Here is a 221067-nt window from a genome sequence, read left to right as displayed (position 1 = left end):
GTGGTGCACAGGCTTAGTTGTTCCCTGGCTTGTGGGTTCTTTCCAGACCAAGGATCAAACCAGTGTCCCTTCCATTGTAAGGCAGATTCTTAACCACTGGACCACAAGGAAAGGCTGGTTAATAATAACTTTTGATGCTTCATAACAAATCCTTCCTCAGAGGATAAGAATCATTTACAATAAGATGAATCCATTTTATTATGGACCTATTTGTGCATTATAATTAATAAAAAAATGTGCTGCAGGTTCTGAAAGTAATGTGCATGTTAAAAAGCCTTTCTGGATCAGAAATACCCACAAAAAAGCACTACTCTGTCCTGTAACAGCTTGGTTTAAAATTGGATATTTATCAAAGATGGTCATTTGTCAATAGTAACTAGTTCACAGAAATAAAACATAGTCAGTTATATTATTAACTATTTGGGACCATGGACATAGCTTTAAAGATTTCCCCTTTTTCCTAATGATGGAAGCCCTCTACTTGCCTTGACACCCTAACTAGATGTGAGATAACTGAATGTGTCTGTTAGTCTGAAGCATTTCCTACAAAATGTTTTACACTTTTTCTGTATCTTTAGACTTGTCTTTTCTTTTTTTTAAAAAAGTCTTTCTTCCAAAAAAAAAAAAGGCTTTCTTTTGCACAAATGATACACAGGTTCATTTTAGGGAAACTACAATGTGTTTGATGAACAAAAGGGAAAGACTTCTGCTTGCAATATCATCATACATAGGGAAATAAACTCTCATGCATAACACTTCTTTACACTTTTCTGTTTATCTCTCTCTCTACATGCACTTATTGGTATTTATATTCACCTCTCTACATATTGCTATAATTATAAATCTATACATCCATACAAGTATATTCACGTCCTAGCCTTTCTCCAGCTCCCCATCTCCCCACCTGTTTCTTTATCTGTCTGGATAACTGTGTGTTCTTGACTTGCTCCTGCCCTGGATTAAGCCACACATAGTTTAGTGATCCATACTTTCTGAGCTGAGACTTTCCCTAATGACTGGAGTCAAATACATTGCCACTCCAAGTTTTACCATCCAAGTTTTACAGGGCATCTAAGAATATGAACATCTGATTTTTGAGTACATCCTGACAGCCACCCCTTTGTGGATCACAGCCTTGTCATGACCAAAGGGCTTGTATAACTCAGTAAAGCTATAAGCCATGCCATGCAGGGCCACCCAAGACAGATGGATCATAGTGAAGAGTTCTGAGAAAATGTGGTCCACAAAATGGAGGAGGAAATGGCAAACCACTCTAGTATTCTTTACTTGGAACCCCAAGAACAGTGAAGAGGCAAAAAAGATGTGACACCAGAAGATGAGCCCCCCAGATCAGAAGGTGTCCAATATGCTCCTGGGGAAGAGTAGAGGGTAATTACTAATAGCTCCAGAAAGAATGAAGTGACGGGGCCAAAGGAGAAATGATGCTCAGTTGTGGATGTGTTTGGTGGTGAAAATAAAGTCTGAAGCTGTAAAGAACAATATTGCATAGGAACCTAGAATGTTAGGTCCATCAGATCAGATCAGATCAGTCGCTTAGTCGTGTCCGACTCTTTGCGACCCCATGAATCGCAGCACGCCAGGCCTCCCTGTCCATCAGCAACTCCTGGAGTTCACTGAGACTCACGTCCATCGAGTCAGTGATGCCATCCATCCATCTCATCCTCTGTCGTCCCCTTCTCCTCTTGCCCCCAATCCCTCCCAGCATCAGAGTCTTTTCCAATGAGTCAACTCTTCACATGAGGTGGCCAAAGTGTTCCATGAATCAAGGTAAATTGGACAAGGTCAAGCAGGAGATGACAAGAGTTAACAGTGACATCTTAGGAATCAGTGAACTAAAATGGATGGGAATGGGAGAATTTAATTCAGATGTCCAATATATCTACCACTGTGGGCAAGAATCCCTTAGAAGAAATGAAGCAGTCTTCATAGTCAACAAAAGAGTCCAAAATGCAGTACTTGGGTGCAATCTCAAAAATGACAGAATGACCTTGGTTAGTTTCCAAAGCAAACTGTTCAACATCACCGTAATCCAAGTCTATGCCACAACCAGTAGTGCTGAAGAAGCTGAAGCTGACCTAATACATGACCTACTTCTCTCATGATCGACTTCACTGAAGACCTACAAGACCTTCTAGAACTAACACCCAAGAAAAAAGATGTCCTTTTCATAGAAGATTAGAATGCAAAAGTAGGAAGAGAAGATACCTGGAGTAACAGGCAAGTTTGACCTTGGAGTACAGAATGAAGCAGGGCAAAGCCTAACAGAGTTTTGTCAAGAGAACACACTGGTCATAGCGCACACCCTTTTCCAACAACACAAGAGATGACTCTATACATGGACATGACCAATGGTCAATATCGAAATCAGATTGATTATATTCTTTGCAGCCAAAGATGGAGAAGTTCTATACAGGCAGCAAAAATAAGACTTGGAGCTGACTGTGGCTCAGATCATGAGCTCCTTGTTGCAAAATTCAGGCTTAAATTGAAGAAAGTAGAGAAAACTACTAGGCCATTCAGGTATGACATAAATCAAATCCTTTATGATTATACAGTGGAGGTGATGAATAGACTCAGGGAATTAGATCTGGTAGACAGAGTGCCTGAAGAACTATGGACAGAGTTTCATAACATTGTACAGGAAGTGGTGACCAAAATCATCCCCAAGAAAAAGAAATGCAAGGCAAATTGGTTGTCTGAGGAGGCTTTACAAATAGCTGGGGAAAGAAGAGACGTGAAAGGAAAAGGAGAGAGGGAAAGATATACCCATTTGAATGCAGAGTTCCAGAGAATAGCAAGAAGAGACAACAAGGCTTTCTTAAATGAACAGTGGAAAGAAATAGAGGAAAACAATAGAATGGGAAAGATTAGAGATTTCTTCAAGAAAACTGGAGATATCAAGGGAACATTTCATCCAAGCATGGGCACAATAAAGGACAGAAACAGTAAGGACCTTACAGAAGCAGAAGATATTAAGAGGTGGCAAGAATACATACAAGAACTATACAAAAAAGGCCTTGATGTCTGGGATAAGCAAGATGGTGTGATCAGTCACCTAGAGCCAGACATCCTGGAGTGTGAAGTCAAGTGGGCCTTAGGAAGCATTACTACAAACAAAGCTAGTGGAGGTGATGGAATTCCAGTTGAGCTATTGCAAATCCTAAAAGATGATGCTGTTAAAGTGCCACACTCAATATGTAAGCAAATTTGGAAAACTCAGCAGTGGCCACAGGACTGGAAAAGTTCAGTGTTCATTCCAATCCCAATGATGGCCAATGCCAAAGAATGTTCCAAGTACCATATAATTGCACTCATTTCACATGCTAGTAAGATTATACTCAAAATCCTTCAAGCTAGGTTTCATCAGTACATGAACTGAGAGCTTCTAGAAATACAAACTGAGTTTAGAAAAGGCAGAGGAACCAGAAATCAAATTACCAACATCCATTGGATCATAGAGAAAGCAAAGGAATTCCAGAAAAACATCTACTTCTGCTTCATTGACTATGCTAAAGCCTCTGATTGTGTGGATCCCTTGGGAAGATCCCCTGGAGAAAGGAATGGCCAGTATTCCTGCCTGGAGAATCCCATGGACAGAGGAGCCTGGTGGGATACAGACCATGGGGTCCCAAACAGTTGGACATGACTGAGCAACTATCTCTCTCAGACATTCAGATGATACCACTCTAATGGCAGAAAGTGAAGAACTGAAGAGCCTCTTGATGACGATGAAAAAGGAGAGTGAAAAAGCTGACCTAAAACTCAATATTCAAAAAACTAACATCATGGCATCTGGTCCCAACACTTCATGGTGAAAAGAAGGGGAAAAAGTGGAAATAGTGACAGATTTTATTTTCTTGGGCTCCAAAATCACTGCAGACAATGACTGCAGCCATGAAATTAAAAGACACTTGCTCCTTGGAAGAAAAGTTCATAGCAATACAGGCATACCTCAAGAAACAAGAAAAAAGTCAAATAAATAACCTAACTCTACACCTAAAGCAACTAGAAAAGGAAGAAATGAAGAACCCCAGGGTTAGTAGAAGGAAAGAAATCTTAAAAATTAGAGCAGAAATAAATGCAAAAGAAACAAAAGAGACCATAGCAAAAATCAACAAAGCCAAAAGCTGCTTCTTTGAAAGGATAAATAAAATTGACAAACCATTAGCCAGACTCATCAAGAAACAAAGGGAGAACAATCAAATCAATAAAATTAGAAATGAAAATGGAGAGATCACAACAGACAACACAGAAATACAAAGGATCATAAGAGACTACTATCAACAATTATATGCCAATAAGATGGACAACGTGGAAGAAATGGACAAATTCTTAGAAAAGTACAACTTTCCAAAACTGGACCAGGAAGAAATAGAAAATCTTAACAGACCCATCACAAGCACGGAAATTGAAACTGTAATCAAAAATCTTCCAGCAAACAAAAGCCCAGGTCCAGACGGCTTCACAGCTGAATTCTACCAAAAATTTAGAGAAGAGCTAACACCTATCCTGCTCAAACTCTTCCAGAAAATTGCAGAGGAAGGTAAACTTCCAAACTCATTCTATGAGGCCACCATCACCCTAATACCAAAACCTGACAAAGATCCCACAAAAAAAGAAAACTACAGGCCAATATCACTGATGAACATAGATGCAAAAATCCTTAACAAAATTCTAGCAATCAGAATCCAACAACACATTGAAAAGATCATACACCATGACCAAGTGGGCTTTATCCCAGGGATGCAAGGATTCTTCAATATCCACAAATCAATCAATGTAATACACCACATTAACAAATTGAAAAATAAAAACCATATGATTATCTCAATAGATGCAGAGAAAGCCTTTGACAAAATTCAACATCCATTTATGATAAAAACTCTCCAGAAAGCAGGAATAGAAGGAACATACCTCAACATAATAAAAGCTATATATGACAAACCCAGAGCAAACATTATCCTCAATGGTGAAAAATTGAAAGCATTTCCTCTAAAGTCAGGAACAAGACAAGGGTGCCCACTTTCACCATTACTATTCAACATAGTTTTGGAAGTTTTGGCCACAGCAATCAGAGCAGAAAAAGAAATAAAAGGAATCCAAATTGGAAACGAAGAAGTAAAACTCTCACTATTTGCAGATGACATGATCCTCTACATAGAAAACCCTAAAGACTCCACCAGAAAATTACTAGAACTAATCAATGACTATAGTAAAGTTGCAGGATATAAAATCAGCACACAGAAATCCCTTGCATTCCTATACACTAATAATGAGAAAACAGAAAGAGAAATTAAGAAAACAATTCCATTCACCATTGCAACAGAAAGAATAATCTTAGGAATATATCTACCTAAAGAAACTAAAGACCTATATATAGAAAACTATAAAACACTGGTGAAAGAAAGAAATCAAAGAGGACACTAATAGATGGAGAAATATACCATGTTCATGGATTGGAAGAATCAATATAGTGAAAATGAGTATACTACCCAAAGCAATTTATAGATTCAGTGCAATCCCTATCAAGCTACCAATGGTATTCTTCACAGAGCTAGAACAAATAATTTCCCAATTTGTATGGAAATACAAAAAACCTCGAATAGCCAAAGCAATCTTGAGAAAGAAGAATGCAACTGGAGGAATCAACCTACCTGACTTCAGGCTCTACTACAAAGCCACAGTTATCAAGACAGTATGGTACTGGCACAAAGACAGAAATATAGATCAATGGAACAAAATAGAAAGCCCAGAGATAAATCCACGCACATATGGACACCTTATCTTTGACAAAGGAGGCAAGAATATACAATGGATTAAAGACAATCTCTTTAACAAGTGGTGCTGGGAAATCTGGTCAACCACTTGTAAAAGAATGAAACTAGAACACTTTCTAACACCATACACAAAAATAAACTCAAAATGGATTAAAGATCTAAACGTAAGACCACAAACTATAAAACTCCTAGAGGAGAACATAGGCAAAACACTCTCTGACATACATCACAGCAGGATCCTCTATGATCCACCTCCCAGAATATTGGAAATAAAAGCAAAAATAAACAAATGGGACCTAATTAACCTTAAAAGCTTCTGCACATCAAAGGAAACTATTAACAAGGTGAAAAGGCAGCCTTCAGAATGGGAGAAAATAATAGCAAATGAAGCAACTGACAAATAACTAATCTCAAAAATATACAAGCAACTCCTACAGCTCAACTCCAGAAAAATAAAAGACCCAATCAAAAAATGGGCCAAAGAACTAAATAGACATTTCTCCAAAGAAGACATACAGATGACTAACAAACACATGAAAAGATGCTCAACATCACTCATTATCAGAGAAATGCAAATCAAAACCACTATGAGATACCATTTCACACCAGTCAGAATGGCTGCGATCCAAAAGTCTACAAGCAATGAATGCTGGAGAGGGTGCGGAGAAAAAGGAACCCTCTTACACTGTTGGTGGGAATGCAAACTAGTACAGCCACTATGGAGAACAGTGTGGAGATTCCTTAAAAAACTGGAAATAGAACTGCCTTATGATCCAGCAATCCCACTGCTGGGCATACACACCGAGGAAACCAGAAGGGAAAGAGACACGTGTACCCCAATGTTCATTGCAGCCCTGTTTATAATAGCCAGGACATGGAAGCAACCTAGATGTCCATCAGCAGATGAATGGATAAGAAAGCTGTGGTACATATACACAATGGAGTACTACTCAGCCATTAAAAAGAACACATTTGAATCAGTTCTAATGAGGTGGATGAAACTGGAGCCTATTATACAGAGTGAAGTAAGCCAGAAAGAAAAACGCCAATACAGTATACTAACGCATATATATGGAATTTAGAAAGATGGTAACAATAACCCTGTGTACAGGACAGCAAAAGAGACACTGATGTATAGAACAGTCTTATGGACTCTGTGGGAGAGGGAGAGGGTGGGAAGATTTGGGAGAATGGCATTGAAACATGTGTAATATCATGTATGAAACGAGTTGCCAGTCCAGGTTCAATGCACGATACTGGATGCTTGGGGCTGGTGCACTGGGACGACCCACAGGGATGGTGTGGGGAGGGAGGAGGGAGGAGGGTTCAGGATGGGGAACACATGTATATCTGTGGCGGATTCGTTTTGATGTTTGGCAAAACTAATACAGTGTTTCAGGTTTAAAAATAAAATTGAAAAAAAAAAAAAAAGACACTTGCTCCTTGGAAGGGGACTATGACAAACCTAGACTACATATTAAAAAGCAAAGACATCACTTTGCTGCCAAAGGTCTGCATAGTCAAAGCTATGGTTTTTCCAGTAGTCATGTATGGATGTGAAAGTTGGACCATAAAGAAGGCTAAGGGCCAAAGAATTGATGCTTTCAAATTGTGGTGTTGGAGAAGACTCTTGAGAGTCCCTTGGACTGTAAGGAGATCAAACCAGTCATTTCTAAAAAATCAACCCTCAATATTTGTTGGAAGGACTGATGCTGAAGCTGAAGCTCCAATACTTTGGCCACCTCATGGGAAGAGCCAATTTATTGGAAAAGATTCTGATGCTGGGAAAGGAGGAAAAAGGAGAAAGGGGTGGCAATAAATGAGATGGTTAAATAGCCTCACCAATTCAAAGGACATGAATCTGAGCAAACTCTGGGAGCTCATGAAGGAGAGGGGAGCCTGGAGTGCTGCAGTACATGGGGTCTCAGAGTCGGGCATGACATAGGAATTGAACAACAACTGACAACCACTCTATTGCCATTCACCTGGAAACAGGACTTTCTCAGCTGCTAACCAATAAGGAACAAAAAACAAACAAACAAACAAAAAAATTCCATATGTCTTCTGAGAAGTGTATTTCTTTTCCTCTGCCACACTTGGTCCCAACAACAATAACAACAAACAAAGCCTGCCAGATTATTTGCCCAAGAGGGACAAAATCCTTCTATGCAAATAATTTTTAAGTCTTCTCCCGCTCAATAATTACTGCTTTTCACTTCCACTTGGTGAGTATAACCAATGTGGTGGAAGAGTGCCACCTGTCCCCTGCCACAGCCTTACTGCACCTGGAAAAGGGGTATGGCAGAGCAGGTGCTGGGCTGTGCTTTCTCACCAGTGAGATTCCTGGTAATCAGGACAACTTCTTCAGGGTTCTCCTCTTTAGATTTCCTTCTTTCCATGTATCACTTCCCCACTTCTTCCTGCAATCACTTCCCAACTGCTCAGACCTAGATCCTACCTTTGTTGGGATTCACACTAAGACTAGTTGGAGGTCATCGGGTGCACCTAGAAGTTTCAAACAAGGGCTTAGTTGTGTGAGAGTTGGCACCGGGGGCCCTAGAGGCATGGCCAAGAGATGGAAACAAGGTCAGTCAGGAGATGAAGACACTCCTATCCAGGAGGGGTGATGAAAGCCAGCCCAAGTCAGCAATGTTCTGTCTAATCCCAGAAACATTCACAGTAATTTAATGAATCACAGGAGGGTGTAACTCTGGAAGGAGGTTCTTTGGGTATGGTGAGGGTTTTGACATTGCTTCCCAGTCTTGCTTTTCCTGGGATGCTCCAGGACTCTAGGAGGACAAAACACCATTTCACATGCTCCGTCAGGGAAAGCAGCATCTTGCAAAGAAGAATGGTTCCATCCTGATAGGCCAACAGAGTGGTCCAAGGTCAGTCCAAGCCCAGTCCATAAGAAGGCTTGCCAGGTGGCAATGATGTGTCACCTACTTGGTTTATTGGCCTGACTACGACTTAGCAAAGCTAAGTGAACTTTTCCAGTCTAAACCAGTGTGGGTACATGGGCAGAATAGAGCAGGGGGTGAGGGCATAGACCTGAACAGAATGCCAGAGCTGGGAAATTTGGGGATGCCTTCTGCTATGCCATAGCTTCTTACTCAGTTTGGCTCCTGCTTCTCTGGTCCTCAGGGATGGGGTTTCCAATGCAGCCCAGCCCACATCATGGTACTGCCATCTCCAGTGCAACTTCAAGCTGACCTACAATTGTGGTTTCCAGAACAACAGGGGCACCACCTGCACCCCTACAACCAGTGAGTCACAGCCTGTGTGGTCCGGTGTGTGGTCTGATCACTCCGTGTCCTTCATGCTGGAGCCCTGCCCCAGAGTTCAGTCATTAGATATGCCCTGGTTTTAACCCAATTATTTCAGAGGTATCCCCACCTGAGTCCAGGGGACCTGAGAAACTGGTAGCAGTTAGAGGTCTCTACTCCAGCCGCCAAACCTCCTCTAGGCCAGGCAAACAGGCCACACCAACTGCCCCTCTTCCCTGCCTGCTAGTCTCTAGGAGATCATCAGAGCAACTTTGCTGTCCATAAGAATAACAGCCTGGTGGTGAAAACAACAGACTGCTAAGGGAGGTAGATCAGGGAAATCAAAGAAGCAGAATTCTCTGTTTCAGTCCCTCCAAAAACACCAGCCTGATCTTGTCAGGAGCAGTGTCTGATCCATCTCTCAGACCGTCTCTCAGACCACATGTCTGGTTTACCTCTCGGGAACAACTGAGCCTGAAATGTTCCCTTCCTTAGCAACAAAGGTCACAGCATTCATGAATCATTCCAACTTGTTATAAAGTTACTCCTTATAATGAAACCAAACCTGCTTTCCTATATTTTCCATCATTTCATATGTTTATTGTACATTTGTATTTCATTCACAAAATATTATAACTTTTGTTTAAATTTTTAAATTTATTTTTATAAAGTTGTGCCAATTTTTGAAATCTATTCATATATCTATAGTTTATTCTCTCTCATCCATCATGAGGGAATTGAACCCACTAGACTACTGGGAAGTCCCAATAATTTTTTATTTTTTTATTTTTTTTAAATAATTTACACCAGGCCTGATATGGTCAACATTGGCCCACAGATGGGTCAGCCATGCACTCTGCCTGCAAACCTAGCCTTGTGTTCAGCCAGAACCTGAGTGTTGACTACCTGAGAGCTTACTCTGGGCCAGGATTTCACCCAATTTTTTCTTATTAACATTGTCAAATGTTATTTTTGTTTTCTCCTTCTTGCTTTGATATTAATAATACTTTTCAAACTTGTCTATTTTATTGTTTTTCCTCCAGTTAATTTTTAGTTTTCTTTGAGGATTTTATTTGTTTCCATTTTATTCATTTATGCTTTTACCTTTAGTGATTTCTGCTTATTCTTCCTTTGGATTTATTTTGCTATTCACTTGCTAACTTCTTAGGTTGAAAACTTAATTAATCTAACGCCAGTCTTTCTTGTTTTGTCCTCAATGCATCTGTGGGTATGCATTTTCCTGACTACTGCTTTGACTACATGCCAAGATGCTGACATATAGGTTTATAATTATTGTTTATTTCTGAATAGTTTATAAAAAATTCCTTTTGCAAACAAGAATCATTTAGAAAGCTCTTCCAAAAATTTTGGAAATAAATCTTTCTTATTTTTTAATTTTGTTGCATGGTGGCCAGAGAATATGACACATGTGAATTTTCACTTTTCTATAACTCTCATCCACCTCAAATCTGTTCTTTGATCCCCCTCAAAGAAACTCTCATTTCTTTTTCACGGAATGCTCCAGTGAACATGTGCCAGCAGTTCATGTGGTGGGAGAGGGGTGTGGTTCTCCCCTGGAAACTCCTTCATGGTGAGCTCTGCAACTGCCCACTTCTCTGCTCCCTATCCCATCACGGTCATGTGTTGACCCAGGAAAGGGAAACCTGCTCTTAGACATTCAAAGTGGGACATGTGTGGTTTGCCTGTACTGTCCTGGGGTGCGTCTCTGGAGATGTTTCAATCCCTTCTCAATAAACCTAGGAAATCAAGATGGCATTCATTAGTTTTCAGGAAACTGGTGCCTCCTCTCTTTGCCCTGAAAACTATACTTCTCTTAATGTGTTCCAAAAGCAGCTTTCTCTTTTTCATGGCCCAGACCATAAACTAAAACACCAAGCCAGTGTTTCCCACACTGTGTTCCATAATATCAGTCCTGTAGATATTAATAGGTGATATACAGAAAGGGTTCTGTTTGGGCACTGTTGAATTAAACAAAGAGGAAATGACCCCTTCAGAGCCTCTGTATTTTTTAGTGCATTAATTGACATAACAAAAGGAGAGGAGAGCATGCTTGTGGGTCCCAAACTAATCTGGAATGCAGCCTTTCTGTGGGACAACAAGGGTAATGTTTCACAGCAGACACTGTATGCCACTGCTATTTTCTTCTTTATTGTTGTTAAACGTTTATTTTTTTTTTTAATTTAAGTGCAGTTAATTTACAAAGTTGTGTTAGTTTTAAATGTACAGCAAAATGATTCAATTATGCATACATATGTTTATATGCCACTACTATTTTCAAATATGCTCCTACAAAGTCTTTAGTCTTGGTCAAATTTTATTTAGCCCAATGGTTAGAGCCAGTCCTTCACACCACACTCTGAATGTGCTTGTATCTTGATTCTGAAATCCAGTGTTTCTGCTACCCCTCTAGAATTCTTACTGTGCGTATATCAGATCAGCTTGCCATCTATGTTCTCATGCAGTGCACAGATAAGCACTTGGGAAGGACAGGACCAAGGACAGAGCCTCGCAGTGTGTTTCTGGAATAGGGAGGACACACACATTTCATTGATACTTTTTAGATATTGCCTAAGCCATCCCAGGGACGGGGGAGCCTGGTGGGCTGCCGTCTATGGAGTCGCACAGAGTCAGACACGACTGAAGCGACTTAGCAGAAGCAGCAGCAAGCCATCACTTCTCATACTTACTTGTGCAGGTGATCATATGAGAATATTTTTAAATGCAGAATCTGGAAGATTGGACAAGAGTCTGGTATTCTGCATTTCCAACAAGCTCCCCGGAGATGCTAACGCTGCATGCCCCAAGATTACATTTTGAGTAATAAGAGCACTGAGTTGAGGTGGATTTTAAGGCTACATTTGTACTCAGTGAGAAAGAATACCATGATCAATTAATTAGTAATGCTTGCCATGGACAGAGGAATGAGTTGATAATACATGTCATCTTTGTCCTATAACTCTATCTCTGTTTTGAAAATGATGTATTATTCAAGAGAGTAGAGAAAGAAAAGTTGTAACATCCTGGAATGCGAAGTCAAGTGGGCCTTAGGAAGCATCACTATGAACAAAGCTAGTGGAGGTGATGGAATTCCAGTTGAGCTATTTCAAATCCTAAAAGATGATGCTGTGAAAGTGCTGCACTCAATATGCCAGCAAATTTGGAAAACTCAGCAGTGGCCACAGGACTGGAAAAGGTCAGTTTTCATTCCAATCCCAAAGAAAGGTAACGCCAAAGAATGTTCAAACTACTGCACAATTGCACTCATCTCACATGCGAGCAAATTAATGCTCAAAATTCTCTAAGCCAGGCTTCAGCAATAAATGAACCATGAACTTCCAGATGTTCAAGCTGGATTTAGAAAAGGCAGGGGAACCAGAGATCAAATTGTCAATATCCATTGGATCATCGAAAAAGCAAGAGAGTTCCAGGAAAACATCTACTTCTGCTTTATTGACTATGCCAAAGCCTTTGACTGTGTGGATTACCACAAACTGTGGAAAATTCATAAAGAGATGGGAATACCAGACCACCTGACCTGCCTCCTGAGAAATCTGTGTGCAGGTCAAAAAGCAACAGTTAGAACTGGACATGGAACAACAGACTGGTTCCAAATCGGGAAAGGAGTACATAAAGGCGGTGTATTGTCACCTTGTTTGTTTAACTTATATGTAGAGTACATCATGAGAAATGCTGGACTAGATGAAGAACAAGCTGGAATCAAGGTTGCCAGGAGAAATATCAATAACCTCAGATATACAGATGACACCACCCTTATGGGAGGAAGTGAAGAAGAACTAAAGAGCCTCTTGATGAAAATGAGAGAGGAGAGTGAAAAAATTGGCTTAAAACTCAGCATTCAGAAAACTAAGATCATTGCATCTGATCCCATCACTTCATGGAAAATAGATGGGGAAACAGTGGAAACAGTGCAGACTTTACTTTGGGGGGCTCCAAAATCACTGCAGATGGAGGCTGCAGCCATGAAATGAAAAGAAGCTTGCTACTTAGAAGAAAAGTTATGACCAACCTGGACAGCATATTAAAAAAGAGAGACATTACTTTGCCAACAAAGGTCTGTCTAGTCAAAACTATGGTTTTTCCAGTAGTCATGTATGATGTGAGAGTTTGACTCTAAAGAAAGCTGAGTACAGAGAATTGATGTTTTTGAACTGTGGTGTTGGAGAAGACTCTTGAGAGTCCCTTGGACAGCAAGGAGACCCAACCAGTCCATCCTAAAGGAAATAAGCCCTGAATATTCATTGGAAGGACTGATGTTGAAGCTGAAACTCCAATACTTTGGCCACCCCATGCAAAGAAGTGACTCATTGGAAAAGACCCTGATGCTGAGAAAGATTGAAGGCTGGAGGAGAAGGGGACGACAGAGGATGAGATGGTTGGATGGCATCACCAACTCAATGGACATGAATTTGAGTCAACTCCAGGAGTTGGTAATGGACAAGGTGGCCTGGCGTGCTGCAGTCCATGGTGTCGCAAAGAGTCGGACACGACTGAGTGACCGAACTGAACTGAACATTGATTCTCTAGTTGCATTGCCCAGGCTTGTTTCTCCCAGGCATATAGTATCTTAGTTACTCAACCACAGATCAAACTCGTGTTCCCTGCATTGCAAAGTGGATTCTTAACCACTGGTCTACCAGGGAAGTCCCCTATCATAGGGATTTTTATCAATTGTTGATATCCAATTAAAGAATTCAAAATAAAATGACACTGTTATATTACCCTAAAGAGGGCAAGATTGGAGAATGAACTTTCTATGACTTTCCTATTTCTGTAAAATAATAATATATTCTGACAATACCAAGAACTAATAAAGCTATTGAAATTTCTTATACTGCTGGTGAGAATATAAACAGTTACAAACACTTTGGAGAACTGTCTGACAGTATTATTAAAGTTGAAGGTATTTGTGCTCAAAATCCTTCAAGCTAGGCTTCAGCAGTATGTGAACTGAGAACTTTCAGATGTACAAGCTGGGTTTAGAAAAAGCAGAGGAAACAGACATCAAGTTGCCAATGTTCGCTGGATCATAGAGAAAGCAAGGGAAGTCCAGAAAAACACCTACTTCTGCTTCATTGACTACACTAAAGTCTGCGACTGTGTGGATCACAATAAACTGTAAAATTCTTAAAGAGATAGGAGTACTGACCACCTTATCTCTCGCCTGAGAAACCTGTATATGGCTCAAGAAGCAACTGTTAGAACTGAACTTGGAACAACTGACTGGTTCAAAATTGGGAAAGGTGTATGTCAAGGCTATATGTTGTCACCCTGTTGATTTAACTTATATGCAGAGTACATCATGTGAAATGCCTAGCTGGATGAATCATAGACAGGAATCAAGATTGTCAGGAGAAATATCAACAACCTCAGATATGCAGATGATACCACTTTAATGGCAGAAAGTGAAGAGGAACTAAAGAGCCTCTTGATGAAGGTGAAAGAGGAGAGTGAAGAGTTGGCTTAAAACTCAACATTTAAAAAACTAAGATCATGGCATCTGGTCCCATCACTTCATGACAAATAGAAAGGGAAAAAGTGGCATCAGGGATAGATTTTATTTTCTTGGGCTCCAAAATCACTGCAGACAATGACTGCAGCCATGAAATTAAAAGATGCTTGCTCCACAGAAGGAAAGCTATGACAAAGCTAGACAGCATATTAAAAAGCAGAGACATCACTTTGCTAACAAAGGTCCATATAGCCAAAGCTGTGGTTTTATCAATAGTCATGTACAGATGTGAGGAGTTGGACCATAAAGAAGGCTGAGCACCAAAGAATGGGCACTTTCAAATTGTGGTGCTGGAGAAGATTCTTGAGAATCCCTTGGACAGCAAGGAGATCAAACTTGTCAATCCTAAAGGAAATCAACTGAATATTTATCGGAAAGACTAATGCTGGATGAAGCACAAGCTGGAATCAAGATTGCTGGGAAAAATATCAAAAACCTCAGATATGCAGATGACACCACTCTTATGGCAGAAAGCAAAGAGGAACTAAAAAGCCTCTTGATGAAGGTGAAAGAGGAGAGTGCAAAAGCTGGCTTAAAACTCAACATTCAAAAAAAAAACCTCAACATTCAGAAAACAAAGATCATGGCATCTGGTCCCATCACTTCATGGGAAATAGATGGGGAAACAATGCAAACAGTGACAGACTTTATTTTGGGGGGGCTCCAAAATCACTGCAAATGGTAACTGCAGCCACAAAATTGAAAGACACTTGCTCCTTGAAAGAAAAACTACGACAACCTCAGTTCAGTTCAGTCGCTCAGTCGTGTCTGACCCTTTGCGACCCCATGAATTGCAGCACGCCAGGCCTCCCTGCCCATCACCAACTCCTGGAGTTCACTCAGACTCATGTCCATCGAGTTGGTGATGCCATCCAGCCATCTCATCCCTGTCGTCCCCTTCTCCTCCTGCCCCTAATCCCTCCCAGCATCAGAGTCTTTTCCAATGAGTCAACTCTTCACATGAGGTGGCCAAAGTACTGGAGTTTCAGCTTCAGCATCATTCCTTCCAAAGAACACACAGGACTGATCTCCTTCAGAATGGACTGGTTGGATCTCCTTGCAGTCCAAGGGACTCTCAAGAGTCTTCTCCAACACCACAGTTCAAAAGCATCAATTCTTCAGTGCTCAGCTTTCTTCACAGTCCAACTCTAACATCCATACATGACACTGGAAAAACCATAGTCTTGACTAGACGGACCTTTGTTGGCAAAGTAATGTCTCTGCTTTTCAATATGCTATCTAGGTTGGTCATAACTTTTCTTCCAAGGAGTAAGCGTCTTTTAATTTCATGGCTGCAGTAGATAGTATATTAAAAAGCAGAGACATTACTTTACCAACAAAGGTCCATACTGTCAGCGCTATGGTTTTTCCAGGAGTCATGTATAGATGTGAGAGTTAGACCATAAAGAAGGCTGAGCACTGAAGAATTGATAACTTTCAAACTGTGGTGCTGAAGAAGACTCTTGAGAGTCCCTTGGATTACAAGGAGATCAAACCAGTCAGTCCTAAAGGAAATCAGTCTTGAATATTTATTGGAAGGACTGATGCTAAAACTGAAACTCCAATATTTTGGCCACCAGATGTGAAGACCTGACTCATTAGAAAAAATCCTAATGCTGGGAAGGCAAAAGGAGAAGCGGGCAGCAGAGGATAAGATGCATCACTGACTCGAAGGACATAAATCTGAGCAAACTTGAGAGATAGTGAGAGACAGGAGAACCTGTCTCTGCATGGTGTGCTGCAGTCCATGGAGTTGCAAAGAATCGAACATGACTTTTTGAAATTTTGAAATTTCCATGACTTTTTGATTTTTGAATCTCTTTAAGAGTTTTCCACAGTTTGTTGTAATCCACACAGCCAAAGGCTTTGATGTAGTCTATAAAGCAGAAGTAGATGTTTTTTGAAACTCTCTTGCTTTTTCGATGATCCAACAGATGTTGGAAACTTGATCTCTGGTTCCTCTGCCTTTTCTACAAACTCAGTTTGTACTTTTAGAAGCTATCAGTTCATGTATTGATAAAACCTAGCTTGAAAGATTTTGAGTATAACCTTACTAGCATGTGAAATGAGTGCAATTGTGTGGTAGTTTGAACATTCTTTGGCCTTTCTTTGGGATTGGAATGAAAACTGACCTTTTCCAGTCCTGTGGCCACTGCTGAGTTTTCCAAATCTGCTGGCATATTGAGTGCAGCACTTTCACAGCATCGTCTTTTAGGATTTGAAATAGCTCAACTGGAATTCCATCACCTCCACTAGCTTTGTTCATAGTGATGCTTCCTAAGGCCTACTTGACTTCGCGTTCCAGGATGTCTGGCTTTAGGTGGGTGATCACACAATTGTGGTTATCTGGGTCATGAAGATCTTTTTTGTATAGTTCTGTGTATTCTTGCCACCTCTTCTTAATATCTTCTGCTTCTGTTAGATCCATACCATTTCTGTCCTTTATACAAACACTTATATCTTTTAACCTATTCCCTCTAGGAAAAGATTAATGACTATGAGTGATCACGGTGGTTTTTCAGGTATTCAAAAGATTGAAATAAGATCCTCTGAAGTTTAAAGAAAAATCCAAATGGATGGTCATGATGGAAAGGACTGTCGTACACGTTTCCACAAAGGTGGACTCTTAGATGAGGGATAGTATGGTTCCCTGTGGGGAGGAAGAGAATGAAGGTTAGAAGAGGGAAAAAGGATGCTGATGAGGCCTACTCAGTGATAAAAAGATTTTTCTTACTTAGTTCCTTTGCATCGCTTTCTCCGTAACCCTAAAGACCCTCCTAGTCTGGCCCTGGAGAGAAGATGCAGGACCTGGAGAAGGGTCTACAGTTCGGAATGGACTATCAGACACAGGGAAGAAGGAACATTTACCAACAGTGACTGAGCCATGTGTGCTTTCTTTAAATACTTTTATTTATTTATTTTATTAATCTTTGGTTATACCAGGTCTTTGTTGCTGCATAGGCTTTTCTCTAGTTGTGGTGAGTAGGGGCTACTGTCTAGCTGCCATGCGCAGGCTTCTCATCACAGTGGCTTCTTTTGTTGCGGAGCACAGGCTCTAGGATCCATGGACTTCAGTAGTTGGGGCATGTGGGCTCATTTGTTGTGGCTCCCAGGCTCCAGAGCACAGGCTCGGTAGTTGTGGCACACGGGCTTAGCTGCTTCGTGGCATGTGGCATCTGCCAAGATCAGGGATTGAATCTATGTCTCCTGCCTTGGCAGACAGACTCCTTACCACTAAGCCTTATGCATGCTTTCTAATGCAAGGAACATGTGAGTTGAAGACTTAGAAGACTACGTGGATCTGAATATAGGCCTAGCTCATGGGAATTGCCCTAAAACCTTGTGTTTTTGGAGCTGGGCCAGGGGTCGAGGGGAGCCTTGGGCTTCCCAGGTGGCACTAGTAGTAAAGAACCCACCTGCCAATTCAGGAGACATAAGAGGCTCAGGTTGGATCCTGGGTAGAGAAGATCCCCTGGAGGAGGGCATAGCAATCCACTCCAGTATTCTTGCCTGGAGATTCCCCAAGGACAGAGGAGCCTGGCAGGCTGCAATCCATAGGGTCGCAAAGAGTCAGACATGACTGAAGTGACTTAGCACACTGGTGTTAGTATCTGATGTACTAACTGTTCCTTCAACCTTTGAGTCATTTACAATTTGATAAACATTTCTTCCGTTTTTCATTTCAAATCACTGATTAATATGTTAAACAAGCATGAACTGTACAGGCTTCCATTTAAAGAGTATGAAAGTAAGCCTCCATTAATAAAGAAAGTGAAAGTGAAGTTGCTCAGTCGTTTCCGACTCTTTGCGACCCCATGGACACCAGGCTCCTCAGTCCACGGAATTTTCTAGGCAAGAGTACTGGAGTGGGTTGCCATTTCCTTCTCCATTAATAAAAGATCCACACAATTCCTTGATTATGTTCACAAGGGTATCTCAAATTCAGATAGCTTATTATCAGGAAATGTTGGGATTTGGCTCTCACCAGAGGATACTATGTAAGGCTATGGGCTTCTATCTTTGAGATCCATGAGTATTTTGAAATATTGTTTAGTAAATGATAATATTATTGATTAAGCTTCCCTTGTGACTCAGATGGTAAAGAGTCTGCCTGCAATGCAGGAGACCTGGTTTGATCCTTGGGTTGGGAAGATCCTCTGTAGGAGGGCATGGAAATCCACTCCAGTATTCATGCCTGGAGAATCCCATGGGCAGAGAAACCTGGTGGGTTACTGTCCATGAGGTCCCAAAGAGTCGGACATGACCAAGTGGCTAACACACACACAATGCTGCTGTTGAGTCTGAAATTCTCTCCTCCTTCTGGGCATGAATACAATTACTTCCAGCCCTCAGGATTATAGGAACAACCTTTGGAAGATAACACATAAGGTCTACTAATCATCTGGTTGTGTTCTTTTGTTTCTCTTATCATGTAGGTATATAAAAAGATACATTGTATCTCTCAGTCTAATTGTAGTCATCAGCCTTGAAGAGGGTCCTCATGATAATCACCTCATGGTATTCATGCCCTTGTGTAATCCCCTCCCAACCTGAAGCAAGCCTGGCCTGTGTGATCAATAGAACATGGCAGAAGTAATGGTAATGGTGGATGTCTTCCAAGGCCAGATAAGAAAAGGCAACTCTGCTTCTGCCTTGGTCTCTTACTTTGCTTTCTCTGGGATAAGCCAGCCTCCATGCCATAAGGCCATTCAGCAATTTCACAGAGAAACCCATATGGAGAGGAACCAGCTTGCCAACCCTGAGAGAGCCTTGGCCAAGCTTCCAGGTCACTGCAGTCCTGGCTGACTGTGACCTCAAAAGAGATCCTGAGCCAGAAACACCCAGTGAAGCAACTCCCAAATCTCTATATGGCAGAAACCATGGGAGATGCCACTAAATTTAGAATATTTTTCACACAGCAATAGTAACTTGTATAAAAGTCCTTGAGGTCATGACATTAATCAATATCATAAAAGATGAAGATTTTGAAGGGAGTAGTGCAGCAAAAAGATAGAAAGGTAGGTTAGGGACAAGCCCTACTTACCAGCCTTACCAAAAAAAATTCTCCCAGCAGTTCCCAGGGGGAAATCAGGTTCTTTCTGCCCCTAAAACATGTTCAGTTCAATTCATGAGAAATTTAGTGAGCACCTGCTATACGGCAGGTCCTGAATGAGATTCTGGGGTTTCAAGGACAAAACAAACTACTTTTCCTTCAAGAGCCCACATTTGAGCTGGAAAGGCAGCCTCACATACAACTAGTAAGTGGGTAGTGAAACAGCAATTCCTAGCATTCTGTGATAATGAGGTTGGGGGGCTCAGGCAAGAATGGGGCACACAGGTGGTGAGGCTTTGGGGAAAAGCAACATCTTCCCAGATGAAGTGGAAGGCAAGGGCAGGAAACAAGCATTCATTCTAGGTAGAGAGGGCAGGCAACACCAGTTAACACCTTGTGATGAGTCTGGGGGAAGTTTGAGGTAGACCCAGTCTAGGAAGGGCCTTGAAGGCCTTGCAAAGGAATATGGACTGTCTCTCCAGTAAGCAAAGAAAGGTAAGTCATGAAGGATGGTGTTAGGAGCAAGCTGAGTGGTGGGTAGTAAACAGTTTTAAGCTGGACTAAAGTTTTAATCCTCACAGTTTTATGAAAAGGCACCATGCACCTCTGTACTTTAGTTGAAGTTAAAAAGAATAAAAGAAAAAGTTATTCAAATGCTGAGTTAAAAAAATTAATATCAACAAGACATATGAACAGTAAGCTTTGCTGTTATAAACAAGCACTTCATATACTGTATAGCGTTTTGGGTCAAATACATTTAGGAACATTTATACTTTGGGTAGCTAGATCATTAATATGGATATAAATATATAATCTTTGTCATTGCATTATAATAAAAATATGATATACAATTGAGCTCATGAACACCAAATATTAATTTAGTTAATTAATATTTATAATTTATTAATATTAATTTGGTTTAATATCTTAAACTGGTTCAGGTTCAGCAAATTGTTACTATTAAGTAGCAAAGTGAAAAAAATTTTTAAGGAAATATTTATTATAAGGATATGAGGTACGTTTTTATAATGCAGAAATGCACTAGGCTGCAGAAAGGAATTGGAACCAGAAAGACAGACAAGTCAGGAATCCAGGCCATAGTTCCTCTTTCTTCTTGGCCTTTCTTTGCATTATGGGCTTCTTCTCCTTCTCTTTTACTTTGTCCTCTCTCCCTTCCTCCCCCTCCTCCTCCCCTTCCTACTTCTTTTTCTCTGTCCCTGCAGATTGGCTTTCTCTGCTTCTTGGGCCTTGCAGCTGCAGTGGTATGTTAGAGTTAGCATCTTATAGATTCTTGAAAGCTAATTGCTATTTTCAGGAATTTTGTAGGCTAGTGCTTAAACATACTCATTAAAAATTGTTATATAAATTAAAGATAGACATATTTTATTAAAGATAAAAGTAATAAATATTTGAAAGTCAGCAATTCTTAATTATGCATTTTACCACATTTTCTATTGTCTATGCTCTGGAGGCTATTTGTGTCTATTTTATTTGTATGTTGAGAATACAATATAATGGCATAGCATTGTGCATCTCTTTCCAACTCTGCATTTGCTTACCTTCATGTCTGTAGCCTGAAATCAGCTATGATAGGAATTTTTACACCACAGAAATTGGCAAAAAATATAATTGATTCATTGTTTTGTTGATTGTCAAAACTTAAGAAATTAATGATAAAATGCTAATAATGCAGAGAAGACCATGTGAAAGGATTACCCATTCAAAAATTAAGCTTAAAATAGTATTTTTTAAAAATGTATTTGGCTGTGCCGGGTTTCACTGTCCACACAGGACCCGCCATCTTCCCCGTGGCACATGGCACCTTTTGGTTGAGGCATGGGGGAATCTTTGTTGCAGCGTGTGAACTCTTAGTTGCACATGGGGGATCTAGTTCCCTTACCAGGGATCAAACCTGGGCCTCCTGCATAGGGAGCTCGCATTCTTAGCCACCGAACCACCAAGGAAGTTCCAAAATAGTATATTATGAACTACAAAAATAGTATACAATTAACATATTGTATATATGTAACCTTTGCACTGAGAATAGCACAAAAATTTGAGGAAATATTTTTCCAGTGTTCAAAAACCATTGCCTTTTTTACCAAAGTTTTTGGGTTTTTTTTTTTTTTTGCCACTTTATATTTTTAATTGAAGGATATTTGCTTTACAGAATTTTGTGGTTTTCTGTCATACATCAACAAGAATCAGCCATAGGTACACCCATGTCCCCTCCCTCCCAAACCTCCCTCCCATCTCCCTCCCCATCTCACCCTTCTAGATTGTCACAGAGCCCCTGTTTGAGTTTCCTGAGTCATACAGCAAATTCCCATTGGCTATCTATTTTACATATGGTATTATAAATTTCCATGTTTCTCTCTCCATACATCTCACCCTCTCCCTCCACCCCTCCCCCAGGGTCCTTAGGTCTGTTTTTCTGTGTCTGTTTCTCCATTGCAGCCCTGAAAACAAATTCATCAGTACCGTCTTTCTAGATTCCATACGTATGCATCAGTGTATGATATTTGTATTTCTATTTCTGACTTACTTCTCTCTGTATAATAGGCTCTAAGTTCACCCACCTCATTAGAACTGACTCAAATGCATTCCTTTTTATGGCTGAGTAGTATTCTGTCGTATTCATGTACCACAGCTTCTATATCCGTTCATCTGTCGATGGACATCTAGGTTGCTTCCATGTTCTAGCTATTGTAAATATTGCTGCAGTGAACAATGGGATGCATGTGTCTTTTTCAGTTTTGGTTTCCTCGGGGTATATGCCTAGGAGTGGGATTGTTGGGTCATATGGCGGTTTTATTTCTAGTTTTTTAAGGAATCTCCATACTGTCTTCCACAGTGGCTATATCAATTTACATTCACACCAGCAATGCAAGAGGGTTCCCTCTTCTCCACACCCTTTCCCGCATTTATTATTTATAGACTTTTTGATGATGGCCATTCTGACTGGTGTGAGGTGGTATCTCATTGTAGTTTTGATTTGCGTTTCTAATAATGAGTGATGTTGAGCATTTTTTCATGTGTTTGTTAGCCATCTGTATGTCTTTGGAGAAACCTGTTTAGGTCTTTTTCCCACTTTTTGATTGTGTTGTTTGCTTTTCTGAAGTTGAGTTATATGAGCTGCTTGTATATTACGGAAATTAATTCTTTGCCAGTTGTTTCATTTGCCATTATTTTCTCCCATTCTGAGTGTTGTCTTTTCACCTTGTTTGTAGTTTCCTTTGCTGTGCAAAGGCTTTTACATTTAATTAGATCCCACTTGTTTATTTTTGCTTTTATTTTTTATTTATTTTTTTTGAAAGTCACAAAACTTTTATTTATTTATTTTTCAGGATTGATGGCAATATCTATTTTAATGGGGTTGAATTTATATAAATATAAAATCCATTTGCAAAAATTCAGCAAATGAACACTTAATTTTATGCAGTTTGTTGTACATATATTTTACATTAAAAATTTGTAAGCAAACATTAAATAATTCACTCTGAAATACTTTTTATTTTTTTATTTAATTTTTAAAAATTAAAAAAAATTATTTTTTTAAAATATAAGTTTATTTATTTTAATTGAAGGCTAATTACTTTATACTACTGTAGTGGTTTTGCCATACATTGATATGAATCTGCCGCGGGTGTACATGTGTTCCCCATCCTGAACCTACCTCCCACCTCCCTCCCCACCCCATCCCTCTGGGTCATCCCAGTGTACCAGCCCTGAGCACCCTGTCTCATGCATTTTTGCTTTTATTTCCATTACTCTAGAAGGCGGGTCATAGAAGATCTTGCTTTGATTTCTGTCATCGAGTGTTCTGCCTATGCTTTCCTCTAAGAGTTTTATAGTTTCTGACCTTGTATCCATTTTGAGTTTATCTTTGTGTATGGCATTAAGAAGTGTGCTAATCTCATTCAGAAAAGTCTTCTTATCACTGATAAACCTGTCAGGTTTTTTTTTGTAAAGTTCTAAAGTGTGTTTTTGTTGTTTTACTTTTGTTCTCCTTGGTTACATACATGAAAATTCATATTAATAATATTCATATTGGAGCTATCAGTTCAGTTCAGTCACTCAGTAGCATCTGACTCTTTGTTAGCCCATGGACTGCAGCACAGGCTTCCCTGTCCATCACCAACTCCTGGAGCTTGCTCAAACTCATGTCCATCGAGTCAGTGATGTCATCCAACCATCTCATCCTCTGTCATCCCCTTCTCCTCCTGCCTTCAATCTTTCCCAGCATCAGGGTCTTTTCTAAGGAGTCAGTTCTTCGCATCAGGTGATCAAAATATTGGAGCTTCGTCTTCAGCATCAGTCCTTCCAATGAATCAGGACTGATTTCCCTTGGGATTGACTGGTCTGATCTTCTTGCAATCCAAGGTACTCTCAAGAGTCTTCAGGACCACAGTTCAAAAGCATCAATCAGTTGGAGATATACTCATTTTTAATTGCAACTATAGTTTTGCTACAAATACAAGGGTTCAGCAAAAATCAATGAAAGTTTTCTGTTAGAATCAATTGGCTAAGTGGAATTTGCAATAAACAATATTGTATATTTTATTATCTATAAATTTTTTGCTATACATCCTTTATGTCAGAAGGGTTTGTAATAAATTTATGTATTATTATAAGCATTTATTTTTCATAAACATCTACCAACATACCACTTGATGGTCACCTTATTTTTATTTTATTTTTTTGGTGGTGCTGGATCTTCGTTGCTGCACTCAAGCTTTCTCTAGTTGCGTGTGGGGGCTTCTCATTGCTGTGGCTTCTCTTATTGCAGAGCACAGGCTCTAGGTGCATGGGCTTCGGTAGTTGCAGCACTTGGGCCCAGTAGTTGCCTCTCTCGGGCTCTAGAGCATGGGCTCAGCAGTTGTGGCCCACAGGCTTGGTTGCTCTGTGGCATGTGGAATCTTTCTGGATCAGGAATCAAACCCATGTCCCTTGCATTGGCAATCGGATTCTTAACAATTGTACCAACAGGGAAGTCCTGGATGGCCACCTTACACTCCTCAAATTTCCAACCAGATTAAAACATTGCCTTTAAATTCCAATTTCATATTTCCATGGCAGGTAATCTTTCAGTATGAGTCAATTGGTTGCCTTTGGTTTAGTCAGCTGAACTGAGGATGCTGGTCACATAGTATTTAAATCTTCCTCCGAGGCCAGGGAGCCTTTTCTTGGAGAAGAGGGGCGGGCAATGGGCTGAGCAGGCATTCCAAAAAAATGTCTACTCTAACATACTCGGTAGACAAACTCACATTTCTTCAAAAAGTAAGCAAAAGTCACACAGAAGGAAATGGCTGAGACAAAAAGATAGTAGGGTAAGTTAGAAGAGGAAAGATGGATGAGATCAGAAAATATTGCAGAAAAACTAAAATTTAAGAACAGAATTAAAATCCATTTTGGAGAATGACCTTTAGAAGCTAACCTCTAGTTTTGTTGGAGTTCACATTAAATACATTTTACCATCTCCCTTAAAGAAAGCTGAGTGCCGAAGAATTGATGCTTTTGAACTGTGATGTTGGATGAAGACTCTTGAGAATCCCTTGGACTGTAAGGAGATCCAACCAGTCAATCCTAAAGGGAATCAATCCTGAATATTCATTGGAAGGACTGATGCTGAAGCTAAAGCTCCAATACTTTGGCCACCTGATGTGAAGAGCCAACTCATTGGAGAAGACCCTGATGCTGGGAAAGATTGAAGGCAGGAGGAGAAGGGAACGACAGAGGATGAGATGGTTGGATGGGCATCACCGACTCGACAGACATGAGTTTGAGCAAGCTCCTGGATCTGGTGATGGACAGGGAACCCTGTTGTGCTGCAGTCCATGAGGTTGCAAAGAGTCAGACACAACTGAGCGACTGAACTGAACTTGCCCCCAGATGACATTTATTTATGACATACTTCTGTGCAGTGAGATATAAGATGAAAACTTCTGGGAATTACTGGGCCAGTTTTGTTTTCTTGATTTAGGTGCCATCTCTTCCTCTCTCTAGCTTCTTCTTTTTTTCTTGTTGAATTATGGGTTGCATGCTCCTTATGATAGTTTAATGCCTGATGATCTGAGGTGGAGCTGAGGCAGTGATGTTAGGATTGGGGATTGGCTGGAAATACAGGTTATCATTAGCAGAGAGGTTTGACTGCACAGAGACCATAGTAAATTAATTGCTTTCAGACTCATATTAAAACCCTACCAGTGAGGGGCAAGTGATAATTAAGCTGCATCTGGTGGCAGACTTTATAGTGGCGAGTTTGATGTATTCCAGTTCTACAGCTGCATCTGCCAGCAGGCTTTAAGTCAGAATCTGAAACTTATTTTAGAGTTTGTGTGACCTGCCCATTATTTTATTTACCACTTCTATCTGTTGCTCTTTCCTGAAGTACTCACTTGTCTCAGTCACAGTTTTGGCAAGCTCACAAGCTAATCCTAGCCAAAATATAACACCCTGTAGATACTACTGTTAAGACTAGGCTGATATTTGTTTCTTTGTTGATATCCTTGTCTTTTCTACCTGGACCCCATTATTTTCTCAGATATTTTTGTTGATTTTATTCAGTACATGGTAAGCTCTTTTATCTGCACATTTCCTCATCTCAGGATAATTTTATTCTCATATAATTTCAGTTACTAGGTCTAATCCACTTGTTCTGGTCTCCTAAGAAATTAATTATAGTCATGCTAGCACAGCAGTCAGGGATTTTGAGTTCATGTTTCAGAAAACTTGAATTACTAATGGCTTAAATAAAACAGGAATTTATTTTGCTTACATAATGACATGTCCAGTGATAGGTAGTTGCTAGTCTTGGTCTGGTGTCCCAAAGGACACCTTGGTCTTTTCCCTCATGGTCAGAATATTGCTGCTCCAGCACCAGCTATCACATATCTAGATCCCTCACATATGCAGTTCACAGTAGAGTTCATGCTCCTATAAGAATCTAATGCCACCACTGATCTGGCAGAAGGTAAAGCTCAGGTGGTAATGCAAGCAGTGGGGAGTGGCTGTAAATACAGATGAAGCTTTGCTCACTCACCAGCCACTCACCTCCTGCTGGGCAGCCCAGTTCCTAACAAGCCACAGACTATATTGGTTTTGGTCCATGGCCCAGGGCTTGGGACCCCTAACATAGAGGACAAAACAAATGTCCTCATATTTACTGTAGAGCTGAGCGCCGAAGAATTGATGCTTTTGAACTGTGGTGTTGGAGAAGACTCTTGAGAGTCCCTTGGAGTGCAAGGAGATCCAACCAGTCCATTCTGAAGGAGATCAGCCCTGGGATTTCTTTGGAAGGAATGATGCTAAAGCTGAAACTCCAGTACTTTGGCCACCTCATGCAAAGAGTTGATTCATTGGAAAAGACTCTGATGCTGGGAGGGATTGGGGGCAGGAGGAGAAGGGGACAACAGAGGATGAGATGGCTGGATGGCATCACTGACTCGATGGACGTGAGTCTCAGTGAACTCCAGGAGTTGGTGATGCACAGGGAGGCCTGGCGTGCTGCGATTCATGGGGTCGCAAAGAGTTGGACACGACTGAGCGACTTATCTGATCTGACAGTAATACCAAATAACAATGCCAGAAAATTGAAAGAATATATATATATAATAATTCAGTAATAATCATGTTGATCAAAAGCTTGGATTATATTATAAATTTTATTTAAGATGAAATAATGTCATTCCTAATTCTAACAGAAGATAATAGATTATAGAAAGTTTTTTATTCCCAAAGCATACTTTATTTTTATTTATTTTTTATTATTTTTAAAAAAGTTATCTTTAATTTTTAATGCTAGCATAATTGATGACAATATTATGTAAGTATTGGGGTACAATATACTGAGTCACAATTTTTGAAGGTTAAATTCCATTTAGAGTTAATATAAAATAGCAGTTGTGTTCCCTGTATTGTATCCTCTCAGCTTATTTACTTTACACACAGTAGTTTGTACCTCTTAATTCTCTACCTTTCTCTTGCCCCTACCTTCTTCCTTTTCTCCACTGGTAATCACTGCTTTGCTCTCTATATCTGTGAATCTGGTTCTCTTCTGTTATACTCATTATTTTGTTTTATTTTTTAGAGTCCACACATAAGTAATATCATACAGTATTTGTCTTTCATTGTCTGACTTGTGTCACTTAGTATAATACCCTCCAAGTCCATTCATGTTTCTGCAAATGGCAAAATTTCATTCCCTTTTTTATGATTGAGTAGTATTCCATCAAATTGCTGACATCCGTTGGATCATAGAAAAAAGCAAGAAAATTCCAGAAAAACATCTACTTCTGTTTCATTGACCATGCTAAAGCCTTTGACTGTGTGGCTCAAAACAAACTGTAGAAGATTCTTAAAGAGATGGGAATACCAGACCACCTTATCTGCCTCCTAAGAAACCTGTGTATGGCTCAAGAAGCAGCAGTTAGAACTGGACATGGAACAACAGACTGGTTCCAAATTGGGAAAGGAGTACGTCAAGGCTGTATATTGTCATCCTGCTTATTTAACTTATATGCAGAGTATGTCATGCAAAATGCCGGGCTGGATGAAGCACAAGATGGAATCAAGATTGCAGGGAGAAATATCAATAATCTCAGATATGCCACCCTTATGGCAGAAAGTGAAGAAGAACTAAAGAGCCTCTTGATGAAAGTGAAAGAGGAGAGTGAAAAAGTTGGTTTAAAACTCAACATTCAGAAAACTAAGATCATGGTATCCAGTCCCATCACTTCATGGCAAATAGATGGAGAAACAATGGAAACAGTGAGAGCCTTCATTTTCTTGGGCTCCAAAATCACTGCAGATGCAGCCATGAAATTGCTCCTTGGAAGAAAAGCTATGACCAACCTAGGCAGCATATTAAAAAGCTGAGACATTACTTTGCCGACAAAGGTCCACATAGTCAAAGCTATGGTTTTTCCAGTAGTGATGTATGGATGTGAGAGCTGGACCATAAAGAAGGCTGAGCACCAAAGAATTGATGCTTTTGGACTGTGGTGTTGGAGAAGACTCTTGAGAGTCCCTTGGATTGCAAGGAGATTCAACCAGTCAATCCTAAAGGAAATCAGTTCTGAATATTCATTGGAAGGACTGATGCAGAAGCTGAAGCTCCAGTACTTTGGCCACCTGATGTGAAAAGACAACTCGTTAGAGAAGGTCCTGATGCTGGAAAGATTGAAGGCGGGAGAACGGGATGACAGAGGATGAGGTAGTTGGATAGCACCACTGACTCGATGGACTTGAGTTTGAGTAAACTCCGGGAGTTGGTGATGGACAGGGAGGCCTGGCATGCTGCAGTCCATGGGGTCGCAAAGAGCTGGACATGACTAAGCGACAACAAAACTGATACACATACCAATTCCATATATGTGAAATTCTTCAGGATTTTCCCTAAAGACAATTATATTATCTGCAGATAATGATAGTTTGTTTTCTTTCCAATGCTTTCACTTTTCTTTTCTTTTTTGATCTTTCTTTACTGTGAACAAGTGTGCTGACAGAGGCTATTCTTATTTGTATCTTTAAAGGTAAAACTTTTAATTTTTCACCACTGAGAAGGAGGTGTTTTTCTTTTGGTTTAGGTTTTTTCCACTTGTTTGTTTTCTTTATGGTAAAATTCTTAATGATGAAAGATAGGTTAAAGTAAGTAAGTGATTCTCTTCTGTTTCAGTGTGCTGAGTGCAGCCCCTTCCATATCTTACAGCTTCAGGGTGCCTAGTGAAACTGCTCAGTCATGTCCGACTCTTTGTGACCCCGTGGACTGTAGCCCACCAGGCTCCTCCATCCATGGGATTCTCCAGGCAAGAATACTGGAGTGGGTTGCCATTTCCTTCTCCAGGGGATCTTCCTGACCCAGGGATCGAACCCAGGTCTCCTGCATTGCAGGCAGACGCTTTAACCCCTGAGCCACCAGGGAAGTTTCTCTTAGGAACTGGACTATAAATCCCCTTGTTCCCTCATCTCTCTGATGGGATTATTGTGAGGGTCTGCAGACTGTTTTCATAAAATGGTTGTTGAATTTATTATTTGTGGGTTTTTTTTCTGAATCTATTGAGATGATTTTTTGCTTTTCAGTCTGTAGCTGGGTAAATTAATATTGCTATTTTCTAGTGGCTAAATGGCATCCTTTTCTTCTTGGGATAAACACTCCTTGGGAACATTTGTTTTCTACAGTTGCTGCATTTAGTTAGCTGTGCATATGTGCTCAATCACTCAGTCATGTCCAACTCTTTGTGACCCCACAGACTGTAGCCCACCAAGGTCCTCCTCTGTCCATGGGATTTTTCCAGGCAAGAATATTGGAGTGAGTTGCCATTTCCTACTCCAGGGGATCTTCCTGACCCAGGGGTCGAATCTGCATCTTCTGCATTGGCAGGCAGACTCTTTACCTTTGTGCCACCTGGGAAGCCCCATTTGGTTAGCTAGTAACCATCCATCTTCACATCTGTAAAGTGAAGCTGAACTATCAGTTTCCTTCTTTCACTGTCCTTTCTGATTTGCTGTGAATGTTACACTAGCAGTGGTTAGTGACCTGGTGTTTGGTCACTAAGTTGTCTCTGACTCTGAGACCCCATGGACTGCAATGCGTCAGGTTCCCCCATCCTTCACTATCTTCCAGAGTTGTTCAAACTCGTGTGCACTGAGTCAGTGATGCTACTCAACCATCTCATCCTCTGTCGCCCCCTTCTCTTCTTGCCCTCAATCTTTCCCAGCATCAGGGTCTTTTCCAGTGAGTCGGCTCTTTGCACCTGGTGGCCAAAGTATTGGAGCTTCAGCTTCAGTATTAGTCCTTCCAAATCAGGGTTGATTTCCTTTAGGATTGACTGGTTTGATTTCCTTGCTGTCCAAGTGATTCTCAAGTCTTCTCCAGCACCACAATTTGAAACCATCAGTTCAGCAGTCAACCTTCTTCATGGTCTATCTCACATCCATACATGACTTTTGGAAAAACCATAGCTTTCACTATATGGACCTTTTTTGGCAAAGTGATATCTCCTCTTTATAATATATTATCTAGGTTTGTCATAGCTTTCCTTCCAAGGAGCAAGTGTCTTTTAAAATCATGGCTGCAGTCACTGTCTGCAGTGATTTTAGAGCCCAAGAAAATAAAATCTGTCATTGATTCCACTTTTCCCCTTCTATTTGCCATGAAGTGATGGGGTCGAATGCCATGATTTTTGTTTTTTGAATGCTGAGTTTTAAGCCAGCTTCTTCACTCTCCTATTTTACCTTCATCAAGAGGCTCTTTAGTTTCTCTCTACTTTCTGCCATTAGAGTGGCATCATCTGCATATCTGAGGTTGTTGATATTTCTCCTGGAAATCTTGATTCCAGCTTGTGATTCATCCAGCCCAGCATTTTGCATGATGTACTCTGCATAGAAGTTAAATAAGCAAGGTGACTATTTATAGCCTTGATGTACACTTTTTCCAATTTTGAACCAACCCGTTGTTCCATATCTCATTGTAACTGTTGCTTCTTGACCTGCGTAGAGGTTTCTCAGGAGGCAGGTAAGGTGGTCTGGTATTCCCATCTCTTTAAGGGATGGTTAGTGACTGCTGCTGCTTCTAAATCACTTCAGTCGTGTCCGACTCTGTGTGACCCCATAGACGGCAGCCCACCAGGCTCCCTCGTCCCTGGGATTCTCCAGGCAAGAACACTGGAGTGGGTTGCCATTTCCTTCTCCAATGCATGAAAGTGAAAAGTGAAAGTGAAGTCGCTCAGTCGTATCCGACTCTTCACAACCCCATGGACTGCAACCTACCAGGCTCCTCCGTCAATGGGATTTGCCAGGCAAGAGTACTGGAGTAGGGTGCCATTGCCTTATCTGGGTTAGTGACTAGCCTCACACAAATTGGTGAATCTTGTTTCTGAGTTTGGGTAAGACAGAGTTTTTCTGTTTCTTGAAGGTGATATAGGTGCCTACAAGGACATCTAGGTTTGGTGAAGTATTTTTGTGCCTAGAATTTTTTATTTGGATTCAATTTCTTTAATGTATAAATCTATTCAAGTTTTCTATTTCTTGAATAATTTTTTGGTAAGTGATATTTTTACCAGTAATTGTCTACTTTATCTCATTTTTCAAATGTATAGTTTAAAATACTGAGTTCAGAGTTTTAGGAGAGTTGCTCATCTCTCCTCCCTTGCAGGGTTGGGTAAACATAGAAAGGTGACAAAGAAAGATATGCTTTTGTTCTGTTCTAAGATAAGCCTCCAAGACATGGGGGAGGAGCTGTTAATTTCTCAGATACTCCTAGTTATAGTCATTAACAATTTTAAATTTTAATTGCAATTTAAAAAGAAAACATTAAATACCACATTCTAAGTGTGTAGGGGACAGGGTAAACAAGGGTCCATGGCTAGGCAGAGGCACCAAAGGTGACTTCAGGTGAAGGTGAGAGGTAAGTTAGGCGGGATGCTTATTTGGCACAAAGGCCACAGCCACGTGATGGAGACCTAGAGGCCAAGTCAAGGAGGTAGAACTTCATCCCATAGTTACTTGGTTTCCCACCTTTTGCCAAAATGCACCATTTTGGAGAGAATGGTAGGAGAAGGGTGAAAGACACAGACTTTTTCTTAGTACTTTAAAGCCTTGTTTTAACATAACTTGGGGTGAAGGAGTGATAAGGATAAAAAGAGATGAAGGAGAGGCTGGATCAATAGAGGCAGTGCCCTTAGAGTAGCTAAGGATGTGGTGTGACCAGAGTGACAAAAGCCTGCAGTCAAATGGGAGAATTTGACCTGGGTGTTGGGAAGAAAGTGTGTGAATGGAGCCTTGGGACAAGAATGCACTGGGGGTTCGGGAAATCAAGTGCTTTGCAGCTGTGTGACCTCGGGCAAGTTACTTAACTCCCAAAGCCTTGGAATACCAGAATAAGGTCTCTGACTTTCAACTGAGTTCCATGCAATTTGAAATTTCTGTGGCTACGTCACAAGGATCTGAGGATCAATGGGGTGGGTGGAAACTCCAGGGGTGTATTTCCCAAGGTCTCGTCTTCAACCTCAGTAGCGCCCATATTCTGTCTCATTTGTGCAGCAGGGACCCGAGCGATAGCATTGTTTGGGAAGCCAAAAGATTCTGCAGTATGAAAAATTAAAGTAGTAAAGAGTAACTGCCACAGCCGATTCATGTCAATGTATGGCAAAAACCACCACAACATTGTAACACTCCAATTAAAATAAATAAATAAATACCACCACCACCACCCACCCCCCAAAAAAGAGCAACTGCCACGGATATTCAACAACCACTGGGATTTTAAAAACAGTGAAACAGCATTCTAGAAAAATTAATGCACAATGATGTGCAAAATGGATTAGAGAGGGGAGAAACTAGAACCTCGGTTCTCAAGGAATGGTCTGTTGACCAGGAATATCAGCATCCATCACCTGGAAGCATGCAAAAAAGGCAGGATCTTGAGCCCTGACTCAGAACTGCTGAATCAGAATCTACATTGACTTTAGATGATTTAGAAATACTTCAAGCCTTTCTTAATGAGGGACCAAACCAGGGACTTCAGATTTAGTGAACTGCTGGGACTAGGAAGGTCCAATAAATGAATGATGAGCCCACTATGTGGGACTGATGAATGGCAGGGAGACGCCACCCCTTTCCCCCAGTGGGGAAGGACCCTCAGATCCAGCCCCAAAGGTGGTGGTCATACCACAGCAGAGGGATCAACAGGACTTTTGATTTTTCATGAGAAGCATGAAATCCTGATTCCAATGTTTAATCTTCTGACTTTTTAACCTTGACAATGTTAAATTTCCTGAAAGTGATATTGTGGTTGTATAGAATGTTTTTGTTCAAAGGAGACTTACGGTGAAGTGTTTGGAGGTGAAATGTCATGATGTCTGCTGCTGCTGCTGCTGCTGCTAAGTCGCTTCAGTTGTGTCCAACTCTGTGCGACCCCATAGACGGCAGCCCACTAGGCTCTCCTGTCCCTGGGATTCTCCAGGCAAGAACACTGGAGTGGGTTGCCATTTCCTTCTCCAATGCATGGAAGTGAAAAGTGAAAGTGAAGTTGCTCAGTCATGTCCGACTCTTAGTAGACCCCATGGACTGCAGCCCACCAGGCTCCTCTGTCCATGGGATTTTCCAGGCAAGAGTACTGGAGTGGGGTGCCGCTCCCAAATGGTTCAGCTAGGTGAAAAAAGGGAGAATGAGAGAGAGGAGGTACAACTGGAAGATCTAGGTGAAGTGTTTATGAGTATTTATTATATCTTTCTTACAACTTTTCCTGAGGGTTTGAAGTTTTCAAAATAAAAATTGTTATGGTATTGATCTCTAATATCAGTCTATATTAAAATTTCCTTATTTGTCCTAATAGTGTCCTTTATATATATGTTTCTTTTAGATCTTAAATCCAATTAAGGTTCACATGTTGTATGTTGCATTTAGCTGTCACGCCTCTTTAATATTTTAATCTGCAGGAGTTTTTTTTTTTTGTTTTTTTTTGTTTTTTTTGTCTTTCATGATGTATATGTGTATGATTTGCAGTCCTGATGTTTTGCCAGGCTCCCCTACTTAAAAACATCTCTGCCATCCCTATCACAGTACCTAACAAGAGAGACATTGCTATACTCTCACTATAAACTCTGAGCCAGTCTTGAGGACAGATGACGAAATGGTGTGATAAGTGATTTGGAAAGGCCCCTTAATATGAGCTGGTGAGGGAACAGTGAAAAGAGGGCAGTGAAAAAGGCACCCCAGAGGAAAGTAACTGACAAGTTGGGGAGAAAGATAAACTAGCTGAGGTTTATGGGAGATGAGGGTGTTAACAATGAAGAGAATGAGAAAAAAAGTGGAGAGAGAAAAGTGAGAGTTATTGATTTAAGTGTGCTTTCTTCAAGGGACAGAATTCAGACAGCTTTCTTAGAATTCTAGCTCATCACCTTAAATCTTGTGCAACATTGAGCAAGGTTACTGAACCTCTCAGGCTCTGTAATCTTAGAGTGAAAATGGAGGAAATAATGCCTCCCTGCAAAGGGATAGGGAGAAAAACATGGTGCAAGGAGCACCTGGCACCCGGTAGACACACATAAATGTTCGTGTGGTATTCTCGTCTCTTCTCCACCATCCTGTGTTCAGTTGAATTTGCTCCTTGCTGCATCATCTCACAAGACTTTCAGGGTCAAGTGATTCCTGGGAAGAAACAAAAGCAAGGTTTTCCGATTCCCTAACGAATTAAAATGAAAGCTGGCAAAAGAACAGGTACAACTCCAAGAGAAGACGTTGGAGCAGAACCAAGCTGGGTCTGTAAGGAGCCCCACACACGAGGCAAGCACACTTACGTTGTGTCAAGGTCATGTGCATCTTATCATACCACTCTGAGAACACCACTACCTGAACAGCTGGCTGTGTTCTACTGGGGAAATGATTTTTCTCTTTGTGTCAGTGTTTCTGCACTAGTGCTTTGGCTTGGTAACAAATATGTAAGACCTTTTGTTGGAAGAAAAAAAAATCTTAATGTGACCTTCAGTTTCACAATTTTGCCTGAGGCCACTTCTTGCAGTACTTGTAGATGTATCTGGGAAAGTCTCCGTGTCCAGAATGTCCAGAATGTATAAAGAACTCTTTTTTTAAACCATGATGAAATGCTATTTATTACCATAAAACCAATTACTAATTTTCTATACACACATAGCACAAATTTCCATATTTTAAGTTACCCGTTGGCCATTTTATATTCAAAAAATAGCTTTATTGAATGTGCAAATTAAAATTGAGTGTATTTTACAGAGTGTGTGCAATTATGATCACAATCAAGTTCTGATCCTTTTCATCACTCCCATTAGCAGCCATTCTCCATTTCCTTCCAATTCCTCCAGCCTTAGGCAACCACTGACCTACTTTCTGTCTTTGTGACTTTGCCTGTTTTGGACATTTTGTATAAATGGAATCATACAGTGTGTGGTCTGTTGTGACTTGCTTCTTTCACTAAGCGTGTTTACAAGGTTCATTGATATTGTGGAAGAACTCAGAAATTAGTAACAAGGGGCAAATAATTTTTTAAAATGGGCAAAAGTCTTAAATATTTCACAACAGAACATATTACAATGACCAATAAACACATGACAATATATTAATCTTCACTGTAATTGAGAAAATATGTTAGGGACTTCCCTGGTGGTTCAGTGGTTAAGACTCTGCACTTCAAAGAAGGGGCACGGGTTCAATCCCTGATTGGGGAACTAAGATCCCACATGGTTGACGGTGTGGTCTAAATAAATAAATAAATAAAAATAAAATATATCTTAAAAAAGAAAATATAAGTTAAAATTACTTCAAGATATCTTTTTATGCATACTAGATGGTTAAAATTTTTTTAAATTAACAATATCTAGGATTGGGGGTGTGTGAAGCAACTAAAAACCTCATACACTGATGGTGGGAGTGTAAAAATGTTGCAATCACTTTAGAAATCTGATTGCTCTCTAACCCCATAACCAGTAATTCCACTCTTGGTATTTATCCACATGAATGGAAAACATTTATCTGTAAAAAAAATAAAAAAACAAACACTTGTACATGAGTATTCATAACAGTCTTAGTCATAAAAGCCAAAAAATTAGATAAATAATTCCAAATATCCATTAACAGTATCTTCATACAATGGAATGGGACATCTATCAGCAATAAAAAGGAATGAATGATTGCTGCTTGCAACAATACAGGTAAACCTCTAAAACATTATGCTGAGTGAAAGAAGCCAGACACAAAAATTGTATATACACTGTGTTATTTCATTTATGTGGTAAAACTAATCGATGATGAAAAAAGTTAGAAAATGGTTACCTCTTGGAAGGTTACTAACTGGGAAGTGACATGGAGGAATTCCTAGAGTGATGGAGACATTCTGAATCTTGAAATGGGTGGTGATTATGTGGGTATATATAAGGGTAGATAGTCATCCAGGTGTCTACTTAAGATCTTCACATTTTCTCCATGTAAATTATACCACAGGTAAAAATATTAAAGGTTGTTCCTTGACTTTGGCTGGCAGGCAACTTATTCTTGTTTGGTTAAACACCCTGGCACCCCCCCCCCCCCCCCACTGCCCGCCGCCCTGCTTCTGTCCCCTTCACCCTGTGCTGTACCTTTAGTTGTAGTAATACTAAAAGAAGATGGGTATTCTGCCTTTTGAGCAGGATTAGGGCTGGCTCTGACCTGGGGAGGGGGCTGGGGCTCAGGGCAGCTACTCAGCAGTGCCCTACCAGGAGGGAAAAGAGATGAGTCACGATGTAAAGGGAGTTTTGACTCAGAAAGGAAGGAACTTGCTAGAACAAAAAGTTGTGTGTAAAGCACCTGGCACTGGTCTAGGAATCTTGTTGTTTGGCCTCAAGCTTCCTTCAGCTCGTTTTTGAGGTCTTTGCACACCTGCCTCCTCTTTTGACCATACAGAATTTTGTCTGCAAAGTGGTATCTCTGCTTTTTAATATGCTGTCTAGGTTTGTTATAGCTTTCCTTCCAAGGAGCAAGTATCTTTTAATTTCAGGCAAGTCACTGTGATTTTGGAGCCCAAGAAAATAAAACCTGTCACTGTTTCGACTTTTTCCTTTCCTGACAAAGGTCTGTATAGTCAAAGGGATGGTTTTTCCAATAGCCATGTCTGGACGTGAGATTTGGACCATAAAGAAGGCTGAGTGCCGAAGAATTGATGCTTTTGAATTGTGGTGCTGGAGAAGACTCTTGAGAGTCCCTTGGACAACAAGGAGATCAAACCAGTCAACCCTAAAGGAAATCAACCCTGAATATTCACTGAAGGACTGAATATCCATTGGAAGGACTACCCCTGCTCAAAAGGCAGAATACCCACCTTCTTTTAGTATTACTACAACTAAAGGTACAGCACAGGGTGAAGGGGGCAGGATAGGGGGTGCTGGGGCGTTTAACTAAGCAAGAATAAGTTGCCTGCCAGCCAAAGTCAAGGAACAACCTTTAATATTTTTACCTGTAGTATAATTTACATGGAGAAAATGTGAAGATCTTAAGCAGACATCTGAATGACTATCTACCCTTATATACATCCATATAACCACCACCCATTTCAAGATTCATCAGTCCTTCCAATGAATGAAGGATTTGAGGCTGAAGCTCCAATACTTTGGCCACCTGATTCAAAAAGCCAACTCAGTGGAAGACCCTGATGCTGAGAAAGACTGAGGGCAAGAGGAGAAGGGGGCGACAGAGGATGAGATGGTTGGATGGCATCACTGACTCAATGGACATGAGTTTGAGCAAACTCTGGGAGATAGTGAAGGACAGGGAAGCCTGGCATGCTGCAGTCCATGGAGTCACAGAGTCAGACACAACTTAGCGACTGAACAACAAATCCTCTTTTTGGTCCCAGGGCCAAGAAGCCTCTTCAGAGAGGCTGTCCTGGATGCTGTATCAACATGGACTCATCTCTACTCACTCTCATCTTGCTCTATTTGAATCATAGTGCAGCACCCTTCCCACAGTAAGTCTTCTACAGGTATTTATGGCATCAGTAAATAGTAGCTTATTATTAAGCTGGGGCTATTATTGATATCACCTTTGTTGAATCAAAGAAGAAATAGGTGATTTTGAGAAAGAGCCTAGAGGAAGCTGAGGGGTGGCAAATGGTGGGGAAATCCAAGGTTGGTGAGAATGAGAAAAAAAGTCAGTGAAATTGGAAATGGACTGGTGATGATGGAAATGGGGGCTGATGAGAGATATTGAAACTCAGGGGAGGATTTCCCTGGTGGCCCAGTGGTATGGTCTTCTAATGCAGAGGGTATGGGTTTGATTCCTGATGGGGGAACTGGGGAACTAAGATCCCATATGCTGGAGGGTGTGACCAAAAAACTTAAAAATGGATAAATAAAATCTGTTTAAAAACAAACAAACAAAAAACACCTCAGGGAAAAGTTTCCTTTTAACAGAAACAAAAATCAGAAAATTTTGAGGCCCATAAGACCAGGTCAGGTCTTGGCTGACTCTCCCTTCTTCTGTCTCTCCAGGATGAGGTGTCCCTGCTGCTCTGTGGCCCCCTAATATCCTCTGGGTAGATTTATGGAGATGAATAAATCTCCATAAATGGCCAAGTCTTTATCTCCAGCCCTAAGCTGTCTCCCAAGCTCCTGACTCGTGTTTCTAAATATCATCAGGCATTCCTAGTCTGGTGTCCCACAAACATGCAAACCTTAACAAGAGTCAGACACAAAGTCCTTTTTGCCCTCTGGTCTCCAGCCTCTCAACCCTCCATTCACACTCCCATGTTCCCAATAACACCATGTCATCTGTGAAGTCAACATCTAACCATCCACCAAATTGGACTCTTAGATGATTTTCATCTTTAGCCTTTCTCCCCAAATCTGCTGTCTTTTCGATCTTGTCACTCCTGATATCAGCAATAATAATAAAAATAATGATAATTATTATTTATGGCTGCCATTTTATTGTTTCAACCATATTTTGAGAAAGGTGCTAGTCATGGGACCTTAATCTCTCTGAGCCTCAGTATCTTTGTCATATGGGGACAAGAACCGTGTACTTCATGGGGTGATTGTGAGGGTTACACTAAAAATAACAATTGCAAAGTATTTGGAACAGTCAGTATCTTGATTGTAGTAAAGTGCTCAACAAACATTATTGCCACTAATTTTATTTTTTCACTATTATTAAAATTGACCCATTTCACAGGTGATGACCAGATAGGTTAAGTAACTCTTCCAAGCTCAGCTCATTGAGTTTTTCCAGTCTGGCTCTTCATATCTATCCCTATTGCCATAGCATTAATGAATCACTTCTCATATAGATTTTTCATCACCTTCTAAGTAGTCTTCTCTCCATCCATCTCTTTGTCCACCTCTCCATCCTCCACACAAGAAACATCTCAAATGCCTATAAGGGGTGCTTAGTAGATCTCTCAGTGTTCCACCCAAATGCTCAACACCCCCTGGGTTCCACTGACGACAGCTGTTCGTCATACACCTGGCTTCTCTGTGCTTTTGTTTCCAAAGGTCTACATTTAGAGGACTATCCTGCATCTGTACTGGGCTACTGGAATTGTTCTGCCTAAAAGCACAGAGAGGACAGGAGCTTATGTCTTGACTGTCAAGTACTGGGTACGAGCACCCAGCTCCCTTATTGAGATATAACTTCTTCTCCAGAACTCCCCTATGAGATCAGGATGAGGCTGAGACCTTACCTAAAATCACTTCTCTCTTAGCTTCTGTTTTCCTCATTTTGCATTCCCCACAGTCTTAGCAATTTCTCCTGGCAGCCTTTCCTTCATAAATCACCTGCAAACAAACCTTTGTCTGGTTCTGGGAAATCTGATGGAAGACATTGGATCTTACAAGGCTCTCAGGAATTTCTCCTGGTTTCTGTTTTTAGTTTTGTAGCACTTGACCTCTATGAATGAACTATGTAGTATTAGCCTTGTGGATCACCTGGAGAAGACAGAATTTGACTACTAGGTGAGACATCATGGTTTCTTGGCCAGCCAAGAGACTCATGGCATTGTACAGGAGACTAACCTGAGTACTGTGGAAAAGCAGGTGGGAAGAATCGACGAGAGAGAGAAAGGTAATATGAAGATTCTAGTATATGTTTGTTGCATAAACTTCAGAACTTCAAGTACAACAAAGAAATTGAGTCACTTGTAATCTGACTGATAATTACTACTGATAACTGATATCTTATTGTATTCCTGTTAGTTATCTATTGTTGTACAATAAATTATCCCCAGATGTAGAGGCCTAAAACAAAACTAAACATTTATTATATAACTTCTGTGGTCAGGAATTCAGGAACAGCCTAGCTGGGGTTCAGGCTTAGGGTCTTGGGAGGTTGCAGTTTTAAGATATTAGCTGGGTCTGCAGTCAGTTGAAGGTCTGACTGGGACTGAAAAATCCTCTTCCAAGATGACACGCTCACAAGGCCTTTGGCAGGGGGCCTCAGTTTTTTGTCACATGAACCTCTCGCAAGAGCTGCTTGAGTATCCTCATGGCATGACTGCTGGCTTCCCCTAAAGCAAGGGATCCAAGAGAAAACAAGATAAAAGACACAAGGTGTTCATAGCCTTAGAAGTCACACATTGTTCTTTCTCCAACCTTCTTTGATTACACAGGTCAGCTTTGTTCATTGTGGGAGGGAACTACCCTGTAAACCATTCACCTACCCAAAAACCATTCACAAGTGTATGAATAATAGAAGGAAAGGATCACTGGGGGCCATTTGGGAGGTCGGTTATCATGATTCCCTTCCACTCTTCTCTTTCATTTTGTATTTCTCTCTCTTTTTTAATTGTACACACTATCTTTTATAGGAAATTATACTGGTTGCTCACTCAACTGCCATTTCCTTTTTCTTTATTGTTAACACAGCACCAACTCATTAATGTTTTATTTTTTGGGATTCTTAGCAGCAGACAACATAATCTTCTCTAGCAGAAAGTACGTCGTTCACAGAATCATTGGCAGGGCTGAAGAAACATGACCTATGTTAGAGGTGGGTAAACTATGGCCAGCAGACTTACTGCCTATTTTTATAAATAGAGTTTTATTAAAACATAGTAACACTCTTTTGTCTACATATTGTCTATAGTTGCTTTCACACTACAATGCAGAGTTGAGTAGTTGTGACAGAGACCATATATAATACACAAAGCTTAAAATATTTACCACTTGGCCCTTTAAGAAAAAGTCAGAATGGTGAATCCACTATAGTATGGAGGTTCTTCAAAAAAATTAAAAATAGAATTACCATATGATCCAGCAATACCACTTGTGGGTGTATATGTCCAAAAGAATTCAAGACAGGATCTTAAAGAGATGTTTACACACCCATGTTTATTGCAGTACTACTTACAACAGCCAAAGATGGAAATAATCTTAATGCCATTGACAGGGAAATGGATCAAGAAAATGAGATTTACCTGGTGGTCCAGTGGTTAAGACTTGGTGCTTCCAATGCAAGAGGCATGAGTTCAATTCCTGGTAAGGGAGCTAAGATCCCACACACCACATGGCATGGTGAAAAAAACACAAACAAACAAGATAATGTGATATATCTTGTTTGTTTGTGTTTATGACTCAGAGAGAAATAATCTTCCTGCAATATAGGAGACCAGGGTTTGATCCCTGGGTCAGGAAGATCTCCTGGAGAAGGAAATGGTAACCCACTGCAGTATTCTTGCCTGGGAAATCACATGGATAGAGGAGCCTGGTAGGCTACAGTCCATGGAATTTCAAAGAGTCAGACACGACTGAATGACTAGCACACCACCACACATACATACAATGGAATATCAGATTAGATCAGATCAGTCGCTCAGTCGTGTCCGACTCTTTGCGACCCCATGAATCGCAGCATGCCAGGCCTCCCTGTCCATCACCAACTCCCGGAGTTCACTCAGACTCACGTCCATCGAGTCAGTGATGCCATCCAGCCATCTCATCCTCTGTCGTCCCCTTCTCCTCCTGCCCCCAATCCCTCCCAGCATCAGAGTCCTTTCCAATGAGTCAACTCTTCGCATGAGGTGGCCAAAGTACTGGAGTTTCAGCTTTAGCATCATTCCTTCCAAAGAAATCCCAGGGCTAATCTCCTTCAGAATGGACTGGGTGGATCTCCTTGCAGTCCAAGGGACTCTCAAGAGTTTTCTCTAACACCACAGTTCAAAAGCATCAATTCTTCGGCACTCAGCCTTCTTCACAGTCCAACTCTCACATCCATACATGACCATAGGAAAAACCATAGCCTTGACTAGACGAATGGAATATCACACAGCCTTAAAAAAGGAGGAAAACCTGTCACATGCTATAACAGCAATGAACCTTGAGGACATTGTGTTAAGTGAAATAAGCCAGCTTCAAAAGGACAAATACTATATGAGTTCACTAACATGAAATTTCTAAAGTAGTAAAAAGCATAGCAACAAGGTCAAAAGTTGGTTGCCAAGGGTTAGGGGAGGGAGGAATTCATGTTTAATGGGTAGTTTCAGTTTTGCAAGAGGAAAAGGTCCTAGTGATTTGTTGTACAACAATGCAAATATACTCAACATGGCTGAACTTAAAAATGGTTAAGATGATAGTTTTTTTTACCAGAATAAAAAAAAAAGGAGTCACAGAATGACTCCCCAAACTGCACTGAGAACTGGGATGCCAATGACCCTACTGCCCAATGCCGCAGTCAGGATACTGCAGATGAGGAAACTGCTGCCACCTCCAGAATCCTAACCCCTGTGCACCATTCCCAAGTGGCTCAGTGATAAAGAATCCACCTCCCAATGCAGGAGAGGCAGGTTTTGATGCCTGGGTTGGGAAAAACCCCTGGAGGAAGAAATGGCCGCCTACTCCAGTATTCTTGCCTGGATAATCCCACGGACAGAGGAGCCTGGTGGGATGCAGCCTATAGGACTGCAGACTTGGACATGACTGAGCAACTGAGCACACACGCACGTGCCATATTCACACCAGCGGCCAGTCTTTTCTGAGTCCTGCCTCTCCTCCATATGACTCAGCTTTCATTCATAGGTCCACAGGAGCATTTTGAGGGGTGGAAGTTCTGACGGGTGGGAGTTTTAGCTTCTAGCCTTCTTTGTCCAAGAAAATATGCTGGGAAACCAATCCCAGTATTAACCATGACTGTCCCTCAACCTCTCCCTAGTCATGTGCCGCAGTCACATTTTTCAGGTATTCCCCATTCAAGAGTAAATCCTGAATAGTCTAAGTCAATGATTTTCAAACGTTATAATTACCTGGAGAGTTTGTTAAAACATAGATTACTGGGTCCTACCTCCAGAGTTTATGAGTTAGAAAGTCTGGGATGGAACCCAAGAATCTGTTTTTTTAAAAAAAAATCCCAATTGAAACTGGTGGTTTAAGTATTACCCTTTGAGAACCATTGGTCTAAGTCACTGTTTCCTAACCTTTTTCATACCCTGCCCACATCCTGGAAAGAATCTGGGTCCTCAAAGGTGTTATGAAATTATTAATCAATCCTAAATCCATCCTTACCTCTGTGCTTTTGTTAGCAGAGAAAATACATTTTCCTTATGCCCTTACATTCTTTATTCCTTACGCATAAATAAGATTCAGCATTCTTTGTTATTTTCAGCCAAAGGTAATTTAATTTATATGCACTTCAAACTGTTTTTGATTTATGTTTCATGAACACTGTTTCCAATCATTTGATATTTTTCTACATCATCAAACAAAATAGTTGCATAACACTTGTGTTGAAATGTATTTAGTAATTCCTCTTGAGAATTCTATGGTAGCCCAGTGGTTAGGACTCCACCACTCCACTGCAGGGGCCTTGGGTTTGATCCTTGGACAGAGAACTAAGATCCTGCATGCTGTGCAGTTCAGGCCAAAAAGAAAAAGAAGAAACTTAAAAATCTCTCTTATTAGATGTTTAGGAGATTTCCCATTTTTTTATTATTACAAATTATGCTACAATAGACATCCATGTCCATAAACCTTTGCATACATTCATAAATATTTCCATAGGATAAACTTTGATAGGTCATACCTGAATGGTCTAGTGGTTTTCCCTACTTTCTTCAATTTAAGTCTGAATTTGGCAATAAGGAGTTCATGATCTGAGCCACAGTCAGCTCCCAGTCTTGTTTTTGCTGAGTGTATACAGCTTCTCCATCTTTGGCTGCAAAAAATATAATCAATCTGATTTCAGTGTTGACCATCTGGTGATGTCCATGTGTAGAGTCTTCTCTTGTGTTGTTGGAAGAGGGTGTTTGCTATGACCAGTGCATTCTCTTGGCAAAACTCTATTAGCCTTTGGCATGTTTCATCCTGTACTCCAAGGCCAAATTTGCCTGTTACTCCAGGTGTTTCTTGACTTCCTACTTTTGCATTCCAGTCCCCTATAAATAAAAGGACATCTTTTTTGGGTGTTAGTTCTAAAAGGTCTTGTAGATTTTCATACAACTGTTCAACTTCAGCTTCTTCAGCGTTACTGGTAGGGGCATAGACTTGGATTATTGTGATATTGAATGGTTTGCCTTGGAAACGAACAGAGATCATTCTGTCGTTTTTGAGATTGCATCCAAGTTCTGCATTTCAGACTCTTTTGTTGACTATGATGGCTACTCCATTTCTTCTAAGGGATTCCTGCCCACAGTAGTAGATATAATGATCATGTGAGTTAAATTCACCCATTCCAGTCCATCTTAGTTCACTGATTCCTAGAATGTCGATGTTCACTCTTGCCATCTCGTGTTTGACCACTTCCAATTTTCCTTGATTCATGGACCAACATTCTAGGTTCCTATGCCTGGAATGCAAAGATGTAGAGGAAAACAACAGAAAGGTAAAGACTAGAGATATCTTCAAGAAAATTAGAGATACCAAGGGAGCATTTCATGCAAAGATGGGCTCAATAAAGGACAGAAATGGTATGGCCCTAACAGAAGCGGAAGATATTAAGAAGAGGTCGCAAGAATACACAGAAGAACTGTACAAAAAAGATCTTTATGACCCAGATAATCACAAAGGTGTGATCACTCAACTAGAGCCAGACATCCTGGAATGTGAGGTCAAGTGGGCCTTAGGAAGCATCACTACGAACAAAGCTAGTGGAGGTGATGGAATTCCAGTTGAGCTATTTCAAATCCTAAAAGATGATGCTGTGAAAGTGCTGCACTCAATATGCCAGCAAATTTGGAAAACTCAGCAGTGGCCACAGGACTGGAAAAGGTCAGTTTTCATTCCAATCCCAAAGAAAGGCAATGTCAAAGAATGCTCAAACTACCGCACAATTGCACTCATCTCACACGCTAGTCAAGTAATACTCAAAATTCTCCAAGCCAAGCTTCAGAAATACATGAACCGTGAACTTCCAGATGTTCAAGCTGGTTTTAGAAAGGGCAGAGGAACCAGAGATCAAATTGCCAACATCTGTTGGATCATAGGAAAAGCAAGAGAGTTCCAGAAAAACATCTATTTCTGCTTTATTGACTATGCCAAAAGCCTTTGACTGTGTGGATCACAATAAACGGTGGAAAATTCTCAAAGAGATGGGAGTAGCAAACCACCTGACCTGCCTCTTGAGAAACGTGTATGCAGGTCAGGAAGCAACAGTTAGAACTGGACATGGAACAACAGACTGGTTCCAAATAGGAAAAGGAGGACTTTGAGGCTGTATATTGTCACCCTGCTTATTTAACTTCAATACAGAGTACATCATGAGAAACGCTGGGCTGGGAATAAGCACAAGCTGGAATCAAGATTGCTGGGAGAAACATCAATAACCTCAGATATGCAGATGACACCACCCTTATGGCAGAAAGCAAAGAGGAACTAAAGAGCCTCTTGATGAAAGTGAAAGAGGAGAGTGAAAAAGTTGGCTTAAAGCTCAACATTCAGAAAACTAACATCCGGTCCCATCACTTCATGGCAAATAGACAGCGAAACAGTGGAAACAGTGTCCGACTTTATTTTTTTGGGCTCCAAAATCACTGCAGATGGTGATTGTAGCCATGAAATTAAAAGATGCTTATCCCTTGGAAGGAAAGTTATGACCAACCTAGACATCATATTAAAAAGCAGAGACCTTACTTTGTAAACAAAGGTCTGTCTAGTCAAGCCTATGGTTTTCCCAGTAGTCATGTATGGATGTGAGAGTTGGACTATAAAGAAAGGTGAGCTCCAAAGAATTGATGCTTTTGAACTGTGGTGTTGGAGAAGACTCTTGAGAGTCCCTTGGACTGCAAGGAGATCCAACCAGTCCATCCTAAAGGAGATCAGTCCCGGGTGTTCATTGGAAGGACTGATGTTGAAGTTGAAACTCCAATATTTTGGCCACCTGATGCGAAGAGCTGACTCATTGGAAAAGACCCTGATGCTGGGAAAGATTGAAGGCAGGAGGAGAAGGGGATAACAGAGGATGAGATGGTTGGATGGCATCACTGACTCAATGGATATGAGTTTGGGTAAAGTCCAGGAGTTGGTGATGGACAGGGAGGCCTGGCATGCTGCAGTTCATGGGGTAGCAAAGAGTCGGACATGACTGAGTGACTGAACTGAACTGAACTGAAACTTCTATAGACTTGTAAGATTAAAGTGTAAGCATTTTTTAAAGATTTAAAATATACCTTGCCAAGGTTTCCAGAAAGGTTGTACTGATTTAACTCCTGTCAAGAGTGTGGGAGGGTTTTAATTTCCTCATGTCTTCACCAACATTGGGTATTATGCAGTCTCCTGTGCTGGTGAAGACTCTTTGGGCTCATCTCTGGGACTTCACTCCTCTCCATCTGTATACTCTCCTAGATGATCCTATTGGATTCACTGGTTTTAAATATTACACAGAGCTGATAACTCCCAAGTGTGTAAGTCCAGCCCAACCCTTCTCCCTGAGCCCATAAGAGTGAATCTGGATGTAGCTATCCAATTGTTCCCTCTTGAGATGTCACAGATAGAAGACTTTTCCAAAGCTCCTCCATTCATCCTGTCTATGAAGTAGTTCCTCACCTATCTGACTGCCTAAGCTCCAAACCCAAAAGCCTTCCTTGATCCTCCCTTTCCTTTGCACTCCGTATACAGCCTGTTAGCAATCCCCGTCATTTTATCTTCCAAGGATATTTTGAATTTGCCTCCTTATGTTCATTTGTACTGCTCTCACTTCAGGTCAAGCCACTTTCTTCCATCTGAGCTACTATAATTCCTGCCTGTTCTGTTTGATTTACTTTTGACGTATCCCAAACCACATAGCAACAGAGTGATCATCTTAAAACAGAAATGAGATATTATTTCCCTGCTCATACCTTCTAATGACTTCCTATCATACTTAGAAACCCTGTTCCATCTGGGCCTCTCATGACCTCTTCCCCAATCTCATTTCATCACATTCTCTCTCCTACCTTCTGTGTCCTAATCACATCAACTGCTTTTCAATTTATCAAACATGACATGCTTTTTCCTGCTTCAGGACATTTATACTTGCTATTCCTCTTTTTGGAATGGTCTTTCCCAACTGAGTATAATTGACTTTGAGTCACAGCAACAATGTCCCTTTAGGCCTTTTTTTACAACTTTATCTAAGATGGTGCCCCAACCTGGATTATAGTCAGCCCCTTTTATTGTCCCTTTTTAGCATTTATCACAGACACAAATTTTACTTACTTGCTGGTTACCATTTCATGACTTAGAACACAAGTCCACTAGGTACCAGGAGCCCAGCTAGACATTGTGTATACAATTATTTCTCTCCTGACCTCCCATACTTACCAGTATATAGGCTCACTGTGGCAGGTGAGGTGAGCTTTGTCAGTGATGCCCAGTGCCTGCCAGGTAACACGTGACCAATGACATGGCTATACTAACTTAGATGAGTAAGTGGAGGAGTCAACAGTCTGGGCACAAAGGACCTAAATTCCAAGTGACCTTATATAACTGGAGATCTTATCAAAAACAAAGAGAATGAAATTCATTATAGATAGAATGTAAACATAGTCTAGGGAAAGGATGAGTGTGTGGTATGGCTCATTTTTATGGCTCAAAACCAACTGTGGGCTCAGTTTTACAGCTAGATTAGGCCTCTTATACTAATATGTAATTTTTATTTGTAAAGGGCTATGAAAAACATTTGTAGAAAATATGTTCGCAGTAATTATATCATTTAATCCATATATTCACTAGGTGGTAGATAGAGTAGACAGAATTATCTTAAGTTTACATAATGGGACACCTACACGTAGCCTGGTTAAATGGTTTCCCCAAGGTCATTTAGCAAGGAGAGATGTGGAAAGGGTAGACCAATTTAGAGTTCCTCCCACAGATTCCCTTTGCCATAACCAACCTTATTATTAATCTTTGCCAATCTGATAGCTGGAAAATGATACAACGATGTCTAAATTTTTGTTCCTTTTTAGGGAATAGAGGTCCCAGCTCTCAGAGAGGGACTGAGTCATTTTCTATAGTGATCAAACACAAAGCACAAGTCTCTCCAAGCCTCAGGCCAGCTCTTTCCTACTCGCTCACCACCTGGACATCTCCACCAAGCCCAGCCCTCCTGCTGAAGAAACCTCAGCTTCTTATCTTTGTATGTTGACTTCTCTGGCAGATTTCTCACCTGTACTCCCAGTCCCGGCCTGCACCTTGAGGACACTGCTACCCATAGCTGTCTCTCTTGGTGTCAGCCTGGTGGTGAAGATGTCATCTTATGGTATATCTATATATAGAATACATTCTGACCTTAAAAAAGAATGAGAACTTCCCTGGTGATCCAGTGGCTAAGCTTCTGTGCTCCCAATGCAGAAGGCCTGGGTCTGATGCCTAGTTAGGGAACTAGATTCCGCATGCTGCAAGTAAGAGTTAGCTTGCTGAACTTTAAGCCAGTCCAGCCAAATATATAAATAAGTATTTTTTAAAAAAGAATGGAATTCTGATATGTGCTACAACCGGGATGATTGTTCACTTAGGCTAAGTGAAAGAAGTCAGATACAAAAGGACAAATATTGTATGAGTCCTGTTAGATGATGTACCTAGAACAAGAAAATTCAGAGACAGTAAATAGAATAGTAGTTACCTGGGGGCATGGGAAGTTATTGTTTAATGGGTACAGAATTTCAGTATGGGATGATAAAAAAGTTCTGGAGATGGATAGTGGTGATGGTTACAAAACAACATAAGTGCACTTAATGCTACTGAATTGTACATTTAAAAATGACTAAAATGGTAAATTTTATGTTGTGTATATTTTACCACAATAAAACAAGGAATGAAATACGGACATGCTACAATATGCTTTAACCCTGAAAACATTCTGTTAAGTGAAAGATGCCAGTCACAAAAGATAACATGTCATATAATTCTATTTATATTAAATATCCAGATTAGGCAAATACATAGAAATAGAGTGTAGATTAGTGGTTGCCAGGGGCTGGCGGGAGGCAAGGAAGAGTGAATGACTGCTAATAGGTATGATGTTTCATTTTGGGGGTGAGGGAAATGTTCTAAAATTAGATAGTGGTGATGGTTGTACAGCTTTGTGAACAAATTAAAACTATTGAATTATGTACTTTAAAAAGGTGAATATTATAGTATGTGAATTATATCTCAATTAAAAAAAAGGGAAGTAAGGGGCTGGGATTGGGGAGAGGGCTACATGATACTCCATACAATGCTATACCACAGTTTATTCAGCCATTCCCCAGTTAATGGACATTGGGTCTTTCTTTCCCTTTTATTCTTTTTTTCTTTCATTTTAAAAAATGATGCAATGTATATCATTGAATATGCAAAAAAAAAAAAAAAAAGATACCATTTCAGGTAGGTCTTGGGCCCTCCCATGCTGTGCCATGCCTAGGTATGTCTCAGTATGGGACTGATTTAGAAAGCGTCAGTTCCCCTGACACCAAGAGATGGTGTAGGGAGGAAGCTTTTGCCCTCCTCTCCAAGCACTTTCTCAGGGGTCAGCAAACTACAATGCATGTGCTGTTCTGGTTTCAGCTAAGAATGATTTTACAGATGAACATTTGAAATCAATTTAATGGTAGGACTCCAACTAATTAATTGGATCCCAATTAAGCAAAATTTCCCCCTCCACTGCCAATTCTATTCTCATTAGTGCCCTGAATTACAAAAATATTATATCGATGATTATTATATTTTGAATTTCATCAATAAAAATTTTGTGGAGATGCCATATTTAAAATTCCTAGATAGTATCCAGGAGAGGTTATCTGGAAGACAATTGGAAATGTGTGCCTAGAAGTTCAGGAAGATGTCTGTCCGATCTGGAGAGAGATTTGGGAATTATAAGGAGATGGCTGACTTTCAGAGAAGGACAGGGCAGGGGAAAAGATGGAGAGAAAGGAGATACTAAGGAAAACTAACATTTCTAGAGGCATGAGTAATTCACTGAGAGGGAATGGGTGTAGAATGATATGTAAGACCCAGTGGTATTATTGCTAGAAAAGAGTTTTGAGAAGGAGGGAGAAATCAATGGAATGTTACAGAGGCATCAAGGAAGAAAAGGTCTGTACACAGGCAGTTGGATTTGGCAACTAGAAGGTCACTGGTAACTTTGTCATTAGGAAAAGCAAAGGGTGACAATACCTGAGGAGTGAGGAGAAGGACAGGGAAGGAAGAAAGGTAGGAGGGTGGGAGAGGCCAGGATAGCGGAAGTTTTTCAGAATAGGAAAAACCTGTACATGTCTAGGGAAGGAGAGGGAGATACTGAGGATGCAATAGTTAGCTCCCTTTCTTCTATTAGAGATCTCTCATCCCTGGCTGGACAAAACAGTAGTACCTCCTGTCCACGTTCCACAGCCCCCCATAACAGATTGGCTGGAAAAGGCTCTCTCTGGTATAGGAGGATGGTGTAGGTGTTAAAACGGACAGGCAGTGTGAACTTTTCTTCAGGTACTGGTCACAGAATTTTTGTCTCATTTTCTCCATCTTCAGTGTGGATCAAAACACCTGGCCTTCCAGGGTGTACTGAATTTTACAAGCCAACTCTTGTATTTTAAAAACACAAGTTATTAGAGAAGTAAATAGGATGACATTGATTCTCAAAGGCTCTGCTGCTGCTGCTAAGTTGCTTCAGTCGTGTCCGACTCTGTGTGACCCCATAGCTGGCAGCCCACCAGGCTCCGCAGTCCCTGGGATTCTCCAGGCAAGAACACTGGAGTGGGTTGCCATTTCCTTCTCCAAAGGCTCAGACCACATCTATTTTATGAAATTCCCACAGTTGCTGGTCACCACCCTCCATCATTGACATCTGTGATATCCATAACACCGAGGCCCCCAAACTGTGTAAAACAGGCAGAAATTCGATGATAAAATCTTCTCCTCCTAATGTAAGATCAGACACCGTCCACTGTTCTTTAGCTCTCTAGAGTTGTTTGGGGGCACTAATCAGTTATTACTCAGTTGTAACAACAACTAGACAAACTTCAAGATGGAAGGTGCTATGAGAGTATTAATTATTAGGTTTTTGTTTGTTTGGGCTTGAGTTCAGATAGTCTTCAGCAGTGGCTCGCAAAGTGTGAATCCCAGAGAACAGCATGATCATCACCGGGAACTTGTCAGAAACGCAAAATCTGGAGCCTCACTCCACACCTCTGGTCTCAAAAGCCCTAGGGGTGGGACCCAGCCATCTTGAAATGGTCAAGGTGAGGCTGCGGTGCGCTAAAGACTGACGGCCACGGATTTATTTGCGGCCTTTCCGCTAAGCCACCCTTATCCAGCGACATCGCCTGGGTTGTTTTTTTTTTTAGAAATGTAGACTCTCGGGCTGCATCCCAACGTACTGAATCAGAACCCGCAACTAAACACGACCTTCAGGGGAGTCTGAGAAGCCTCGTTCTGCACAATGTAACGAGGACCTCTTCCCAAGTTAAAAAAAAAAAAACCCTGACAGCCTAACTGGAGAAACAGTGAAAGTGCCTTAAGACATCCAATCCACTGAGCCCAAGGCGCCGTAGATTGCTTTATTACCTTCTCTGAGAGACGACAGGGCTCGCTCGGTGTCAGGCTCGGTAAAAAGGGGATACGAGGAGGACGAGACTCCAGGCAAGCGCTCTATAGTCCAAGTGGGTCCGCAAGAGCGATGAGACTGGAAGGCACGAGAAGGGGCGCGCTTCCCACGCGAGGGGCGGTGGGAAATAAAAGGAGAGCGGCGGGGCAGAGAGGACGACTAGGAGAGGGCATATGGGGGGCCTGACAGCTGGCTTGGCTTTGCGGACTGGCGGGGAGCCCCTCCCTCGGGGGAGACAAGAGGGCGGGGGTCGGGCACGGAGAGAGAGGTGGGTCCAGGTCCGCGCGGGGGCGGGCGGCTCCACGGCTCCCCGCCCCCGGCCCGCCCCTCCGCGGCGCCATTTTGCAGGCGGCAGTCGCGGGAGCCAGAGGCAACGGCTGGTACTGCGGAGCGGAGGCGCAGCCGGCAGGACGGGAGCCCGGCGAGCTGCAGCCAGGTGAGAGCCCGGCCGCCGCGCCCCCTACCTGGCCCGCGGGCCGCACTTGCCAGGCCCGGCAGCGAGGGGCCTGCGGCGCCCACGAGGCCAACCAGGCACGGCCCCCGCGCGCTGTCAGTGGCCCCGCGGTGCGGCCTGCGCCCCCACACCCGGGCCCATCTGCCGGGTCCCCCCGCACCGGCAGGTCATCCTGGCTGCGGGACGCAGGGATGCCTGGCGACCCCCAGGCCCCGCCGGGCCCCTGAGCGCTCACCTCTGCTCGTGGCCGGAGCCGCGGGGCGCTCGGGCCCTCAGGCCGCGCGGCGGGCAGGCTAGTGGGGTCTCCCCGGCCCTCGGCCCGCGCAGCCTGCGATCGCTCTCCGGTCGGCCCTCCGCAGGCGGTGCGCGCGGGCATCTCTGTGCCCCCAGGAATGCAGGGCCATCAAGAGGGACGGCAGAGGCGGCGGCGGGGGAGGGGGGGTGCCCTTTATATTTTTGCTTTCTTTCTCTCCTACAGTGGCTGCGCCAAGTAATTTTGGGAGCTCCTGCCCAGTCCCCAGGGCCTTTCTTTCTGACAAGACTCTCGGGGGTCGGGGTCCCCCTGTTGCCACCTTCCTGTTAAAAGAAATTGACATTTTCGAGTATGACTAGTTTATGGGCGCAGAATTTTCTCCTTCCTTTGACTCTACATGTCCCTTTGATGGGTAGCTGACAGGAATTCGGCCTGCAGGCTGGGGGTTTTAAGCATGACTTAAAATTCTTGATTGTCAGTGCAAAGGGTAAATGAGGGCAACTGCAGGTGGAAGCAAGTCACCCATAGGGGATTTCTGGGTCTGAGGCATTAGGAGTCGCTCTACTTTTAGGCTTGCGGTGCTGTAACAGAGGAGAGGGAAGATGCTAACCCAGCTAATATTTGGATGTCTATGTTCAGAGAAGGCTGGACAGTGTGAGGACATGGCTGGGAGTCCTGAGACAGTCTGGTATGAACTGTCATGAATTGCCATGTGACCTTCCTTTCCCAGTTTGTTCCTCTTTGAAGCCAGAGGCTAGAGGCAGTGGTGGTTGGAACATTTTAATTTTTACATTTTTTGCATTTGGATGCTGTTGGACTGAGACTTCTTTCTTCCAGTTGTCTGTACCTGCGTTTTCACCTTTACATATGACTTTGCCCATTTAGCCCCTGAAGGTGAGTCTTATGAGATTTATAAAAAGAGCCTTTCAGCTCAGAATTCTGAATTCTCTGCACTCATCCAGAATTTAATAGCTTTCTGGGCACTTGTCTTTTAAAAGCCCAGCAGTGAGTGTGCACAGAGTAAGCCCTCGTGGCACATGTTTTAGTTAAAAGGGGGTGAGTGGGTGTGTCCAGCTGACTACTTGTTTTACCTGACAGCCTGAACATGAGCTATCTGCTTTCTGGACTATTTCCTTTGCTGAAATGTTGACCAGATTCTTTCTTTGAATCCCAGGGCATTTCACTTCTTTGCTTGGAGTAGGGAGTGAATTTTTTTAAAGAAACTTGGTATTTTAATACCTTTTTTTATTAGTTCTCCACCCCCATGCCTCAAATGGTTGTGTGGCAGTTGTATTTTCTGACTGTGGCAAGTCACTTAAGTCGATTTTTTTTTTTTTTAATCTTTATTTTAAAAAAATATTTCTTTATTTGGCTGTGCTGGGACTTAGGTGCCTCACAGGGATATAGTTTTCTGCCCCAGGGTGGAACCCTAGCCCCACAGCTCCCTGCATTGGGAGTGTGTAGTCTTAGCCAATGGACCATCAGGGAAGTTCTAATTAAGTTGAATTTTAATGTCTGTTAGGATATTTCAAAAATGCTTATGAAAGTACCTGTCTAGAATATTGGCTAGGTTTCAGACCATACCGCCTATTTTTATGTAGCAAAGGCTCATAGCATTGCAGAAATGAGTTAGGTGTACCTCAGCTAATTTGATGACTGATGCTATTAATCCAAACATTATTGACTGAAACCTAGTCTTTAGATACTGGAAATTCTGAGTTGGTTATTGCCACCCTCTTCAGTGTCTCCATAGAAAAACCTGGGATCCGTTTGGGGACTCATTTCTTGTATTACTGATGGCTTAAGGAATTTTCCCATTATGATTAAAGGAATTAGAAGTTAGCAGTCATAATTTGTAGTTCTATAGAGCTTGTACTTGTAAATGGAAGCTTTTAAAAAGCTGATTTATTTTTACTTAATACTCTTAGGTTATTTTAATTTAAACATTTTGCAATCCTTCCCTGACCTGTTTCCAGGTCTTGCCTAAAGAACTCCCAACACACTAGCCTGTTCCCAATGCGAGGTAACCTTATTTATTCATTTTCACTCCCTGCTTTTCTTCCAGTTATTCTTCCCTCAGAGGGCCTGACTCTGGACTTTCTTTCATTCTTTTGCTGGGGAAGAATTCCTGCTTCAGGTTAGGCTATGAGCTACCACCATGGGGTTTACTGGTCTTTTGTACTCCTTATGGTACTCTCTTCATTTTCTCCCTGGCTTTGCTGTTTCTGGCCTGTTGTTTTGTAACCAGTTCTAGACTGTTGGCTGTCCAAGATTTGAGATTTGCTTGCAGCTTAGGCTTTTCATAGTCCTCTCCACATTTAGTGCATGTATTGACTGCAGACTGTGTGCCAGGTAATGCTTTTGGTGCTCCAGATGCTATATGGAGATTTCCTCCACACACACAGTTCACACACTAGTATGGAGGCAGACAATGAGACTTTCTGCTCTGAAGAAGAATCTGGCAGGATTGGGGGTAGTAAGTGTTGGGTGGGAGCTGAAATTTTAGGAAGGGTAGAACAGGAAGCTCTGAGTCATCTTTGAGTGGAGATGGTAGGAAGCGAGTCATGTGGATGTCTGGGGTAAGAGCATTCCCAGTGGAGGAAACTGCAGATTCAAAGGCCCTGAGGCAGGAGGAAGAGAGAATGATTTTGAGGTCAGAAAGACTATGGGAGTTGAGTCATGGTAGGCCACAGGCACCTAGGAGGAAGGCCTGTAGATTTTACTTTGAAAGCGGGGTTGGTGGTGGGAGCCATTGGAGAGTTTTGAACAGAGAGGGGATAGAGACATGCTGATTGTTGATATGTGAGAATAGACGGAAGTCTGGGTGAGCAGGGTAGGTCTGCAAGGGAGCTAGCTAGTACAGGGCTGAAGATGGTGATTGAGTGGATGGGGGTGGTGGTGAGAAGTAGTCATATTGTGAGATGGGGCTGAGGAGATTGCTGATGGGCCGTATGTGGGGAATGAGAGAGGGAGTTGAGGGCAAGATCAGAGTTCTGCTCTAGAAGGAAAGTGGCTGCCCCAGGAACCACACATTCCATGGCATGTTAAGTTGCCATGCCAACCTGGTGTGACCAAATGCAGTAGTAAAGGGTGGGGTGAGTGTTTGTTGGGGGATTCTGTTACTGAGTCGAAGCTTGCTCTGCTTGCCACAGGTTGTTTTAGTTGCTAAGTCATGTCTGACTCTTTTGCAAGGCTGCTAGGCTCCTCTGTCCATGGGATTTCCCAGGCAAAAATATTGGAGAGGCCTTTTACTTCTTCAGGGCATCTTCCTGACCTAGGGGTTAAACCCTATTCTCTTGCATTGGCAGGTGGATTCTTTACCTCTGAGCTACCAGGGAAGCCTGCTTGCAGTAGAACAGGCCAATAGATCAGAAACCAGGTGTTGAAGGAAGGAATAACGACTTTATTTGAAAAGCTGACAGACTGAGAAGATGGCAGACTAATGTCTCAAAATAGCCATCTTATTGGAGTCTGGATGCTAGGTTCCTTTATAGAGGGGTGGGAGGTGAGGAAGTAAAGTAAAAAGGCCATTAATCTTGCAAGTATCTCCTGGAATGGCCAGCCTTGTAGGGGAGGGCAGATGTGTTTATTTCTTCGTTCCCTGTAGCTATCCACAGGTAGACAGGGTTCTGAACAAAGATTCAAGCAGAGGGACAGGGTTCCCCTAGGCAGACCATTATGTATGTGGACAGGAACCTTTTAGCGAACAAAAGCAACTGGAAGCAAAGGTTAAAGTAGAAGAAACAGATCCAATATGGAGTCAGATTTTGTTCTTCCTTGAAACAGGTCTTGCATGGAAATGTAAATCTTCTTGGGAACTTCTCATCGTCCTTTGTCTTAATTCTGTCCTCTGACCTCAGGCAGGCAAATCCCTGACCTCAGGTCTGGGTGGCCTCTAAAACCTTCCTTGAAAGTTTATCCCATAAAGGAAAAGTCCATCTACTTGTTTGTTTGTTTGTTTTTTTCATAACTGTCTCTTGCATTACTTCTTTTTTTTTTTTTTGCAGGCCTAATATAGAAGTATTCAAGTGTAATGGGTGCAGTAGTGGGCAGGGCATAATCTTATGGAGGATCATACTTAAGATTTCAACTAATTTAGTCTCACTGCCCATGAACTTTTCAGCAACTTCAGAGTGCAACTCACAGCCTCTTTTTGTTGGCTATGGTCTTGACTCTGGTTCTTCCTTCATCGTTGTTTTTCTGTAGCATTGATGAGTTTTTCACTTTCTTCTTTTCATATGAGGAGGTCAAGGTTGCATTGGACCATAAGCCATGGCTTTTTCTGTTCTGCGGTCCAGAAAGCCTTCTTTAGTCCTGGGTTCTTTCCACAGGCTTTTCCGAAAGCAGCTCATCCTTACAGTCTCCTTGTGTCAGTTGCCCTGGGGTGTCTCAGTGAGTGCCTGGTGTAGGCCTGCCTATCTGGGTGGCGACCGTTCTCATTTGTGTGCATGTGAATCTTACAGGGTTGAATCTTCCTATCTTGTAAGCTGAACTCAAAAGAAGTTTAAAAATTGTTCTTCTCTCCAGGAACCTCTGTAAGCAATAGAGGGGACCCAGGAAAGACCAGACAGTACTGATGGGCACTGGCTATGTATTGAGCACTTGAGGTCGTTAATGTTGATTCCAACAGCTGGCAGCCAACGTGGTTCTGGTCTGCATCTTATCAATGAAGAAACTGGAGCTTGGTTAACTTTTCTAAGTTAACTCTTGGGTCTTGAATTCTGCTCTTAATGCTTCAGTAAAGCTTGGGTCCCTTAGTGATAGAATGCTGAACCCAAGTCTTGCTTGAAGGTCTATGTTTCTTAGCTCCTGTTGGCATAGAAGAGAGCAGAGAAGATAGTGTCAGTTGGTCACCAGGTGCTTAGCCTGGCACTTCTTGTATTCACTAACAGCAGCCCTGTGGAAGTAGGTATTATTCTCATTTTACATCTGAGAATGCTGAAGTTGGTGGTGGTTAGCTCCTTCCCCAGGATCATGGTAGCTGAGTCAGAATTTGACCCAAGTCTGGTCTGCACCCCAACTCGGAGTCCTTTATTCCTTCTGTTCCCTCATTTGTTCCTGTAGGAACATCCCACAGGCCCTCAACCCCAACACATTCACGTTTCTTTTATAGTCTTCCTTTGAGGTGGCTTCCCTCTAACCCTTTGTTCAAGTAGCAACATACATGCCCCAGTGTTAAACTTGCATGAACTTTTCCATTCTGGACCAAGACTTCATTACAAAGGTGTTGGTATAATAACTCTGTGGATGGTCTTCTCCTGCTTCTGATGAAAAGCACTACTTGAAATGCTGTGGTTGATATTTCAGTATCCAATTTGGAGACTCTATTGTCCCCTCTGCAGTGCTGGCTTAAATCCTTTGCTGTCTCCAAAAGGCACATCACCTGGCTGCGGGTACACGCTCTTTTTTGTCTGACATGGTAGATGTTAAACTTAAGAGTTTCTCATTCAGAAGTTCTGGGGTGAGGCCTGGTAATCTGAATTTCTAACCAGTTCTCAAGTGATGAGAATGTTGCTGATTGGGGAACCACCAGCATCTGTTTTTGTAAAACAAGTTTTATTGAAACATAGTTGTGACCATTCAGGACGCTATATGACCAGCAAGCCTGAAATATTTGCTGTCTGGCTTTTTGTAGAAAGTTTGCTTATTCCTGCTTCATAGTAATAATTAATATTTATGTGATCAATACTGAAAAGTTTGAGTTCACATTTTATTGTCAAGAGCTCTTTCTATATTAAGACACCGCTTCACAAATTACTCTACAAAAGTGTGGTATAGGGGAATATTTGCATATTTTGAAGTGCTGGGAGTATGAAAACTCTGACACTTTTAAGTCTTTTTATCTAAAATTAATGTGAATTTTATATTCTATTCCAGAAACATCAGTACTTGGCTTAACATTAAACACTTTTCCTCTCTAATCTTTGAGTAAAGTTGATGCTGCTAGACAAGTTATATTTGATTTTGCTTTCACTCTGAGAAATATGCTATTAAGATTTGCATTTTTTAAACAAATGCTGGAGAGGGTATGGAGAAAGGGAACTCTTCTGCACTGTTGGTGGGACTCTAAGTTGGTACAGCCACTATGGAAAACAGTATGGAGGCTCCTCAGAACACTGAAAATAGATTTACTGTATGATCCAACAGTACCACTCCTGGGCATATATCTTGACAAAACTATAATTCAAAAATATACATGCGCCCTATGTTCATAGCCACACTATTCACAATAGCCAAGACATGGAAGCAGCCTAAATGTCCATTGAGAAATGAATGGATAAAGAAGATGTGGTATATATAATATATATAATAGAATACTACTCATCCATAAAAAGGAACAAAATTAGGGTTTCAAAATAACTTTTAATGGGCAGTTTCATTAAATATATGTTAATTTGGGGAGACTTTTCATCCTATAATATTGAATTGTTCTATGAACAAATCTTTTGATTCATGCAGATTTAATAGCTCTCATTTTTAAAGTTCTCACTAATGTATGGTCTACAGATCACTTATTTGTTGCTCTTTATTTTAAAATATTTGCTATTTAGAGTGAGATGATATTCTTCCTCCTCCCTTCCGTACCCTATTTCCTAATTTATAAAGCAAGTGTAAAGAAAGTATGTATATGCAGTCCATATATTTTATACCTGACCACCTATATTATTCAGCTTAATTAATTCTAGCCAAAATCTGTACACTAACAAAATAAAAAGTTATTTCTTGCTCACATTTTTCTAGGTGATTCTCCCCTAACAGGTAAGTTGGGAATTTAGGCTCCTTCCATCTTACATCACAATGGACTTCAAAATCTGGCCTGTAATTTTGCGAGATTTTGTGCATGGAAGAGTTTTCTTATGGGCTGAGCTTGGAATTAGTAATATTTTCTCCCATAGGCCATATCCTAGATGCAAGGGGAGTCATTTGTGTGTCCTCAAGGGAAATGAAACAGCACTGTGTCTGGCATATGACCTGACCAAACTCTGTTAAGTTTTACTTTTTAGTTGATTCTCTTAAGTTTCTTGGATAGACAGTCATGCTAGCTGCAAAAGGTCTTGTTTTGTTTTCTTCTTAAATACTTCTTTTTCCTAATATAAACTGCAGAGTACTTACAGAACAGGTCTAAATGTGATAGTGGTCCTTTTTATTTTCAATATTTATTGGTGTGCATTAATGTATATAATATTTAATGATATTAAAGTGTCCTATTTTCAGTGTATTTTTGACTTAATTACAATATCGTACTTAGTGTTTGAATGAACAAAAAATTTCTCATCTTGAGATTGACCCTGGAAATAAATTTTTGGTAGAATCTGTCCCTGTTTTTGTAATTCTCCAAATTCATTTTTTGTGCTGTTTTAAAGATGAGCTCAGATACTTAGCTGGAAGGAACTACACAATTTATACCTTTGCTTCAGGTTCAGGTATCCTGTGCTGTTCATATCTTTTGTATCAGGGATTCTGACCCTCAGTCTTTGAAAATGTTCCTTCACTCAGAGCAGTTTTGTGGGTTCTTGTTTTCTTTTTTTCTTACCTGTGGATATAAACTGAATATACTAGCAGTATCGATTTTTCCTTTTCTGTTGAAGTTCTCCTATTTGTACATGCTTTTTGACACCCAGTGTAAGTTGGGGTCCTGTATTTCCAGCAGTGATCCTGAACTTCCTGGGAGCAGGAGGCTCCTCTGAACCCTCTCAGGAGTCCTGGGAAGTTAACAGGGTAGGGAATCTTTTATTCACTTGACCAGTAAAAATAGACATAAGAGTCCAGTTCACTTCTAGTGTTTAGTTCAGTGCCTAGGGTAATGCTCCAAAGTGGTTTCACCTTTCTTGCATTTTGTTTTCAACTCTGAGATCTTGTACTTTTTGTTTTGTTCCTTGAGTAGGTGTCTGTCAACTCCTAAAATATATTTTCCAAACTTTGTCTTGACTGACTCACTTTTCACCGACATATATATGTCTGTGTGTGTATCTCAAAAACAAGTTTCACAAAAATATTATATGATGTATATTCTGATATTTACTTTTTCTACTTAATGGAAAAAATTAGTTGTGACATCCAAAGTGATTTTTTGATCTGGTTGTGAAATATAAGACTTTGCAGTAAGGCCTTTGGGTTAGTATGAATAAATAACCTTTCTATCTTATGGTAAAGGAACCACATGAGGTTCTGTGGGAATGACAGGAAAGGGGCTCTTGACAGAATAACCTTAAAAGAAAAGCTTTATTGAGATAGAATTCACACACCATAAAGTCTTCACTTTGAAAGGTATGTTTCAGTTGTTTTTAGAGTTGTGTAACCATCACCACTGTCTTAATTTGAGAAACCACATACTTATTAACAGTCACCCCCCCTTTTCCCTTCCCCAGCAGGCCTTGGCAACGCTAATCTGCACTGTTTCTGTGAATTTGCCTTATCTGGGTATTTCATATAAATGGAATCGTACAATATGTGGTCTTTTGTGATTGGCTTTTTACTTAGCATAGTGTTCTTAAGACATCTGTATTGTTGCAAGAATCAGTGCCACATTTTATCTACTAATGAGTTGATGGTCATTGTGTTGTTTCTAGATTTTAGCTACTGTTAAGAATGGTGCTGTGAACATTGGTGTGATCATGTTTTAAATTTTTCTTTAGTAAATATCAGGGAGTGGAATTACTGGATCATATGGTAATTCTTTGTTTAACATTTTGAAGAACTGCCAAATTTTTTCCAAGTGGAGGCATCAGCAATTTATGAGGGTTCTAATTTCTCCACATGTGTTATTGTCTGTCTTTGAGTATAGCCATCCCAGTAGGTGTGAAGTGGTGTCTCATTGTGGTTTTTATTTACATTTTCCTAAAGATGTGGGGCAGTTCACCAGTTTTATGTTGTCTTTGGAGAAATGTCTTAAGTCCTTTGCTCATTTTTCAGTTGGATTGTCTTTTTATTGTTGAGTTATAAATTTTCTTAATATATGTGACGTGTCCCTTACCTGATACATAATTTTACAAATAACTTTTTCCATTTTATGGGTTGTCTTTATTTTTTTGCCGATGTCATTTGAAACTTTCCGAGTTTTAAATTAAGCTAAACTTTCTGAAGTTTTAATTAAAAACTGCTTTTTAATTTTGATAAGGTACTATTTATCTTTTTATTGCTTATACTTTCGTTGTAATTTCTTTTTTTTTTTTTTTTTTATTTTTAAACTTTACAATATTGTATTAGTTTTGCCAAATATCGAAATGAATCCGCCACAGGTATACCTGTGTTCCCCATCCTGAACCCTCCTCCCTCCTCCCTCCCCATATCTTCCCTCTGGGTCGTCCCAGTGCACCAGCCCCAAGCATCCAGTATCGTGCATCAAACCTGGACTGGCGACTCATTTCATACATGATATTATACATGTTTCAATGTCATTCTCCAAAATCTCCCCACCCTCTCCCTCTCCCCAGAGTCCATAAGACTGATCTATACATCAGTGTCTCTTTTGCTGTCTTGTACACAGGGTTATTGTTATCATCTTTCTAAATTCCATATATATGCATTAGTATACTATATTGGTGTTTTTCTTTCTGGCTTACTTCACTCTGTATAATAGGTTCCAGTTTCATCCACCTCATTAGAACTGATTCAAATGTATTCTTTTTAATGGCTGAGTAATACTCCATTGTGTATATGTACCACAGCTTTCTTATCCATTCATCTGCTGATGGACATCTAGGTTGCTTCCATGTCCTGGCTATTATAAACAGTGCTGAGATGAACATTGGGGTACACATGTCTCTTTCCCTTCTGGTTTCCTCGGTGTGTATGCCCAGCAGTGGGATTGCTGGATCATAAGGCAGTTCTATTTCCAGTTTTTTAAGGAATCTCCACACTGTTCTCCATAGTGGCTGTACTAGTTTGCATTCCCACCAACAGTGTAAAACTATGGAACGCTTATCGAATTTGCGTGTCATCCTTGCGCAGGGGCCATGCTAATCTTCTCTGTATCGTTCCAATTTTAGTATATGTGCTGCCGAAGCGAGCACTCTTTGTAATTTCTAAGAAGATTTACCGCTTTGTTTTCTTCTAAGAGTTTTATAGTTTTATCTCATAGATTTGCATCTTTGATCCTTTTTGTATATCGTGTGAGGTAGGGGGGCTCCAACTTCAATTCTTTGTATATGGATTTCCAGCAGCATTTTTTAAAAAGGCTATTCTTTCCCCCCATTGAATTGTCCTGGCATCCTTGTCCAAATTTACCTGACAAACATTAAGATTTATTTCTGAATTCTCAATTTTATTCTGTTGATTTTTATGTCTTATCTGTATGCAATGCAGGTCGAGAAAATCCCCCGGGAGAAGGGAGTGGCTACCCACTCCAGTATTCTTGCCTGGAAAATTCCGTAGACAGAGGAACCTGGTGGGTTATAGTCCGTAGTGTCGCAAAAGAATCGGACACGACTGAGTGACTAACAGTTTGTACCAGGACTATGTTGTCTTAATTATCACGACTTTTTATTAAGTTTTGAAATTGGAAAGTGTGAGTGCTCCAGTTTTGTTCTCTTTCAGGATTGTTTTGACTATTCTATGTCCTTTACATTTCCATTTGAATTTTAGGATCAATTTGTCAATTTTTTCCAAAAAGACAACTGAGATTTTTGATAGTGATTACATTCAATCTGTAGGTCAATCTGGGTAGTATTGCCAAGAATTACAGATTATAAACAAAACATTTCATGAGAAAATATGTATCTGTGCTAGTAGTAATACATTGTGATATTTTCTTATGTTTTCATTCCATTCTTTTTTTTTTTTCAGTATTTATTTATCTGACTGAGTAGGGTCTCGGTTGCGGTGCATGGGATCTTGGTCGAATCATGCAGGATCTTTCCTTGCGGTGCGTGGGACTAACTCATTGTGTCTCACGGGCTCAGTAGTTGCGGTGTGGGGTCTTGGTTGCTCAGGGGCATGTGGGATCCCAGTTCCCCGACAGGGATGGAAACTGAGTGCCCTGCATTGCAAGACCACTGGTCCACCAGGGAAGTCCCATTCTTTTCTTTTTATTGATTTTTTTTTAATTAACAATATTGTTGGCCCTGGTCTACTGAATTGATTTCTCTACTCACTCTGGTATGATGTTTGGAAAAAATGCTTCAAGTCATCAGCCTTAACAGCAAATTAACAGCCTTAATTTCCTTAACAGCAAATTGGAATCAGCTAGGGTGCAGTTAGGGGTTAAAAAAATACTCTCCCAGGTGATTACAGTGTGCATCTAGAATTTGTGAACCATTGCTATAAAAGAATTTTTGTAGTAGTGAGAGCCTCATGTGTGAAGCTTTCAGTCATTTTGGTGAAGATTGTATTCAGTATTAGAGAAGTCTGTGCATTTCCTCTTAATATTATCACTGATGTCATTGTCTCAAGGAATGGTTTTGCTTTAGACTTCCTCCTACGTGTGTATAGTTGTACCCAGTCTGTACAGAGAGCAAAGATAGAGCACACTCCCTGCAGAGTGTCTGTTATTTCTCAGGAAGTTTTGTGTCCTTTTCTTTTTGCTATAGGAAATGGGCTAATTTGAGAAGAATATGCAGGAAATTCACAGTAATTAATTATGATATGGGGTTAGAATTGCTACTGAAGTATATGAAGGCATTGGTCAGGATTAAGATCTGAAAGTGGGACCAGTGTCTCATCTTAGAGATGTTAAGGAATTTGGGAATTGTGGTGAAAACTTATACACAAAAAAGCTTAGTTTACTCACTGATGTTCCCTCTTTTTTTCTGATTTGTTTTAATGTATGCTGTCTTTCACTTATGCATATATATATATGTTTTTTTGTATGTGTTTCAAAATAGAGATCTCATGGGGCCTTTTATTGTTGTCCTTGCCGCACAACTCGTGGGATCTTAGTTCCCCCTTCCAGGATTGAATCTGGGCTGCTGCAGTGACAGCCCCGAGTCCCAACCACTGGACTGCCAAGGAATTTCCATACATACAGTTCAGTTCAGTTCAATTCAGTCGCTCAGTCGTGTCCGACTCTTTGCGACCCCATGAATCGCAGCACGCCAGGCCTCCCTGTCCATCACCAACTCCCGGAGTTCACCCAGACCCACGTCCATCGAGTCAGTGATGCCATCCAGCCATCTCATCCGCTGTCGTCCCCTTCTCCTCCTACCCCCAATCCCTCCCAGCATCAGTCTTTTCCAATGAATCAACTCTTTGCATGAGGTAGCCAAAGTACTGGAGTTTCAGCTTTAGCATCATTCCTTCCAAAGAAATCCCAGGGCTGATCTCCTTCAGAATGGACTGGTTGGATCTCCTTGCAGTCCAAGGGACTCCCAAGAGGCTTCTCCAACACCACAGTTTAAAAGCATCAATTCTTCGGCTCTCAGCCTTCCTCACAGTCCAACTCTCACATCCATACATGACCACAGGAAAAACCATACCCTTGACTAGACGGACCTTTATTGGCAAAGTAATGTCTCTGCTTTTGAATATGCTATCTAGGTTGGTCATAACTTTCCTTCCAAGGAGTAAGCGTCTTAATTTCATGGCTGCAGTCACCATCTGTAGTGATTACAGGGGCCTTTTAAATCCCGTTTTTAAGCTTAGCAATGTGTCTTAGGCTTATAACTAAATCATTAAATAGTCCCTTAAAACATATTTTTTAACAGCTCATTTGTGCTGAATACATCATGTTTTATTAGACAGATCTTTCTACTGTTGGGTATTTAGTTTATGAGCTATTTATTTCCCCCCTGTAGTGAACAGAATAGAACGGTGAATAGCCTTGTATGGAAATCTATATGCTTTTTTCTAATTTTTTTCTTCAGACTACATTTTTAGAAGAAGGGATATCATTTGCATTTTTAAAGCTTTGATACATATGTAACATATATGCCAGGTATTTCTGCATCCAGGTTAGGGAATTAATCTTACTATTTAAACTTAAAAAAATTTTTTAAACCAAGAAGAACCATGTTTCTTTTGCTTTGATAACTAGTGAATTTGAACACTTTTTAATGAGTTTTTTTTGTTTGACTTACTTATTTCTTTCACTAGTTTTTCTAATCCTGTGTTCATCTTTTTCCTGGTGATTTATAGCAGTTCTTTTTATATCCTAGATATTAACACTTTAATACTTGCCCACCCATTTTTTCTTGTAATTTTATGATGTATTTAAGACATAAGCTTTTGATTTGTAGATCGTTTTTCTTGGGATTTGGTTTTCAAAATAAAAATCTCATTTTTCAAAGGAAATATTTTTCTTATGGATGAATGATCGGAACATGATTTTGTTTAAAATTTTTTCAGATTTCAAATTTGCTTCTCTTTTAAAATATGCTTGGGTTAATCACCTGAATTAAAAAGTAAAATTTGAGCTTTAGAAGTTGTGAACATCTTGGTCCCAATAAATGGGAGCTTAAACTGTTATGGTCTGGAAGTTGGGTGCTCTTATTCTAAGCAGCCAGAATGGGAGACTGGGAGTCATTTATAAGCTTTTCCACCCAAGTTTTAAATTTGGGTACTTTTGGTGCTTAGTACTTGTCTTAGTGCATAGGCTTCCCTGGTGGCTCAGAGGTTAAAGCGTCTGCCTCCAATGCAGGAGACCCGGGTTCAATCCCTGGGTCAGGAAGATCTCCTGGAGAAGGAAATGGTAACCCACTCCAGTATTCTTGCCTGGAGAATCCCATGGATGGAGAAGCCTGGTAGGCTACAGCCCACAGGGTCACAGAGTCAGACATGACTGAGTGACTTCACTTTCACTTTAGTGCATAGCGCACATATGATGTCTCTTTTGGGTTGATGGTGTTCTTGTGCCTTAATTCCTTACTTTTGCTCCAGTACTATTAAAAAGTAAAATCTGAGACTTTTGTGTCATATTTTGGTAATAGCCTTGCGTGCATGTGTTCTAAGTCACTTCAGTTGTCTCTGACTCTGCCACCGTATGGACGGTAACCCTCCAGGCTCCTCTGTCCATGGGATTCTCCAGGCAACAATACTGGAGTGGATTGTCATGCCCTCATCCAGGGGATCGTCCCGACTCAGGGACTGAACCTGAGTCTTCCACATTACAGGCAGATTTTTTACTGTATGAGCCACCAGGGAAGCCCATATACTTTAGGCTACTGAAGCCTGCCTGCCCTAAGGATTCAGGGGCTGCAACTGCTGCTGCTGCTGCTGCTAAGTCGCTTCAGTCGGGTCCAACTCTGTGCGACTCCATAGACGGCAGCCCACCAGGCCCCACCGTCCCTGGGATTCTCCAGGCAAGAACACTGAAGTGGGTTGCCATTTCCTCCTCCGATGCATGAAAGTGAAAAGTGAAAGTGAAGTTGCTCAGTCGTGTCCGACTCTTAGCGACTCCATGGACTGCAGCCCACCAGGCTCCTCCAGCCATGGGATTTTCCAGGCAAGAGCACTGTAGTGGGGTGCCATTGCCTTCTCCGGGGGTGGAACTACTGAAGCCCAAATGCCCAGAGCCCATGCTCTGCCATAGGAGAAGCCATGCAGTGAGAAGCCTGCGCACTGCAACCGGAGATGCCTGTGTGCAGCAACAAAGATCCAGAGCAGTCAAAAATAAAATTAATTTTAAAAATCTAGAAATTTCTCTAAAAAAGAAAAAAGGCATTTACAATTCATAGGAGAACTATATACACATGGATCAAAGAAATCAAGATTAAAACCAGGTGTCATTTTTTGCATGTCAAATTTGCAAAAGTTAAAAAAATCTAGAAATGGCAAGTGAGGTTAACATACAGTTTTCTTCTGTTCTTTCTTTGTTAGCTTGTCAATTTTTCTAGAAGAAATTGGGAAGGTTACCAATTTCCCATTTCTTTCCAGAAAGTTTAGGAAATAACTGGCCTGTGAATCTGTCTGAGGCTGACACTTTCTTGAGAATAATTCTTTTGCTTTTATATTTTTCTGTAGTTATTATTACTTATTCAGGATCTCAAAAAATAGTTTTACTAAAAATTTGCTCATTAATCTAGATTTTCAGGTACATACAAGTGCTTTTGTAAATTCTTTAAAAAAATATAAATGTAAAAGCATGAAAACTGTATTTTGTGTTGGCCCTTGTTTTCAGAAGATATTCTTTGTCATGTTCAGCAAGTGTCATTTTAATTTTAATTGAAGAGGTTTTGCTTTTGTTTTTTGAATCCAGAGTAGATGGGACTTCTCTGGTGGTCCAGTGGTTAAGATACCACACTTACACTGCAGGGGGCATGGGTCTGGGACATTCTGCTTGCTGCATGGTGTGGCCAGTAATAATAATAAAAATCAGAATAGGTGTTTTGACAGCCTATTTGGCATCTACTGAATTGATGTAATAATTTTGCTACTCAGAGTTTCTGGCCTGTGAATTGTATTAGCTCTGGGGTTAGATTTGTCCTGCTTTTGAAGTGTTAATGTTCCTTTTTAAAGAATTGGTGAATGCAAAAATGACAGTTCTGTATTATTCTCACTACATTTGAAAAATGTTTTTATTTAGTTGACTGCACCGGATCTTAGTTATGGCAAGCAGCATCTTCGGTCTCGCTTGTGCATGCAGGATCTTTTAGTTGTGATAAACAAATTCTTAGGTGCTGCTTGTGGGTTCTAGTTCCCTGCTCAGGAATTGAACCCAGGTCCCTTGAATTGAAAGTGTGGGGTCTTAGCCACTGGGCCACAAGGGATGTCCCTCCCTTTTTTTTTTTTTGATGATTTTTTTCTCTAGGAAATCACAGTTGGCAATCACTGCATGTGGTACTTGGGCCTAGGCTGCGATGTCAGCTGTGTAGCCTTGTGTGCAAAGGACAGGTTTTCAGAGTACGAAGGGAGAGGTGTTCCGGTGGCACTGTGGATGCTCATTTGATAACTCAGTCTTGTTTTTGTTGAGTGGCTTCTCCTGCTTAATTTCTTTCTCCAGATTCTTTTCTTTAAAATGTTTGCATTTCCCCAATATTAGAACCTCTGACCCAATTCTATGTTTTGGTTTCTGATAGTTGTTCAGTAGAGTAGAAAGTGAGTTCTTGTATTCAGCTTTACAAAATATTTTCCAAAAATAAGTATTCAGAGTCATAGTTCTTTCACTTTCAGAATTTTTCCATGATATGTCTAAATGATATTTTGTTAATTTGCAGCTTTGCTGTCATGGAACCTTTTTTTTTTAAAACAATTTTTTTTCTAACTTTCTAAAGGATTTATAAAAGAAGCATATGCATGTTGGAGAATAACCAATTCTGACTCTAATCAGAATTCTAACTAATTCTAAATAATCAGAATTGGATAACGTAAATTTTGAAAGTCATAGATTCTTATATATCATATATTTATAAAACAAGCATATGCATGTTGGAAAATAACTAATTCTAACTCTAAATAATGAGAATTCTAATTCTAAATAGTCAGAATTGGATAAAGTAAAATTTGAAAGTCATATAGATTCTTACACCCCCTACACTCAAGGCAGTTTAATGTTTATCCTTTTCAGCTCATTCCTGTGTCCACAAATATGGTCTGCATAATTATAATAAAAGTCAAATGACGCTATGCATATTGTACAGCTTGCATTTTTCAAAATACAAAATGTATAATTTATTTCACTAAAAATAAGATGTTCTTTTAAAGCTTTTCTTACTTTTTTTCCCATGTTCTTTCCAGTATTCCTCTTCTTGGCTAATCTTCATTGATTGTTACCTCCCTTTTGACTCTAAATTTTTAATAAACATAGCTTAAAGTAGATTTATGTTTATGAAGATTTAATTTTGGAAAGTAAATTATGCCTTTTTTTCCCCCCTTGTATGCAGAGTATGTTTTAGATGGAGAAAACCATAGTTTCTCTATTCATATTCTATATAATTTAAAATGAGTAGTGTCTTTTGTTCCAAACAGCAAAAGACCATTGTTTAGTTTCTGAAGTTAAATATACAAGATCACTGGAGGCTTCTTGAAGGTGACTGGTACAGCTCTGTTGGCATTTATTTACTTATTTACCTAGAGTCATCTGTGAGTGGTAATGCTAAGTTGGCCTAGAATAATCAGTGATGTTGAAAGATTCACAGCCTAAATATTTCCCAGTGAAGAACTTGTTGGTATCTGGCTGAACTGTAGTCATCTCATGCATTTCTCGTTATAATGGAGAGCCAGGCTCCTAATTGCACTGGCCGTTCCAGAGATGCTGCCTAAGTCAGGCTCTGGATTTTTATTGTGAAATACATGCATACATACAAGAGTACATGAAATGGTTTCATTTAATAAACATTAAGATGTTTATTTAATAAACATTAAGAAAATGATTTTTGAGTAATTAAGTCTTCTATTTTCCTCTCAAAATATATTAGCCTCAGTTTATTCTAGGGGTGGCCTTGAAGGCAGTGTAGAGTCATAATGAAAGGTGAAGGTTCTGCTGTCTCAATCCTCTTGGGGCTCTGTTCTGTGTACTGTCACGTCTCCAGGACCTTGACCAGGAGGCCTCACCCCTTCTGGGTTTTCTTATTCGTAAAGTGTGGGCCCAGTTATCAAGGGTTGTTTGAAGATGAAATATTACACATACGATGTAGAGTACAGTGCCTGACACATAGTGAGAACTGAAATCTTTAAAAAGTTTTTAAAAATAGAGGCGTTGTGTTAAGGCATGTGGAGTTATCAAAAAAGCCCATTGGGTACAAAATTTCTTTCTCCTGCTGCTCTAAAATACTGTCTTCCAAAATATTTTGTGCAAACAGGGAGTTACTTTTTGAGGGACTGAAGGTTCAATTTGTAATCCTGCCCAGGGATGGTTTAGGGCCTTGGATATTTTCCTTTGGAGGAAAGAAGTAAGAAAGCGAGTTCTAGGATTGAGCATGGCCCAGTGAAAAGTAGACTGCATTCATGCCTAGTGCCTCCTGCCAGGTTTATTATTACTTTTTATTTTGATTTACCATTTGTTTTTCTCTAGCTGGGTTTTGACTTCATAACTGGGACTCCACATGCTCCTCTGAGCTTGGACTTTGGCAGCACAGGGAATTATAGCTTGGCAGCTTGTAATGGAAAGCATATGGACATGTCTGCATTTAGGTGCATTCAAAACACAATCTTTCCTGTTCTACATTTTGTGACAGAGTTGTGCTGATGGTCCCTTTGTGCTTGACTTTGCCCTTTGCACGGGTCAGCAAAGATCTAAATGCAATCCTGGGAATAATCATTAGGTTGGTGCTAATGATAAGGTAATGGACTTCTTTGAGGCCAAATTCCACATAAGTAGATTAAACTAGAAGACAAACAAGCACAGTCTTGCCACTTATACTAATTACAAGGTAGGAGGTAAATATTTTCATTTTCATTTACGTGGGCTTTTGGCTTTTTTTTAATCCACAGACGTTTAAACGTCTATTGCTGTTGGAGTTCTTGGTCAGGGTCACAGCCTGGGGGGTAAAAAAATTGAAGACCTGTCGCCTTGCTTTAATTCAGGTACTCACCAACCTAAGTAGTGAGACTATGCACAAATACCTTACTAAGAAACATTTCTTTTTTTTCCTCTTCTTTCCTCCTACCATTTCCCTCAACCCAAAGCTTGAGGACCATTTTGGTCATTTAAAATTTTTTGCTGTTATAAATAACACTGAAGTGAAATTTCTTGTATGTACTTTGAAGAGACTTTTCTTGTATGTACTTTGAAGAGAAATTCTAGGAGTAAACTTGTTGGGCACAGTGATAAGATTTTCCAGTTAATTTTGATGGATTGGCAAACTGAGAATTGAGACACTGCAAAAATTTATAAGCAGAGACATTACTTTGTCAACAAAGGTCCGTCTAGTCAAGGCTATGGTTTTTCCAGTGGTCATGTATGGATGTGAGAGTTGGACTGTGAAGAAGGCTGAGCGCTGAAGAATTGATGCTTTTGAACTGTCGTGTTGGAGAAGACTCTGGAGAGTCCCTTGGACTGCAAGGAGATCCAACCAGTCCATTCTGAAGGAGATCAGTCCTTGGATTTCTTTGGAGGGAATGATGCTGAAGCTGAAACTCCAGTACTTTGGCCACCTCATGCGAAGAGTTGACTCATTGGAAAAGACCCTGATGCTGGGAGAGATTGGGGGCAGGAGGAGAAGGGGACGACAGAGGAAGAGATGGCTGGATGGCATTACCGACTCAATGAACGTGAGTTTGAGTGAACTCCGGGAGTTGGTGATGGACAGGGAGGCCTGGCGTGCTGCGATTCATGGGGTCGCAAAGAGTCGGACACGACTGAACGACTGAACTGAACTGAACTGAAGAATTTATACTCCTACTTTGCCTTGTTACAGCTAAATTTATTCAGCATGGTGAATGTAAAATATTTTTTCAATGATATTTTTAATTTTAATTTACATACAGTAAAATTAATTCACTAGGTGAAAACTTACAAGAACTTTCAAAAGTGCTCAGAGGGAGACTTCCCTGGTGGTCCTGTGATAAAGAATCCTCATGCCAGTGCACAGGACACAGGTTCAGTCCCTGGTCAGGGAGGATTCCACATGCTGTGGGACAGTTAAGCCCGAGCATCACAACTACTGAGCCTGCTCTATAGTGCCTGTGAGCTGCAACTGCTGAGCCTGTGCACCACGAATACCGAAGTCTGTGCATCTTAGAGCCTGTGCTCTGCAGCGAGAGAAGCCACCACAACGAGAAGCCTGAGCCCTGCAACTAGAGAGTAGTCCTCACCCACCGCAACTACAGAAAGCCCGCTTGAAGCACCAAAAGACCCAGCACAGCCAAAAATAAATAAAATTTAAAAAATACTTAGAGGAAATCATTCCTTTTTAAAACATTTTTAATTTTCTAATGTTTTTGTTGTTCATTCGCCCAGCTGTGTCTGACTCCTTGCAACCCCATGGATGGCAGCACGCCAAGCCTCCCTATCCCTCACCATCTCCCAGAGTTTGCCCAAGTTCACGTTCATCGCATTGGTGATGCTGTCCAGCCATCTCATCCTCTGACACCCTCAATCTTTCCCAGCATCAGGGACTTTTCCAATGAGTCATGTGTTCCCATCAGATGACCATAATACTGGCGCTTCAGCATCAGTCCTTCCAGTGAATATTCAGGGTTGATCTACCTTAAGATTGACTGGTTTGATTTCCTTGCTGTCCAAGGAGCTTTCAGGAGTCTTCTCCAGCACCACCAGTTGGAAGGCATCGTTGGCAAGTTGGCGTTCTGCCTTCTTTACAATCCAGCTCTCACAGCCATATGTGACCACTGGGAAGACCATAGCCTTGACTATAGGGACGTTTGTCAGAGAGTAATATCTCTGCTTCTCAACACACTGTCTAGGTTTGTCATAGCTTTCTTGCCAAGAAGCAATCATCTTCTGATTTCATGGCTGCAGTCACCGTCTGCAGTGATTTTGGAGCCCAAGGAGAGGGATCGGTCACTACTTCCACCGTGTCCCTTTCTATTTGCCATGCAGTATGGGGCCGGATGCCATGATCTAGTTTTTTTTATTATTTAGTCTTAAGCTGGCTCTTTCACACCCCTCCCTCACCCTTCTCTAGAGGCTCTTTAGTTCCTATTGGCTTTCTGCCATTAGAGTGGTATCATCCACATTAGAGGTTGTTGATGTTTCTTCCGCCTGTCTTGATTCCAGCTTTAACTCAGCCCAGCAATTCTCATGATGTGCTTAGTGTGCAGGTTAAACAAACAGGGTGACAGCAGACTGCCCTTTTGTACTCCTTTCTCAATCTTTAACCATGCAGTTGTTCTATAAGGGGTTCTTACTGTTGCTTGACTCACAAGTTTCTCAGGAGACAAGTAAGGTGGTCTGGTTTTCCGTCTCTCTAAGAGCTTTCCATAGTTTGTCATGATCCACGAAGTCAAAAGCTTTAGCGTAGTCGATGAAACAGAGATAGATGTTTTTCTGAAATCCCCTAGCTTTCTCTGTAATCCAGCAAATGTTGGCAATTTGATCTCTAGGTCCTCTTCCTTTTCTAAACCTAGTCTGGACATCTGGAAGTTCTTGGTTCGCCTAATGCTGAAGTCTATCGTGCAAGATTTTAAGCATGACCTTATTAGCATGGGAGATGAGTGCAATTGTCTGATGGTTATCATATTCTTTAGTACTTCCCTTCTTGGGAATTGCAATGAGGATTGACCTTTTCCAGTCCTGTGGCCACTACTGGGTCTTCCAGATTTGCTGACATAATGAATGCAAAACCTTATGGCATCATCCTTCAGGGATTTGAACAGTTCTGCTGGAATTTCATCACATCCACTATCTTTATTGATAGCAGTGCTTCTTAAGGCCCACTTGACTTTGCACTCCAGAATATCTGGCTCTAGGCGACTAACCACCCAGTTTTCTAATAGAATTCTATTTAAAAATTAAATAAAATTTGGGAAATAACAAAAATTAGGAAGAAGAAAATATCCTCAATCCAGTTTTTAACAACAGCACTGTGAATATTTTTGTGTATTTATTTCATTCTTTTTGTTTTCTGTGTGTAGTTTTTTTCACATAAGACATCATCATTAAATTGTATGTTTTGCATTCTTAAAGTGACAATTATTAATGAAAAGGGAGGTGAGGGGAAGGCAGTTCTGCCTGTGGATATCTGCAAAATAAATGGTCTCCTAGCTCCCAGAGTTTCAGTTACTATTTTCATATTTCAGTTGACAGATCTTTCTCTGCTATGTTCTTTCACAGAAGTGAAGTGAAGTGTTAGTTGCTTAGTTGTGCTGGACTCTGTGACCCCAAGGACTGCAGCCCACCAGGCTCCTCTGTCCAGGTGGTTTTCCAGGCAAGGATACTGGAGTGGATTGCCATTTCCTTCTCCAGGGGATCTTCCTGACTGAGGAATCGAACCCAGGTCTCCTGCACTGCAGGCAGATTCTTTACTGACTGAAGAGGGAAGCCTTTCACAGAGCTTCTCTCAATTTCCGGTGGTCTTTGATGACCCCTTGTCAAATGTACATGCCACCACCAGCTCAAATTCACAATGTTCAAACTTCATTCACTACTCGCCATCAAATCTGTTCCTTACGTATTTGTGAGTAGAGACAGTCTTGTTTTCCCAGAGGTCATCTTTAACACTAAGTCTTAGTGTTATTTTTGGAACTGCTCCCTCTAGCCATCCCTTTTTATCCTTGTTGCTTCTGTCGTCCCACTTGCCAAGATCCATATACTTGGATTAACGTGGTGGCTGCTTGATCGGCTATCTTGGTTATCCAGTGGTAGGCTCTTTCTACTCTCCTCACACACCCAGAAGCTCATGTGTCATAAAGCTGTGTTGCAGTCACATGGACTTCAGAGACTCCAGTGACCATGTGAGGGGTCTTCCTCCATCGCCCACTGTGTGACCTCTTTAACCTGTTTTCATGCCTACCTCTGGACTCCATGATGACCTCCTGCCCAAGACTCTCCATCCTTCAAGGCTGGTGCCAAGTCCCACTTTCCAAAAGTCATTTCTAACAGTTTGAAGCCTTGTTGAGTTGCTACTTTTCTGAGCTCTCATGCACTGTTGGATAATTATGCTGTGTTTTTTAAATTTAGTAGTTGTCCCAGTCTGTCCAGTTAGGTGGTATGTTGCTTCACCTGTACTCTTAATTTCCATCCCAGTGCTAAGATAGTTGTGGTTCAGGAAGCTAGCTTAACAGTTGGTTTATTCCATTTTTTTGAGATTATCAGTACAGATGCTAAAATACTGAGCTCTTGCTGAGCTAAGAAAAAGCAAAGGCTTTTAATAGTACTTTTCATTATTGTTATCAAGAGCACACAGGTGACAGTTCACTGCCTGGGTGTTCATGGCTGAGAACAACAGCTCTGCCCAGTCCCTGGAGCCTGCAGACTGGATGCTGATTCACGTGCATTTTAGGAGTTTATTTGACTACCACAGATCTGAAGGGTCTCGGATAAATATACTGAATGAAAAACTGAGCAGGGAAGGGAAATTTCTGTTTTATTGGAGGCTGATTTCTTTCTTTTTTTTTTCTTTTGGAGGCTGATTTCTGAGAGACCTCACTGTGTCTGGTAATTCTGGTGTTTTTGGTTTATAAACTCTTCATGCTGTTGACATCAGTGTCCTATTTTCTCATGACTAAAAACGTCATATAGAAATGCTGTGTTGTTTACATTAATAGTTCAATCAGTGGCAACAAGAGAATTAAATATTTATGAGAGAAATTGAGTAGTTTCAAAAAACTGTATAAACACTAATGATGATTACAGAGCTTGCATAAGAAAGAGGAAGATGGAAGAGTTATGTAATGGTTATACGAAAGAGATTCCAAGCATATTAGAACAGCTGTGGTCTTTTCAGTTGGATATATTTTAAAATCAACATGTTAGTGTTGAATTAAGACATATAAATTGCTTAATTTGTTTGGTATAGACAGTAAATGTCCCATCCCCTCTGATGGGACAAATTCCCATCAGATTCCCTTTTAAATACAAGTATTTTGTTTTAGGTTAGCCATGTAAAACCTGAACTTATAATTCAGTAATTATAAAGCCCCTTTGGGGTCTCCTTGGTGGCTCAGTGATAAAAAAAAAATCTGCCTGCCTGTGCCAGAGACACGGGTTCGATCCCAGATCCCACAAGCCGAGGAACAACTAAGCCCCTGTACCACAACTATTGAGCTTATGCTCTAGAGCCTGAGAACAACAAGTGCTGAGCCCTGCACCACAACTACTAAAGCCTGTGCATCCTGGAGCCCCTTCTCTGCAACAAGAGAAGCCACCACAATGAGAAACTCGAGCACTGCAACTAGAGAGTAGCCCCTGCTCACCACCACTAGAGAAAAGCCAAGCTCAAGCAGGGAAGACCCAGCACAGCTCCTGCAAAAAAAAACCCAACCCTTTAGGTTTGTAGTAGAGTTTACCCTTGGATGGGCCCTGTGTTTTTATTTAGATTTATTCTGGTTCTGAGCTTCTTAAGAAGAGCTCCTGACTCCTCTTTTGGCCTTTCAGCTTGTGCTTGTTACCACATGGATTTCAGCTTTGGCCTTTTCCCTTCCTCCTCTCAGTGCTATGAGTGAGAAATTAGGTGAAGGCACGTGTTCCCATCTATCACAGTGCCGGCTGCAAAGTTGATTATGTAGGACATGATATAGGATTTGCTTTGATATTTGGACTAAGACGCCCGTGTTGTGTACATGTGTATTTATAGAAAGGTGTCAGAATACGCTCTTTGAATGAGTCTGATTACGTACTGGTTATGTACTATGTACTGGTTATGTACTATGAAATAGCATTTACTTTTTTCCCTGATACCTACTTTTTTTAACCTCGGTCGTATTTTATTACTAGTAATACCCACTTTCTTAGACTGGTGCTGTCTGATACAATTATAATGGAAGTCACATACATAATTTTCTGGTAGCTATGGTGAATAAAGTTAAAAACAGGTAAAATTTATTTTAGTAACATATTTTATAAAATGTTATAAAATTGATTATTATTAGTAATTATTATTATCACTTCATTATTATTCTCAATTGAGCTGACCAGACCTCAGGTCTCAGTAGTTACACAGGGCTGGTGGCATTGGGTGGCACAGCTCAAGACCACATTACTTTATCTACTACTGAGTTGTCAAGTTCTAAGCTTCTGGATGTTTGAATATTTAATAATGGAGGCCACTTCCATTGAAGGACTGGGTAATGTACTCATAGTTTAGGATGTTTCTATCAGCTTCCCCTTTTTCATTTTTTTCCTGTCAAATATAGAGGTTTCCCATTGTCCAAAAAATGTTACTGAACCACCAAAATTAGATCAGTTGATAGGCAGTATTTCTAGATGTTAATCCATTTATTCCATAGCCTGAGAAGTAGAAAAAAAATTTTTTTTTAATATTTATTTATTTCACTATTTGTTGCTACATGTGGGGTTTCTCTAGTTGTGGCAAGCATGCAACTAGAGAGCCTGCACACTGCAACTAAGACCCAGTGCAGCCAAATAAATTAATAAGTATTTTAAAAAAGAAAAAAATTATTTAGTAGTTATATGGTTTGTTGAGTAAATTTTATTTATGCACTTTTGGGTTTCTCATATTATCATAAGAAAAATTACACATAATTATATTCCCATCAGCAGTATAGTGAGAATCACATTAAAATAAAAAAAGAATCTTAATATATTAGAAATTCTTACCAAGTAAACTACTTTTGAGTGTGTATGGCTAAGGTGTCCTAAAACTAGTTTGTTAGAGAACCTGCCTTCCTGACCTGGCAGCTCTGGATAGATTCTTGGGTATACCCTTCCCTTTCTGAAATCTTATTTTGCTAGTCCAAACTTAGGAACCAGATAGATTAAGGAAAATGTGGATTCCTTGCTGTATGAACTCAGGAAGAGCATCAATTTGTATAAAGAATTGGTATGAGTTGTGTCATTGCTTTGAAAGGAACAGTGAAGGGAGATGAGCAGTTTAATTTGGCTTTTGAGGCTACTGCTAAGGAATTGCTGAGCAATTGGTCATTTAAACAGAGATCTGAAGTATGAGTAGGAATTCTCCAGATGTAGCGTTCCAGGTAGTGAGAATAGCTGGCTGTATTCTCTAGCCATAATCCCTGTGTGTTTGAAGTTCATACCAATTTTTGATACCATTCTCCCTTTACTTTTTTGCTATCATCTATAAACTTGGCCATTATGTGGCCTTGGATGTTGGCTCCTGCCTTGCTCTGTTTCTTTGCACTGTGTCTTCTAACATCATCTCTAAGTTGTTGGCTCATCCAGTCTTCCAACCTTGTGTTCCTTCACATTATCTTTTCCAGGGAGTTTTACATCCAGTTCACTTTAAGCTTTCTTGGGCCTTGTTATCTCCCAGATGATACTTTCGAACCTTGAGCTTGGAGAATCTCCTGTCTACAAACATCCTGTCCTTCATACTCTCATTTGTTCTCCTCCTGTGGTCCTTGATCTTTGGGTACTTGGGTGTTCTCTGGCTTCCTCTAGGCTTCCCAATCTGTCTTACCTGCTGTGGACTCCAGGGAGTCATGTGACTCTCATCTCACCAACAGCTTGGTTTTCTCATTCTCTGAACTGGCTGCATAACTTGCCAGCTTTTGTCCATGGTGCAGTCCTACTTATGTAACTTTTCTGTCTTTTTGTTGTTGTTAGTTGCGCTCTGCTGGAGAGAAATTGGCTAGCATGATGACTTTCTTTACATATTTCTAAGTTTTGGACTCTGTTAGATCCTTGACTTTTTTTTCCCCTTTGTCAGTCATTTTACTCATCCCTTTCCCAGATTTCATCCTTGGCCTCCTTACTTTTCACCGTGACCTCCACTTTTTAGATCAGTAAGAAAATAAGTCATCAGATAAGTGCTCCCTCAACTTCCTGCCTCATTGAGTGTTGAGTAACAGTGAATATCTGTGTACATCTCTACCCACGTTTTTCCACAGAGGACATGAGGCAATGACTGCAGACGTAGACCTGTTATAACAGATTCTAAAAGTTTTCCACCCAGGGTTACAGGAAAACTGCTTGTTGTTCCTTGCTGGTGTACTTAGAACTTCTAATCTCTCATTTATGGAGAGATGTTTGTGTTTTCACAGAAGGTAGGATTTTAGAAGTGGCACAACACTTGGAGAAGGGTGGATTAAATCGCCTCCCAAGATGACAGAGCTCATTCATGGCAAGTCTGAGCTGGAATCTCCATTTGTGGCATTTCTTTATCCAAAATGAAAAATACTTTAGTTTTCTTTTTCCCCCTTGGAGGTGAAGAGTACATCAAATTTATTTGTAATTAAAAAAAAATAGTGGATATACATGGAACAAAATTCAGAAAGTACATGAAGACAGACAGGGAAAGTAAGTCTCCCTCCTGTCTGATCCCAGCTTACCTCTCTGGAGGCAACTGCTTTTACCAGTTTTTGTCTGTGTTTTGTGTATACTTCTAGAGATTCTTTGTTAAAAATTTGTTTTTAATTGGGACATTTCAAATAGAAAGAAATTGAAAGAATGAACCCTCATATGTCAGATACCTCAATCTAATAAATAAATATGTTATCTTCGCTTTAGGGTTTTTTTTTTGTTAATAAGAAAATAAAACATTTTAAATACCCTTTTTATATCCTAATCTCTCTCCCTCTTTCTCTCCTATAGGTAACTTTGCAATCCACATTTTTACTTTTGTATCACGTTTCTATATCCATAAGCCCACATATAATATTGACTGATTTAAAACCTATAATCATAATAAAAGATTTCATGTGATATGTTTTCTGCAGCCTACTTGCTCCTTCAAGTATGTTTTCAAGCCATGTTGATCCAAGTAGCTAGAGTTCACTTGTTTTAACTGCTCTGTTTTATTCTGCTGTTTAAACATACCAGGACTTATTTTTATATTGCCCTATTGATGTGTTGGTTGCATACCGGTAAACTGGGGGAGAAGTGTCATTGCTGGATCATAGGGCACACACATCTTCAACCTGCTGCTGTTGCTAAATCGCTTCAGTCGTGTCCGACTCTGTGTGACCCCATAGATGGCAGCCCACCAGGCTCCTCCGTCCATGGGATTTTCCAGGCAAGAGTACTGGAGTGGGGTGCCATTGCCTTCTCCGTTCAACCTGCTAGATGTTACCAAATTATTCTCCCAAGTATTTCAACTAATTTACATTTCTGGCAACGGTGGGAAAATTCCTGTTTATCAGCAGCCTCGCTAACACTTGGTATTATTAAACTCTTTTATTCCTGCATTATCTGTAGGTGTGAAATGATATCACATTTTAATTGGCATGTGCCATGGTTTGTTTATTCATTCACTAGTCAAAGGTGAATGTTGTTTCCAGATTTGGGCTGTTATAAACCACTATAAACATTTATGTTACAGACTTTGAGCATAAGTTGTCATTTCTCTGGAGTGTATTGCTAATAAGATACCCAGGAGTGTATTGCTGGGTTTTAGTGATTGTGCCATTTTAACAAACCCATCAGAAGTGTATGAGAGTTCCAGTTACTCTGTGTCCTTATTAGCATTTGGTGTTAGCAGTTTCTTTTTGTTTCAGCCATTCTAATAGGAATGTCATATTTTTTTAACCCAAAGAATTAAATTTAAAAATGGATTATATTTTTAGATTAATTAAAGTAGTTGATATTTTTGCCTTCTTTGGTCTTGCATATTCTCTCCACTGACTCTCCCCCGCACCCCCCTTTTTTTTAAATAAATTTTTAAAATGCTTCTTTGTTCTACTTATATTTATTTGCCCGTACTGAGCGGGCATGTGGGATCTTAGTTCCCTGACCAGGGATTGAACCCATGCCTCCACATTGGAAGGCAGAGTGTTAATCACTGTACTGCCGAGGAAGTCCCCCTTTAATTCAAAATCAGCACTGTGTTATCAGATCAGATCAGATCAGTTGCTCAGTCGTGTCCGACTCTTTGCGACCCCATGAATCGCAGCACGCCAGGCCTCCCTGTCCATCACCAACTCCCGGAGTTCACTGAGACTCACGTCCATCGAGTCAGTGATGCCATCCATCTATCTCATCCTCTGTCTTCCCCTTCTCCTCCTGCCCCCAATCCCTCCCAGCATCAGAGTCTTTTCCAATGAGTCAACTCTTCACATGAGGTGGCCAAAGTACTGGAGTTTCAGCTTTAGCATCATTCCTTCCAAAGAAATCCCAGGGCTGATCTCCTTCAGAATGGACTGGTTGGATCTCCTTGCAGTCCAAGGGACTCTCAAGAGTCTTCTCCAACACCACAGTGCAAAAGCATCAATTCTTCGGTGCTCAGCCTTCTTCACAGTCCAACTCTCACATCCATACATGACCACAGGAAAAACCATAGCCTTGACTAGACGAACCTTTGTTGGCAAAGTAATGTCTCTGCTTTTGAATATGCTGTCTAGGTTGGTCATAACTTTCCTTCCAAGGAGTAAGCGTCTTTTAATTTCATGGCTGCAGTCACCATCTGTAGTGATTTTGAAGCCCAGAAAAATAAAGTCTGACACTGTATCCACTGTTTACCCAACATTGTGTTAAGGTAACTAAATAATGATGGTGTTGTGCAGCATAACATTTGCATGCTGCTGCTGCTAGAAAGCTTGTAAATGTACTTTTCTTGCTGCTCTCAGCGAAGTTCGTATGGTTATGGAATCTTTGATATACTGGTGGACATTTTTTTTGGTATTCTGGAAAGTGTGTATTAAAACTTTACAGTAAAGAGTATCAAGTCCTCATTTTAAAAACATTATCTACCTACTTATGTAAACCACTCCCCCTCCTAGCTTTGAATTTGAGGATGCTTATTTCATTACTAACAGCAAAAGTGCAGAAACCATAGATTTAGACCAACATCCTTATTTTACAGAGGAAGACATCTGAGGCCCACTGGATAATGGTTTTCCTGCACTTACACCATCATTCATGGTCTGCACAATTGTGCATGGTCTATAGCATGGGCTTCTGGATGCTCAGTGAGTTCTGTTTTCCCACCCCTTGTATTCTACGTCAAGGTTCTGACGACAGCACACCATAATGTGAATCTTCAGTTTGAAGGATGCGGTCTTCACTATGGATTTACTTTCAGAGTGGAAAAAGTTTATTTTTACTTTTATTGCTGAATTCTTCCGAGTTGTGCTCTGAGATTATGTATGAAAGGCCAGCGTTTAAGTGTCTGCCAGTGAAGCCTTTGGTAGTCAAGGGAAACAGTGAATTTATTCACCTCATGCAAATGTGTATTCTTTATTGTGATACATCTCTGGAGAGTAGCATTCAGTCAGGTTTGAAATATGTACTGGTTTATTTCCTATTGAAAATTTAGTAGCTGGGTTTATTCTAAATATGTTGTCTTATCAGATTTTCTTTTACATGTGTTTTGTTATTTTTTGGAGATGGGGTATAGTTTTGGCTGTTTCAATATACACAAATATGAAATAGCTTTTCACATAATCTGGCTCCTTTTTTTCTTATAGTTTCACCATTTCTAGAGTATTTATTCATTCACATGGCTCAGGATGTTTGCTTCAGTCAGTGGGAAAAGGGAAAGGAGCACATGTTTATTTCAGCTCCCATCCCATTGGCCAAACATAATCACATGGCCACCTCTAGCTGCAAGGGAGGCTGGGAAGTGTTGCCTGAATTTAGTTGGTTGTGTGTACAACTTAAAATCAAAGCTTTTTATTAGTTTAATTATTAATTGAATGGCAGCAGACTCACAAACACCTGGTAGTCTCTTGACACTTCTAATGAAGTAGAGAAGTTGCCATATGAATCAAAACAATACATAGTCAGAAATAAATTGGATATGAAGTTAAAATGTAGTTTAGTTTTGTCTACTTTTTGTGTGAAATTTTCCAAAATATTAATAAAATAATTTTCATATTTTTTCGTTTGTCTTATAACACTAGAAAATGAAGTCACTTAGTCGTGTCCAACTCTTTACAACCCCATAGATTGTAGCCTGCCAGGCTCCTCTGTCCATGGGTTTCTCCAGGCAAGAACACTGGAGTGGATAGCCATTTCCTTTTACAGGGAATCTTCTGACCCAGGGATCAAACCCCCATCTCCTGCACTGCAGGCAGACTTTTTACCATCTGAGCCACCAGGGAAGCCCTTGTAACACTAGAGGGTCCTGTTAATATATTTCCTTTTAGTGTTTACGGAATTCTCTCCCCCCTCCCCTGATGGCTTAGGATATAGAATCTGCCTGCAATGCAGGAGTTGCAGGAGACACAGGTTCAATCCCTGGATTAGGAAGATGCCCTGGAGAATTCTTGGAAATGGCAGCCTACTTCAGTATCCTTGCCTGAAAAATCTCATGGACAGAGGAGCCTGGCGGGCTGCAGTCCAAAGGGTTGCAGAGTCTGAACACGACTGAGCACAAACACTTACCTACCTACTGCCCCCTCTGCCTCAGTTAATCTTATTACCAGGATCAGAGTAGTTTTGTCCAGTTGATAATTGTAAACCTTCTTTATTGTTTTACTCAGTTTTACAAAAACAGGGATGCTCAAATGTCAATATGTAACATTTATCTGGAAAGGCAGAAATAATTACCAAATGCGTAAGGTTTAAAAAAAGAGTTTACATTTGTCCTTAAAGGAAAAAATATAAATCAGCGATTACATTAATCAAATTAGATATTTTCAAATACATAATTATTTCTGAAGAATTAAACTTTTTTTTTTCTTTCAGTATTTGGTCATGTTTAAAGCCTTTTGGTTGTTTTGCCTAATTTTTGGTTCTAGATTTACTAACCATATATAGGTGCTAAGTATTGAGCTACTACTAATTTTGCCTTCTAATACATAGGGAGGGACAAAACTAAAGCTTAAATTAAAACTTTTCTACAAAGTAAAAACAATTATAATCACACTTTACAGAGATAACCACTGTAAAGAGCTTGGTGTCATCTTTTGCTTTTTTAGCCTGCTTGCATGTATATCTCTGCAGTACTTTAAGAGAGGGTTATCCTTTGAGGTAATGCCAGTCCACAGGGTGCGGTTTCCCTTTGTTTGTTTGTAAATGGCTGCTCTTTTGAAGCATCAGGTTCCAGTGCTCCCCCTCACCCCTATAACTCATTTTCTCTGTAGACAGATCTGTGAATAATTCTTTTGTCTTCCTTTTTTTTTTTTTTTTTTGATGTGGACCATTTTTAAAATCTCTGTTGAATTTGTTGCAACATTGCTTCTGTTTTGTGTTTTGGGGTTTGTTTGTTTTTTTTTCTTGGCAGTGAGGCACGTGGAATTTGGGTTAGCTCCCCAACCAGAGACTGAACCAGCACCCCCTGCATTGGCAAGTGAAGTCTTAACTAGTGGACTTAACATGGAAGTCCCCTTCCTTTTCTGCTGTTTGAACTTTAAAATCCTTTTCGTACTGAATTAGAACTTCCAGAACAGTCTTTTCTAATGGAGACATCACACTCCCTTCTGTTTTTGGCTTTAATATGACCTTGCTGGATTTTTCAGAGAAAGTATCTCGTTGGTTTTTGGCATGAGATAGGGATTCTTTGGGGGGACATTTTTCTTCTATATTGGAATGCATGACAGATTTCATTTGAAAATTGATTCTGGGCTTTATTAAATACCTTTTTGGTTTCTGATTTTCTTTTTGGCTCTTAATGGTTTTCTCCCTTCTGCCTGTAGATATGAAATGTAATACTAGCTTTTTCCCTTCTCTTGTGCTTTGTTAAATGTGGAGTCAGGGTTATGCTTAGATTCTAAAATGATTGACAAGCTTGTCATCCTTTACCAGTGCTTTGGCACTGAGTAGCATAGGAAGAAACTTCCTTATACTGGGAGGCATTTGCCTGGGAAATGCCTTGGGTTTCCAAGTTGTAGAGGGGTGATGCACCAGGACTGGGGTCTCTGTAGCATATGCATCTGAGCCCAGTGTGTTTTTGAATGGCAGGTCTCTATCTGCCTTGGCCTTGTGTGTGCATGCTCAGCCATGTCCAACTCTGCAATCCCATGGGCTGAGCCCACCAGGCCTCTCTTTCCATGGAGTTTTTCAGGCAAGAATATTGGAGTGGGTTGCCATTTCTTACTCCAGGGAATCGTCCAGATTCAGGGATCAAACTTGTGTCTCTTGCGTCTCCTGCATTGGCAGGCAGATCCTTTATTGCTGTGCCATCTGGGAAGTGCCAAAAGGCTTGTTTAAGAGCCCTCTTGGATGTATTTATCAAATTTATCAACTCTGCTGCTTATTTCTTAGCTATTTTCTCTTCCTTTATTTTTAACTTTCTTTAGAGTATTTTGTTGCTTATTCTTTTTTTAATTGTAAGGATATTTTTTAACAGTCTTAGTTTCACCTTTGAACTAACGTATTTGGGAGAAAGGCAGAAAATTTTGAAGTTGTTAAATTTTCTTGGTTGATAATTCTTTTAAATCTGTTTTTAACATTATGAGCAAACAATCAGAAGTGTTCTTTTTGTGGAGGCTGAAATTTTTATTCGTCATGGTGGTCAGTTTTCACTAATGCTTCTTAGCCATTGAAAATAAAGCTCTACTTTCTGTGGTATGCAAAGTTTGATACTTACTATATTAGCCTTATTCATGATATTGGTCAGATTCTCTAATTGATGCACAATAGAATTAACATGGAGATCAAGTCTCTGCTCATTTCCCCTCTATCCTCTTGCCTCCTATCTTCTTGGAGACCAGTAGGTATGTTTATAAAATTTTAGTCATTCTTCTGTGTTGATAAATATTATGGACCTTATTTCAGTGAAATAATGTTCAGAACATAAAAATTAACATACTTCTATTGTTAATTTTATAATTTAGCAATGTAAAATGATCCTTTTTCTCCCTTTTAATACTTTCTGGCATGAATTCCATTGTGTCTGACATTTAAAAATAACAATTGTTGTTCAGTTGCCAAGTTGGTGTCTGACTCTTTGGACCCCATGGACTACAGCACGCCAGGCTTCCCTGTCCCTCACCATCTCCCAGAGTTTGCCCAAGTTCATGTCCATTGAATCGGTGATGCCATCCAACCATCTCATCCTCTGTTGCCCTCTTCTCCTGCCTTCGACCTTTCCCAGCATCAGGGTCTTTTCCAGTGAGTCAACTGTTTGCTTCAGGTGGCCAATGTTTTGGAGCTTCAGCTTCAGCATCAGTCCTTCCAAAAAATATTCAGGGTTGATTTCTTTTTAAGATCAACTGGTTTGATCTCCTTCCTTTCCAAGAGACTCTCAAGAGACTTCTCCAGGACCACATGTTCTTAGTTCCCACATGATTATAAAATTCTTTGGGAAACTCTTTTCTCCACCTCTTTACAGATCTCTTTTTTCTTTCGACTTCTGACATTTATCAGAAGATCCAGGGGCTAATCTAAATTATTGCTACTGTTTAAGTAAACCAGGGTTTGAACCCAAGTGTCCTGTGGAAGCTTGGAGTTATAACCACTGAACGTCCAAGAAAGTCCCTCTACCACCTCTTATAGCCTATGCCCTCAGAGCCATTAATCAAGGGACCTAGAGTGTGACAGAGCAGCCACGCCACTGATTTCCAGATTGATACACTAGGACTGGGGTCTTGGTAGCATATGCACAACTTCTTTGAAGTCCCTTCAGTTTGATCCCTTATAAATCCTGAACTTTTAAAAAAGAGCACAGGGTCTATTTTTGTTTCATTTTTTAAACCATGGGATCCCCAGGGAATTCCCCTTGCTTCGTTTTTAAAGTCTATCTTAGGCATTTATTTTTTGACAAAACAGGGAATATTTTTAATGAAATGAATTTGATTTACAGGTTTAGTTTTAGTCTGTAGTTTTAGTCTTCAAATTCTAATAATTGTTTCTTTTAAATTAAAAAAAAAAAGGAAAACAACTTTCTTCTGTTGTCATAGCTGAAATCTAATGGTATTTTTTCCATTCCTGTCTGTGTGGAAGGGCTTCATCATCTTCTCATTTTCTGTGTTCAGCCTTTAATGTACTCTTGTTCACTCTGCTTTGTTTTTAATTACATTTTTAACATCATGTAGTGGCTCAGATGGTAAAGAATCTGCCTGCAGTGCCGGAGACCTGGGTTCGATCTCTGGGTTGGAAGATCCCCTGGAGAAGGGAATGGCTACCCACGCCAGTATTCTTGCCTGGAGAATTCCATGGACAGAGGATTCTGGAGAGCTGCGGTCCATAGGGTTGCAGAGTCAGACACGACTGAGTGACTAATACTTTCACTTTCAGTATATGCTTAGAGAATAATTTGATGTACTGGGTTTATGTTCTAATTTTGATGGTTTTGGCTGCCATACATCATTAGTAGTCTTGTTTACTAGTGACCTCTCTGAATTTTGCTTCTTACATGGCTAGAATATAGCCCCAGGCTTTGCTTTTCTATTTCACGCATTTCTGAAGTTTTTGGCTTTAACACACAAAGGGCAACTTGTTTGATTATAAAATTCTTTGGGAAACCTTTTTCTCCATCTCTTTACAGATCTGTATTTTCTTTGACTTCTGGTGTTCATTACTGTCTTGGAAAATCCTGGGGCTAATCTTAATTATTGCTACCATTTAAGTAAACCAGACATTTTCTCCATCTCCCTGAGTGTGTCTGTTTCATCCCATAGCTAAATTATTTTGCCAGGATATGTTCAAGTTTAATTTCTTCTCTTGACTTTTTAATGACTCTGGTGTGCCCGTGTATGTGTGTACTCAGTCATGTCTGACTCTGTGACTCGTCAGGCTCCTCCGTCCATGGAATTTTCCAGTCAAGAATACTGGAGTGGGTTGCCATTTCCTACTCCAGGGGATCTTCCTGACCCAGGGGTTGAACACACATCTCTTTCGTCCTGCATTGGCAGGCAGTTTCTTTACCATTGAGCCACCTGGGAAGCTTGGTGTGCCCATCTCTGTACTCAGATTTTTCTTAATCTCGGAATTAGTTGTGATTTTTCCCTGCATCTTTCGTATCTTGTTTCATTGTTTGTTTGGTTGCGTCAGGTCTTAGTTGCAGCACTAGAGAACTTTGTTGTGGTGTGTGGGTCTTCGTTGCGGCACTTAGGGCTTCTCTAGTTGTGACACAAGGGTTCCGGAGCCTGGGGGCAGCATGCAGGATCTTTTTGTTGTGATGCCAAGGTTTAGTTGCCTCGTGGCCTGTGGGATTTTAGTTCCCTGACCAGGGATCAAACTTGCATCTCATGTATTGGAAGGCAGATTCTTAACCACTGGACTGCCAGGGAAGTCCTCTTCATTGTTCTTTAGAAAAAAATTTTTTATTGAGGTATAAATCAGAAACTGTAAAGTTCTCCCATTTAAAAATGTACAGTTCAGTGGCTTCTGGTGAATCAGCCTTGGGCAACTGTCACGACAATCAAGTTTTAGAAATTTTCTTCATCCTATAAATAAATCCCAAACCCATTAAATCACTCCCATTCCTGTCCCCTATTTCTACCCCAGCCCCAGGCAACCACTAATCTTCCTGTTTCTATAGATTTGTCTATTCTGGACATTTCATATAAATGGAATCCTACAGCGTGACTGGCTTCTTTGTTTTTTGTTTTTAAGTCCATTTAAGAAGCACTGGATTATTCATGTCTTGACTTTGCTCTTTGCTTTGTCCCCCTCCATGATACTCATCTCTGAACTGTTACTGCCTTTCTGGCTTTTTCCACATCTAGGAGTTTCTCAGGCTTGTCCTTTACCTCTCATTTTTCTGTTGTTTTATGCAGTTTCACTTCTCTTTATTGCTTCTAAACTAATTCTGTGCTTTTTGTTTCCTCATAATTCTTCCCCACCCCAGCTTGTTGTCTCTTGGTCTTAGATCATTTTCTTCATGTAATTGTTTGATCCTGTTTCCTATGTTTATACTCAACTTTTTTTTTTCTTTGCTCCTTTTTTCCAAATTGAAATTTTGTTTTGGTTCCTTTCTGAAGCTTGTCTTCACAGAACATCCTGATTATAGTTCTTGTATTCAGGATACTGAGACTTGAGTATTTTTTCCATAGGCTAGACCCTGGGTTAGCTCACCTTGGAGCAAGGGAGTACCTGGGCGTGTTGCCTGGTGGGTTGAATGTGTCACATGTCACCTGTGTTTTGGGCACTTCTAGTTGTGATCTCTTGCCCCTGAACAGTTGAAGTGCTTGGCTTCCAGCCATCCCTCTGGCTTCTGCTGTAGCTTCTCCCCTAGTCCAGTGGCCTCTTCCTCTTTTGTTCATTGTTGATTTCCTTAAGATTACTCATGAATAAGTAACACTTAATGCTGCTTTTCTCTCCAGAAGTTGTCCTGCTCCTTCTTCTGCTTTTATCTCAGGGATCTCATCTTCCAAGATGCATCTTCTGTCTGGCTGTTTCTCATCTGAGTTTCTTGGTTTTCTGTTTGAATTTGGGAAGTGCAGTGGTGGTGGCAAGATGCAGGCTAGTATTTGTCCTCTCACAGCAGAGATGAGGCGCCCATTGCCCAGGTTTTGGCAGTCCTTTGGTAGGTCAGGACTGAAAAGGACAAAGTCTGATTGCAGGTGCAGCTTCTTCCCTTTCAGTGTATATCTGCCCCTTTCTGTGTCTTCATGGGCACTTCCACTGTCTGATGGGGCCTCTGCAGCTGGGGGTGCATACAACAGGTGCCACATCCAGCTGGGCCCCAGGGGTTAGCTTTCAATGTAACAGTTATTATTGGCTCTGCCTGTCATTTAATGAAGAAATCATACCTTCAGATACATTTTTAATCTCTGAAAGTCTTTGAGTTTTGAAAACAGTTGTCTGTGAGCCCCTGATTGGGGACATGAAAAATGACCCCCCCCAAAAAAAGGAGTAAAATTAATCTCCCTTTTCACTGAGCAGGAAGCAGTGTGGGTGGACTTGTTCATCTGAATGGAAGGGATTGGAAAGATAGGTTTTAATTTTCCTTATTTGTGTAAGTTTGAGAAATGTAATCCCAGCAGTTGCTTGGTTTCCACAGTGGTATCCAGCCTGCCGCATAGAAACCTGCTACAGATCAATGGTAAATAGACCATACTGGAGGCATGCAGTAACAGTTTGTAACCAGGTGGTGGCTGTTGTGTAACACAAAGTAGATAGCATTTCTGATTAGGTGGGGTGGTTATACAATTTTGGTGAGCCTCTGTGGGTTATAAAAACCGAAGTTCCTTCAGCACCTGAAGCGTCTATTGCTGAGCATCAGAATGATCCCATCCTTGAGCAGAGCCCAGCACAGAATTGGTGGGTGGGGGCAGTGAAATCAAAGTATTTTTGAGAGATACTACAGTAAGATTTCATTCTTCAGGTAAGACCATTTCTTGGTACATAAGCTGTACTTAGGGGAATTAGTGTCTGCGTCTATCTGTCTGTCTGTGCATCTGAGTTCTGGGTGTCTGTTTCCATGCATATGCATCTGTGACTGTGTGTGCCCCTGTCTATGACTGTGTGCTGGTTTGTGGGGGGATTATTTTTTTTTTTTGGCTAATACATGGCTCCGTAGGTGGGTAAGGCACCTATAGCTTGAGTTTCCCCAGCTGGGTTGCTAGAAAATCTCCAAAGTCTTTTTTGGTGCTGTCAGACATTATTTGAATATTAATAACATTAACATTTATGCAACTCTTAGAAGACAGTGCTCTTCATTAAATATGTGAGAGTGCCAATAAAAAATCTGATCTGCAGCAATTAAAATGTTAAATTCAGGGAATTCCCTGGTGGTCCAGTGGCTGAGATTCTTGAGTTCCCAATGCAGGGGGCATAGATTCCATCCTTAAATCTGTCAGGAAAGTAAGTTCTTGCGTGCCAAGTATCTTGGCCCCCCCCAAAAGTTAGATTGAGTGTTTTTCAGGTGTTCATTTACCTTATTCTCTGAGTGAGGTCCAGTCCAGGGACTTTCCAGGCCTTGTCTGCTCTTTTATACAGAATTTTAGGGGTTTGAGATAAAGTAAGTACACAGACAGCGAGGAACATAAATTAAACAACCCTCAAGGAGAGCTGGATCCTCTTTTATAGCTGAATACATCTATTTTTTAATTCTTTTAAGGTTGTGGGGGTGTAAAAGTGTTAGGTTTAGACACCAACAAAAGCCATATATCTGTGCCATAGGATTCTAAGTAATTGTAGTCTCTGTATCAATTGGATGTGGTTTTCTTTTCTTTCTTTTTCTTCTTTTTTAAATAGGTTAGGAGGAACATACCCCTCTGAAGGAAAAAAAGAAAGGTATGGGATGTTTGTTAAAGGTCAAGAAAAAGGCTCCCATTCAGTGAAAGTCAAGGAAAAGCTGTTTCAGTCACTGTGTCCTTGGTGTGAGTCTGGAGGAAAATCAGTGTCCCCGCCCCAGGCATTTGCCGTGCAGTGCACTTACACCCTGGTGTGGCTTCCCTGGTCGCTCAGGTGATGAAGGGTCTGCTGGCAATGCCGGAGACCTGGGTTGAGAAGATCCTCTGGAGGAGGGCATGACAGCCCACTCCAATATTCTTGCCTGGAGAATCCCCATGGACAGAGTAGCCTGGCAGGCTATACAGTCCATGGGGTTGCAAAGAGTTGGACACAACTGAGGGACTAAGCACATTCCACTATTCAGCCTTCAGGTAGTCCATCAAGGTGGGTGAAATTGCAGAGCGCTCCTTTTCTTATCTTGGGAGAGTCTGTGAGGAGGAGACAGAACTCTTAGTAAACTGGAATAGGGGGCAGCAGGGGTGAATGAGGAGAAAAAAATTATTATAGAAGAGATTTGCTAATGGGATTTCTTCCAGATATAGGAAGAGAACAGGTAGTTGAGAGAATTAAGTGGGCCAAAGTCCAGCAAAACAGAGCAGATATAATGGGTAGTCAGGAAATTAGGGAAAAGTGGAGCTTGACCTCTCTCTGCAGGTGCAAGAAAGAAATTTTGTTTTGGCAGTTGGGGCAGAGGAAAGGTGAGAGCATTACAAAGAGGAATGGATTAGTCTGAAGAGTAATTCAAGGGGAGAGCTGGTAAGTCAGTTTGAGCTTGAAGCATCGAGATGCTGTTCCCAGCACATGAACAGTGCCTTCTCTTCTGCAGTGGGGGCTAGCTGGAGGTGACAGATGAGTCATCAGCTGTGCTGGAAAGGGAGGATGCAGCAGGAGCTGAAGGGGGTACTGAGGGGCACAGTTAGTGGGGCAGGGCCATCCCCTGGAGATTACTTGAGCACTCAGGGTTGCTGTTGTACTGGAAAGGTGGGCGGGAGGGAAACATCAAATGACAAAGGTTACTTGGAGGTGTAGAAGTGTCTTTTTATTCCCTGATAGTAACTGGGACTTTGCTCAGCTTCCTCCAAAATGACCATCAGACCTAACATCTCAGGCCTTTACTGGCAGTTCATCTTTAGAGTCTTGTTCTGTTAGTCCGTGAGGGAATAGGAGCCGTTTTTGTGCTCTCAGTGATCGATGTGGTTGCCACTTCCCCTTGGCTTTTGTCCAAGGGTATGTCAACCTCTCTGTGCTTCTGTTTTCTAAACTGTGGGGATAATAACAACCCCTCCTAGAATTTGAATAAAGTTAAGTGAAATTATGCAGTTTTGCACATTTTGTCATTAAAATCGCATGTAAAATTAACTTTTCAGTGCCCTGTACATTAAAAATAACATTAATACGTTAAAAATAGTGTTTCAATAAAAAATATCATTTGTACAAAAAGTGACGTGTTAAATCACACAGAAGTAAATGCAATAAAATGCATCTTGATTCTGCTTGAGTTTTCTCAAATATCTATGTATATTTTAATAATGGCCCACAGACTATACCTTCTCCTCTATTACCTCTCCCTCACCTTCTCTGTTATCCCAGCCATATGTTTTCCTTGAACAAACTGGAGAGCAGGGAATAGGTTTTGTTTTGTTTGTATGGCTAACTGGTGCTTGGAAAAATGCTCAGGTTTTCTCCATATATTTGAATGCCTTTTATGTGATGAACACCGTGTCCCTGCCCAATCCCTGCCTGGATGGGGAGCTGGACCAAGAAACTATGTACTATGCAAACAGGAAAGTGGAGGACAACTAACCCAGGAATACTTCCTATAGGAGGAGGCTTTTTGAGCTAAGACCTGGGAACTCTGCGTGTCAGCATGGTTCACGTGGGTAGTATTTGGGGCAGGAGAGGCACAGTGAAGATGATGGATCTTAAGGTCTTATAATTTTAAATAAAGTTTGGGGAAAAGATTTCTGTTGGATGATACTAGGCACAGCATCGGACACCTACATTAAGTCAAAAACAGCGATCAATGATGACTTTGTATTTTAGAGCCATCAAACTAACAGAACATCAGTTGCTTTGTCCTCTTACTGTAAACTTGACTCCAGTTTTCCCCTAATGGAACAACCGATGAGTCATTATCTTCTCCAGATCGCATGACCCATGATTTTCATGTCTCAGGCTGTGTATAGACTGACATCAGCGAAACAGCCTATCTTGGGCTGGATCTAAGCTTCTTTAGGGTTTAGAGTTTAGTTTGGGACTGGAGGTTATTCTGTGCCAAAGACTTCCCAGGCCGTGTCTCTGGAAGGAACCAAAGGGGTCTTCTGCATTCAGAGAATACTTTTTAACATCTATCATTTTATCATTTCATCTTATGCTCCAAAAATATTTGCTTTGAATTAGGAGTGGTCTTCCTCACACCATAGATGTGCCAGGAATATTTGCCATGTCTTTCCAATGGCTTTGTGTCCCCTCTGTTGAGGACCCTGACTCCATTTTTAAGTGATTCCTAAGTAGTCAAGCCCCTGGAGAAGAAAATGGCAACCCACTCCAGTATTGCTTGGAGAATTGCATGGACAGAGGAGCCTGGCAGGCTACAGTCCATGGGGTCACAGAGTCGGACATGACTGAGTGACTATCACTCACTAAGTAGTCGAGCAACATTTGTCCCGGGGCCTTTCCCTTCCAAGTTCCCTGTAGGCTTGCACCATACGCTCCTTGTAGGTCCTGGGGCTTCTGAGGTTCTTAGCAGGTGGTTTCTGAGATGAAACCTGGCAGCCAACCCTGATTGCCCTTCAGAAAACCAGGTTCTATTTGACTTTTTAAAAATTCCCTTCTTGAGAACAAATTGACAAACCAAGACAGTGCCAGAAGCTTACACAACTCATTGCAATGTAAACAGATACTGTCTTGAATGCAGTTACTGAGGTGTTTTGATTTAGGGCTCTGAAAGATTTTAAAGAAAGGCCATTCTGAAGCCATGATTCTGGGCACTCTCCATTGTTAAGGCAAGGTGATGTTATATTTTGTTATCAGTGTTGTCATCTTGTATCACTTTGGCAGATTATTTTTGTGAGTATGTTAAAGTTTAGCAAATAACATGTGTTAAACTGAGCGCTTGAAATACGCCTTTTGTGTCACTGGGCAGAGCTTTAGTTTACGTCACTGACTTTTAGACTCTTTTTGACTGACCCACAGTTTTTACCTTGATAAGGGTTACCCTTATGTTGTGAAGTGTGCTCTGAATTTTCTTTATTCTGTTAAATTTCATTGTTGTACAAATTCTGGTTGAGATCAAGTTGATTTCTTGGCCCATTAGTGGATGATGACTTGCAGTTTGAAAAATAAGAGCAAGAGTTCTTAAGAGTGTTTTGGAAATGACTGTAGAATGATTCCCACCCCCGCTAGTTACAGCCTGTGAGCCTAACTGTAATCACAAGATCAAATAATAACCACTTCTTATTCATTTCATTACTGCTTAAATGAAATAATGATAACTAGCCAGGGTCAGAATTTTAAACTGAATTTTAAACCCCAAAGCAAGACTCTATGTTAGGCAACCATTTAAGTCATTATATTTAAAGGGAGTTTGATCAGGTACAAGTTGAGGTTATTTTTCCCGGTAATCTTTCTTTTGGCTTGAATTAAAAGTATTTAGGTCACATGTTAGTATTTAACAGAATGTAATGGAGAGCCACAGTTCATCTATAATCCCCTAATGATGGGATTTAAGCAGAGAGCCAGAGATTGACTTTTAAAATGTGCTTTATCATTGAACCTGGCTGGCTCTGAGAGTTCTTGTTTGTGTCTTTGGAAGGACCAGACTACCACTTGGCAAGTTCAGGTTTTGAGTTTACTTATTCCAGAGTTTTCCTTCTTGGTCATTTGCTCACACCTGTCTAGATATGTTTCTGCTTGTAGAGAGCATAGCTTGATCCCACCCCAGGTTGCCCAATCCAAAGGTGTTGATCTGACCACTAGCATTAGAACATTATGTACTTGTTAAAAATGTCAGCCCCAGGTCTATGGAATCAGAATTTGGGGGAAGGGACATTTTTTAATGTTGGTGGGATGAGAGTTAATTAAGTTTCTTTTCTTCTAAAATCAATTTTATTGAGCCATAGTTTACATACAATAAATGGAAGAAGTGGAAGTGTTAGTCACTCAGTTGTGTCCGACTCTTTGATCCCATGGACCTTGGCCCTCCAGACTCCTCTGTTCATGAGATTCTCCAGGCAGGAATAGTGGAGTGGGGAGCCATTCCCTTCTCTTGGGTATCTTCCCAACCCAAGGATCGAACCCAGGTCTCCTGCATTGCAGGTGGATTCTTTACCATCTGAACCACCAGGAAGCCAATGAATGGAGCCACCAGAATCATAACTAAGATGTGGAACATTTCTGTCATTCTATAGGTTCCTTCCTCTGCCTTTGGAGTCTGTCCTTTCTTCCCACCTTTGTTCTGTAGGCCACCATTTTCTGCTTCCAGCCACCAAAGATTAGTTTTGGCTATAGGGAATCAGGCAACATATCTTGTGTCTGGCTTCTTCCACTCAAAGTAGTATCTGCCATTTCTCTTTCTTGTTAGGTACATCAATAGTTGCTTCCTTCTAACTGCTTAGTATCCCTTTGTTTCGACCCACCATGATTTGCTTATCTATTTGCCTGTTGATAGAGTTTTCTGTGTCTTTAGTTTGGGAACGTTATAATAAAAACCCAGCTCTCCCACGTTACAGGCAGATTCTTTACCAGCTGAGCCACAGGGGAAGGAAGCCCAAGAATACTGGAGTGGGTAGCCTATCCCTTCTCCAGGGGATCTTCCTGACTCAGGAATTGAACCAGGGTCTCCTGCATTGCAGGCAGATTCCTTACCAGCTGAGCTACCAGGGAAGCTCTGATGATAATAATAATAATAATGATAGTTTTGAATATTTTTCTGCCAGTATTTGTATAGAAGAAATGTGTATATTGAATAAGATTCCCACTTGAGTTTTAGGGATACAAACCACTGATTCTTACCCTCTCTTCTTTTCTTTCTTATTCTGTGTCATTTTAGAGAACTGTAGGTTTTGTATCTAGATCAAACAGTGGATTTGCTGTGCAGTTATGGTTTCAGTGTAGCATTTATTCAATGCCACCTTTTTGGGGTAAATGTGTACCTCATGAATATTTGTTGTGTATTGTTTTAAGAACTCCCTATCTGCCTGACAGGGGGCTTCCCAGGTGGCACTAGTGGTAGAGAACCCGCCTGCCAGTTCAGGAGATGTGGGAGACTCAGGTTCGATCCTGGGTTGGGAAGATCCTCTGGAGGAGGGCATGGCAACCCACTCTGGTTTTCTTGCCTGGAGAATCCTGTGGACAAGGGAGCCTGGCGGGCTGAAGTCCATAGGATCACAAAGAGTCGGACATGACTGAAGAGACTTAGCACACACACCACCCAACAACCTGAAGGCCAGACTTATTCACAAATTCTCAAAGGCTATACATGAACTTCCCTGCTATAGGGATCCCTCTCAGACCTGTGTTGTGCTGTGGCAGGAGATTCAAGTCTAAGAAATTACTGTTTGAGGTGGGGTTTTTTGTGTGGTTTAAGTGCTTGGTGCTGTTGTGTAGAGAGGCCATCCAAGAATTGCAGGCTGCCCGACCTGGAAAACTGAATGATTTATAACCAGTTGGTGCTGCTGAAATTTGAAGGAGCCTCTGTGGCAAGATTGAAAAAGTACTATTGAAAGAGTTGGCATTTGTAGGTGTAGCAGAATGCAGGAGTCTAGAGCCTGGACCTTTGGCAGTTGTAGTGTGTTACGAAGAGTTCCGAAGAGACCTGGGCCAAAGGGAAGGCTGGTCTTGGATTGACAGTTGCTTTGCAATCAGGTCTGCTAAAGCTTTTTGAATATAAAGATGAAATGTTTACAGGGGTGAAATGGTAATCATAGTTGAAGGAGTTGACACTGACAAGGGAAAAATGGTCAGATAAAAAATTCAGTGCAAAAATCACTGACTGAATAGCTGATGAATAGCTGATGAAATAAACATCGATTAAAAATTGTTATTCTGCTTGGAAACATATACATTATGATAGGTAAAATAGATAGCCAATGGGAATTTGCTGTGACTCGGGGAACTCCAACCAGGGTTCTGTAACAACCTAGAGGGGTGGGATGGGGAGGGAGGGGACACAGATATATCTATGGCTGATTCATGTTGATGTTTGGCAGAAACCAACACAATGTTGTAGAGCAATTATCCTTCAACTAAAAATAAATACATTTAATTATAAAAAATTGTTATTCTGCATTTATGCATGATTATTGGTGGCCTGCCAACGCTGAAGATGCAAGAGATGCAGGTTCGATTCCTGGGTTGGGAAGATGCCCTGGAGTAGGAAATGGCAACCTGCTCCAGTATTCTTCTGTGGAAAATTCCGTGGACAGAAGAGCCTGGGGGTCTATAGTCCATGAGGTCACAAAGAGCGTGGTCATAAAGAGCATGCACACACATGTACACACACTCTGATGGCTAGAGACAGACACCCACACCCACACACACCCTGATGGCTAGAGAGCTGGTGGCTCAGTCTTTAGGGAACTGAAAGATTTGTTGAAGATCTGATTATTTTACTTTTTATTTATAGCAGAATCTCCAAAATTGCTATTTTCCTACCATGTCAGCATTATGTTTATTGAGGTTGATTTATTATTTTTTTGAGTCTATAGTGATTTCTTACTTGCTCTAAGGTAGTGATTTTTAACTCTGGCTGCAGGAGAATTAAAATCTAGATGCCCAGGCTGGGCAGTCCTATTCGATAGACTCTAGGTATTTTTTAAAGTTCTTAAGTGGTTTCAACATAGAGTCATGGTATACCTCGTTTATTGTGAGTTCCCTCCTTCACTTGCTGAGTATAATTTACAAATCCTTGGCTTTTCTCCATGCTCTTCTGACAACAAAAACTACTTTACAACTTTAAACATGAGAACTGTATTCTATACCACTTTGCTTTGTGTCCCCTTGGTAAGGAGAAATGATTACTTCTCTGGATTTGATTCTTAATAGCAGGGAAGAACTGGGTACTGATGTGGCTCTTGGGTGAGAAAGTGAGCATACCTTTCATTGTTAAGTACGTAACGTTAGGAAATACAGAGGAATAAGAGGAAGAAAATAAGTCCTTTGCTGTCCCACCAATCAACATTACAGTTAACATTTTGGTGTGTTTATACATGTGGCACACTTACACATACACAATGAGTTATTGCTGTACATACTGCTTTTTTCATTTTTTAAATTGCTTTTAATCCTTTTCATTCATTGCATCATTTAAGGAAATTGATATTGTTATATATTACTGAGGTCTACCCTCTTAATGAACTTTTAGATGGACAGTACATTATTGTTAGCTACAACAGATCTCTATAACTTACAGAGATCTTCATCTTGTATAATAAACTTTATATCTGCTGAAAAGCAGCGTCCTGCTTTCCCCTCCGCACCAGTTCCTGGCAACCACCATTCTACTCTCTGCTTCTGTGATTGACTGTTTCAGATACGTCATACAAGTGGAATTGTTCGGTATTTGTCCTGTGACTAGTTTATTAATATAATACTGTTTTTTTTTAAATACCAGTTTTTGTATATAACTTAGGGCACACATTTCCCCATGTCAGTCAGTATTTCTGTGCTATCTTTTTAATGGCTATAGTGGCATTCCTTTGTAGGATCATACCATGGTTTTGGGCTTCCGTGGTGGCACAGTGTAAAAGAATCTGCCTGCCAGTGGAGGAGATGCAACTGATCCCTGGGTCGGTAGGGAAGATCCCTTGGAGAAGGAAATGGCAACCCACTCCAGTATTCTCGCCTGGGAAATCCCAAGGACAGAGGAACTTGGAAAGCTACAGTCTGTAAAAGAGTCAGGCATGACTTAGCCACTAAATTGCAACAACAGTCTCTTGTATCACAGATGAATTTAATATTGGCTGTTGATTTCCTTTTCCAAGATTAAATAAAAGTATTAAGCAGGAATGATTGTTACATTATATGAAAGTGAAAGTCACTCAGTTGTGTCTGACATTTTGTGACTCCATGGACTGTAGCACACCAGGCTCCTCTGTCCACGGAATTCTCCAGGCGGGAACACTGGAGTGTGTAGCCATTCCCTTCTCCAGGGGATCTTCCTGACCCAGGAATCTAACCGAGGTCTTCTGTTATATTATATGATTTACCTTTATTATTAATTTTTAAGCATCATTTATTCTGCATATTTTGGGGCATGTTTAATACAGGTGCTAAGTTCAGCACTGGGGATAGTGCCTCTTGTTCTGTACTTGTCTGGCTGAGCAGGTAGACATTATCTTGCTGTGTCATAACCATCTTTATGGTTCCCAGATGCTATGATGAAATATGGTGATCAGAGGCCAGACTGATGGAGTTACCCCCTGCGGGAAATGGGTGAGATGAATGTGTTTGGAGGAACAGCATGTGCAAGGGCCGTAGGGCTAGGATCTGATGCCATCAAGGAATTAACTGAAAGATGGAAACCACAGCATAGCAGGATCAAGTTACATAGTAGGCGTCACAGTGGACCGGAAACCTCGTGAAGCAATTTGGATGTCCTTCTTTGGCTAATTAGGACACCATCAAACGGTATGGTAGTTTCTGTAGCATGGCCATTCCTGCTGCAGTAGAGCCATCAAGATGAAACAAACAGGAGGCTTTTGTGCTGTTGAGATGATGGTTTATGCAGTGGAAGTGCACATATTTGGGAGTTCTTGGTCTGAGGAGGGCAGGCTTAAGCTCTGGAGAAGGAGCTCTGCCATCCTGAAGCTTATGTCTTGTTTGTATAAACATTGTTAGGACAGGAATACTGATTTAAAGTTTGAGTTCTGCTGCTGCACTGCTTATAACTGGGTGTCCTTTGGCAAGTTACTTTTAATTTCTCCGAAGCTCAGTTTCCACTTTTATAGAGTTAGTGTGCCTGTCAAGTAGTAATTTTTGTTTATATAATGAGAGGTAAGAGATGTCTCTGGCACACATGGACACATCACTGGAAAACTACTGTCATTATTTTCATTTTCATTATTGATGAATCAGACCTTTTATCCCTCAGCCCTGTCTTTCCCCTTGTCTTGGGCTCAGGGGCAAGATAGCACTTGTTCAGTCGCTCAGTCGTATCCGACTCTTTGTGACCCCATGGACTGAAGCACGCCAGGCTTCCCTGCTCTTAACTGTCTCCTAGAGTTGGCTTAAGTTCATGTCCATTGAATGAGTGATGCAGTATGCAGACAGCACGGGCTTGCTTGTTCTCTTTGTTTTGCACAGAGTAGGAAGAAGGATCAATTAGGCACTGTGGGAGGACACTTTCCCTTTTCAGGTTTTTTGGCAGATTTTGCCTTCTGTTTTACCACAAATTCTAACATAGACCCTAAACGTCACTGTTTAAAATCTTTTGCTGCGTTTGCCTTTGGGCCTTGGCATTTCCCCACTTGAAAGTTCAACTGTACACATAAAAGACTCTCATCTCAGGTTAGTGCGTGGTTTCTGGCCTTGAGGCTGTCTTCATAAGTCTTGAGTACTTGGCTGTCGAGTGCTTTGTCATTTTGGGACTTTCAAGAATATATTTTTATTTTCAGTGGTCACCGTCTTCTCCTTGTCTTCCTCTTCTTCTTCCCTCCATTTGTCCATCTTGGACTTTGCAGCCCTCTGCCCCAAAACCTTTCTCAAACTTCCTGCCCTATACTTTCTTTGGCCCCAAAACCTTTTATGCTCACTTGGGTCTACGTCTTTAGGGCTTTCCAAAGGCTGATGTTCTGTAAGAGACAGGCAAAAAGGAGTGGATGGGTCCCCTCAGTATAGCTTGTGTTGTTGTTCAGTTGCCCAGTCGGGTCCCACTCTTTGCAACCCCATGGAGTGCAGCATGCCAGGCTTCCTTGTCCTTCACTATCTCAAACTCATGTCCACTGAGTTGATGATCCATACAACTATCTCATCCAATGTCGCCGCCTTCTCCCCTGCCCTCAGTCTTTCCCAGCATCAAGGTCTTTTTCAGTAAGTTGACTCTTAACATCAGAATGCCAAAGGATTAGAGCTTCAGCTTCAGCCCTTCCAATGAATATTCAGGGTTGTTTGCCTTTAGCATTGACTAGTTTGATCTCCCTGCTGTCCAAAGGACTCTCAAGAGTCTTCTCCAACACCATAGTTTGAAAGCATCAGTTCTTTGGTGCTCAGCCTTCTTATTGGTCCAGTTGTCACAGCCATACATGACTACTGGAAAAACCTTTGACTAGATGAATCTTTGTTAGCAAAGTGATGTCTCTGCTTTTTAATCCACTGCCTAGGTTTGTCATAGCTTCTCTTCCATGGAGCAAGTGTCTTTTAATTTCATGGCTGCAGACACCATCCACAGTGATTTTGGAGCCCAAGAAAATAAAGTCTGTCACTGTTTGCATTTTTCCCCTCTCTATTTGCCATGAAGTGATGGGGCTGGATGCCATGATCTTAATTTTTTGTATGTTGAGTTTTAAGTCAGCTTTTTCACTCTCCTCTTTCACCTTCATCAAGAGGCTCTTTAGTTCCTCTTTACTTTCTGCTGTTAGGGTGGTGTCATCTGGATATCTGAGGTTATTGATATTTCTCCCTGCAATCATGATTCCAGCTTATGCTTCATCCAGTCCAGCATTTCACATGATATACTCTGAATATGTTAAATAAGCAGGGTGACAATATACTGCCTCGATGTACTCCTTGAACCAACCTATTGTTCTATGTCCAAGTCTAATTGTTGCTTCTTGACCTGTATACAGGTTTCTGAGGAGGCAGGTAAGGCCGTCTGGTATCCCCATCTCTTTCCAGAGTTCCTTGTGATCCACACAAAGGCTTTAGTGTAGTCAGTGAAGCAGAAATAGATGTTTTTCTGGGATTCCCTTGTTTTTTCTATGATCAAGTGGATGTTGGTAATTTTATCTCTGGTTTCTCTACCTGTTTTAAATCTAGCTTGTGCATCTACACTTAAGGCTTCCCTGGTGGCTCAGTTGGTAAATAATCTGTTGCAATGCGGGTGACCTGGCTTTGATCCCGGGGTTGGGAAGATCCCCTGGAGAAGGAAATGGCAACCCAGTCCAGAATTCTTGCCTGGAGAATTCCATGGACAGAGGAGCCTGGTGGGCTACAGTCCATGGGGTCACAAAGAATCTGACACGACTGAGAGACTAACTTTACTTTTGTACATCTGGAAGTTCTTGATTCACATTCTGTTGAAGCCTAGCTTGAAGATTTTGAGCACTACCTCGCCTAGCATGTGAGGTAGGTACAATTGTGCAGTAGTTGTAACATTCTTTGGCCTTGTGCTTCTTTGGGATTGGAATGAAAACTGACCTTTTCAAGCCCTGTGGCCACTGCTGAGTTTTCCAAATATGCTGGTATACTGAGTACAGCACTTCAACAGCATCATCTTTAAATAGCTCAGCTGGAAATGCATAACCTCCACTAGCTTTGTTTATAGTAATGCTTCCTAAGGCCCACTTGACTACACACTCCAGGAAGCTTGTAAGGGTCAGTTAAACATTGGGTAGAGAAATGGAGTACAGAGTACTTGATGAAAAGTGGTCTTGTCCAGATGGAATTTTATCCCTCTCTGTTTCTTGTGACGAGGGCCAATGGGAAGGGTTGGCTCCTGCAATGGACGTATACATCTGAAACAAACATGAAGATAAAATTAACGTAGTAAAATAAATGTATTCTACATTAAAGTCCTATGTTTTAGCTAAAGTTTACATGGGTTTAGTTCAGTTCAGTTGTTCAGTCAGTTTGACTCTCTGACCCCATGGATTGCAGCACGCCAGGCTTCTCTGTCCATCACCAACTCATGGAGCTTGCTCAAACTCATGTCCATTGAATCGGTGATGCCATCCAACCATCTCATCCTCTGTCGTCTCCTTCTCCTCCTGCCTTCAGTCTTCCCCAGCAAGTAGAATAAATGTATTCTACATTAAAGTTCTTTCATTTCCCCTAACTTGGGTAAGTGTAGATTTGAAAGCTCTGCTGTCATGCAAATGGCAGTGGGGCTGGATGTAGAGCAAAGAGGTTATGGTCCCTCTGGATGTGACTCTGTGGCAAGTAGTCTTATAAAGACCCAACAGTTTTCACCATCCTCTTTGCTTGTCCTATCTTCTGGAAAACATAAGGTCTTGGCCATGGTAAAAATCGGTCAGGGTCTCTTCAGGCAGATTTTATTAATATATTTAGGTATGGTTGTTGTCACACTCTAAAAAAGAGTGTTCAAATCTTGGAAAGCTGATGGATGGCAGTTGCCAAATCACAATGTAGAAGACTGATGGATTTGGTTACATAAAAATAAAAACAATTCTAAAAGATCATTCACAGAATTTGCGAGCAAGCAAAACCCTGGACTAAGATATTTGCATCAAATATAACAAAAAAGTATTATCTATCCTATGCCTTCTACAGAATGTTTAGCAGCACACCTGGCCTCCAATTATTAGATACTAGTAGCTATCTTCCCGGAGAAGGCAATGGCATCCCACTCCAGTCCTCTTGCCTGGAAAATCCCATGGACAGAGGAGCCTGGTAGGCTGCAGTCCATGGGGTCGCTAAGAGTCGGACACGACTGAGAGACTTCACTTTCACTTTTCACTTTCATGCATTGGAGAAGGAAATGGCAACCCACTCCAGTGTTCCTGCCTGGAGAATCCCAGGGACAGAGGAGCTGCTGTCTGTGGGGTCGCACAGAGTCGGACACGACTGAAGCAACTTAGCAGCTTAGCAGCAGCAGCAGCAGCAGCTGCCTCCCAGTTGTGATGACCAAAGCGTCTTCAGACATTGCCAAATATCCCCTGGAGGAAAAAAAAAAATCACTCCTCACTGAGAGCCACTGCTTTAAAGAGTCATGGATGAGATGTGAACAGCAGAATGTGGATGAACAGTTAAACCGAAAGAGCCACCTCAAAAATTTTTGTGTTTGTGTACCTAGCTCTATCCCATTGAGGCAACTTGACATTCTGGCAGCAATTTCTATTATTTTTCCTTTTTGCCCTTTAACTGTTGAATTCTCCAATTTTGTGTTTTCTTGTTTATATTTCTGTTTTTCTCCAGCCTATCTAAAGTATTTGTTGATTGAGGTGTCTTAAGAAAATTTCCTAAACAGAAGGTTTTCTACTTGTCTTTCCAAACTTCTTGTAGGGCTGCCTTCTCATTTGCAGGACAATTTGTCTGGCTTATTCATTCTCTGTGGGAAATTAATTGATGCTAAATCTGACATTGTTCTAACCTGAGAGCCAGTGAAGGTTTCCTGTCCCTTCTCCCCTCTACCTGCATGCGGTATTTTTTTTTCTATCTTAGGGAATTCCCTGGTGGTCCTGTGGCTAAGACTCCACACTTTCACTGCTGAAGGTGCAGGTTCAGTCGCTGGTTGGGGAGCTAAGATCCATTCAATCCTAGTAAGTTGGCTGTGGCTGAGCTGTCTAGTATGATCACTGCTAGCCAAACTTAAATTTGATACAAATAAAGGTTCAGTTTCTGTATCTGCACTAGTTACATTTTTTAAATAATTTTATTTATTTATTTATGGTTGCGCTATATCTTTGTTGCTGTGGGCTTTTCTCTAGTTACTGCAAGTGGGGGCTGCTCTAGTTGCTGTGTGGGGGCTTCTCGTTGTGCCGCTTGTCTTGTTGTGGAGCACAGGCTCCAGGGTGCACAGGCTGCAGCAGTTGTAGCTCCCAGGCTCTAGAGCACAGGCTCAGTAATTGTGGCACAGTCTTAGTTGCCTCGCGGCGTGTGGAATCTTCCCGGACCAGGGATCACACCCGTGTCTCCTGCATTAACAGCTGGGTTCTTTACCACTGAGCCCCCAGGGAAGACTTGTGCTTGTCACATTTTAAGTGCTTAGTATCCTGTGACTAGTGACGAATGTATTGGACAAGACAGATGTAGGATATTTCCATCATTGTAGAAAGGTTCTGTTGGATAGTGCTGGACTAAAAGATACATACTGTAATGCATGTCAAAGAAATGCCTCTTCTATTTTTTTCCTCCCTAGTATTCTGATATTTTTGATAGTCAATTTTGGTGGTCCCCCTCTCCAGAGGGTGGTTCAGAATCTGAATGACTATAAATGAAAGTGGATGAGGACTTGAAAAGTGATTAAGTAATGAGTTTTTTTAATGTTTGGATATAATTGTACTCTGACTTTCCTGTGCAGGAAATACAATGTCTGTGTGTCTTATGTTGTTTGTATGCTTGACATGATTTGGCTGCTTTCTCTTTTTCTAGGTGCTTAGAAATGGCATTTGTGGGGCTCATCTCTGCCTGAGAATCAGCACTGGAAGAGCTGACTCTGATCCTGGGCTCCTTGTATTGACAAGCCTTAACTTCCAACCGCTTCAGTCCCCAAGCTACTCTTTTTCTCTTAATGATGGGTATTGGTAAGAACACTACGTCCAAATCCATGGAGGCTGGAAGTTCAGCTGAAGGCAAATATGAAGATGAAGCGAAGCACCCGTCTTTCTTTACTCTTCCGGTAACAGCATTCCCTGTCTTCCTTTCTTCTTAAGTCACTCTAAAGTAGTTTCTGCATTGAATAGGATTAACATTAATATTTCTGTTCTCAGTGAAAGTTAAGGCAATTGAAGAGCAAATGCTTTTCACACAAGATAGTCTTTGGGAACCTGTTGTCTGACAGTGGTTTTAGCCTGCTCTCTGCCTAGAGTCAGGGCTTTCCTGGTGGCTCAGAGGGTAAAGCGTCTGCCTGTAATGCGGGAGACCTGGGTTTGATCCCTGGGTTGAGAAGATCCCCTGGAGAAGGAAATGGCAACCCACTCCAGTATTCTTGCCTGGAGAATCCCATGGACAGAGAAGCCTGGTAGTCTGCAGTCCATGGGGTCGCAGAGTCGGACTTGACTGAGCGACTTCACTCACTCACTGCCTAGAGTCACCTGCTGGGATTAACTCCAAGAAGGAAGCATGCGTAAAACTGGCCCAGTGTTCACTGTGCACTAGAGGGTGTTGAAGGCTTAATTTTATCTCCAAAAATGTGTTTTTATGAAATAATCTGTGACACAACTTCAGACTTGTATTTCAAGGTGGGAGGATGAATGAGTGCATTCATTGTTTGGAACCCAAATGTCCATGACTTGTATTATGGTAATAGCATCCAAGATAGAGATATTTTACCTGGATAAATGATATCAGATAAGTCAGATAAGGTTGATGACACACATTCATTATATTCAGTGCTAATATTTTTTTTCAGATGTAGGATTATGACTTGATGTGTGTAAAGATACCTAAAGTGTTGGTTTAAAAAAGAAAAAAGCTCTTTAGAGGGATCTTGCCTCAGGTTTTTTTCCCCTTTGTATTAGAAATGGTAATATCAAGAATACCATTCTAGGATTCTTTAAAACAGGGTCCTGGAATTTGCCTTGCTGCAAATACCCAGTAAGAAAGATATGAACACAGCATCTTTAAGTACATTGGTTGACCAAATCTACAGTTATATTTTGATTTTTACTCTGTGAAATCAGGGAGATTTTCCACTGATTTTGTAAGTGGTGTTACTTGTTTTCTTTCTTCAAAGTAAAATTTCTGTTATACTGAAGGCTTATCTAGAGCAACAGAGAAATCAGGTTTCCAGGTTTAAACTAGAGCATCTTTGAAAAATGAAAAGGAAAGTTCATGCCTGGGTTTTGACTTGTCTCTCCTGCACCATTTGCTCAGCAGACCATTTACCCTGCCCTATTCTATTTGAGAGACAAAAACTTTAGTTCCCTTGAGTCTGCTTTGTCATTATGGTTTAGGGATTTAGGCTTATTTTAGCATTCAGATTGTGATAGTGCACAATTAGCAGTTAAATTCACCAATATATGTTATCATTTTTCATATTCACTGTTGTTTTTTGTGTCCCTCTTCTCTGTTCACTTGTCTTTTAAACCATACCAAGGGTCTATGAATGGCCACTGTCTTTGTGTGTTTGCACTTCTGAAAACAACTGTATTTTGCTCTGAACCCTTGAACGGACTTCTCTTAACTGTACAGTACAGCCTCCCATTCCATCTCCATTTTTCTTTAACTGCTTCCTTATGATTTGTAAGTCTTTTTCTAGTGCTTCCTTCTGGCTGGATTCCCCAGTGTTATTTTTCAGTTTATTAATTCTTTGTGTACAGTTGTGTATTTATGTTGAACTTTTATTGCCATGATTGTATTTCTTATTTCTAAAGTTACTATTCAGTTTATATCTGCCTATTTTTGGTTCTTAATTTCTTATATGTATGTGTTTTTAAATGTTTGTGCATTTTAAAATGTACAAATGACCCTAATGTACTATTTTTCTCATTGTTCTATTATACTTTCATCTGGTGTGAAATCCTCTTGTTTCTTTTGATATTTTCTTCTCTCTCCCTGCCACTCCCTGCTTCTCTCTCTCTAGTTTTGCCTGTTCTTTTCCTGGATCCAGTCCAGAACCTGGTCTTACAGTGGGAGGTCTTCCCGTCTTCCCCCGGTGGTGCAGACCATAGCATGAAGGAATGAGGAGACCTGCTGGCCCTTGTGCACTGCCTGGTTCTTGCCCTCCTCTTATGCAGGGACCCCTGAGCCCCTGTTTCCCCATGGAAGTTGCCTGACTAAGGGCTTCTGGGCCCAGAGCTTCTTGGGTCCCAACATCCACCCATTCATTGTTTTATGTTTCTTGTATTCTAAAAGACTTGTCAGTTTCTAGCCTTGCCTGTTTGGAGGTTTTCCAAATGCCATTGTTTTTTTAGGGGTGCGGTTGGGAAGGAGTATTCCTCAAAGCCTTAATTTCCAGATTCATTTTCACCAGGAGTACAACAAGAACATGGGAGCTGGGAATATGGATATACTGTGTAGTTGGACTTAAAAATAATGTGAATATAAAGTTAATTTAACACTCGAGCAGTTTCATTTAGAGATGTTATGGAATTTTTACTTTATTCTTTGGCTATAAAAGTTAAGCATTAAAAAGGGAGAAGAAATAGAGTAATAGAGTTGAAATCAATGGGATTGAGCTACTGGGAGGGATGTGACATATCAAGGGGAGAAGCTGTAAAAATCAGCACATGAGCCACCAGGATGACTTAGAACAGGGATGCCAAGAAGTGTGTTAACATGGGCTCCCTCAGAGCTTATAAGAAAATAGAATATGAAATAAAAGAAGGAAAACAGATGAAAACAAAAGCTTATCCAAAAATGTTCATGAAGAAATAGTTCATGTGTTGGAATTTGAGCTTGTAGAAAGTTTTGTTAGAAAATATTTTGTAATATAATAAAAAGAGGAACAGTATGCTGCCTTTATTTAATCACTAGTTAAATTACTTAACCTAAGAAAACTGAAAAAATAAGGTAGAAGACCATTTGAAAATATTTGTTATTTTTATTTATTGGCTGTGCTGGTTCTTGCTGTGCGTGGGGGATCAAGCCTGGCTCTTGCATTGAGCATGTGGAGTCTTAGCCGGTGGAGCATCCTAGTGGGATTTTGAATCTCATTTTGAATGACTTCTTGTTGATAGGGCAGAGGTAGGGGGTTAGGCTGGAGCTGGTCCCTTTTTGATACCCAGTTGGTAGATTATTTTGGTCACTGCCTCTCTGCTCTTAGGACATGCATCTGTCTCTCCTTCCTCATTCAGGGACCACAGGGTCTGCACACTAATTTCATAGAATCTGATAGTCTTAGAGTTGAAAGTGGCTTTAGAACTTTCGTAGTGGTTCTGTGGGAAGGTGAAATGTAGGGCTTTGCCCAAAGCATCTAGCTAACGTGATGTGTTAAGTTTATCAGTTGGATCACACAGGCTCTTGTCCCCAAGGAGTTCACAGCCAGGTGAGCAAGACAGGGGCTGCACATGCATTGATCATCTGAGTTTCACTGATGTTCCTGGGGATAGTCTTCAAAATAAAGAGTTGGGAGTGGTGGTGATTTAACTGCTATAGTTGATGTTCCAGTGGGAGCTGTGGTGAAAAGTGATACTCAGTTTTGTTTCTTACAGCTATTTGTCAGTGTTAGCATCTGACTGACTTTGTGGTTCTGGTTGTGGTTTTGTTTTCTTTTCCCTATAATGTGGCCCCTCGGCACATTTGAGAAATGGTGTTTTGGATTAGAAGGTTAGTCCTCCTAAGAGAATCTCTAAGCCAGTTTCAAATATAGGTGATTTTTTTTTCTTCTGACTATATTCTCTCATGGAAAATGTGATTGCATTAGAAAAAGACAGGTGTGGGTAAAGGCAGGGGATGTTGAGGTGGGGAGAGGACCCTTGGCTATGTTGGTCCCTGGATGCAGTGGCAGCTGAAATGGACCCTGAAGTGAAAGGAGGCAGGGTCAGAACATGTCAGGATAGTGCAGGGGAAGGGAGCAATCTGAGGCAAGTCAGGGGTAGAAGAATAAAGCTGTGGAAGATGGTGTCAGAACAGTAGGCTGGAAGCTGAGATTCCAGGTAGTTCCTGAATGATTGGCTAAAAAGTTTAGAAGTTTATAGTCTATCAGTAAAAAGCTCTCCAAGAGTTTTGACCAGGGGAATAACCTAAAAGGTTGCGCTTTAGAACACACTGGAGTTGGGCACAATTAGACAAAGAGAAGTGTCATTTTAGTCAATGCTGGCTGCTGTAACAATTTACCATAGACTGGGTGACTTAAGGGTTTTCCTCGTGGCTCAGACAGTAAAGAATCCTCCTGCAATGCAGGAAGCCTGGGTTCGATCCCTGGGTCAGGAAGATCCTCTGGAGAAGGAAATGGCTACCCACTCCAGTATTCTTACCTGAAGAATTCCATGGACAGAGAGGAGCCTGGTGGGCTACAGTCCATGGGGTCTTAAAGAGTCAGATACAACTGAGTGACTAACACTTCCACAGACATTTCTTTCTTGTAGTTTTGTTGGAGTCAGGGAAGAACAAGATCAAGGTACTAGCAGATTTGATTCTTGTTGGGGACTCTTCTTGGCTTGCAGATAGCTGCCCTCTCACAGGATCCTGACAAGACTGAGAGAAAAAGCTCTGGTGTCTCTTCTTAAAAGAATACTAAGCCTGTTATGGGGGTTCTACCCTTAAGACCTTATCTAAATTGAGTTACCTTTCAAAGGCCCTACCTTCTAATCATCTTGGGAGTTAAGGCTTCAACATAATGAATTTTGGGGGGACAAAACATTCAGTCCATAACAGATATCTGTTGCAGTTCTCATTTAGCAAGTATTTATTGAACACATTCTGTATTAGAGATGGCCCATATCTATGCATAAAACCTTCCAATTTACTTTTTGCCCTCAAGTAGTGGGTGAGCTGGAGAAGGCAATGGCACCCCATTCCAGTGTTCTTGCCTGGAAAATCCCATGGACGGAGGAGCCTGGTAGGCTGCAGTCTATGGGGTCGCTCAGAGTCGGACAGGACTGAGCGACTTCACTTGCACTTTTCACTTTCATGCATTGGAGAAGGAAATGGCAACCCACTCCAGTATTCTTGCCTGGAGAATCCCAGGGACGGGGGAGCCTGGTGGGCTGCCGTCTCAGGGGTCGCACAGAGTCGGACACGACTGAAGCAACTTAGCAGCAGCAGCAGCAGCAGTGGGTGAGCAGAAGCAGTAAGTGGACAGTTCCAGCACAGTAGAGTGAGCGTTGCAGTAGGAATTCCTGGAGCATACAATTGGGCTGACTAGAAGGGCCCTGTGGAGAAGGCAATGGCACCCTACTCCAGTACTCTATCCTGGAAAATCCCATGGACGGAGGAGCCTGGTAGTCTGCAGTCTATGGGGTCGCTCAGAGTTGGACACGACTGAGCGACTTCCCTTGCACTTTTCACTTTCATGCACTGGAGAAGGAAATGGCAGCCCACTCCAGTGTTCTTGCCTGGAGACTCCCAGGGACGGTGGAGCCTGGTGGGCTGCCGTCTATGGGGTCGCACAGAGTTGGACACGACTGAAGCGACTTAGCAGCAGAAGGGCCCTGGACTCGTTTGGCGAAAACTGGTTGGGGTAAAGACAGGTTAGGACAGGAAGAGTCAGGGAGGCTTCAGAGATACCAAAGTCTTAAGTGTGGGTAAATGCAGCAGAAATGGAGATGAGGCTGATAGAAGAGATGCTGAGGAGATTTTGAGAGCTGAGAGAGAGGAGAAAGTTAAGGGCGACATTTAGATTTATATAAAGGGAACCTGGTTGTGTGATGGTACCTTTGCAGAAAAGAAGGAGTACAGGGAAAAGCATAGGTTTGGAGGATGGGGGAAGATAGAAGATAATGGATTGCATTTGAGAAACTGTGGATTTGAGATGCTGATGAAATTCCTGCAGACACTGGGGCCGTGGAACTTGAAGCACAGAGAAGCAGGAGTGTAATAATAATAATAAATTCTCTTAAACACATGGGGCTAAGGTGGCTGCCGGCTGAATCCAAAGAGAGCTGGCATGGGAAGAAAGGAGAGTTGAGAATCTCGCTGTTGGAGATGCCTGCCTGTGGGCATCTTAGAGCACTGGGACAAGGACATCACTGCCTGCCAGGGCCTTACTTCATCTTGGCTTTCCAAAATGTAAACATTGAAAAGTAACCAATAGGGCAGCTCTGTATTTGTTTTTTTCTCTAGATCTGTGCCACCTCTAGATTCTCTAGCTCTTGTGCTACTAGCACAGTAGCTGCTAGCCATATCTGGCAATTTAAATGCAAATTAATTAAAATGAGATAAAATATAAGTCCAGTCTCTCAGTTGGACTAGTCAACTTTTTTTTTTTTAATTTGCTAGCTGATCAAGCCCTTCCTAGACTCTAAAATTCAGGCTCTTATTTCCTTGTTTGCTTTGGAGTTAGAAGTTGGGGCTCAGGCTGGCTAAGACATCTAGAGGCCAGTGTGCTGGAGTGCAGGGAGGTGGGACAGTGGGAACAAAGCTGGCTGTTACTCAGAACCAGGTTTGGTGATGGTCTCAGGAGTGGGTTGCTGGGGATACAGGTGTTCAAGATCTCGGGGCATCCTATGTTAGATAATTGTTTCCTCAAATGTTACAAGTGCTGATTTTTTCAAAAACAGTTCCTATGGAAGGAAATAAATGAAAATTTATTTTATTTTATTCTTAAAATAAAACAAAGACTCATGACAATAATGAGAGAAAGAATAAGCCATACATAGAGGAAGAATAATGAATAAATCACATTAAAATCAAGAGACATGCAAAGCCCCAAGGTTCATAGAAATTAGGTCATATGTTCAGTTCAGTTCAGTCGCTCAGTCGTGTCCAACTCTTTGCGACCCCATGAATCACAGCACTCCAGGCCTCCCTGTCCATCACCAACTCCCGGAGTTCACTCAGACTCATGTCCATCGAGTCAGTAATGCCATCCAGCCGTCTCATACGCTGTCATCCCCTTCTCCTGCCCCCAATGCCTCCTAGCCAATAAGTCAACTCTTCGCATCAGGTGGCCAAAGTATTGGAGTTTCAGCTTCACCATCAGTCCTTCCAATGAACACCCAGGACTGATCTCCTTTAGGGTGGACTGGTTGGATCTCCCTGTGGTCCGAGGGACTCTCAAGAGTCTCTCCAACACCACAGTTCAAAAGCATCAATTCTTCGGCGCTCAGCTTTCTTCCCAGTCCAACTCTCACGTCCATACATGACCACTGGAAAAACCATAGCATTGACTAGATGGACCTTTGTTGGCAAAGTAATATCTTTGCTATGTTCAGAGTTGATATTAAATAGGAGAAAGATAGTAAAAGAGCTTCTCTATATCCCAGGGAAATCTTGATAGGCAAGTTTGTGTGCTTTTAGAGGCAGGATGCGGCACTCAATATGCCAGCAAATTTGGAAAACTCAGCAGTGGCCACAGGACTGGAAAAGGTCAGTTTTCATTCAAATCCCAAAGAAAGGCAATGACAAAGAATGCTCAAACTTCTGCAAAATTGCACTCATCTCACACGCTAGTAAAGTAATGCTTAAAATTCTCTAAGCCAGGCTTCAGTAATACGTGAACCATGAACTTCCTGATGTTCAAGCTGGTTTTAGAAAAGGCAGAGGAACAAGAGATCAAATTGCCAACATACGCTGGATCATGGAAAAAGCAAGAGAGTTCCAGAAAAACATCTATTTCTGTTTTATTGACTGTGCCAAAGCCTTTGACTGTGTGGATCACAAGGAACTGTGGAAAATTCTGAAAGAGTTGGAAATACCAGATCACCTGACCTGCCTCTTGAGAAACCTGTATGCAGGTCAGGAACCTGTATGCAACAGTTAGAACTGAACATGGAACAACAGACTGGCTCCAAATAGGAAAAGGAGTACTTCAAGGCTGTATATTGTCACCCTGCTTATTTAACTTCTATGCAGAGTACATCATGAGAAATGCTGGGCTAGAAGAAGCACAAGCTGGAATCAAGATTGCCTGGAGAAATACAAATAACCTCAGATGTGCAGATGACACCACCCTTATGGTCGAAAGTGAAGAAGAACTAAAGAGCCTCTTGATGAAAGTAAAAGAGGAGAGTGAAAAAGTTGGCTTAAAGCTCAACATTCAGAAAACGAAGATCATGGCATCCAGTCCCATCACTTCATGGGAAATAGATGGAGAAACAATGTCAGACTTTATTTTTTTGGGCTCTAAAATCACTGCAGATGGTGATTGCAGCCATGAAATTAAAAGATGCTTACTGCTTGGAAGGAAAGTTATGACCAACCTAGACAACATATTAAAAAGCAGAGACATTACTTTGCCAACAAAGGTCCATCTAGTCAAGGCTATGGTTTTTCCAGTAGTCATGTATAGATGTGAGAGTTGGACTGTGAAGAAAGCTGAGCGCTGAAGAATTGATGCTTTTGAACCGTGGTGTTGGAGAAGACTCTTGAGAGTCCCTTGGACTGCAAGGAGATCCAACCAGTCCACCCTAAAGGAGATTAGTCCTGGGTGTTCATTGGCAGGACTGATCCTGAAGCCGAAACTCTAATACTTTGGCCACCTGATGCGAAGAGCTGACTTTTGGACAAGACCCTGATGCTGGGAAAGATTGAGGGCAGGAGGATAAGGGGACGACAGAGGATGAGATGGTTGGATAGTATCACTGACTCAATGGAAATGGGTTGGGTGGACTCTGGGAGTTGGTGATCTACAGGGAGGCCGGCATGCTGCGATTCATGGAATTGCAAAGAGTCAGACATGACTGAGCGACTGAACTGAACTCAACTGAGGAAGTGTGTAAGGAATGAATGCAGACCAGCACGAAATCAGAACCAGAAACAAACAGAAGTCTTAAAGAACTGCCATATCCTAAAGACACAGGCCAGGAAGCACAGCCAGGAAGAGGTTTACTCTGCAGTTCCCCTGTGTTGGTAGCTCCTATATCTTCTGAACCTGGAAGGACATCCAAGGAAAACTAAGTAAATAGGTTGAACTTAACTGTTGGCATAGAGTGGTGATACAGTCTAGTGTTTCCACTGAGCCTTAAGTTTTTGTTTTTTCTCCTTCTAACAGGCTCTGTGAGAATATTTGAAAACTTGGCACCTCTCTTGGGTGCCAAGAATAGATCATTCAATCTGGAGATATTAAGGGGATGGTCTGAGGAGTAGCTTTATTAGGTTCAATTTTATCAAAGAATAGGAAAAATATTCATCAGTGTTCATACAAATCTGTTATTTCAGATTTCCTTGGTATATTTTCTTTAGAGCCATATAATGTTAAGAACCCATGATCCCTAACTTGGTAGGTACCACGCAAACCTTATAACAAGCTACTTACAGCCCAGTTGGGGTGTGAGATATTAGGGAAAAAAAAAAAAGTATGTGTGTGTGTATATATATGTATATATATGTGTGTGTGTGTGTATGTGTGTGTGTGTGTATATATATATATATGTCTTTGCCTCTGGCTCCTGGCACAGAGCTCCGGAACCCCTTGTAATTTCCTAAGTGAGAAGTACACTAGGAGCATCATGTTTTAATGAGGTGACTCTGGGTGGGCTTCTGGATGGCTCCTGGTTGGAGTCTGGTCACCAAAAGACCAAGCCATGATTTGAAGCTTGGAAATTTCAGCCTCATACCTCATCCTCTGGAGAGAGAAGAGTTGCTGGAAATGGAGTTAATGATTGATTATGTGTACTTGAGAGAGTCTCCATACAATCCAGTAGCGGAGAACTTGGAGAATTCCCAGGTTGGTGAAAATGTTCGCACCAATAGGATGATTCACCCTGGTTCCACAGGGACTGATGCTCCTGTCTAGACCTTGCTCTCTGTATCTCTTTATCTGGCTGTTTTCCTGTATCCTTTATTATATCCTTTAATAAACTGGCAGACATAAAGTTTCCCTGAGTTCTGTGACCTCTAGCAAATTAATCAGACCTGAGGAGGGGGTTGTGGGAACCTCCATTTTGTAGATAAATTGGGCAAAAGTTGTGGGAAAGGCTTGGATTACTACTTGGGATTGACGTCAAAAGTAGCAGGGGGAGCAGTCATGTGGGACTGAGCCCTTAACACTCTCTAGGTAGACTGTCAGAGTTGAGTTAAATTGCAGAACCTCTAGCTGATTTCACAGAGAATTCCTTGCTGTGGAGAAAAATCCTCTCCCATTTGGTGGCAGGAGTGTCAGAGTGAAGTATTCTGTATGAGCAGTAAAGGAGACAGGAAAGATGGGAGTAGGTAGACCAAACTGGATTTTTCTAATATAGTGGGAGATACAGCAAGTCAGCAAACAAACCATAAGTATTAGGGTTTGAATTCAGTAAGGGTGCTGTGGGAGTGCCCATGAGGAACCCCTGCCCAACCACACAGGAGATGACATGAGTCCTGAGAAATGTCTGGGTGTAGCAGGTCCAGAGGAGGGAGAACAAGGATCTTTTGACTGAGGGAATAGTGGCAACCATCTCCTGCTCAGGGTACAGGTTCATTGTAAACAATACGGTAGAGTTGGGTTGGGCAGTAGGGGTGCTCATGAACGGTTGTAGCAGAATCAGTTGCACTCAAGTTTTAGGGTAGAGAATTCCTGCTGTGGGCACGAGGAGGTCTGGAGATTGGAAGGAGAGCTAGGGTTTAAAACAGTTCAGGTGGGACTGATTATGACTTGACCTGGGAGAGCAGAAAGGAAAGGAATTCTTTCCTTCCCAGATGCTTCATATGAGGCTCTGGGAACACAGATTCCTCCCCCTGTGAAATTGATCTCCAAGTGGTGAGAGAAGACAGATGATAAATAAGCAGAAGCATCATGTGGCAGCTGGTGACAAGTTCTGTGATGAAAATAAATCAAGGAAGGGAGATAGCAAGGGATAGAATGTGAAGTCACACTGTGGTCATTCAGGACCTGCAGACTGTTGATTAATTTATCCTTTAAAAAATGCTCTTGGTTATTTCCCTCTGGTTCAAAACTCTAGGGAACAGCAATGAATTAAACAGCAACCCGCCCTGACATCACAAAGCTTTCATTCTGGCAGGGGAGACAGGTAATGTACACTAAAAATAGATCACATGTGTAGATGTATATCTAAGCACCAAGGGAAAAATAAAACCAGGAAGAGGGATAGAAACTGCTCAGGCTGATATGTTAAACTTTCAGTTGGCCAGGAAAGGTGGCATTAGAAAATGGAAGACCATCATGGCAGTGTGTGAGCTGCAAGTGCAGAGACACTGAGGCAAGAGGTGCCTGGTGTGTCTGAGGAGCCCTGAGTGGGAGGTGTGGCTGGACAGAGGGTGGGATGATGTCAGTAGACTGTGTAGGCCTCAGGGCCCTGGTGAGGATTTTGGCTTTTCGAGTTAGATAAAAAGCTGGTAGTGGGCTTTGAGCAGAGGTGTGATGTGCTCTGCCTAATTTTAAAGGCTCCTTCTGACTGCTGAGTGGGAAGCCAACTGAAGAAGCAAGCAGAAGATCAGTCGGGAGGTGATTCCCACAGAGCAAGTGGGCTGACAGGGCTCCAGCGAGGGTGCCAGCAGTGTAGGGGTGGTGAGAAGTGGTCGGGCACTGGAGGAGAGCTGACCTGGATGCTGATGGACTAGATGAGAGTAGGAACAAGAGAGGGGAACCAAGGATGGCTTCAGGTTTCCCCCCGAGCATCTGCGAGATGAATCGGCCAAGTACTGAGATGGTACAAGGCAGAGGGAGTCGTGAGTAGTGTGGCCATGGAGACACTGGATGGAAAGCAGGTAAGGGCAGCAGTGTGGCTGGAGCTGTTCCCTGGTGTGGGCAGTGTGGAGATGGTGTAAAGCCAAGGGATTAGATGGTATCTCCTAGGGATAGATGCCCCTAAGAGAGCAAGAGCATCTGAGGACCCTGCACTGGAAAGATGTGGTGTTTGGAAGTATGGAAGCTGAGGAGGACCAGCACTAGGGAGAAGGAAGGAGTGGTAGCTTAGGTGGGAGGGAGACGTCAAAAGAGGTCATTGTTTGAGCGGGAGAATGACATCCTCCTTGGTGTACGTAAGCAGCCAGTGAGGAAGGCATTGCAAAAGTAAGCTGGATGAAGAGTAAGGACGGATGACTTGATTTAGCCAGGTGAGCACCAGAGAGGACAAGTGAAGGTTTGTGCGAGAGTGACTGTAGTGATGTGCCATGGTCCTAAGATGGGGTGAAGAGGGAATTAAGGCTGATGCATCATGAGCTTTGAGGCATAAGATGTTGAAAAGGCATTTGGGCTTGGCAGTCCTGCTGAGGTCAGGAAACTGGGAATTAGGGTTCTTGGAATTAGGTCCTAAGATGGAATTAGGGTCCATCTTTCCTAAGAGGAAAGATGGGTAGATTAGGAACAGGCAGCTTTGAGAGGCGCTAAAGGTACAGATGTGACCAAATTTGGTGTTGTCTTAGGTGTGGGTGGTGAGGTATACAGTAGGAAGTCAGGAATGACTTGAGGAGGTTGGCATAGGCCACCTGGGTTGTATGGTGGCCCCTTCTGCTGAAGTAAGAGACACACAGACAGGACACAGGGTGCTTTTTTAATTTTTAAGTTGGTGTGAGGAAGTAATGAATTGATAGAGCAGAATCTTTAATTCTGTATTCTTTGATTATGCTTTGTGTTCATATATAGTCAGGAAAGCCGTGATTGATGCCTTTGCTGGTGCTGCTACTACTAAGTCCCTTCAGGTGTGTCCGACTCTGTGTGACCCCAGAGACGGCAGCCTACCAGGCTCTGCCATCCCTGGGATCCTCCAGGCAAGAACACTGGAGTGGGTTGCCATTTCCTTCTCCGATGCATGAAAGTGAAAAGTGAAAGTAAAGTCATGCAGTCGTCTGAGGTCTTTTCCCTCTTGTCTTCTAGCAGAAGTAGGCTGCTAGAAGACAAGTCATACTTGTTGATACATCTCCCCTTTATGTTCACAAGTGTCCTGGTTTGGTTGATATCTGGTCACATTAATTACAACAACAAGTCATGTATAAATTTTAGTTGTTCAGTCACTAAGATGTGTCCAACTCTTTGCAACCTCTTGAACTGCAGTGCGCCATGCTTCCCTGTCCTTGACTATCTCCTGGAGTTTCATCAAACTCATGTGCATTGAGTCAGTGATGCCATCCAACCATCTCATCCTCTGTTGCCCCCTTCTCCTTTTGCCTTTAGTCTTTCCCAGAATCAGGGTTTTTTCCAATGAGTTGGCTCTTCCTATCAGGTGGCCAGAATGTTGGAGCTTCAGCCTCAGTCCTTCCAGTGAATAGTCAGGATTGATTTCCTTTAGGATTGACTGGGTTGATCTCCATGCTGTTCAAGAGACTCTCTTCTCCAGTACCACAGTTTGAAAGCATCAGTTCTTCGGCGCTCATCCATCTTTATGGTCCAACTTTCACATCTGTACATGATTACCGGAAAAACTGTAACTTTGACTCTACAGACCTTTGTTGGCAAAGTGATGTTTCTGCTTTTTAATCTACTGTCTAGCTTTGTCATAATTTTTCTTCCAAGGAGCAAGCATCTTTTAATTTCATGGCTGCAGTCACCATCCACAATGATTTTGGAACCCAAGAGAATAAAGTCTGTCACTGTTTCCATTTTTTTCCCCTTCTATTTGCCATGAAGTGAAGGACCAGATACCATAATCTTAGTTTTTTTGAATGTTGAGTTTTAAGTCAGCTTTTTCACTCTCCTCTTTGACCTTCATCCAGAGGCTCTTAGTTCCTCTTCACTTTCTTCCATTAAAGTGGTATCATCTGCATATCTGAGGTTGTTGCTATTTCTCCCGGCAATCCTGATTCCAGCTTATAAGTCATGCAGCCAGGCATTTTGCATGATGTACTCTGCATGTAAGTTAAATAAGCAGGGTGACAATATGCAGCACTGATGTACTCCTTTTTGCAGTTTTGAACCAGTTCATTGTTCCATGTCTGGTTCTACCTGTTGCTTCTTGTCCTATACACATTTCTCAGGAGACAGGTAAGGAGGTCTGGTATTCCCATTTCTTTAATAATTTTCCAGAGTCTGTTGTGATCTACACAGTTAAAGGCTTTGGCGTAGTCAATAAAGCAGAAGTAGATGTTTTTTGGAATTCCCTTGCTTTTTCTATGATCCACCAGATGCTGGCAATTTGATCTCTGATTCTGCTGCCTTGTCTAAATCTAACTTATACATCTGGAAGTTCTTGGTTTATGTACTGCTGCAACCTAGCTTGAACGATTTTCCCCTTGGACAGAAAGGAGATCAAACCACTCAGTCCTAAAGGAAATCAACCCTGAATATTTATTGAAAGAACTGATGCTAAAACTGAAGCTCTGATACTTTGGTCACCTGATGCGAAGAGCTGATTCATTGGAAAATATGGAGTTTGGATCATGGTTGGAACATGGTTCTTTATAGTAGTGAGAGTTTCATGTTGTGGACTTAAACTTGGCTGGGAGATGTATCTTGCTGGCAGCTAGTTGTGTAGGCAAAGAAATGTCACAAACCCAGTTGTCTTGTGTAAAAAGCCATAGCATGACTTAAAGATAGTTTTAAAAGCAATTTTTTATTTGAATTAAGACTATTTTATCCTGTAAGAATTATATACTAGTGAATTGAGATTTTTTTGGAATGCTTTGAAACTAGCCTTATACTTGGGTTATATAATCTGTATGACCTTGAATAAGAAATTAAAGTTTTCTGTGGCCTTATTTCTTCAACTGCAGAAATAGGTGGATTGAAATCTCTCTGGACTGCCTTAGCCAAGCCATGCTGCTCAGATCTTTATTTAGTCTTTTTAAATTCTTCCCTGTTATAAAAATAAATTGTCTCCATTGTGGAAAATTACCAAAATATGTAAAGAGAAAAAGAGGGTAAAAATGGCTCCATTGATTAAAGGCAATCACTGTTAGTATTTTGGTATACTGGTATATGCCTTTTATATCAGCCCTTTTAAAAAGCAGTGTACAAACAACACCTGAATGTATACTGATTATAAAAGATCCAGGACTTCCCTGATGGTCCAGGGGTTGGGAATCTGTTTGCCAGTGCAGGAGACGGGTTTGATCCCTAGTCTGGGAAGATCTCACCTGCCTTGGGGCAGTTAAGCCTGTTGCACTGCAGCTACTGAGCCCATGCTCCCTAGAACCCATACTCTGCAACAAGAGAAGCCACTGCAATGAGAAGCCTGCACACCACAGCTAGAGGAAGCCTGCATGCTACATCGAAGACCCAGCACAGCCAAAAGAGAAAAAAGGATCCAGATCCTTCTGGATCCCAGTCCAGAAGGGTTGGGAATGAAGAGTGCCTATCATTACTCCTTGCCCTGCTGTTGCTGCTGCTGCTGCTAAGTCGCTTCAGTCGTGTCCAACTCTGTGCGACCCCATAGACGACAGCCCACCAGGCTTCCCCGTCACTGGGATTCTCCAGGCAAGAACACTGGAGTGGGTTGCCATTTCCTCCTCCGATGCATGAAAGTGAAAAGTGCAAGTGAAGTCGCTCAGTCGTGTCCGACTCTAGCAACCCCATGGATTGCAGCCTACCAGGCTCCTCCGTCCATGGGATTTTCCAGGCAAAAGTACTGGAGTGGGGTGCCATTGCCTTCACTGACTCCTTGCCCTGAGGGCAGCCTATTAGTGATTTTGACTTTTCTGGATCCTTTCCCACATATTTTGAACAGATAGAGAGGGTATTAAAATTGTTTTTTTTTTTTAGCATAATCCGGATAATTGTAGGCTTATACTTGTGACTTAAAAAAAAAACCAACAGTATTTCTTGGACTTGTTTCCTTGTCAGTGCATCAGTTTTATGCTTCTATTTTTTATTTTATTTTATCATTTATTTATTTTTGGCTGTGCTGGGTCTTCATTGCTGTGTGCGCTTTCTCTTCTGTGTCAGTTAGGGGCTGTTCTCTAGTTGCGGTGCACAGGGCTCTCATTGCAGCGGCTTTTCTTGTTGCAGTGCTCTAGGGTGCACAGGCTCAGTAGTTGCAGCACAGCAGGCTTAGGTGCCCCACAGCACATGGGATCTTCTCAGATCAGGGATCAAACCCATGTCCCCTGCACTGACAGGCAGATTCCTAACCACTGGACCACCAGGAAAGTCCGTTTTATTCTTTAAAGTGGCTGAATATTGAGAATTCCTTAGCTGTCCAGTGCTTTGGATTTGTTACTTTCACTGCTGTTGGCCAGATTCAAGCCCTGGTTGGGGAACTAAGATCCTGCAAGCTGTGCAGTGTAGCCAAAAAAAATTTTTTAATGGCTGAATGCTATTCTTGAAATAGATACATGATACTTTAACAATGACTTTTTGATAAACATTTATGGTTTTCCAAGTATTCAGCATTTTAAGTAATGCTGTAGTCATCAACTGTGGACATACATATTGCATAGATATTTCTGGAGGATAAGTTTCTGTAAGTAAAATTGCTGGCTCCAAGAAAATGCCTATTTCAAATCCCAGTGCTAAGTTACTCTCCAGAAAGCTCATTCCACCAGGAACATAATCTCTCTACACCCTGGTTAACACCAGATTCCTCTTTTAAAATTTCCTCCTAATTTATGTTAAAAAATAGAATTATGTTTTGTCACTTTTGTAGTTTTAGCTAAGGTTAACAGGTTTTTGTTTGTCTCATTGGATATTTTAATTTTTTTTCCTATGGATAGATTCCTATCCTTTGGGTTATTTGTAGGTATTCTTTTTGAATTACTAGTACCAGTCATTTGTTATGTGTTGCCCTGTTTTCTCTTACACCATCATTCATCTTTTACATCTCCTTACTGTGTTTTATCACACTAGAATTTAAACTTTTAATGTAGTTTTTCTTTTTTTCCTCAGTATTTAAAAAATGTAGTTGTGTTGTTATTCACACATAAAATCATTTTCAGTATTATTTTTTTCAAGATAATCTTTTAAAATGGAATCACTAAGCTAAAGACTAAAAATATTTTCAGGTATTTGCTGCAGTCAGCCAGGACCTAAGTTGCACCTCACCAAGGATAGGCATGAAGGAGGTCATGACCTGCCAAGTGGCCAGGTTTTCTTTGAATCTCAGGATAACTTCTAGTCCTTATCTTGAGGGTCTAGAAACTCAATTTTGTTGTCATAGACAGCCACTACCCATCACATCCCCTCAGTGCCACAAAGAAGTGGACACACCAGTGGGCTAGTTTATTTAATTGCTGTGAGAAATATAAATTAGTAAATGAGGGTAACAGCAGTGCATGAATTTCTCGAACTGGCATACATTTCTTCCCTGTAGGGACATAGAAGTTGTTAATCTGGCATTGGGAAGGGACCTTAACCAAGGCAGCTCAGGATGCTTCTCACCTGCTCAGAAATTGTAGCATTGTCCTCACACCCAAGCCTCCCTTGTCCCTAGAGGCTGCTGGGTGTCCTGCCCCTTAGAGTGTTCTATTTCTGGTGTCCTTCAGCTGACTCCCGTTCATGTATCCTCATTCTATAGGACACATGATACATTTCCCCATCAGAAACACATGTGTGGTCCCTGGTGCATATGTATATGTCAGGAGTTTCATTTAAGAAAACTTAAAACTTGGCTAGTCTGATAGGGGAAATTCATGCAGTTATTTTCTTTGAGGGAAAACATTTTTATACAACAGAGTGGTATAGGGTGAAACAAACCTCTAAATGAATTGTTTCTCTTCAGGTGGTGATCAATGGAGGAGCCACGTCCAGTGGTGAACAAGACAATGAAGACACCGAGCTCATGGCAATATATACAACAGAAAATGGCATCGCAGAAAAGGTACCTCTTTCGTCAGCCCCATCCATTCACCCACCACTGTACAAGGAAGATCCTATATAAGGAAGTGGGTATCCATCTGGAGTTTTGTCTCTTCCTTTCTGAGTGTATATGTGTTTGTGTTCTTTATAATGGAAATAGAAGGAGTGATAAGGAATAGTACTTAGAAATTTTTATTGTTTTAATGGCAATATTTAAGTGAGAACCATGTAGAGGTCTTTAACTAGATATTTTTAAACCTCAGCCAGGATCCCACAGTGAAGTGGTTAGGAGTTTGAGGTCTGTCGTTAGGTCTGGGTACTAATATGACTCCGATCCTGAGGGAATTACTTAAGCTTTCTGGGTATTAGTTTCCTCACCTCTAAAATGGGTATAAAAATATCAGCATCTGCCGTAAAGTTGTGGGTATTGAAATAATATATATAAAGTTATTAGCATTGTGCCTGGTACATACTGTTCAATTCTGTTCAGTCGCTCAGTTGTGTCCGACTCTGCGATCCCGTGGACTGCAGCACACAGTACATACTGTGTACAGTAAATAAAAGACACCAGTAGATAAGTTATGTAGACTGTGAAAATGCCTTGAACAAAGATATTTGAGAATCACACACTGAAGTGGGTGATCCCTCATCCCATCTGCTTGGCAGGTCAGTCTGTGTGACCATAGAATGTATGACCATATTCATAGGGGCCTGGAGAGAGCGGCCCAGAGAGGATCCGCATGCCTTAATTTCTTTTTCTCTTTGTAATATGAAAAGTATAATAACATGGAGTTTCCAGACTGCTTTGCAGCCCTTAGACTTCTCAATTTCATTTGAGTTTCATTTGCCAGATTTTTAAGACAGATTTTATTTTTTATCATCAACTTATATAATGATGTGTTATATTCTAGAACTGCTATATTATACTATAGACAGTGTATACTATGTATTCTAATAACAGACCCCTTGGAAGTTGATATACACAAATATAATTCCTAGCTCAGGTACTAGTGCAGTAAGTATACAGTATAATCACAAAAATGGTAAAGAACAAAATAAATTATGTTGAAATGCTTAAATAATCAAATTTTTGTGTCGGTAATTTCTTTTTCTCTTTCTGTCTTTTTCTTTTTTTTCTAGTTTGGGAGATGGAAATTTCATTTTTGGCTATCTTGACCAATATTGCTGTTGTTTGGTCAAGCTATTATAAGTTACGTGAATCTTAATTATAGATTCATGCCGAGATGTTGAAATTTCTATAGTACTGATTTCTGAGTTGCTCCTCAGAGCACGGAGATGGGAGCAGCCATTGTTGAGGCTTTGGTCTGCCGCAGAGACTCTTTACATAGGGCAGGATCTGGGGGCTTACTCCTTATTTGGCTTGAGTTTCAACATCCAAGAGACACACTTTGTAGCAAAGTGCTTCTGTCTTTTACAGACTTGTTGAACTCCATCCAAACCTCAGATATTTTATCCTTAATCAGAGAGTCACCAGAATTTCCAGGCTGAAGGCTGTCATGATTTTGGATGTTCATTATCCAGGAATTGATGGCTCTCTTTTGAAATGATTGATAGAGTATTAATTTTTCAGGTTGTAAAATATCTGTAAGGTGTATCTTTTACTGATCTGCTGGCAGGAAAAATGTCTAGTAAGGTAATGTTAGCATGTTTATGCTAGACATTTATTGTTCGGGTGAACATATTTTTCATCATCTGAACTTTAATAGGTGTGTATTTCCTTGAACACTAGTGAAATAGAATATCTTCCTATTTTACTGGTCCTCTTTCTTTTCCTACGAAATGGCAAGGATAGTAAGAATTCTCGTACGTTGAATAGTGCCAAAGGTCCAGACCCTTAGCTTCAGCAGCCTGTCACATTTAGTCCTCTTAGCAACCCTGTTAGAAAGGTACCATCACTATCCTTGTTTTAAAGGTGAAGAAAATGAAATATTAGGTCTTTTATTGTCTTGAATTTGTGTAAAGAAAACTTGACACCAGAGGATTTTACTCTTCGGGATCTTGCTTTTCAGATGGCATTGAAAGGCTCTCTGAACACTTGACTATGAAATAAGAATGAACCATTCAAGGAAAGACAAAAGAACTGAAAGCAAGAGATTCTGTCCCATGTGTTCTCCATATCCGTAGGGTTTCTTAGCTATTCATTTTAATGTACTTACTTATTTTATTAAAAACTTTGCTTTTCTGGTGTCCATTAAAACTCTTGAATTTCTTGTAGTAAATTCTGGCTAATCTGATATTAGCTATAAGAGACTCATTTTGGAATTTGCTCAAAGGGATTTTTTTGCTGAAAAGACCAGAAGGTTAGTGCCCCAGATCACCAATCATAAGTCTGTAGGATGATGTTGGGACTCATGTCCAGTACTTTCTTAGTATGGACTTCAGTACATTAGGATTCTTCAATTAGGGAGGCTGAGGGACTTGAACTTCATAATGAGGGTGTTTCTTTTTTAAGTTTTAACCTTTTTTGATTTATGAACCATGCAGATTCTCTCTCTCTCTTTCTTTTTAACACCAAAAACATTTTGTATTGGGATATAGACAATTAACAATGTTGTGATAGTTTCAGGTGAACAGTGAAGGAACTCAGCCATATGTATACATATATCCATTCTCCCCCAAATCCCCCTCTGTCCAGGCTGGCACATAACATTGAGCAGAGTTCCATGTGCTATACAATAAGTTTTTGTTGGTTATCTGTTTTAAATATAGCAGTGTGTACATGACCTTCCCAAAGTCCTTCCCTTCCCCATGGCAACCATGAGTTTGTTTTCTAAGTCTGTGAGTCTCCTTCTGTTTTGTGAGTAAGTTCATTTGTATCATTTTAGATTCCACACATAAGGGATGTCATATGATATTTCTTCTCTGTGTGACTTACTTCACTCAGTATACACTCTCTAGGTCCATCTATATTGCTGGAAATGGCCTTATTTCATTCTTTTTGATGGCTGAGTAATATTCCATTGTATATATGTACCACATCTTCTTTATCCATTCATCTATCAATTGACATTTAGATTGTTTCCATGTCTTGACCATTGTAAACAGTGCTGCAATGAACAGTGGCGTGCATGTGTCTTTTCAGGCCATGTTTTTCTCTGGGTATATGCCCAGAAGTGGAACTGCAGGGTCATATGGTAGCGCATAGTTTTAGTTTTTTAAGGAACCTCCATACTGTTCTCTGTAGTGGCTATATTTTACATTCCCACCAACAGCACGGAAGGATTCCCTTCTCTCCACACCCTCTCCAGCATTTGTTGTTTGTGGATTTTTTGATGATAGCCATTCTGGCCAGTGTGAGGTGATATCTCATTGTAGTTTTGATTTGCATTCTCTAATAACTGGCAATTTTGAACATCTTTTCATGTGCCTGTTGGCCATCTGTATATCATCTTTAGAGAAATGTCTATTCAGGTCTTCTGCCCATTTTTGAGTGGGTTGTTTATTTTGATGCTATTAAATGTCATAAAGAAAGAAAGAAAGTGAAGTCACTCAGTCGTGTCTTTGCAACCTCATGGACTGTAGGCTACCAGGCTACTCCATCCATAGGATTTTCCAGGCAAGAATACTGAAGTGGGTTGCCATTAAATGTGATAAATTCTTTGTAAATTTTGGAAACTAATCCCTTATCAGTCCCATTATTTGCAAATATTTTCTCCCAATCTGTGAGTTGTCTTTTTGTTTTGTTTATTGTTTCCTTTGCTGTGTAAAAGCTTTTGAGTTTAAGTAGGTCCAGTTTGTTTATTTTTGCTTTTGTTTCCATTAGTCTGGGAGATGAGTTAAAAAAGACATTGCTGTGATTTATGTCAGAGTGTGGTCTGCCTATGTTTTCCTCTAAGAGTTTATAGTGTCCAGCCTAACATTTAGATCTTTAATCCACTTTAAGCTTATTTTTGTGTATGGGGTCAGAGAAGGATCTAATATTTTTTACATGTGGTTTTCCATTTTTACTAGCATCATTTATTGAAGAGACTGTCATTCCCACATTGTGTAGTCTTGCTTCTTTTGTCATAGATTAATTGACTATAGGTGCATGGGCTTATTTCTGTTTTTTTTTTATCCTGTTCTGTTGATCTATTCCTATTTTTGTGCCAGTACCATACTGTCTGGTTGATTGTGGCTTTGTAATATAGCCTAAAGTGAGGGAGCCTGATTCCTCCAGCTCTGTTTTTCTTTTTCAAGATTGCTTTAGCTATTCATGGTCTTTGTATCTCCATACAAATTTTGAAATTTTTTGTTCTAGTACTGTGGAAAATGCCATTGGTAATTTCATAGAGATTGCATTGAATCTATAGATTGCTTTGGGTAGTATAGTTATTTTAACAATATTAGTTCTTTCAATCCATGAACATGGTATATCTTTCCATCTGTTTGTCGTCCAATTTCTTTCATCCGTATCTTAACGGTTTCGGGAGTACAGGTCTTTTGTCCCTTAGGTAGGTTTATTCTTAGATATTTTATTCTTTTTGATGCAATAGTAAATGGAATTGCTTCTTATAATTCTCTTTCTAATCTTTCATTGTTAGTATATAGAAATGCAACAGACTTTTTGGGTATTAATTTTGTAACCTGCAAGTTTACCAAATTCATTGATGAGTTCTAGTAATTTTCTGGTAGCATCTTTAGGATCTTCTGTGTATAATATATCATCTGTAAACAGTGACAGTTTAACGTTTTATTTTCCAATTTGGATTCCCTTTACTTCTTTTTCTTCTCTGATTACTGTAGCTAGGACTTCCAGAACTGTATTGATTAAAAGTGGTGAGAGTGGACATCCTTGTCTTGTTCCTGATCTTAGAGGGAATGCGTTCATCTTTTCACATTAAGTATGATGTTAGCTGTAGGTTTGTCATATATGGCCTTTATTATGTTGAGGTTTGTACTCTCTATGCCCACTTTCTGGAGAGTTTTTATTATAAATGGGCACTGGATTTTGTCTAAAGCCTTTTCTGCATCTATTGAGATGATTATATGGTTTTTATTCTTCAATTTAATTGATTTACAGATGTTGAAAATCCTTGCATCCCTGGGATGAATCCCACTTGATCCTGGTGTATGATCTTTTTAATGTGTTGTTGGATATGGATTGCTAGTATTTGTTTTGCATCTATGTTCATCAGTGATACTGGTCTCTAGTTTTCTTTTTTTTTTTTTGGTCATATCTTTGTCTGCTTTAAAATGAGTTGGTAAGTATTCCTTCCTCTGTGGCTTTTTAGAACAGTTTCAGAAGGATAGATGTTAACTGTTTTCTTAAATGCTTGATAAAATTAGTCTGTGAAGCTTTCGGGTCCTGGATTTATGTTTTTGGGGAGGTTTTTAATCATGGTTTCAATTTCAGTGCTTGTGCCTGGTCTGTTCATATTTTCTTTCTATTTCTTCCTGGTTCAGTCTGGGGGCACTGTACCTTTCCAAGAATTTGTCCATTTCTTCCAGGTTGTCCATTTTATTGGCATGCAGTTGTTCATAGTAGTTTCTTTTCATTTCTAATTTTACTGCTTTGAGTTCTCTCCATTTGTTTTGGGTTTTTTTTTTGATGAATCTGGTTAAAGGTTTATCAATCTTGTTTATCTTTTCAAAGAACCAGCTTTTAGTTTCATTGATCTTTGTGATTGTTTTCTTTGTTTCTATTTCATTTATTTCTGCTCTGACTTTTATGATTTCCTTCCTTCTACTAACTTTAGGTTTTGTTTGTTTTTCTTTATCTAGTTGTTTTAGGTGTAAGGTTAAGTTGTTTATTTGAGATTTTTTCTTGTTTCTTGAAGTAAGATTGTATTGTAACTACTTTTACTGCATCTAGTAGGTTTTGAGCTGTTGTGCTTTCATTTTCATTTGTCTCTAGGTATTTTTTTTATTTTATTTTTTCAGTGAACCAGTGGTTGTTTAGTAGCATATTGTTTAGCTGCCATGTGTTTGTGTTTCTTAGAGGTTTTTTCCTTGTAGTTTATTTCTCATCTCATAGCACTGTGATCAGAAAAGAAGCTTGATATGATTTCGATTTCCTTAAATTTGCCAAGGCTTGCCTTGTGGCCCAGCATGTGGTCAATCCTGGAGAACGTTCTGTGTGCACTTGAGAAAAATGTGAAGTCTGCTGCTTTTGGATGGGATTCTTTATAAATAACAATTAAGTCTAAGTAGTCTAAAATATCCTAGGTGGCAAGAATACACAGAAGAACTATAGGAAAAAAATCTTAATGACCCAGATAATCACGATGGTGTGATGACTCACCTAGAGCCAGACACCCTGGAGTCTGAAGTCAAGTGGGCTTAGGAAGCATCACTACAAAGAAAGCTAGTGGAGGTGATGGAGTTCCAGCTGAGCTATTTCAAATCCTAAAAGATGATGCTATGAAAGTGTTGTACTAGATATGCCAGCAAATTTGGAAAACTCAGCAGTAGCCACAGGATTGGAAAAGGTCAGTTTTCATTCCAATCTCAATGAAAGGCAATGCCAAAGAATGTTCAAACTACCACACAATTCACTCATTTCACAGGCTAGCAAAGTAATGCTGAAAATTCTCCAAACTTGACTTCAACAGTATGTGAACCGAGAACTTCAAGATGTTCAAGCTGGATTTAGAAAAGGCAGAGGAACCAGAGATCAAATTTCCAACATCTGTTGGGTCATAGAAAAAGCAAGAGAATTCTAGCAGAACATCTACTTCTTCTTCATTGACTACACTAAAGCCTTTGACTGTGTGGATCACAACAACCTGTGGAAAATTCTTAAAGAGATGGGAATACCAGACCACCTTACCTGTCTCCTGAGAAACTTGTATGCAGGTCAAGAAGCAACAGTTAGAACCAGACATGGAACAATGGACTAGTTCAAAATTGGGAAAAGACTATATCAAGGCCATATATTGTCACCTTGCTTATTTAACTTCTATGCAGCGTGCATCATGTGAAATGCTGGGCTGGATGAAGCACAAGCCGGAATCAAGATTGCAGGGAGAAATATCAATAACCTCAGATAGGCAGATGACACCACCCTTATGGCAGAAAGTGAAGAGGAGCTAAAGAGTCTCTTAATGAAAATGAAAGAGGAGAGTGAAAAAGCTGACTTAAAACTCAACATTGAAAAAGCGAAGATCATGGCATCTGGTCCCATCACTTCATGGCAAATACATACGGAAACAATGGAAACAGTGACAGATTTTATTTTCTTGGGCTCCAAAATCACTGCTGATGGTGACTGCAGCCATGAAATGAAGACGCTTGCTTCTTGGAAGGAAAGCCATGACAGAGCTAGACAGCATATTAAAAAGCAGAGACATCACTTTACCACCAAAGATCCGTATAGTCAAGGCTATGGTTTTTCCAGCAGTCATGTATGGATGTGAGAGCTGGACCAATAAGAAGGCTGAGCACCAAAAGGTGATGTTTTTGAACTGATGTGTTGGAGAAGACTCTTGAGAGTCCCTTGGACTGCAAGGAGATCAAACCAGTCAGTCGTAAAGGAAATCAGTCCTGAATATTCATTGGAAGGAGTGATGCTGAAGCTGAAGCTCCAGTGCTTTGGCCACCTGATGCGAAGAGCTGACTCATTAGAAGAAATCCTGATCCTGGGGAAGATTAAAGGCAGGAGAAGAAGGGGATGACAGAGGATGAAATGGTTGTATGGCCTCATCGACTCAGTGGATGTGAGTTTGAGCAAGCTCCGGAGATAGTGAAGGACAAGGAAAACTAATGTGCTGCAGTCCATGGGGTTGAAAGAGTCGGACATGACTGAGCGACTGAACAACAACAAAGGCCTGCATTTCCTTACTGATTTTCTGTCTGAATGATCTGTCCATTGTTGAAAGTGGGATATCAAAGTCTTCCACTATTAATTTTGTTACTGTCGATTTCTCCCTTTATGTTTGTCTGTATTTGTCTTACATATTGAGGTGCTTCTGTGTTGGGTGCATATATATTTATAATTGCTATATCGTCTTCTTGGATTGAACTCTTGATCATTATGTAGTGTCCTTCTTTGTCTCTTATAATAGTCTTTGTTTTAAAGTTTGTTTTGTCTGATATGAGTATTGCTACTCCAGCTTTCTTATGATTTCTATTCGCATGAAATACCTTCTCCCATCCCCTTATTTTCAGTCTGTAAGTATCCCTAGGTATGAAGTGGGTCTCTTATAGACAATATATATTTGGGTCTTGTTTTTGTGTCCGCTCAACCAGTTTATGTTTTGGTTGGTGCATGTAATTCATTTACATTTAAGGTAATTATTGATATGTGTGATCCTACTCCTATTTTTTTGTTTGGGGTTTATTTTTTATAGATGAGCTCCTTCTCTTGTGTTTCCTGCCCAGAGAAGTTCCTTTTGCATTTGTTGTAAAACTGATTTAGTGGTGCTGAATTCTCTTAATTTTGCTTGTCTGGAAAGCTTTTGATTTCAATGTCAAATCTGAAAGAGTCTAGTTGGGTAGGGTATTCTTAGTTGTAGGTTCTTCCTTTTTATCATTTGAAATATATTATGCCATTCCCTTCTGGCTTGTAGAGTTTCTGTTGAGAAATAGGCTGATAACTTTATAGGTTTTCCCCTGTATGTTATTTGTCTTTTTTCCCTTGTTTCTTTTAATGATTTATCTTTAATTTTTGTCAGTTTGATTACCATGTGTTTTGGTGTGTTCCTCCTTGGGTTTATCCTTCCTGGGACTCTGTGCTTCCTGAACATGATTGACTGTTTCCTTTCCCATGTGGGGGATGTTTTCACCCGTTATCTCTTCAGATATTTTCTTGGGTCCTTTCTCTTTTCTCCTTCGGGGACCCATATAATGTGAATATTGGTGTGTTTAATGTTGTCCCAGAGGTCTGTTAGGCTGTCTTCATTTCTTTTCATTCTTTTTCCTATATTCCATTTTGCAGCATTGATTTCTATCATTCTATCTTCCAGGTCACTTATCCATTCTTCTGCTTCAGTTATTCTGTGCTTGATTCTGTCTAGTGTATTTGTATTGTTCATCTCTGTTTGTTTGTTCTTTAGTTCTTCTAGGTCCTTGGTAAACATTTCTTGCATCACCTTAATCTTCGCCTCCAGTCTTTTTCAGAGATCCTGAATCATCTTCACTGGCATTATTCTGAATTCTTTTTCTGGGAGGTTGCCTATCTCCATTTCATTTAGTTGTGTTTCTGGGTATTTATCTTGTTTCTTCATCTGGTACATAATCCTATGTCATTTGGGGTAGTTTTCTGTGATTGTGGTATTAGTTCTAGAGGCTGATGGGATTGTAGTTATTTCTTCTGTCTGCCTTCTGGTAGATGAGAATAAGAGGCTTGTATAAGCTTTCTAATGGGAGGGACAGGCTGTGGGGGAAACTGGGTCTTGGTCTGGTGGGCAGGGCTGTGCTCAGTAAAACTTGAATACAATTGTCTGCTGATGGGTGGGGCTATGCTCCCCTCCCTGTTAGTTGTTTGGCCTGAGGTGACCCAGTCCTGGAGTCTATAGCTTTCTGTAGTAGGACTATTGGCGACCTCCAAGAGAGCTTAGAGTGTCCCTGTCTCCATGGCAGGCCACTGCCAGCGCAGGCCTCTACAGGAGACCCTCAAACACCCACAGGTATGTCTGACTCAGTCTTCTGTGGGGTCACTCCTCCTTTCCTTTGGGACCTGGTGTGCACAAGATTTTGTTTGTGCCCTCTAAGAATCTCTTGTTTCCCCCAGTCCTATGGGAGCTCTGTAATCAAATCCCACTGGCCTTCAAAGTCAGATTCCCTGGGGATTCCCAGTCCCTTGGCCAGATCTCCAGGCTGGGGAGCCTGATGTGGGGCCTAGAACCTTCACAACAGTGGGGAGCTTCTTTGGGATAATTGTTCTCCAATTTGTGAGTCGCCCACCTGGCAGGTATAGGATTTGATTTTATCATAATTATTCCCCTCCTACCATTTCGTTTTGGCTTCTCCTTTGTCCTTGGATGCTGGGTATCTTTTTTAGAGGGTTCCAGTGTCTTCTGTCGATGGTTGTTCAATAGCTAGTTGCGATTTTGGTGCTCATATGTAAAATGAGTGGGAATTTACTGCTGGTCTTGGACAGTCTCCTGGAGAGGTGGAGGTGGCTGCGTTACATGCTGGGGAGTGCTTTCTACCTTGTGAAGCCAGTGAGGGTGGGTGCCATTGCGGAGGCTTCTCCCCCTCACGTCCAGATTTTCTTTACCTTTTAGTACCGTTTGTTCTTGAGCATACTTGTTTAACGTAAACAGCCCAAAATTGTATTAAAAAGTTTAAAATGTGCTGCTTCCATTCTTGGTCTACCGAGCATAATTGACACCTGGCAGTCTGATGTGTGTATCCTGCATGCGCTTCCACTCATGAACACACATATCTGAGAGTGTTGCACTATAGACAGTGAGCTACTAGTCTCTACCCCACCTGCATAATGTGTATACCTCACTAGGTTACTAAATGCATGTGGAATTTTTTTGTTTTTAAAAATTAATTTTAATATTTTGAATAGGTAATCTCATGATTTAAAAAATCATTTGCTGTATATACACCTATTATTTCTGAACTGTTTGAAAGTAAATTACAGACATAATACTCCTTTTTCCCTAAATATTTCAGTGTGTATTTCTAAAAACAAGGACGTTAGAATATTCACATTGATAAAACTATTATTGATAATAGATCTCATTAATTTTAATTTTAAAATAAAGCTTAATAATTTTCACTTATCTACCAGGAACAATAACAAAATTGGTGATTTTTCTTCCTTCTCTTTTCTTCTACTATCTGATTTTGGTCAGAAATACTACTTACACTTTCCATTATAATTGATTTGTCAGCTTTAAGTATCATGCTTTGACTTCCAACTATGTTAGATTACAATTTACTGCTTGCCTTTTTCTTTTTCCCTCTCACATTTTGTTAATTGTAATGTTTGTATCTTTTTGGTGCACATGAGTTTTATACATTCTGGTTACCTACTTCCTACTTTTAGTTTTATTTCTACAGCTAATTTGAGTCAAACCTTTTGCTGATTTTCACCAGTAATTTCTTGGTTGACTGAAGTTCATCCTCCAGGCCCCTGATATTTAAAGTATAGTCCATACATCAGCTTTGTTGACATCATTACCTACAAGCTTGTTAGAAATGTAGAATCTCTGCCCCAACCAAAACCTGCTGAATCAGAATTTGCATTTTCATATGATTCCTATGTGATTTGATATGTTCATTAAAGTTAGAGAAATAACACTGAAGAACTGAATCAGGGGAATAATTTTGGATGAGAATTTATCTATAGCATTTAGGCTTGAAGGAAAGTTTGGCTGGATGTAAAATCTTTAGGACATCGTTTAGATCCTGACTCAAATAAATCAGCTGTAACAAAATTTTAACATAGGATGAAAAATTTGTAATAAGCATTGGATATTAGCTGATATGAAGAAATTTGATTAGTTTGTAATGGTATTTCCATTCTTTTTAAGGGTCTTTATTGGCTTAGGAGACATATATGTGTTTCTGAGCAAATGTATGTATTTTGAGGATTCAGTTTAAAATAATCCATCCCTTTACTCCAGTAAAGTTAGAATGAGATGGGGAATAGATTAAATAAGAATCCAGGGATAATAAATTTTGAAGCTGGAGCTGGGGATAGATATAGGGCAGGCATTTGATGTTTCTTCTACCACTGTATAGTTTTGAAAAATTATATAATACTAAATTAAGGAAATAATTGAATCATACCTTATTGTTTGCTCTTTTCTCATTTTCTGGTGTTGAAGATGGCTTTGAAGAACTCAGGCTGGTCTTTTTTTTCCCCCTTGTAAATCAATATCTTGATCTTTTTGCCTTTTCTGTGGATTATTTATCTTTTATATTCAGTAACTTTACTGACTGTCATATAATAATAGTCATAAGTTTTGAAGCTGACCTTCTGTGTCAGCTTTTCCTGGCACTTTGAATATTTAACTTCAAGTCTCCTGTTACTTCAGCAGTGTTGTCTTGAATTATATCTTTATTTTTTGTTCTGGTTTCTTTTGGTTTTCTTATTTGGGGGCTCCATTTATTTGGATCTACTTTGCCCTCTCTCACTTCTCTCTAATCTTGTTTTCTCTTATCCTTTTTTCATGTTGTCTTTCCCTCTTGTGCTCCTACCATTTTGATTTTTCTTTTTTTTCCCCTTCTGTCCAAATTCTTAAAACTCATATTTTATTTCCCCTTTGTCCTTAAATTTCTTGACATATTAGATTCTTTAGTTGAGTTTTCAAAGATAGCTGAATCTTTTTTAATTTATTGAGAACTTAGTGTATTTTTCTAATTTGCAAGCATACCCTTAGTTCTTAGAAATTTTCTTATTTCTTTGATTCTTATATTCTGTTTTCTTCCATAAAAATTGTTCTTAACATACATTTGTCTTTTTGTTATTTGAGGCACATGTTATTTGGGACTCTCAAATAACAAATAAAAAATTCAACCCGTTTGTTGAATTTTTTTTCCTATCCTGTTTTTAGTTCCTAAGGTCTTTTTTACTCTTTGTTTTTGCTTTTACTTACTGATTAGAGCTTTGAAAATGACATTTCTTTCCTGCCAGGTTCAAAATACTTTTGTGAAGAGACAGGTTTCTCCCCCTGCCAATGTGTTTTCTTTCTACTACATGGACCTATTTCCTCTATTTGGCTCTTATTTTTGGAGGAATGTGAGGCAATAAAAAGATATGATTGTAGAATCGTTGTGTGTGGATAAAGTTTTCTGTTCAGCCTCTCCACTGAATAGGGAAAGCTATCTTATCACTATAGGCTCTGTAGATGGTAGTGTTTTGTCTCTGAGGCTGATCAGATCATCTGGAAAGGAGTCTTCTAGTCTCTTCCTGTAGCTTCTGGCATTCTGGAAACAGATAAGGATCTCACTGTTCATGCTTGTGGGTTAAAACCACACATAGTATTCCTCAGTCTGAAGTATTTCTGATTTGTATTCTTCAAATAATACATTTTTGTGTCTTGCAGGCTGAGGATAGCAGTTGGCAGGCAGCAGCGTGGCTGATTGGTTTGCAGAGTTAAATCCCATCTTTTTCCCATCCCTATTCTGTCTTCTGCCTTCAAGCATAGAGCATTTCTCAGCTGTTGGTCAACCAGCTCACTTCTTTATACCTTTGCCTTCCAGCACCTATGTTGTAGAGTCTTTCCCTCTCCCAGATGGGTCACAGCTCATACAGATGCTCTACATATTCCAGAAATAATGGGGTATAGTCAGTTAACAATGTTACGATAGGGTGAATAGTGAAGGGACTCAGCCATACATATACATGTGTCCATTCTCCCCCAAACTCCCCTCCAATTCAGGCTGCCATAGAACACTGAGCAGAGTTCCATGTGCAATACAGTAGGCCCTTATTGGTTATCCACTTTAAATATAGGGTTTGTATATGTCCACCCCAAGCTCCCTAACTCTCCTTCCTTCCATCTTCCCCCGATCCTCACCCCCTCACCCTCACTGTAAGTCTGTGAGTCTCTTCTGTTTTGTGAGTTCATTTCTTTCATTTCTTTTTAGATTCCACATAGAAGGGAAGTCATCCAATATTTCTCCTACTCTGTCTGACTTAATGTAATCATCTTTCAAAGAAACTTCTCTGTTGGAGGTTTTTGTTTTTGCAGTTTTAAAATGGTTCATATTGTTCATGCTGTGATAACAGACTGTGGTACCATGGTCCACAGTGACCATTCTCCTTCTGTCTCAGGGAGAGCAGTGTAGCATTTGTCTGACAGGCTTCACTGATCCCCTTGACCACACAATTTCCTGCTTTTTCTTGATATCATCAGTGTACATTTACATTAGTTCCATTACTGAGTTGTAGAACCACCCTCATTACTAAGAAAAATTGTGTGTATACAGTGTGTGTGTGTGTGTGTGTGTGTGTGTATATATATATATATATATATATATATATATATATATATACACGTTTGTGTACACATCTTAATCTTAGCCCTCCAGGTTATAAAGAGGACAGATTCAGTCTTTTCAGTTCTGTTCATGTGTTTTATACGTAAAACTAGCCATTTGGGAATCATTAGAGTAATAATGCTTACAATACTATTGTAACAGATTATACTAATCTAGTAAGTGTAGTGTTGCTATACTCTGTTTTCAGACATTTCTTTCTGTTACTGTGTGAGCAGTAACACTCCTGCCTGTAGGCCTTATGATAGTGTTGAGTTGTCCTTTGTGTAGTGAGTCCAGTGTCCATTGTTGCATCATATCAGCAAATGGTCAGCTTCGTTCAGAGATATCCAAGACTGGTTTAGGAGTCCTGAATCAGGTTCAATGATTGGCTTGGATGACTCACACTGACTCAGTGGACATGAATTTGAGCAAACTCAGGGAGATAGTGAAGGACAGGGAAGCCTGGCATGCTGTAGTCCATGGGGTCGCAAAGAGTTGGACATGACTTAGTGACTGAACAACAAAGCTGACTCATAGAATTCAGAAAAGCTTGTGGTTGTAGCTTATTTGAGAAAAAGGGTTCAGATTAAAATTGATAAAAAAAAAAAAAAAACCCATGTAGGGCAGGGTATAGGAGACACTGAGCAAACTTTCAGTTGTCCTCTTCCTAATGGAGTCATGTGGCAGTGCTTAATTTCCCCCAAAACAATGTGTGAGGACACTCAAGAAGCGTTGCCAGACCCTCTGGAGTCAAACTGATACCATGTGGCCCAAGGCCCCCATCGTCAATTGCACTGTTAGAATAATCTGTGAAGGGCTCAGGTAAACAAATACACTCTTAAGAGGAAGGATATTCTAAAAACATTAAAGTATCTTCCAGGTATCAGGTAAGGACCAAACTTTTCTTTCAAATGTTCAGGGTTTGAACAGCCCAGACCTGCTGAGTTAATCCTTTACTGCATATCACTGCATATCGTGGCTTCCCTGGTGGCAATAGTAAAGAATCTGCCTGCAATGCAAGAGACGCAGATTCGATCCCTGGGTTGGGCAGATCCTCTGGAGAAGGTAATGGCTACCCACTCCGGTATTCTTGCCTGAAGAATCCCCACGGACAGAGGGGATTGGGGACCTGCCGATATCCATTGTTTGAATGGAAGAAAAATTCTTTCAGAAAGATCATATTCAATTCACATTTGGATTAGATCAAATGTCCGTTTACTTTTGATATTTACCTTTAGGCTTTCGAGAGTGATGCTGAATTGTGTCACTAATACAACACTCTTTGTTCAAGAGTATTTGGCCAGTGCATGTTCAAATTCCAGTGTATGAAAAATGGAGTGATAAACAAGGAGTCAGCATCTTTCTCAGAATCTCTGTGGATCAGATCCATTGGAAAGTGGAACAAATTGGGCTAGATGTGACCAAGGTTTAGAATATTGTCATCTTTATCTCTTTTGTGACACATCTTGTAATTTTGTTTCCTCTTAGGCGCTTTATTATTAAAAAACTTAAAAAAAAAAAGGCACATCTTGGATTCCAAGAAAGTGTTTGTATGGTTTTAGAAACAGGGTAACATTGAGGGTATATAGGGGAATCCCCCAAGTTTTCAGTTTGGCTCAGATACTGGATGAGTTCAGAAGTGACACTGAAGTTGATCGGAAATGTCTGGAGTATAACCTGTGGTCTCTGTAAAGATTCTGGTTGATAAAGCATACAACACAACATTAAAAAAAAATCTTCAGTAATGGGGGTTGGTGGGGTTATCCTCAACTATAAATATATTTTTAGTCTTTTTTTTGAGCATCTTTAAATTTTTTTTATTTTTTAAAAATTTATTTTTTAGTTGAAGGATAATTGTTTTACAGAATTGTATTGGTTTCTTTGAATCATAGTATCTGTATACCTTTGCTCTCTTCACTCACATTTGTGTCTGAGCAAAAGTGTTTTAAAAGAAGGATGTTTCCTGAGATTTCCTTAGTGGTCCAGTGGTTAAGAATCTGCCAGCCAGTGTAGAGGACATGGGTTTGATCCCTGGTGCAGGAAGATCCCACATGCCGTGGAGCAGCTAAGCCCATGTGCCACAACTGCTGAGCCCTGCACTGCAGCTACTGAAACCCGCATGCTCTGGACCCCATGCTCTGTGAAAAGAGAGGCCACTGCAATGAGAAGCCTGTGCATTGCAACTCGAGAGTAGCCCCCACTTGCTGCAACTAGAGAAAGCCCACATATAGCAACAAAGACCCAGCACAGCCAAAAATAAAGTTCAAAAATAAATAAAAGAAGTGTGTTTAGGTACAAAAATCTTTTTCCTTGCAGGGATGGGTTGGGATAGATTAATGCTATTGAAAGTAGTTAGCATTTTATAATATTTCTTAATTCAGGTTACCACCCAAGGATGGTATCACTCATGCCATGGTATTACTTTGTGGTGTCAACCTTGGGAGCATCTCTCTCTATGCAGGAGGTGCCCAGGTTTGGGAGAAGCTCTGAGCAAGCTGGTTGCTCTTGGGGATGAGTTGATGGCAAGTGATACTGAGCCCCTAAATCCTGATAACAGACCGTCCCACTGAGTGTGCTTAACATTGTGTCAAAGGTAATAAAGGCTTAATTTTACATTAGAATGACAGCTACTTTATAAAATTGTTTTTCAGTAACAGCCTATGCTGAGTTAACCTTAGACCTTGCTTTTATTGAACAACTTCTTTTCTCCCTTGCTCACAGAGCTCCCTTGCTGAGACCTTGGATAGCACTGGCAGTCTAGACCCCCAGAGATCAGATATGATTTATACCATAGAAGATGTTCCGCCCTGGTACCTGTGCATATTTCTGGGGTTGCAGGTAAGATGATTCCTTTGGAATGTAACCAGCAGATGCTTGAATTGTCTGTCTAGATTATTTAAAATTCAATTTTTATTTTTTACTTATTGACAGCTTTAAATTACTCTTTTAAGGATGATGAATGGTAATTGTTAATATGAATTTCAAAACAGTGAAAGGTAAATAGGAGGAGTGGGTTAACCATGATAGGAAAAAAGGAAAATATTCAGGGAATAAGCAAGAGAAATGACATGGAAGGAAGGAAAAAAGATCATAGATGTATGGAAAGGGGGAGAATAGAGGGAAGAGAATGTAGAGGAATAGAGATAAGAAGGATTAGTGTTCATCTCTCATTCCTAGTTAACCAATCCATAGTCACTGTCAACTGCCATGAAATATGGGTGGCATTAAGAAGTGCTGTGTTGTCATAAAAAGGAATGCATTTGAGTCAGTTCTGATGAGGTGGATGAACCTAGAACCTATTATACGGAGTGAAGCGAGTCAGAAAGAGAAAGATAAACATCATATTCTAACACATAGATATGGAATCTAAAAGAATGGTACTGAAGAATTTATTTACAGGGCAGCAATGAAGAAACAGACAGAGAATAGACTTATGGACATGGGGAGAGGGAAGGAGAGGGTGAGATGTATGGAAAGAGTAACGTGGAAACTCACATTACCATATGTAAAATAGATTGCCAATGGAAATTTGCTGTATGGCTCAGGAAACTCAAATGGGGGCTCTGTATCAATCTAGAGGGGTGGGATGGGCCAGGAGATAGGAGGGAGGTTCAAAAGCGAGGGGATACATGTATACTTATGGCTGTTTCATGTTGGGGTTTGACAGAAAACAACAGAATTCTTTAAAGCAATTATCCTTCAATAAAAAAAAAAAAAAAGAAGTGCTGTGTTGGTCAGGACATAAATGTGGAGGCTTCAGTCTTATTTTTAAAGGAAGGTAGGCTTGCCTTGGTAATGTCTGCTTGCAATTTCCAGTGGGAGAAGAGCAAGGAGGCTGCCAAGGAACGGGTAGGAGGGATGGGGCGAGAGGTGACCCAAGCTGGTGCAGGACTTCTGCATCTTTGGTATCCACTCCCCTCCTCCCCCCAGCCACCACTCCCTTTTCCCACTTACGATTGAAGTGGGCTTTAGGAGAAAGGGGATGACATGGAAGGCTCTTTGCCCAGACACATAGCTCTGGTCTGTGTGTGCCTTGGTTTTGAGGTCTCACTTTGCATTCTTACTTTCTCAAGTTTGAATGATCAGTTCATGCTAAGGAAATCAGTCTCATTACCCAGACAAGTTTATTCTCTTGGAGGTGGACTGTACCTGCTGACAGCTGATACTTCGGTTCAATTTCCAGGCCCTACCCATCCTAGGTATTAAAACAGTTGGTAACCTGGACAGAAAGGCATTCTAATAAAGAAGGCATAACCAAAGGACCTGACTGGTTGGGCAAATAATTTCCCTAGGACTGAATGTCTCAAAAGAGGTTCAGGAAACTTGCTTGTTGAAATGTTTATAGATGTGTCTAGAAGTCGTCTCCCCTTTCAGATGAGATTGGGAAACCCTGTATGCATCACTCCCTTCTTGACAGTGCAATCGTGAGCAGCTCTGGGAAGTCCTGATGGGAATGTTCTGTTCCCTTCACCAAACACCTGTTAGTGTTTTACAGTTGATCTTTTGGGGCTGCAAGCAGCACATTTTGGCAAAAATGAGCAGAGATGGGGAACTGTTAGGAAGAAAAGAGGAAATTTGCAGAACAGAAGTAAGAACTGAACAGGCAAGCCTCTGGGAGGAAGGGATGTGAGCAGTGAGAGCTGGAATGTCCTGCCAGGGCTGTAGGGAATTGGGGAGGGGTCCTAAAGGAGGAGTGGGACCAGCTCTTTCTGAATGATTCCCACAGCTGCTTGTGAGCTTAGTGCTTCCCTGACTGCTGTTAAATAATGCCAGGTCATAGGAAAAGATGGAAAATGCCTTGTGCAGTGAAGCTTGTAGCTTTAATCCCCAGACCTAAAAGAATTTTTTAAAAAGGATTAATTATCTCAAAACATAGTTGTAAAATTCTACATATAATATAGGCAAATCAAAATCTAACATGACTAACTAGGGTTTGTTTCAAGAATGGTTCAGTGCCACACAATTCATGTTAACAGATTCGAGGGGAAAGATCTATGGTTTTAGCAATTGGTGGTGAAAAGCAGTTAAAAAACAAATATTCTCAGTAAAAATTCTATAGGTAAAACATTACTGGTGTTTGTATTGCGTTTCCTTTGTGCTAGCCTGGATTCATGCAAGTAATAAGTAATAATACAGGTGAGTTAGAAGATGAGAAAATGTAATAGAAATGCTGGGGGGAGAAAAAAACAATTTGGCATATGATGAGTGTGTACCTAAAAAAACAAATTCATGTGTGCTACTTTTTAAAAGCAACAGGGGAGTGGTCAAAGTTAGGGTAAAATCAGACAAAATACAAAAAAAGATGAACTTCTCCCCTCTGTCTCTCTGTCCCCACAGCATTACCTGACGTGTTTTAGTGGCACCATTGCAGTGCCCTTTCTGCTGGCCGACGCCATGTGTGTGGGGTATGACCAGTGGGCCACCAGCCAGCTCATTGGGACCATTTTCTTCTGCGTGGGAATCACAACTTTGCTGCAGACCACTTTTGGATGCAGGTGAGAATGGGGCACTGAATTGGGAATGCTGATGTGCCCACGAGGCATTGTGCACATCCACCCAGGACTGCTTGGAAGGACTGACTGGAGTATGGGGAAGTGTGGTCTAGGGGCCTTTGCCTTGCCTCTCCCAGTCCTGTTGTGTTTCTTCTCTAGGTGGGTGGCACCACATCCTGACCAGTTGTGCAGGCTGGAACTCAGCTCCTTCCATCCCACCAGCTGGCAGGGCAAGTTTTCTCTAGTACTCTGTCACTTCCCCAGTTCCTGAAGTTCAGACCCGGACTGTGTTCGACTAGGTTTCCAGTTGGTCTCCCTGCCTCCAAGGCTACTCTCCTCTGCCCCACTCTGTGTGCCACCCTGGTGTCATTTTTTCAATGTTTGCATCTTCCTGGGTGCTAGGAGGCTACAGCCTTACTCCCTGTTTAAACACTGGGATGTGCCCACCTGTAGGTGTCTCCTTTGTTCTCTGTCCCACCGCCCTTCCAGGTATGTCCCTGAGCCCTGCAGTCTCCTCCCGTGCACTCACCAAGAAATGAGCTCCTCCTCAAGCCCGCTGTGCTGTCTTACCTGAGCTTGTGCTCCCCTGCGGCCTTCCAGTCCTGGCTTGTTCCTCTTCTCTCTGTGAAACACCCTTGACTTCCCCAGGCCTCCGTTGTTCTCTCTGAATTCCCACACATGCATCTTGTGTATGTTCTTCTAATGTGACTCTTATTCCACTTTGTCCTTTTTTGTTTGTGTCTTTTCTTGCTGATGTGTGTTCCCTCAAAGTGCAAAGTGCACTTTGCATCCCCAGGCCCCAGCTTACATGGATATGGAGCTGGCATAGGAAGGAAAAGAACTGTCTTCTTTTACCTTCTCCTGCAGTCTTGCTTTGTCCCCTCCTGTCCCCTTTTTCCACCCTCTTCACATTCAGCCTTTTCCTTTACCCTAGGATGTTGCTCAAGGGGTGGAGCCTGTGGTGACAGGACTATTCTCAGGGCAAGGACAGCAGAGTAAACGTATAAGTTCTGTCTCTCCCTGCTAGGGAAGTGGGAGCAAACTCAGAGGGCAAAGAAGGCAGCCTGGTAATCATGGACTGTATTCAGTGAGTCAGAATCCTCAGAACAACCTTCACTTGTAGGGGACAGGAGAATATGGGAAGGACAATGTTAGGGCATTTTGGTTGGCAGCTTAAGCAATGTCCTCATAAGGAATATGAGAGCTTCATAGCAGGTCTGATGACGGAAGGAAGGCTGAAAGGGCTGGCCAGCTCCTCGGGTTCTCCAACCCCCAGCCCTTCAGGACTGCCTGAAGCCACCATGCTGAGCAGATCCCTTACCTCAGAAAGGAGGGTCATCTTAGGGGACCCCTGAGGGAAAGGCAGCGTGTTACTCACCTGTTAGGGGAAGGAGATGTATTTGGACACTCCAGAGAGGGCTTGATTAAGTTTCTTAGTGCTCAGGTAGTTAAACTTGGCGGACAGCATCTTTCATTCTTTTGTTACAGCATTCAAGATTTTGTGTTTCAAAGCCAGGGTGGTTTAGAAAGTTTTTATTGGCTGACTCAAGGGCCTTACCTTGTACATGGGGAACTGGTTCTCTGGAGAAATACTTGTTTTCTAAACAGCTAGCTCATCAGAGAACTTGTAGCACAAATCATCTATAAATTTAGGCAGTGCCTCTAGTTGAGAATTGTTGGTTGACTTGAAGAGGAAATGAAAGACGTGTTTACCGTGGTATGGCAGGTACCAGGTACAGCTCTGCCCTGGTCTCATATCAGGAAGGCTACTCCTGACTCTACTTCCCTCTTTGTGCTAACACAACAGCACCTTTTTCCTGTCTGGGATCCTTGCCTCGAAGCTCCCATCTAGTAGGGAAAAAGTGAGAAGGCACTCAGTGGCTTGGTTTCCAACTCCTCAAAGCCACAAGCTGTTGTTGATACATTGTTTTAAGTTTTGTCCAGCATACATTTGAGGGCCTGCTGTGTGAAGGCGAGCCAGATGATGAGGTGTGTGAGAGGGTTTCCCTCCCTGCTTGATTGGTCACCACCTCTGAGGCTGTTTGTTTGCTGTGCCCCATGTCCCCTGTTTGTTTGCAGTATCCCGTCTCCCCCATCCCCTGCATCTCCCTGTCCTTCACCCTTTTCTCTTAAAACTCTAACTCCTCTTTTACCAACTTCCCTTTGTGTCACTGTGCCTGAAGAGGCAGGGCTACCCCTTCCAGCTGAATCACCTCTCAGATTCTTGCCCCCAGGTCTCCTGTGGCTTTTGTAAAAGAAGAGCAGAGATCTCAAGAATGGCTAAATACCACACCCCCCTAGTATTTCCAGCAGACCAAGGTTGACATTCAGACCTCAGTAGAGTGGGGACCCACCCCTGGTACTCAGACACCCAGTACTCAGACACTCAGAACGGGTCAGGGTTGAGCATCCCTAAGTCTATTCCAGGGATGTCTATTCAGCAGAGTCAAAGCAGCAGCATTGCCAGTGTTGGTTAAAATCAAGTTGTTGACCATTGTAATGATAAAACTGTAATCCATGGGCAGTCAGATTCTACAGTTCCCAATAAAGCGTTAGCTCATGCCACATGGCAAATGCTTTCTTTGCCGTTCGCACATGGGGGAGTGAAATGAGTGTGTATGAGGAGTTAGAGAGACCTGTGCAGTGTTACAACTCTGGACAGAAGACCTCTCCAGCTCCCAGTTTGCTTTTGTGAAAATGATAGGAGGCTCTTCCTAAGGTGTCCCGTGGATGACACTTGCCATCATTGTGTGTTTGTAGATTATTATATTATATGCTTCTTCCTAAAATACATTTGAAAAGTTACGAGTATAAATAATATGAAAAACCTTCTAATTCTGCTGCTTACTGACATAGACCCTCATCGTTGATTTTGAATTATCATGTTTACAGACTTGTGCATTTACTTCCTGATCACAAGAGAATCAAACAAACGGATAAAGCAGTTGGAGCTGTGGAAATACAAGGGTGGGACAGTGCAAAAGAAAGGCTGACATGGCCAAGAGTGGAATTTATTCCCAGTATCACAGCCGTAAGGATTGCAGGTGGCCTCTGCGTGTTTGTTGGTGTTTGCAGTTCACACTGGAGAACTGCAAAAGAAAAAGTTAGGTGGAGTTAGCTGGAGAGCTGCAGAAGAAAAAGGCTTTCATGTTCAGCTGTCATGATTTCTAGGGCAGATTTTCAGACTTTTCTAACTGAGTGGTTTGCCATGCGTGTCTGAGTTCTGTCTATTTCTTGGTGTGTTTGCCTGACTCCCGTGTAGTACCCAGAACTCCCCTGCACTGAATGTCATGGGTAGATGGCCCATGCCTCTGAGGGATGGGGCCTTTATTGTGAGGAAGCTAAAACCATAATTGCAGGTCTAGAGCAGGGGAAGGAAGTGTAACCATTTCCATTCTCTGGGCTCTGGCCACATTTCACATGGGTGTGCTGAGGAGTGGCGTGCTGTTTCTGGAAAGCTGTTTCATTGCATAAAAATAACCAAAAGTGATATGGAAAAAGTGAGAGTGAAACAGAGCTGTGCCTTTGCAAACCTGAACCATGAGCTTGCAGTGCCAGCTTTAGGATACAATGTCAAAAATCCTCCTTTGGGAGTCTGTTTTCCATGAGCTGGGCTGGCTAAGGCCACAGAAAATGTGTCTGATGCAGCACATGCTGCAGACCCTCCTTCTTTCCCTGAACATCTCCCCTGGCATGAACGTGGTTTCCTTTCCTCCAGAGATCATGACTTGTTTTGGAATGGAGATCATGTGTCTCAGCCCCAGTTGTGTGACTTCTATGGCTTCAGTGCTTCCCAGAGCCTCTGCCTGTTGGGGATGGGATGTTTCTGTTACAGCTGCCTCTTTCATCCCCTTTCTTCCATCCGACCTTTTCCTTCTTCCTTATTTCCTTTGACTTTGGTCCCCTGCACTTGGCTTTTAACAAGGTCTTTATTGCTCAGTGCCCTTGAGTAAGGTTTCAGCAGTTCTCATTCTGGTTGATTTCAATCCACCTTACCCCTTGGGGTCTTTCTAAGAATTAGTGCAAAGCCTTTAAAATCCCATGAGTGGGGGCAAGGGTCAGAGTCCCCCAACCCAAGTGTTAACCAGCCTGCAGCAGCCATGCCTCCCTAGCTTTGGGGAGGACTCAGTTAATGCATCACTTTGGCTGTTATTGTCTTTTCCATCAGAGGCCAAGCCTGGGTAGCAGCTCTAAGCTTCCCAGAGTCCCTGCCCTTGACTGCAGGTGTTAGTGTATAGCTGGGGATGCAGGAGGGCTCTCTGGGATGGACCCTGCCCTTGGCACACCATGCTGACCTTTTCCGACCTTCCCTGAAGTATGCAGGTGCTGTGTTTGGGGACCACATCCAGTCTTTTGTTCTAGGTTCCTCTTGGAGTCCTTTCTGTCAGCTCTCCAGAAAAAGAAAAAATTGCGGGCTGAGAGGCCCTTTCCTTGAGAGCCTCTCCTGGCTATAACAGGCCTGCTGGAGACTCACAGAATTTTCCTTTGCTGAGAAAAGGTAGGGTTTTGGCTAAGACAGTAGCTAGCACAGCAGCCTGACCTCTAACAGAGTTGTCTGTCCTGAGGAGGAAGCTCCCCTGTTTTTCACCTCCTTGGGTTCCGGGGCTGGTACATGTTGTGTGCTCACTAACTATAGGGGGTGGCTCCAGGATACTTCAAGATCTCAAGTTGGAGGCTTTGAACTCTTAACTTGATGATATTTAGAAAAATGGAGAGATGCAGTGGTTAGATTGGGGTATGGGAGACTGGGATTTCCCTCACATTCTTTCTCTGTATATGTATTTGTGCTGGGGTATATATGCAACTTTTTGAATTAATTGAGAGTTCCAGGCAGCATGGTGATGCCTCACTCCTAAATACTCTCCTAGAAATGAGGGTCTCTTGTGTAACTATTTACCACACCTGAGAAATTTGAGTCATATCATCTAATACGCAGTCTATATCTAATTACCCTGCTGCTACTGCTAAGTCACTTCAGTCGTGTCCGACTCTGTGCGACCCCATAGACGGCAGCCCACCAGGCTCCCCCGTCCCTGGGTTTCTCCAGGCAAAAACACTGGAGTGGGTTGCCATTTCCTTCTCCAATGCATGAAAGTGAAAAGTGAAAGTGAAGTCAGTCGTGTCTGACTCTTAGCGACCCCATGGACTGCAGCCTACTAGGCTCCTCTGTCCATGGGATTTTCCAGGCAAGAGTACTGGAGTGGGGTGCCACTGCCTTCTCCATCTAATTACCCTAGTTGTATCTAAAATATCTATTATGGCTATTCTGGCCACCTCTCTGAACCAGGATCCAGTTAAGTTTGTATGGTGCATTTGTTGTGTTTCTGTGGTCTGATACATATTTCTTCCACATGATCCAGTTTTTCTTTACGTAATGATTAAAGGTTTTATTTGGCAGGAAGATAAATAATAATTCTAACCATACATAAACATAACAACAATGCTCAAGATGTAGAAATCAAGAACTAACAGAACTATAAAAAGAAATAGAGAAATACACTATCATAGTGGAAGATGTCAACCTTTTTGTTTTAAATTGAAGTCTATTTGACCTATAGCACTGTGTCAGTTCCGAGCTGATATTTCTATACATTAAAAAATGATTGCCACAGTAAGTCTAGTTACCATTTGTCACCATACAAAATTATTACAATCTTTATTGACTGTAAAATTGTGATTATTCTATTTATTGACTCCTGCTGTATATTTTATCCTAGCGACATTTGTTTTAAAACTGGAAGTTTGTACTTCTTTAACTCCCTCACATGTTTTACTCATCCCCTCCACCCTCTGCCTCTAATGATCACCAGTTTTTTTCTGTATCTATGAATCTATTTGTTTTGTTATGTTTGTTCATTTATTTTGATTTTTATGTGTTCATTGATAGATGAATGGATAAAGATGTGGTTTATATATATATTTATATATATATATATATATACACAGACACACATATATATACACACAATGGAATACTACTCATCTATAAAAAAGAATGAAACCTTGCTATTTGCAACAACATGTATGAACCTAGAGCATGTTACACTAAGTGAATAAGTCAGATGGAGGAAGACAAATATCATGTTTCCACTTATAGGTAGAATTTAAAAATCGAAATACATGATCCTCTTTTTAAAGAGTCCAGGGCAGTTGTCTTGTTGAACATTCCATGGTCTGAATATGTCTAATTGTGTTCTTGGGGGTGGTATTTGATTTGTTCCACAGTTCTAAACTGGGAGATGGGCCCAAAGGTATGGTTGATTCAGAATGAATATTTTTGCCAGCATTACTGTATAGATGATAGTGAGTGTATCATGTTAAGTAGGTTCTTAATAGCAAGTTGTAGGTTTTTCCTGCCTCCATGTAAAAAAAAAAAAAAATATATATATATATATATATATATACTATTTAACTCAAAAAATTTTAGGTAGTACATTAAAAACATGGGCATCAGTGAAAAACTAGAGGTCACTACCTTGGAGAAAGAGGGGAGCTTTGCCTGGCTCCCCTCACCAGCTGTATAGTGGGGCTTTGGCTTCAGAGGTGACATCACTCCCATTCTACCGTTTACTTTTTTAAAAACATTTATTTGTTTGACTGCGTTGGAGCTTTGTTGCGGCATGAGGGCTCTTTGTTTAGGAATACAGGATATTTTGTTGTGGCAGGTGGGCTTCTGTAGTTACAGCAAGCGGGCTTAGTTGCTCTTTGGCATGTGGGATCTTAGTTACCCAACCAGGATTCAAACCCACATCCTCTGCATTGGAAGGTGGATTCTTAACCACTGGATCACCAGGGAAGTCCTCAGCTGTGTGGCTTTGGCTAGTTGACTGGTCTCAAAACCCCTTCTCTCCTCTCCAGAATGGTAATAGTAATAAAGTTGTTAGTAAGCATCAAATAAGATAATATCTGGCACCTGTCCACACTTGCCTATTGGTGCTTATTATTTTAGTGGCCCCTCAGAAGGGTGTGTAGGTGAGGCAGATGAGGGTGCACCTGCCCTGGGACACCAAATGGAGCTGCTCATGCTTGATGACACAGCAGGGGTTGAGTGCACTCCTTGGCCACATGACCACTGGTGAACTCCTTCAGCTCGAGCTTTTCTGAGTGGTCTCCCTCTTCAGTTAACATATTATTTCTCTGTTTGCTAATATTTCTGATGCTTCAGATGACTAGGAGACTAAGTCCTCTTATATGTGGGGTTAATGAATTTAGTTCCCCACAGTCTTTCTTCTTTGACTGTGACGTCTCACTTGCCCCTTATGTTTCCAACATGTTCTAAAATGCACATCTTCCTTATGGCCCACTGACTCTCCCTTTTATCCTTCCTTTTCAGGCAGGTGGACTGCCTGATAAAAGCTGCACCGGGATAGAGCAGCACTACACACGAGCCACAGATAGAGCTTCTCGTCAAATACCCAGAGTGAAGCTCTTTTCTTTTTCATTTTTAGTTTTGTGTTTTTGTAACTATTTGACATAACTCTAGTACTTTAAGGAATCATCCCCCCCATTTCTCCTCCAAGAAAGACACTTTGTAGACAAAATTTTTTTAAGTCTATCTATTGAAGGGTAATTGACACAGAGTAAAATTTTCCTTTTTTCCTGTGCATAGTTAGATGACTTTTTACTCATGTGTACAGTCACTTAATCACCACCACAACCAATAGATAGAGCATCGTCCGCATCAAAGAATTCCCTTATGCTTCTCTGTAACTGACTAGATATTTAAGTAATGTAATAAACTTTTGACTTGAAATAGTTAATACTATTATGCTTGAAAAAGAGGTTATCAAAATTGGACCCAGCCAGGCCCCCTAAATTCCTGTGCTCTGTCTGGACAAAGCCTCCTGCTGGAAGAGTAGCCAGTTGGCTGCTTTCTGCTGAGGTTCCCCAGTAGTGTGTCTAACTGAAAGTGTTAACTGAGCTAATTCATATAATTTTTATATTTACATATAAGACCAGAATATTATGGACATGAAGATAAACGTTAGACTTGCCTTTAGTTAAGAGTTTTCTTTGAATCAGCTCAAAATGGATTAGAAATCCAAATGCAAGAAATGTGAAACCATATAACTGTTAGAATAAAACCAGGGTGAATTCCTTTATAACTTGAGTAGGGAAAGAGTTTTAAAATAGGACTCAAACTCTAGAATCAATAAAAGGATTAAAATATAATGCCATTAAGTGTTTTAAAATTTTAAGCTTTGCATTGTAAAAAATATTAAAAATGGCAAACTGGAGAAAATATTTGTAATACAGGTAAGTTCTAATATCTCTAATTGGGGCTTCCCAGATGGCTCAGTGGCAAAGAATCTGCCTGCCAATGCAGGAGACTCAGGTTCGATCCCTGGGTCAAGAAGATTCCCCATGGAGAAAGAAAGGGCAACCCAGTCCAGTATTCTTGCCTGGTAAATCTCATGGACAGAGGAGCCTGGCAGGCTACAGTCCATGGGGTCACAAAAAAGTTGAACACAATTTAACAACTAAACAACGTGTCTAATATAGAAAGAACTCTTACAATCAAAGTTAAAATATATATATATAGAAAAAGCAAAAGACACAAATAGACAATTCTCAAAAAAGCTATATGTATGATGGCCCGTCATCATAGGAAAGGATCAAATTAACTTTATAATAAGAGAAGTACGAACTAAATCTACTCTGAGACACCATTTGTCTCCTTTGTCAATTGACAAAAAATAATTTGGACAAGCCACTCTGATGGCAAAACTGAGAGAATGGGCATTGTTACACATTGCTCTCAGGAGTGTGTGGCTCAGACAGTAAAGAATCAGCCTGCAATGCAGGAGACCTGAGTTTGATCCCTGGGTTGGGAAGATTCCTTGGAGAAGGGAATGGCTACCCACTCCAATATTCTTCCCTGGAGAATTCCATGAACAGAGGAGTCTGGCGGGCTACAGTCTATGGGGTTTCAAAGAGTTGGACATGACTGAGTGACTGACACTTTCAGTTTTTCAGAAACTAAATCTACCCTAAGACACAATTTGTCTTGTCAGATTAACAAAAATAATTTTAACAAGCCTGTAGGAGAACAGGCATTGTTACACGTTGCTGTCAGGAGTGAAAATAGTTCAGTCCCTATGAGGAGGGGTGTTACAGTATTGAGAGCACATATGCATTTACCATTTGATCTAACAGTCCTACTTCTAGAAATTTACCCTGCAGATATGCTCCCACAAATGCAAAATAAATGCAGAAAGTTTTTTTATTGCTGTGTAATTTGTAATGACAAAATAGTTAACACAACTTAAATGCCCATATGTAGGAGACTATCATACATCACAGTGAATGCAGCTCTGAGAAAGAATAAGAAAGAGCTTCTTGAACTGGTATAGAGTAAGTTCTAAGGATATATTGGAAAAAGCAAGTTGTAAAACAGTGTGTATGTTTGAAGAAATAAGGATAAGTTAGAAATTAATAAAAATGGTTAATGATAAGTGAGATTTGGAGGGTGGAGGTGATAGGAATGGGAGTGACCATATGTTTTATGGTTTTATTTTAAAACTATAAAATATTCAACATGTTCAAAACACAAACTCTAAAAGGATGAAGAAACACAAATCCTAAAATTGAATACAAACAGAAACAAGTGAACCTATGACAAATTGCTGGCCACATGGGAAAAGAATTAATTCATAGACTTTAGAACATAGTACTATGCTCACTCTGAATGAAATATATTCTAAAGGGAAAAAAAAAGAGAAACCTTAAACTTTCAGTTTGGTTCAGTCGCTCAGTCCTTTCCAACTTTGCGACCCCATGAACCGCAGCACACCAGGCCTCCCTGTCCATCACCAACTCCTGGAGTCTACCCAAACCCATGTCCATTGAGTCGGTGATGCCATCCAACCATCTCATGCTCTGTTGTCCTCTTCTCCTCCTGCCCTCAATCTTTCCCAGCATCAGGGTCTTTTCAAATGAGTCAGCTCTTTGCATCAGGTGGCCAGAGTATTGGAGTTTCAGCTTCAACCTTAAACTTAGTAGTCTTATTAGTAGTCACATTGGTATAATTCTGGAACTGTGGTGCTTTGGGCAAATTTGGGACAGTTTATATTAAAAGGAATAGTCATGAAAGTGTGTTATTAAACTGAATGAAAAATGAGTCCATGTGTTTATGATGATATTTTCTTTTTGGACAAAAAGAAAAGCTCTTTACAAAAGGACACAAAGGGACTTCCTTGGTGGTCCAGTGGCTGAGACTCCGAGCTCCCAGTGCAGGGGGTCTGGGTTCGATCCCTGGTCAGGGAACTAGATCGCACATGCTGCACCTAAGACCTGGCACAGCCAAATAAATAAAAGCATTTAAAAACAAACAAACAAACCAAAAAGACACTAATTAATATCAATGGAATGATAAAATTAAAAATTATAGGTTTTAAGCCACACTGTAAGAATGTTAATAAGCTAGTGAGAATATAGTATTTGTACAATTTAAGAATCACCTTATAGATAATTTATTCATTACAAAAGGAAGAGGTACTTTTAAAATGGAGAGTTCCAGTAGTCACTACCCTGACCAAGTTTTCTTACCTCATGGGACAGCCTGACAGGCCTCCTGATGTGATGCTATAAGAAAGGTACGGCACCTGAGCAGTCTTTGCCAAAAGTATTTGAAAGTGAAGGTCGCTCAGTTATTTCCGACTCTTTGTGACCCCATGGACTGTACAGTCCATGGAATTCTCCAGGCTGGAATACTGGAATGGGTAGCCGTTCCCTTCTCCAGGGGATCTTCCCAACCCAGGGATCAAACCCAGGTCTTCCGCATTGCAGGCAGATTCTTTACCAGCTGAGCCACCAAGGAAGTCCAAGGATACTGGAGTGGGTAGCCTATCCATTTTTCTAGTGGATCTTCCCCACCCAGGAATTGAACTGGGAGCCTATCCCTTCTCCAGGTGATCTTCACCACCCAGGAATCGAACTGGGGTCTCCTGCATTGCAGGCAGTTCTTTACCAGCTGAGCTACCAGAGAAGGTAATGACACCTGAGTAGTCTTTGCCAAAAATGTTTAGCCTGACTCTGAATATGACACATGATAACCAGATGCAGTGTACAAACTGTGATTGGATATAAGCACTTTAATAAACAATTAGAGACTTCTGTGATGGTCTAGTGACAGATTTCACCTTCTAATGCAAGGGGTGCAAGTTTGATCCCTGACTGGGGAACTAAGGTCCCACATGCCTTTGGCCAAAAAAATCCAAAAAATGTAAAACAGAAGCAATATTGTAACAAATTCAGTAAAGACTTAAAAAATGGTCCACATTAACAAAAAAAAATCTTAAAAGAATTTGGGGAATTTAAGTATGGCCTAACTATTAGGCCTTGTTATTAAAATTCATGTCACCTTTCTTGGGTGTGATTACAGGGCAGGGGGCAATGATGTGGAAGGATTTATTTATTCTTAAGAGATGCCTGCTAAAGTGTTTGGGTAGAGGACTTCAGGCCCACAAGCTCCTTTTCAGCAGTCCAGCAGATATATACATACATACATGTAGGTGTAGTAAACAGTACGGAAATATTTCCAATTAAGAATATTCTTTGACGCATTGTATTTTGCTTTTCTTAAGGCCAAACTTGCAATTGTGCTGCAGGTTAGATTCAAGTAAATGTTTACTTGATGATGAAAGTTTTTGTTACCAACTTGATTACTTTTTTGGTAGATGGAGGAAGCCAGGCACAGAGTATATTCTCTGTGCTGTTGAATTATGTGTTTGCTTTATTCATTTTCATTAAATGGTTTAGTTCTGGGCAGATGCATTTCATCCCTTCTTGGTGCTGCTTGTGGGACTGTTTCCTTTTAAACATTTTGATACCTTTTCCTTGATGGCACCATAGAGGACGGCCAGCCTCTGGGGCATGGCGGAGTTACCTGATTTTATCTTGAAAATCCATGCATATTGAACTCTCTACTCTCTCTGCTGCTGCTGCTGCTAAGTCGCTTCAGTCGTGTCTGACTCTGTGCGACCCCATAGATGGCAGCCCATCGGGCTCCCCATCCCTGGGATTCTCCAGGCAAGAACACTGGAGTGGGTTGCCATTTCCTTCTCCAAGGCATGAAAGTGAAAAGTGAAAGTGAAGTCTCTCAGTCGTGTCCGACTCTTCGCGACCCCATGGACTGCAGCCTACCAGGCTCCTCTGTCCATGGGATTCTCCAGGCAAGAGTACTGGAGTGGGGTGCCACTGCCTTCTCCACACTCTCTACCCAGTGCCTTTAATCTTAAAAAAGTTCTCCCCCAAATTTGCAGTTAAAATCAACATGGCAGAAAGACATAACCTCTTATTTCTAGTCTAATAAAATTCCTCTCGAAAGATATTTGTCAATAGCACCTTCATTAATTACTAAGTGAGAGTTAGTGCTGGGGGTCCAGTGATGGGTAAACAGGCTCAGTTCCTACTGTCAGGGCGATACCACCCCTTGGGGAGATGAGCAGGTTAGCAGCAGGGAGCTCTTCAGTACAGAGGCTTCAGTGCTGTGAAGGGAGCTGTAGAGGCCGAAACCTGACATGGGCAGGCTGGTCATCTGAACTGCCACCACAGGATGGGTGGAGTCAGTGAAACGAGGACCACTAACCAGAGCTCTGTCACAGCCTCTTGGAATGCCTTGAGAATAGTTGTGGAGTTAAGGTCAACTTTTGTGATTCTCCCCAGAAGTGATCCTTTCAGAGCAAGGTTCTTCACTAGTTTTCCTCTTGTTTACAAGAAAATTGCAAGGCATTTGCTCTTTGGTCCCCTCTGACCTTCACCACACCAATTCCCACCCACAGTAAAGTATCTGCAATTCTTTGAGGATTTCTGGGTCTGCTTTGTGGCTCTCATTTGCATCTGCTCTCCTCTGCCTGGATTACTAACCTCTTGCTTATGGGCCAAAGTACTTATTGTCCTTTGAGTGATAACAGACTCCCACGGCATCTTGCACCGTCTCCCTCACTACCCTTCATGTATAGCCATGATAGATAATCTCTTTTACACAACAGAAACCCCTCAAGGGCCCAAGGGTGGTTTTTCCCATTGTCTCATCTGTTTATAAGTGTGCCTGTCAAGCAGACACCCAGGAAATGTTCATCAAGAGACCAAAATGATAAATCCCTTCATCTGGCATAGGGGTTGATGCCTAGTGCATCAGCCTCACCCAGAAGTAATTATTCAAAATGCACATTCAGAGACTCCACCTGAGACTCTGATTGACTTGGACTGAGTGAGATGAAGAAATGTTCATTTTTAACCAGCGCTGCCCCCCCACCCCACCCCAGGGAATCATGAAGCAGTTCCCTGGCAATTTGGGGAGTAACTTGTAGAAATCATGGCCAGAATGTCCTCAGTAGGGGAATGCATTATAGATCCTTAGGAGAGCCAAGAATAGTTCCTGGAGGAGATGGTATTTTCTGTATCCTTTAAATGTTAAATAGAAATGGAGCTTTAGAAATGAATTGATAACTGAAGAGATAAGCAAAGACTCAGAGGCAAGAACATAGAGTGCTTGCCTGGAGTGCAAGTGTGTGACATGATGGGTGAGAGACTAGACTGGGAAATGGATTCAGGTCACCTGGATGCTCAAGAGGAAATGAGGCACCTCCAGCAGAGTTTTGAACAAAGTAAGAACTTGTGTGGGGCTTGTTAAGGTTCTTTTTCTCTCCTGGAGCTACAAAATCTGCTCAGATTTTCTTAATGACATCTGCTGCTGCTGCTAAGTCACTTCAGTCGTGTCTGACTCTGTGCGACCCCATAGACGGCAGCCCACCAGGCTCCCCCGTCCTTGGGATTCTCCAGGCAAGAACACTGGAGTGGGTTGCCATTTCCTTCTCCAGTGCATGAAAGTAAAAAGTGAAAGTGAAGTCGCTCAGTCGTATGTGACTCTTAGAGACCCCATGGACTGCAGCCTACCAGGCTCCTCTGTCCATGGGATTTTCCAGGCAAGAGTACTGGAGTGGGGTGCCATTGCCTTCTCTGTTAATGACATCTAGTTAACACTATTTATTAACTTTTAAAATGTCTACTAAAAAAAAAAATTCTACATTTTTGGGATATCTTCACATATTTAAGATATACTTTCTCTGTAGTCAAGGTTAGCAATTTTATTTTTTCTATAGTGTGTTAACCAGTGAATATTTTAGGCTTTGTGTTCCCTGTTGTAACTATTCAGCTCTACCATTGAAGCATAAAAGTAGGCGCAGACAGCTCATGAATGAGTGAGGGTGGTGGCTGTGTCCCAGTGAAACTTAACTCATAAAACTAGGTGGTTTTCCAACTCCTTGTGTAAAGAAAAGCACAGTTTAATTTGTTTCCTTTCCAGTCATCAGTACAGAATAAAAGAACAGACAGTCCTGTCTGCTTGGAGAGCCCAGGGATCTGAATGGGGGAAGAGCCTCATCTACCTCAGAATAGTGTGTACCAGCTCTGTATTTGTAAAGCGGCTGTATGTCCTTCAGCCAGAGCCACTGTTTCTCAATCCAGTTACTGTGTCACTCAGGGCAGGATGTACTGTCAGCTCAGAGGAGAGCCTGGCTGGGTTCCTATCCTACTGGCCAGGACACTGATTCAAGGCTGCTTAGGAGTATTTTAAGAATGATCTGGATATCTGAAAAGTTCCAAACCCTGCAAACCAAAGGGCTAGTTTCATATTTTACCCTCAAAATAATGTTAAAGATAGTGATTGAGTTCCTTTGTTAGCCCATTAGAGCCACCTTAATACAACTCCAGTGGAAAACACTCTATTATACTCTAATAATAAATAACAAAATCTTTTGAATTTGAGTAGCACCCATGCTCATAAAATCAGTATGAATTATCTAGAATGTAATTGAATGATGGTATCTGAGGATCTCTGCATTTAGTTTGACAGCGTAGGCAGGAAATTTAACAGAATCTGCAAGTTTTTGGGTCCTTTAGAAATAAGGGTACAAGCGCTTTTTTGAATATTTTTTATGATTAAGCAGAATGTTTTATCTACTATTGATTTGTAACTTGCAGTTTTCCTTTTTCTCAATAGATAGATAACTAACGTAATCTTAATGCTTATACCCAGTGATTCATGGCAGTTTTTGACTTACAAAATGGAATGACAGGGGGAGATAGGTTTTTCTCCCGTGATAACCAATAAGAATTTGAAAGGGAGGAGGATGGTAAAATAGAAGAGGTACATTGATGTTTAATAAGGAGCTCACAAGCTCAGCAGGACAGAGACACCCCAATGCCTGCATTCCCCCCACCAGGGGGAAAGGTGGTAATGTCAGGGGCTGGTGTTGGGGTGCTGGCACTGACTACAGAGCTCCCCCAGAACCTACCCTGGGGCTCTCTGGGGAGAGAGCATTAGGAGGGGAGAATGGAGAAGCCAGCGTCCCTGGCTGCATGGCCAAGGATATCTTTGCAGACTGGGGCTTTTTTTCCAGGTGTGCCTGCATTTACTCATGTGCTGTTTGTCTATGGAAAAGACTGTTAAGCTGTCAAATAGTGAACTACCTCGGTAGTTCCTGATGCCGTGATCATGGTTTTGGTCTCGTTTCTTTTAGGTTACCCCTGTTTCAGGCCAGTGCTTTTGCATTTCTGGCCCCTGCTCGAGCCATCCTGTCTTTAGATAAATGGAAATGTAACACCACAGGTAATTGCAGTTATTTCCACATATGTCATTGGGGTCCTTTAATGCAGATGATAGAAGGGAGGCCTGGATGTGCTGCCCCCAGCAGTGGTAAATCCTTTCTGGAATCAGGCACAGAACACACAACCAACAAAACAGCTTAGAATACTCCAATCTGTGGATCGTGTTTCTGTCTCTCTCTGTATCCACTCATTCATCCCTACCCCCAGAGCAAGTAAGGACCAGTAAAGGACCTCATTTCTCTGTGCTAATGAAATTGATAAATATGGAAACAGAATAGAAAAATATTTGTGCTGTTTTTCTGCCTCTTTCTTTCAGTGGATTTTATGAACCACCAGTAGTCACTCTCTTTGCTGCATCAGCATCCTTTCTCTGAAACATCTTTGCTTTTTAAGGATCTGGCTGCTTTGGTTTTCTGCAAATGACTTTCATTCCACCTCCTATCCTCCTCATAGTGATTGCAAAGATCCTTAAATAACCCAGTAAGGTCAGGAAGAGATCAGATAGGGGATTTGAGGAAAGCAGACAGACCTGTTGTACTCTCAAAATACTGTTAAATTTTTAGGTTCTAGGAGCAGAATTTTCTAGTCCTTATTTCCTTCCTTGCTCCTGGGAGTTACTTTGTGACCACTGATTTGATTTAGGAACAGAAAAAGGGCCTCCGTTTTATCTAGGTTTTTAAAACCTCAGTCAGGCAACCTTGCTATTGGTCATTTCAATGAGCTGCTTGCAAAGGTTGGTCTTCGTATGAGACTGGGACTAGCAGTGTGTATCAGCAGTTCAGTCAGCTTCTGAGAAGCCAGGAGCTCTTGTTGGTGAATAAATTTGGTTATATTAGCGACAGGGAATCCACCTTTCAGTATGATATGCTATACTGTTGTAACTTGAATTTTAGGGTTGGGTATTTATACAGATATACTTAGAACAGGGAGGAAATTCTTCTTAAAAAGAGTAAAATGAATATGTCCTGTCAAACATCAGTGTCACTCCAAGAAAAATTTTGTCTTTGTTTTTGTTTTCAAGATGTTTCGGTTGCCAATGGAACAACAGCACTGTTACACACAGAACACATCTGGTATCCCCGAATACGCGAGGTAAATGATGAGCATTGTCTACTACGGCTTCTTTGTGTTTCTTCTCATCTTCAGTGTTGGTCATGCCCAGTATACTGAAGTTGCTTACACTAAGCTCTTTTTTTTTTCCAGCTACTGATATGTTCATTTGTGTTGTGAAATTCAATTTAGATGACATCGCTAAATTAAAGCTTGTAGAAGTGCTTTGTGCCACCAGACAGTATTGTTTCTTGCCCTCTTTTCTGTCCTTCTTTCTCTTCCTCCTCTCCTATGCTGCCACAGACCTGTCTGCTTACACCCTCCAGCATAACCAGCCGAGGGACATGGCTCCCTTTGGAGGGAGCCAGAGTTGATAGGTTGCAAAACGATTTATTCTTGCCTCAGTGTTTGTCTGTGTTGGTTGAAGGAATTAAAGCCATTTGTCTGCTTCAGTGCACTTGGATAGAATAGGGTATGGGAGTCCTTAGATACAAAGAATGACTGACATTTTATCCAGATCTTCCAAAACCTGTAAAACCATTCACCATTAGTTCAGAATTAACAGATATGACCATTCTGTACAATAGAAATATTCCTTTAGAATTTTTGTCAGTAACACTACCTTTTAAATGTCCTGCAGGAGCTACTTCTTAAGGTCAAGAATCTTTGTACTGCATTGTACCTTTGAGGCTTGTTTTGAATGTTGTGTCTTAAATGAGAATGATAAATTATGTCTGTCTCAATCAGTGGAATAGGAAAGCTGATTTTGTGTCCAGTGCCCATTTCGGTCATACTCTTACATCAGTCTGGTGGTACTTAGGTTTGCTAGGTCCCAATCACACCCACTAGTATCTTTAGGGTTTCCCAGGAATTTCTCAGCTATGTCATGCCTATTTTATAATAGCTTGATGCCTTACAGAATTATCAGTTGTGGTTGCAGGTGACATTTAGAGTGTGTGATTTACAAGCAGCTTGCTCTTATGTCTGTGTCCTCTCTTGCTCCAGATCCAGGGAGCCATCATCATGTCCTCATTGATAGAAGTGGTCATCGGCCTCCTGGGCCTGCCTGGGGCTCTGCTGAAATACATCGGGCCCCTGACCATCACACCCACGGTGGCCCTCATTGGCCTCTCTGGTTTCCAGGCAGCAGGAGAGAGAGCAGGGAAGCACTGGGGCATCGCCATGCTGTAAGTGTTCCAAGGCCACTCAGGAATGGACAGTAAAAAAATCTCCTTTCTTCCCAATACCAAGGGACAACTTCTTTGAATGTTTTGAACATTTATATAGACTTTAGGAGATATGTAAGATTAGTCTGATAGTTTAAACTTTATTTGTTTCGTGCCAGGGAATTATTAAAGTGCCATGCAGTCAAGGTATTCTAAAGATTGGGAGGGTTGTAAGGTTTTAAACTTAGAGAAAGGAGTAAGATGGGGGCGCCATTAACTCTTGACTTTTGGGGTCATGCCAAGTCTCATACATGGAAATTTAAATACTAAGAAGCTGAATCCTTTAAAGGAGACTCAAAAATACTTCCAGACTGGCAGGAGACAGAGCTGTGGCCTGCAGTGTTGGCATCAAGGGTCAGACAGCTCTGCACACCTGTCACAAAGCTGTCATTTCTGCCAGAGTCCTGCTGGTTGGTGCCAGTCCTTTCACACAGTACTTGAAGTGAATTAAATATGTCACATCCCTTTTTTCAGTAATGTCAGTAAAAACATTCAGAACTTTATAAGATTGATTATTAGAGCCACCGCTTTCTGTGTACCACAGATAGAACCCACAGTCTCTGCATATCTCTGTAGAGCATATTTCTATAGAGCATATGTAAGAGTTGACCACCTCATAGGAAATGATTCTAAGATTCTAGAATTTTTGCAATCAGTCAGATTTCTTAAAAAATTAAGTAACACAAGAGGATTTCTAATTGTTTTTGTTTTGTGAAAACTTCTGTAATTATTCAATGAAAAGCAGTATGTGTTGAGCCTACATATCATGCTTTACATAACACTGGTTGTATATATTATAAATTAAGGTAGGTACCAGTGTTATCCCTGTTTAACAAGTAAAGAAATCCAGGGACAAAGATGCAGTGTTAGTTTTTCAGGGTCACACAGTTAGCCAGGATGCTTTTCAAAACCCAAATAGTCTGATTCGAACTTAACCCATAACACTTAATTCTGCCTCTCTGTGTTAGAATGTGGTTTACAAATAAAGTGAATCCTTACATAATTGTAATCCATATATCATTATAAATTAAAGTATGAGAAAACATCCAGCGTTGTTCTTAGTTTTCTCATTTCACCAAAGGTTGTCAATATTTCCATATCAGGATGGGTGTGTTGAAGGCACGCGAGAATGTTCACTCAGTGAAATGCAGTAAGTTCCAAAAAGGAGAAATTGTGTTTACTGTCCTGCTGTAAACTTTAGGAACCAATAACAAAAGAATGAATAAAACCCCCAAACCACTTAGAAGCAAGAGAATACCATTATAAATAACTCAGAAAAGAACTCCAAACTTTACAATTGCCGACAATTTAGAAAATAATGATAACAGGACTAGTCACACTTATTGAGCACTCAGTTCTCAAGAAGAGTCAAATAAAAATGAAGAGCTTATCTTCAGAAATGAGAAAAACAGGATGAAAAATGAGCGCAGGTAAAGCAGGGGAAAACATTGGTAGAGATACAAAAAATATGCTAGCAAAGTAATGCTTAAGATCCTTCAACCTAGTCTTTAATGGTATATGAACTGAGAGCTTCCAGATGTACAAGCTGGATTTAGAAAAGGCAGAGGAACCAGAGATCAAATTGCCAACATCCATTGGATCATAGGAAAAGCTAGAGAATTCCGGAAAATATCTGCTTCATTGACTATGTTAAAGTCTTTGACTGTGTAGATCACAACAAACTGTGGAAAATTCTTAAAGAGATGGAAATACCAGACCTCCTCATCTGCTACCTGCCTCCTGCAAAACCTGTATGCAGATCAAGAAGCAACAGTTAGAACTGGACATGGAAAAATGGACTGGTTCAAAATTGGGAAAGCAGTACATCAAGGCTTATTTAAAATCACCCTGCTCTTTAAAAAGCAGAGATGTTACTTTGCCTACAAAGGTCTGTATAGTCAAAACTATGGTTTTTCCAGTAGTTGTGTACGGATGTGGGAGCTGGACATAAAAAAAGGCTGAGTGCTGAAGAATTGATGCTTTTGAACTATGGTGCTGGAGAAGACTCTTGAGAGTCCCTTGGACTGTAGGAGATCCTAAAGGAAATCAACTCTGAATATTATTTGGAAGGATGATGCTGAAGCAGAAGGACCAATACTTTGGTCACCTGATAAGAAGAGCTGACTCATTGGAAAAGGCCCTGATGCTGGGAAAGATTGAAGGCAGGAGGAGAAGGGGATGACAGAGGATGAGATGGTTGGATGGCATCATCGACTCAGTGGACGTGAGTTTGAGCAAGCTCTGGGAGATGATGAGGGACAGGGAGGCCTGGCATGCTGCAATCCATGGAGTTGCAAAGAGTCGGACACAACTGAGCAACTGAACAACAAAATAAAAAATAAGAAGCAAATAGAAGTGATGCATGCTGAAGCAGATTTTTTGGAAAATGGCAAACATACAGACAGACTTCGGGCAGGGCTAATTAAGGTGAGAAGGGAATGCACACACAAAGCAGTGATAAAACTTAGCTCTAGGGAGAATGAGTTAGATCTAAGTTTAAATATATATATATATATATATATATATATATATATATAGAATAGGTGGTTTTCCAGCTGTTTTTTTGTAAATCATCAAAACTGACCCCTTCTCCCCCAGACCTCTGGATGTTGGGGCTCCTCAGAACTTGGTCCTGGGCCTCCTTCTGTCTCCATTCTCTTCCTCTGGGGTATCTCATCGAGTTCCTGGCATCAGCAGACATGCATTATGCTGGTGGGCTCCACATGAACCTGTAACGTGGACCTCTAAACTCAGACTTTCAGATCGAAGCCTTGACTTGCCCTGTCCATTTGCTGTTACACAAGACACCTCAAACTTTAAAGGAAGAAAACTCCAACTTTTGACTCCCTCCTTGCCCATAGACCGTTCCCTTCTGAGGCCATCCTCGCAGCAGCACAGCCACAGGTGCAGTGGTAGCGCAGGTGCTTAAGCCAGAAGCCCTGCAGTGATCCTTTGTTCTTCACGTCCTCATTCACCGTGCACGACCCATCATTCTCTCCTACCTCCAGAAAAAATCCCGATTCTGTCCTTGGTCATCATTGCCACAACACTCAGCCATCACTTCCAAACTGGTCTCCGATTTATTTTTTTCTCCCTTCCTGTGCATTGTCAGTCCTATAAAATGCTTGATCATTATGTCTTCAAGACTTTCTCTTCTGTCCCCAATTCTTGCTGGATTCTAGAATCTTTTAGGTCTTCCTGTCATCACGATGTCTGAAACCTTGCCTGCTACTCTTTGGTGGTCCTTTTACATCTTGGGCTTGGCACTCCGGGCTGTTTTACTTTGTAATCTTGGGTGTTCATGGGAAATGATCTTGAATTATTTCACAGATGCCCCCCTGCTTCCATCCCTGCTTGTCTCTCTTTTTCTGGAACTTCTAGGATGTTGGTCCTCCCAAAGTTGTCCTCTTACTTTCCTCTTCTGTCTTTCATCTCTTTGTTTTTTTCCTCTGTTCCTAGGAATTTTCCTCAGCTTTATCTGTGACTCCTTCTCTTGAGTTTTTTTTATTTCTACTGTCCTGTTTTTTATTTTCCAGAGCTCTTTTTTTGTGCTTGGATGTCAGCTCTGTGAGGGCAGGACCTCAGCTCTATACTAATAACCATGACACTGCCAGTACTTGGCTCACTATCTGTTCCAGAGCAGGGATATTCAGTAAGAGCATTGTGAATAAGTTAGGGGAGGAGCGGGAGGTGTGACCACACCCTTGACCCTGGGAAGAAAAGTCAAGGATGTTGTGGAAGGACTTTCATTCCTAAAGGATGTGCATTACTGGTTAAGCATTGAGTATATTACATCTCCAAGGAAGAGAGAATTCTTGTACCGTTTAATCTGTACTGGAGCTTTGAAAAAGAAGGGAAACTTCACAGTTTTATCTTAATGGCAAATTGTGACAGAGCTAATGCAGAAGGGAGATCCTGGACCGACTTTTTCCTTCCTAGGGTTGTATAAAACCCTAAGGAAGTATGTTCAGGTAGTAGCATCTAAAACTCAGTGTCTTAAAAGGCTTGATACAGTCTCTAAGATGCAAGTGTGTAGAAAACTTTCAGAAAAGGGCCTTACTATACAGCTGTGTACATACTTAATTTTTTAAGTGCTGCATCTATAAACATATCTGAAAAGAATGTTCCTTGGAACATGGTTTGGGAAAATGCTGCTATAGATAATACAGTAAAAGGACAATGTATTTGTCATTTCAGGAACTCAAGGATGATTAAATATTAGAAAATTTAATTTTATTAAAATCCACTATGTTTTTTTATTTAAAAAACATGGTGATGATTTTTAAAAATTGATCAACCTATGTTCTGACTGCAAACTGTTAGCAGTGATAAATATGATTTTTAAATGCCCCATACACCTTACTTGCCTCCTGAGAAACCTGTATGCAGGTCAAGAAGCAACATTTAAAACCGTACATGGAACAATGGATTGGTTCAAAATTGGGAAAGAAATACATCAAGGCTGTAAATTGTCACTTTGCTCATTTAACTTATATGCAGAGTGTATCATTCAAAATGCTGGGCTGGATGACTCACAAGCTGTAATCAAGATTGTGGGAGAAATATCAGCAACCTCAGATATGCAGATGATACCACTCTACTGGCAGAAAGTGAAGAGAAAGTAAAGAGCCTCTTGATGAGAGTGAAAGAGTAAAAAAAGCAGACTTAAATAAAACTCAGCATTCAAAAAATTAAGATCATGGCATCTGATGCCATCACTTCATGGCAAATAGATGGGGGAAAAAGTGGAAGCAGTGACAGATTTTATTTTCTTGGAGTCCAGTATTACTGTGGATGATGTCTGCCACCATAAAATTAAAAGATGCTTGCTTCATGGAAGAAAAGCTATAACAAACTTAGATGGCACATTAAAAAGCAGAGACATCACTTTGCTGATAGAGGTCTGTATAGTCAAATCTATGGTTTTTCTAGTGGTCATGTATGGATGTGAGAGTTGGACCATAAAGAAAGCTGAGTGCTGAAGAATTGATGCTTTTGAACTGTGGTGCTGGAGAAGACTTTTGTGAGCCTCTTGAATAGCAAGGAGATCAAACCAATCAATCCTAAAGGAAGTCAACCCTGAATATTCATTGGAAGGGCTGAAGCTGAAGCTCCAATACTTTGGCCACCTGATACGAAGAACTGACTCATTGGAAAAGACTCATGCTGGGAAAGATGGAGGGCAGGAGAAGGGGCTGACAGAGGATGAGATGGTTCGATGGCATCATCGACTCAATGGACATGAGTTTGAGCAGTCTCTGGCAGATACTGAAGGACAGGGAAACCTTGTGTGCTGTAGTCCCTGGGCTTGCAGAGAGTTGGACACGACTTAGTGACTGAACAACAACATACATTAATGGTGAAAAACTTAAATTAGACAGCCTATTGTAATCATAAACTGAGATAAGAGTGTTTATTATCAGAATCATTTAAAGTTTTGAATGTGCTAGCCAATAAATAAGACAAAGTAAAATAATACAGATCAATGCAGAAATGGGGAGAAGGGCTTGATGACTTGCCCTTAACGATAATTAAAGCACATTCTAGGACTTAATACTGTGATCTGGGACAGGGTAGACATTGATAGAGTAGAACAGAAAGGATAGAAACATGACCAATAAAAAAAATTAATACTTATATATGATGTTTGAAATCAGTGGAGAATGAACTGTGTAAAAAATAATTATTCGGGAAAAAGTTAGATTTCTGGTTTATATCAAATTACGTTTCAGTTGAATTAAAGACTCAAATGTAGAAAATAAAATCACGAAAGGGCTATAAGGAAACCTATATTAAATAGGTTAGATAAGGCAGATAGGAAAAGAGAAAGATTGGTTTTACCACTGATTAATTTAAAGCTCATGTCAAAAACCATTGATACTAAATTTTAAGTGTATCTGAGAAAATACAGCAAACTCCATAAGAAAGGCTAATGTTCCCAATTCATTTCACCAGTTAATTTAAAGGAGAGAGAGTCCTGGTAGAGTAATAAATGAAGGATGTAGTATGAACAACCACTTAACAAAAACATAATAATACAAATAACCAATCAGTGTTTAAAAAGGACTATCTTCACTTGTTATCATTATACATATTCACACGGAAGGGGACCCTTTAGCAGTAGGAGTATTGGTGGTGGGTCACTGTGGTCTCCTAAGTCAACCAATAGATGTGGCCTTTAGAGACAGACTGTCTCTAAAGGAAGAGTCAATGTGGTGAACTAGTACCTGCCGTTTCTAACACTGTACATAAATTCTGAGTGGGAACTGTGTTTTTCCTGAAAATATTTTTCCGTTTACTTTTCTTATGGATAACTTAAAACCTATTCAAAAGTAGAATAGTTTAATAAATTGCCATGTACCATCGCCAAACATTCCAGAAAAGTCTCATTTTACCTATATCCCCAAATTCGTTGAGATTCTTGGCATTTGGAGTTTAATAATAATTAAACCGAGAAATCTAAAGTAAAATAATAGTCCCTCACACACACCCCATCCCTCAAAAAAATCTTCTCTTGAATAACTAACAATAATATAGTGTTTATCCTTCCATATTTTGCATTATTGCTGCAGAAATACAAACATGTACATATACAGCTTTATCATTATTTTATAACTTTTCATCTCAATAATTTGTTGGGGTCACCTTCCCAAGACAATCTGTTTAAATCTATTTCATTCTTTCTACAGCTGCACAATGTAAGTAGTATCAAATAGTCTATATTAAATTACTCCCAGGTGATGCAACAGTAAAGAATCCACCTGCCAATGTAGAAGATGGAGGTTTGATCCCTGGGTCAGGAAGATCCCCTGGAGGAAGAAATGGCAACCCACTCCAGTATTCCTGCCTGGGAAATCCCATGGACAGAGGAACCTGACAGGCTATAGTCCATGGGGTCACAAAGAGTCAGACATGACTGAGCACACACACGCACACAAGCCATTTCCCAGTTGATACACAAGCATGTTATTTAAAATATTTCCGGGAGGAGGAGCCAAGATGGCGGAGGAGTAGGACGGGGAGAACACTTTCTCCCCCACAAATTCATCAAAAGAGCATTTAAACGTCGAGTAAATTCCACAAAACAACTTCTGAATGCCGGCAGAGGACATCAGGCACCCAGAAAAGCAGCCCAACTCTTCGAAAGGAGGTAGGAAAAAATATAAAAGACAAAAAAAGAGACAAAAGAGGGAGGGACGGAGTTCCGTCCCGGGAAGGGAGTCTTAAAAAGAGAGAAGTATCCAAACACAAGGAAACCCTCTCGCTGCCGAATCTGTGCCAAGCTTTGGAAGCACAGAGGGCAACATAAAAGGGAGGGGAAAAAAAAAAAAATAAACAATTAAAAATCGCGGATTGTGAGCCCTACGGTATCTCCCCCAGCGGAGAAGCAGCGCAGACGCCTGCACACGGCATTAGCAAGCGGGGGCTGGGCAGGGAAGTGCGGCACGGGCTGTGTCCCTTAGAGTAAGAATCGGGCCAAATGTCCTGAGCGCTATCTGAGCGAAATAATTTGGGCTAGCAAACCAGACTGTGGGATATCTACCACGCGAAAAGCCAGCCCTAACCTAAGACACCGCCAGGCCCGCGCACAGAACAAAGGACTGAACAGAGATAGCCGGCTGCAGACCTTCCCCCTCCGGTGACAGGCAGCCAGAGCCGGAAGGGGGCAATCGCAGCCCCAGAGAGACACTATCTATAAAACTGTAAGCAGGCTTCTTTGCTAACTAAAACTTCTTGGGGGTCTGGACGGTCAATATCTGCCTGAGAAGGTGCGCCGGTTTTACACCCAGATAACCGAGTGGCGGGGAGGCGATAAGTCGCAGCATTGGCGCCCGCCAAACACCTCATCACCTGAGCTGCTCGACCTGGGAAGAACACAAAACGCAGGCCCAACCGAGTCTGCGCCTCTGAGGACTACCCGAGTGCCTGAACCTGAGCGGCTTGGACCTGGGAGCTCAGTCCAGGGCCGGCCTCTGATTGTTCCCGGCGGAACAACCTAGAGCCCAAGCAGTGTGGGCAGGGAGGTTACACGCGCCGTGAGCGGGGGGCAGACCCAGTGTGGCCGAGGCACTTCGAGCGCACGCCAGTGTTATCTGTTTGCAGCATCCCTCCCTCCCTCCCCACAGTGCGGCTGAACAAGTGAGCCTAAATTAAAAAAAAAAAAAAAATAGGGTCCTCCACCGTCCCCTTTGTGTCGGCGGGAACCAGACACTGAAGAGACCAGCAAACAGAAGAAGCTATAACAGAGGGAAACGCCTTGGAAGCTACAGGCCATAGATTAAAACCCTGTGGTTACTACGGATTACATAGGAAGGGGCCTATAGATCTTGAGAAATATAAGTCGGACTAAGGAACTGCCAAAAATGAACTGAACCCACAATACTCACAACAAAACCAGAGAAAGACCTAGATATATTTTTACTATTTTTACGATCAATCTTTCTTTCTTTCTTTTTTTTTTTAATTAAAAAAAAAATTTTTTTTAAGTCCTCTATTGTCCTTTAATTTTCACTTTTATAACTATTACTTTGCAAAAAAAAAAAAAAAAAAAAAAGACCCTATTTTTTTTTTTTTTCTTCTTCAGCAAACTTCATATATATATTTTATAATTTTTTGACCGTGGTTTTTTTTTTTTTTTTTTTTCTTCTTTTTCTTCTTTTCTTTAACATTGCATTTTTGAAATTCCAAACTCTACTCTAGATTTTTAATTTTAGCCTTTTGATATATGTTATCAATTTTGTACCTATAGTTTTTTTCATAATTGCTGTGACTTTTTTTTTTTCCTCTGTTTCTTTCTCTTCTTCTTTTATATAACATCGTATATCTGCAATTCCAAACTCTACTCAAGATTTTTAATTTATGCTTTTTGGTATTTGATATCAATTTTGTACCTGTATTTTCTTTATAATTTTTGCGACATTGTTTTTGTTGGTTTGTTTGTTTTCTCTCTTTATTTTTCTTCTTCTTCTTCTTTTTTTTTTTTTTTTTTTAACGTTGTATTGTTGAAATTCCAAACTCTACTCTAGATTTTTAATTTTTGCTGTTTGGTATTAGTTATCAATTTTGTACCTGTAGTTTCTTTATTACTTTCACGACCTTGTTTGTTTTTCTTTGTTCGTTTTTTCTCTCTTTCTTTTCCTTCTCCTTTTCATTAACATCGCTTTTTTGAAATTCCAAACTCTACTCTAGATTTCTAATTTTTGTTTTTATGTATTTGTTACCAATTTTGTACCTTTAAGAACCCAATCTTCAGGACCCATTTTTCACTAGTGTACGAGATTACTGGCTTGACTGCTCTCTCTCCCTTTGGACTCTCCATTTTCTCCACCAGGTCACCTGTATCTCCTCCCTAACCCCTCTCTACTCTACCCAACTCTGTGAATTTCTGTGTGTTCCAGACGGTGGAGAACACTTAAGGAACTGATTACTGGCTGGATCTGTCTCCCGCCTTTTCATTTCCCCCTTTTATCCTTCTGGCCACCTCTGTCTCCTGCCTCCTTCTTCTCTTCCCTGTATAACTCCGTGAACATCTCTGAGTGGTCCAGTTGTGGAGTGCACATAAGGAAGTGACTACTGGCTAGCCCACTCTCTCCACTATTGATTCCACCTCATCTCATTTGGGTCACCTCTAACTCCCTCCTCCCTCTTCTCTTCTCCATGTAACGCTGTGAACCTCTCTGAGTGACCCTCACAGTAGAGAAACTTTTCATCTTTAACGTAGATGTTTTATCAGTGGTGCTGTATAGAAGGAGAAGTTTTGAAACTACTGTAAAATTAAGACCGATAACTGGAAGTAGGAGGCTTAAGTCCAATCCCTGACTCCAGGGAACTCCTGACTCCAAGGAACATTAATTGACAGGAGCTCATCAAACGCCTCCATACCGACACTGAAACCAAGCACCACACAAGGGCCAACAAGTTCCAGGGAAAGACATAACAAGCAAATTCTCCAGCAACAAAGGAACACAGCCCTGAGCTTCAAGATACAGGCTGCCCAAAGTCACCCCAAAACCATAGACATCTCATAACTCATTACTGGACATTTCATTACACTCCAGAGAGAAGAAATACAGCTCCATCCACCAGAACATCAACACAAGCTTCCCTAACCAGGAAACCTTGACAAGCCACCTGTACAAACCCATACACAGCGAGGAAACGCCACAATAAAGAGAACTCCACAAACTGCCAGAATACAGAAAGGACACCCCAAACTCAGCAATTCAAACAAGATGAAGAGACAGAGGAATAGCCAGCAGATAAAGGAACAGGATAAATGCCCACCAAACCAAACAAAAGAGGAAGAGATAGGGAATCTACCTGATAAAGAATTCCGAATAATGATAGTGAAATTGATCCAAAATCTTGAAATTAAAATGGAATCACAGATAAATAGCCTGGAGGCAAGGATTGAGAAGATGCAAGAAAGGTTTAACAAGGACTTAGAAGAAATAAAAAAGAGTCAATATATAATGAATAATGCAATAAGTGAAATTAAAAACACTCTGGAGGCAACAAATAGTAGAATAACAGAGGCAGAAGATAGGATTAGTGAATTAGAAGATAGAATGGTAGAAATAAATGAATCAGAGAGGATAAAAGAAAAACGAATTAGAAGAAATGAGGACAATCTCAGAGACCTCCAGGACAATATTAAACGCTACAACATTCGAATCATAGGGGTCCCAGAAGAAGAAGACAAAAAGAAAGACCATGAGAAAATACTTGAGGAGATAATAGTTGAAAACTTCCCTAAAATGGGGAAGGAAATAATCACCCAAGTCCAAGAAACCCAGAGAGTCCCAAACAGGATAAACCCAAGGCGAAACACCCCAAGACACATAGTAATCAAATTAACAAAGATCAAACACAAAGAACAAATATTAAAAGCAGCAAGGGAAAAACAACAAATAACACACAAGGGAATTCCCATAAGGATAACAGCTGATCTTTCAATAGAAACTCTTCAAGCCAGGAGGGAATGGCAAGACATACTTAAAATGATGAAAGAAAATAACCTACAGCCCAGATTATTGTACCCAGCAAGGATCTCATTCAAGTATGAAGGAGAAATCAAAAGCTTTTCAGACAAGCAAAAGCTGAGAGAACTCTGCACCACCAAACCAGCTCTCCAACAAATACTAAAGGATATTCTCTAGACAGGAAACACAAAAATGGTGTATAAATTCGAACCCAAAACAATAAAGTAAATGGCAACGGGGTCATACTTATCAGTAATTACCTTAAACGTAAATGGGTTGAATGCCCCAACCAAAAGACAAAGACTGGCTGAATGGATACAAAAACAAGATCCCTGCATATGTTGTCTACAAGAGACCCACCTCAAAACAGGGGACACATACAGACTGAAAGTGAAGGGCTGGAAAAAGATTTTCCATGCGAATAGGGACCAAAAGAAAGCAGGAGTAGCAATACTCATATCAGATAAAATAGACTTTAAAACAAAGACTGTGAAAAGAGACAAAGATGGTCACTACATAATGATCAAAGGATCAATCCAAGAAGAAGATATAACAATTATAAATATATATGCACCCAACACGGGAGCACCGCAGTATGTAAGACAAATGCTAACAAGTATGAAAGAAGAAATTAACAATAACACAATAATAGTGGGAGACTTTAATACCCCACTCACACCTATGGATAGATCAACTAAACAGAAAATTAACAAGGAAACACAAACTTTAAACGATACAATAGACCAGTTAGACCTAATTGATATCTATAGGACATTTCATCCCAAAACAATGAATTTCACCTTCTTCTCAAGCGCACATGGAACCTTCTCCAGGATAGATCACATCCTGGGCCATAAAGCTAGCCTTGGTAAATTCAAAAAAATAGAAATCATTCCAAGCATCTTTTCTGACCACAATGCAGTAAGATTAGATCTCAATTACAGGAGAAAAACTATTAAAAAATCCAACATATGGAGGCTGAACAACACGCTGCTGAATAACCAACAAATCACAGAAGAAATCAAAAAAGAAATCAAAATTTGCATAGAAACGAATGAAAATGACAACACAACAACCCAAAACCTGTGGGACACGGTAAAAGCAGTCCTAAGGGGAAAGTTCATAGCAATACAGGCACACCTCAAGAAACAAGAAAAAAGTCAAATAAATAACCTAACTCTACACCTAAAGCAACTAGAAAAGGAAGAAATGAAGAACCCCAGGGTTAGTAGAAGGAAAGAAATCTTAAAAATTAGAGCAGAAATAAATGCAAAAGAAACAAAAGAGACCATAGCAAAAATCAACAAAACCAAAAGCTGGTTTTTTGAAAGGATAAATAAAATTGACAAACCATTAGCCAGACTCATCAAGAAACAAAGGGAGAAAAATCAAATCAATAAAATTAGAAATGAAAATGGAGAGATCACAACAGACAACACAGAAATACAAAGGATCATAAGAGACTACTATCAACAATTATATGCCAATAAAATGGACAATGAGGAAGAAATGGACAAATTCTTAGAAAAGTACAACTTTCCAAAACTCGATCAGGAAGAAATAGAAAATCTTAACAGACCCATCACAAGCACGGAAATTGAAACTGTAATAAAAAATCTTCCAGCAAACAAAAGCCCAGGTCCAGACGGCTTCACAGCTGAATTCTACCAAAAATTTAGAGAAGAGCTAACACCTATCCTGCTCAAACTCTTCCAGAAAATTGCAGAGGATGGTAAACTTCCAAACTCATTCTATGAGGCCACCATCACCCTAATACCAAAACCTGACAAAGATCCCACAAAAAAAGAAAACTACAGGCCAATATCACTGATGAACATAGATGCAAAAATCCTTAACAAAATTCTAGCAATCAGAATCCAACAACACATTAAAAAGATCATACACCATGACCAAGTGGGCTTTATCCCAGGGATGCAAGGATTCTTCAATATCCGCAAATCAATCAATGTAATACACCACATTAACAAATTGAAAAATAAAAACCATATGATTATCTCAATAGATGCAGAGAAAGCCTTTGACAAAATTCAACATCCATTCATGATAAAAACTCTCCAGAAAGCAGGAATAGAAGGAACATACCTCAACATAATCAAAGCTATATATGACAAACCCACAGCAAACATTATCCTCAATGGTGAAAAATTGAAAGCATTTCCTCTAAAGTCAGGAACAAGACAAGGGTGCCCACTTTCACCATTACTATTCAACATAGTTTTGGAAGTTTTGGCCACAGCAATCAGAGCAGAAAAAGAAATAAAAGGAATCCAAATTGGAAAAGAAGAAGTAAAGCTCTCACTGTTTGCAGATGACATGATCCTCTACATAGAAAACCCTAAAGACTCCACCAGAAAATTACTAGAACTAATCAATGACTATAGTAAAGTTGCAGGATATAAAATCAACACACAGAAATCCCTTGCATTCCTATACACTAATAATGAGAAAACAGAAAGAGAAATTAAGGAAACAATTCCATTCACCATTGCAACGGAAAGAATAAAATACTTAGGAATATATCTACCTAAAGAAACTAAAGACCTATATATAGAAAACTATAAAACACTGGTGAAAGAAATCAAAGAGGACACTTATAGATGGAGAAATATACCATGTTCATGGATTGGAAGAATCAATGTAGTGAAAATGAGTATACTACCCAAAGCAATCTATAGATTCAATGCAATCCCTATCAAGCTACCAACAGCATTCTTCACAGAGCTAGAACAAATAATTTCACAATTTGTATGGAAAAACAAAAAACCTCGAATAGCCAAAGCGATCTTGAGAAAGAAGAATGGAACAGGAGGAATCAACCTACCTGACTTCAGGCTCTACTACAAAGCCACAGTTATCAAGACAGTATGGTACTGGCACAAAGACAGAAATATAGATCAATGGAACAAAATAGAAAGCCCAGAGATAAATCCACGCACATATGGACACCTTATCTTCGACAAAGGAGGCAAGAATATACAATGGATTAAAGACAATCTCTTTAACAAGTGGTGCTGGGAACTCTGGTCAACCACTTGTAAAAGAATGAAACTAGAACACTTTCTAACACCATACACAAAAATAAACTCAAAATGGATTAAAGATCTAAACGTAAGACCAGAAACTATAAAACTCCTAGAGGAGAACATAGGCAAAACACTCTCTGACATACATCACAGCAGGATCCTCTATGACCCACCTCCCAGAATATTGGAAATAAAAGCAAAAATAAACAAATGGGACCTAATTAACCTTAAAAGCTTCTGCACATCAAAGGAAACTATTAGCAAGGTGAAAAGACAGCCTTCAGAATGGGAGAAGATAATAGCAAATGAAGCAACTGACAAACAACTAATCTCCAGAATATACAAGCAACTCCTACAGCTCAACTCCAGAAAAATAAATGACCCAATCAAAAAATGGGCCAAAGAACTAAATAGACATTTCTCCAAAGAAGACATACAGATGGCTAACAAACACATGAAAAGATGCTCAACATCACTCATTATCAGAGAAATGCAAATCAAAACCACTATGAGGTACCATTTCACACCAGTCAGAATGGCTGCAATCCAAAAGTCTACAAGTAATAAATGCTGGAGAGGGTGTGGAGAAAAGGGAACCCTCTTACACTGTTGGTGGGAATGCAAACTAGTACAGCCACTATGGAGAACAGTGTGGAGATTCCTTAAAAAACTGGAAATAGACATGCCTTATGATCCAGCAATCCCACTGCTGGGCATACACACTGAGAAAACCAGAAGGGAAAGAGACACGAGTACCCCAATGTTCATCGCAGCACTGTTTGTAATAGCCAGGACATGGAAGCAACCTAGATGTCCATCAGCAGATGAATGGATAAGAAAGCTGTGGTACATATACACAATGGAGTATTATTCAGCCATTAAAAAGAATACATTTGAATCAGTTCTAATGAGGTGGATGAAACTGGAGCCTATTATACAGAGTGAAGTAAGCCAGAAAGAAAAACACCAATACAGTATACTAACGCATATATATGGAATTTAGAAAGATGGTAACAATAACCCTGAATACGAGACAGCAAAAGAGACACTGATGTATAGAACAGTCTTATGGACTCTGTGGGAGAGGGAGAGGGTGGGAAGATTTGGGAGAATGGCATTGAAACATGTAAAATATCATGTATGAAATGAGTTGCCAGTCCAGGTTCGATGCACAATACTGGATGCTTGGGGCTGGTGCACTGGGACGACCCAGAGGGATGGAATGGGGAGGGAGGAGGGAGGAGGGTTCAGGATGGGGAACACATGTAAACCTGTGGCGGATTCATTTTGATATTTGGCAAATCTAATACAGTTATGTAAAGTTTAAAAATAAAATAAAATTAAAAAAAAAAAAAAAAAAAAAAAAAAAAAAAAAAAAAAATAAAATATTTCCTGTTGCAAACAATGCTGAAATACCTATTTTCATGTTAAAGAATGAATATTAAAATGATGATACTGTTTTTAAATTGATGAAATTGGTAGGGATTTAAAAGAATAAAGGGCTTCCCTGATTGCTCAGTTGGTAAAGAATCCACCTGCAATGCAGGAGACTCCAGTTTGATTCCTGGGTTGGGAAGATCCCCTGGAGAAGGGATAGGCTACCCACTCCAGTATTCTTGGGCTTCCCCTTGGCTCAGGTGGTAAGGAATCTGCCTGCAATGCAGGAGACCTGGGTTTGATCCCTGGGTTGGGAAGACCCCCTGGTGAAGGGAATGGCTACCCACTCCAGTATTCTGGCCTGGAGAATTCCATGGACTGTATAATCCATGGTGTCACAAAGATTCAGACATGACTGAGTAGTTTTTACTTTCACTTTTAAAAGTATAAACCCCCCCTGCTACAGTGAGTAGGAAATAGATATTTTAAAAAATTTATTTCACAGAAGTGTAGTTTATTTACAGTTTTGTGTTAATTTCTAATGTATAGCAGTGATTCCGTTATCCATATATATGTGTGTGTATATATACACACACACACATTTTTCATTGTGGTTTATCACAGGATATTGAATATAGTTTCCTGTGCTATACAGTAGGACCTTGTTTTCTGGTTTGATTTTGGTTTTTTCTGGCCAGGCCATGCAGCATATGGGATCTTAGTTCCCCAGCCAGGGATTGAACACATGTCCCCTGCAGTAGAAGCATGGAGTCTTAACCATTAGACTGCTAAGGAAGTCCCCCGACCTTGTTGTTTATCCATTCTATATATAATATTTTGCATCTGCTAATCCCCAAATCCCAATCCATCCCTCCCTTACACCGCCTTGACAACTACAAATCTATTCTCTGTGTCTGTGAAGCTATTTTATAGATAAGTTCATTTGTGTCATATTTTAGATTCCAGATGTAAGTGATAATGGTATTGTCTTTCTCCTGACTTATTTTACTCAGTATGATAATCTCTAGAGCCATCCACGTTGCTGAGAATGGCATCGTTTCATTCTTTTTTATGGCTGAGTAGTAGTTCATTGTGTGTGTGTGTGTGTGTGTGTGTGTGAGACATCATTTTTTTTTAGTATAGGTTATTTTAATTTTGAGCTTCCCTTGTAGCTTACTCGGTAAAGAGTCTGCCTGCAATGCAGGAGACTTGGGTTCAGTCCCTGGGTCAGGAAGATCCCTTGGAGGAGGAAATGGCAAACTACTCCAGTATCATTGCCTGGAGAATCCCATGGACAGAGGAGCCTGGCAGGCTACAGTCCATGGGGTCGCAAAGAGTCAAACATGACTGAGCAAATTTCACTCGATTATAATTTTCATTGAAGTCTAGTTGATTAGTTTCTGTACCACATCCTCTTTGTCCATTCACCTGTTAATGGACATTTAAGTTGTTTCCATTTCTTGGCTATTGTAAATAGTGCTGCAGTGAACATTGCAGTGAACATTGTAAATAGTGCTGCAGTGGACATTGCACGTATCTTTTTAAATTTCTCCAGACATGTGCTCATGAGTGGGATTGCAGGATCATATTTTTAGTTTTTTGGGGAACCTCTATACTGTTTTCCATAGTGACTGTGCCAGTTTACATTCTCACCAACAGTGTGGCGGGCTCTCCACACCCTCTCCAGCATTTGTAGACCTTTTTTGGTCTGATCTTCAGATATATTATTTCTGGACTTCTTAATGATGGCCATTCTGACCAGTGTAAGATAATACCTCATTGTAGTTTTGATTTGCATTGCTCTAATAACTAGTGATGTTGAGTATCTTTTCATGTGCCTGTTGGTCATCTGTATATGTTCTTTGGAGAAATGTCTATTTAGGCTCTCTGCCCATTTTCCAGTTGGGTTTTTTGTTGTTGTTGAGATATATGAGCTGTTTGTATATTTTGGAAATTAAGCCTTTGCTGATCACATTAGCACATGGACATTCTTGGTCTCTGAATGTGATTGTAAATTCACCCAACGTTTCTGTATGTATTTAATATTTAGCGCTTTGTATCAAAGCACTTTTCAGTAAGGTATTCACTGTTTGACAGATCTGTTCTAGTCCTGGGAACTTGTCATAAGCAGATATTCACACTGGTGCCAGGGAAAGATGATCCATTGCAGTTGTTCATGTTGCTCCTAATGTCATACTTTAGGGGACGTGTTTAAATAAGATGTGGTATAGTACAGCCACTAGATGGAATGCTGAGCAGCCACTAAGATGCTGATGGAGGTTGCCATCTCTTGAGGTCAGGCCTTAACTGGGGCTGCAGGCTAGTTGGGAAACAGCATGTAAAATATGATTGATTCCTCTTTGGGCCAATTGATGACCTGTTTGTGCTCCAAGGGCAAGGATGACATCAGATAGTCCTGTCTCCCTTTCTAATCCCAGTGCCTGGGACCCAATAACATGCTCTAAAAGCCCTGGGATTCAGTAGACCAGAGTGCTGCATCCTTGTCATCCAATATGAGATGATAAGCAGTCTTCAAGATTTTGTGTCTTTCTTTTCACTTATCTGCCTTTTATAGTTTTTCTACATTTTAGTATGTATTGCTTGCATAATATAGGTAAAGTTAAAACAAAGGTAGACAGATAAGCAGAATGTCACATGAGATGGAAATCCTGGTATGGTGGACAGAACTGTGGCCTGAGCATCAAGTCTCAGATCCTGTCTCTTCTATGCTGGGCCAAGTCTTGTGGACTCTGACACAGCATCCAGTGCTGAGCCTCTGCTCTTGCCTTTCTGCAGTGGGGCTGCCTGCCCTACCTGTCCCACAGGTATATTCGAGGATTAAAATTAAAACAGAAGAATAGTGTTCATCTGCTCAGTTCACTTTTCAATTTCAGTTGCCAGATTTGAACCTGAAGTCTGGGTGTCCTTCCTTGGACTCTGTTATGTGTCCCCTTTCCCTTTTTAAACGTGCTTTGAAAAGTGGACACCGTGACTGTCAGATGTAACTGTCAGGTGACATGTCACCTGCACTAATAATAACAGTAATAACAGATACCAGGCTGTTTGGGTCTTAGTATATAATTGGAAGTAAATCAGTAACATTTTTTAAGATGTGAAAAATTAATGTTGATCTAAGTTTAGAATACACCTCTTTTCGTATCCTTCATTGTCATACTGGTTTTTGCTAAACATCACCATTCATGGGGGAGTTGGAATAACTTGGGCACCATGTATGTCTTCATCCTTGAACTGGTACTGATCTGATGACTTTGTGGTGGCACCAGGTCAGTGAAGTGCCTGCATAGGTGAGGAAATGGTAGAGTGGCAGCCAGCTGCAATCCACACCTCATTTGTGGAGTGTGACTGTGAAGTGGCACTTAACTGGCTGTCAATGGAACTGATAATTCCATTTCAGCAATTAGAACTGTTGCCAGGAACAAACAGTTAAGCTTAACTTTGAGAATCCTCTCTTCCTGTCAACTCTAACTTAGGTAATAAGAGAAAGAATGAGTCCCTACAGGTGATGAGACATATTATGGTATACCTTCATTGTTTCAATATGGGAGGCTATCCCACACCTGCCACACATGGGGCACCAGACACGTGAGGATGTGTTGGGTTCTGCTCCAGGGGGTCACCGGACCACCTGCTTCCTGCAGCATTCAGCATAGCTGGATCAAGAGTGTAGGACTTGTTATACAGAAACTTTTGAGTCAGCCCAGACATCCCTGCCCTCACAATGTGGCAGCATAGTTCAGAGCCCAGGCTGTAGAGCTAGACCCCTGGCCAACATAGCTGCATGATCTTGGACTGCTGGCTTTGTCTGTCTGTAAAGTAAATGATTATAGAAGCTACTGTGGAAGGGTAGGCTAATGGGTGAGAAGACCAGTGCATAATGTCTTGAGCCAGAAATCTCTCAGGAATATTGTTTATATATGAATATATTTCATGGGCTTCCCGGGTAGCTCAGCTGGTAAAAAATCCACCTGCAATGCAGAAGACCCCAGTTCAGTTCCTGAATCAGGAAGTTCCCCTGGAGAAGGGATAGCTAGCTACCCACTCCAGTATTCTTGGGCTTCCCTGGTGGCTCAGATGGTAAAGAATCTGCCTGCATTGCAGGAGACCTGGGTTTGATCCCTGGATTGGGAAGATCCCCTGGAGGAGAGCATGGCAACCCACTCTAGTATTTGTGCCTGGAGAATCCTTGTGGAGGGAGGAACAGGAACATGGCAGGCTACAGTCCATGGGGTCGCAAAGAGTCAGACACAACTGAGCGACTAAGCACACATGCACATATATACGTGTATATATATATAATTTTTAAAAATTTATTTTTGGCTGTGCTAGGTCTTTGTTGCTGCTTGGGCTTTTCTCTAGTTGTTGCAAGCAGGGGCTCCTCTAGTTGCAATGTATGGGCTTATTGAGGTGGTTTCTCTTGTTGCAGAGCATAGGCTTCAGTAGTTGAGGCTCCTGGGCTCTAGAGCACAGGCTCAGTAATTGTGGCACATGGGTTTAGTTGCTTTGTTGCATGTGGGATCTTCTTGGATCAGGGATCGAACCCATATCTCCTGCATTGGCAGGCAGAGTCTTTATCACTGAGCCACGCTAGGGAAGCCCAGGAATATTATTATTAATATTGAATGCTATTGTATATAGCTTTCTTAAATATTTAAGTTTAGTTTTTTCTTTTTAAAAGTAATTTATGTTCCTTCCAAGTAAATCAGAACATAAGAAAAATGGGGAATAAACCAATCCTTGTGAGCATTTGGATCACATCCTTCTTACCTGTTTGCGTCCATGCATATGTGTACACATGCACTCTTGTGTGGTAGTTGCTTGTTTTTTAGTTAATTCGTAGTTGTAATTTTACTACGCAGTGTGTTGTATCTGGCATCTTGTCTTTTTCTCACGTAGCGTGAACTTTTCCTATCAGTATGTACATTCTTCGGTTTTTCTTCATCTCCTGAGGAATATTTAGCTGAGGCATTTACATGACAATCTCATTTCCATATTTAGAAATGTTAGGATCTAAAAATGGCATTTCCAAAAGACATTTCCCAAATAATAGAGGAATAATAGCTTTCTAGAGAAATGAATTGAACACATGTGGTCAATTTTGTCATTGAAACTTTGAATATTATTTTTAACATAGGTGTAACAGCCTTTAACCTAGTTCATTTTCTTTCTCTCCTCAGGACTATTTTCCTAGTATTACTATTTTCTCAATATGCCAGAAATGTTAAATTTCCTCTCCCAATTTACAAATCCAAGAAAGGATGGACTGCATATAAGTTACAGCTTTTCAAAATGTTCCCTGTGAGTAATTACCTTTTTTTTTTTGATAGTATTGCATTTGGTTCATATGTAAAAAGTTTATAATGAGAAGAAGGGGTTAAGCATATTGTCCTGAGGGACCATGTCTGTGTGATGATCTCAGACTACTAATGACCATCATGGACCTAAATTTTAGAAGTGGTAGATGTTTCCAGTCCTGGAGTCCTTTTCAGTTCAGTCACTCAGTTGTGTCTGACTCTTTGCAACCCCATGGACTGCAGCACGCCAGGCTTCCCTGTCCATCACCATCTCCCAGAGCTTGCTCAAACTCATGTCCATCAAGTTGGTGATGCCATCCAAGAGACCATGGAGTCTTTTTAACAGTACGTAAGAGGACATTGATTCTCCTTGGAACTGAGGGAGGTCTGACTCCACGTGGCCTTTTCAGGCCCATTGTCCATTATTCTTATTTTACTAGCCAGTTTCAAACTAAATAACTTTACTATATGAAACTACTGTCTCTAAATGTGATTCCATTCAAGGAATAGGTTTTACACAGATCCTTTATGTGTTTTTTTCTGCAAAGTACTGATGGGCTCTGAGATATAATAATCCCACTTCAGGAAGGCATGTTTTGCTAGCAACCACCACTTCTGTTGGCCTGACAGAGCTTTTTCCTTTGACCACTTCAGATCATCCTGGCCATCCTTGTATCCTGGCTACTCTGCTTCATCTTCACAGTGACAGATGTCTTCCCTCCTGACAGCACGAAGTATGGCTTCTATGCTCGAACTGATGCCAGGCAGGGTGTGCTTCTGGTAGCCCCATGGTTTAAGGTCCCATACCCATGTAAGTATTCTGGTGGCCAAGAATGGTCAGGAGGCCACACGGGTCCAACCTAGAGGAGTTGGGAGTTGGCAGGAAGCTCTACAACACCAAAGGTCTTCTTTGTTGCAGAGCATGCCCCGAAAGTTGTACCATTCTGGCCTTCAGAGGATTAGATAGCAGAGAAGGGAGGCAGGAGGCTCTGTTTCCAGTGGACTGTAGAAACTAACCAGCTCTCTTCTCAGTTGTACCAGTTGATTCTTTTGGTTCCATTAGGACAAAATCTCAGGCTCAAGGAGCCTCTTGCCAGATTTGAGCTCTAATGGCCAGGATTTGAGGTCAGCTGCTTAGAAAGGCAGGTATAGAGCTGCACAGTACCCAAACCACCGAAATGAACAGACTTGAGTAGGAGGGGCCTGAAGATTAGTAGACTGCTCAAGCCTGGTGGAATTTGTATAATCTTTCAATAGGTAGCCATAATCATTCTTTTTTTTTTTTTTTAATTTGGTCACACCTGTCAGGTAAACTAATATTCACAAACAGACAATGGATCTTTAGTTATAATTTCATTATTGGGTAAGTCTTGGCCAGGTGGCAGGGGTGTATGAGCCCCAGCTGTGAGGTATCACTTGGATTCATGTGTAGCATTTCCTGGACCCCAGCCCCAGAAGTGTTTTGTGTGAACCCAGTGATTATTACATACTTGTTGTAATGTGAAGACTGTTCCCAGCATTTAAGGTTTTTATTAGAATAAGGCCTGAGCTTAGTCAGATTGTTTCAGTTTACACCCCTATCCAATTGTCACATTTTCATATTTTCTGACAATGAGGAAAAGCCAAAAATATTAAGATTGTGTCAAAGATAAATGTTCTAAGCATGTTAAATGATAGTGATTCTGGAAGTTGTTCCTCCTAGTCTTAGCACATTTACAAACACTGTAAAAACTTTAGTCTTTCTAAAGCATTCTGAATCTCATCAGATTATATGGTATAAGTATGTATGTATGTATGCCTGTCCCCTCCATACAAGGTTCATAAACATACATGTAATCTGAGATAAAATGAGATTAAAAGTCAGTTGATGAGGGAGTCAGTTGAAGCCATGGGAAGGCAGGTAGCCCCCACAGCACATATGGGTGGTCCTCTCTGCCTGTACATGTGGCTCCCAAGATGAGCACAAATATTAATAGAAACACAGAGCGGGCTGTCCCGGAGAAGCAGCTGTGCGTGTGTTGAGAGATGAGACTTTGCTCAGGGACCATGGGGCCTGTGCACAGGGAGGCATAACCAAGTGGGCAGGTCCTTAACATTATGATCGCAGAGGGTGCTGTCTGGTTTCTTTTCACAACAGCCCTTGAGTGCTACCAGCTCCTCTATCGCCAGAGCTTCCCTAGATAAAGAGCTGTTCCCTGAGCCAGAAGGGTGTAGTCTTATGTACTTTCTAATCCAGAGATAAGTTTTCATGTATCTTAATCCAGAGACAAGTTTTTATATATCTAGACCAGTGGTTCTTAGTCTTTAGTATGCTAGGAATTACTTGGACTGGTTGTTAAAATACAGATTTCACATCCAAAATGTCAAAAGTGCCAGGCTGAGAAACCCTGCTATCAAGTAACAAACTAAAAGTTCTAGATAAAAAGAAAGATGAAATAACAGGCTTAAATAGAAGTCTGGAAGCCAACAGGTTTAAATTTTAAATAAATAATCTGAAGGAAAAGGGGTCAAAAATTAAGATTATAAATTTTAAATGTTGAAGTAAATAGGATAAAGATTTTAAAAATCTTGCTGAGGATTTCAGGCAAAGTGTGGGGGATAAGAAAGCAATTAAAGTAAAAAGTCTGAGAAAATAAAAGGCAATTTCTGATAAATAATAAATGGCAAAATAAAATAAGACTCCCATCCCAAAATCTAGACACATAAATGAAACCATATCGCTGCCTTAGTAAAGAAAACTATATCAGAGGTTATTTAGAAAACACAAAATGTTGCTTGATAAAGAAATCATCTGCGTGAGAAGAATCCATTCCAAACTAGTCCAGGGACGAGATACTGACCAAAGCAGTTGTTGGTGGGTCTGGACCTTGAACCCCTGAATACAAACTGCCTCAACATCCCCTGGTCAGCTCCCATGGGGTAAAGTGAGCTCCAGGAAGGAAAAGTTCTGTCCATACACACACCCAAGGGATATTCTGTACCTCTTACTTTATGTGTTATCTTTCTCCTCCCAAACTTGGGGTTGCTCCCATCACCCAGGAGACAGAGGCCAAGCCCCTCCAGGGGGTTGGTCAAGGCCTTCCAAGCCCATCTGCCCCAGGCCTCCTCTGGTGAGCAGCAGCCTATTTCTCCCCGGCTCTGTCCATCCACTGATTGCCCCTCCAGAATGCCTTCTCCGCTCTGTGTGCTGCTTTCCAGACTCTTCTTCAACAGGGACTGTGGTACTTCCTGACTTCCTAACTGGTACTGATTGCAACATCCAACCATTGCACTGTTGAAATCTTTTAGTGTCCCGATCCCTCAGTATATCGTTGGCCCCTGCACAAGACATTTTACACATTTCTCTTCACGTGCTTTCTACTGAGTAGCTCTGTAATAACGAATGGTTCAGGGAAAGAAAGTCTAGGTGCTTTACAAAGAAGTCTATTCATTTTAGCAGTGAGGTTCCTCATGCTGTTTTTATTAAATAAGATCAGTGGTTTTCAGTGTCCAAATGGATACACTTTTAAATCCAGATACTCAAAATGAATCTACCTGGGGTCTTTGCTTTGCTTTCTTAAAGGAAACTCTTTAATTTTCTGTAACATGATGTACTTTAAAAAAAGTGCTGGTATTATACTAGAAAAGGGTTGTCTATACTTTGTGCCATGCTCTACTGTTGGAATTTAAATTTACGTGATGACTCTTCACTGCTTTTTCATTTGATGCCTCCCTCTGGACAGGGGCACTGTTTTGTACCATGCTTTGCACAGCAGGGCTAAACATTCTCTGCATACAAATACCCATCCCAACACAGCAGGCTGTGTTAAATTCTAATTTAGCAGACACTGAGTGTGGCTTTGAAGCAAGAAAGAGAAGCACCCACCTCTTCCAGTCAAACAATTTCTTCTTTTAAATAAAGCAGATCAATCCTGATTATGACTGTTTTCATTCAACTCAGGAACTATTCCCATGCATTTTGCACTGATGACTTCTGTGTAAAAATAGTTACCATGAGCTTTAAAAATCTGAGTGGTTCTTGTAGAGTCCTGACATACTGAATGACTCAATATCCTGATAACTTTTGCCTGCCCCTCTAAGAAAGTTTATGAGGTTTTTCATGCTTGTTTTTCTTCCTTAGTTCAGTGGGGACTGCCCACCGTCTCTGCAGCTGGTGTCATCGGCATGCTCAGTGCGGTTGTTGCCAGTATTATCGAGTCTATCGGGGACTACTATGCCTGTGCAAGGTTGTCCTGTGCCCCATCACCTCCCATCCATGCAATAAACAGGTGGGTTCCTGAGAAAATGAACTCTTCACTGGGCCCAGTGCCTCATACTTTGCTCTTTGGTTTGGACAGTCAAGAGTTTCAACATGAAGTAGCCAAACATCAGGGCTCTTTATTGGCTGTTTGTTTTGAATAAGTAACTGCCCCTGTTTTGCTCTCATTTTCCACATCCAAATAATATAGAGCAGAATTCCCGCCCTTCTTTCTCATGGTGACAACGTATAAGACATTCTCTGTGAGATCTCTCCAGACCTTAAACTCAGCAAAACAAGTGCCAGACACTGCCATTGTTCTTTGCTTGGTTTGGGGTCATGGATGTATTATCCCCTTTGATTTCTTGTTTTCCCTACTGTTCATTTCACAGTTACAATTCATATAGAGAGAGACAAGAGCAGAAATAAATGAAGTCTATAAAATCTAGAGGTTTATGAGCTGTGAAGTTTATATTCTCAGTAGATATAGTCTTCAGTTTCTCAATGCTGGGGTTAAATTGGGCTGTATAGAAGCTGTAAAGAAAATAAAGTAGCCCAGATCATCCCACCTTTCCCAGCCAGCTGCCACCGTTCCAGAAGGAATTGTGTGTGATGAGAACGAAAGGGCTGATATCTCTGCATCTTTTGCATTGCTTCTGTTGGTGTTTAGAGCCCTAGTTTTTCCATTTTTCTCTAATGGAGCTAGTGCATATGAATAAATTATTTATATATTGGTTCTTTTGAAAGTTCCAACATTTATAAAATTACAAAGCATTTTCTTTCTGATAAAACTGTATTAATAAGAAAGGAATCAAATCTATGGATGACCTATGTTGTCTTAGATTACCACAAATGATTATTTTCTGGCAAAAATATTTTAATTTGGAATAATTTTTAAACACTTGAATCTAATGTGTGATTCAGAGATGTGCTTCTGAAAACATATCTTTCATTTCTCCATGAATGAGCATGGAGAACCCTGTTAAAATGCGCGTCTTCAGATCTGGGGTATGGCCTGGGATTCTGCATTGTTATCCCCTCCTGGGGAGAGTAGAGGCTACAGGTCTGTGGACCCTGCCTTTGGGTCATAACCATTTAGACTATTTCAGAGTGTTTCTCCCATTGAATTAATGTTTTTCTTTACTCCATTCCTTTACATTTTAGGGGGATTTTCGTGGAGGGTCTCTCCTGTGTTCTCGATGGCATTTTTGGAACTGGGAATGGCTCTACTTCATCCAGTCCCAACATTGGAGTTTTGGGAATTACTAAGGTACAGATATTTTTATAATTAAATGGTTGGGCCTCTAAATGTTGATCCGTTTTGTTGATTGGTCTGGCCACTGTGAGTTCCAAAATGATGGCCTCCAATTCTGAGATTATCTTCTTCCCCATCTCTTTTTGATTCATTGATGAGTTTTTGGAATGCTGATAGAGGTCTTTTTCCCCTTGACTGGCCTGGGTAGGCAGGCATTCAGGTGCTATTTCTTTATGCATTCTACAAATTTTTATTAAGCACTGACCCTTTGTGAGGCCACTATTCTAGGCACTTGGGATACATCAGTGAATGAAAAAGAAAAATATTTCCATCGTTTATGGAGTTTACATTCTATCAGAGGAAGACAAGCAATAAATAGTAAGCATAATAAGTATGACAGAAATATGGGGCAAAATGGGGGGATCAGAGTTAGGGTGGTCAGGCTAAGCCTCACTGAGAAGGTGACCTTGAGCAAAGGCCTGACAGAGCTGAGGGAGGGAACCGTGCAGGTACCTAGGAAAGGGGCTTTCAGGGGGCAGAGCGCTATCACAGAACCACCCTGGTATGCTGCAGCTCAGCAAGGAGGCCAGTGGGGCAGGAGCAGAGATGGGAGTGGGGGTCGTTGGGTAAGAGCAGATGAGGTTCTTGAGGTAACTGAGGACCAGGTCATGTAGGCGTTAAAGGCTGCCAAAGGCTAAGTGGAAGTAGTCAGGGAGAGGGTCCCACAGGGTGTGAGTCCATCTGGTTTTGTTTTTGTTTGTTTTTTTGTTTTAGTATTACTATGGCTGCTATGATGAAAGTAGACGACTGGGGTCTGGGAAGAGGGTGGAAACAGGAGACCAGTTAGGAGATGGCACTAATTCTAGATTAGAAATTGCATTCTATCTGTGTGCTTAGTTGCTCAGTCATGTCTGACTCTTTGCGACCCCTTAGACTGCAGCCCGCCAGTCTCCTCTGTCCATGGGAATACTCCAGGCAAAAATACTGGAGTGGGTTGCCATGCCCTCCTCCAGGGGATATTCCGAACCTAGGGATCAAACCCAGGCAGGTTGCAGGCAGATTCTTTACTGTGTGAGCCATCAGGGAAGCCCGAGCATACTGGAGGGGGTAGCCTATCCCTTCTCCAGGGGAACTTCCTGACCCAGGAATTGAACCAGGGTCTCCTGCATTGCAAGCAGATTCTTCACCAGCTGAGCTACCAGGGAAGCCCCAGAAATTGCTTTACCCATTACAAATAAATCAATCTTACAGTAAAGAATTAATGCAGTTTTCAAACTGCATTATTCTCTTTGCAGCATCATTCTCTTTCAGATGAAATCTATTGTGGAGTTAGTGAACACAACAAGCCATAGCAAGTCACTCAGGTTGAAGCGGTACCTGGTCTGAAGTCCTCCCCACTTGTCTTTCCCCCTAACCCCACTCCAAGCATACATACCATAATCTAGCTTCAGGAACAAGGAGGCTGCTTCTCGGCCTTTCAGATTTACTAGGAAATAAATTTTATATCCCAGTTGCTTTGGGCCAATGCTTGCTGTTAGCCCAGGGTGTTGAGGAATGCAGCTCGGCCCTGGCCATTGTATGCTGCGCAGCTAGATACGGTTAGAACTGGTTCAGCATCATCCAAGGTGGACTGCACGAGTCAGAGGTCTCCCTCTCCTCAACCTTGTTTCTTGAGAACTTGGGGGTGGGTTGGAGCATTCTAGAATCATTTGACCTCTTTAAAATTAGAAATCTTCCTCCAGCTCTTTGCACGATTCTATAACCAGGAAAAAGAAACCAGATACTTGGTTTGGGTAATTTTAACTGCAAATCCAGGTCAGAGGGAGTAGAGCATACATTGTACAAGCCTGACTTGCTGGTTGGTTTTTCTGTAAATTGGCCAGGCCATCACAGAGCTCAGCCTTAGGTGTGCCAGTGGCCACGCCGGCTGCCTGTCTCTCCTTGCGCATGACATGTGAGGGCTGCCTGATGGGCATTTCCTTCCAGGGTGCCTGGGTCCTATTGCTGCAGATACTGAGCACACAGAGCTAAGGAGAAGGTCAAATGGGCGCCAAATGGGGTGTAAGCCATTAACTCTTTAGCAAGTTTGCTGCCATGAACCTGTAGACCTATAACTAATCCAAAATAACGTAATGGTAAAATTATTATAGATGGAGGGACTCTTGGGGAAACAGTTTAATAAGCCAGCTCTCTTTCTGCACCTCTTTAAAATACATCACAGATAATTGAACTAGAGTCACTATAGGGAGTAAGTAGTGCTGTCATTAGGGTTCCTTCTAAAACATTACTGAGATGGTTTGAGAAATAATTACCTTTATTATAATTTAGATGGTGCTGGCTTATTCTGAAAAGGCACCCTGCCAGCATTTTTTAATTGAGCCAATTGATCTTCCCTCTGAATTCCTTTGGAGCCACTTCCCCTAGCAGAGGCCTTATCAATTTGAGGGAGTTGGCTCCATTACCCTGACTCACAAGGGGCTATAATTGAGCCATCTACACAAATGCCTTGGGGTTGGGAAGTAGGACTAGCACCAGAAGCTTCTCTGTGGCCTAAACCATGTGGCTAATGGAAGATCCCTGCCCAGGAAAAAGGAAGCAAAATTTCAAGGCTGTATCCTGCCTTTTATCCAGCTGAAGGGCTTGGAACAGTTGCTTTTCTGATAAGAACTCATATGTGAAATCTAGCAGTTCTAGATCTAGGTCTATGTTGTACAGTATGGTAGTCAGTAGCCACATGTGGCTGGTGGATGCCAAAGGAAAGCACAGATACAGAACATTTCCATCATTGTGTGAAATTCTTTCAGACAGCATTAATCTGGACCATTGTACCAGTCTTCCAGAACATATAGAAAGAGGGTGATCTGTGGCTCTTTCTGAGGATCTGTCTCCATTTCCTGGCAACTCTACTATTTACTATCCTTTATCCAGTTATGGCATTCCATGTACAGACATGGACATTCTGACTACTTGATTAGAGGTGAGGCTGCCTACCCTGCTGTGTGTTCTGAAGTTCTGCGAGTTGGATGGGTTGGATTCCATGTGCAGGACTGCTATGTTGAGAGTGTTCCACTTTCTGTCCCACAGAAAAGGGCAGCATGACATGGTAGGGAGGTGGTTGCTTTGGATTCAGCCCTGGCTCCATCATATTCTTCTGACATGACCATGGGCAAGTTACATCTCCTCTCTGAATTTCTGTGCCCTTGTCTATTAACAATAGCTTGCAGAATTTTGGAATTAGTTAATGTAGAGCATTAGCATGTGGTTAGATAAGCAAACTAGAGATATTGTTATACAATATTTAGACCTAAGTTTATTTCTAGGAAGAGTAAACACCATCTTCTCGGCCATACTATCTTTTTTGATGGTATCCAAAAGGAGATCATTTCTCCTCTGCAGCATACCACCCTGTTGAACACTTTTGGAAAGTCAGAAATGCAGTGTCAATTTTTCAGTGGCCCTGGAGGCAGAGCTGCAACTCAAGAAGGAGATCAGAAGGGAGCCTAGGAAGTGGTTCCAGGGAGAGTGCAGTGAGAAAGATGTGAAGGCTTCACATAAGCACCAGGAGGGCAGGGATTTTAGGGCTGTGTCTCTGGTGTTTAGAATAGAAATGTATAACAGGCACTTGGTTAATGTTTGTTGAACAAAAGAGTGACTAACTTGCTGCTTTTTTTGGACAGCGTCTAAGGGAGATCAGCCCTCCATGTGTGGTTTTCATACAAGATTTATTGTTTCAGCATCCTTAGGGCCAGCCCATTCCTCCCCACTGCACATCTAACAGGACTGACTCTGCTGGGAGATGGATCCCTCTGTCTGGTTGCTCTTTGTCTTACTCATCCCTCAAGACCATCTCTAGGGAATCCTCCCCAACTTTTCAGAGTTTTTTCTTCCCACTGGACAACTCACAACCTAATAATTGCAGCAGTACCATTATTTGATCATAAGCTTATGATTTACTTGTATTTGTATCCATCACCTCCCCCTCACTCTGAAGTGCTGGTCCTTGAAAATGTTTGCTGAAAATGCTTGCTTTTTGTAAATGAAAGGCTTCCTTATCATGTAATATAGCCAAGCGTAAGTCATTTTTGCTCCATTGCCAATTTGCATGACCCTTTTTGCTGCATCCCTGCACTTGGTGGTGGTATAATGGGATGAGCTGTAAATTGGAATAATGGAAGCTAGGCTCCAGCATCAGCTGTGACTGATTCTAGCTGGGTAGCTTAGTAAAAGATTTGCTTCTTACTCTGAACTTGACCCTTGGGCTCATTGAGAAGCTCTTGGAAGGTCTAGCCCAGCATCATCCAGGAGAAAGGTGCAGTAGTGGAAATGTTCTGTACTTGCACTATCCCCTGAGGGACCGACCCCCCAGCCGCTTATTCCCACTGAACACTTGAAATGTAGCTAGTACAACTGAGTCCGGTTTTACATTTCATTTCAATTATTTAAATAGCCATTTCCTATTCATTGTAATTCCCACATAAAGCATTGTGGACACTATTCCATTTCTGGAAGCTCTTTTATTCAGTTTATGTCCTCAGGATGTTCTCTTGGGAGAGGCAGCACAGAGTAGAGACCAATAGTGCAGGATTCTTGAGCCCAGTGCCAGCTCTGTCTCTTGCTACCTGAGTGACAGTGAACTAGATGGATGCTTCTAGAAGGCAGAGGTCAAACTTAACCAATAAAGTTGGGTCCACATGGGAAATGCTGTGTGTGATGCTGCAGAAGTCCAATGTTGGGAGAATCGAGCCTTGGAATGAAAGAAGGCTTTGCAGAGGAGGTAGCTTTAGGGTAGTATCGGTACTTTGATATGTGTCTGAGAACTGGCCAGGAGGGGGATGAGCACCAGAAGACTTAGGCAGGGACCTGATCTCCTAAATCATGATGTTAAAGAGGTTACTCCGTTACAGTGGAGAGGACAGGTAGGCAGAAGAAAGGCCAGAGGAAGCAAGTTCAGGTGGGAGGCTATCAAATAACCTAATGCTTGCCAGGTGTTGTTCAGACTATTTTACATGGAGCTTATAAATCCTCAAAGCAGAAGCACACTGTTCATTGTCACGGAGATGAGGATCCTGCCACCCAGAGAGGCTAATGCCCATCATATGGTTAGAGACGGAGCAGAGATAGGAGTCAGGCCTCTCAGCTCTAGAATCCTGCACACGGTGGTCTCTAGGCTGTGCCACCTCTCATGATTAATATGCCAGGAGGAGAAGTTCCAGAACTGTTTTGTCTGATCTGCCAGAACCCAGAAGAAAAGCAGGGGCCAAGTGTACTTTTCGCATTTTGGATTTGAGACACTACCAGATCATCCTGGCTGGTGGCTGTAGGCATTAAGAAACCCAAGACCACAGCTCAGGAGTGAGTGCAGACTGAGGTGACATTGCCCAGGGCTCAGAGACCCATAGGTCAAGCCCTGGGGTCCCCATAGTCAAATGAAGCAGAGGAGTCAGCTTCCAGCAGGAACCAGATGGGACGGGAACAAGGAAAGTGGTGAGACTCTTTTTACCCTGGATGTGTTTTTAGTAGTTATGTATTGATATCAATCCTCATTGTAAAGTTAGACCCTCTTAACTAAAAGTTTTAAGAGTAACCTACATTTTGTCTGTGGGTTTTGGTCACATTGGCCTGCTGGGACCTGAGTGTGCTCTTGGAGGACCTCAAGGTGAATGCCTGTCTCTGCCCTCTGTGTGTCCTGCAGGTTGGCAGTCGTCGCGTGATACAGTACGGCGCAGCCCTCATGCTCGCATTGGGGATGATCGGAAAGTTCAGCGCGCTCTTCGCCTCCCTTCCAGATCCTGTGCTTGGTGCCCTCTTCTGTACTCTCTTTGGTAAAATTCCATTTCTTTGATAGTTGGCTTTCTTCTCAAGCTCCTTTTCTTTCTTCACATTGCTAAGGAATTCCTTCAGTGAGACTGCAGATAATGATAAATTTCTATTTTAAAATACAAAAGGATATACCTTATAAACATATAAATGCATATCACTTTCTGAGTTGAATTGATATTAAAGGTAGAATAACTGAGCTAGGAAAAATCAGATTAAATTTTAGTCTCTAGTTGCCATTTTTTTTAAGGTTCTTATCATGCTTTATTGAAACCATGCTGCCTTGAATATCCTCTGCAGATATCTTTGGATATCACATTTTTTTAATGTGGTATAGAAGCTGTTTCTTTTCTTGTATCTGAATTATTCCATTACAGATTTAGTTGCAGATAAGACCTTCAGGAGCAACGTTCTTTTCTTTTCTCTTTCATTTGCCCATACTGTACAGCATGTGGGATCTCCCATGCAAGTATTAACTAGGCCCAACCCTGCTTGGTTTCTGAGATCAGATGAAATGGGGCATGTTCAGGATGGTATGGCCATAGACAAGTGTGTGGGATCTTAGTTCCCAGTTCTCTGACCAGGAATCGAACCCACACCCCCTGCATTGTAAGCACAGTCTTAACTACTGGACCACCAAGGAGGTCCCTAGTTGCCATTTCTAATTGATTTAAGCTCAGATATCGTCTCCCTGTAGGCCATTTAAAACTGTCAGTTTTTACAGAAGGGAGTCAATTTGATCTCTGTGCCATTCACGTTAGTAATCAGGGACCTGATATTCAGGCCCATATCCTGATGTAATTGAAATGTTTGAATTGAGTTTTTAAGGGGAACCACTGTCTTTAGTTTTCTGCCTGGTCTAAAGAAAGTGTAATGTTTATGCCCCTGAATAAACCCAGATAGTGCCTGAGTCAGGTGGTCACTTTCTGGTTTCATCCTGACACTATACAGGTCTCCCAACTTGTTTCTGATGGGACAGAGAAAGGCCATTGTAGGGAGTCTGCCCTGGACAGAATACTTGTCATCCATGCCATAGGTGAGATAATGGAACTTGTGGTCTGATGTTTTCTCTCTAGGAATGATCACAGCTGTTGGACTCTCTAACTTGCAGTTCATTGATTTAAATTCTTCCCGGAACCTCTTTGTGCTTGGATTTTCAATCTTCTTTGGGCTTGTCCTTCCAAGTTACCTCAGACAGAACCCTCTCGTCACAGGTAGGAGAAACAGGCCTTGAATCTTGTGGCAAAATTGGAACCACAAACACCAGTTCATGGAACTTCAAGAATCATTTCAATGAATGTTCCTCTGTGTATTTCATTGCAGCCCCGCTTGGCCGAAGTTTAACTTGAATTCCTTTGCAACACTCCGCACTTGAGTTGGCACATGCATGTAACTGATGTGCATGGCACAGTCTCCTTTTTTCCTTCTTCCTCTCCCTGCTTCCATCTGTTCATTTTTTGAAAAAAAAAAGCCAAACAAATCAGGACCCTACCCTTTGGGAAAATGCCTGTGTAAAACCTTTTGATTGTTCAGACTAAGGCTATATTAAAATTTAGAATTTCTTAAAACTCAACTTCATATACATGTTTTTCTGTTGGGATTACAAGTATTTTGAGTTCAAGATCAACCTTCTTAAAAAAATTTTTATTAGAATATAGTTGCTTTACAATATTGCATACATTTCTATTGTACAGCAAAGTAAATCATTATATAAATATACATACCCCCCTCTTTTATGGATTTCCTTCCCATTTAGGTCACCACAGAGCACTGAGTAGAATTCTCTGTGCTATACAGTAGGCGCTCATTAGTTACCTGTTTTATATATAGTAGTGTGTGTATGTTTAATTCCTTTTATAAAAAGTTCTTTGTGATGTGGCCTATTTTTAAAGTCTTTATTGAACTTGGTGACAACATTACTTCTGTTTTATGTTTTGACTTTTTGGCCACAAAGCATATCGGATCTTAGCTCCTTGACCAGGGTTCAAACCTGCAACCCCTGCATTGGAGGACAAAGTCTTAACCACTGGACCACCAGGGAAGTCCCTAATTCCTTTTTATGTTAATACCCAAATATCATAAAGAATGAACAAAGGAAGAACATCTTAAGAAACAACTTTTGCTGCTGACATTTTATGCAGAATTGGGGATCATTTTATATATATATATTTTTTTTTTAGCTGATGTTCACATAATATAAAATTAATCATGTTAAAGTGAGCAGTTCAGTGGTATTTTAGTACATTTACAATGTTGTATAATCACCACCTCTCTCTGGTTTCCAAAACATTCTCATCAGCCCAAAATAAAATTTCATACCCATTAAATAGTTAACCCCCATCATTTCCCTTCCTCTCAGCTCCTGGCAACCACCAGTCTGCTTTCTATTTCTATGAATTCACCTATTCTGGATGTTTCATAGATGGAATCCTACATTATGTGACTTTTTATGTCTGGCTTTCACTTGTCAGAATGTTTTCAAGATCTATCTATATATAAGTATTTCATTTCTTTTTATGGCTAGATAATATTCCATTCTATGGCTAGATAATATGGTATGTGTATACCATAATCTGTTTATCCATTTTTCCACTGATGCACATTTGAGTTGTTTCTACTTTTAGACTAGTGTAAAAAGGACTGTTATGGACATTGATGTGCAAGTACAGGCAGTTCTCACTCATGGTAGTTATGTTCTATAAAATCCCCATGAATATAGACCTAGCAAATCCTGAACCATAGCTCTTGGGAGAACATAGTCAATAGCACTAGATCTCATGCCTGAATGACATTCATCTCACATATTTTCTCCATTAGGCACATCATGGCCATCTTGCAATGGGGCTGTTTTAAATAGCAAGATCACCAATGAAGAAGCACAAAAATGCAAAAAAAAAAAAAATGTGTTATTATACAGACTGCTTAAAGAATATTGTTTACAGTCTGAGAGCTGAAACCAGAAGGCAGAGCATTACCTTGTTTAACCTTAGCTGGGAACATGTGTGTTGGGTGACTCAAAATTTTCACTGCTTTGTACATGTCTGTGAATGACTAAAAGCACCACAAGTATTCGTTTTGGGTTTAGAAATAAATTTTAGTGTGTAGGCAATTCACAAACAGCAGAATCTGCCTGGTAATGAGGACTATTTGAGGACCTCTTTTTAATTCTTTTGGGTATATGGCTAGGAATAGAATGGTTGGGCCGTTCTGTTTACCTGTTTGAGGAATACCTGTTTCCCACAGCAGGTGAGCTATGGGACATTGCTCACAGCATTCCCATCAGGTGTGTTGAACACAGTGATTTCTCTTTCTCCACATTCTCACCAAACATGTTATTTTTCTGTTGGAGATCATTATATTTTTAAATATAAAAAGTGTGTGAATTTCTATTTTAATGCATCTCATTCATATTATGACATCTTTAGAAATAAATTTGCTCTAAATTAAAAGCAGCTAAGCACTAATTAGTAACCCAGAATTCTGAAGCCCTTCATTTGATTGCTGATCTCACAAATATTTTTGTCATCTTGTTATTCACTTTGTAAATTTTTCAACCTTACAGTAGCCATCTTTTATATTGTTTTTTTTTTTTTTTAATCTGCAAGCAGCACTCCCCCACACCCCTGAAGGCTTCATAGTTTATTATAGAGTGAACTTCACTCTATTAGATTTGGGGTGGGGACTGTGCTGGGTCTTAGTTGTGGTATACAGGATCTTTCATTGAGCAGAGTGCAGGTTCTCTAGTTGTGGTACACAGGCTTAGTTGCTCTGAGGCATGTGGGGTCTTAGTTCCCTAACTAGGGACTGAACCCTCGTCCCCTGCATTGGAATTCTTAACCACTGGACCACTGAGGAAGTCCCCTCTGTTAGATTCACTTTCTGTGAATCATTGTTAGAAATTTTCCTTATGGAGAAAACTTGATTATTGTTGAAAGTAGTTTAAATAATTTATTTACTATTATTGTCATAGTAGTTTAAGGCATTACTGGCAAAAATTTATACATGCACAATAGAAATTTACACTTTCATGCACTGCATTGACTGGCAATTAGGGTCCACCCCAGTGTTCCTTTCTAAGTCAAGGACAAGTCTATTCTGTCTGTGACCTGTTGCTATGTTGTTTTTAGGGATAACAGGAATCGATCAAGTGTTGAATGTTCTTCTCACAACTGCTATGTTTGTAGGAGGATGTGTGGCTTTTATTTTGGATAACACCATCCCAGGTATGTGGCATATATCAAACATGCTTATTATATATGTGACTTACCTTTTTGCCTAATAAATATGGGAAGCAGGAAGCACGAATCAGTTCAAAGCCATCACTGATTAAACTTTTCTAAAGTGGTTAAGATGATACCTTGAGCCACCTTTCATGAATCACTTTTTTGCTAGTAAACTTCATTTTTTTCCTTCATGCTGAGTTATTTCTAAGAGAAAACAGGTGAATTCTTTGTATATGGTGATATAGCAGCAGGATGCCTTAAGCATGCTCCAGCTACCTGCCCTCCTGCTCAGCCTTGCCTGGAGCCCTGCAATTTGGCTTTCCTTGACTTGTTCACATACTTCTGAGCCAGCTGCTACCAGCGGACAGCACTCCTTCTCCTTCTATGCCAAGTGCTGGGTGACAGACTTAAGGTGGGATGTGGGGCCTGCCTTGTGGCTTCCTAGAGAAGGCTACTTTATATTGTTGTGAAATGCCACCATGGACACATTGGTAGATTCATCCTGTCAAGGAAGGGTGATGTTTATTTTTGAGCTTAAAGGTTCTGTTGAGATTTTGCCCTTAATCTACCTCCAAAAGCCTCAATCAAGAAGAGGTCACTGGGGAAATGAGAGATGAACACATCGGGCAGAAGGAATTACACACATGAGTAGGTGGAAGGTGTTAGATTTGTGGGAGGTCAGTAATATCCTCTTTCTTTCCTAAGTCAGCACTTAATAGAGAGAGAGACGAAGGAGTCAGGCAGATGGAAATGGTCAGTTTCATTACTGAAATGCCCATGGGAGGGTATAGCTTATATGTGTGAAAATAATGAGAAGTTCTTAAGCCCTGCACCATAGGATAGACCTCATCACCCAGGCTCAGGCAGAGAACTATATTGTTAGGGCTCCCATGGAGCTAAAAGCAGGTACCAGTGCTATCTGTAGTGTAAAGACTTTTGAAAAGGAGTCCAGGAGTGCTGAACCATGAAGATCCAGATCTTTCTTGTTGACTCAGCTGTCAGGGTGCAGAATTGCCAAGAGTGTTATACCAGTGGAAGTTCATCCTCATAGGACCACAAGTGGGGAATTTGTGACAAATGCACCCCACCCCCCAGTAAAATGGAGCAAAGCAATATAAAAAGTGGTATGTCTACATAAAGAAAGCTGAGTGCCGAAGAATTGATGCTTTTGAACTGTGGTGTTGGAGAAGACTCTTGAGAGTCCCTTGGACATCAAGGAGATCCAACCAGTCCATCCTAAAGGAAATCAGTCCTGAATGTTCATTGGATGGACTGAAGCCGAAACTCCAATACTTTGGCCACCTGATGTGAAGAACTGACTCATTTGTAAAGACCCTGATGCTGGGAAAGATTGGTGGCGGGAGAAGTGGATGACAGAGGATGAGATGGTTGGATGGCATCACCAACTCAATAGACATGAGTTTGAGTCATCTCCAGGAGTTGGTGATGGACAGGGAGGCCTGGCATGCTGCAGTCCATGGGGTTTCAAAGAGTTGGACATGACAGAGTGACTGAACGGAACTGAACTGAACTGATGTCTAGATGAGGGGGGTGGTGGGTGTGCAGTGACCGAGTAGTGACGTCATTGTGAGATGTAATAAGGATTCTGATCCTATTTTTCAAGATCAAATCTGTGTTTTAGAAATATTTGTTTTGAGTGGTTAGTGATTCTTAGATTTCTGGCTTGAGCATCAACTACTTCCTCAAGTGCTCTTTTCTGTCATCCTATTCCATTCAATCTACAGGACAACAGAAGCAGAGAATCTCAATTCTTGGTAGAACTGTTTAACTAAACATTCCGTTGTTCTGTTTTTGTTTTGCTGTGTGTGTTCCACAGGTACTCCAGAGGAAAGAGGAATCAGAAAATGGAAGAAGGGCGTGGGCAAGGGGAGCAAGTCTCTCGATGGCATGGAATCCTATGATTTGCCATTTGGCATGAACATTATTAAAAAATACAGATGTTTCAGCTACTTACCGATCAGCCCAACTTTTGCAGGCTACACATGGAAAGGCCTCGGGAAAAGCACTAGTAGCCGGAGTTCAGATGAAGACTCGCAGGCCACAGTATAGCCGTAGCTCATCCTGTGGCCTGGCCACAGTGAGGCATGAACCTGTAGTTCCTTGCTGAGTAACAAGCAGTAACATATATGTTTGTAGATCTGCATTTACATTCTCCACCCCAGAGCTAAGACAGATTACAGGTAGCTTTTTCTTGTGGGTTGTGATCATGTCTAATACGATGTCTCATCTATCTTTTTATTTAAGCCCTTGAGAACATCCGTTGATGGTCATGGTCACTGAATTTGAAGTTCCTGCTCTCCTGTGGGAGTGGATGCTTGAAGTCTACAGTGACTCCTTGTTTGCAGTCCCCTTCTAACACCCTGTGCTAGCTTACTTACAGGGCACCTCCAGGGCTTTCTGTCCTTGAAAGCACCAGGACCTGCACCTATAGAGACCTCCTCTGGTCAGGAGGTACCAATATCCTTGCATTGTCACAACTGACTGGTCAAGTGTGATTTTATGATGCCTGATACTGTGTGTAGGTGGCTGCTGGCCAGTTGAAAACAGTGAGATGCTTTACACTGTGCCCAAATCTGTGCATGGGTAAAGTCTGTACAGATAGAATGGAAATTGGGGGATTGGACAGGAAGGAAAAGTACCTTGAAATCAGTATCTGATTCTCAATTACACTTTCTTGGTGCCACCCTGGCCCAGGCTAGGCCAACCCATCTCTTATTGGTCTCCTTTTTACTAGTAGCTGAGACACTCTATTTGGTATTCATCACTCCTGGCTGGTGTGACGGGTATAGAGTGCCACACAAAGGCACCAAGCAGATGTTTATGAGGATCTTGGCTCTGCTGACATGTGGATGTCAGTTATTGTTGTGTGTATTTGTAATTACAAGATTTTATTCCTATTTAATGTTACTGATTATGGATTTTTTAAATCAGTGTTTTTCCATGTGACCCTCTTACCTTACATCCCTATTACTTGTCCCTTATCTCCTATCCCCCATTAAGAAAGGAACCAGCATTTGTTAAAGCTATGGACACCAACAGGGAAGTTTGTTGTCATGGCTCTAGAAGGCCAGTAACCATTTTTGTGGTTGTGTTTTGTATTGCTTGATACCATGAAAGTGTAAATACATAATGCTTAATCTGTTTATCAAACTGACTGCTGGACCAGAGCTCAGAAACCATGAGTTAAATTATACGTTGATTTGTTTTCTGAAGAAGGGAAGCCAGGGCAGGTGACAAAACAGCTGCCATATTGAATGGTTCCACATCCTGGTAAGTTAATCACTGCAGTTAAGTTGCCATTCACATCTGGCAGTTAAGGCTTAAGGAGACTTTCTGTGGGTTGTCATGTTGAATGTCCACTGGATTTTTATTTTCCAGAGGGGAAGACTAGATCCCCTGACCAAATGCTTCCTTTCTTGGGGGGTAAGAAAAGCAGCTAGCAGTCCCCCTCTCTTAAATTCTTATTAATAACATTATTTCTGACAAAAATGACTTACTGAATTTGGTTTGAAATTTTCAGTCAAAAGAAAAGCCTGAGTGACCTTGTTTCATGAGATAGTACTTCTTAAGTGTTTATTTACCTGATTGTTTACAGGCAGTGGGCACATGGCTCTTGGCAGCCTTGAATCCACATGGTGAATTTCTGGCCCCCACAACTGGCCTTGACTCCTATAAAGTTTGGGGCTTTAAGGCCTATTCTGGCAAGAACACTCCAGAGCTACTGCATTGTTTTGCCAAAACCTTATTGCAAATTAAGTAAAGAAAGACTCTAAATTTAAATTTGTATGGGTTTTTTTTTTGGGGGGGGAGCATATTTAGAAACACACTGGTTAATGATTTTCATCCTGTTGACTTGGTGAGCCCTGAAGACTGACAGCCCTAGTTGTCACCTTAATTGCCTAGTTTATTCTGTTTGTATTTTGCGTAGCATCTCCAATTTCTCTCCTCTGAACAGTGGGGAAAACTGTTAAACATCCCAGAGATTTGCAGTATTCTTGCTCTCTAGATGAGCAGAATGACCAAATACCCAAATGAAAGCCTCTGAACCATTGGTAATTCAGGAACAAGTTCCCTTCAGCTTAACTTGACCGAGGCATCTTCTCTCCCAATGGGTAACACTCAGGACGTGTGCAAGTCTTCAAAATGTGCAGAGAAGCCCTGTGCCCACACCTCCTATTGGAAAAAGAAGGTTTTCCCCTTCTCGTTCCATTGGGGCCAACTTAGTGTCCATGGTGGGGGCGGTGCGGGGGGAAGGCACAGGAGGTTAGGAAGTGTCCTCTTGCTTGCAGATACACTGCAGAATGAGTCTGTAGTTGAAAATAAACTATATTCATCTGCTTCTTGGTTTGAGCACATACCTGAAAAGGAGGTTTTGGGGGATACTGTGCCTGTGCACCTGCCATGTGCATTATTGGGGCCACATACACCCCATGCTTTGGCCAGTTGAACGTTGTAGGATGTTTTGAATGTGAATGTCCTTGGACAGAGCATTCATTCTCCAATTCCCACTTGAACACCTACCCCCCCCCCCCCATTTTCACATTTATATTGGTGATCATGATGTGAAAAGTAGAAACTTACAAATAGGACAAAAGATGCTGCAGTATCACTGGTTGGGGGGCAAGGGAGAAGCCACACTGATTTTGATAAAATATCTAACATGGATCATAGAAAAATGGGAAATGGCTCCAGTCTTTGTAGGCAATTTTCATTCTTATTCTCGCAAATTTCACATAGATTTACTGATACAGAATATTTCTTAAGAGGGCTTCAGTGTTAGATTGTAGTAAGTTTCTTGTGATTGATCAAGGCAAGGGTCCTGATGGTTTCTCGTTTTCATGGTAACAAATTCATACACAGAATTTGCTTCATACTGTAGAATACTGACTTTCATGATGATAACCTGGTTTATGCATGAATATTGCAGTATTTCCATATAGTAAAATAATATTTCTACCCAGGATAATAGTCACAGTTTTCCAGGGAGGGAATGTAATTTTCATGACAATGTCATGTGATGATAGAATTTCTCCATTGATGAATCTCTAGTATGTGTTTATACTTTATTTACCCACGCATATATTTTATGACCATGAGCTAAGTTGTTATTTCTTTAATTCATGTCCCTGCTGAAATATTAGTACTAGCAACTTAGACTTGAAGTTGACAACTATAATCTTCCATAAAAATCAATGCCACAAGAGTGGTCAGGTCAGATAGGAGATGAATAAGGAACTGTGGCAGAAGCCTCATCCCAGAACCTGTCTGGTGCACAGAAAGGCAGCATCCTGCATACTCACCCCCACAGCTTGGGGTGGACACACAGCTGCGGGCAGCATGCCTGGCATGGCTGTTGCTGCCTACTGGTTTGCTCACCCGCTGTGCCCCCTGAATGCCCTGGCAGCCTGAGCTCTCACAGGGCCCACTTCTCCAGGGAGCTACCCCTTGGTCTTAGGAAAACACTTGGGGCTTCACATATTACTTGTATTGTGCTCTGTCCCCTTACGATTTTGACACAGAGAATAGGACCTCCTCTACCCTCCATTCCTCCTGCAGTCACAAGTGGGGTAGTGCAAGACAGTTGCCCATTTTTTGCCAGTACTCAGCTTCTGCCCTTGGACCCTTGAAGCATGTTAACACTGAAGATCCCTTTGCAGCTGCCTCTCACACATTCCTGTCCTTTTAGGCGATTCTTGACCTCCTTGCCCTCACCCTACACTGGTGACATCCAGCCTCCTTAGGATTGCTCTGTGTGTTTCCTGGCACTCAGGACACCCTCCCCAGTGGTGCCATCTTACTGACAGTCAAGTTAAAACACTTTTTGTTCATTCATAGCAACCTTTGTCATGTTAGTCAATTTCTGACTGTTCTTAAAACAGTAGGGATGCCTATATTTTCCTTAAGTTTTTGTGACTGACTTTGGCTATATACCTTTCTGGGATTTTGTTTGGTTTTTATTTTTATTTTGCATACTGAGGGTATTTGGGGTGGGGTTGTTTTTATGTCTAATTCTTTTATGGCGTTTTTAAAAAGAATTTTCATATTGTTTTTCTAACATACCTTCATTAAACGTTTAAGTATTTTAATATGTAATATTTGGACCAGATGTTGTGAATAATAGTAGAGATAAAGCTATTTTATTCTGTATTTTTAAAACTGTTCCGTACAAATAAAAGCTCTCCTGGACGCAATTCTACTGTTCATGTACTTTGGCTGGTCTTTAAGAAACTTGTCATTAATTAAAAGTCATCACCTAGGAGAGGGAAATCAACTAATAAAAATTTCAGTTCAACAGGTTCTAATACATTAAAACTCAAAGGAGGATAGCAGTTGCTGAAGTATCATTGGCCCCCATGGCTAGAGAACATTTGTCTCCTTGGGAGAATGCCTAACAGGGAAAGGAGACCTTGGTTGGAGGATGCACTCATGCTGGGCTTTGGGGTGAAATTATGAGTCTCTTAGTAAGTTAGTGACATCTGGAGGCTGGAGACCTTTTAGGTATTGGTGACCAGAAAGACTGTCGTGTCCACACAGTGGAATCTAAGGTCTCCAGAGCAATCTTGGCCCCTTTAGGATTGAGGCTGGTACAGGAAATGCTGAGGTGTGGGTGCCAGAAAAAGCTCAAAGCCAAGCTTGAGAGCTGCTCATTCAGTCAGAGGCATGGTTCCCAGCGGAATATGAAGACAAATCCAAAGGTGCTTTTTGGGCATATTTCTTAATTTAGAGCAGACTTAGAGCTCCTCCATCCCCGTCTTTTCTCCAACTGCCTTCAGTCTTTCCCAGCATCAGGGTCTTTTCTAATGAGGCAAAAGGAGAAGAGGGTGGCAGAGGAAGAGATGGTTGGATGGCATCACTGATTCAATGGACATAAACTTGGGCAAACTCCAGGAGATGGTGAAAGACGGGGAGGCCTGGTGTCCTGTAGTCCATGGGCTCTCAAAGAGTCAGACACAGCGACTGAACAACAACAATAAATCCACATCTGTATCCCTCGTTTGTCTCTGGCAGTTTGAGCCATAGTGAACACCACAGCTGCTTCCATAGGAATTCAGCCTGCTGCTTCCCGTTCCCAATATCCTGACCTATGAGTCACTGCGAAGCATCCAGTTACAAGATGAACTGTTGCACCTTACACCACTATATACGTGAGGAAAATACATGTGAGGTATTTCATACCCGTGTTCTCAGCCCTAGTTGGGACAACGGCGCATGTCAGTATCAGAGCCCCACCCCCACCCCGGACCTCTCACCTGGTACACCCCCATTCCTCCCCAAGAGAGGCCCACTACCTGGATTTTGGGTTTATCCTTTCCTTGCTTTTCTTCACAGTTTTGCATATATATACATTTCTATACCACTTACTGTTTAGTTTTGTGCGTTTTTGGACATTTAAAAGGTGTATAAGCTGTCACATTTTACTATTGTGAGATTATTTCATGTTGGTACATAAGCTTCCAGAGAGAATGAGCAAGAACGAAGCCCTGTAGAGCTAGAATCATCCCATGAATGCCAAATTTTCCATCAACCCTGTTAGTGGAGTTACATTTTTCACTTCAGTTCAGTCACTCAGTCGTGTCCCACTCTGCAGCCCCATGGACTGCAGCATGCCAGGCTTCCCTGTCCATCACCAACTCCCAGAGCTTACTCAAACTCATGTCCATAGAGTCGGTGATGCCATCCAACCATCATTCTCTGTCATCCCCTTCTCCTCCTGACCTAACTACCCCCCCAAAGCCCCACCTCTTAGTACCAACACACTGGAGATTAGGTTTCAGTATATGAATTTGGGTAGACGCAATATAGCACTTGGTCGTTAAAATGTAGTGAAGGCCAAAGGAAAGAAAAAAATGCCAATAATATGCTCAAGTTATATTTCAGGCCATATCAACTTGGTGATGGAAGGAGAGAGACTTACAGAGATGAGAGAAACAAGCCCAGTGTACCAATAACAATAAATGGACTAAACTTGTCAATTAAAAAGTAGATTGTTAGACCAGGTAGCAGAATAAAATCCTGATCATATACTGTTTGCAACACTGAGTTCCTAAGTGTGGCTGTGATTGTTGAAGGCTGCAACAACTTATGTCCAGAAGTTGATAAAGCTATTTGTCATTTTTATATGTGTTGAATCCAGTACTAAAATATCTGGCCTGTAGTTTGCATGTCTTTAATTCTAGGAATTTATTTTTTGGTATATTTTACGAAAGTCTTAACCTATAATGGACTGGGAAAAACCAAAAAACGATCCTTCATCACAGATGTGTCTAGAAGTACTATTTACAGACTGGTTTACATAAGAGTGTACAAAACTGAAAGTAAAAGCATGGGTGAAAGAATCTCATGGGGCAAATACTAACCATCTATTATATTGTTTGCAGACAAATCCTAAGACAAAAGTTGCTAAGGATAGGAAGGTTCTGGGAGTTCTTTGGTGGTCCAGTGTTAGGACTAGAGCTTTCACTGCCATGGGCCTGGGTTCAATCCCTGGTTGGGGAAATAAGGTCCCACAAGCTGTGTGGTGCCGCCGAAAAACAGGATGGGAAAGTTCAATTGACAAAGAGGAGTATTTTAAACATATGCACCTAATCAGATAACCTCAAAATTTATGCAGTATAAATGGGTGGAACTAGAGGAAGAAATTGATAAAAGTCCACCAGCCAGTGGGAGAGTCCAGTACTTCCGTTTTGATATGTCAGGCAGACAAAAATTAAGCAAGGTTAAGTGACCAAAGAGCATGTTTAGAATTAGAGCATACACAATCAGAGAGTAGCCATTCCTCACAAGCACTCAGAGATATTTCTAAAAGTGGTTTATGTTCTAGGCCCTAAAGCTAGCCTCAATTTTTTTTTTTTTTTCGAAAATAACTATCACAGGAAACATGTTCCCTAACTATATACACAATTAGAAGTTAGTAATAAAATAATTAAGAGTTTCCATGTATTTGGATATATAAAATACTGCTTGATAACTTGTTGGTAGAGAAGAAACCAATAATGGAAATGTTCTTTAGTGAAGCTTATCGCTTGTTTGCTCTGTTCATGCGTTCTTCTGGAATTCTGATGTTGTACTCACACTGCATCTCCTTTGTCTCTCTTAAGTTTCATAGTTTCACTCATACTATACTATCCTTTCCCGTTTTCTCTAAGTTCTGGGACCATGTCCTATAACAGTGATCTAAGTCACTGACAGGATTTTCTGGAATACTCAACCTCTTGCTCATGTTTCTAGTGAAATTTTGGAACAATTTTTTTTTTTAGTAATTTTCAAACATACACAAAAGTAGAGAGAATTGCATAATAGCCCCTGATGTGCCCATCATCTGGCTTACTGGGTATTAACTGCCAGCCACTCTCGTTTTATGTCCATCCCTCAATCTCCTGTTCCCCACTGTTCTGATCAAGTCCTAGGTGTTTCACTCCATCTATAAGCAACTCAGTAGTTAACCTCTAAAAGATATTTTTTAAAAAACCAAACAATTGTCTTAAAAGTTAAATGTTTAATATGATACGTTTTTAGTGTTCAAGTTTCCAGTTTTCCCATAAATATTAGAAACAGGAGCCACATCATGTCCTGAATGTCCACACATTGCCGTTCATGTTGATTGATATACCTCTATTGCTCTCTCACTTTTTTTCTCTTTTTTATTTTTAAAAAATGTTTGTTTATTTTTTGTTGCACTGGGTCTTTGGTGCATTTATACTGCATAAATTTTGGTTGCATAGGCTTTCTCTAGTTGCGGCAAGTGGGGGCTACGCCTTGTTGCAGTGCCTGGGCTTCTCACTGTGGTGGCTTCTCTTGTTTCAGAGCCCAGACTATAGGAGTGGAGGCTTCAGTAGCTGCAGCACGTGGACTCTAGAGCAGGGGCTCAGTAATTGTGGCTCACTGGCTTTGTTGTTCCAAAGCACATGGAATCTTCCTCAAATGCAGACTGAACCCGTGTCCCCTGCCTTGGTAGATGGATTCTTAACCACTGCATCATCAGAGAAGTCCCTCCTTGAAGTTTACTTGTTGAGCAATTTATTTGTCCTGTAGTTCCTACAGGAGGTGCTCAGTGCATCCCCCTCAAGCATATTCCTTTGCCTAGGGTAGGGGAAGCACTAATTTACAAGTAACTGTGTGTGCCTCCATCAGGTAACATGTGGTCTCTTGTTTCCTGATGTTAACAGCCAGGAAATCTCAGTTCCAATATCCAGCAGTTTTTTAGGGTGCATTGCCTTTTTAAATTCGGCTTTGTGATTGTATTTCAAATTAAAACACCATCTTCCATGATGCAATCTTTTCATAGATGCAGTAACCTCTGAAGTCCCCTGAAAATGTATCTTAGGGACGTTGCATGATAGTTTTCTCCCATGTCATATGATTGTTTCATTGGGAAATGTTTCTTCCAGTTCCTCAGAATAGACCCCTTTTTTGGACTATTGAATCTTTTCATGTATACTTGGTGATTTTATTTTTTCTTTTTTTCTGACTGTTCATACTAAAGGTAATTTGTGTTTTTTTCAGCAGTAGGATTTACTTTAGGATTTGGTTACTTTCCCCCCCAAAGTTGAAATTAAAATCCTTTATGTGTTTTGAATTGGCCTCTTCTTGGATTTTCTTCAAAGTTTGGCTCCACCTGCATCCATTTACCAGATTCTTGTTTATTCAGCAATTGATACTCATTAGATATTCTTGCAATTCAGTTTTGTTACAAATACATTTATATTTATGAAGATGTGTGCTTAAAAGAAAGTAATGAAAATGTGCTCCAAAACCTTTGATCATCATCTTTGGGAAATGGGGTTACAGGTTACATTTATTCATTTGTTTTCTTTTTATTTTTCTCTATTGGAAATACTAACTACTCATATAAATACTTTTTCCAAAGGAGATGAAAACTGTTTTACAATTGTTTCTTACTGAAGTGTAATTCATGTACAATATTATATGTTACAGGTATACAGTATAGTGAATCACAGTTTTTAAAGGATATATTCCATTTATAGTTATTATAAAATATTGCCAATATTCTCTGAATTATACAACGTATCCTTGTAGCTTCGTTTATGCCTAATAGTTTGTACCTCTTAACCCCCTACTAGTATTTTGCCCCTCCCCACTTCCCTCTGTCTACCAGTAACCACTAGTTTGTTCTCTGTAAATCATATTTTTTTGTTATATTCACTAGTTTGTCATAGTTTTCAGATTGCACATATAAATTATACAGTATTTGTCCTTCTGTCTGACTTATTTTGCTTAGAATAATATTCTCCAAGTCTATCCATGTTGTTCCAAATGGCAAAATTTCATTCTTTTTTTATGTATGAGCAGTGAAAAATATATTCAGCAATATCTCAGTTTAAGAAATGGGAAAGTCCCTGTACTCCTCTAATACTAATATAAAATATTCAGTTCAGTTCAGTTGCTCAGTCGTATCTGACTCTGCAGCACCATGGACTGCAGCAGGCTAGGCCTCCCTGTCCATTACCAACTCCCACGGTTGACTCAAACTCATGTCCATTGAGTCAGTGATGCCATCCAACCATCTCATCTTCTGTCATCCCCTTCTCCTCCAGCCTTCAATCCTTCCCAGCATCAGGGGTCTTTTCAGATGAGTCAGTTCTTTGCAGCAGGTGGCCAAAGTATTAGAGTTTCAGCTTCAGCATCAGTCCTTCCAATGAACATTCAGGACTGATTTCCTTTAGGATGGACTGCTTGGAGTTCTTGCAGTCCAAGGGACTCTCAAGAGTCTTCTCCAACACCACAGTTCAAAAGCATCAATTCTTTGGTGCTCAGCTTTCTTTATAGTCCAACTCTCACATCTATACATGGCTACTGGAAAAACCACAGGTTTGACTACACAGACCTTTGTTGGCAAAGTAATGTCTCTGCTTTTTAATATGCTGTCTAGGTTGGTCATAACTTTGCTTCCAAGAATAAGAGTCTTTTCATTTCATGGCTGCAGTTACCTGCTGCAGGGATTTTCAGTTCAGTTCAGTCGCTCAGTCGTGTCTGATTCTTTGCGACCCCATGAATTGCAGCACGCCAGGCCTCCCTATCCATCACCAATTCCCGGAGTTCACTCAGACTCACATCCATCGAGTTGGTGATGCCATCCAGCCATCTCATCCTCTGTCGTCCCCTTCTCCTCCTGCCTCCAATCCCTCCCAGCATCAGAGTCTTTTCCAATGAGTCAGCTCTTCGCATGAGGTGGCCAAAGTACTGGAGTTTCAGCCTTAGCATCATTCCTTCCAAAGAACACCCAGGGCTGATCTCTTTTAGAATGGACTGGTTGGATCTCCTTGCAGTCCAGGAACTCCAAAGAGTCTTCTCCAACACGACAGTTCAAACACATCAATTCTTTGGTGCTCAGCTTTCTTCACAGTCCAACTCTCACATCCATACATGACCACTGGAAAATAGCCTTGACTAGATAGACCTTTGTTGGCAAAGTAATGTCTCTGCTTTTGAATATTCTATCTAGGTTGGTCATAACTTTCCTTCCAAGGAGTAAGCATCTTTTAATTTCATGGCTGCAGTCACCATCTGCAGTGATTTTGGAGCCCCCCAAAATAAAGTCTGACACTGTTTCCACTGTTTCCCCATCTTTTTGCCATGAAATGATGGCACCAGACGCCATGATCTTCTTTTTCTGAATGTTGAGCTTTAAGCCAACCTTTTCACTCTCCTCTTTCACTTTCATCAAGAGGCTTTTTAGTTCTTCTTCACTTTCTGCCATAAGGGTGGTGTCATCTGCATATCTGAGGTTATTGATGTTTCTCCCAGCAATCTTGATTCCAGCTTGTGCTTCTTCCAGCCCAGCGTTTCTCATGATGTACTCTGCATAGAAGTTAAATAAGCAGGGTGACAGTATACAGCCTTGACGTACTCCTTTTCCTATTTGGAACCAGTCTGTTGTTCCATGTCCAATTCTAACTGTTGCTTCCTGACCTGCATATAGGTTTCCAAGAGGCAGGTCAGGTGCTCTGGTATTCCCATCTCTTTGAGAATTTTCCACAGTTTATTGTGATCCACACAGTCAAAGGCTTTGGCATAGTCAATAAAGCAGAAATAGATGTTTTTCTGGAACTCTCTTGCTTTTTCCATGATCCAGCAGATGTTGGCAATTTGATCTCTGGTTCCTCTGCCTTTTCTAAAACCAGCTTGAACATCTGGAAATTCACGGTTCACGTACTGCTGAAGCCTGGCTAGGAGAATTTTGAGCATTCCTTTACTAGCGTGTGAGATGAGTGCAATTGTGCGGTAGTTTGAACATTCTTTGGCATTGCCTTTCTTTGGGATTGGAATGAAAACTGACCTTTTCCAGTCCTGTGGCCCCTGCTGAGTTTTCCAAATTTGCTGGCATATTGAGTGCAGCACTTTCACAGCATCATCTTTGAGGATTTGAAATAACTCAACTGGAATTCCATCTTCTCCACTAGCTTTGTTCGTAGTGATGCTTCCTAAGGCCCACTTGACTTCACATTCCAGGATGTCTGGCTCTAGGTGAGTGATCACACCATCGTGATTATCTGGGTCCTGAAGATCTTTTTTGTACAGTTCTTCTGTGTATTCTTGCCACCTCTTCTTAATATCTTCTGCTTCTGTTAGGTCCATACCATCTCTGTCCTTTATCGAGCCCATGTTTGCATGAAATGTTCCCTTGGTATCTCTAATTTTCTTGAAGAGATCTCTAGTCTTTCCCATTCTGTTGTTTTCCTCTATTTCTTTGCATTGATCGCTGAGGAAGGCTTTCTTATCTCTTCTTGCTATTCCTTGGAACTCTGCATTCAGATGCTTATATCTTTCCTTTTCTCCTTTCCTTTTTGCTTCTCTTCTTTTCACAGCTATTTGTAAGGCCTCCCCAGACAGCCATTTTGCTTTTTTGCATTTCTTTTCCAGGGGGATGGTCTTGATCCCTGTCTCCTGTACAATGTCACGAACCTCATTCCGTAGTTCATCAGGCACTCTATCTATCAGATCTAGGCCCTTAAATCTATTTTTCACTTCCACTGTATAATCATAAAGGATTTGATTTAGGTCATACCTGAATGGTCTAGTGTTTTTCCCTACTTTCTTCAATTTCAGTCTGAATTTGGCAATAAGGAGTTCATGATCTGAGCCACAGTCAGCTCCCGGTCTTGTTTTTGTTGACTGTATAGAGTTTCTCCATCTTTGGCTGCAAAGAATATAATCAATCTGATTTCGGTGTTGACCATCTGATGATGTCCATGTGTAGAGTCATCTCTTGTGTTGTTGGAAGAGGGTGTTTGCTATGACCAGTGCGTTCTCTTGGCAAAACTCTATTAGCCTTTGCCCTGCTTCATTCCGTACTCCAAGGCCAATTTGCCTGTTACCCCAGGTGTTTCTTGACTTCCTAGTTTTGCATTTCAGTCCCCTATAATGAAAAGGACATCTTTTTGGGGTGTTAGTTCTAAAAGGTCTTGTAGGTCTTCATAGAACCATTCAACTTCAGCTTCTTCAGCATTACTGGTTGGGGCATAGACTTGGATTACTGTGATATTGAATGGTTTGCCTTGGAAACAAACAGAGATCATTCTTTCGTTTTTGAGATTGCATCCAAGTACTGCATTTCGGAATCTTTTGGTGACCATGATGGCTACTCCATTTCTTCTAAGGGATTCCTGCCCACAATAGTAGATATAATGGTCATCTGAGTTAAATTCACCCCTTCCAGTCCATTTCAGTTCACCGTTTCCTAGAATGTCAACATTCACTCTTGCCATCTCCTGTTTGACCACTTCCAATTTGCCTTGATTCATGGACCTGACATTCCAGGTTCCTATGCAATATTGCTCTTTACAGTATTGGACCTTGCTTCTATCACCAGTCATATCCACAGCTGAGTATTGTTTTTGCTTTGGCTCCATCCCTTCATTCTTTCTGGAGTTATTTCTCCACTGATCTCCAGTAGCATATTGGGCACCTACTGACCTGGGGAGTTCTTCTTTCAGTATCCTATCATTTTGCCTTTTCATACTGTTCATGGGGTTCTCAAGGCAAGAATACTGAAGTGGTTTGCCATTCCCTTCTCCAGTGTACCACATTCTGTCAGACCTCTCCACCATGACCCGCCCGTCTTGGGTGACCCCCACAGGGCATGGCTTAGTTTCATTGAGTTAGACAAGGCTGTGGTCCTAGTGTGATTAGATGATTTTGTGAGCCCCCCAAAATAAAGTCTCTCACAATTTCCATTGTTTCCCCATCTATTTGCCATGAAGTGATGGGACCAAATCTCATTATCTTAGTTTCCTGAATGTTGAATTTTAAGCCAACTTTTTCACTCTCCTCTTTGACTTTCATCAAGAGGCTCTTTAGTTCTTCTTTGCTTTCTGCCATAAGGGTGGTGTCATCTGCATATCTGAGGTTATTGATATTTCTCCAGGCAATCTTGATTCCAGCTTGTGCTTCATCCAGCCCAGAGTTTCTCATGATTTACTCTACATATAAGTTAAATAAGCACAATATACAGCACAAATACAGGTGACAATATACAGCCTTAATGTACTCCTTTCCTAATTTGGAACCAGTCTGCTGTTCCATGTCCAGTTCTAACTGTTGCTTCCTGACCTGCATACAGATTTCTCAAGAGGCAGGTCAAGTAATCCAGTATTCCCATCTCTTTAAGAATTTTCCACAGTTTGTTGTGTCCACACAATCAAAGGCTTTGGCATATAAAATATGTATTCCTCTGACTGTACTTGACATGAAAATAATTGTAATCAAATATATCTCAGTAAAATAATCAAAGTGCTAAAGCTAATACATGTATATTTACCACCTTTATCCTGCATAGGAAGGTTTCACCTAATAAATGACATGGCTTGTTGGATGAAGTCTTCCAGAACATTCTAATAGTCTTTTTTGGTATTTTACATGGGCTATATATCCAATATCTATTTCTCTGCATGTATTGTACAGACTAGATATTTATTTTTATATATTTGTCTTATATCTAGTCAGATACGATTAAATTCTTTTCTTAATCACTTTAGTGTTTTTTTATTAGTCAGTTAGATTTTCTTTTTTTTCTGTCCATACTGCAATTACTAGAGTTCCAAGGTGATACTGCATAATAATAATGAAGTTGGGCATCCTCTGAAGTTGCTGATTTAGGTTAAGTGTTTGTTCTTGGAATATTTGTCACTGAATTTTGGTAAATTGTCTTTATTATATATTTAAAGTTTATAATTTTATTTAGCATTTTAATTGAGTGGCTGCTCACTTTTATCAAATGGCTTTTCACCATTTAATTATTTATTATATGGTCTTGGTCCTTTAATTTATTATAATGAATTAAATTGCCAGATTTGCTGATTTTGAACTTGCCTTGCATTCTTGAAATATATCACACATTGTCACAGTGTCACACTCGGGGTACATGGATGAGTTCTATTTGCTAGCAATCTTTAAGGATTTTTACAACCATATTCAGAAGGGCAATTGATTACAGTTTTTAGTTTTTGTATTTCCAAATCAGAATTAAATGTTCAGGTTATTGTGGCTTCATAAAAGAAATTCAGTTCAGTCACTCATTCATGTCCGACTCTTTGCGACTCCGCGGACGACAGCACACCAGGCTTCCCTGTCCATCACTAACTCCCAGAGCTTGCTCAGAATCATGTCAGTGATGCCATCCAATCATCCCATCCTCTGTCATTGATGTCGTTGATATTTCTCCAGGCAATCTTGATTCCAGATACTGTCCAACCATCTCATCCTCTGTCATCCCCTTTTCCTCCCGCCTTCAATCTTGCCCAGCCTTAGGGTCTTTTCCAGTGAGTCAGCTCTTCACATCAGTGGCCAAAGTATTAGAGTTTCAGCTTCAGCATCAGTCCTTCCAATGAATATTCAGGACTGATTTCCTTTAGAATGGACTGGTTGGATCTCCTTGCAGTCCAAGGGACTCTCAAGAGTCTTCTCCAACACCACAGTTCAAAAGCATCAGTTTTTCAGCAGTCAGCTTTCTTTATAGTCCAACTCTCACATCCATACATGATGACTGGAAAAACCATATCTTTGACTAGACAGACATTTGTTGGCAAAGTAATGTCTTTGCTTTTTAATATGCTGACTAGGTTGGTCATATCTTTTCTTCCAAGGAGCAAGCATCTTTTAATTTTATGGCTACAGTCACCATCTGCAGTGATTTTAGAGCCCCAAAATATAAAATTTCAGTTTCCATTGTTTCCCCATCTATTTGCCATGAAGTGATGGGACCAGATGCCATGATCTTAGTTTTTTGAATGTTGAGTTTTAAGCCAACTTTTTCACTTTCCTCTTTCACTTTCATCAAGAGGCTCTTTAGTTCTTCTTCGTTTTCTACCACAAAGGTGGTATCATCTGCATATCTGAGCTTACATATGTCTCCCGACAATCTTGATTCCAGCTTGTGCTTCATCCAGCCTGGCATTTTGTATGATGTACTCTGCATATGAGTTAAATAAGTAGGGTGACAATATACCCTTCCTAAGAAAAGAAAGGTGGATTTATTTTATTTATTTTCTTTAATAAACTGTGGAAAATTCTTCAAGAGATGGGAATACCAGACCACCTGACCGGCCTCTTGAGAAACCTATATGCAGGTCAGGAAGCAACAGTTAGAATTGGACATGGAACAACAGACTGGTTCCAAATAGGAAAAGGAGTACGTCAAGGCTGTATACTGTCACCCTGCTTATTTAACTTCTATGCAGAGTACATCATGAGAAACGCTGGGCTGGAAGAAGCACAAGCTGGAATCAAGATTGTCGGGAGAAATATCAATCACTTCAGATATGCAGATGACACCACCCTATGGCAGAAAGTGAAGAAGAACTAAAAAGCCTCTTGATGAAAATGAAAGAGGAGAGTGAAAAGGTTGGCTTAAAGCTCAACATTCAGAAAACAAAGATCCTGGCATCTGGTCCCATCACTTCATGGCAAATAGATGGGGAAACAGTGGAAACAGTGTCAGACTTTATTTTGGGGGGCTCCAACATCACTGCAGATGGTGACTGCAGCCATGAAATTAAAAGATGCCTACTCCTTGGAAGGAAAGTTATGACCAACCTAGATAGCATATTGAAAAGCAGAGACATTACTTTGCCAACAAAGGTCCGTCTAGTCAAGGCTATGGTTTTTCCAGTGGTCATGTATGGATGTGAGAGTTGGACTGTGAAGAAAGCTGAGTGCCGAAGAATTGATGTTTTTGAACTGTGGTGTTGGAGAAGACTCTTGAGAGTCACTTGGACTGCAAGGAGATCCAACCAGCCCATTCTAAAGGAGATCAGCCCTGGGTGTTATTTGGAAGGAATGATGCTAAGGCTGAAACTCCAGTACTTTGGCCACCTCATGTGAAGAGTTGACTCATTGGAAAAGACTCTGATGCTGGGAGGGATTGAGGGCAGGAGGAAAAGGAGACAACAGAGGATGAGATGGCTGGATGGCATCACCGACTCAATGGACATGAGTTTGAGTGAACTCCAGGAGTTGGTGATGGACAGGGAGGCCTGGCATGCTGCGATTCATGGGGTCGCAAAGAGTTGGACACGACTGAACTAAACTGAACTGAACTGACTAGACGGACCTTTGTTGGCAAAGTAATGTCTCTGCCTTTGAATATGCTATCTAGGTTGGTCATAACTTTCCTTCCAAGGAGTAAGCGTCTTTTAATTTCTTGGCTGCGACCACCATCTGCAGTGATTTTGGAGCCCCCAAAAATAAAGTCAGCCACTGTTTCTACTGTTTCCCCATCTGTTTGCCATGAAGTGATGCGACCAGATGCCATGATCTTAGTTTTTGAATGTTGAGCTTTAAGCCAACTTTCACTCTCCTCTTTCACTTTCATCAAGAGGGTCTTTAGTTCTTCTTTGCTTTCTGCCATAAGGGTGGTGTCATCTGCATATTTGAAGTTATTGATATTTCTCCTGGACATCTTGATTCCAGTTTGTGCTTCTTCCAGCCCAGCATTTCTCATGATGTACTCTGCATATAGGTATTTTAGATGCTATGAAAACTTCTTATCAGTGGATAAAGTAAACTCTTAATTAAGATAGTCCTTCCTAGTGAAAGATAAACTTGTGGCATTCAATGACAAAATCTTTGTTACTAAAATGTCCTTTAGTTCCTCCATTTATGAGAACAAATGGGATCACACTAACAGTCATAAATATTATCAGCTCACTCAGGCTTTGGCCATCTGGCAATACCTCTATATTGCTTTGGAAGGGGGTGTATGTAGGAGGAGAGTTCCCCAGGTGCATCTGTCTCACAGGCTCATACATAATCCAGAGGACTCCAGACTTGTGTCCACTAATAACCCAGTCATGTCAGCCATGGATACTTTATCGTATTCTTTTTTTTTTTCTTTGTATTAAAGACTTTCATTTTTTGTGTTTCCTTTTTCCCCAGGTTTATTGAGGTATAATTGACATATGGATTTAAGGGGTACAGTGTGATGATTTGATGTACATATATATTGTAAAATAATTACACCCATAAAGTTAGTTAACTAATCCATCACCTCACACAGTTACCTTTTTAAAAAAATTCCGCTACATTCTTTAACAGTTAGCTATTGCCATGTAACAAACTGAGGCAGGAGATAGATGGGCCCCAGGCTAAACAGTTTCTCCCCTGTGTATAGAAACTCTATAAAATCAGGATGATGGAGGAGGCTGGGACCTGCTCAGATAAGAGTAAAAGACAACATAGTCTTCATTCTCCAAGTTAAGGAGACCTCCTGACTACACATGTGCCAGAAGACTCCTTGGAGGACAGAAAGGGAAGGGGCAGCACATCACTGTAAGTGATGACAACCACCCATAAGCCTCTTCACTAGAACCCATCTTGACTAAGAGATAAACATGCACATATGGGAGGTTCTTGAAACATACCAACTATGGCCTCAGAACCAGGCAAATCAAAATGATTGGCCAAAGGAAAACTGGAAGAAATTCCCCATAAAAGTAATTCAAATTGCCACTAGGGCGTGACTCAATGACACGAGTCTGCCCATGTGTCTATTCACACATACTGTACTCTTTTTCCTCCTTGTTTCACTATTTTCCATTTTTGTAGGAATTTTTTTTCAGCTGATCACTAGTCCAATGGCTAGGATTCAACACTCTCAGCACTGTGACCTGATCTCAATCCCTGGCCAGGAACTAAAGTTCTGCTTCAAGTTGCTGTAGGCTGAGGCAATCCAAGATCAAAACTGCCTCAAATTTAGTGACTTGGAATAACAACCATCTATTTACCTTATGCTTTTATTGGTTGGCTATTTGGGCTAGATTCAGCTGGGCTCCCCCATGCATCGGTGGTCAATTCTGGGTTGGGTAAGGGTCTTTACTGATCTTGTTTGTACTCTCCCATACATCTGGGGCCTTGGATGACTAGCTGGGCTGCCTTTTCTCTGGGACATTCTCCAGCCAGCTAATGCACGTTTATTCACATGGCAGAGCAATGTTGCAATAGAGAAGAATACTGCAAGGTTTCTTGAGGCCCAGGTTCTGAAAAGGTACAGTATGACTTCTGCCACATTCTAATGTATTGGCCAAAGCAAGCTGCAATGTCAACCCAGATTCAAGGTAGATAAGGAGACTCTACCTCTTTGTGAGAGGAACTGCCAAGTGTATGCAGAAAGAGGATACTTGTAATCATTCTGGCAATCCATCTACCACTTTCTGGGTAATGTTGTCAACATACCAAGACCTTGAATTTGAGAAGCTGAGTGTTAGAGTGTTGTTCCCTTAAATATTACTTAGCAGCAGGATCCCCAAGCATGTCTGGTTGAGCCCCAGAGTATCCCTGAAGTTTATGACCCAATCTTTTCCTTTAAGTTATGACTTAGAGCCTCTTTTATCTTCTCAACCCCTCCCGTCACTATTTGTCCAGGGAATCAGGTTGGAGGCAAAGCTCAATGACAACCTCACCTCCTTTCTTTCAACTAAAGCTTTGTTACTGGGTCAAACTTGGTTTCTTCTTTCTCTAGAATGAAAATTATCTCCCAAGAGGGCCTTTTTTTCACCTTTCAAACAGATTTCTAGATAGCCCACTATGCTAGTGTGCCAGACATGTCCAGATGTATTGAGGTGCCAGGAGCAGACCTCACTTAGGCTTCCCAATTTCTCTATTAACTCACTGGATCCTCCTTTGCAGATTCTCACCTCCTACATAGCAGATGGAAAAAATGGAGTCTGATGTGATAAACAGTCCTGCTGGTCTCCTTAGGTTAAAAATTCTGAGTTATTCCTCTCTTTCCAGCTCTCTCCAAGATGGATCTTTAGGGGATATTCTCTTCCCTTCTCAAGGCTAGTGCCTCAGCTCCCTTGACTGCCCTGCAGAGGGACTGCTTTGCACCATCCCTTGAAAGCAGAATGCTGAGGGGTGGTGTCCCCATTCATCAGTGTTTGGTTGGCAGATACCGCTAATACCTGCAGCTTGTATACCTCATGGTTTGGGTGCTCCATTCTCCTTCAGAGCTCTGCAGTGCTCCCTGTCTTCTCTAACCTTAACTCAGCCCTCACCAATGGTCCCTCTGAGTCCCCATCAGCTTCCAGGGTCAACTTGCCCTCTCTGAGTTGGGTCTTAGAGCAGATGTTTTGTGTCACCTTCCCTCAGCCCACTGTTCACTCCCAGCATAGCTGGGGTGGGCAGCTCCACGCACAGTAGTTCCTCCTACCTCAAGTGTCAACGGCAGTGGTTCTGGCTTTTCTACCTCAGATGTTTTCTTGAGGTCAAAGATATTCACACAACCAGGAAGTAAGAAGAGGTAAACTTTCTTGGGAATAATCCTCAACTGTTGTGGAATGAGAGTCAGTGGATAAATTTCCAGCTCCCTGACCTTCAGAGAGAACAATTCTGAGGTGCATTTTACAGAGTTGCTTAGAGGCCCCAAAGGAATGGAGGACCAGTTGTATATGCTGTATTAACTTTTTCTCCTTGTTTGTCTCATGCTACTGCTTTCTGAGATCTACTCCTAAGAATATGACTTACACCCAAGTTCTTTCCTCACATTCTGCTTGAGGAAGCTCAAACTAAGACAGGTACAACAGAAGGGCATGGTTCACCATTTAGCTTTCTTCTGAGGCCCCTCGTCCTTGGGAGCAGGTGAGAACTCTACATCAGGTCCATGCCATGCAGGAACTGTGGGTGACCCCAGAAAGCTAAACCCAGGCACTCCCTTTGGGTAACATAAACAATCCACTAAGTTGACTTTAATGAGGCTCCCCTCCACCCTCAGGTCAGTGTCTGAGAACCTTGGAGAAAGAAGGAGGCAGCCAGTGAGGTGATCTCCTCTATTTTATCCCCAGAACTCCCTTTGGTCCATCAACATATCTTCTTACTCTGGTTGAAATCACAAACATAGAAGTTGTAGCATTTCCTACTGTCTATATCCCCTACTTCTTCTTCCCTTCCCCCAGAAAACAGTGCAATTGAAGAGTAGGCTTTGGACCTCCTGACTTCTCTGCATCTCCTGCTTTTCTTCCCAGGCACAAAGTAGAACTCTGATCTCAGTAGACAAAGTCTGCCTCTTGAGATGTTACAGGGGAAGATAGAACAATGTTGAAAATCATTTTCTCTGACCATGCTTGATACTTCTGTCACTGTTTCGCTAAAGAGAAAAGGGAAATCAGCTTTGAGACTCCAAGCTCCTCAGTGACCTCCTTGCTCTTTAAATTTATGCAGTCCCAATATGGTAGCTACTAACCACATGTCACTATTATGCACTTGAAATGTGACTAGTGGAACTGAATATTAAGTTTATGTAAGCTTAATTATTAAAACAAATTTAAAAACTGATAATTCAATTATTGGGAAATTTTAAGCATGTTGGAACAACTTGGGTACATGTGAATATACTTTTTTCAAGTGAAAGTTTCATAAAACCTTAATACAGATCAAGTATTTTTAAATTTTTATTTCAAAATTTAATGCTCAAATTGAGAGTTTCTGAAAAGACCCTGATGCTGGGAAAGATTGAGGGCAGGAGGAGAAGGGGACAACAGAGGATGAGATGGTTGGATGGCATCACTGACTCAATGGACATGGGTTTGGGTAGACTCTGGGAGTTGGTGATGGACAGGGAGGCCTGGCATGCTGCGGTTCATGGGGTCACAAAGAGTTGGATACGACTGAGTGACTGAACTGAACTGAAGTGTAAATACATACCTGATTTCAACCTTAGTACAAAAATGGAATGTAAAATATTTTATGAATAACTTTCTTTATATTGTCTACACATTGAAATAGTAATATTTTGGTTATGTCGGTTTATATAAAATATATTATTAAAATTAATTTCACTTTTTTTGTTTTTTACTATTTTTAATGTGACTAGAAGGTTTTAAATTGCATCTGTGGGCATGCATTGTATTTCTACTGGAGGATGGCTCTAGAAATACTTTTCTGCTGCTTCTTTGAGGTCATGTGCCTCCTGGGGGTTGAAGTTTGCAAGAAACCATGAAAAACTTATCTGGCTGCTTTCTTCAACGGGAGCGATAAGCCCCAGTGATGGAAGTGATGGCCACTCTTTGACATATGTCTGGGGTGCAGGGAAGGCCAGTCTATGATGAAAGAGAAGAGTTGGCTTCTCAGAGAAGACTTTCTGGGTTACTGGAAGCCCTTCAAATTCTGTATTTGCTTCTTACGAAGCTCTGCCTGTAATTTTGACCTTAATGCTGGAGGGAAATCCTTATGTCCTCATAATACATTTCCCTGAACGTGCTCCTATTACCTGCAAAGCAAAGAAGCTTACTGAGAATTAACTTCAAAGTTTGGGGTGGGGGAGGGGAGATTAATGATTGAGCTTTGTGTTTTACAGCTCACTGGGAAGGAACCAGAAGAGTTTTTTCCTATAGAAAACGTTGATCAGTGGTCTCCTTGTTCTGGGGTAGCTGACACAGTTTTCACCACTAACCTTCAGCTGCATTTTGGATTCAAAAGACTTTTGTGGCCAGCCTGGGAAGCAGATCACCATTTATAACATTGTTTCTAAGGGAAACACATTCCATGCACCAAACAATGAATTTATAAAGTGTGTCTGGCTTCCAGGAGGGATGAGCTGACCCAGCTGTACCCTGAGGTATAGTTTAACCCTTAGTCTCTGACACCAAAAGGCCTGGAGATCAACTCTACAGGGCTGGAGTATGTATGTTAGTCGCTCAATCATCTCTGACTCTG

General features: G+C 41.0%; 1 protein-coding gene and 2 non-coding genes across 7 annotated transcripts; 2 read left to right on the top strand and 1 right to left on the bottom strand.

Annotated features, from left to right (window-relative positions):
* The first annotated feature begins 52479 nt into the window (after positions 1 to 52479).
* SLC23A2 (solute carrier family 23 member 2) lies at positions 52480 to 203091 on the top strand. Of its 5 annotated transcripts, none has more exons than XM_055544219.1 (16): positions 52480 to 52582; positions 105592 to 105838; positions 123291 to 123389; positions 139976 to 140092; positions 142592 to 142749; positions 158271 to 158359; positions 159380 to 159450; positions 160414 to 160595; positions 181233 to 181353; positions 182004 to 182160; positions 185470 to 185617; positions 186751 to 186856; positions 192534 to 192663; positions 193735 to 193872; positions 196786 to 196881; positions 199147 to 203091. In XM_055544219.1, the coding sequence occupies exons 2-16, from the start codon at positions 105731 to 105733 to the stop codon at positions 199164 to 199166; spliced, it is 1740 nt and encodes a 579-aa protein (XP_055400194.1). In that variant the 5' UTR covers positions 52480 to 52582; positions 105592 to 105730; the 3' UTR covers positions 199167 to 203091. The 5 variants fall into 5 exon arrangements, with proteins under 5 accessions (XP_055400194.1, XP_055400191.1, XP_055400196.1 ...); XM_055544216.1 differs by having other exon boundaries at positions 198719 to 203091; XM_055544221.1 differs by lacking the exons at positions 196786 to 196881; positions 199147 to 203091 and adding an exon at positions 193982 to 195522.
* On the bottom strand, positions 62760 to 62866 carry LOC129626306 (U6 spliceosomal RNA). The gene has a single exon (XR_008701913.1). It is a non-coding gene; the product is annotated as a U6 spliceosomal RNA (small nuclear RNA).
* On the top strand, positions 66385 to 66457 carry TRNAW-CCA (transfer RNA tryptophan (anticodon CCA)). The gene has a single exon. It is a non-coding gene; the product is annotated as a tRNA-Trp (tRNA).
* Positions 203092 to 221067: the final 17976 nt, after the last annotated feature.

The sequence above is a fragment of the Bubalus kerabau genome, chromosome 13 (assembly GCF_029407905.1).
Source record: "Bubalus kerabau isolate K-KA32 ecotype Philippines breed swamp buffalo chromosome 13, PCC_UOA_SB_1v2, whole genome shotgun sequence".
Lineage (NCBI taxonomy): Eukaryota > Metazoa > Chordata > Mammalia > Artiodactyla > Bovidae > Bubalus > Bubalus kerabau.
Note: the sequence above shows the minus strand (reverse complement) of the source record. Positions and strands in the feature narration are given on the sequence as shown.

Coding starts and splice junctions, on each gene's coding strand:
- SLC23A2 (XM_055544216.1), top strand. CDS start 105,731: ATGATGGGTATTGGTAAGAACACTACGTCCAAATCCATGGAGGCTGGA. Junction 140,093..142,591: donor GCATATTTCTGGGGTTGCAG/GTAAGATGATTC, acceptor CTGTCCCCACAG/CATTACCTGACGTGTTTTAG. Junction 142,750..158,270: donor CAGACCACTTTTGGATGCAG/GTGAGAATGGGG, acceptor CGTTTCTTTTAG/GTTACCCCTGTTTCAGGCCA.